Source organism: Eulemur rufifrons, chromosome 6 (assembly GCF_041146395.1).
Source record: "Eulemur rufifrons isolate Redbay chromosome 6, OSU_ERuf_1, whole genome shotgun sequence".
In the NCBI taxonomy this organism is placed as follows: Eukaryota; Metazoa; Chordata; class Mammalia; order Primates; family Lemuridae; genus Eulemur; species Eulemur rufifrons.
Window position 1 is genome coordinate 16227473 of NC_090988.1, and position 224607 is coordinate 16452079.

A 224607-nucleotide genomic window follows, 5' to 3' on the forward strand; every position below is an offset into this window, starting at 1 on the left:
TAACCTGGCCAGGCGTGGTGGCTCACACCTGTAATCCTAGCACTCTGGGAGGCCGAGGTGGGCGGATCGTTTTAGCTCAGGAGTTCGAGACCAGCCTGAGCAAGAGCGAGACCCCATCTCTACTAAAAATAGAAAGAAATTATATGGACAGCTAAAAATATATATGAAAAAATTAGCCGGGCATGGTGGTGCATGCCTGTAGTCCCAGCTACTCGGGAGGCTGAGACAGGAGGATCGCTTGAGCTCAGGAGTTTGAGATTGCTGTGAGCTAGGCTGACGCCACGGCACTCACTCTAGCCTGGGCAACAGAGTGAGACTCTGTCTCAAAAAAAAAAAAAAAAAAGAAAAGAAAACTAACCTGAGATGACAAATAGTTTTGTTTACATGTCTGCCTGAAAAGTTTCCAAAATTGTTTTGAAAACTTGAAAACTTAAAGTTGTAAGTTAAATTAAATGATATATATTCACTAAATATCTAGACCATGTCCAAATAAGGTGAACTACTAAAACACTAATTCCTGAAGGAGTTTTATTTGTTTTGTTTTTTTGGGGGGGGAGGGGGAGGAGGACAGGGTCTCGCCCTGGGTAGAGTGCCATGGCGTTAGCCTAGCTCACAGCAACCTCCAACTTCGGGGCTCAAGTGATCCTCCTGCCTCAGCCTCCCAAGTAGCTGAAACCACAAGTGTGTACCATGATGCCTAGCTAATTTTTCTATTTTTAGTAGAGAAAGGGTCTCACTCTTGCTCAGGCTGGTTTCAAACTCCTGAGCTCAAGCGATCCTCCCGCCTCAGCCTCCCAGAGTGCTAGGATTACAGGCATGAGCCACCGCGCCCACCCCTGAACATGAATTTAAGCTTATGTATTTTTGGTTTCTTATTAAAGAAGATTTAGAGATATCTGGGTCTCCTAGTAAGCATATCCTGTGCTATGAGGAAGCATATGCTATTTAAAAATTGTGAAATCAAAGAGATACCCATACTTACCTGTTTATTGAAGCACTATTCACAACAGCCAAGATATGGAATCAATCTGAGTGTACAGCAACAGATGAATGGGTAAAGAAATAAGCACAATGGAAGACTAGCCATAAAAAGGAATGAAATCCTGTCATTTGCAGCAACATGGATGAGCTTGGAGGATATTATGCTAAGTGAAATAAACCAGGCACAGAACAATAAATACTACATGTTATCTCTCATATGTGGAAGCTAAAGAAGTTAATCTCATTCAAGTAGAGAGTAGAATACTTGTTACTAGAGGCTGGGAAGGGTAACAGTATGGGGGAACAGCCAAAGGCTGGTTAACAGATAGAAAGTACAGCTAGATAGGAGACTATGTTCTAGTCCTCTATGGCACTACAAGGTGACTATAATTAACAATGTATTGTTTGTTTTCAAATAGCTAGAAGAGCAGATTTTTAATGTTCCCAACACAAAGAAATGATAAATGTTTGAGGTGATATATATGCTAATCATCCTGATTTTATCATTACACATTGTATACATGCATTGAAATATCATACTGTACCCCACAAACATGTATAATTATAATGAGCTGATTAAAACTAATAAAGCAAAAAAAATTAAATATAAAGTAAATAAATCAAAATTTAAAAAATAAAAATTATAAAATCATGTACTTCCTACTTTCACTAGATATTAAGTTTACTAAGGGTTAAGAATTTTAATTAATATATGTAATTAAAACTACTAGATATAGTAACCATGGAAGGAAACAACTGTAAATGAAAAATGTACCAAAAAAGTAGGATGTGGTTTTAATAAGGAAAAGTATATAAGGTTGTGTTTTCATCAGGGGAAAAAAAGAGTTATTTTGTCTTAAAGCAAGATTACTGATTGTTCTAGAATAAAAAAGAAGAAAATGAGTAAGACAAAAAACTGAACAGATATAGAAAGTTGTAGAGAGTCTGAGAAAGGAATTTTAGGTATGGTCAAACTACTAACATTAGAAAGATTTTATTCATAAGGTTTTTTTAAAAATAAATAACCTCAATAATGTACTGATGTAAAGTTAGAATTTGATTTTCTCTCTGTTAAAAAGACAGTTTTCTTGGAGTATTGGTCTGTTCTCAATTATGAAAGTTTTCTTTACCTTTTAAGTAACTGGCCTAGAAAACAAAGATTTTGTGTTTTATCAGGATAATTTCTTAAACTTCATGTTGTCTTTTATTAGGTCTTTGATTTTTTTTTTTTTTTTAACAGACAGGGTCTTGTTATGTTGCCCAGGCTGGACTCAAACTCCTGGGCTTAAGCAATCCTCCCACCTTAGCCTCCCAAGTAGCTGGGACTACAGCTACATAGTGCCATACCTGGCTTTAGGTCTTTGATTATTTTAAAAGGTGAGTCTTTTCCATATTAAAAAAGCTGAAGTGTTTCTTTTTTTTTTTTACAACCATGTAACCTTCTTTACTTGCTTTTAAAATCCTTTGTCACTATTGTTTATAGTGACTAATAACCCAATTTAATCAAGTATTTTAAACCGTTTGCCATTTTGACAACTTCTAAAAATCAAATTCTAAATTAAGTCTTTTGGATCCCAAATTAACTCTGGGAGTTTCTAGAAGGGTCCTGAGAATATGTCAAAAGAACTTATTTTCTCTTCTCATAAACAGAGAGATTTTAAACTAATTAGGCTTATTTGTATGTTAAATTGTGTGGGAAGCATTGTAAATGCAGCTGATGTTTAATCTTCTTAGTTCCATTTATATGGATATATATTATAAATGTTGCAAAAAATTATATGAAATGCCTAAAAATCTGATATGTCCTAATATATTGTTATAAGTCACAATTCTAACTATTATCTTAAAATTCTGTATGTCACCAAAACAATCAAATTTCTTTGTCAGTTACATGATATTATCGTAAGAGAGTTATGAAAAAGACTCTGACAAGTACAGGTTTCTGATAACTTTAAGATGATATTATTGGACAGAGTAAGAATTTCCAAAACTCTAATGGGAAACTGATGGATTCATAAAACTGCTAACCAAATATCAAGCAAAACAATAATCAATTATACGGGACTAAGTTAACTGATGAGAGTAATTACAATCTTTATGACTTTTTATTTGAAACATTGCTGCTTCTTTAATGTCTTATCTTTCAGATTTAAGGAACTCTTTTTCTGTGTTCTCTTAAGCTGTTTATAAGTTACAACAACTTGATAACATATACTTTTGTAAACAAAAAATGGAACATTTATCTTTTTCTCCCTACCTAATTGCTCCAGAATTTGGAAACTCTTATTAAATATTCTTATTTTCATGGCAAAATAGGTATTTGCATAGGTTCAATAAGAATCTAGTCTCCTTGTAACAGAACATAATTGGGCAAGTCCTTGGTTTGGCTTTTTAGCCTAGAGAGGTTTTCAAAGGTCTAATCTGAAATTTCTTATTACCAGAGAGTTTTTAAAACTAAGGTTGGGCCAGGCACAGTGGCTCACCCCTGTAATCCCAGCACTTTGGGAGGCCAAGGCGGGAGGATTGCTTGAGGCCAGGAGTTGGAGGTTACAGTGAGCTTTGATGGCACCACCACATTCCAGCCTGAGCAACATAGGGAGACTCCCCATCTCCACAGAAAATTAAAAAAAAAAATTATCTGGGCATGGTGGCATGCACCTGTAATCCTAGCTACTTGGGAGGCTAAGGCAGGAGGATTGCTTGAACCCAGGAATTGGAGGTCGCAATGAGCTATGATGACACTGCTGCATTCCAGCCTAAGCAACAGAGCAAGACCTTATCTCAAAAAAAAAAAAAAGTTGACTGATACAAAGTTATTAAGTTAATAAAGCCCCTGGGATATTACCAAAGCTCAAACTAAAATATCACATTTTAAAATATACATAGAATGAATATCCTTATTGTACTTAAATAATCAGGTCAAGTTTAATGAAACTACACTTATTTTGTAAAAAAAAATTAACTTCTCTTTTACTGAGGACCCACCAATATGGGCGGTATTCACACCAAAACCATGAAGAAGGCAGCCCCAGGTCATCATTGAGAAGTACTGCATGCGTTGGGGCAACGACTTCCACACAAACAAGCACATGTGCAAAGAGATCACCATTATTCCAGCAAGACACTCTGCAACAAGATAGCAGGCTATGTCACTCACCTGATGAAGCGGATTCAAAGAGGCCCGGTGAGAGGTATCTTCATCAAGCTGCAGGAGGAGGAGAGAGAAAGGAGAGATAACTATGTCCCAGGTCTCAGCCCCAGATCACGAGATGACTGAAGTAAATCCTGACATTAAGGAAATGCTGAAACTTTTGGATGTGGCATTCTTTCTGTCTGCAGGTCACTCAGCCTACAGTTGGGATGAATCTCAAAGCACCACGTGGAGCTGTTTGACTCTTTCTTCTATGCTGTAATATTTTAATTAACCTGGGGCAACAACAACAACAAAAATTAACTGTGGTTTTTTTGGGTAAAAATGAGAACGACTATAAGAAAGATTTACTTTAACAGAAAACTATTAGTGCATCCATTATCAAGTCTAGTCCTGTTCATTTTCGTTTGAGGTTTTGTTATCCTTCTGTAAACTGAATCCTGAAATTTTCTAGTTTCACTGAAAACTAAAACTGCCCTTTTCCCCAGCCATGAAATCTGAAACTGGATGACTTTAAAGAGATCATGTATGGACAACCTTCACTCTTGCTGCCATGTGGGTCACTCGGAGAGTTCACCGCAACACCACCTGAGACACAACCAGAGGCACCCAACTGCCATCTTCATTCCACCATCTGAAGATGCTTCAGACTCAAATCTAGAAATCCCAACTAGCTGCCCTCCAGACTCAGACTAAGTTCATAATTTCCTCTGAATATTAACCTTTGTTTTTCTTTTGTTTTCATAGAATGATACCTTGAATTCCCTTTAAGCAATATAATCCAAAATACACAATTTAGCTTCAACAGTACTCCAAAACAGAAGTTCTTGTTATTTTAACAATTTAACAAGGAACAGTTTGTGCTCTTATTGACAAAAAAAAAATGTTGTTTCTGTGTTAATAAATTAGAAATTGTTGCCCAAAATTTAAAGGATCTTAAGACACAAATATAAGTCTCTCAAATAGTTGCTGCATTCTCCATTGATTTATTTAGTTGGTTAACTCTTGGCTCATCAGAATGTCTGCTCCAGGGAATTTTTCAATTCTTGGCCATTATTCTCCTTCTAGTCATTGTCTTCACCTTCCTAGTGCATTGCATCCTCTCCAGGGTTTTAAATGCTTTCCAGCAGCCACTCACACTTCAGATGATTGCCACTAGGGTTAGACTATTTGAAGAACTCAACAACAGGACCACTCAAGCCCACAGTGTTTATGCAACTTCAGATAATGACCTTACATTTCAATGTAACTGAGGATAACATTTATTAATCCATGACTCTTCGTTCCAGTGGCTTCATCAATAGTAGTAACCAAAGTAACGCTATACGGTTTGGTCACCGAGAGAATGACCAACAGGAGTGAATTTGTTAAAGTAAATTAAAATGGAGACCGAGCCTTAAGAATCCCTGAGCAGACAGAGAAAATTAGGCCTCATAAGTGACCTAAATCTTGCTTGATTTGCAAACATAAGTAAAACTTAACTTGAGCTCTTTCTTGTAAATGCCCATATTGAAGGAAAACAGAACTTAAGCTCAACCGATCTGATCCAGCCAACAGACTTATAACTATATACCTAGGGACTTTCCAGCAGGATAGGCCAAATAAGGCTACTGTACAACTGCAACTAATCAAATGATTTCTTTATTTTGCTTCCACATTTACCCCATAAATATTAATACTTGCCCCTAATGATGTGTCATCAGAACAAACGGCTTTGGTTTGGTGTTTCCCGATTTATCAACTGCTTCTTACTCAAATAACCGCTTTAAATTTTTATTGTGCCTCCGATTATTCTTTTCACACAAAGAACAGGAACCTCACACCTATAGCCATGGGGAACTAGATTCCACCAACACCATGAATGAGCTTGGAAGTGAATTCTTGCCTCCAGATATGAGCCCAGCCCAGCCAACACCTTGATTTTGGCCTTGTGAGACCCTGACCAGAGAACCAGCTGAGCCCACCAGGACTTCTGACCTACAGACTGTGAGATAAAAAGCGAGTATTGTTTTTAGCCACTAAATTTCTGGGCATGTGTTATACAGCAGTAGAAAACACAGTGGGGAAATAAATGTACCAGGGAAACATAATAGAATGCCAGGGCGTGCTGAGTATATCCATCTGTGGTCTGTGGTCATGAATAATAAGCGGATCTAATCGGTGATCTTCTCCTGTATCATTCACCTGTGTGGGTGCAGGCACAGGGCGGTGGATAAGACAGCCTCAGCTAGGGTCCAGGTGTTTCCAGGCAAGAGCAGCAGAGGAAAGGATGGACAACAGAACTGGGAAGTTGGCAGAGGTGAGAGTACAATGAGATCACAGAGTCTAAACTGGGTAAGTCTGTGAAGGTGGTGGGTGGGCAGATGACGCATAATGGGAAAGTGGAGTTCAACAAGGGGTCCAAAGCTGACAGGCCAGAGAGTTGGCAGGATCGTCCCTAAGGCTGCTGAAATCACCGAGAACAATGAAGGAGAAGGGCAGAGAGGAAGACAACGGGCCAGGAGCTAGTTGTGAAGGAGACAAAGTGCCCTGGAGCCAGCAGCTACCAGCAACAAAGGGTGGCAATGGCATAGCAGACACCAGGAGTTCCAGAGAGCAGGGGCACGTCCAGGAAGAGAGGCGAACGAGGGCACTTACCCCTGCTACCTGCCAACTTGACCTTACCTGGAAATACTGTCTTTGCAAATGCAATCAAGGTAAGATGAGGTCATTCTGGATTAGGGTGGGCCCTAAGCGAATGACTACTGCCCTTAACAAGGGACACCTGGCCACAGGGAGACAGGAGACACAGAGGGAAGACAGCCACGTGAAGATGGAGGCAGAGATTGGAATCATGCTGCCCTAAGCCAAAGAACACCTGGGACTGCCAGAAGCTGGAAGAGGCAGGGAAGGATCCTCCTCTAGAGGTTCAGAGGGAGTGTGGCCCTTCTGACACCTTGACTTCAGACTTCCAGCCTCCAGAACTGTGAGACAATAAATTTTTGTTGTTTTAAGCTACCTGGTCATAGTAATTTGTTGTGGCAGCCCATGCAAACTAACCCTGAGCTATGTGAGGATAAAAAATAACAGTTTCCACTTAAGTCTTCAGGGGAAATAGTGTCCTAGGGAGACAGTGAGTTTTGCTCTAGGCAAGGAGATCAAGAGAAGCTTTGGAGAAGGGGTTGAGGACAAAGCAGAGCTTGCTCAGCCCAGAGCAGTCCCAGGGCCATGAAGGGTAGGGGAGGACAGGGAGGGTGGGGCGCTGGCTCAGATGAGGAGGTGCAACAGGAGAGATGTGGTGGTGATGGATTAGCTGCACTTTCTGGCCTTGTGGTGACTGAGACGGACAGGGAGGGCCGGCATGACAGGGTCAGGCCAGACAGTCACTGAGGGGACAGGTAACCCGTTTGCAGTTCGGGCCTGATATTCATCCCACTGTCCGGCAACCATGCGCCCTTCCACGGTGTAGTCACCTGCAGGGAGACTGTGCTCTCCTGATGTGCGGCCTGGGGTAGCTCTGCCACCTACCCTCTCTGAGCCTCTGTGATCTCTGATGATGACAGCCATCATCACAGCTCTGGGCCAGACTTGGGAACTTTACAGCTTTATAGTTTCCTGTCATCCTTACTGCTGTCCAATATGGTAGCTACTCGCCATATGTGGCTATTTAGATTTAAATGTAAACTAACTAAATTTACATAAATTAAAAATTCAGTTCCTCAGTCACACCAGCCACATTTCAAGTGCTCAATAGCCACATGTGACTAGTAGCTGACATACTGGAGCAGAAATCATCTCCATGATCTCAGAAAATTCTACTGGACGGAGCCAGCCTAGACCATGGATATTGGTTATTTGAACCACTGCCCTTACAAGGTGGAGCTGTTCAGTAGCAGCTGGGCTCATGAAGGGGAGGCAGAACAAGAAGGCCCTTATAGGAACACCTCTCAGCCCAGCTCCCAGAGGCAAGGGTCAGCTTACCTCCAGCCCAGCTATGCTCTGAGTACACCAGCACCTCAGAGTCCAGAACACAGTGCCACAAGGTCCAGAGAGGGGCAAGTTTCTCCCTATAGATAGTCCAAGGCCCCCCACCCTCCCATTCCTTATTTTCTGCCTCAGCCCACATAGACACACTCCCATCCACAGAGCTGGGCTACGCCTCTAGCCCTAATAATCCAGTCACAGGCTCATAGCAAACATCAAATCAGTACCTCCAAAAATGTCCATCTTAGCCAGCTACGTGGGACACCAATAGACCTGCAGGACATCTACAGTCTGCCCAGTTCCTTCTCACCTCTGTCCCTCTGATGAGGAAAGCTTCACCTCCTGCCCTCCCTCGTCCCCTTTGTCTCGTTCCTCGGCTCCCCAAGGCCTGCTGGGCCAAGACCCAGCCACCATGTTCTACACAGAGGGCTGGAAACCCAGAGCTAAGAAACGCTTTTCTCCCCCACTGCCTGCAAGAAAGCAAGAAGTCTAAAAAACAATTCCCACTCAAACATGTTTAACATTCCTCTCAGGTCAATGATGGACATTTGCTTCAGATTTAGGAAAAGCTCTTTGTAGTGATTTTCCCAAAGCAAAAAGTCAAACAGCCCCGAGATGAATTGAAGTCTCCCTCTCTAGAAATTGGAAACTTCCTGCAACTTTTAAATGATAGTTTTTTCTTCTTCTGAACATTGGCCTAGGCAAAGTATTTATGACTAAGACCCCAAAAGCAAATACAGCAACAAAAAAACAAAGTAAATGGGACTCAATTAAACTAAAAAGTTTCTGCACAGCAAAGGAAATAATTAGCAGAGTAAACAGACAACATACAGAATGGGAGAAAATATTCGCCAACTATATATCTGACAAAGGACTAATATCCGGAATCTACAAAGAATTTAAACAAATCAGCAAGAAAAAAACAAATAACCCCATCAAAAAGTAGGCAAAAGACATGAAGATTTTTTTCAAAAGAAGATGGACAAATGGCCAACAAATACATGAAAATACACTCGACATCACTAATCATCAGGGAAATGCAAATTAAAACCACAATGAGATAATCACCTGACCCCAGTCAGAATAGCCATTATTAAAAAGTCAAAATACAATAGATGTCAGCATGAATGCAGTGAAAAGGGAATGTTTATACACTGTCAGTGGGAATGTACAGTCAGTACAACCTCTGTGGAAAACGGTATGGCAATTCCTCAAAGAACTAAAAGTAGACCTACCATTCGATCCAGCAATCCCACTACTGGATATCTGATACTCAAAGGAAAAGAAGTCATTTTATAAAAATGACACCTACACCCCAAATGTTTATCACAGCATAATTCAAAATTGCAAGGATATGGAATCAACCTAAGCACTCATCAACTGATGCGTGGATAAAAAAAATGTGGTGTATATATACACCACAGAGGACTACTCAGCTATAAAAAGGAACAAAATAATGTCTTTTGCAGCAATTTGGATGGAACTGGAGACCATTATCCTAAGTGAAATATCTCTGGAATGGAAAAACAAATACCACATGTTTTCATTTATAAGTGGAAGCTAAACAAGGGGTGTATACAGTCATAAAGTGGTATAAGAGACAGTGGAAACTAAGGAGGGGGGAGGTTGGCAGAGAATGAGGAATAAAAGTCTACCTATCAGGTACAGTGTACACTGTTCTGGTGATGGGTACACTAAAAGCCCTGACTTCAGCACCATATAATTCATCCATGTAACAAAAACTATTTGTAACCCTTAAATCTATAGAAATTTTTAAAAACCTCAAAAAATAAAAAATTTAAAAAATTTAAATAAATGATAGTTTTTCCTGCTTCTTCTTCCCAAGGTTTCAAAAATCATAGGATCTAATCTCAAGCCAGGTTCCCCAAAACGGGCTTGAAGACCATGACTGGCCCAGTGAGGGCGATACCAACTGGAAATCCTAAAATCAGGAAGGCATTTGATGTCTGGGTAAAGAACCTGACACAAAGAGAACATCTAACTACACATCGTCTGCATCAAAATGAACTGGATTTGCCACTCTCTTGCTGAAGCTGCAGAGAAATCCTAAAAATGTTAAATCACCCAGGGATGATACATGGAAATTAAACAATACACATTACTGCTAATTTGAGATATGTGAAGGACCACCGATATTTCCTTTATTTGGTGTGCTAAATGTTAGCGTTTGATTTTAGTGAAGGTAAAATATTTATCAGCATTTCATGGGTCATTCAGTTTTCCTCATCTTATCTTTTATCAAGCATCTACATCTGTAAAACATCCCCCTGCTTCAGCAACTTAACGCTCGTAGTTAGGAAGGAAACATTGCCAAACCAGAAGAAACACAAGAACAAAACCCCACACTGAGACAGGAGCAGCGGGATGGAAAGGGGGACATTTAGAGGGGGTGCTAATGAGGCAGAATCAAAGGATATGGTCCCCCACTGGAAGTAGGGGCTATGGTGAGATGCCAGTTTTAAATATTCTTTGTGGTTCTTCCCTTTGTCCCCTACAGCCCCACTTTGAGCAGCCAAGCTTTTGTGCTTATGCCTCATTGAAAGGATGTGACAACAAAAAACGAGGGGGGAAATGGGAAGCCACTATGTCTTTTGAATTTCAATTACCTAGACCCTTAAGAAAACAGAGAGGACTCCCGGTCTCAACAGGAGAAAATATCTTGGGTAAAGCAAGGCCTGGCATTGATATTTATCAGTGGAGCTCCACAGCACCAATACCACCAGCACCACCATCAAACAAGAGCCAGTGGGAAGGTGACAGGAGCACAGACAGTTGTGGGTTCTGTCCTCAGGCACCTGAGCACAGAGAGACAGGAAAACCCCCAAGCAGGTTTCCAAAATGCGATGGCAGTGGGGCCCCAGATCTGTATCCTAAGTAGAGCCTCAAGGAGACAAAGCCCCAGAAAGTAGAAATGACAGCAGAGTGCAGCCTATTTTGGAGGCAGCTTGAACCATGGACGGCGTCACACTTTCTTATGCTACTCCAGAGCACAGGAGCAGCAGAATGATCCCTGTTTATCCAAGAGCAACCTAGAGGTAGCAGAGAGATACAAGACCTAAGGAGGCCACGCAAGCAGGAACCAGGCAGTGGACATCTCAGCAGACACCAGGTGGGCACTTATAACAGGAGCCACTTCCTCCACTGCTTCCTCTAGTGCTTTGGCTTTTTGAGACACCTTCCCAGAACGTAGGCAATCCCTGGGGAGAGGAGGAGAGATTCACCAATTCACTAAAATTAATTGTCCACCACTCCAGTAGAATAGGAGCTGGCTCAAAATAGAAATGTAGTTATATTACAGAAAAACAACTTTATGTTTCCTGCATATCTGAGTTTGTAGAATAAGATAATACCTCTGCAAGAATTAAGGGCCTGAGAGAAGCTAGAAACTAACAAATTTCCGGCTGGGGAACTGAAGGATGGTGGCGCCATTCGTGGATGTAAAGAAGGAAGGAAGGAAGGCAAACGAAGGAGAAAATGCTGAGTTTAAGGTTTGGACATATTGAGGTTGAGATGCTGATGGGATACCCAAGGGATGTCAGGAGGCAGTTGGATAATTACGACTGGTGCTCAGGAATGAGGCCTACCTGAAAATAAAGATTTTGGCATCATCAGGCCATACAAGTAGTAGCTGACAGATGAGTAATAGATTGGGGTGGTAATCGTACGTACTCACTCTGTGCCAGGCATTGTTTTTATGCATACTGACTCACTGAATCCTCAAATCAACCCTGTAAGGCAGGTATTACTACTATCCTCGTTTTCCTTTTTTATTTTTTAAAGACAGTCTCACTACGTTGCTCAGGCTAGCCTCAAACTCCCGGACTCAAGCGATCCTCCGACCTCGACCTCCCAAGTAGCTAGGACTACAAGTGCATGCCACCACACCTGGCCCCATTTTTTTTTAACATATGAAGAAACAGATAAAAATGTTTCAGTTCTCACGACTGGGAAGCAGAGAAATCAGAAGTTAACCCTGTGAATCTACAACCTGCACATATAACAACCACTGTGCCGTAAGCTGCCCCAGAAATAAAGAGGATGAAGGAAGGCCAGAGGAAAAGGAGAATGGGGAGGAGCTGTCAGGGGGAAAAAAACCAGCAAAGGTTCAGGTCACAAAACCTGAAGGAGGAGAGAACTGCAAGGAGGAAATGGTTGGAGGTATCAAATTTGCGGTGGCCAAGTAATGACTTTAACTAAAGCGCCCACTGGATTGAGCATCTAGGAGATAAGTGACAACTGTGTAAGAGAAGTTTCCTGAGGTTTGTGGATGTTGCGTAGACTAGGAGGCGGGGAAATGCAGTATGCACAACTCTGCCAAAAGAACTGTGAACAGGAGAGAGCTAGACCCTAAGTTAAGGATTTTTGTTTTTTAAAGGGAAAGGATGTGGAGCCTATTACATGTCAAAGAAAAAGTCAGTAGAAAAATGGAAATTTTAAAGACCTAGGACTCCGACCCATACAAATGATTGCGAATGGGACCAGAAGAAGGCTGACTGGAGACACCTTCAGGTCATGATTCCTAACCTCAAACGGGCCCTTGACGCTGCGTGACAACCACCCTGTGTTTCCGCAGCCCTGGCACTTTCCTGCTCTCTAGCACAGTAGTTCTCAAAGGGTCATCCCATGCCAGCTGCTGCAGCATCACCCAGAACTTGTTAGAAGTTCATATTCTCAGGCCCAACCCAGATCTACTGAATCAGAAAGCCTGGGGGGTTGGAGGACTTTTACAGGCTCCCTAGGTGACTGTGATACACACTCAAGTTTGAGGAGCACTGCTCTCCATGACTATTTTATAACTCCTCTCTCGAAAATCTTCCAACCCTTCCTGTTTCATCCTCACTCTCCGCTGACCTTGCTCCCTAATTCACTGAGAAAAAGGAAAAGGCCGTCAGGAGAGAATATCCACTAGCTTCCTCTGCCTCCCTGCGTCTGTGCCCACATAGCGTGCTCTCTCTCGCCTTTACCTCGGATGAACCGTCAGTGCCTCTCGCCAAAGCCAGCCCTCTGCTGCTGCACTTGACCCCATCCCTTCCCACCGAATCCCTCCTGCATCATCAGTTTGCACTCTCTCCCGGCTCTTTCCCATCAACATATAACATACAGCTCTTTTTTCCACTTAAACAATTTTCTTGACCTCATTTCTTTTAGCGCCCACCCAATTTCTCTTCTTCCTTTACAACAAAACCCCAAAGAGTGGCCTACACTGTCTCCACCTCTCTGCTCTCATTCTTTCTTGAACATCCACAATCGGACTTTCACCCCCACCACTCTACCAAAACTGTTCTTGTCAAGGTCACCAACAACCTTCTAAATCAATACTCAAACTCATCTTACTTGACCTGTGGACACAATAGATCTTTCCCTCCTCCTTGGTAAATTTCCTTCTCTTAACTTCTAGCATACCACCATCTCCCAGTGGTGGGGGTGGGGGTGGTCCTCACTACACTGGCCATTCCTCAGTCTCTCTAATGGTGCCAACCGATCTCTAGAACCATTTAGTGTTAGAGAGCACCAGGATTCAGTTCTTGCACATCTTTGCTATCTACACTTGCTCCCTCAGTAATTCTTCTAACCTCACGGTTTTAAACAGTATGCATATGCTACTGACGCTCAATTTTATATTGCCAGCCCAGACCACACCAAACTTGCACATCCAACTGCTTTCTTGACATCTCCGATAGACATCTCAAAGTTATGATGTATTAAACCAAGGTTCCTGATCTACCTCCCCACTCCCCACCACCCCACCCAAACCTGCTCCTTCCACAGCCTTCCTCTCTTCAATTAAAGTTCAGGAAAAAAATTCCAACCTTGCCCTCACACTACCTAATCTGTCAGAAAACCCTGTTGGCTCTACGTTCTAAATACACCCAGAATCTGACCACTTGGCATCGCTTCTCCTGCTCCCCCACTAACCCCCGAGCCATCATCATCTCTCACCAGATGCTTGCAGTGACCTCCTACATAATCTCCTGCTTCTGCCCTGGCTCTCTCCGGATCTGTTCTCCATACAGTAGCTAAAGGGATTGGGATTCTGTTAAAACAAAAGCCAGACCCATGTACCTCCTCTGTTCAAAACCTTTCAATGGTTCCCCCTCAGAGTAAAAGCCAAAGTTGTCAGAATGGCCTTGGGGTCCTACAAGCTGGGTGCCTCCCTTATCTCTTTGACTTCATCTCCCCCTCCCTCCCTATCTCTCTCTCTCTCTCTTCACTCCAGGCACATGGACCTTGTTCTTCCTCAAAAGTGGCAAGTGGCTTCCACTTCAGGACCTTTGCATTTACTGTTCCCTCTGCCTAGAATATTCTTTCCCCAGGTATGTACATGGCTTGCTCCTGGCTTCCTTCAGGATACTCAGAGGTCACCTTCCCTGACCACACCCAACATAGTCCAGAGCCCTTCCATGAGCGATGTACTCCACAGCTCTCAGTCCCATCTAACATACTATATATTCTGCTTATTTGGTTCTTGTCCTGCTTCTGCTAGAATGTAATCTCCTTGTTCCCTGCTGTATCTCCAGTTCCTAGAACAGTGCCTGGCTTGTTCAATACCTACCTGTAAAATGAAGTGATGGAATGAGGACCCTAAGGAAACATAAAGGGTTGGGATCCAGAAGGGATTGGTCCTAGACAAGAAAGGGACACCTTTTTCACTGCTCCTGGAGCAGAGGCAAGAATGGATTCAGATGTGTTTGTAGGTAGACATTTAAGTGTTCCCCTCCTGACTGCCTCAAATTTCTCTGGGAAATAGAAGAGGAGGGACTTGAGAAGAGAGGTGATGGAGAGAGATTCCTGTGGTGGAGAGTGGGAGGGGCTAAGGACACCTGGTCCAGGTGAAGCTGAAAACCTGGATTTGCCTTGGCACCAATCCACTGGTTGTGTGGGTTTTCTACATCAGCATGGGGCGGGGGGAGGGGGGGTGGACAAAGGGGAAAAGGTTATATACAAGGAAGGGAAGCTTTTTCTTGGAAGACCAAAGAGAATTCCTTCCACTGACTCAATGCCTCCGTTTACCCACTTAGGCAGTCATCACTAACCACTGGTCCCGTGGAAGTAAAACGAGCAGAGAGTGCCTTTAAGAGTAAGAAAAAGGGAAGTCGAACAGGACCCAGCCCGGTGGGAAGGCGCGGGAACTTTTAGCCTTCCCTGAAAACAGAAAGTTGATATGCCCCGCAGCTCAAGTTCCGAGCCTTCTCCCATGACCCCTCCTCTTTCTCAATACCTTCCAGCTGCCCCATCGTGTCACATTCCAGTCCACCTCTTTTGGCGCTCCACCCCCTTCAAGCTCGCGTGCTTTTCCTCCACGTGGTTCTCTGTGTATACACGTTGCCAGGGAGACCCTAGACGGGCGGGGCTCTGATGACGCCACAATAGAAACAAGCCAATAGCCGTGACGCGTCTCAGTGACGCGAGACGCGGGCTGTGGCTCTGCCGGCCCGGGCGCAATGAGGCGGCTGCCCGCTGGGTGGCGCCGATTTCCCGGGGAGGTCCTTTCTGGGCCCCCGGCGGAGGTGGGGGAGAGGCGGGCTGGAGCCCAGGCCAGGGAGCCCTCTGCGTCAGCTGCTGCTCGCTGCGCCGCGCCAGTGCCAGCCGGGACTCACCCGCGGCTCCATGCTTGTGCCCGGTTCGACTCGTCCATCCCCCGAGAAGAGGCAGGTACGTGCCACCTGTCGGAGATCGGGGACGGGGGGATGCGGAGGTCAGCGCCGGTTTGAGGCTCAGAAAGTGAGGTGTCAACGATACCCTGGGCAGAATGCGCACTAGAAATGCATGGCGAGGGCCAGCAGTGCAGGGGAGCTCCAGCTGTGGGTGCCAGTTGTGTGAGGGCTGCCAGCTGACAGCCCAGGGTGCCAGAAAGAACCATCTGTGTGCTGATCAGTGTGTTCTAAGGAAATGCTGCTTCGGCGGGTCCACGTCGCTGTGCCCTGTGTGGTAGGTGGCCTGAGAGTGACGCCTGGACACTGACAACCCCCTCCCCACGTGCGCGTGCAGCTCGCTTACTCCCTGCTCTTAAAGCTCCCGGGGCTGTCTCTGGTCAGTTTGCCACAGGGGGCTGGGGGTTGGGGAGGGCAGCAGTTAAGCAGAAGGGGAGGTTTTCCACCAATCCCAAACTAGAAAGAAGCATCTTTGAAATTCTCACCAATCCCAAACCATAAGTAGGCACGCAGTGCTCCAAGGCAAGCAACTTAATCTTCACAGCCAAGGGAAGCCCTGAGCAACCCATCCTAGCTCTCCCCTGAGGAGTGAACACCCCACCTCCTGACCTGGCTGCTTTAGAATGGGGCTGAGCTGGAGACAGTGGTAGGGGCTGTTCACCTCCCCTGGTATGGGCATGAAAACATCCCCCAAATGGACCTGGTAGAGTGGAGGAAAGGAGAGCTGGTTGGGCTAGGGTTGGGGCACCGCTCCTCTGATGCTGTAGATGCATGCCAGACTGCTGGAGTCGGAATGAGGACTGGAATGAGGGCGTTCTCTGAGGTGCATCATCAGGACCCAGGCTGAGTCAGTAGCCTGTGCTGAGACAGGGTGGAGGCACCAGCCTGGGGTACTCCCAGTCCCCAGGGAGAGCCATCGAGAAACAGGAGAAACATCCTGGGAGAGGACAAGTGCACCAAGGCCAGAGAGGCTAAGAACCCTGTTCCTTCCTGTGACCCTGCCCAGCCCGCCTCTGAGGCCCTGGAATCCTGAGCTCTTACACAGGTAGAGTGGAACCACCCAGAGGGGCCGGGCATTCTCCTGGTGGACTGGGGAAACTGCGCTTGCCATATTTTCCTCGGCAAAGGGGGAAGCAGCCCAAATAGGCTTGACCTTTCTCTGCTTGGTGGACTGGATATCTAGGAAGATGGCAGACCTTATTTGCCCTTCCCAGCTATGGGACATGGCCCAGTTCAAAAGCCATGGGGCTGTTCTAGGGCATTAGAAAGGAGCATTCCCTGAGGGGGAGACTGGGGGCCCTTTTCTCCCTAGAAGGTTCACCTAGGGAGGTGCCACTACTAATACTACCACTAATTATAATAATAAGTGGAAGTATTCAATATCATCATCATCACTTATTGAACTCTTACTATATGCCAGGAAATTTACAAATATTACTTTATTTAATCCTCACAACTGTGAGATATAGCATTATTATTATTCCTGTTTTACATTTTAAATAACTAAGGTTCAGAGAACTTAAATGACTTACCCACTGTTTCAGAGCCAGTAAGGGAAAGAACTAGAATCCAAGGCCTTAGAAGTCCATTATAAGAGTATCGGACTGAAACCTGAGTGCTGGTCCCTGTCTGCCTCTCACTGTCTGTACAGCCTTGAGTAAGCTGCTTTCTTTCTCGAGGTCTACTCCATCTCAAAATTAAAGGAGTTGGACTAGCAGTATGTCTTCTTCCTGTTCTCTAATTCTACAACTGGCAGCTCCAGAAAATCTGCCTTCTTCATATTTTTGCCTCAAGGTCCACCCTCACCCCTCTACCATCTTTCCTGTCCTGTTTCCTCTTAAATCCCCCTACTATTCCACTTCAAAATGCCCCTTTTCCAAGAGTCCTAATAGATCTCCTTGGCTGGCTTGGGCCCAACAGGACAGCCCCTCTAGGGTGGGCATGCCACTGCCCCTTTAATTCTCTCAGGGCTTGGAATGCGAGTGAGTTGCGCTAGCCATCTCTGCAAGTCTGCGAGGTCAGATAAGATACTATATATATCGGAGTCAGTAACCTGAGCTCCGGATTACCCAGCCCCAAAGCAGACTCCAGCTTCTGGGCTCTCCACTGCGTTCCCTGCCCTGCTGGGGAAGGAGAAGCCCCCAGGTCCCATCCAGTGCCCCCTGGACACAGGTCAGTAGCTTCTCCTTTGGCATCTGAGCTTCACTGAGCCCCTGTCTAGAGGACAGACGTCAGTGAGTTTGGGGGAGCATGTGAAGCCACCCCAAGGGGCCTGGTGGGTGCCATGGGCAAGACCAAAGGCTCCTCCAGAGGAGAAGGACAGAGGAAAAATGAAGCCCTGGAGGAGAGGGAGGGCAACTGGGACTCTCTTCTGGGGAGGGGGCACCAAGAAAGTGCCTGGGCAGAGGTGGTTGGAAGAGAGAATTTAAGGACACTATACTCCCTGGAGGCCCATTTCTTTGCCTTTTCTTAGAAGTGTAGAGATGTCCAGCCACCCCCTCCCAACCCCAAATCAAGAAGCACCCTATAGAGACACTGCCCTGGGCCCACCCACTTCTTCTCCACCAGTCAGGGTTCTTGCTTTAATCTCCAATCTCTTTATCTTACCTCCTCCCCACCCCACCGCCAGCCTTTGGGCAACTACTAGGAGTAGGAAAGAGAGAAATGGACCCAAATTCCCCTGGATGACCCCCTGCCAAGGGAGGCAAGAGGATTAGACACTAAGCTGGTGGGTTACTGGGGGCTACCCCCTGATAGATAGAGCTGCTGGTGACAGGCTGGAGGGGAAGGGGCCGCTGAGGCTCCTGGGGACTGAGAGGAGTAGACAGAGTTCCCAGACTGTTCGGGCATAAATATGTCCCATTCCAATCTTCCACCCACATCCTCCACACCTGCCGGGACATCCCTCATCCCATCCTCCATGACTGGGTCCTTTTGCCCAGATAGTGTAGCAGGTGACTCAAACAGCCAGGAGTAAGGGTCACAGGGTGCAGATGGAGGGAGATTAGGATCGCTCTCCCACCCCCACTACCCTTCAGGGTCAGCACATTCTGATGCTGTTAGCAAGTGGCTTTGGGAAGCTCTGAGGTCACCACTGTGGAGGTTCCCAAGCACCTGGCGGAACTGGCTGGGACTTCCCACTCACCTGTCCTGGCACCTGGGCAGGAGGGAAGGGACTGAACCCTGTTTAGGCGTTCCTGTGTAACTCAACTAAGGACTCTATCCAAGGCCACAGAAGCAAGGCATGCTTTCACCCCAGAAAGCCAAGTGGGTCTGGGCAAAAAGGAGCCATGAAGGTTGCTGGGATATAGGACATCACCCATTGCCTGCCCCCAGGGCCAGGAGTGCCTGGGATTCCTGGGGAGCAAGTCCCTCCCCTGGCTGGGCAGGTTAGGGAGCCCTGCACGTGAGCAACAGGAAATGACAGTGGCTGACTGACGATAGAGGGTTCATTTTAACCCTGGGCTCACCTAGCCTGGGCACCTTGGGGAGTGGGCTGAGCTGCAGCCAGGGTAGGAGGCCAGGGGGCATGCTCATAACCAGGCCTGGGGCTCAGGGCCCGGACCTGGGATAGATGCTGGTGACAGGGGACATGAAGGAGCTTGGCACAGCAGGTGAAATGGAGGCCTCCTGGACCATCTCATGCCTGATCAATATTGTTCTGGGGCTCAGGTTGCGCCTGGCTTCACTTTCATTCACCTGCAGTGGAAAATCCAGAGAGCCGCTCCTCCGGGAGTCTGTACCCTCCATGCTGTTGCTGGATTGTGGGCACCTGGATCCTGTCTAGGTCCTTCCCTCCAGACCCAGCTTGAAGGTCCCCAACTCTGTCCCAGCCCTTGGAGAGTCCAGGGAAATGTGAAGCAGGGGGCTTGGCTTCAGGCTGGCTGTAAGGGACAGAGCACAGGTCCCTACCTACCTCTGCCACTGCTCCCAGAGTGACTTTGGGAAATCCCCACCACTCCTAGGATCCCCAGTTCCCTCCCCTGCTAATGGGCATCATAATAGCACCTACTGCTTAGAGTGGCTGGGAGGATTAGGCCAGTTAATACACCGTGTCCCAAGGCTCACTGTGGTTTTAAGCTTTAATAACTTCAGAAATACGAACATTAAAAACTTGCTTTGAAAGTGTCACTATTGAAGCCAGGCCTGGCGATGTACACCTATAATCTCAGCTACTCAGGAGGCTGAGGCATGAGGACTGCTTGAGCCCAGGAATTCAAGACCAGCCTGGGCAACATAGTGAGACCCCATCTCAAAAAAAAAAAAGAGAATGTTTCGCTATTTAAATTTCTTATATGTTTTCTTGAATTGTGAATAAGTTTTTTAAACTTTAGTTTAAATAATTCAATCCTTCCAGTGATGTTTGTAAGCTTGAGGCATTTATATGTCTGAAAGAACTCAAGCCGAAACCTGCGCTGAGACTTTTGGGACACTGTGCATGAAGCTCGCTGAGAATGCCAGACACATGGCAAGGCCGTGTGCTCGCTGGTCTGAGGCTACCGGGACGATGCAGTCAGAAGCTGCATGTGACATTCCCAACTCGCTTGGTGCCTGGTCCGGAGGTGCTCAGCACCAGCTGGCTGGGGTGACGGCTGCTTGGCTCAGATGTCCTGACAGGAAGCTGAGTGCCTGAGTGGAGGATTGCTGCTACACCTCCCAAGACGGGGATACTGAGCAAAGCGATGGGGAATTTCTGACATAGGAGGGAAGATGGCATGGAGGAGGAGCTTGGCAGGGGACTGACCCTGTTGTCCAAGGTGGCAGGCACCTGGGAAGGTGCTGCCTGGAGCCGCGTGCCTGTACTTGCCAGCTCTGAGTAAACAGTGAAAGGAGCCAGGCAGCAGGGGCCCCACACTGGGCAGGGAGGGGTACGGGGGATCCCAGCCAATCGGCTCGCCTCCCACTGCCCCATGAAAGGGCCATTCAGTTCAGGCCGTTCCTGTGGCAACAGGGAGACTCGCAGCCATGTGAGTGCCCGTCCTGTCCCTGTCTTGCGCAGCAAGGCTACAGCCCGGGCCCCAGCCCACTCTCCCAGCCAGGGTGCATTCTGCAGCCTCCAGGGACAGCTGTGCCAGGTAATGCCAAGGGTCACCAGCCCAGGCTGTCTTCTCACCTGAAAGATGCTGGGATCTTCAAGAGTGAAACTGGGGGCCGGGGGAGGAGAGAGACATATGAGAGGCCTCAGCCCCAGTAGGGACCCTCTCCCCAGACATGGGAATTGCAAGCCAGATGTCAGAGCTTCCAGGGGTTGTTGGTGAGGCCATGACTCCCAGGGATGCTGGGGGTGGAGGGAGATCCGGCAGTGCCAGATTGGAGCAGACAGGAGAGTGGGGATCTGGGAGCCCTCTTGGGACTCTGTGGGCCAGAGGTGTGGCTGCACCTCCACCCCCAAGCCTTCCAGGACTGTCTATCCATGTCTGCTGTACCTTGTTTGGCCCCAGCACTTCTGCGTCATCAGCAGGGCCAGGGGAGGTCACAGGCTTGGGGCACTGCCGGCAGCATACCAATTCCCTGGGAGTCTTCGTGTGGGGGAGGGGGAGGGGGAGCCATGAGGAGGAGCCATGAGCTCATACCCTGGGGTGGGGGGGGAGTCGTATCTGATTGGCTGCTGGGTGTCCCAGAGCCCAGCTCCTGAGACCTGGAGTCTCTTTGACTTTACATTATTGATGCGAAATAGAGCAGGAACCAGCTCCCCCACCCCCACCCGTGCCTCTGTCTGTCTCCCTCTCTGTGGTTTCCCTCTAACCCTGTATGAGGTTAGAGGGTTAGTTATTTTTTCTTAGGAAGCAGTGAAAGTCGTGAGGTGGGAGCCCAGTGGACAAAGCAGTATATATGAAAGGTAGGGTGTCCCCTGCACCAACGTGGGGTCCAGTAAGCTGGACCAGGCCTTTCTGATGCCAACCTGGACTGAGAATTGCTGGAGGTCTCTGGTAGGATCGAGGAGAGCTGTTCTGGGGCCTAATGGAAGTTGCCACTTGCTCATCTGCCACCCCTGCACCTATTCCAAGCCTTGCACTGGCTGGGATTCTAGAGCTTTTTCCCAACTCCTCAGTATTTGGGGCTTGGCACTAGCTTCTCTTTGCCCTGATGGGCTGGGCTGTTAGCCTAGGGCAGGCTGTGGGCTGCCCAAGCCAGTGTCTGCCCAACGGCTAGATGTCTGCCCGCTGCCTGCTCATCTCGATGGGGGCTGCAGGGGGAAGCCTGGCAACCCGGCTGAGGTCAGAGGCCCGCCAAGCGGGAGACAGACAGCCCTGACATTATTATAGGCCTACAAAGGGAGGGGCCGGGCTGCTGGGCAGGGGCCTGGGGAGGAGATAATAACCACTGTCATTGTAGAGCCCTTTCACGTGTTATTATCTCATTTACTCCTCACAACAGGCCCACGAGGTAGGAATCATGTGATTATTACACTCATTTACAGGTGAGGAAGTTGGGGCTCAGAAAGGTTAAACAATTAGTGTAAAAGTGCCCAGCTAGTCCATCACAGGTGAATCACACTGCTCTGAGAGTCCTAGATGGCTCTGCCTCCATCCCCATAGGGAGCCCCCCACGATCCCCTGATGCCTTCGAGGATAGGGGCCTGATCCTACTTGCTCCTCTCTCCAGATCCCCTTTGCCACTCCAGCTCCATTGGATAAAGCCAGCACGTTTAGGGTGACAGAGGGACACGTGATGGGGGATAGTGCATCAAGGTTAAGTGGAAAGAGCATCAGGCAGGATTCTGCAAGACCTGGATCCCAACCGCGGCTCTTCTAGTGTGTGGCCATGCGCAAATCAGCGCCACTACAACAGAGAGGTTAAAATGCATGATTCTCTAGGGCCCTCCAAAGTGCCACATCCAGCAAGCTCTGTGTTCCTTCACCAGACCCGAGCCAGCTGCAAGAACGTGGAGGGCCTGGGAATGCCACCTGCAGTGCAGGATTTTGGACTCTAGGGGGCCCCCTTTACACAGTGAAGTATTGCCAAGAACAAATTGGGATCCCTGTTGGGAGGGGGACCCCTGGGAAGCCACAGGGCCCTAACTTCACTTAGAACAGAAGGATTAGCTCGGTGAAGAGGATGGGTTCTACCACACGAGCGTCCCCCCTACCCCCGGACCATGCAGCCAGTGCCTGTGTCCAGGGAAGAGCCCTGGGATCAAGTCTGGAGACCGAGTTCCAGCCCCCTCTCTGCCACACTCACTGCCTCCCCTGCCCATCAACCTTCCCATTACTTCTTCCATGAGCCTCCTCTTCTTCACGAAGGATCCAAATGATCTTCAGGCCACTCCAGGCAGACAGTCTGTGATTCCCGAAAGACTCCTGCTCATCACATCAGCCAGCAGGGAGGGAAGTGGTCTCACGGAAACATCCAGTGGTCTCAGTGCTGGGGCTGGGGGCAGCGGCATCCCCTAACTCAAGGGCTTCTGCATATGCTGAGGAGAAGACCCAGATGGGATTTGGGCTGGAAGACAGTGCATGGCTTGGGGGGCTGTAGAGGTCAGGCAGCCCCCGCCTGGATGTTCGGGTCTTTGAGGGGAGTACTCGGAGCAGCGGGCATGTGCTAAGACTGATTTCTCTGGGTGGCTTACAAAGCCAGATCATCTCTTGTACTGTCACTGAGGTGCGAAGCACAGGCGTGTGCAAGCCCGTGTGCATACCTGCATGCATGTGTGTGTTTCCCAGTGGCCACCAGCATCTTGTGCAAACGGACTGGGTGACCCCTGGTGAGCTCTGTGGTTCTGGCCCAGCTGTGATGGGGAACAGGCATGTGGGAGCCTGACACCCGGCAGAGCCCTTTGACGACTGCTTTCCTTATCTTTCAGCCCATGAGGCTCCCAGTCCCCACTGAGTGCCGCCCTGAAGGATGTCCCAGCTCTCCTCCACCCTGAAGCGCTACACGGAATCAGCCCGCTACACAGATGCCCCTTACGCCAAATCGGGCTATGGCACCTACACCCCCTCTTATGGGGCCAACCTGGCCACCTCCTTCCTGGAGAAGGAGAAGCTTGGTTTCAAGCCAGCCCCCCCCACCAACTTCCTCACCCGTCCCCGCACCTATGGCCCTTCCTCCATCCTGGACTATGAGCGGGGCCGCCCCCTGCTCAGACCCGACATCATGGCGGGTGGTAAGCGGGCAGAGAGCCAGACCCGGAGCACTGAGCGGCCTTCAGGCAGTGGCCTCAGTGGGGGCAGTGGATTCCCTTATGGCATGACCAACAACTGCCTCAGCTACCTGCCCATGAGTGCCCGGGACCAGGGGGTGACCCTGACCCAGAAGAAGTCGGACAGCCAATCAGACCTGGCCCGGGATTTCTCCAGCCTCCGGACCTCAGACAGCTACCGGATAGACCCCGGGAACCTGGGCCGCAGCCCCATGCTGGCACGCACACGCAAAGAGCTCTGCACCCTGCAGGGGCTCTACCAGGCAGCCAACCGCCCTGAGTACCTGGCCGACTACCTGGAGAACTATGGTCGCAAGGGCAGTGCACCTCAGGTGCCCACCCAGCCTCCTCCCTCACGAGTCCCTGAAGTCCTCAGCCCCACCTACCGACCCACTGGCCGCTACACACTGTGGGAGAAGGGCAAGGGCCAGGTCCCTGGGCCCAGCCGCTCCAGCTCCCCAGGGCGAGACACCATGGTGAGTTTACCCTTGGGGACTGGCGATGGGCTGGGGAGGCAGCCACTGATGTAAGAGAGCCAGGCTGGGGGCAGGATTCCCAACCTGACTGATGATGGATGGCAGCAGCGGCTGCTCCTGCAGCCCTGCTGGAAACAGGCGAGAGAAGCTACATCCGGCATGTCTGGTGCCCTTGTGGCTCCATGCCAAGGGGAGGGGCTCTCCCGCTGTCCCTAGGAAGCCCACTCAGGACCTGTGCACTCGGTGGTCCAACAGTGCTCTCAGGAATGCTCGTCTACCCCCACATACGCTGCTGGTCCCACCCTCTCCTTTTCCACCCAACAAGCCAGGGTGTCCTGCAGGCCCTGCCCCATCCTGGGCTGGATGCTGGGGCCCCAGACCACTGGTGCCCCCTGTGACCAGAGGGGCCTCTTTGCTCTCGTTGCATCTCTTCTCCTGCTCAGGCTTTATTCCCCAGCTCCAAGGCCTGGCTTTGCATTTGAGCATAAGATATCAGGGGAAGAAGGACTCTCCTCTGATTGACACTTGTGTGCTGAGGACCAGGGTGTTTGAGCAGCAGTACTTATCATGTGTCTTTGGAGAAAATAGTGGAGAAATGTTTATCTAGGGCTTGAGACAATCCCATACCTCTGTATTCCAGCCCTTCCATGGCTGGAATGAGGAAAGAGGCTCTGCTGGAAACTGACCAAGGACTGGCATGGCCTTAGCTCACATCTAATCCCTGAACAGACCTCTCCTTGGGAACAACTACATTCTGCCTTTCCCATAGTCATGAGTGTGCCTATGAGGTGGAAAGCTCTCAGAGGATGAGGAAGAAATCTTATCTCTAGATCCCGCACCATGTGCCTTGCACAGCATGGAGCTCAGCTGACCTGCAGTTTGCTTGGATGGATAGATGGATGTGTGGATGGATAGATGGGTGGGTGCACAGGTGGGTGGATGGATGGACAGGCAAGCAGGCAGGAGGCCTGGGTGCTACATCTCCGCCATTACCTTATGTACCTCTCCCTACTCCTAGGGACATGTGCCTTTTGGAAACAACAGCTGTGCCACAGCAAAAAACAATGCTGCTCAGAGAGCTTATGCAGACAAACGGAGCAGAGGTTCAGGACTAGGGGCAGAGCATTGAGTCACAGACCTTGAAGCTTGTGATAACTAAAGGTCTTAAGAGGACAACTTTGATAACACAGAATTTCAGCCTTGCTGGGCTATCTGTGAAGTGCCATGGGAGATTAAAAAGCTGGTGCCTCCCAGAACATTCAGATCCTAACAAGGCAGGGTTGGCTGCACTGGACAGCTAGCATAGAAAGGAGTGGGAGAATAGACATGTGTCACAACAGAGCTGGCCTGGGAGAGAAATATGTGTTTTCAAGGGGCCGTGTGCCGTGCTTGGGGTGCAGCAGGATTCACTTGGTGTTGTTCATCCTGGGGGCAATTAGAAAGCCGCTCTTTACAGGGGGCTTGGGTCCTACAAGCCTCTGAGGGGCTCCCTCCCTTTGCCGAGAAGAGAAGGGCTCCTTCTGATAAACTGTGCTCCTCAAGGTGGGGTCTGTAGACTGCCTGTACCAGAACCACCTGCAGGGCTGAACGATTCACCCAGATCTGCGGAATCAAACTCACTCAGGACAGTGCTTGGGAATCTGTCCTTTTCACAAACTCTTCAGGTGATCTTTAAGTATGCCACAGAGTAAACGACAGACCCACCCTCAACCCCATCACAACAGCAGGGTCCCTCTTTACTGGGGTCAGATTCCACTGGGAGCCTGCCTCCTTCCCAGCAGGCATAGCCCAACCCTCCCTGGAGTCTGTTGCTGTCCACCCCTCCAAAGGGGACACCCGGCCCCACCCCCACCTCCAGGGCCAGGGCGAGGGGACATTTGAGAGGGGACCTCAGAGAACTGGCAGATTGCTGCCCTTATCCAGAAGCAACTCACCATACACTTAAGTAGTCAGGAATGCCCTGCTCTTGAGCTAGTGTTTCATTCCGAGCTCACGCACAAGAAGATAGTACCAACCAGAAAAGGCCTCTCAGGGGTCAGTGTCGTTAAGACCTTTATTTAACCTTACCCCTCTCTCCTCACCCCTCTCACCCTTACTTCCCAGAGCTCACTGCATCTTGCTGAGGTGAGAACAACCCTACTCACGGGCCAGACCCGTTCTTTCTAAACCCAGGTTCAGTTTCTTTTCAGATCTCCATTTGAGTGTCTTACCTTTTTTTTTTTTTTTTTTTTTTTGAGACAGAGTCTCACTCTGTTGCCCAGGCTAGAGTGAGTGCCGTGGCGTCAGCCTAGCTCACAGCAACCTCAAACTCCTGAGCTCAAGCGATCCTCCTGTCTCAGCCTCCCGAGTAGCTGGGACTACAGGCATGCACCACCATGCCCGGCTAATTTTTTCTATATATATTTTTAGCTGTCCATATAATTTCTTTCTATTTTTAGTAGAGATGGGGTCTCACTCTTGCTCAGGCTGGTCTCGAACTCCTGAGCTCAAACGATCCGCCCACCTCAGCCTCCCAGAGTGCTAGGATTACAGGCGTGAGCCACCGCGCCCGGCCAAAGTGTCTTACCTTTTAATTCATTCATTTACAGTGCTCAGCTTACTAGCAGCATAACCTCAGATAGGTTCCTTAACTTCTGAACCTGTTTCCCCCTCTGTAAAATGAGTGAGCATAGTTCCCTCTTCCTAGATTCCTGTGAGGAATCGGAAGGGAATGGTGTGGCAGCGCCCGGCAAGTTGCAGGTGCATTCCCAATTCACGTGGGGAAAGTAAGTTCTTAAATAGTTGCAATAGGAAACAGCCCAGCATGCTTTTAAGTGTCATAGGTGGTGCAAAGGGGAGGAGGTCATCTGAGGCTAGGATGGGCTGCTCATGACCGGTGGAGCACAGTTTGCTTCTTTAACCTTGGACACCTACCAGCTGGGCTATAGTTCCTTGTCTATAAAAGGGAACGATCACACCTGCCCTGCCCACCTCATGAGGATGCCATGAGGCTCAAAGCAAATAATGAATGGGGAGGAGCCTGAAACCAGTAAAATGCTACAGATGAGGTCATTCAAACTTAAAGGGGGGCACTTTGGACTTTGGGAGGCCAGGGCGGGAGGATTGCTCTGAGGTCCGGGGTTCAAGACCAGCCTGAGCAAAAGCAAGACCCCCATCTCTACAAAAAATAGAAAAATTAGCCAGGCATTGTGGAGGGTGCCTGCAGTCCCAGCTACTCGGGAGGCTGAGGCAAGAGGATCGCTTGAGCCCAGGAGTTTGAGGTTGCAGTGAGCTATGATGACACCACTGCACTCTAGCCCAGGTGACAGAGTGAGACCCTGTCTCAAAAAAAAAAAAAAAAAATTAAGGGAGGGAAAATTGATAGGAAGGGGCACTTGGCAGCTAGGTAGAAGGGAGAGGGCCCCTGTGGGAGGAGCGGAGGTGAGAAAGTGCATCCCGTGGCCCAGGGGGCTCTCAGGGTAGCTGACTTGAGCCACAGGAGGCATCATTCATAAAGGGAAGTCAAAAGCTGGCCCTGACCAAGGTAAAGAACAGTTCTAACCAGTGTCATTTCCCTCATTAATAGTAACAGCCAACATGAACTGGGAATATCACAGACTCAGCTGAGCATGAGGGAAGAACTGGGAGGGTGGGGAAGGGGGGCCACATGAATTCTGAATAACCCCATCCCATGCTTATGTAAGCACCAACAAAACACCGGCCATGGGAGTGCAGCTCCGATAATGAGGGCTGCCCTAAGGCTCCAGCTTCTGCTTAAAATACAGAGTCTGAGAGAAGGGACAGTGATGGTGGGAGAAAAGGCTTTCACTACCCCCAGTGGGGACTCCAAGCCAGCCCAGGTGGCTCAGCCCTGCAGAAAGCCGGGAGCCTGAGTACCCAACCCTGTTATCTCCCCCTCCGCCCCTCCGCCCCTCCGCCCCTCCGCCCCACTGCCCCACCCCTCCTGTTCCCGGGCCTATGGAAGGACAAGCTGTTCCCACTGAGCCCTGCCAGGGCTGTGCTTTAACCCCTACTACAATCCTTCCTAATCCTCCTCCGCTCCACCCCTCCAGCTGCTCCCTCCCCAGCCCTGGCATTCTGCCCACTGGCCTCAGCCCAGCCCTCACTCCGCCCTGCCCAGGCCACCCTCTCCTCTCCCCAAGAAGAGCCAGGGTTGGCCCAGAGCCCTCCTGATCACAGTCAGCAGGCTGGGCACCTGCACTTCGGAGGGAGAGCCAGGGACCCAGCCCAGAGTCTAGCCCAGCCTATTCTTCTCCTCCTGGCTCTTCCACACCCTTGCCCTCTGCTCTAGGACCTGCTTCTAGGAGCAAAGAGTCTGGGAACCTGAGTATCTGGGTCCTACTTGCCACTGGGGCTGCTGACTCATCTTCTGAAGCCTTGGGTTCCAGCTGTTCAGTGACAGAGATTATATAAGCCGAGGTCATGTGATTTTTCTCTCGGGTGGGACTTTGGACTTGAATGCTGCCCTGCAGTGAGCAGAGATTACTCTAAAGAGAACAAGTTGATGATGCTAGGGGCTGCCCTAGAGCTCCTGGGTGAGAAGTGTGACCTCCCTCTCTTGTCCCTTGCCTTCTCACTCTGTTTGCTCAGCCACAGGACTGCATCCCTGCTGTCTTGTTTGTCCAGCTTGGCAGCCTGAGACCCTGGGGCCTGGCCTCACTCACTCCCACCCCAGGCTCACTCAGCCACCCTGAGGAGCCTGAACTTCCTGAGGGCTTGAATCTGTGTTGACAGCATAAGAAGGTCACTCAGGGACCTTAAGCCAGAGGGTTCCCACAGCCAGGAGCAGTACTAGCTGCTAAGAAGGAAGAGGCAGGTTTGTGATTGGAATCAGCAAGACACTGATGTCTCCCTCCCTTGAACACCGGCTGAGAGCTGTGACCTGGCTGGTAACCTTGGCGCCGCCTTACCCAGCCTCCATTTCTCACTCGGCACCATCCTCCCTGCCTCCACCTCCGCCCCCACTCCAGGATGTCTCCGTGAGTTAATGTGGTGCTGGCGTGGGGCTCAGCAATGCAGAAGTTAATCCAAGCCTGGCAAAATGTTCCTTGCCCCTGGGGGAGCCGCTCCACTGACCACCGGCTTCAGAGATGAACATCATGTTCAGAGCCCAGAACTGCACACGTGGCCCCTTGCACCCTCTTACCTCAATGCATACATAAAACTGGCAACTCAGACAGAGCCATATGCGAGAGAAGGAAGTGTGTGGGCCTCTGGGATCCAGCTGGTTCAGGCCAGACTGCCTGGGGCTCAAAGAAGTACAGAGATTTTGACCTCCTGGGGACCAAGTCATGCAGGGAAGGTTACTACAGTCAGTGGGGAGGGTGGACCGAACCTCTCTCCCCAAGGTGCACTATGGGCCAAAAGCCCGCACCCGTACAAGGACTCAGAGCCCTAGCCCTTTCCTCCATCAGTCAATCAGGCCACTAGTCTGTCCCTGTGCAGTGGTGACAGCAGGCACGTTCTGGGAGCTGGGCCTTGCGACATCTGCCTGGGCAGTGTCCCCAAACTCTGCACCAAGCTGCCCACTCGGATCTGAGGGAAGCAGGATCCTCTCAGTCCCTACCCTCACAGACCTAGCCCTGACTTTCCTCTACTCCATGTCACGGCAGGAGGGATGTAAGGTGAAGAAAACAGCTTATACTACATGGGAGGCAGGCCGAGCCCAGGCTCTGAGAAATGGCAGTCTCGGGCTACAGGAATGAGCCCCACTCAGATTAGCTCAGTGTGTCTGAGGCATAGACAATCACAGAGCCAGAGCCAGATTGAGATCCCAGAAGACTATATCCTTTGTACTCATCCCACTTCAAGAAATGGCACTGAGGAGAAGGGGCCGCAGAGGGACCTGGCTCATTGAGAAATGAGCCACAGTTCTTTGTGGGTTATGTCCTGCAGCAGGCAGACCTGCTTGAAGGGACTGGACCCTGTGTGCTTTCCCCTCACCCCAGACTTCTCAACATGTTGCCATGTAGAGCTTTCCCAGTTGGAGACTCCCTGCTCCCAGCAACACCCCTAAGCTCCTGCATCCCAGGAAAGAGGGAGAGCGAGCTGGCAGAATGCCAAGATGTCTGGGGTGGAAGAGAGGGTAGTGCTCACATCACTGGGGCTGAGTGATGCAAGTTCTGTACTCGCACAGGGAGACAGGCCAAATGCTACAGTGGGTGAGCACTTCTTGGGCTGTGTTCACCCCGCCCCCCGCCAACCCTGCCCTTGAGGAGGTTTCAATGTGCTGACACAACCAAGACAAACGACACCTAATCTAAGACCATTTACAAAAGTCTTAGAGATACTTATAAAACAAAGATAAACATATTAAGATAAATTAATACTGTGCAGGCTGAACGCACAGTAGACTGAAGATATGCAGTAATGGGTTGTTTAGAGTGGGTGGAGTTCATTAGGGAAGGCTTTGTGGAAGATGCAAGTTTTGAGCACAATTTACAAGTAGGTAATTGGCAGAGAGCAGGACAGGCATCCCATAATTTTCTAGTAGTTGTTAAAAGCATGGGTTTTGCTGTAAGATAAAACCCCACATTGTCATTTATTAACTTAGTGGTCCTGGAAAGTCATTTGACCTCTCTGGGCTTAAGGTCCTTCATCTATAAAAAAGAGGTAATAGTTAGTTCATCATGGTGTTATTATAGAAATTAATTGGGATAATATACATTTAAAGCCCTTAGCCCAGTGCCTGGCATCTAGTAAGTACTTAACGAGTGGCAGTTTGGTTTGTTAAGCAGAGGCTAAGAGCAGGGGTCAGAGGAGAGAGTGGTGACAATGGAAGCAGCCTATGGACAGACAGCCTTACAGACAGGCTACCTGAGGCTTCCGGACTGCACACAAGAGGCATGTTCTCTAGTTGTTTCGGGGCAGAAGGATGATGTGATCAGATGCAAACATTGCTGCAAACAGTGTAGGGCTGGCTTCAAAGGGTGTGGCTGGAAAGAAGGACACTTGGAGAAAAAGGCTATTGCAGTTTATCCAGGATCTAGGTTCGGTCAGAGTCTGGGTGAGGACAGTGACTGTAGAGAGGGCCCTCCTAATATGCCCACCCTCACTGATCACCAAATAGAATGGTCCTGCTGTTCCTGCCCCCCCAGCCCCCTCCCATCACCACTGCTGGTACGTGGAGGGGGAGGAGGCGACCTTCCTTGACTCCCCTCTCCTTAGCAGGAAATTTCTGCTTTGTGGGTGGGCTAGGGTACAGTCCATACATGTGTCCCAGACACATTCCCCATTTGGCTGTGGTCGTGTGTGCAGTGCGCGTGTACATGTGGGGATGAGCACACCAGAAGGAACAGAAGGAGCCCACAGATGAGTAACAGCATACACTGCTGCCTCTCGGGGTATTTTTAAATGCTAAAAATACTGGCTAAAAATAGCCAGCAAGCTCCAAACAAGATACTTTCTCTAGGCAGATTCGTGCGCTGCTTCCCTGGCATCAGAAATAAAACCCAAAGACCCCTGACCTTCAAGCATTGCTGCGCTCAGGGTCAGAATAGGACATTCACCCCCACAGCAGTTGAGCGCCTAAAATTTCCCCACCAGTATGTTACTTTCTCCCCACCTCCCAACACAAGTCAAATTTGAGATTCTGTGAAAGATGGAGCTGGGTAATTGGTTAGAAGAAGCCATTAAAGGTTCTTTCCTGGGGCCAAAAGGGACAGTAACCTATTGTACCTTATAAAATACGAGCACTGCCTCTCTTAATAATGGGCGCAAGTAGGAGGGGAGGGAGGAGAGCGCCGTCCCGAGGCCGTGGAAATCTATCTTCTTAACCTGGGCCCAGCCACCCCCACGGACTGTGTGGATGTTAAGCTTCAGGAGGGCGCTGAATGCTGGACAAAAGTTTGTGCATATGCGCATGTTGTCCTCAAGAGAATACAGAGCTCTCGTCAGGTTCTCCAAAAGTTAGGAATTAATTGTATGCTGCCCTGGGGAAAGCTCACCCGGCTGACACTTGGTCTCGGGGAGGTGTCCTCCGCGGGCCCCAAGGATCATTTCTCCTGAGCCCCAACCCTGAGGCCGACCGGGGCCTCGGGGCTCTGGTCCTGCCTCCCCCGAGGGCTGGTCTGGCCGAGGGTCTGCGGGATGGGGGCGCCGCGGCGTGTGGGAGGACCGTCGGGAGGCGCGGGGGAAGCTGTCCTTGCAGCCTCGCTTGGGTCCGCGTGCCGGGGCCCGGGGGCGGGGCGGAGGCGGGGCAGGGCGGGGCTGCGGTCCTGGCTCCGCCCCCGCGCTGACGTCGCGGGGCCCGAGGCGCCGGCGGGGCCGCCAGTCCGCGGGAGCGTGAGAGTCTGGCCCGGGCGGTTGGCTGCGCACGCCGGGGAGGTTGAGGCGGAGGAGCGCGCGGTCGGGCCCCGCCGTAACGGTTACCGCTGGGCGCCGCGGAGGGTGTCCTTTGGCGGCCTCGCTGGCCTCGGCGTCCGGGCTGTGGCACCGCGCGGGGACTCTCCCCGCGCCCCCGTTGCCAACGTTGGGCGTGGAGCTGAGCCCGCCGCCCGACCCCCAGCATGCGCACCTCGTACACGGTGACCCTGCCCGAGGAGCCCCCCGCCGCCCCCTTTCCCGCCCTCGCCAAGGAGCTGCGGCCGCGCTCCCCTCTTTCCCCGTCCCTGCTGCTCTCCACCTTCGTGGGGCTCCTGCTCAACAAAGCCAAGGTACGCGGGCCCTTTTCCGAGACCCCCACGCCAAGGGCCTGGGGTCCCGCCTCCTTCCCGGACCCCGCCCGCCCAGCGCGCGTCCCTCGGCGCGGGGGACGGATTCTTCCCAGCCCCCACCCCTCCTTTCCCAGGGTCTCCCGGCAAGGAATGCCCCCTCCCCAGGTGATCGCACGCTTATTCGCAGTCCCCTCCCCTTGTTGAGGTGGTCCCAGTCCCTGAGTCCCCCTTCCCCCCTCCTCGGTGACCCCAGCGCCAGGTGGCTCTTGGCCTCTTAATTACTGGTACCTATCAGGACAGGTGCAAGAAAGTGTAACCTTGACTAGGTCTCGGTCGTTGTGTGAGGGCAGCGCGCTGGACTCTGCGGGGTGACTCCTCCAAGGCCAACGCCAGCAACAAAGGCTGGTCAGAAAGGGGCTGCCTCCCCCTCACTGTTTCCCAAAGGGCTCTCTCCCAAGGGATGGTGACAGGGGTCTTTTGACCCTGTGAAGGGCAGAGCAGTTGCAGAGAGGTGAAAGAGGGCAACTTCCCTTTTCTTCCCACACCTGTCCAGTTCTGCGAAGTGGGCAGTGGATCCCTCGATGGAAGTAGCCACCCCGGAGTTATGCTGGGTCTAAGGCTGGGTGCTGGCCCCTTGGGGAAGGGAGAAGGGACCCGAGCTTGACAGGTCTTATGTAACAGGCACCAGCTCCCATGTTGGCAGTGCGTGCCCTGCCCCGTGCCAGGGCCACACCAGGTTTCTTGGCTGCAGCCAGGACTCATGGCTGACCCTCACCGCACAGGTGAAGTAAGCAGGAAAGCCCTTGTCTTGAGTGCAAAGACACAAACCTCCATCAGTCTTTCTTATGGCCCAAGTGCTGCCTCTGCATTAGCACGGGGAGGGCTCTCCTGAGCCCCCGCTTCCCCATGGAAGGTGAACGCTGTCTGTTTACTGATTCTGGGGGTGGCATCTGCTCTCTAGAACAGTGCTTGCTACAGAGTCAAAACTGGGTTTGCTGATGGCTGAATGTAAGGAAGCCCTGGGTCCAAACTTTCTCAACTCTGCACATGTGTCCCAGTGTGACAGCTGGAGTCATTTCCTTCTTTTGCTTTAGGGGCGAGAAGCTGGCTGTGCAGGGTCTCCCACCTTCTCCAGTTCTAGCCTCTCTTTCCCTGTCGGCCCTGTAGGATTGTTTGCCCTGTAAGAAAGGTCACTCTGGGGACATTTTGTTCCTCTCTGGAATGGAAAGTGCTGACTTTCCCTGGAGCTCCTGATTTCCTATTCCTGGCAGAAGCCTGGCTGGCTGGGCATAGAGCAGCCTGCTCTCCCCTCCATTGCTGTCCCCCCAACTCCTGTCACCCACCACCCTCTACACAGAGCACTTAGAAGTTGGCCTATGGTTTTGAGCTCAGGAAATTTTAAACAAAAGCACCACCCCGCCACCCTACAAAAAAAAAGAAAAAAAAAAAAAGAGGTCCTAATGATGCCTTAAAGGAGCCTCTCCATCTCCCCAAGCCCCAGGCCAATAGAAGGGTTAGATCCTCAAGAATAGTAACTAGTGACCATGGGTGATGAAATGTTCTTGACCCTAACTCTGCTGGGTCAGAGTTAAGTGTCAACATCTTTAAAACACCACAGGAGTGCTTCTGTAGACAGATGACTCCAGTTTCCCATTTCCCCACCCCCACCCCGTGCTAGGTGACTGTTGTCTCAGCTGAGAGCCTGCCTTGGTGGACATTTACATGGTCATCAATGGTAGAATGCTTTGTGTCTACAGCCCATTTAGACAGATGTCGTCTAAGGCACAGGGGGTAAGAACCAATAAAGCACTGCCAAAAATAGGTGTAAGTGGGCATCCTGTGGTGAACAAGCTTTCAGGTTTAGTTCTGAATGGGCAACATGGGGATTTCTGCAGCTATTTTTTTGTTGGGCCCTGGAGGAGTCCTTTGCCAGTTTTACCAGAAAATGCTGATAAGGTCCTTTTCCCAGGTCTCTGTTGTGACCTCTTGCTGGAACATCGGGGTTTAGACTGTCAGGAAGGTAAGATTCAGATGTTGTTTGGGGCTGCATACTGTTAGCCCTGGCGGAGCTCTTCAAGGATGCTTATGCCCCATCTGCCAATAGGCTTTTCTCCCTGGCTGCAGGTTTAAACCAGGTCTCTTTTCTGGTTATATTTTCTTCCATACCTGTTAGTGCTACACCTGACAACTGGCCAGAGAAGGGATCCTGTTACGTGTGGGATCAGCAAGGCAGTTCTTGAGAAAAGCCCTCCTTCAGCCTGCTCCTCCCCACCCCACCCCCCCCTTGAGCTGACAACCTCATGGGCTTTGAGCTGCTGACAGCCTCATAGGCTGTCAGCACACGGCATGAGTAATTTTAGCTGAGTTATTTCAGGCTCCTGTTCTGATCAGGGTTGAGCTGGCCCCACGCATGCCCCAGCCAGTGTTGTTCCAGAGTTACATGCTCTCAGGTCCCCTCCCTGAGAGAGGGGGTGGCAGACTCATCTGCACACTGTTTCTTTAACCCTTTGAGCCTGAAGGTTTTCTGACTCCTTGGAGGTGTGCCCAGAATTAGCCAAGAGACCTTGACAAACAATGCACAGAGTCCTCGATCTAGCACCTGTTCTCTCTCCAACCCCCTCACCAGCCTCCACAACAGGGACAAAAGCAAGAGTGGCACCTTCAGCCAGCTGCTTACCTCTGCTGGCCCATCTGCTGTCACCAGGGTTCCCAGCCAGTGGCTGGTCAGGATGTTGAAACCTGAGCCAGGCAGGGAGGATTCTCCCAGCCTTTAATCAGCCCTGAGGAGCTGAGCTCAGCTGGAAGGAATTCCACCTGTCTCTGACAATTCAGAATGGCAGGCCAACTTGAGTTTTTCCCAGCTGAAGATCGAAACTCAAGGCGTTTTGTCCTTTAATTTTTCAAAACCTCCCAAAGTGCCTGTTATGATAGCTACTTTATATACTGGCCATCTAGGAGTACAAATATAGGTCATTTGAGATAGCAACTGGATTTGAAACTTGAAATTTCTTGTAACCAGGAGTCAAATACGTATGCAAACATATGAATTCCTACAGTCTCCACTGTAGCAGGAGAATGAATAATAATTTAAAGATGGAGGAAATACGCAGTCCATGAGAGAAATCAAGGCCCTGAAGAATACTTACGTTGTATATTGAAAATAACAGGCATTCCTCAATCCTCTTTCCTACAAGGTACCTAGAGTAAGGTTGAAGAAAGAATAATGTGTGGCCTGCTGCTCGTGGCTCTAGCTGGAGGAGGGTTGCATGAGAGAGCCTAACACGGGCCCAGCCTCTTCACCCCGTGCCTCACACGCCATGTGTTCTTTGCTTACAGAATTCTAAGAGCGCCCAGGGTCTGGCTGGTCTTCGAAACCTTGGTAACACGGTGAGTTCTTCCCAGCCCACTTCTTTCCCACGGCCACCCCCTATTATCCTGACTGGGACAATCTAACCAGAGTCCCCTGGTGACTCCCCACCCTCTAAGCCAGTTAGTACCTGCCCTTCCTGACTGGTGTTTCCCAGAACTGCTGGGCTCTGCCTTACCCACCCACAGCAAGAAGCGCTGCTCAAGGGGAGTTGCCCCTTTAACTGTCAGCTTGCTACTCTCCTGGCTCCTTCTCATCAGGGACACCCATCAGTTCCCACCCACTTCTGGCCAGTGTGTCCACACCCTTTTGCACACCTCTATGGTAAATAACCAGTTACATCACCTGTACCTGTAGTGGGGGTTTGCCTTACCTGAGCCCTTTAATTTATGAAAAGAGGAACTTGAGGCTGTGAGAAGATTCATTTCTGGGCAGATGCACCAGAGCACCTTTAGTACCAAGTAACGGAGATGCCAGGCAGGGCTCTGTTCTCCTCACTGAGTGTCTGAACCCACTCTTGCAGTGCTTCATGAACTCGATTCTGCAGTGCCTGAGCAACACCCGGGAGCTGAGAGATTACTGCCTGCAGAGACTCTATATGCGGGACCTCAGCCACAGCAGCAATGCACACACAGCCCTCATGGAAGGTGAGGGACCCTTGACAGGCCCCTGCTTCTCCTCTGGACTAGGAGTTGGGTTTTAGAAATACCTGACCTGTTTCTCTTTGCTTACTTTTTGTTGGCATTCTAGTTTCAGAGTTTCTTACCGAAAATATCTCACTTGTCCTTCTAACAGAGTTTGCAAAACTAATCCAGACCATATGGACTTCATCCCCCAATGATGTGGTGAGCCCGTCTGAGTTCAAGACCCAGATCCAGAGATATGCACCTCGCTTCGTCGGCTATAAGTAGGGGCCTCGCAGACATGTCCTCCCCAGAGTAGGCAGCAAGAGCAGATTCTTGGGCCAAGAGGTGTTGCTCACTCTCTTTTTTTTGGATTCAGTCAGCAGGATGCTCAGGAGTTCCTTCGCTTTCTTCTGGATGGGCTCCACAACGAGGTGAACCGAGTGACACCGAGGCCTAAGTCCAATCCAGAGAACCTCGATCATCTTCCGTAAGTAAGAGGAGAATACTGTGGGGAAGTAAAACTTTTGTGAACTTAAGTTTTTTACCTACTTTTCTTTGGGGGTGATGATTTGGGAATAATATAATTTACTTATGAAGATTAAGGATCTAGATTGATAGACCCTTAAACACATCATGGTTTGAGCTCTGATCCAATTGTCTCTCTCTCTCTGGTTCCCAGGGATGATGAGAAAGGGCGACAGATGTGGAGAAAATATCTAGAACGGGAAGACAGTCGGATTGGGGGTAAGTGCCTGGATGGGAAGAATGCCTACTATCACTGTTACCTGCATTTGCCTGAGCAGAGCATGAAAAGCCCTAAGAATCATTCTCCCAGGGAAGCCTGTTTCTTCCCAGTGTCCAAAAAACTGGAGGCAGGTGCAGTGAAAAAGAAGATCATGTGCTCACTTCCCTGGATTTCAGCATCTCTTGGCCTTCTCTTCCCCAGATCTCTTTGTTGGGCAGCTGAAGAGCTCACTGACGTGTACTGATTGTGGTTACTGTTCTACAGTCTTTGATCCCTTCTGGGACCTGTCATTGCCCATTGCTAAGGTATGCACCCCAGTTGCCCCCGCTTTGGAACTCCCTGACCTATCCTTTCAGGTCATTGACCTCTCTGACCTTTGCTTTTTTCTCTCCCAGCGAGGTTACCCTGAGGTGACATTAATGGACTGCATGAGGCTCTTCACCAAAGAGGATGTGCTTGATGGTGATGAAAAGCCAGTAAGTCATCCTTGGGTAACAGCAAGAACAAGTTTCCACGAGACCTGTCTGGGAAGATGCTGATACCAGCAGATGCAGCCGAGAAGTTAGTGAACTTGGGCCCACTGACCTCTCCCACGAGTTCTTTCTGACTCTGTCTTGTCTTGCAGACGTGCTGTCGCTGCCGAGCCAGAAAACGATGTATAAAGAAGTTCTCCATCCAGAGGTTCCCAAAGATCTTGGTGCTCCGTATCCTTAACATCCATCAGGGCAGAGACTTGACTTTTGAGGGCATCTAATGACAGGGGGCCAAAGGGTGGGGGGAACAGAGTACAAAAAAGCAGAACTTGTGGGCTTTCCTTTTGTACTTTGGTTTCTGCTTCCTGAGAAAATGTAGTTGCCCAGTTAGAACTGGGTCTCCTTTGGTTTGACTCTACGCCTGCCCCACTGTCCTTGACTCGCATCAATACCAGATCTGAAGCGGTTCTCAGAATCCAGGATACGAACCAGCAAGCTCACAACATTTGTGAATTTCCCACTAAGAGACCTGGACTTGAGAGAATTTGCCTCAGAAAACACCAGTGAGTGTCAGGAGGAAGGGGGAGAGAAGCCACAGGGCGTAAGGTACAGATGGGAGGTAAGGGGTGCAGGGAAGCCGCTGGCGTGAGTTATGAAAAGGTTGGAAATAAGAGGCTGGAGGGAGGGATGGGGAGGGAGGATGCTTCGGCGGCTTGACACCTGCGGTTCCTCCTCAGACCACGCTGTTTACAACCTGTATGCTGTGTCCAATCACTCCGGAACCACCATGGGCGGCCACTATACAGCCTACTGCCGAAGTCCAGTGACAGGCGAATGGCACACTTTCAATGACTCCAGGTGAGAGAGGTCTCGGACACCAGTACCTCCCCCACCGGCATGGCTTCCACCTTGCACGGACAGAGCAGGTCAGAGCCACAAAGCTACAGAACTTCCGAGGCTCTCTGAAAGAGGAGGTTGGCTTCAGGGGTATAGTATATTTGGGAGGTTAGAGACCCGGCCTCACGCCTCCTCAGCCACTCAGCCCTGGGTCCTGCAGGCCTCCTCCCTGACATTGTCCTGCTCTCTCCACAGTGTCACACCCATGTCTTCCAGCCAAGTGCGCACCAGCGACGCCTATCTCCTCTTCTACGAACTGGCCAGTCCACCCTCCCGTATGTAGCAGCGAGGAGCTACGTCCTTTATCCCTTCCCCGTGGTGGCCCCACACCCTAAGTTTTTTAAAAAGACAAAAAAAAAAAAAAACCCAACAACAAACAAACAAACAAACAAAAAACCCAAAGGAAAAAAAAAACGCTGACAAATAAGAGAAAAATAAACTAACATAAAGCTGCCGAGCAGGAGTTGATGCAGCCTGGTCAGGGTCTGGAGCCAGGAGCCGGGTGCTCCCGGGCTGTGGCCCGGCGGGGAAGATCGACTGGACGCGGAGGCCGGAGTCAGCCCAGCGCTCCCTCGGCTTCTCTTGTTTGCATTTTCAAGCTTGTGGTTTTTTCCTGTGTGTAATAAACAACGGCGGCCTGTGGGGAGAAGACCCTCGTCGCCCGCTGCTCTCCGCAGCCCCGCGCCTTCTGGGAGGACAGCGCCCCCTGGAGCCTGCTGGGAGCATCGCTGCCGGGACGCGCCGCGCCGAGGAGGAGCCGGCGCCGGCGCAGACGCGAAAACACCCCTGAGCCAAGAGCCCTCTTAACGCTGCTAACTCCAGGGGGACAGATGAGGGGACATCTTTGGAAAAAGCTGGTTTTGGTTTTTAAAAGCCCAACTTTTTTTTTTAATTCCAATACCTGAAGTTTTCAGCCTGGAGATGTTCTCCTTCAGACCTCGTCACAGCTGGGACGTTGTACTGGTCCTTTTTGGTTTCGTTTAGTTTTGTTTTTTTTTTTTTTTTTTAATTCTTCAAGTACAACTTTTCTAATGCTAGCCCTGTGGTGCTAGGTGGGTGTTGGCCAGGCCCCAAGCACAGCCACAGTAGACCTGGGATATAAAACAAGTTTTTGTTTTTTGGTTTTTTTTTTAATATTTTGGATGGAATGTAGTTGCCTCCAAGAATTGTGCCTTATAGCAATTGGGGACCAGGGGGTAACTGCCCCTTCCTGAAGTATCCCTCAGCCTCTCCTTTCCCCAGTGCCATGCTCGAGCCTGCTGAGGGACGGGTCCTGCCCTTACCCCTGGCTCGTGCATGGCAGTGAGGTGAGGAGGAAAGTAGGCGAAAGGATATTTCCGATGATAGTGTCTCAAGTTCTTCCTGCCCGCTTCCTCTGACCCACCCCTGGTCTGCTTCCCAGCTGTTTGAAGGATAGCACAAGCCCCGTATCCCTAGAGCTTCTCACCTTTTATTTATTCTCTTAATGTCCCTTCCCTCCTGGCCTTCCTGACACCCCTACCCTCTTCTCAGAGCCTCCTAGACATAGGCCCTTTGGACCGAGTTTCTCAGGGATGCCCATGCTGCCCTCAGCTCCTCCTGGCATTGGTTTTCTGTCCTGCCCTGGGAACTGGAGCCCCTGGGTATTTGGGGACATCTTGCCTCAGTTGTATGGTTCTTTCCCATGGGCTTGATTTTGCCCTAAGTAGTTGGACAAAACTGTGCTGTCCCCAGAGTAAAGCTGTTCAGCACAGGTATGGAGCACCGTGCACCTTTGCACACCCACACAGCCGGGCCTGGCTTGTGCCCCTCGGAGCCTGGAGCGGACCAGTGCTCCCAGGAGGAGGCATCAGAGAAAGACACCCTGAGTTTAACTGGCCTGACACCCTTCTCCAGGGAAGACCTGTGAACCTGAGCCCAAGGGCAGGTGTACACTTGTTTACTGTGTAAGCAAGAGTAGAAGAATGTCTAATGTACAGTGGAACCTTGTACAGAATAAATAATAGCTTTGAGAAATAAGTTGGTCAATGATGGAGTCTTGATCTGAGAGCGGTTTGAACCCAGGACAGGCTCCCTTGAGTCTTAGTTGCCATCTATTTCATTGCTTCAACAGTTGGTAAATTCCAAGTTGTGGAAAAAGTGAACAACTCTCACATTCTAGTTTAAACTTTCCAATTCTTTAAAGCTAAAATAGTACACATTCTGGACACTGTATTCATCCGATTCACTGTTAACTTCTTGCTACAATTGTTTATATATGCAGTCATCCGTAGGTATATGCAGGGCATTGCTTCCAGGACACCTTCCTATACCCCCGCATATACCAAAATCTGAAGTCGGCCCTTCTTTATACCAGGTTTTGCATCCTGCAGGTACACTGTGTCTTTGATCCACATTTGTTGAAAAACATCTGCCTTTACGTGAATCTTCACAGTTCTAGCCCATGTTGCTCAAAGATCAACCGTACTTTATTCTTTCGGCCAAAACATTTATAGGTGAGGTGTTATGTCACCTCAGCATACATCTAAGAATCAGGACATTCTACATAACACTTTTTACACCTAAGAAAATTAGTGTACTTAATACACATTTCTTGAACTCCTCCTTTTTAACTGCTGGCATGGATTACCCTCTTGGTACTTTGTTGAGACACTTGGATGCCTGTACAGACCTACGATGAGCCAGAACAGATGTCTCCTTCAAACGTTGAATCCTGCAAAACTTGCTGTTAGAGCAGAGGGGCTTTACCTGGATGTAGAGTGATCAGGGCTTGATCTTTGATAAACCAAAGATCTCAACTCTCCCCCTAATGATTTGAAACAGTTCCCTTTGTGTTAAAGGTTTTGTTCCCTAAAGTGCTTTTCTCTAAGACTTTAGATTTAACCCCTTAAAAAGATTACCTTTTTGGTGTACTCAGGGACCGTGTCTCCTTTGGTTTTATCTCATCTTTAGTACTGTTCACCTCTTGCATTTGTGCCGCTGGTCTTAGAATTAGGGAGGCTGATGGCTCCACCAGCTGGCCTAGAGTGTCCCCTGGGACACTTTCTCACTGCCTTCACTGCTCTGCCACTGAGAATCAAGGCCTAGCTATCCATCCTTGCCGAGACAGAGCACCTGCTGTCATTTGAGTCCTGTGTGCTGCTGTCAAACTCCCTCATGGAGGAGGACAGAAGTGGGGGCATTTTTCTGGGCATTTCCCAAGAGTGGAGAAGAGAGATTGAAAACAACAATGATTCAAATCCTGGAATTTCTCCCTGAGGGCCTCAAACTTCCTGGCTTGCCCTGAGAGTGGCCCAACCCAAGGTAAGATTTTAAATGTTGATGATTGCCCCCAAGCCACAGGTGAGCAGGATCCCCTTCAAAATGGAAATACTAGGCTTGTAGCAAAGCAAATGGGTGAGCCCCAGATCGATGTAAATTGTCACACCTCTGCTTTGACTAGCTTTTCAGTGGAGCTAGAAGCCACCCTGTGCGCTTTTGCTGTCTGCCACCGGGGAACAGGCAGACTGTAGATAACATCCAGGGCAGGGGCTCAGCTCAGGCCCTCCACCCTTGCTCCGGCCTCCTACAGACTTACCCCGTAGTGTTTTCTCATCCCCATGGCAACGGCCCCAGTGCCACACAGACCACAAACACAGGTCTGTCCCCAGGTGTCTTTGCCCCTCAGCTTTGCCTCCTAGCAACTTGGCTTTCTTTCCCCATTCTTTGCTCCCGCTCCAGCAGGCCTCTCTCTAGGGGAGGCGCTCCCCTGCTGCTGCTCTCGTGTGACCTTGAACAAGAACCTCCCTCCTTCTGGGCCACAATGCCTCATCTGTGAATAAAGGAGATTGGACTAGTGGCTCTTGAAGGTCTCCACTCAAGTGTTACCAATCATTCTAAGTCATTTTTCCTCTAAATACACACCCGAGTCCCAAGCTAAGGGACTTACGTATCTCTGGTTCCCTGGTTCCAGTTTATAGAGTTAATTTTTTTTAAGTGACCACTGCTCAGAAAATGCTTATTTCTTTCTATAAAGCTATAGAGTTTGGGTCATAGAGGTCACCTCGTCCACACTTATTTCGGCAGCGAGGATACAGAGCCTTAGAGAAGGCTTGCTCAAGGCCACATAGCCTGTCATGGTGGAGACAGCATGGAACCCAGGTGTCTCCACTGCGCACCCAGTTCTCTTTCCATCTGGGTATTCTGCCTTTTAGTTGAATAATGGACAGCAATTTGCAGGACTTTCTGCAGTAAATTTTGCAACCCTGCATCTATTAGGAACGAAGCTAAACAGCAATGTAACATTCCCACCTGTCCAACAGCAACACCAGCATGACCTACCTCTTACCTGGGCCCTAGTAGGTCTCTCTGAGCTAGGCACCTCTGGGGTCCCCATCCTTCGTAGCTCTAAGGACAGAAATGAGCACCTGTGCAGGATGCAGGACACGGCAGAAAGAGACTAGCATTCAGAGCCCCCCAAAATTACTTTAGCTCTCTGAGCCTGTTTCCTCCGCTCCAATCTGAGCATAGCAATACCTACTCAGAGTTGTGCATGCCAGTTAAGAAAAACAGAGTGTCTGGCACATGGCGGGTACTCAACAAGTGTGCATTTCCCCCAGCCCACCCTCATTTCTGGGACTACACTATCCAGGCTCCGTTGAGATTCTCACGGTGGGTGATCCTCAGCAAATGTTTAATTCCCCTGGCCTCTCTGGATGTTTCTGACTTCTTTTTCCTGAACAACACATTTGATCAAGGCTTAGGAATGCAAAGTAAGTATAGCATTGCCCAAACTAAACAGAATTAGTGAGGTAGATCCACTAAATGGGTATCCCATAGCCAAGGAATGATTCCCTGATACTTAGGGTGACCTGCCTCTTGGAGATAGTGATGGGACTGAGCTGCTGTCTTCCAAGCTCCTAGAGACAAGGGAAGACCGGGGGGTGACAGTGAGCCAGGAGAGGGAGAAGGAGCACATTTGCAAGATTTGGTGGCTGGGTGCACTGGCTCACGCCTGTAATCCCAGCACTCTGGGAGGTCTGGGCAAGAGAATTGCTTGAGGCCAGGAGTTCAAGACCAGCCTGGGCAACACAGCAAGACCCTGCCTCTATGCAAAATTAGCCAGGTGTGGTAGTGCATACCTGTAGTCCCAGCTACTCAGGAGGCTGAGGCAGGAGAATCCCTTGAGACCAGGAATTCAAGGTTACAGTGTGCTATGGTCACACCACTGCACTCCAGCCTAGGCGACAGTGTTTAAAATAAATACGAAAGATTTGGTAGGAAAAAGGCCTAATGCATACCTATAATGTTGGCCCTGGGAGCAAGGAAAAAGAGGGCATTCCAGATCAGAGGAAGATGGAGAGACAGGGTGAGCACAGCGTGTTCCTGGGACAATGAAGGGGCCAGTGAAGAGGCCAGTCTGACTGAAGTGGAAGATTTGACCTGGAGAACCCTCTAGAAAGCTGGAGTCCTAGAACATTATCACTGACCTCAGGCTGGCCTTGCCCTACGTGCTGGCAGGAGGGTGGTAAAGCAAACTCAGAACAGGCCAGCACAGGGGAGCCACAGCGCTCCATGCTTTCAGGAAGAAAAGCAAAAGCCACTGGAGGAGCTTCCAGGGAGTCAGAGGTCGCTTGAGCACAAATCCAGTTAGCACGGAACTTTCCTTTGCTGGCTCATTTTATCCATGGTGATCAGCAGGGAAGTCCATGGAAACACGTCTGCGGCAGCAGGGACAGCGAGTGCAGTAGAGATCATGTCCGCTGCAGAGCCAAGTGGGGGCTGGGGGCCAGCACAGAAGGAAGAGGCAAGAAGGCCAAGGCCCCGGGGCCTGCGGGAGGAAGGAAAGGAAGCCCAGGAGCTCAGCTGCTGGCAGGTCTCAGCCTCCTGGCCTCTCGCACTGGGCTCCACTTCTAACCGGTGCCCTTGCCCACAGGCCCTCGTGCCCCTAATCCATTCTACAGGTGTATAGAAAGAGCATGGAAAATATAAAAGAAAAGGAGAAAAAAAAAAAGGAAGGGGGAAAAAGAACAAAAGAGTGAAAACCAAGACTCCAACAGACCCAGCTCTGATGTCCAGCCTGCTCCTTGCCAGCTGTGCCACTCGGGGAAAGGCACTGAACTCCCAGGAGCCCATCAGGGAATGGGAACAAGAATTCCTCCCTGACCTTGCCTCCCAGGGCTGGGATGAGGGCGAAATGAGATGGTGAGTTGCGGGGTCTTGTGTTCAATGTCACTCTCACTGAGTTTTATTTATGCCACCACCACCCTCAACCCTGACCTGGCCCCTTGAAGGGAGGCTGCCACCTTTCCCCGGTGCCCTTTCGTAAAGCAGCCAGGGGCAAGAGACCCTGTGCCCGCGGAGCCCAGGGCGTAGTCGTGGATGGGTGGCCGTGGGCAACAGCAAAGCAGAGAGACGCTCCCTGGTCGCCCCCCTCCCCTTGGCCTCCCTTTGGCTGTCTCCCAACACCCAGGGACCAGGGACAGTTCTAAGACCCAGTTCTGACCAAGCCACTCCCTATAGGGAGTAGGGCTAAGCCTCTCCTCCTTCCTGGAATGCCCTACTCAACTCCCGAGTTCTGCCTATTAAAATCCTTTTCAACCCCCAAACTTTAGCCTAAAAGCCCACCACCTAAAAGCCTAAAAGTCCTCCTGCACACCCCCATCAGACAACCTCATTGCTTCTCCAGTTTATACAGCACGTGCTCTCTGGCCTTTAACCCAGTAAATTGTCTTCATGTCTGTCTACTAAAACCATAGTTCTCAAAGGACCCTTTTCCATTCTTAAAAATGAGGGGGAACCCCAAAGAACTTTTGCTTATGTGGGTTACATCTATCAATATTTACCAAATTAAAATTAAAACTGAGAGAAATTTCAGTTTTCTTATTAATTTTAAACACTACATTTTTAAAAAATAATAAACCCTTTACATGCTAACATATATGTTTTTATTTTTTTAAAAAAGCCATATTTTTCAAAGCAAAAATAAATTAGTAAGAAAGGCAGAGTTGACTGGGCACAGTGGCTCACACCTGTAATCCTAGCACTCTGGGAGGCTGAGGCAGGAGGATCGCTTGAGCCCAGGAGTTTGAGACCAGCCTGAGGAAGAGGGAGACCCCATCTGTACTAAAAATAGAAAATTAGCCAGCCACCATGGTGCACACCTGTAGTCCAGCTGCTCGGGAGGCTGAGGCAGGAGGATCGCTTGAGCCCAGGAGTTTGAGGTTGCAGTGAGCTATGATGAACGCCACTGCACTTCACCCGGGGCAACAGAGCAAGACTCTGTCTCAAAAAAAGACAGTGTTGTTTTACATTTTTGCAAATCTCTTTAACGTCTGGCTTAATAGAAGACAGCTGGACTCACATCTCCTTCGGCAGTCAACCCAACGCCATGTCATACGTCATGGGGCGTCTGGAAAATATGAATGAGCGTGAAAAAGGCACATAACGTCTTAGCGTTATTATGTAAACAGTTCCAACCTCTCAAACCCTCTGAAAGAAGTCCCCAGGCCCCACTTTAAGAACTGCCGCACTAGACCAGAGACTCCTTGAGTCAAGGGCACCTTGTCTCAGTCGGCTCGGGGAGCCCAGCGCTCGGCCAGACCTGGCACTGCAGCCTCTGAGTGATGACAGGGAACGAGCTGCTCCAGAGCTGAGCAGACCCAAGGGCCGTGGCTCTCCCAACTCGTCACCCTCAAAGCTCAGCACACGGGCCACTCTCTCCATGAAGCTGTCCCCCCTGGCCCAGGCTCCTAGCACACAGTGTGGCAGGGAATCCTGCTCAGTCTTTGTCAGACCAGAATGAGAAGTACTTGTGGTCAGGGACTGTCTTATCCTCTTCAGGAACACTTGTCCCTACAGCTACCAAAAAGTACCTTCCCTAAAGACCAAGTGTGGTCAGACATCCAAGGGTCCAGGACGAGGCTTGCCGCCCTAGACAAAAGCAGCCCAAGGCCCTCCAGGGCTGAATGGAGAAGAACTTGTGGGTGGGGGACTCTCCTTTCCTGAGGATCACAGAATCTGTCCCCTTTGAGTCTTCCGTTCCCATTGGGTTTCTCGCTCTGCTCTGTCCCTCTGACCCCTCTGCCCTCCCAACATGCCCCAGTGTAGGGTGAGAGACGGATGTCATAGAAAACGTGAGCTTAGGATTTATCCAGTCCTAGGTTCAACTCTCATCTCAACGTACTGCCTCTGTGACTTGGGGCAGTTACTGAACCTCTTTTAGCCTTAGCCCCATCATTTGTAAGATGGTTACGCTGCCTCCCAGACTTATGAAGGAGAGAAACTGCAGGCAAGACCTCTTGCCCAGACATTCAGAATAGGCATCCTCCAAATAGTAGCCAGAAATATCAGCCTGCGTCCCCACCTCCTGCCCCGCCCGATGCTCAGCCTGAGCAAGGCTAACACAAGACAGACCACCAAGCCCTTTCTCCCTGAGGACAGCTGAGCCAGGCTGGGATTTGCCAAGAGAACTTCACTCGTGGAGAATGAGGCACGTAAAGAAACAAGTAACCTTGTTTGCAGCGGGCAGGTTTCCCACCCTGCTGCCAACTCCACACCCGACCCTGCCCAAGCCCTGGGGCCCCTTCTGCTCCTTCCGTCCTTTCTCCCGTGGGCTTAGAGCCCCCAGGGACAAGCAGTCAGCCTTCCAGCTCACACCATGTTCTTCCGATAATGGCTTCTCTCCTTGTCCTGGTCATGCAGGTGATCTAAAGACCCAGGCGTGGCTGAAGCTGTGTCGCCCTGATGGGGGAGGAATGGTGGGCAGCTGGCTTTGTTCTCAGGACGCGCAGGCCCTGAAGCTGGGTGCCCTACACCCAGCTTCTCTCTCTTCCCCAGACCACCTGAGGCTTCCTTACGCCTGCAAGTTCTCCCTCCCTCCCAGCACCCCCAGGAGCTCACTCAGTACCCAGGTGAGGTGGAGAAGGGGGTAGTGAGCTCCCCTAGTCACATCCCCCACCAAGCACCTGGTTTCCTCTGCTGGGTGTTCTCAGCCACTGCCTGTGCCTTTAAGAACTGCCACCCTGTGCCAGGGTCTAGACCTCAGCGTCCTCAGCTGAGTTGGATTAAGGGACCCTTTCGTGCCTTTGCGAATTCCTCCTGGTTGTCAGTCCCTTCCCCCGCAGGGCAACAGATTAGCCCGCAGCCCAAACCAGTCTGCCAGGGGCAGCCGAGAGCTGGTGTAGCCTGGCAGCCTTTTCCCTTAGGAGGTAGAGGCTGCCCCTTTAGTAGGGGGTTTGTGGTCAAAGAGTGGGCCCTTGGGATCTTGGGCTGTCACGGGGACCCCAGAAAGCCATGCAGAGCCTTGGGCCATGAAGGACTACTCCGATGTCATCCTCTGCGTGGAGGCGACAGAACTGAGCAAGGTAAGGGCCACACGGAACCACTCTCCCAAGACCCAGCAGCCCCAATGGACACAGCTGCCCTCAGTCCTCAAGTCTCGCCCTTCCAGACTGAGTTCTGCAATCCTGCTTTTGAGCCTGAGTCGGGGCCACCTTGCCCTCCGCCAGCCTTCCAGGAGGATGCCAGCTGCAGCATCCAAGCCCCCTGGCGTGGTAACTGTCCCATGGGGTTTCCTGGGGGGAGGAGAGAGAGGCCCAGGAGCCAAGGGCAGTGTGAGGGAGGCCCAAGCGGGGGACTCTCAAAATCCCACCTGCCGGCCCGCAGGTCGGCGTCCCCGAGCACTGCAGCCAGACTGCCACTTCTCCTGGCTATGTGTCCTCCTGCTCGCCAGCCTGCTGCTCCTGCTGCTCGGGCTGCTGGTGGCTGTCATCCTGGCCCGTGAGTACCTGGGGCCTGCTCAGAGAAGGGCTTTAGGGTGAGACCTGTGAGCCCTTCTACTTGCACCCCTGGGGTCCAGCTCCTCCATCTTCCTGCTTCCAGAGCTGCAGGCTGCACCCCAACCCAGGGCCTCCTACAGCCCCCTGCCTGCCCGAGGCCTCACCACCACCAGCACCACCACCACCACCACTTCTCGGGCAACTGGGACCCCTAAAAGGCAGCAGGAGGCAGGCATGAGCCCCACAGTCCAGTCCAGTGAGTACTCAGGGCAGCTCTGCCTGGAGGAGAACCCAAGATGGCAGGCGGAGGGGACGCCAGGGAGAGGCACCTTGGGGGAAAAAAGGCCTCCTCCTTTTGACCTCTGAACTCTAACCTCCATCTCTGCAGCCTGTGGAGGCCTCCTCTCTGGCCCCAGGGGCTTCTTCAGCAGCCCCAACTACCCAGACCCTTACCCTCGCAACGCCCACTGCGTGTGGCACATCCAGGTGGCCACAGACCACACAATCCAGCTCAAGATTGAAGCCCTCAGCATGGAGAGTGTGGCCTCCTGTCTTTTCGATCGCTTGGAAATCTCCCCTGAGCCTGAAGGCCCCCTTCTCAGGTGGGTCCCTCTGACCCTAGGAGATCCCACATCTGTCCTAAACCACTGTCTGGAGGGCAGAACCAGGGAGCTGCAGCGGGAAAGGCAGGAGTGGGAGGAAATTGAGAGACTTGACTTCTGGGCCCAGCTCTGGCACCACCTAGCTAGCTGTGTGACCTGAGGAAGATCATTTCCCCTCTCTGATCTCAGTTTCCTAATCTGTAAAATGGAGCTCCTGTCCTTCCCATGAGTAAATGCTATGCTGCAAGGATGGATGTGCAGGTGCTGGGAAGGTCAGCGCTCCCTGGGGAATTCAAGGATGCTTTTTGGCCACATCATCACCAGTTCAGGGGTTGAGGAAACAGGACTGCAGGGCCCAGGCAAGCTCCACTCTGGCTGGCCCTGAGCTCAGAGCCTCCATTACCCGCAACCTGCCTTCTTGCAGGGTATGTGGGAGGGTACCTCCCCCCACACTCAACACCAATGCCAGCAGCCTCCGGGTGGCCTTCGTCTCTGACAGCAGCGTGGAAGGATTCGGTTTCCATGCCTGGTACCAGGCTGTGGCCCCTGGGCATGGTGAGTGTCTTCCCACCATGTCCCCAGCTGCCCATTGAGTGTCCACTGCCCCTCCAGCCATTCCCAGCACTGGCAAAAGGGGTGGGGAGTCTGGGGTTCCTGACTCCAGATGCCCATTCCCAGGGAGCTGTGCCCACGATGAGTTCCCTTGTGACCAGCTCGTCTGCCTGCTACCTGACTCAGTGTGCGATGGTTTCGCCAACTGCGCTGATGGCAGTGACGAGACCAATTGCAGTGCCAAGTCCTCAGGTACAAGCCCCACCAGGCACAGGGTGGGTGCTCTCTTCAGGCATCAGGTCCAGGTTCAGGCTGGGCTCTCCATATCTGCCCAGCCTCACACCAGCCCCCCCCCCCCAGCACTCCCTGCCTGGTCACTCTTCTGGCCCAGAACCTGCCTCCCCATAGGCATGGCCAACACCCTTGCTCTGCAATCACTGCTGGCCCTATCGGTTGGAGGCACAAATCCCGGCAAACTCATGAGCCCTTCTGCCTCTCTGCAGGGTGTGGGGGGAATCTGACTGGGCTCCAGGGCACTTTCTCTACTCCCAGCTACCTGCAGCAGTACCCTCACCAACAGGTAAGCACAGGGCTCCCTGGGGAGGGGAGGGGCACACATGGGCACAGCACCCAGGTTAGTGTGATGGGGACAGCATGGTAGACACTGCCCTGTACTTGGGAAGAGATCAAGCAAGCGGGAGGGGAATATTATTTAGTGCTTATTGTGTACCTAGATGTTCCCACGCTGAGTAAACTCATCTCTGAGACCAGATAAGTTAAAAGGCCCTTCTCAGCTTAAGAGCTACCAATGACAAGAGCTGGGTGGGCAGTGCCCCTCCCTGCCTAGCCTGCACTGGGGGAAGAAGCCCCTTCTGGAGCTCAGCCTGGATGCCCACATTGGGACAGGAGGAGGTAGTGTGAACTACTCCATCTGTGCCCTCCCCCAGCTTTGCACCTGGCATATCTCAGTGCCCGCTGGATATGGCATAGAGCTGCAGTTCCACAACTTCAGCCTGGAAGCTCAGGACGAGTGCAAGTTTGACTACGTGGAGGTGTATGAGACCAGCGGCTCAGGGGCCCTCAGCCTCCTGGGCAGGTACAGGAGCCAGGGGGGTGCCGTGGATAGCCTCCTGCAGTCTGGCGCTCCCTCCGCACCAGCTCCACTCCTCCCAGCTTCATTTTCTTCCGCTACTCCAAGCCAGAGGTCTCTTCACTGTCCCCCAACACAGACTGTGCTTCTCACCTCCAAGCCTTCACTCCACAGTCACCCCGTCCCCAGGAGGCCCTTTCCCAAACCTCTCCCTACCCCAGTTCTTCCCACCCTGCGGGAGGCATTTCCACCTCTCCTACAAACCCTCAACTGATTGTTACCATCTCAAAGTGGCTCGAGTGTGAGCAGTTTACCTAATACTCCGTCTACTGAATATGCATGTCTTCCTCACCAGACCCTAACCTCCCTGCATCAGCAACTGTCTCCATCACCTCTGGCATCGCATAGAGCTCCTGGCTCAGAGCCAGGTCTGTGGGAGGCTGCGGTGGAGCCCGGGTCAGCTGGGGCCTGTGCCCAGCACTGCTCTCTGCTTTGGGCAGGTTCTGTGGAGCAGAGCCACCCCCGCCCCTCATCTCCTCGCACCACGAATTGGCTGTGCTCTTAAGGACAGATCATGGCATCAGCAGCGGGGGCTTCTCAGCCACCTACTGGGCCTTCAATGCCACAGAGAGTAGGTGCCCCTGGGCAAGGGGGTGTGGGCAGCAGGGGTGCCTCCAGGGCTCAGAGAAGGGCTCTGCACCCTGGTCAGGCACCGTGAGGGCAGTGGGGCTGTAGGCATGTCCCTGGGTACTGCCATGCCCCTGTGCCTACAGACCCCTGTGGGCCCAGAAAGTTCTCCTGCCAGGATGGAGGGTGTAAGAGTCTGCGGTGGATGTGTGACCTGTGGAGAGACTGCCCAGACAGCAGCAGTGACAACTGCAGCAGCCCCTTGTTCCCACCCCCAGGTGAGAAGCCTGCTCGGGCACCCTGGGCGGGGCCGGCAGGCCGGGGCAGCCTGGGTGCCCACCTAACAGAAACCCTGCTGGCAGACTCCCTGACACGCCACCCTGTCCTCCCTGATAGGGATGAGGGCGGCTGGGCCTCACTGTCTTGACTCTAAGGCCGCTTCACAGAGGCCTGGAATGACTCTCAGCTGGTGGTGGCAGTGGTACTCAGTGTCATCCCAAGGGAAATGGGAATATGGGGATCAATGGGGGTTCGGGAACCGGTCCCACTGTCACACAGAGAGTCTCTCTCCACAGCCCACCCCAAAGGTGAAGGTCAGATCTTACACAGAACAGGGGGGTTTCCACCAGAGGCCCAAGTGGTCCCTGCAAATGTGGGTGCGCCGTGTTCCCTGAGATCACAGAGGTACCTGCCTGAGGCCCAGGGCTGGCTAATGTTGCTTGGAGCAGGCTCTCAGGATGGCAGGGCTTCTCGGGGTATGCGAAGCATCTCTCCCTGTTATCTCCTTGGATTCTCACAGCAACCCCCAGCTGACCCATGTAGAAACCAGAACCCAGAGCAATTAGGTGACTCTCCCCAGGCCACACAGCAAGTGTCCCCACAGTGACTCTCCCCTCCCACCCTGCAGAGCTGACCTGTGAGCCTGTCCAGGTGGAGATGTGCATCGGTCTGAGCTACAACACCACGGCCTTCCCTAACATCTGGGTGGGCATGGCCACCCAGGAGGAGGTGGTGGAGGTCCTCAGTGGTTACAAGGTGCTCTGGGCATAGATAAGGAGGAGGCCCCGGGACAGGGCAGGAGGTTGGGGAGCCCTGGGGAGCAGGGTGCCTGAGGGCTCGTCTCCTCCTTCCACAGAGCCTGACAAGTCTGCCCTGCTACCAGAATTTCCGGAGGCTCCTTTGTGGGCTGCTCGTGCCCCGCTGCACCCCACTAGGCAGTGTCCTTCCCCCTTGCCGCTCTGTCTGCCAGGAGGCAGAGCACCAGTGCCAGTCTGGCCTGGCACTACTGGGCACCCCCTGGCCCTTCAACTGCAATAGGCTGCCTGAGGCAGCTGGCCTGGAAGCTTGTGCCCAGCCCTGACCCTGAAGCCGGCCCCTGCCCTCCACCCTCTGCCTGCCTGCCCTCCTTTGCCAATCAGGGTGGGCAGGTGGGGGAGCCAAGGAAGGGGACCTGCAGGCACTCTGCCCATCCTCTCTGGGGCCTCCCAGGGAGGGGAAGGAGGAGGGCTAATGGGACCCTCCTCCCTGCTCCTTCCTTGTCCCCTATTTGCTCAGGCTGCTGACCCAGCCCCCCACTGTGCCACTGGACAATCTAAACTCCTTCCCATCCAGATCTCTCACCCAGATTTCCCATCTTGTGCCTTCCCCCTGTTCAACTGCTTTTTCACATTGTCTGTCACCTGCCTTCTGACTTTTCATTTATACAATAAAAATGTACTGAGTGCCTGCTAAGGTGGCAGGCCCTGTTCTAGGCCCTGGGGATGCATTTGACTATCTGCCTCTAGAACTCTCCACCGCAGTTCTCTGCTTGTATTTCTTCCTGGACTAGGGTCTGGTCCTTGGTCTCTGTCACTGCCCCGCCTCTCCTCCGGCTCCTGGGAACAGGAGGGGCCCTGATTGTGTGTCTCTCACGGTCTGCCTTTCTGTGCCCGGCTCAAGTCTCTCTCCCCCTCCTTTCTCCCCCCAAACTTTGGCCGCCCGCCGGGCGACACCACGAGTTATTTCCCAGCTATTTCCCGGTCCAGAGCTCTTGGCCCCCGAACAACTGGTTTCCTCTTGGAGTCTGGGAGGAGCAGAGCGGAGCCGGCAGGGAGCGAACCAGGACGGGGGACGGCGAGGGCAGGGGGCGCCTGGCTGGGTAGAAGCGCAGGGGCGGGAGCACAGCCGACTGCAGGGTCCGGAGTAGCGAGCGCCCAGAAGGAGGCCATCGGGGAGCCGGGAGGGGGGTGAGTGTGGCGGAGGAGGGGAAACGGGGATGGGGAGGAGACTGTGGGAAAGCCTGGGCGCGGGCCGGGCGCTGGGGATTGGGAGGGCCGGCCTCTCCTCTTGCTCTCGCCTGTGCCCTCCGGGTGCTCGGATCTGGGGGGGTGGGGGGGGCCTTTCTGCATCCCCTGTCTCAGGGGCGTGGCAGTGGGGTGGGGACCGACCGGGCCGAACCGGGGTGGGGAGCGAGGCAGGTCCCAGAACCCTGGGTCCCGACTCCAGCCCTGCCTAGCCCACAGACCACGAGAGGACCCCAGCGTTCGGGCTCCGGGTGCCAGCGCCATGAGGCTGCTCCTCGCCCTACTGTTCCTGGGCCTGGCGGCCGGCTCTCCCCCGCTGGATGACAACAAGATCCCCAGCCTGTGCCCGGGGCACCCTGGCCTTCCAGGAACTCCGGGCCACCATGGCAGCCAGGGCCTGCCAGGCCGCGACGGCCGTGACGGTCGCGACGGCGCGCCCGGAGCTCCGGGCGAGAAAGGCGAGAGCGGGCAGCCGGGTAAGAAGGCACCTTCGAGGCTGTCCATGGGGACGTCGGAGCAAGCACCGCGCGGCTCCGCTCTCGGGTGCTCCCTGGGGCTCGCGGCTGCCGCCAGGGGGCGCTGCTGCGCGCGGGGGAGGGGCTGAGTCCGCCGGCGGGAGCCAGAGCTCCCGGGACCCTCCTTGACCTGCCCCTCAGATCTGCCTTAAACGCTTCAGGAACGGGTGGGGAGAAACTGGTGCGCAGGGAGGCAGTAGCCGAAGCTTAGCGAGGCCCGGGCGGGGCGGCAGGGTGTCCTTAGAGTCGACCTCGGGCACCCCACTGCGGGCTGACCTGGCCGCTATTCTCACCCTAACCGCTCCCTTATCCGCGCAGGGCTGCCGGGGCCGCGTGGGGACCCCGGGCCGCGAGGAGAGGCGGGACCCACGGGAGCGACCGGGCCTGCGGGGGAGTGCTCCGTGCCCCCACGCTCCGCCTTCAGCGCTAAGCGCTCGGAGAGCCGGGTGCCTCCGCTGTCCGATGCGCCCCTACCCTTCGACCGCGTGCTGGTGAACGAGCAGGGACATTACGACGCCACCACCGGCAAGTTCACCTGCCAGGTGCCGGGGATCTACTATTTCGCGGTCCACGCCACCGTCTACCGGGCCAGCCTGCAATTCGATCTGGTCAAGAATGGCGAATCCATCGCCTCTTTCTTCCAGTTTTTCGGGGGGTGGCCCAAGCCAGCCTCGCTCTCGGGGGGCGCCATGGTGAGGCTGGAGCCCGAGGACCAGGTGTGGGTGCAGGTGGGCGTGGGTGATTACATTGGCATCTATGCCAGCATCAAGACAGACAGCACCTTCTCTGGATTTCTGGTGTACTCTGACTGGCACAGCTCCCCCGTCTTCGCTTAGTGCCCACTGGAAAGTGAGCTCACCCTCTCACTCCTAGAGGAGGGTGTGACACTGACAGCCATATCACCCAGGAGGGCTGGCTCCCCTGGAATATTGTGAATGACTAGGGAGGTGGGATAGGGACCTCTCAGTCCTGCTGCAAGGAATGGGGGCAGAGGCTGTCTGAGATCAGTTGTGACAGCATGGGGCAGTGGCTGGATTTCTGCCCAAGACCAAGGAATGTGCAGTGCTGGCAAGTGTGGGTTCTCCAATTGCTCTGGCCCAGGACCCCTTGGTGGGGTGCTCTCTTCCTGGTCCTCTCCCATCCCTCCTACTCCTGGGGCCGGCCTTTTCTCAGAGATCACTCAATAAATCTAAAAACCCTCCTACTGGCTTCAGCCTTTCTTTAGTGGTGGGGATGCCCTGTATCTGAGGACCATGGTGTGGAGCGGTGCGCTCAGGCAGAAAGGAGGGTTCTTGGGTGGGACGGAGATCTGGGGCAGGGAGATACAGGAAGCAGGCCCAGGTGAGTGACAGGCTGCTCCACAGAGCTGCCACCGAGGTCTGTACGTTGTGAACAGGAGTGTGTGACTGAGAGGGATACCCTCCTGGTACAGGGCTCTGGCCATCCAGAGAAAGAAAGGGGCACCTTTTTCTAATACAAAGATGCCAAATGAACCGGGTGGGGGCTGCCTTCACCACACACCCTTGCCCTAATCCAAAAAAAGAGCCCGAGATTTTCATTGATGGCTGTTCTGGCTGCTTGTCTGGTCCCTAGATGACTGGAAAGCTATTTATTGCTCTCTCACTGGTGCCACTCTCACTGGTGGAGCGTCCCTGGGTGTCCAGAGATAAGTCGTTTCCGAGCTTACCACAAGGGGGCGCCACAGCTCCAGGCTGCAGCAGTGACCCTGGGTAGCTTGAGCTCATGACTGCTGGGGTGGTTAGGGGGAGGACCGGTATTGAGGTAGGCCAAAGGAATTCCAGATGGGGGTGGAAGAAAAGGGGGTCCTTCGCTCCCAGCTCAGGAAGTTTATCTTCTTCTCCTAAAATGTTTATCCCCACATTAAACAGAGACTGGAAGGAGCCAAGCCTCCCCTTGCTCAGCTCCCCCTCCAGGGTTGGGGGAAGGGAGGAGAAAGTGCCAAGCCCTCCCTTGGGCCTCCCAACTCTGAGGTGGAGATGAAGAACTCTCCCCCACTGCGCCGGGCATAGCCTGGGTGGGCCGAGCCACTATGTCTGAGGCTGGCCACAAAGCCCCTTCAAGGCTCCCCGCCCCTGACCCTCAGAACCCAGCCTGGGCCCCACCCCCAATCCGATGACTAACAAACCAGGCCTTGCCGGTCCCACAGCCTGCTCAGCCTCTCAAGCCCAGAGAAAGTGGAGGGGCCTCTCCTCGGAGTCCCTTCAGGACCTACTCGCTCCCCGCCCCCCTCCCCAGAAGGCAGTCCCAGGCATTATGCTCCTAGATGAAACATACAATTATGGGGGGTGCCCCTCCTCTCTTCCTGGTCACATGAAAGCAGATATAACCAATGGGGTCTGGGCCCCAGATGTGAGCTAGAGACAGGACTCAGGCATCCTGGGCTGCAGCTCCCTGGCCTCCACCAGGAAGTCCCACGGCCCTACTCCAGCCCATCACTGTGCCGAGAGGTACAAAGCCCAGCATCAGCTCCTCCAGGGATCAGATGGTAGATTAGACTCCAGGCAGTAGGAACCCCATGTTCCCTCCTGGGAAGACTGGCACCAGAGAAAAAGCTAGGAAGTTTGACTCAAGAGGTGAGACAGTTCACATTCCTCTCTACGAGGGCTTAATTCTGGCAAAAATGGAAAAGATAGGGAAGGCTTTTCAAGAGCCATGTGTGTGAGAGGGCACAGGTGAGAGGGAGTGAGAGCTAATCCAGCCACGCCTGGCATGGGCTCTCCCCATGGCACAGTCTTCCCACCCTATCTTAGCTCTTCCCCCATCCTCCAATTTAAACCCAAATCCCCCCACAGACCACACTTCTGACTCCAGCAGGACAGAAGGACCCTGATGTAGCATCGGTTACCTCAACCAACTGCTCACCCTTGCAGGGATGCACACAGAGGCTGTCAGAGCTGTCAACAGAACTTTATTCATTGGAAACTGAGCCAGATGGACCCCTCGGGGAGCTGCAAGCCCCTGGGCCCCAGGCCCTTCTGTGTTTGGACCCTAGTGAAATGTGCACAGTCTGCCCACCCCAATGCTAAGGGGAGACAGAATGCCATTTTTCTATGTGATGTGGGGAGTGAAAGGGGAATGAGTAGGAATCTGGTTATCCCTCCTGAGGCTCCCAGTGAGCTGGGGTGCCAGAGGGCACATGGTCCCAAAGCCAGGTGTAGCTGCACCCACACAGGGGTAAACTCCTGATCCCAGCTTTTGGATCAGGTTGGAAGGGAGCCTCATAAGATCATGTCAGGCAGAAGTGGCTCTAAGGGCACCTGAGAGGTATCACCCCCAAAGCCTACCAAGGCACAGGGCCTCTGGCTGAACTTGTGTTCAAAATCATTCCAAGGCCCTTGAGTTGCCAAAACACCCAAACAACACTGATGTGTTATAGCTGCAGAAACTGGGGAAGAAGTGGGAAGGAGGCAGGAAAAGAACCTACAAATTCCCAACAGAAAAACCAGAAGCAGAGAGGGACAGCCCCAGAGGCTGGCATCTGGATGGGCCCTGGGCAGGCTGAAGGAGAGCCCACAGTGAACAGTCTCAGGGCCCTTGCATAGTGACATACTCACCACCCTCGGCGTCAAAGGGAACCACTGGGTAAGGAGAAGCTGTGTTACCCTGCCCCCACCCAGATCGTAGTCTTCCAGAGTATCCCATCTCGAAGTCCTGGATGTATGGCTTGGAGACTTGACATGACAGCCACAGGGGCAGGAGGGGATTCAGGCCAGGCCCCAGAGATGAGGTGGTAATGCTGTCCTAGCGTGGGTGCCTGCGTGGAGCGTGGAGGGGTGGGCAGGTAGGGAGGGAGTCTTCAGAGGTAGACATTGAGGGTCTGCAGGATGCCCCGGCGGCAGAGCGGACAGTTGCGATGGTAGATCGGGTGTTGCATCAGGATTTCGGTGCAGGCCTGGCACAGGCACAGGTGCCGGCAGGGTAGAAGCAGCACCGTCTTGCTCTGGTCCTGGCAGATGACACATTTCTTCCGCTCTTCTTGCTCCTTCAGCAACTTCCATGGGTCTTGCCCACCTGTAGGCTCCTCCTCATTGAGCCTTTCCCGGCCCCTGGCAGGTGTTGCTCTGAAGGTCCTGACCTCCTCCTCCTCCTCTGCCTCTGATCTGTGCCCTGCTTCAAGGAGAGTGTCCTGTCTCCGGGTCCTGGCTGAGAACACCCTCCTAGGGTCACCCTGGGGGGCTCCAGGTGCCCCTCCCTGGTTTGGCCAGCTTGCCAGTTGCAGGCTGCGGCTCCAGACTCGGCGCCAGGTCTCAAAGCCCAGTGCTAAGCGAGACAGACGCATGACATCCTCTCGGAGACGGTGGTAGGATGGCCGGGCATGGAACTGACTGAGTGCCCGGGTGGCCTGCCTCACAGTGAAGTCCGGGTGCAGCACAATCACTGTCACTGCCAGCACACAAGCTAGCAACACCAGGCCAGTCAGATTGACCAGCACAAAGCTGGCCAGGAGGCAGGCAGCTGAGGCCAGCAGCTCCAGTGCTAGTTGGCAGGGGGTCCAAAGGAGGATGGCCATGGCCACAGCACTGCTGGAAATATGGGCTAGGAAGGCAGCCACCACATCTGTCATCCTCCACACGGGCCCCATCACCGCATCCCACAGGGCCAGCACCAGGGAGAAGAGGTTCTGAGTGCCAATAAGGCAGATGTTGACCAGGCTGTTGATCACATAAGCCACCAGGCTCATGGCAATGGCACAGACGTCACAAACCTGGCGCAGCAAAGCATGGCCACTTGAGACCACATTGAGGACGCCCCGGTGCAGTATTTCCCGGCTCCGCAGTGCCCCATGAGAGGCCAGGTGCCCCAGGAGCTTTAGGCTCTCCAGGCCAGAGCAGCAGCTATAAAGCAGGGTACACAAGGCCTGCAAACCCCCAAAGGTGAACCGGACCAAGGCTTCCATCAAGGCCAGCAGTGAAAGCAGGACTCCTCGGCCCAAGTGCAGAAGACTAGTCAGTACCGTGTGCGGCAGGTTGTAGATGAAGGCCAGAAGCCAGGCCACGGAAGCCAGGAGGGATGACACCAGCAGGAAGTTGAGGTCCAACACCAAGGTCAGCACATCCAACACCAGGCCCATCCCATTCACTATCAGGTACACTGCCTCCATGATAGGAGTATGAAGGTTAGTCCAAAAGGAAGTTTGACTCCTTGGTTGAGGGGACAGTCCAGGTTGTCAATATTTTGGGGGGTCAGGGATCAATTTGGAAGGGAAGTGAGCAGTCTCCACCCCAGGGGGAAGCAAGAGTCTGAGGAAGAAGTGGGTCAGGTCACAGGGAAGTGAAGTCTTAGCAGAGGGAAAGGGGGTCAGGCGCCAGTCCAAGAGTCCCGGTTTTAAAGGCGAGCTGTTTAGGAGGGAAGAGGCCAGACATATCTAAAGTGAAGGCAAGCCCGGGCTGGAGGAGCGACCTCAGATTTGGAGACCGGTGTGGCGTACCTAGGCCAGGCAATGGGTCAGACCGGGAGGAGACCAGGAACAGATGGGATGGGATCGGGCCGGGGCCGGGGCCGGGTGGGGGAGGCGCAAGCTGGGCGCGGGCTCGCAGTCCAGCTACGCAGGTGCCCCTGTCCCCGCCCGGCCCCCGTCCTCCCGCCCGCGGCGCTTTGCGCCCAAAGGGGCAGTAAGAGAGGGAGTCAGCCTCGGCAAACCACAGACGCGGCCTCTACTCCGCTGGGCGCCGCCATCTTGTGTGCAAAGGGGTTGGGCAAGAGGCGTGACAAGGAGGGAGGGATGACAAACTCCGGCCAATCAATGAGGGCCAACCTCAGGAAAGTCGAGCAGTCATTGGTCCGTTTGAATTGCGCCCAAACATGTATTTTCCAAAAGGAGGGGGAGGAGACGGATGTCAATCCGTCAATCCACGCCCCTTTGAAGCGGTGATTGGCCCGTTGACAGGAGCGTCAAAATACAGCCTCCGAGCCCCGCCCTCTAAAAGAGCCGGACCTGGGACTCGGCTGCGCTTGGGCGCTGTTCTTTCCCCCGGCCTCCGAACGCTTTTGGGCTCGGGTCGGAGGTCACCGCCTTTGGCCTGAGCTCTGGTACAGCACCTCCTTCACAGCCCGCTGAGATCCGTTTCCTCGTCTTCTATTCATTCATTTATTCTATCATTTATTGGGCTCCTACAATGCATTAAGGATTCAAAAAATAAGCTTACGACAGTGCCTGCTCTCAGGCGGCCCACAAGGGGAAACGGATTGTTCCAGGAGATTCCCAAACTGCTATTCCAAACCATGCTCATCAGGTTTTCTCAGCATCCTCAGGAGATTACGTCATTGTCATCGAGAAAAGGGGGCCACAGATTGGAAATAGCTCAGCTTCCTATCCCGGTCCTTATTAATTTGTTTACTTGAACAATTTAGTTAGGTATCTATGCCTGAGTGGCCCCAGGTTCCTCAGAAAGTCACCCTTTTCTTTAATTCTCAAACAATATTCAAAATGTATTTGAAACCCCTCCCAAATATATTGAGAATCCTGGTGTTTTCTAACTCCAAGGATACTTAGGAAATTTATCTTTCCCCTGGTCTCCTTTGTTAATTTCCTACTTGTACTGATTTCCTACTTGTTCAGTGGAGTTCCATCTCCACTGAACTCCTGAAAGTGTCTGTCCCCCCTTCACCCCACCATGGACACTACCTGAGTCCTTCATTCCCCAAAGCATGGCTGATACAAGGCTGAGCTGTGCAGCAAACCTTTACTGAGGCATTGGGATCACAGCCGGTGTTATGCCATAGTGCAGATGGAGAACTGCGGTTTCTAAACCTCCACTGGCTTTTCTCCACCCTCTTTCTCACTACTGTCAGGCCCCAACAATATTTTCTCCGGCCCTTTTTCTCTCTTCCTCTTGAGGTTTCCCCTACCTTTCTCCAGCCATCAGACTCCAACTTCCGAGTTTTTATTATTTGATTGTCCAGAACAGTATATTTCTACCCCCAACCCAAACCAAGCTCTGAGCACAAAATGTTAATCTGTCTAAACTAAGGAGAATAATATAAAAATTAGCTTTATCCCCTGGCCCAGATCATGCCTTGTGGTGGTGGTTATTGTTGTTGGTGGTGTTTTTATGTCCCACTGTGCATCCTTTCCCATTTCAAATTTGAGGGGATGTGCCCACCTCCCTTTCAACATTCTCGAAACCCTTAACCCTAACCTCTCTTCTTCAGGCATCTTACTTGTCCAGTGAACACTCTATTGTTATTAATCAATCTTCCTGCAGCCCTCAACATAACTGACCACTTCTTCCACAGTTGTCCTCAGGGACATTCTTCTTTTTTTTTTTTTTTTTTGAGACAGAGTCTCACTCTGTTGCCCAGGCTAGAGTGCCGTGGCATCAGCCTAGCTCACAGCAACCTCAAACTCCTGGGCTCAAGCAAGCCTTCTGCCTCAGCTTCCCGAGTAGCTGGGACTACAGGAATGCGCCACTATGCCCGTCTAATTTTTTATATATATTTTTTTAGTTGTTCAGCTAATTTCTTTCTTTTTTTTTTTTTTTTTGAGACAGAGTCTCACTCTGTTGCCCAGGCTAGAGTGAGTGCCGTGGCGTCAGCCTAGCTCACAGCAACCTCAAACTCCTGAGCTCAAGCGATCCTCCTGTCTCAGCCTCCCGAGTAGCTGGGACTACAGGCATGCGCCACCATGCCCGGCTAATTTTTTCTATATATATTTTTAGCTGTCCATATAATTTCTTTCTATTTTTAGTAGAGGTGGGGTCTCGCTCTTGCTCAGGCTGGTCTCGAACTCCTGAGCTCAAACAATCCGCCCACCTCGGCCTCCCAGAGTGCTAGGATTACAGGCGTGAGCCACCGCGCCCGGCCTGTTCAGCTAATTTCTTTCCAGTTTTTTAGTAGAGACAGGGTCTTGCTCTTGCTCAGGTTGGTCTAGAACTCCTGAGCTCAAATGATCTGCCCGCCTCAGCCTCCCAGAGTACTAGGATTACAGGCCTGAGCCACCACGCCTGGCCCACTGTGTGCAATTGACGGGCCAGTTTTCCACACCAAGAGGTATGTAAAAGCCTTCTCAGAGTTGGCAGGATGCTCTAAGAGAGTATTTCCATTCCTTTGGGACCAAGACCACCACTTTGAGTGATCTGAGACTTACTAATCCAAAACCACATTTAATCAGCCACAACCATTGACCCCCAGGAAACCCAGCTGGTAATCCTGCTTTGGGCAGTGACAAAGACTCCAGTTGATTTTAGGGAGGAAGTTCAAATTGTTTGATAGTGTGAGTCCCAGACATTGAGAAGAACATAAACCAGATCTTGGGAAAACTGACCGCCTAGGAGCCCTATCCTTGCATAATTTTATAATGGAAGATGTAGTGGAGTGAACCAAAACCCTCTAGGGGCCTGCTCTAGCAGCAATTGGTTTCTGCTGTCATGCTAACTGCAGGGATTTTGTTTTGCTTGGTGAAAGATTCTAGCTGGGACAATAGAAGGGATTTTTAGAGGTTATGAAGGGTTGGGGATTAAGAGGTTGGGAAAAAACAGGAAAGAATGTCTAATTCAGGAGTTATGTGTTATTGTGTGTACTATGACCCTCCCCCTCATCTCCCCATCAAGCATTCAGTAAAATCTGTATTATTGCCATGGTTTTAGAGTTGGATTATTTTAAATTTTATTTCATTTTTTTAATTATGCAAATCATTTACAGGGTCCCAAAATCAAAACTATATAAGAAGGTACATTCATAGTAGGTTTGCTTTCCTCCCTGTACCCTCCACGCTACTCCCTCCCAGTGCCCCCCAAGCTTTAGAGGGCTCCATGTATAACCAACAGACCCAAAAAGTGTCTTCATAAAAGAACACATGGGGTCCTCTGTTAATCAGGATCACTGGTACCGCAGAACCTAGAACCCCAAACATCCGCTCTGGAAATACAACGTTTAGGCCCAGAAAGCACTTCTGCACATCTCATAACCCACGTCCTGGAAACATGAGGTGACTGTGTCCAAATGCCATGAAAGGCTGTGGGTTTGTGCAGGAGAGGATTGGGACAGTAGAGGCACCTGGGTAAGAAAAGAGCTGCATGTGGTGGCTCTCACTTGGCACTTTGGGAGGCTGAGGTGGGAGGATCCCTTGAGGCCAGGAGTTCAAGACCAGCCTAAGCAAAATAGGGAGACCCTGTCTCTACAAAATATAGAAAAATTAGCCAGGCATCATGGTGCACTCCTGTAGTCCCAACTACTCAGGAGGCTGAGGCAGGAGGACTCGATCACTTGAGCCCAGGAGTTTGAGGTTGCGGTGAGCTACGGTGATGCCACTGCACTCTAGCCCAAGTGACAGAACAAGACTCTGTCTCAAAAACAACAACAACAAAATATATATATATATATATATATATATATATATAATTTTTGCTCCTGCAGTCCTAGCTACTTGGGAGACTGAGGTGGGAGAATCACTTGAGTCCAGGAGTTTGAGGTTGTAGTGAGCCATGATGATGCCACCGCATTCTAGCCCGGGTGACAGTGTGAGACCCTGTATCAGAAAACAAATAAATAAGTAGAAAGAAATCCTTCTTGATTTCTTCCTGTTCCAACTTGTGGTTCCAGAAGTGCTCAGAAATTAATGCAATATTTGCAATAATGGTTGAGGGAAAATTTGCTATATTAATTCATAGTTCTCTTAATATTTATATATATGCAGGTCTAGGTGAAACATACATGTGTGTTTAACTGGCTTTACCCCAATTTTGACTTAAGGAAAGAACTGGGGAAAAAAACTATATACAATTTTAGGGATCGATTTAAAAGATTGTCAAGGGCAGGTCTATGATAATGGCACTGATATGGTTAACAAAGACAAAGGTGAACAAGCCAAATTTTGGGCAAAACTCCAGAAGCATTTTTTGTGCCATGTCCCCTGTATGGCACATAGTCCAACTTGTTACCCTAACTGTGCTGATATTAATGGCACTCTTTGGAAAAATAAAAAGATTAAATACAACATTCTGGATCTACCCAAAGATGAAACATCTTGGAAAAAACCCATATCACATATGACCTTGTAACTATTCTTGGATTCCTGATAAGAATGCTGCTAAATGCTGTTACAAGTAGATTTTTTTCTTCTTTAATTTTTTTTTTTTTTTTTTTTTTTTTTTTTTGGAGACAGAGTCTCACTCTGTTGCCTGGGCTAGAGTGCCATGGCATCAGCCTAGCTCACAGCAACCTCAAACTCCTGGGCTCAAGCAATCCTCCTACCTCAGCCTCCCCAGTAGCTCGGACTACAGGCATGCGCCACCTTGCCCGGCTAACTTTTTCTATATATTTTTAGTTGTCCAGTTAATTTCTTTCTATTTTTAGTAGAGATGGGGGGGGTCTCACTCTTGCTCAGGCTGGTCTAGAACTCCTAACCTCGAGCGATCCTCCCTCCTCTGCCTCCCAGGTGCTAGTAATACAGGCGTGAGCCACTGCGCCCAGCCACAAGTAGATTTAATTTAGACAAGAAACTAGAAGAACCAGAAGAATTAAACTAAACAACAGAAGATTCAGAAAGAGCAAATCAGCTGGGCGCAATGGCTCACACCTGTAATCCTAGCACTCTGGGAGGCCGAGGTGGGAGGATCACTTGAGCTCAGGAGTTCGAGACCAGCCTGAACAAGAGTAAGACCTCGTCTCTAAAAAAAAAAAAAAAAAAAAGGAAAAAAGAGAAAAGAAAGAGCAAATCGTAGTCTCAAGTGGTGGAAAATAAAATTACTCTTGAATGTGCACTGTCCATAGATATTTGAGATTGGCTGTTGCTTATTATCACTAACATTGATAAAAATGTAGCAAAAAAAAACTATGTTTAAGTTTGGTTATTTTACCTTTTTTTAACAAGTGATGAGCCAATATTGATACATCATTATTAACTGAAGTCCATAGTTTACATTAGAGTTCACTCATGGTGTTGTACATTCTATGAGTTTTGACAAACACATAATGACATGAATCCAGCATTACAGTATCATACAGAATAGTTTCATTGCCCTAAAAACCACCTGCGCTGTGTGTATTTGCCCGTCCCCCCAAACTCCTGGCAGCCACTGATCTTTTTACCGTCTTCATTGTTTTGCCTTTTCCAGAATGTCATATAGTTGGAATCATACAGTATGTAGCCTTTTCAGATTGTCTTCTTTCACTTAGCAATATGGATTTAAGTTTCCTCCATGAGCTTGATAGCTCATTTTTTTTAGCTCTGAATAATATTCCATTGTTTGGATGTACCAGTTTATTTATCCATTCATCTGTTGAATGACATTTTGGTTGCTTCCAAGTTTGGGCAATCATGAATAAAGGCTACAAACATTCATGTGCATTTACATGGATGTAAGTTTTCCAACTCACTTGGGTAAATACCAAGGAGCATGATTGCTGGATCATAGGTATGAGAAGAGTATGTTTAGTTTTGTAAGAAATCGCCAAACTGTCTTCCAAAGTGGCTCTACCATCATGCATTCCCACCGACCATGAGTGAGAGTTCCTGTTACTGCACATACTCACCAGCATTTGGTGGTGTCAGTGTTGTGGATTTGGGCCATTTTAATTTTAATTTGCATTGCCCTGATGGTATATGATGTGGAACATCTTTTATATACTTATTTGCCATCTGTATATCTTCTTTTGTAAGGTGCCTGTTCAGGTCTTTGGCTCATTTTTAAATTGAAATTTTTTGTTTTCTTATTGTTGAGTTTTAAGAGTTACTTGTATATTTTGGGTAACAGTCCTTTATCAGATGTGTTTTGCAAATATTTCCTCCCAGTCTGTGGCTTGTCCTCTCATTCTCTTGATATCTGCTTAATTTTGAAAACAAAAACATACAAAGTTTAAACCAGAAATATAATAACATTAATTACCAACAAGTGGTGATGGTGGAGGAATGGAATAGAAGGAATAGGAAAGGAGTGGAATTTCTGTGAGTATAGCATTTTGTATAATTTTTTTTTTTTTTTTGGAGACAGAGTCTTGCTCAGGCTGGTTTCCAACTCCTGAGCTCAGGACATCCACCCGCCTCTGCCTCCCAGAGTGCTAGGATTACAGGCGTGAGCCAACACGCCCAGCCAGCTTTTGGGATAATTTTGACTTGTAGAAGAATGCTAATATTCCATATATTCAAAAATTAAATCAATGAAAATAAGAAATAAAAAAACTGAACACAAATAGACACAAACAAATCCAACTGTGTTTCATGTGAATAATATATCTACACAGAAAAGAGAGAGGTATAAACTAACTGTATACCCTCAGCCCGTGGGAAGAAAAGGCCCCTTGAACTTTTATTATAGTGTTATGGGTGTAGCCATTCTTTTTTTTTTTTTTTTTTTTGAGACAGAGTCTCACTCTGTTGCCTGGGCTAGAGTGCCGTGGCATCAGCCTAGCTCATAGCAACCTCAAACTTCTGGGCTTTGGCAATCTTTCTGCCTTAGCCTCCCAAGTAGCTGGGACTACAGGCATGTGCCACCATGCTTCGCTAATTTTTTTTCTTTATATATTTTTAGCTGTCCAGATCATTTCTTTCTATTTTTAGTAGAGATGGGGTCTTGCTTTTGCTCAGGCTGGTCTCGAACTCCTGACCTCGAGCGATCCTCCCGACTCAGCCTCCCAGAGTGCTAAGATTACAGGCTTGAGCCACTGTGCCCGGCCGGTGTAACCATTCTGAAATTGCTATTTTATATGTATTATAGGAATGAATAAAATGTGCAGGTCGGGCGCGGTGGCTCACGCCTGTAATCCTAGCACTCTGGGAGGCCGAGGCAGGTGGATCGTTTGAGCTCAGGAGTTCGAGACCAGCCTGAGCAAGAGCGAGACCCCGTCTCTACTAAAAATAGAAAGAAATTATATGGACAACTAAAAATATATATAGAAAAAATGAGCCGGGCATGGTGGCGCATGCCTGTAGTCCCAGCTACTTGGGAGGCTGAAGCAGTAGGATCGCTTAAGCCCAGGAGTTTGAGGTTGCTATGAGCTAGGCTGACGCCACGGCACTCACTCTAGCCCGGGCAACAGAGCGAGACTCTGTCTCAAAAAAAAAAAAATGTGCAACCATTTTTGGGAGCCAGAGTTCTTTCTTTGGAAAAGGGAGACATAAACATGGAATGCAAGAAGGCAAGGTAAAACTCCGTGGAGCAGGATCGCAATCAGAAATTACCAGCATGAACTCAAATTTTTTATATATATATATATATATATATATATATAAAATTTCTTTCTCCTAGCTTTGTCCACTGAAAGGGCCCAGAAGCAATGGTACCCTAGTAGCAATGAGCATACTTAGTGCCCAGATCTTAATTTCTAACTACCATTCTCCACTGAAAGGAACCAGGATTCCTTGGGAAAATGGTTGATTCCAGGGTTAGGGCAGAGAAGGTACAAGGTAAGTTCGGAACATCGAGTTGTGCCAGAAAGAAAGTGATCTAAAAAAAGACAGGGGAAAGGGGGGTCAAAACACACAGACACTAGCTCAAAAGTGGCCAAATATGCATTAATTTCAGCATCAAAATAAATAAGGACAGTGATGGAATAAAACCCATTAGTAAAATAGGAATCCATGAGTCCAAACTGATAATAAAATGATACAGGTAAACACATGAGAAGGGAGGGCGCTACAGCTCGGTGCCGGCTGGTGTGTGGAGGGGAGTGCTGGAAGTGAAAATTGCCATTCTATGGCCCTCGTAGTAAAGACTGGCACGCGCCAGAACCATCAGGGGATGCTAAGTCTACATGCTACTTATGTGGTGTTCCGACTTGGGAGACACTGTCATAATTGAAGCATGAGGGTAGATCAGATAAATCCAAATTGACAAACATGAAAGACGAAGTCTGAGAAATTGCTTTAGGTTACAGGAGAGTAATGAGACCTGACAACTAAATGCAATAGAGAACTCTGGACTGGATCCTGTACCAGAGGGAAAAACAAATGTCGTAATGGACTTTATCGGTACCCTTGTCAAGCTGGAATAGGGGCCAGGAGCAGTGGCCTGCACCCGTAGTCCCAGCCACTCAGGAGGCTGAGGCAGGAGGATCGCTTGAGCCCAGGAGTTTGAGGTTGCTGTGAGCTATGATGATGCCACTGCACCATAGCCAGGCGACAGAGCAAGACCCAGTCTCAAAAAGAACACACAAAAACAAAAAACAAACAAAAAGACTCCCCACTGGAATAGGGACTATAAATTGAAATAAGTATTGCATCAAGTTAATATTTTTAAATTTGGCAACTGTACTGTGGTTATACTGGGGAATATCCTTGCTGTTAGGAAATACTGAAGTATTAAAGGATGTAGGACATGATGTAAGCAAGCTACTCTCAAGTAATTCATTAAAAAAAAATGATTACACACATGTACACATACATTTGATGTGATGATGAATAAAAAAGCAAAAAATGTGGCAAAGTGTTATTAATTAGTGATTCTAGGTAAACGGTATACTTTGTACTATCCTTGCAACTTTTCTGAAAGTTTGAACTTATTTCTATATATAATAACTAAACTAAAGCAAGGAAACAAAAATGTTTGTATAACTATGAAGGAAAAAATTCATATGCCAATAATCTCCAAACTAATTTTCTGGCCAAGACCAAGTTATAGTCTCAACTGAAGAGAGATTTCAAAAAATGTAGCAATATATTGCTCTTTGGGGTTTTTGTTTGTTTGTTTGTTTGTTTGTTTTTTGAGATGGAGTCTCACTCTGTCACCTGGACTAGAGTGCCGCGGCGTCAGCCTAGCTCACAGCAACCTCAAACTCCTGGGCTCAAGCAATCCTTCTGCCTCAGCCTTCTGAGTAGCTGGGATTACAGGCGTGCACCACCACGCCAGGCTAATTTTTATATTTTTAGTAAAGACGGGGTCTCGCTCTTGCTCAGACTGGTCTCGAACTCCTGACCTCAAGCGATCTTCCCGCCTCAGCCTCCAAGAGTGCTAGGGTTACAGGCGTGAGCCACCACTCCTGGCCTGGGGTTTTCTTTATATTATCTCAGCATTAAAGAATTTGAAAGAAGGCCGGGCGCGGTGGCTCACGCCTGTAATCCTAGCACTCTGGGAGGCCGAGGTGGGCGGATCGTTTGAGCTCAGGAGTTCGAGACCAGCCTGAGCAAGAGCGAGACCCCATCTCTACTAAAAATAGAAAGAAATTATATAGACAGCTAAATATATATATATAGAAAAAATTAGCCGGGCATGGTGGCGCATGCCTGTAGTCCCAGCTACTCGGGAGGCTGAGGCAGGAGGATTGCTTGAGCCCAGGAGTTTGAGGTTGCTGTGAGCTAGGCTGACGCCACGGCACTCACTCTAGCCTGGGCAACAGAGTGAGACTCTGTCTCGGAAAAAAAAAAAAAAAAAGAATTTGAAAGAAGTAAAACCTAAGAAATACCAAATGGATCTAGATATTGCTTTAAGAGATGGTGAAAATTATAATATAAATGACAAAGATTTATATGATAAAATATTTTTATATGTAACCCCTTTATAATACTTGAACATGACATATAAAATGTTTGATTCATTTTTGAACCTAAGTATAGCGTAAACATACTAGTAATAATTTCAGTTGCTAAGGCCTCAGCAAAGGTTCTCCAAAGTGAAATTAATTTTTTAAAGACCTAAAACTATGTCTCAAAATAGGTCAATTAATTTGGCATTACTGGCAATAGAATATACATTATGAGAAATTTTTTGCTATAACAACATAATTAAGGATTTTTCCAAAGTGAAACAAGAAAAATTAATTTTATGAAATCAAAATATAATCATTTATGAATCACATGACTTCATTACCCATCCAAATATTGCTGGCGCATCACAAGAACACCTAGACAATAATATATGCAATCATTATAGTTTATCTTGGATATTTTGCTGGCTTTGAGTCATACAAAAACCATAGTTTTTGTTTGGGTTTTTTTTTTGAGACGGGGTGTTTTATTACGTTACCCACACTGATCTCAAACTCCTGGGCTCAAACGATTGTCCTGCCTCAATCTCCAACCAGCTGGATTACAGGTGTACACCATCACACCCAGCCCACAGCTTTACATATTTTTTTTTTATTTTATCATTAGAAAGAATATTTGTCAAGGTAGGAGGATAGAGCACACTTAACAGTTAGATTACAAATATTTCAAATATTCAGACATATGATTTATGAGCCTTCATTTATACCTGCCCCAGCCCCACAAATATTATGGGTGGGCCTGTTTCTTCCATGCTTCCTTAAGTAGCTACTTTTGTTTTTTATCCTTTCATTGTTTATATTTCAACATATAACTATAGATGTATGACATGAGAATGTCCACCATTTCTTACACAAAAGCTAGCGTTCTTTACTTTTTTTAATTTAAAATTATACAAGGGGACGTCAAAAAGTTTATGGAAAATGGAATTAAAAGATAAAAATAAAAAATACAAACTTTGTTTCTTAACATGAGCCCCATCAAAGACACTTTTGTAAGTGAGGATACCAGCCATTTAGTCCATCCCTTAAGAACTGAGGGTCCTGGGAACTTAACCATGTCAATGCTGTCTCTTTTACATCATTAACTGAAGAAAAATAGATGCCCTTTGCAGATTTTTTAATTTTTTCTATTTTTTTAAGCAACATGTGAGTTGTGACCTTTACAGATTTTTTAAGGTTAGGCAACAAAAAGAAGTCAGAAGGAGCCAAATCAGGGCTGGGAAATGGATGCCTGATGATTTCCCATTGAAACTCTCGAAAAATTGCCCTTGTTTGATGAGAGAAATGAGCAGAGCATTGTCATGGTGGAGGACTCTCCGATGAAGCTTTCCCAGGTGTTTTTGTTCTAAAGCTTTGGCTAAGTTTCTCAAAACACTCTCATAATAAGCAGATGTTATCATTCTTTGGTTGTCCAGAAAGTCAACAAGCCAAATGCCTGGAAGCATCCAAAAAAACTGTGGCCCTGACCTTTGCTCTGGGCCAGTCTGCTTTTGCTTTGACTGGACACGCCCACCGCTGGGTAGCCTCTGCTTTGATTGTGCTTTGGATCGTACAGGTAAAGCCATGTTTCTTCTCCTGTTACAATTCTCCAAAGAAATGCTTTGGGGTCTCAATCCTACCTGTTTAAAATTTCCATCGAAAGCTCTGCTCTTGTCTGCAGCTGATCTGGGTGAACAGTTTTGGCACCCACAGAGTGTAGAAAGTTTGCTCAACTCTAATTTTTCAGCCAGAACTGTGGAAGCTGAACCAAGTGAGCTGTCTATGGTGTTGGCTATTGTTTCTGCTATTAATTGTTGGTTCTCTTCAATTAGGGCACAAAAAAGACGAATCTTTTTCCTTGTGAATTGATGCAGATGGCCTGCTGCAGGCTTCATCTTCAACATTGTCTCGTCCCCTTTTAAAACAAGTTATCCCTTGGTAAACTGCTGATTTCCTTGGGGCATTGTCCCTGTAAACTTTTCATAAAGCATCAACGATTTCACCATTCTTCTGCCCACGCTTCACACAAATTTGACATTTGTTCTTCCTTCAATTTTAGCAGGATTCGTGTTGCTCTGATAGGGGCCCTTTTCAAACTGATGTTTTTCCTTCTTAGTGCTTCAAACTAGATCCTGTACAGACATGTTATAACAACTTGGTACAAGTTTATTTTGGTGCAAAAAAATTTTGAAATCCATGCATTGTTTTTTATATTATGCATTTTCAATGAGACTTTTGAAGACCCAGTCACTCCATATCAGTGCATAGAGATTGTCTTTATTCTTTTAACAGCTGCATAGTACTCCAACGCATGGAGTTTGTGCAAGAATTGTTTTCGGAGGACTCAGTGAAGTGTGTGTCCCACCTCAAGTTGACGTGGGAAGGAGCAGAGGCTGCCAGGAGGATCTCCGTCAACTGTGGATGAAATAAGGGAAGAACGACTCCCCTGCCACACACCCCACCTCCGCCTTATCTCCCATTCTAGTGTGAGGTTATTATGATCAAATGAACTAGGTTGTTGGAGGTTTTGTGTAGGAGGCATCCTCCCCAGAAAGGGGGGGGTGGGGAGGGGCGGGAGAAGGGAAATGAAACCTTAGAAAGTCAGGTCTTTGGTTCTATTCCTCTGAGACCTGAACTCTAATGGATTTAAACTAGCTTGTGGTTGCTCCCCTGCTTAAAATGATTTATACACACTCTGCTGCTCTTAATTTCCCATGGTTTATGCCTTTGTAATCTGACCTCATCCTTCACTAGTGTCATCTGCCCTTGCAGGATACTAACCAACTGCTAGAGTCCCCTGCACAGATCGTGCTGTGTCACATTTTAAACAGCATACCCTGGCCTGGCACAGTGGTTCACGCCTGTAATCCCAGCACCTTGGGAGGCCAAGGCAAGAGGAACACTTGAGCCCAGGAGTTCAAGACAGTCTGGGCAACATCACGAGATCCCTGTCTCTATAAAAAATAGAAAAATTAGCCGGGTGTTGTGGTGCGCGTCTGTAGTCCCAGCTACTCAGGAGGCTGGCTTGAGCCCGGTAGTGTGAGGCTGCAGTAAGTTACGGAGACACCACTGCACTCCAGCCTGGGCAACAGAGCGAGACTCTGTCTCAAAATAAATATATAAATAAACAGCACACCCTATACCCATTTACCTGGTTATCTACTGTTCAGCCCTTAAAATGAAGCCAGGTGTCAACTCTTCCAGGAAGCCTTTTTTGACCACCCCAAGCTAAGTAACTGTTTTCTTGTTTTGTTTGTTTGTTTGTATTAGAGATAGGGTCGTACTCTGTTTGTATCAGACATAGAGCCTGTTGCCCAGGCTGGAGTCCAGTGGCACAATCATAACTCACTGCAGCCTCCAATTCCTTGGCTCAAGCGATCCTCCCACCTCAGCCTCTCGAGTAGCTAGGACTACAAGCATGAGCCATTATGCCCAGCCACTGACTGTTTTATGTGCATATTTGCACCCTAGTTCTTGGCACGTTGTATTATAATTGTTTACTTGTCTGTCCCCCTCACGACAGTGCATGTTTCTCAAGCACATAGACCTTGTCTTAGCCATCATTCTACCTCCAGACCCCATCTCAGTACCTGACTAGTGCACTATATCCCGAAGCACAATAGACATACATATAGAGTTATCGGACAGAGAGAAGGGAACCACTACAATGCCCTTTCTCTCTTCATCTCAAACCCTCTCTGTCCACATGTCACCTCTAGTTTTGCTGAGTGCTGTCATCACTCAGGAAGGAGTGAAATGATACCGAAGAGTGTAGCTTCTGCAACTCATCAATCCTGCTTTGCAGTTCCCCCATCCTCCTACCTACTCTGTGACATGAAGGAAATTCAAACTAGGGGCACCAGGGGGCGCTCTCAGGCCAAGAAGAAATCGAAACCTGAATTCCCAATTTCATGTCATTTTTGCATTGCTCTAGAACCTGCAGTGGCTCCCCATTGCCTATCCTAAGATCCAAGCTCTTCCCCTATAACCTAACCCCAACTTATCTTCCTAAGCTCTCTCGTGCACACAACCTCTACCCTGCTGAATTTCCAGTTAGCCATGTAACTCTTCTTTGAGTACTAACTGTTTGCATAAGGGTGGTGCCAAGGGGGAGAGCGTAGCTAAGTTCTCCTCAAGGTACTCCAAGTAAACATATAATGGAAATGAAAGTAGTGGGCTTGCTATGCAAATACAATTTCAAGATGAGTCACCTAGCCTCCCCACTAACTCCATCTTCTGGCCAGATGGCTACTCAGAAACTCTTCTGATACAGAAATTCTGCAGTTGTCACTATATGTGCCCCTTTCTTCGGTCCCATCCCTCTCTTTTTGCCATTTCTCCTGCCTGGAATGATCATTCCTCACTCCTCCCCTATCTAAACTTGACCTTTCATTGAAGCCTCCACATTTCCCATAAGACTTTCCTGGCTAGTACAGCCCTGAGGTCCACATGGACACTCCCTTTTCTAAATTCCTGATGTGCTTCCTGTTTATACTACACCATTCAGCTCTTAATTCCGCTGTAATTATTATAGGTATACTGCACAGGCTTTGGAGTTAGATAAATCTTGTTTCAAATTTTAGCTCCTTAGGGTGACAAAAAAGTTCTGGAACTAGACGATAGTGATGGTTGCACAAAATTGTAAAGTTACTTAATACCAATGCATGTGCACTTTAAAATGGTTACAATTTTATGTTATGTGCACTTTACCACCTTGATTGATTGATGGATGGAGTCTTGCTATGTTGCCCAGGCTGGAGTGCAATGGCTATTCACAGGCATGATCATAGCACACTGCAGCCTTGAACTTCTGGGCTCAAGCGATCCTCCTGCCTCAGCCTCCTGAGTAGCTGGCCTACAGGCTTGTACCACCGTGTCCAGCTGTTATCACAATTTTTAAAAATGTAGTTCCATCACTCATAGGTTGTATAACTCTTTGTGTTTCAGTTTCATCATTTTTTGTTGTAAAGATCAAGACAAACACTGGTCATGAAAATAACCCTTAAGTGAAAGGTCTACGTTATAAAGCACTGTACAAATATTGGATATGAGTAGCTTCTTCCCTCATTCAGAGCACTGTCCCCTCTCAACAGTCACTGGTCAGGGCACTTGCCCAAGATCAGCTAATTAAGTGGCAGACTGTCTCAAAGCCACCGATTCCTTTATGGAACTTACAGCCAGAATGTTTGAGACCAACGTTGAAGGAGCGGTTTCCAGTGGGACAGGGATGGGAAGGGAAGGTGCCCTGGGATAGTACAGCTACCCTCTGACCTACTGTGGGGCACTCCCGTGACTCAAAATCCTATGTCTTTCCACTCTGCAAGTTCCCCTAAGGCCCCAGCCAGTGGGGTGTGGCTGCCCAGGAGGCGGCAGAGGCCCCCCTCTCACCTTTCCTCTTCTGTCGCCTCCCACCACGGCAACTGCAGTGAGAAGCCCAGGCTGCGCCTGGGGGAAGGGGACAAGGCTCCCCTCCTCCGGGGCTCCTCCCGGGTAGCTTAAAGCTCTGTGTGGAAGGGAAAAGGAAATGCCCCAGTGTCCTTCAGGGAGGAGAGGGTCCAGGAGCTGCGGAACGCGGCACCCCCAGGTTTCCCACAGGCTCCCCTTCTGTAGGCCAGCTGGCCTTTCCTCAGCGACAACTCAAACTCTAACAGCTCTCTGGGGACATTCCTCTCCCCGGGTGGTGGTATTTTGGGGAGCGGATGTGAACTTCCCTGAGGCGGAGAGGTGTAAATTCCCAGCACCCTGCCCCATCCCCCCGTCGTCCTTCATTCTCCAAGTTCAGGCTGGGGGCAGGACGTGGGAAGGGGATTAGGTGCTCAGAGGCCAGGGAACTGACACCCGGGATAGCACCGCGGGCAGGAGTGGCGCTCGCAGAGCAGGAGGGGGACGGAGCCGCCGCCTCCCCTGGAGACGCTGACATCCTGGCTGGAGGGTCGTACTCTTGCCCTTCCCGGGGCTCTCTCGGGAGGCAGCCCCAGAGACTCGCCACGCAGCCTGGGTTTTCTCCCCCGCCCCACCGCTTCGCAGAGGGGGCGACCCGGCAGCCTGATCGCTGCCGCTGGCCGGCGCTGGGAAAGGCCAGGAGACCGGATTCGGGGCTTCCGGAGGGCCCAGGGTCCCCGCCCGCGGCGGCCGGGCCCGCGGCGGCCGCCTGAGCATTTATGGTAATGTTTGGGTTGGTGCTAGCGGCCGCGCCCCGCCTCCCGGGCCCCGGCGGGCAGGACCTCTGCGAGCCCCGGGAGCTCAGCGCCGGCGCCTTCCCGCCTCGGCTGGATCCCCCGGGCCGAGGCCGTGGGTGCTGCGGGCCTGAGGTCGGGCAAGCGGGCTGGCCCACTTGGGGAGGCCCCTAGGGTCGGAGCGGACAAGAGGGGCAGTCCTCGGTCGATCGGAGGGCTCAGCAGGGCTAGGGACTAGGATGGGAGGGCTGTGACCCTCACCCCTCAACATACTCCAGCTACCCATTGCTGTCCCCTCCCTCTGGCTTAAGGGTCTCTCGTCCCAGGAAGAGTCCCGATGCACCCACATCCTCTTTCCCTTTCTCTCCCCCCACTCCCTGGCAGGGAAGGGGCCGAAAGGACAGGCCAGCAGCTCCCAGGGGAGTCGTCGGAATGCTGGGAGCCTGGGAACAGACCCTACAGTCCCTGGGAAAGCCAGGCTGTGGGAATCCCACCGTCAGCCCCCTCCTCAGGATGAGCCACCGGATGCCAGAGACCCCAGCTCCCCAACACGGGGCTTCGTGAGGGTGGAAGTCGTCCCCCAACCCCAGTCCAAGCCCCAGCCTGGCTCCACCCCAGAGTTCAGTAGGCCAGCTGTGACGAAGACAGCCCTCCTCCACCCTCCTCCCCCACCCACGGAAGACAGCCCTCCCCCACCCTCTGCCCCCCCTGCCTGCTGCAACATAATCGCACATTGTGCCACTCACCCCCTCCCCCGCCCCCCGGACCCCTGTACAATGGGGCCTTTGCGGCCTCCAGAGTGGAGATGAACTCACGGTTTTTCCAAGTTTAAAAATAGCCCCTCCCATCCCCCCAAAGCCACCCTCCCCCTCTCCCATGGTGTTGCCAGTGTTGCTGGGGTACTCCTCCTTCCTCCTGCCCCTGGTCAGGTGCGAAGGACATGGGTGAGACTGCGTCCGGCCTGAGCGGGGCTGCTTCCCCCCATTCAATCTCTTCCCCCACATCTTCCACCCAGCCCCCCAGTATCCGGTTTCCTGGCTTGATGATGTCCTCAGCAGCAACTGCCCCCCACCCTCCTCCCACCCTGTTTTCATTCCCTCAGCACGATCTCCTTCCAACTCAAGACCCCCATTCTGGAAAAATTCTCCTACCTCCCCTTCAAGGACCCAGCTGGATCCTATTCTTTGGCCAGGCCAGGGGGTTCCCCAGTCTCCATAGTTACCAAGATTGCTGGGCCACCCCACTCCACCCCCATCTCCTCATCGCAGCTGCAAACATGTCTTTATCAGCTTCCTTCCTCAGCCCAGCCCACTCTTCTCATATCCTCCTGGTTAAGGCCCCTGGACCAGAAGGGTGGGTTGGAAGCCACTGTGTCCGCTATGCTGGAGCTGTGTCCGCTATGCTGGAGCTGAGAGAGGACTCCTAGGTCTACACCTCACCCCATCCAGGCCTCTGACAGATCCATCCTGTCTTTTCCCATCCACCTCTACACTTCTTACAGAGAGCTTAAGGCCGCACCCACCCAGGAGACTGAGGGACCAGACCAGGACCTCACCAAGCCTCAGTTTCTCCGCCTACGGGAGAACCCATACCAGAAGGGCACAGGGAGGGGATTCTGCACAGGAGGGGCCTCTCAGGAGCCTGGGTCTACCACGGGAGCGGAGGGAAGCAGCATTCCGGCCCCCCCTCCTGGAGGAGAGTGAGGCACAGAATTAGACTCGGCCCCCAGTCTGGCCTTGGCCTACATCAGGGCCAGGCTGCTTCCCACCCAGTGCAGGTGCTAGGCCTCTGCTGGGTGGAAGGCCCCTGGCTGCGTCTGCCGCCTCCACTTCTGCCTGGCCTCTTGGAGGAGCTCAGGGCTGGCACTCTTCACCTCCTGCCCCCACTCCCCATCCTTCCTGCTTCCTGTCCCCTCTGAATCCTCTGCAAGGTCCTGACCCTCCTTTGGTTTGGAATCCCAAACTGCATCCCTCTTGTGAAGCCATCCCAAAGCTGTCTGTCCCCTAACCTCTCCCTCCGACTCCTGAGCTGCCTTGACAGCAAAGGCTACTGCCTTCCTTAACGGCCAGTCTATGTGCTGGTTTGGGGGGGTTATGCAGGGGGCAGGGATGTCACCCTGGGCTCTCATTTCTCTTTCACTGCAGAGAGGGCTCCTCCACCCCCACCTGGCTTCATTCTCCTCAGAACGGAAGAAGAATTCAGAACTGACTGTCCTTGGTGGTTAGCTGGCTTTGTTTCCAGGCCAGAGAGAGGAGAATGATTAGTTAATGGTGTTAAGTGAAGGGAAGGGGGTGGGGCGGGGAAGCCAGCTCCATGCCCAGCCCGGCCTGCCAGGGCAGACAGCATCCTTCAGCCATTCCCACTCCGGCCCAGCAGACAAACATGCTCAGCCAGCCGCTCTGGGCCCTGGGCCAGTCCATACGTTCACTCCAGGGGTGGGAGCCAGGCCCTCCTCTTCTTCTCTTCCCTGGGCTCCAGGCTCCAGGCCCCTGGCCTGGCTGGTTGGCTTTGCACAGTCCCTGGCTGGAGACTCGTGCACAGGGGTCAGCAAGGCCCTGAAAGACAAGGCTTATGTGGTTTGCCAGTCATCTCTGCGTCATCAAAACGCCACCCCAGAGCATTCTCTCAAGTCACCTGGCCATCTCTGGCGTTTGCTGCCTCACCCTCCTCCTCCCCCAGCAGCAGAAAGGCTGCCTTGTTGGGCAGAGACCTCCACCCTAGACCCAGACCCCTATGTGACCCTGCCTAGTGCAGGAGTCCCAGCAGAGGAGGACCCCTTTCCTGAGGCCAGGGTGCTGAGGGCTCCATGAGACAAGAACCCACCCCTCTCCCTAGAGGTTCAAGAGGCCAGAAGCCCCAGGAGAAATTGGAGTTTGGGGGGAAGGGTAGCTGTAGGGCTCCCCACACTCCTGTGTGGCTGCCTGCACCCGGCTGATTCCTCCCCGGGCTGCTGATCCACAATCAGTGGAGTTGGCAGAGAAACGGGGGGCGTGCAGAGCAATGCAGCAGGGTACCTTTCAACCATCAGGAACAATAACAGGTTTCCAGGGGTCAATCTGGGGACCCTGACCCATTAACTCTTCTCCCTCTTTCCTTCATTCAGGTGAGAGGAAACTGAGTCCCAGGCAAGGCTCCATGAGTGAAGTGGGAAGAAACAGGATTCTGAAGGCCTGGGCTTGGACGAGTGTGGACGTCCTGGGCTTGTGAATTCTGCCCCCTCCCTCCTTTCTCTAGTCAAAGACACACTTGCAGGAGCTTGGGTTTGAAGGGACAGCCCAGAAGGCACCATCTCCACTCCCCAAACAGGTACCTCGGGGTCTGTGGAACCTGGCACAGAGTTCTTCCCCCAAAACTGCCAGGACTACGAGGCTCAGGGGCAGTGCCAGGCCGGCGGCTGCCGCAGTGGTGCAATCGTTCTGGGAAGTGACCGAGGCTGGCCCGATTTCTCTGTGGCAGGGGAGAGGAGCCTGAATGAGAGGTCCCTTGGGGACACCGAGGACCTGGTGCGCTGCTGCTCCTTTGCCAGAAGGTCCTCCACGGCTACATGGACTGAGCAGGGGTGAGCATTGCTGGTTGCGACCCGAAGCGACTCTGGGCATCCGGGCAAGCCTCTCCTCGCTGCCGCCTGGGCCAGTCAGTTCGGCCCCTAGACACCTGTCACTGGCCCCTCAGCCTTCCCAAACCGAGGGCTGGGAGGCCGGCTCCAGCCTTCCTCCCGCGGCGCTCGTGGGCGCAGCTCCGGGGCTCGCGGCGCCGGGCCCGCCCCCTAGGGCTGCGGCGCGCGGGGCGGGGGCGGGGGGCTGCGCGGGGCGGGGCGGGCCCTGGCGCTCAGGGCCCCCTCCCCCGCCCCCCTGACGTCAGCCCCCGGCAGCCGCGAGCTGCTCACTTGGCTCGCGCCCTCCGGTCGGGAAGGATGGAGCTGGTCCGGCTCGTCTGCGCCTTCTTGCTCGCCGCCTGCTGCTGCTGTCGCCCCGCCGCGGGTAAGTGAGTTCACTGAGGGCCCGCGCCCCGCAGGGCCCGGACAGGGGTGTTCCGCGGAGCGTGCGGGGGAGCAGAGCGGCAGCGCGGCGAGGTCGGGGCTTTGCTCCCCGGAGGGCGCTCCTCCTCCCCGGGTCCCCGATCCCCGGGCGCCTTGCGCGCGTGCACCTCTTCTTTGCAGCCAGTTTGCAGCCTTGATTCTAGAGTATCCCGGGAGCAGGACTGGGAAGGCGGTGAGGAGGCTGCTGCCGGGAGCGGGAAGGGGTGGAGCCGAGCCTCTCGGGGCGCTGGGGGCAGTTGTCCCTCAGGTGTTCACTCTGGGGGCCCACATTTGGAGCCGTGGCCCGAGGCGCAGCTAGAGCGCATCCCCAAATCCTGAATTCCGCGCCCGCCTGTTGCTGGAAAAGGCAGCGTCCTTAGCTGGAGGGGGTGCGCCGACCCTCCCCCTCCCTCTCCCGCCTGGGCATCGCGCCAGGCTGGAGGTGAGCGAGAAGGGGAGGGATGGCGGCTTCCGCCCGAGCTGGGCGTTGGCAGGGGCTGGGGTCGGGGGAGGCGGTGCGGGTCACCTCGAACCTCCCCGGGTGACTGGATCACAGGTGGCAGAGACGAGGGATGGAAGATTACCAGAGTGGAAGCGTCCGCAGGCTTATTTTGGGGACCACATTCAGATGGAAAGAGCGCCCGGGCACCTCGGAGCGTTTCTCTGGGTCCGCCTTGTAGCGGGCGCTCCCGGGTCCACGCTGCCCTTGTATGGCCCGTGGCGGTGTCCCGTGTTTCTCTTGGCTCCCATTCCCTGGTCCCAGCCGCTGTCGGGCAGGGGAAGGGGCGGGCTAGGCAATACCCAGTCGCTGGCCTCCTGCCCAGTGTCTGCCGTATCCCTGGGGTACTCCAGGGTACTGCCTCCCTGGCTGACTTTATTTCTGGGGAAAGGGCTAAATCGGGCTCTACAGCTGCAGCAGGTCCAGCTCTGGGGAGGCCAGTCAGGGATCTGGGGACTCTGCTCTGGGTTGAAGACCACTCTACCTGCCCTCCTTGTCCCAGAGCCAGCCCAAGGCAACAACCCAGGCATCCCAGAGTCCAGCCAGATGGTGTCGAGTGACATCACCTCTCCATAGGGCTGGCAGCACGCTGGCACCACTGACGTCACTCCTGCCCACTGCCTGGCTCTTGCCCTGACCCCTGGGGTAGACTCTGACCCCTCCATTCTCAGCATACTCCCAGGATGGGGTCCCCTGAGTACATGTGTGGAATGTTCATTGAGGTGCCCTTGTGTGGAATGTTCATTGAGGTGCCATTTAGGGAGTATGAGATGGGAGCTTCTGTCCAGAGGGGGACCCTTAGGTCTTGTGGGGGTTTGTGGAAGGGATTTTGGGGGGCAGAAGGTAGAGTGGCAATGTCCTCCTTTGGGGGTGGGGACACAAAGGGGCCTGTGTGCCCCAGCCTGGCACATGCCTTGCATTCCCACACTCTGAGCTCACTCGGAGAGGAGGGGGCCTGGAAGGACAGGGGCCTTCCCCTTGGCCCTGAGCCTGGGTTGCCCCTCTCTGCCAGCCTCATCTTGGAGGTTCCGGATGCTCAGTCTCTGCTCCAAGGTCCGGGGATCCCCTGGGCTGGGAGAGGGCTGGCCCCATGTTGGAGGGGTAAGGAGTGGTTGAGGGTTAGGAGAGGACAGGGCCCTCTTGAGACCCTCCAAGTGGCAGGAAGAACAGCTGCAGCAAGGCCGGGAGGGAAGGAGATGGAGAGCAGCTGGAACTGACACAGCTGCTGGGGGTGCGCCTCCTCCCTGTCCCCAGGTGTGCCTGGCGAGGCAGAGAGGCCCGTGCCTGAGCTGGTGGAGGTGGAAGTGGGCAGCACGGCCCTTCTGAAGTGCGGCCCCTCCCACTCGCAAGGCAACCTCAGCCACGTGGACTGGTTTTCTGTGAGTGCTTGGGCTCCCTACAGAGCAGCTGGTGGGGGGAGGCACCCCCTCGTGTAGCCCCGGAACCCCCACCTTTTCTCTGTCCCCTCCCCTTAGGTCCACAAGGAGAAGCCCACGCTTATCTTCCGTGTGCGTCAGGGCCAGGGCCAGAGCGAACCTGGGGAGTACCAGCACCGGCTCAGCCTCCAGGGCAGAGGGGGTCCTTTGGCCCTGACTCAAGTCACCCCCCACGATGAGCGCATCTTCCTGTGCCAGAGCAAGCGCCCTCGGTCCCAGGAGCACCGCATCCAGCTCCGTGTCTACAGTGAGTCACCCCTATTCCTGCCTCCGGGGTCGTGTGGGTGGCGGGAAGTGGTGGTCCCATGCCCCTCCTCCTTCCTCTTCCCTTGCAGAAGCTCCGGAGGAGCCAAACATCCAGGTCAATGTCTTGGGCATCCCTGTGAACAGTGAGGAGCCCGAGGAGGTGAGAGAGGCTGGGCTGGCCAGGTGGTAAGCAGGAGCCAGGGTGGCGCTCAGCGGGGGCTCAGAGGCAGGGGACTCACACCCTGTCCTCCTCAGGTTGCCACCTGTGTGGGGAGGAACGGGTATCCCGTTCCTCAGGTCATCTGGTACAAGAACGGTCGGCCTCTGAAGGAGGAGAAGAACCGTGAGTAGCCCTTTCTGCTCTTAAAAGCTGTGCTTTTCTTTTAGCTTTTTACTTTTTTCAAAAAATTACACAAGTGATGCTTGAAATTTTTTTCATAAGAATTTAAGCTGTATAGAAAATCTAGAAGGAAGAGTTTCTTCCTGCCCCACACCTGCTCCCAGAGGTAACCTCTGCTATCAGTCAGTGTGTGTTCTTTCAAGCCTGTTTCTATGGATTTTCTCATATATATAAATATTTCTAGAAATATATAGGCTTTTGTTTTTAGTTATCTAAATCAGTAGTTCTTAACCAGGGGTTAAGATTTTGCACCCCTCCCCCAGAGGGGATATTTGGCAATGTCTGAAGATATTTTTTGGTCCCAAGTAGAGGAGGTGCTACTGGCATCTAGTGGGTAGAATCAGGATGCCGCTCACCCCTGCAGCGCGCAGGACAGCTCTCACAGGAAGGAATGAATCCTGCCCAAGACATCAGTAGTGCTGAGGCTGAGAAACCGGGGTCTCAGTGGTATTGGATGGTGTACATTGTTTTAGATTTTCTTTTGTACCGTCTGTCGAGGTCAGTCTGTTAAGATCTACCTGAGTGTTTCACCCACTGCTGAGTTTTCCTCACTATGTATATAACGTAGGTTAGTTACCCATCCCCGTTAGTGAGTGTCTAGAGGGTTTCTCATTTTTCTTGATCACTGCAACATTCTTTGCACACATCCTTGTATATGTGCCAATGTGCAAATGTTTTTCTATGGTAGATACTGAGGGTAGACACTTTTACCAAGTAAGAGTGCTGGGCTGAAGGGTCTCCAGCTTGCATGTGTCCCTGGCCCTCTACAGAGGGCAGGGGTCTCCTTAGATGGTTCCCTGCCAACCCCTGTGGAGACCACAGGGTGTGGTTGGAGGTGGGGCTGAGGCTGAGCCTTTTTCCTCCTCCTCCCTGCCCAGGGGTCCACATTCAGTCGTCCCAGATCGTGGAGTCGAGTGGGTTGTACACCTTGCAGAGTGTTCTGAAGGCGCAGCTGGTTAAGGAGGACAAAGATGCCCAGTTTTACTGTGAGCTCAACTACCGGCTGCCCAGTGGGAACCACATGAAGGAATCCAGGGAAGTCAGTGTTCCTGTTTTCTGTGAGTACTCGCCTGGCCCTCGGCTCACCAGGGCCGGGCCTGCTGGAAACTCGCGGTGGCCGTCCTCATCCAGCCCAGGGGCAACTCCTGGGCTGAGAGCGCCCTCCTTTGCCTGTGCAGACCCGACAGAAAAAGTGTGGCTGGAAGTGGAGCCCGTGGGAGTGCTGAAGGAAGGAGACCACGTGGAAATCAGGTGTTTGGCGGACGGCAATCCTCCGCCCCACTTCAGCATCAGCAAGCAGGTGTGGCGGGCTTTGTGCCGAGTGCAGACGGGGTGCAGGCAGAGACCCGGGTGGAGGGGCTGGGGGTGTGCTCTGTTCACCCTCCAATCTCCCCCAGAACCCCAGCACCAGGGAGATGGAGGAGCAGAGAATCAACGACAGCGGGGTCCTGGTCTTGGAGCCCGCCCAGAAGGAACACAGTGGGCTCTATGAATGCCAGGGCCTGGACTTGCACACCATGGCATCGCTGCTGAGCGAACCGCAGGAGCTGCTGGTGAACTGTGAGGGGCTGGGGGCCCAGGACAGGGGGACCGGGCTGGGGCAATAGGGAACTGGCCCTGCCCTGCCCGGGCTGACACTAATACTGTGCCCCCAGATGTGTCTGATGTCCGAGTGAGTCCCACAGCCCCTGAGAGCCAGGAAGGTGGCAGCCTCACCCTGAGCTGTGAGGCAGACAGTAACCAGCCCCTCGAGTTCCAGTGGCTCAGAGAAAAGGTACCAGGCGGGTCTGGGGTTGCGGCTGAGAGGCGAGGGGCTAACGGGTGGGTGGGGCTGGGGGTGGCAACGGCTCGCTCTTTCCCAGACCCTCTGACCCTTCTCTCACCCCCAGACAGGCCAGGTGCTGGAAACAGGGCCCACGCTGCAGCTGCACAACCTGAAGCGGGAGGCAGGGGGAGGCTACCGCTGCGTGGCCTCCGCGCCCAGCGTACCCGGCCTGAACCGCACACAGCTGGTCAACGTGGCCATTTTTGGTGAGGCCCTCTGGGCAGAGACCGGGTCACTCCAAGCGGGGTGGTTTTAAGCTCTTTGGGGACAAAGAGCCACCTGCGGTCCTGGGGTGCTCTGGTGGGGAGGGGACGGTGGGCTAGCCAAGTCTGCCGCTTCACCCTCTCCTGCCTCCCCAAGGGCCCCCGTGGATGGCGTTCAAGGAGAGGAAGGTGTGGGTGAAAGAGAACGCAGCGTGGAATCTGTCTTGTGAAGCGTCCGGACATCCTCGGCCCATCATCTCCTGGAATGTCAACGGCACGGTGAGCAGGCCCGTCTTGGCTAATCCCTGCCCAGGCTCTGCGGCCAGCACCGGAGATCTCCCCGCCCCCTGAGCTGCCTACTTCCTCGTAGGCAAGTGAACAAGAGCGAGATCCGCAGCGTGTCCTGAGCACCCTGAACGTCCTCGTGACCCCTGAGCTGTTGGCGACAGGCGCTGAATGCATGGCCTCCAACTCCTTGGGCAAAAACACCACCATCATCTTCCTGGAGCTGGGTGAGGGCCGCACCCCTGCAGAGGATGGCAGGGGCACGCCCAGGCACGGGCATTAACTTGTGCTTTCCTAACCCGCCTCCCTCTGCCTCTTAGTCAGTTTAACCACCCTCACACCAGACTCCAACAAAACCACTGGCCTCAGCACTTCCACTGTCAGTCCTCATGCCAGAGCCAACAGCACCTCCACAGGTAAGCCAGGCCTGGCAGGAGAACAGGGCTGCGCCGGGGCATCCCTCCCTCCCCAGAGAGCCCTGTTGAGAAAGGTGAGTAGCGGCCCATCTTCCATCACCCTGGGCTGGGTGGGGCAGCGATGGCAACCTGGCAGCCCGGGGCAGGGAGTGAGCAGGACTGTCTTTGCGGAACAGAGAAAAAGCTGCCAGAGCCGGAGAGCAAGGGCGTGGTCATCGTGGCTGTGACTGTGTGCATCCTGGTCCTGGCCGTGCTGGGCGCCGTCCTCTACTTCTTCTACAAGAAGGGCAAGCTGCCCTGCGGGCGCTCAGGCAAACAGGAGATGTAAGCGCGGCGCCGGCCCCTTTCCCCAGCTCCCTGCCACCCAGCTTGCTGCCTCCTCAGGGACATTCCCCACCTGCCCCAGAGCCCACTCACCCCTTAGGAGCAGGAGTGTGATGCTGGGTCAGGGTGCTCCCCGCCTTGCTGCCCACTGCCCAGCTTCCGTCAACCACATCTCCTTTCCCTTCCCTGCCCTGGGCTGGCCCCAGAGCACCAGAGCGCCCATCATCCACCCATGTCCTTCCCAACGGGCCCTCCCCTTCCCTTGCCCCTGAGGTGCCAACCTCTCGCCTCCCTCCCTCCTCCCAGCACGCTGCCCCCGTCTCGTAAGAGCGAATTTGTAGTTGAAGTTAAGTCAGATAAGCTCCCAGAAGAGATGGGCCTCCTACAGGGCAGCAACGGTGACAAGAGGGCTCCAGGAGACCAGGTAGGAGGCGGCTCCTGTGGCCAGTGCCTGACACGTCTTCAGGGGCCGGGGCAGCAGGGCTAACGGTTCTAACTCTTCCCATCCTTCATCCCTCTTTGTTGAGGTAGGGAGCAGGCCCCATCTCGCCTTCTTAACACGACTCACAGATGGCAGGGCGAGGCGAGTGGCTAAGGGACCCTGAAGAAAGACTGAGAGCAAAGACCCTGTCCCTTCACCATCACCTTTTCCTGAACAATGCCCGGGGCTCTGGGCACTGGGCGTGCGGTGTGGCCTCCATTTCACCAGCACAGCCAGATGTGGGGCCGCCCCTCCCTCCCCGGCCCACCGGCCCATCCCTTGCTGCTTCCCTCAAGGCTGCCGCAAGTCCATCAGCTTCTGCTTCCATCCCTCCTTCCTCCTAGTGCTCACACCTTCGACTCTGAGCACTGTCGCACCGTTCCCCTCTTACTTCTCCTCTCCACCTGCTTTTAGGGAGAGAAATACATCGATCTGAGGCATTAGCCACTGAATCACGTTGAGCTCCCTTCCTTGCCTGGAACGTTCCCAGCTCCCTGCTCACTCTTCTGCCAGCCAAAGCCTCCAAAGGGACTGCAGAGAAGACCCCTGCTCCAGCTCACCTGCAGACCCCCTTTCAGAGGGCCAGTGGGCTAGGGCCAGAGCTGTCCTGAGAAGGACGTCACCCTGGAGGCCCCGTTTCCAGGGACCAACTCACCACGTCTCCGTTTGTTGAGGGAAGCTCACCCCACGGAGGGGGCCTCAGTCTCTCTGGTAGGAGAGTTTCTTGCAGAACGTGTTTTCTCTTTACACTACACACATGGCTGTAAATACCTGTCTTCCACCAGCAACTGAGCTGGATAGCCTCTGTGAGCCGGCTCCCTGCCCCAAAGGCTGGCTGCGGTAATGCAGCGCACCACTCACGGGAGGAGGATGCTCGCGAGCCCAGGCACCTGCGCTCACGCTGGCTCGGAGGGCAGCCCAGCAGGGTCTAGAAGCAGCTGCAGTATTGCTGCTGCCACCTTCCTGTCTGCCTCTCCAGACTCTTTTGTCACATTGTTTCACTGGGCAGAAGTCAGGAACTGGTGACATTCCTTAAAAGATATGTCCCTGGCGTGAGGAAGCCGGGCACTGTTTTCGAGTTAAAGCGAATGAGCCTGAGCCCCTTGCATTCATTCGGCCACCAGTGGCCTCTCAAAAGGTCACGTAAGACTGAGAGGTAGGGGAAGTAGACAGAGATGAAATCCAGACTGTCCTTAATGGGGAATAAGGCTGCAGTTACATAAGCACCAAACTCCTACAAACGGAGCTAACGGGCCCAGACCCTAGCAGGGCCCAAATGGGAGAATGGTACTTGAGGACGAGAAACAGGGGCCTGGCCAGAGCTTTGGGGGTGGTATGTGTGTGGGCGCACGTGTGTGTGTCTGTGTGTGTGTATATATATGCATATATATATGTGGTTTTGTTAGGTTGTGTGTAAATTTGCAAATTGTTTCCTTTTTATATATATATGAAAAATAAAGCTTAATTGTCCCAGAAATCTTACATTGGTTTTTATTCATCATGGGTGCCAAAGGAAACCGGGGCCTCTGGAATCACAGCTGCACCCAAAGTAAAACTAAAGCCTTTGCAGTTGGTAGCAAGGGTCAGGGGTCACCTCTGCTCCTGAGCAAAGGGTTCCAGCTCTCCGGCACAGAGGTGGTCACTCTACCTAGCAGCAAAGCTGCCCTGCTCTAGGCAGCTTGCAGGGCCCGCAGGCCTGTGCTTTCCTGTCACTTAGAACTGCCCTCCCGGCAGCAGTACAGACTCCCTGCGATGAGGAAATGGCCGTGGCATTTGGTCTACAGCTACCCTGCGGATCGCCTGCCACCCACCCCAATGAGCAAGAACGCAAGTCTGCTACAACAAAAGAAACTTTATTTAAAAATATTTTTTACAGACATGGGTGCTTGAAAAAGCTCTTTAGTTAACTGTGTATGGAAATGAAAAAATTAATAAATAACATTAGTATAACAGACCTCTAAACATTAATACATTGGCAAAACAAAATGGACTTAAAATGAAAATGAATCTTAAAGCTCTGCTATTCTCTGTAAGAATATTTACCTTCTGTTTTTCTTATTCTTTACAGGTGAGAATGATTAAATACTGCTAATATAAATTTTTTTATATTAATGACATATTTTTAAAATAGTCCATGAAAATCTCATCTAAGTGTTTGTTTTGTTTTCTTAACACTGATATACAAACTAGGACTCTTCATTCTGGAGAAAGCATCAAGTTCTCTCCAGCCCCACCCAGGCCAAGAATGTCAAAATCTTGAATAAAGAGGACTTTAAAAAGAATTGTTTCTCTCGCCCAAGTCTTTAATTAATTATAGGCAGGGGAAAACTGAGGAAAGGGTAAGAGATAAGTAAAATGTCATTGTATAGAAAACTTTTTTTTTTCTTTTTTGCTAAAACCTACCATGGGTCACAATACTGAGGACAGGCTTCTGGTATGTGCTCCTTGCTGCCCTTCCCTGGGGAAAACCAGACCCTGCAGAGGGCACTAGCTGCTTAATGCTTTAGGTCTGAAGCCTTCAAGTGAAAGGAAAGCCACGTCTGCTGAAAGGAGGCAGGAGGTCTAGACATGCAGGATCCAGCAAAAAGAAGACAGACAAAGGAACAACCTCCCCTTCTCAGGGAGTCCATCCTACACTTCTCCATGCAGCTGGGTAATTAATATGATCAGGAGGCTGGGACACTGGAATGGTCCAGAGTGTACCTGGAAACCGGGGAACATCTGTCCCTTCTTGCAGGAGACAAAGCAGTCAACGTGGTAACTAAGCTTCTGACTGGAACAACCCAATGGACCCAGGGTACAATGCTTCCTTCTTTCAATGAAGCATCATGGCAGGGAAAAGGGACCACTGACACACTGTACCTGCATGCCACCTCTCCAGTCACAGAGAGCACTCCTGCCTGTCCTCTAGACTCTAGGGGACCAATGACACTCAAGGTAGAGGAGCTCAGACTCTGGTATTTCCATATTAAGTCCTAAAATGCAGCCTGGGATACAGTGCTGCCTTAGAAAGGCACAAAACATTTGGCTTTTTTTTTTTTTTTTTCAGTGTGCTAAAAATTGTTTTGTTTTGAATAAAGGAAAAAGATATATAAGGTTAAAAATCCCGAGTCACCACAGCCAGAAAGCAGATGTAGGAGGTACCTCATAGCTGCCACGCCCCTACCACGTGTTTCAGCAGGAAGTCAGGCTTTTCTTCCAAGGCCTAGACTGGGGCTGAGCAGGGTGGGTCAGGAGGCGCCCACCCTCAGGGGCCCTGCAACCCACTCACCCCAACAGCAGGAGAGAGGTCATGGAAGAGAGCACATGGCCTACGGACTCAGAAGTAGTTCTCTGCCTTTTAAGTTTTACGACACCCATGAGCATGGCTACCCTCACCCGTAACAGGGTCAGAGGTAGATGACACATTGGCACCCAGCACACCCCACTTCTGGGCCGGAGCATGGAAATGGTGCAAGGCCTAAGGAGTTGCACACAGCACATATTGAGCAATCCTCCTCTCTGGCCTCTCGTCTGGTTCAGGAGTTGAAGGAGAACTTGTGAGAAGCAATGTGGAGGGCCTCTCTCGCTCATTTTTGGGACTGCGTCGGGATATGGGGCTAGGCAATCAGAACCCTGATCTGTTCTGCTGCCCAAACAGTAGGAGATCTGAGGCTGGCTTAGGCCTTTGTTCTGCACAAACACAGGGAGTGGTCAGTCACATTTTTCTTAAGCACTGTAGTAGGGAAGGGGCAGCAAGATCGCCAAACACCGCTGAGTCTGTTAGTCCACAGCTGGCCCTTCGACACTGTTTCCGTCAGACTCTGAATGAATGCGCAGGGCCTGCGCTCCCATCCCTGTCTTCCCATCTCTCACTCTTGTGCTACTTTCCAGAACCTAGAAACACACTGGTACTTCCCCTTGGAGCCAACCTAGATTTCCTGGGACACTGTGAAGGCACATGGCACTGCTGTCCCTCTGCTCCTTAGTTCAGGAGCCTAGACTAGAATATCCAATGCAGAGTCGGACGACCCACCCTCCCTCGTGTGCCTCAATGTGTATCTTTGGATTATTAGGTTACTTCTGTGTGTATCAAATGACTAGTAGTTTTAAAAAAGTTTTAAGTAAGGCAGTATGAAATGCCTTACAACTCAGGACAGGATCTAGGATGAGAGAAATATAAAAGATTTAGGCAAGCAGAAGTGTTGTTTTTAAAAAACCAAAAAATAAAAGAATGAAAGTTTTAGTAAAGGACTAAAATGAAAGCAATTGGCCAGGAAAGACACAGGTATCTTGTTTAGTTCTGAGTAAAAACTCTAAACGGAAATCTACATTTACTTTCTATCCTGGCAACTGCCCCAACTATCATATATCCTTACTAGCTCTGACAAAGTAGTTTCTGAGGTACCCAGGAAGGCTCGTTTAAGAACATTACTGCAGAGCTCTCCTCACATAGGAAGGGACAAATGAGAGGGCGAGGAGGAGGGCATGGAGGAGACGGGCCACAAGCCCACAGAATAAATATATTTTCAGCATTAAAACCTGAAGAGAGGCCAGAAGCATGTGGGCAGTGGCCACAGTGGAATCCGTTATTAGATTCTGCTCTCTAAAGAACACGAAAGAAGGCTAAAGACCTGAGGTTGAATGGAGGCTAAGGAATGCCACCCAGGAGCAGACTTGCTCCAGAACAGGACAGACTGGTCCTGAAGAGGGAGGTAAGAAATCTTGGATGCCAAGACTGGTAATGGGAAGAAAAATAGGGAATAAGAATTTCCTCAATGTCTCAGACACACTCCCATGCCTGCCTTTCCACTCTCAAAAAAGCAGGACAATAGCAGCTTTACTTCTAGAGTAGAAGTCTTTTGAGGGGATCTACAGAGTCTCTATTTTCTTCTCTGAGAAATTCCCCCTCCCCCAGCTGAAGGAGCTGCTGCTGCCCACACTGTGCCTGTCGTGTCTCTGTGCTCCTTGGTAAGGCCAACTGGTCGGGGGGGACACCTGACCAACGTGCTGGGCTGAGTGTTTTCTTAAGAACATGAATCACGAACACGAACCCGAAATGGCCATCTGTTCATGGTAATCCCCAGAGTTGGAAGGTCGTGTGGACCTGAGGATCAGGGTGCTTATTCTGGGACCACACGTGCTGATAAACAGGCTGTGAAGCAGGAGAACGGAAAAGCACAGAGTTTTGCAGTTTCAGCTCCATGCAAGAACCACTGTACTTCCCATCTTGGGTGCCATGACATACCCTGCATCCTTGACTCCTCCCCATCCCTCACCTTTTTTTAGCTTTAACATTTCTGATTCTTGTGCCCAAAGGATCCGTAACCAGGACAGCCAAAAACACAACCTCAACCTTCTTTCACCCTTTTCTCTGCATTAAGTGGTTATATGCATTCCTAAAGAAAGATTGCTAGAATAGACTGAGATCAAGTAGGAACAGTACTGGCTTATGCTGAGTTAGCAGAATACTTTAGATTGAACTTCTAAAGCTTTAAAGTCTAGTAGAATGATGAGCTGACACTATGCTTTAGGGTCTCTAAGCTCCCCACTCTGGGAGCTAAAGACAGTTAGAGAACTGAGTTCAATCTCTATTACTGTCTGGCCCTTGGAAGACCAAACAACTGATTAAAGATCAGGACCCAAAGGCAGGTGCCCATCCCTCCCCTACACCTCCAGCCCTTCTGAAACACAGAATTAGCTGCGAAGTTTGTTGAAGGATTGGAAAACAAATTCCAAATAGTAAGGGAGATGGTGACAGGTTCCAGAAAGGCAGTAAGGAAACCTGCCCAAAACATGGGGGATCAGGGACACAAGTAGCTCAGTAAAAAGATCAAGGAAGGCACTCGACTGGAAAAGGGACTGTGGGCAGACGCATGGCTACATTTAATGCCCTACTGCACAATTCTTGAGCCAACCAACCCCTCAACCCACTGAAGAGATCCACAACAAGGGCGGGCACCCATGAGCCTTACACCAAGGAGTCTCCCAGACACCATCAAAGCTACAGGAAGATAATAGGGGTTAACAGGAGAGTCTTGGCCTGATTCTAACGAGGATAGCTCTATAAGGAAAGGTAAGTCTACTAAAAAGAGCTGTGAATAGAAATCGCACAATCTTATCAGGAAGAGTTATTTTAGGGTCAAATGCAAATGCTAAGACAGCCCGAGTACAATCCCCCGGCAGCAGTAAACTACAATGTGGTGGCAGGGAAGAACACAGCTAACGTTTCTGGCACATGGTAACCACTCATAAACATTTGCTGAATGAACAAACTGTTACGGCCAGGCCAACAGCAGAATGCTGTTACTCAACAGACAGTGTCATTCCAAGGTCTGAAAGGCCAATGGCAAGAAGGGAGACTTATAGTTTGCGAAGAAGGGCTATAACCTTCTCAATTTTCATGATGTGAGGTAGGAAAATATTCTGCATTAACACCACTGCTGATCACCTACAAAAAGGACTAGATCTTAAAGGGAATATGTAACTGGTCCCTAGTTTTTACAAGCAAGTTTTGTTACAAAAACTCATATGTAAGTTTGCTGTTTGGACCATAAAACACATATTACATTTCTATAGAGGAAACAAATATTTTAAGTATGAAGAACAGCAAACCGCCCCCCCCAAATTTTTTTTTAACCCACAAAACAGCTAAATGATACTAATAAGTACTATCCCACACCTTGGGCCCTAGTGATGAGAGTCTGTAGGGAGAGAAAGAGAACACAGTAGCATGCGCCTATAGTCCCAACTACTTGGGAGGCTGAGGCAGAAGGATCACTTGAACCCAGGAGGTTTGAATCCAGCCTGGGCAACATGGTGAGACCTTGTCTCTAAAAACAAAATTAAAAAATTAAAAAATTGAAATAAAAAAAGAGAAATAGAACAGAAGAGTGGCAGATTACGTAGAGTGAGGGCCAGAGGGAAGAGAGGGCTAGAAGAGAATGATCATCCACAGGTAGAGATCACTATTAATACATAAATATGAACACATACATGCTGAGATGATAAATTGCCTGGCCTGTTATGTAACTACAGGGAGGTATATCATAGAGCCCACAAGTTTCTTCCACTTTAAGAACCCTTTACTTCAGTGGAAGGTGAATGGGAGGGGCAGCTGGCAAAGTCCAGTCCTGGGTGCTGCTTTGCGATGAGGCAGGCAGGCTGTGTAACGCAACCCAGGAAGACAGGGAAAGCAGGAAATGGGGCTGAAAAACATGCCTGATGAATAGGAGAAAAAGGAGAACATCCAAAGTGTGTTTTTTGACTTTATCAATCATTTGTAATTAGGAGGGGGAAAGGGTTTACCCAAAATGGCAAAACTCAAAATAAAGCCTATTCATGAAAGGGCAATTTTGGTTAAATTCAGAGCAGAGCCAAAGAATTGAAAATTGTCATACAAATAGAGAATAAAGAATTGGTTATTGGTGCCTTAGTCAAAGGAAAATGTAAACTTTTGAGAATATCCTCAAAACAACAGCTACGTCAAAACCTTCCTAAGGCTTCCCTGGCAATCTCAGGCATGGACCCAGGGGTGTCCTCAGAGCATCCAGTCAAAGGAAAAACCCTCATGAAATGATCCAAAATCTTGAATGTCCACAGATACACATGTGACAAACCAATGCCTAAGTCCATCACCCATGAACATGCTCAACACCAGGAAATGGAACCTCAGTTTCAGGGCTGACTCCAAGAGCCACCTGGTACTCAGGAAAGGAAAAGATGAAACTGCCTTTAGCCTACACAGTATGGGCAATAATCTCCACGGAAGATTTGGATGCACTGAAAAGGCAAAAGATATGTAGCCAGTGCTTTGTCTTCTTGATAGATCTTCAGCTTATGGGCAACATCTGCAGAGAAAGAAAAATTATAATATGCACAGGTCTGGAAACTGCTGCCATCTTTTCCTAATTCTTTGTCTAGGCCTTCAATATTTAGATAAAGTGCAAAACTGAATGTCACCTCAAATGAAACCCTATACACACAGGCTTTTAGAAGTAGATGATAGTCTACTGCTTCCTACTCACTGTCACTTCCCCCTGCCCCCACTCCACCTCAACCAGGACCTCTGCACCTGATGGTGGGTTCTGCAGTTTTCTTTTCTTTTCTTTTTTTTTTAAAAGAGGGTCTCACTCTGTTGCCTGGGCTGGATAACACATCATAGCTCAATGCAACCTCCAACTCCTGGGCTTCAGCAATCCTCCCGCCTCAGTTCTGCCTGTCTAGTAGCTGTGACTACAGGCTCAGGTAATGTTTTTGTTTTTTGTAGAGACGGGCTCCACTATGCTACCCAGGCTGATCTTGAACTCCTGGCCTCAAGCAATCCTCCTACCTCAGCCTCCCAAAGTGTTGGGATTACAGGCTCACGTGAGCCACCTCACCTGGCCAGTTGTGCTGCTTTCTGCCTGTAGAGGAGACACCAGGTATCCATGCAAATAAATGTGAAGTCCTGTACTGTCTACTCTGGGAATATGAATGGCTCTGAAGCTGGAGGATGAAACCAAAAGATCTAGGAGTAGCTGAATGCCAAGAGAGGAGTTAGAACATGTTGAAACTCCAAAGATGATAAGACTAGAAAGAAAACTGATTGAGGGGGTGGGAGAGTGCTGTCAATTTCTGTCTGGATCTGAAGATGAAAGCATGATTTAGATTCTGAGGAAGGCAGATTTATCAAAGGGCAGGCTTGCTTCTGACGTGGAAGAAGGTTACACATTGCTAGGGAAGTCAGCAAAAGGCTCTGGACAGAGAACTAACCAAACTCAAGGGATCATTTATTAGTATCTAAAGTAACTGACTAATCGGTTCTCCACACTGGACTCTAAATCTTCTTTATGAACTTGCAATTACACAAAATGCCAGCCTTTTCCCATATTGTCTTTGACTACAGTGAAGTAATTTATTCACTGAATGATGTCTAATTACCGTGAAGAACACAGTAATTAAAGAGAGTATACAGGACCTACGGTGAAGACGAAAGGGGAAGTAAAGGAGGAAGGAGGCATTACGTCCTCAAAGCCACAGGCACAAAAGAAAACCAAGTCACTGGGTGGCACCAATGTAGAAAACGTGCTAATTACCAGCAAAATGCTGTGTTACCATGTGTGTTATCCCTATTCCATAAAGGGCAAGGAAAAAAAATCATTTCTGAAAATCTAACCTGGCTCATTTTCAAAGGAAGACACCCTATACACTAAAATTAATTTGCTGGGAAGAAAAAAATGAATAGACAAATCCTTACTATCTGTTTTATGCATTTAAATAGCATGTGAATGAAGCTTCCAAATAACTTCATGGTATTTGGGCCAGAAAGTCATCCTGGAAACAAATGTTCTTCCCTTCCCATTAAGTAGAAAGACTCATGACCTACATCAGAACACATACCTGGCACCAAGGCAACATACTCCCACAGACTATTTTCTGGGGAGGGCATGGAATGTATTTGAAGGCCTCTATCTCAAATCAGGCATTATGTAATTAGGATAATTAAAACATCTTAACAAATTCAACGTTCTATAGAAACAGCGCTTTGGAGTGACCAGTGTTAGCTCCTAGTATCAAACATGACTATAACAATACAGCAACAGTACTTTTCCTCCCACCTATCTACCAAACAAACCAACACATCACACATAATGAAGAACATCCCATAAGCTCCTTAGCCTCAGTAAGGCTGGTCATAGCAAGCCCACTGCCAATGACAGAACACCTAGGAGGAAGAGGAGGAGGAAGAGGAGGAGGAAGGAGCTGATAGGGGAAAGAACAGAGGGAGGGTGTTCTAAAAATGTAAGACTTTAGCTATGCACAGGATAATCTAAGCCGAAGGGGAGTGTTGAAGTGGTAACACACACTAGGGTTGGGCATAATACCACAGTAGATGGAAGTCTTTAAAAGATTCCTTCCTAAACCTCTTGTGCTAATTCCCTGCCTGGGATTAACACACACAGCAGGTTAATCCTATAATCACAAGGACATACACAACCACAGGCAGACAGACAGACACATGGCCACATCTTTAACCCAGGAAGTCTTAAGTCCTCAATTAGGATTTACAGCACAATACTTATTCTACGGCTTTCTGGACTGTTCCCCAGGTAGACTACCATGTAACAAAATCCACACCTTCTCTCAGTGGGGACTGAAGGACACCCTCAAATGCACTCTCAAGACCTATAAAATAATAAAACGTACTAGCTGCTCCATTTTCATTCCATTGCTTTGAAATCTTGGAACCACAGATGCGATATCCCACAGAGAGGGCAAGACTTCACTGTGAAGTCTCCAAAGGAACCCCTGCCCTTCCAGGTGCTACGAAAGAGCTCCCAGCTCACCGGTCCGCTAAAGCTGCAGCAGGAGGTAGTGTGCTAGGTGGCTACGTGGGCAGGAGAAGAAATTGAAACAAATTCCCGGAGGATGTTTTTGGCCATCTCGATGTTGTTGTGGGCAATGACCAAAGCTTTCTGAATGTCCTGGTAGGAGTAGCCCTGGCTCATTAGGTTCTCGATCTCACTGGAGAGCTGCGGCGAGGCGGCGGCGGCAGAGGCAGCAGCACCGCCACCCTGCTGACAGCTCCCAGCTTTCCGTTCAGAGTTGATTCTCCGAGGGAAAGGTTTAGGGGGCCTCTCGGGAACTTGGGAGCCCTCAGTGAAGTCTAGAAGAAATAAGAAAGAAAATATTTGCAAATCTGGGGTGAAATCCTCATTTAATGGCAGTAATAACAACAATGTGCTAATATCAAGATGTTATTGACCTCCCGTCAACTGGGTGCCTGTGCTCTTCAGTCACAAGGCCAGGTTTTACAGCTTCAAGGGTTTAGGATATAGCCTCCCCTGCTTATCACAGTAGAACAACCTTCTAAATATAATATGCATCTGTTCTACTAACAATAACCATTGGTTTCACAAGCACATAACATCTGCATCATGTTTTGCACTTAGCAACAAGTTTCCACACACATAATTGTCTAGATTATTAACAAAAAAATTCTGAAGGGACCAGGGAAGATACTAAACTTTGCTTTCTACAAATAAGGAAAAAGACAGAAATAAGCCTAAGTTGTAGTGAAGAACATTAGCCAAGGCTGGGTGGGGATCACCACCCGTCTGGGCAACGGGATGCTGCATATCTTTTCCACCAGCTGTCCTGAAGGCTGTCTTCAATTTCCAAAGTGACAGCAACTCTGGCTGCTGCCCTACCAGGCAGCCACAGGTGCAAGGAGAACACAGCCCCCAGTAGTCAAGGCCCAATTCTAGCTGGCTCCAGGCCCGTGCAGCATGTGTTCCAGAGCCAGCAAGCCTCCTTTCCAATGGAATGGGGCCCAGGAAAAAGGAATGTGTGTTCTGAACCCTCAAGCTTAATTACCACTGTCATAGGCACACTCAGAAGAGCTATAAATCCTACCCACCCCAAGCACAGGAGGAGCCATATAGTTGAAGTAACAACCTCATTTCTAAGTCTGCAAAACCCTGAAAAGTTTGACTAATTTAACTTCCTAATTGGGGACTTTCCTCCCATTTACACATAATATTTAGTCTACTACTTCCACCTATGGACTTATTGTTGCAGGGAAGGTCATCTCTGTTTCATTGTAAATTAGGAGACACACAGCCACTCAGGACAAACCCCAGACTCACTTGTTGTGGGATCACCATCCAGAGACAACCAGCCAAAGGAGGAGCTGGCATTAGAGATATCTGAGAGAGTGCGGCGAGCCAGCACTGCCGGCACAGGTGGCTTAGGGACATCATACCCATCGTCCTCATTTTCTGATTCCTCAGGGCCAGTGCTGGCATGGGCTGCAGCCAAATTCCCTTCACCTGGAGAAAAGTTTGCAAAGTTATCTTCTTCTTCTGACACACTTCATCTTCTAACACACGTCAATATAGGGGTATCCATTTATTCCTACATGTATATAATCATTTACTTCATTTAACAGTTACTGAATGTCTACTGTGGGCCAAATACCATGTGAGGCTCTGTGGATAGAGATACAAGAAATAGGAATAAAATCTGTACCAATCCTGCAGCTCTTTTTTTTTGAACATGTCAAAGGTTATCGGGCCAAGGTTAATAGCCACTGATGCCAAAGACTCAAATGCCATTTTATAGCATTCATCCAACACTTCTAGATACACTTCACCTTGGCTGATCAGCAAAGGACCCTGTGAGTGCAAGTTTCCTGAACTTCCAACTTGGTAAGCTAGTTAGCATGGGAATTGAGTGTTTACCACCCCCACACAAAAGAATTTCATCAATGCAATGAGAATACGAGGAAGATGCCAGCACTGCAGGTCCAGGCCATACAACAGAAATGTCTCCAGGCCCTGGAAAGACTGAAAAGTACAAAAGGAACTAGCTGTGTGAACAGAAATTAAAAGACAGGAGGGGGCTTTACTGTCCATGGATCACTGATATTTTGCCAAAGAAGATTATTAAAAAGAATTTTCTGCTTAGATCATTAGCCAAATATTACAGGCTCGTTCCTATGCACATCCACAATTTTTAAGGTGGTAGAGTGACTACTTACCAGAGGTGCTGTTCTCGGTGACGGGTGGCACCTGGGACTGAATATTATACATTGCTTCATATGTACAGCTATCAATCTGCTGGTCACAATCACATGCTCTGAACCGGAAGGAAAGTGCCATAATGATCTTCAGGAACAGAACTCTGTTATCTACAAACTCATTAAGACTCATCTTCTCCTTCTGCCAGTATCACTAATAAATGCCCTGACATCGACTCTTGTGATGAGTTATAGATGTGTGTGTATTTGAGGTTACTGTGATGCGGAGAAAACGTAAGTGGAACTGCTTACAGCTATGAGGGGCTTAAACATTAGAAGCCAGATTTACCTTTCTGCTTTAATCTGGCTGAATAACACTATGTGCAGGTAGCAAGCCAAGCAGGTGAGGGATGTTAACTGAACTACCCACATAAAGCTATGTGGCCCAAAACAGTGTTGTGAACATACCGTGAACTCTGGGTTGTGTCGGGAGGCCGGAGAGGCCTAGAGGAGGGAGTCATATACTCTGTGTCCTCCTCATTCTCACACTGCTCCCCAGGCGGCAGTTTTGGCACGGGAAGAGGTCTGGAAGAATGAAGAATAAAAACAAGAAAAAAGAATTAACAAGCTGTAAAACTTTTAAGTATGAAGTAAGTGGCTTCAAAATAGACACAACTTAAATTTGACAGAGCAAAATACATGCCACCTAGGGAACTACTATTTCTACTGACTTAGGTCATTAGTAAAAAGCACACTAACCAAAAATTTCACTTTCAGACGACAAAGGTGTGGCCGTTACGCTTGAGATGTGTTACACTGGGATGGGTGCCGATACCAGATAGTCCCAATCCCCAAATACGTTTCATTACAGAGTTCCAGTCCTAGAGCCAGTACCCCAGTTTTTTCCCCCAATAGGTATGAAATAACAAACAGCAGTTAGCTTTCTGAAAATATGATAGATATGTATATTTAAATTCTAATATCTACCTATGGCTTAAAGGAATACATAGCTTGTCAAGAGTTTTCTCAAACTCCTCGTTTTATATAAGAAAAATCTAAAATAGAGATAGAGTGAAGTTAGCATCAATTCTGAGCCTCAATTCCAGATCTTCTGACTCCCACTTCAGGGATATTGCCATTATACTCATACATAAACTTTCACCCCGAAGCTTTTGAAACATAACTTCTGCTAACCCAGCCCCTGAAATGAGACAAAAAAAAAACCCCACCAACCAATTGTATAAGAAAAACATACATACACAGAATTGTTTCTTGGAGTGTGAATTTATGAGTGTTTTTCCTCTCATCCTCTTTAAACCTTTTTTTGCATACTTAGATATACTACAACAAATGTCTTACATTTATCTGTGTTTACTTAATATTTAGTTTTCCTAATTATAAAAAACAAATACCATAAAACACTTCAGTGCTACAGAAACTTAACATAGAACATGACAGTCCCCTATAATCTCGCTTGTGATTTTTTTCTTATGTCTACATATTAGTTTTATCATTAAAAAAGTACCCATTTGTATGCTTTGTTAAAATTCAGCAAATATTCACTAAGATCTGTGCAATGCATGTTGAATTTCTGAGGCAGAGGCATATTAGTATGTACAGTTTGCTTTGAGATTCATCAGAAAGAAGTAGAGATAAACGTGATAACACAAGTATAAAATGCTAATAGTAGAATCCAGGTGGTTAGTATATGATGTTTGCTGTCAAATTCTTTCACATTTACTCTGTAATTGCAATTTTTCACAATAAAATGTTGGTGAGGGGAATGATCCAGGAAGCATTAAGGATAAGGAAAGGAAAACAAAAAACACATCAAGTATCAGTAAAGGTGTAGGGAAGTAAACAGGTACTCTCTCATATAGCTGTAAAAGTAAGAAACTAATATAACTTTTCTGGTATGTAATTCAACAAAAGTACTTAACCAAACATGCATACCCTTGGTCCCAGAAATTCCATTTCTAAGAATTTTCTCCTAGAAAACAATCAAGAATATTCACTATGGCATTATTATAACACTGAAAAAATAGGCAACAGCCTAAATATCGAATAACAGTGTACCAAATAAATAAACTTTGAACCACACATATAGCAATACATCTGGAGTCAACTATGTCCCTTAGTGCTTTTGAGCTTCCAAACAGGAGCCCCAGAGGCCGCTTCTACCACAATCGGTCTGTTCTCACCTATGTGACAAACTGGGGTTCCATCTAACTAAGTTACACTGCTTTATAATCATTTGAAATAATCTGAAAATCATTGTGGTAGAATATGTAATAACATGCAAAGATTTTCAAGATATTCCTAGTGAAAAACAGCATTAACAATGTGATTTCATACAAGAAAGAATGGCAATGAACATGTATCAAATTGGTAACAACTGTCTGGTTCCAGGTAGTAAGATTATAGATGATGTTTATTTCTTCAGTGTTGCTTATCTGCATTTTCTAAATTTTCTTTAATTACCATGAATTACTTTTGTAAAGAGAAATGGGTCATAAAAAAGAAGAATACATTAATTGAGTCCCACATTAGGGGTTCTGAACTTGGGCTGAGGGAGAGTGCTATGGTTTGAATGTGTCCCCCAAATTTTATGTGTTGGAAACTTAATCCTCAAATTTATATGTTGCTGGTATTTGGAGGTGGGCCCTTTGCGAGGTAATTAGGATTAGACAGAGTCATCAATGTGGGGCCCCCATGATTGGACCAGTGGCTTTATAAGAAGAAGAGAGACCTGAGCAGGCATGCTCTTGCCCTCTTTACCATATGACACCTCCTGCCATGTTATAATGCAACAGGAAGGCCCTCATTGGACGCTGGCACCATACTCCTGGACTGCCCAGCCTTCAGAACTGTGAGCTAAGTAATTTCTGTTCTTCATAAATTACCTAATCTCAAGTACTCAGTTGTAACAACAGAAAATGGACTAGAACTTTAGGGTACCATGACAGCCAAAGTGCAAGGGGCCAAAAATTCTAGAAGGAACAGCAGAGAAGTAGGCCTGAAATTCTGCCTGCAATTTTCCCTAGAACTATTGCTAATCTCTGAACTATCCATGTATGGGGCCAGTTTCTGAGAAACTCAACAGAAAGTAGTAACTGAGAAGCTGAACAGATTATTCTGGTTGTCTTGCCAAGCTAGAGACAGAGTGGGAGTTATCAGACATAGCCTTTAAAATAATTATAATTTGTATGTTTAATAAAAAAGGAGAATGGAGAATTTTAATGAGAGAACTGGAATCAATAAATTTTTAGAATCACACAGAAACTCTAGAACTTAAGAATACAATACAGTCAGTTTCCAGCTTACAATTTTTTGGCTTCGTGGTACAAAAGCAATATGTACTCAGTATAATCCTCCACTTACGATGGCTTTATGTCTGGATAAACCCATTGTAAATTGAAAATATCATGAGTCAAAAACACACCTTTTAACTCATGTATTGGGATGCAGCCCTATGGTAGTTTTTTGTTTTTTTGTTTTTTTTTTTAGACAGAGTCTCGCTCTGTTGCCCGGGCTAGAGTGCTGTGGCATCAGCCTAGCTCACAGCAACCTCAAACTCCTGGGCTCAAGTGATCCTTCTGCCTCAGCCTCCCGAGTAGCTGGGACTACAGGAATGCGCCACCATGCCCGGCTAATTTTTTCTATATATATTTTTAGTTGGCCAGATAATTTCTTTCTATTTTTAGTAGAGACGGGGTCTCGCTCTTGCTCAGGCTGGTCTCGAACTCCTGACCTCGAGCGATCCGCCCACCTCAGCCTCCCAGAGTGCTAGGATTACACGCGTGAGTCACCACGCCCGGCCTCCTATGGTAAGTTGAGGAGTTTCTGTACCTAAAAATAAAAACTCAATAGATGGATATAGGGCAGGTGAGAAACACCAAAAGAAGATTAAGGAACTGGAATATAATAGAAACTATTCAGATTAAAGTACATAGAGAATAAAGAAAGGAAAATACAGACATGGAGAATAAGAGCTATAGGATACATAGCGAAAAGCTCTAATATTCAGAACATTGTAGTCCCAGAAGAAGAGAGGAAAGAGAGACTGCACTGATAATCAGTCTATTTTAAGAAATATTGGATGAGAATTTTCCAAAACTGATTAAAAAAAATCAAGGCACAAATTCAGTAAACTCTACAAACCTTAAGAAGGATAAATAAAAGGAAAACCACAAAAGAACATTATAGCAAAACTGCTGGGAACCACAGAAAAAGAAGTCTTCTAAGTAGCCAAAAAAACAAACATTACTGTTAAAGAAGCAACCTTAAGAGTGAGAGCTAATTTCACAACAGAAACAATGGAAGCAAGAAAACAGTGGAATGATATTTTTAAAGTGCTAAAAGAAAATAACTCCAGTTCAGAATACTGTACCCAGTGAAAATATCTTTTAAAAAAAGAAAGAGAAGTAAAGATATTTTCATTCAAACAAATGTAAGTCCATTGATAGAAGATACACTAAACATACACACGCACACATACACGCTAAAGGATATTCTTTAGGCAGTTGGAAAAAGATTCCAGATGGCAAAGCAGGAAGAAATGGGTAGCACCGGAGGATAAATCTTTGGGAAATTATAATAATATGTCCAGGAAGTGTTAATAAGTGCCAGATTAAAGTATACTCTAACAAGTCAAAGGTGCATGTTGGAATCTCTAGGATCACTATTAAAAGAATAATAGGGGCCGGGCGTGGTGGCTCACGCCTGTAATCCTAGCACTCTGGGAGGCTGAGGTGGGCGGATCGTTTGAGCTCAGGAGTTCGAGACCAGCCTGAGGAAGAGCGAGACCCCATCTCTACTAAAAATAGAAAGAAATTATATGGACAGCTAAAAATATATATAGAAAAAATTAGCCGGGCATGGTGGTGCATGCCTGTAGTCCCAGCTACTCGGGAGGCTGAGACAGGAGGATCCCTTGAGCTCAGGAGTTTGAGGTTGCTGTGAGCTAGGCTGACGCCACGGCACTCACTCTAGCCTGGGCAACAGAGTGAGACTTTGTCTCAGAAAAAAAAAAAAAAAAGAATAATAGGAGGGGGTGAAATGGTATAATAAAAAATACTTTAATCCAAAGGAAAGCAAAAAAAAAAAAAAGGAGAAAAAAAATGAACCAAGAAATGAATGGAAAAATGTGGAAAAGAATTAGACCAAATACTCCAATTATTTTAAGGAAAGACTACCAGAGTGGATTTAAGAAAAAAACCAAAACAAAAACCAAGGGCAGGTGAGTGGCTCACACCTGTTATCCCAGCACTTTGGGAGGCCGAGGTGGGAGGACTGATTGAGGCCAGGAGTTTGACAGCTGCCTGAGCAACGACAACAACAAAAAGCAAAACATCAGCCAGGTGTGGCAGTGCGCACCTGTAGTCCTAGATACTCGGGAGGCTGAGGGAGGAGAATCATTGATACCAGGAGTTCAAGGTTACAAGTGAGCTATGATTGTGCAACTGTACTCCAGCCTGGGTGACAGAGCAAGACTTTGTCTCAAAAAAGACCAAAAAAAAAAGACACCCCCCCACCGCCAAACCCAACAAGTATATACTGAGAGACATACCTTAAATATAAGGGAAAAGAAAAGTTGACAGTATGCAAATACTGACTAAAAGACAGCTGATGCAGCCATTTTAATATAGGACAAAGCAGACGAAAGGCAGGCAAGAAGTGAAACTACAGAGTAAAATGGGATATTTCATGATAATAAAAACTCTTACCATTACTTAATACCAGTAATTCTAAATGTCTGTGTAACCTAATTACACACGCTAAATACACATAAAACACAAATGAACAGAACTCAAAGGAAAAAAGAGAAACCCACAGTTATGGGTGGAGTACTTAACATACTCCTCTATCTGATAGAATAGGTAGATTTTAAAAAATCAGGGAGATGGAAGATACAACACAATTAATAAACTTGACCTCACTGACATATATAGAATGCTATACCAAACAAATGCAAAATACACACTCTTATGAAATGAAGGTGGCACATACTACTAGATTTTACCATAAACTAGTCTATAAAGAATACGGTTTCTGATCACAATTGGAATGAAGCCTAAAAGCAGAAAGATAACTAGAAAATCTTCAAATGTGTGAAAATCAGGCAACACTCAAGTAACTCATGAATCAAAGATGAAATCACAAATGGAAAAAGCATGTTTTGAAACGAATGATTATTGAAAATATGACATACCAAAATTTGAGGAATACAGTTAAACATCTGTTATGCACCAAATGTTTGTGTCCCTTCCCCACCCCCACCCCCAAATCCATATAATTAAAGCTCTAACCTCCAGTGTGGCTATACAGCTGACCCTTGAGCAGCACAGGTTTGAACGCATGGATCCACTTTATGTGAATTTTTTTCAATGAACAAAGTCAGCCCTCTGTATCCATGGGTTCCATATCAGTAACCAAATGCAGATAGAAAATACGGTATTCCCAGGATGCAAACCCGAGCACAGGGTGGGCCAAATTTTCACATATGCTGGTTCCACAGGGCTGACTTCAGGATTATGTGTGGATTTTGGTACACGAGGGAGTTCTGAAACCAATCCCCTGAATATACTGAGAGGTGACTATATTTGGAGATGGAGCCCCTAAGGAGGTAATTAAGGATGGGACCCCGATCTCATAGGATTAGTGTCCTTATAAGCAGAGACCCCAGACAGCTTGTGAGCATGCTCACTCTCTCCCTCTCTCTCTCCCCGTGCACACGCACCAAGGAAGACCATATAAGGAAGGACTTAGTTCGGGGAGAAGGCAGGAAGAGAGACCCCACCAGAAACCAACCAGGAGGGTACCCTAATCTCAGACTTCTCCAGCCTCCAGAACTGTGAGAAAATATATTTCCACAAGTTAAACCAACCAATCTGTGGTATTTCGTTAAGGCAGACTGCATCCATCTTATGAAGCTAGAAAAACAGCAAATTAAATACAGAAAGCTGGAAGAATAAAGAGCAACGAAACAGAAAGTAGAGACCCAATACGAATTAAACAACAACAAAACCAAATTTGCTTCTTGGAAAAGATTAGTAAAATTGACAAGCCCCAGCCAAACCAATCTGTATACATCTACACGAAGAAAGAATGGAAGCAAATATTCCAAAACATAAAATATGATCACTTCTACATGACGCACGCAAATAGAGATCAATTTTTATTTTCTTCTTTATGCTTCTCTGGGTTTTCTAAATTTTCTCTCAGTAAGCTGTTTACAAGTACCAACTCCACTGTATGAAATACAGCTTTAGTAAACTTACCTGGCAGCCAGAGAGTAAATGGCATTGGCAGATGAGGAAGGTTTGATTTTGGGGTGCTCACACTCTGGACCTGCTAATGGACTGCTACTGATATTCTGGAAAGTAAAGAAAGTGTTGAAAAAGAACCTCCTTGTCACAGCTAGGTATCTCCTCTCACTTACTGGACCTTTTCAAAATGAGAACAGTAAGAGAGACAAACCTCACTCTCAATGCCATGCCTAGGGGTTATCATATCTGGTAAAAGCAAAGTTGCTTTCAAGCTCTGAAGAACGTTCAAATTGTAAGAGTTAGGGAGACAGAGATCTAGAAAGAGCCAGGGAAATTGTTTTTTGTGTTTAATTCCAGAAAGATTTGAGTAAACTTGCTGCCTACATAAATACCATTTCTAACTTAAATAATCTATACCCAAACACAAAATGGTCATTCTAAATTGATGACACCAGAAAGTCAAGCCTAATCTACTCTCACTAATAAAATGCCCATCACACAGATGCTACTTAAATATTACCCTCCCCTTTTCCCTGCAGCCAAGAAACATGCCATTCATTCAAGCACTGTAATACTTCAGCATCACCCTTCCCATTCCATCTCCTTAGATTTCCAAACTACCTACTTGCCAATTCTTCCATCAGTTGTTCATGTCAAATTCAACACGTACCTAGTTAGCCAGGTTTGAAACCTCAGGAGTTCTGCACATGTGTGGGGGCGCACATGTGCATCTGTGAGATTTCTCATCTTTTTTCCTGCCCACTGACTACTTTCAAGCCTTAAGTCTTTGTTTCACATTCTCTGAAGACTTCTACCTAATCTGGCTGCCCATTCTGCTCAGAGACAATGTTTCTCCCTCTTGCTCCTGTCTCTCTCAAGCTCACAAGCTCACTTACTTTCCCTTTGACTTTCCCAAGTAGTAAAGCTGAGAGATCGTTTTTCAATCTATTTTCTTTCCAATGTATCCTGCAACTACTAAAAGAGTCATCTCTTTAATCCATTGTTTTGGTCATATCACTCCACTAATTTAAAATCTTCAAATGCTCCTCATTTCCTACCATATAAATTTGAATTCTTTTTTTTTTTTTTTTTTGAGACAAAGTCTCACTCTGTTGCCTGGGCTAGAGTGCCATGGTGTTAGCCTAGCTCACAGCAACCTCCAACTCCTGGACTTACGCGATCCTCCTGCCTCAGCCTCCCGAGTAGCTGGGACTACGGGCATGCGCCATCATGGCCAGCTAATTTTTTCTATATACTTTTAGCTGTCCAGATCATTTCTTTCTATTTTTTAGTAGAGACGAGGTCTCACTCTTGCTCGGGCTGGTCTTGAACTCCTGAGCTCAAAGGATCCGCCCACCTCGGCCTCCCAGAGTGCTAGGATTACAGGCGTGAGCCACCACGCCCGGCCTAAATTTGAATTCTTTAGGGAAGTGGTATTCAGTCCTCTAATCTGTTGTTTATGTTCCTCTCTAGCCCTTTCTCCTACTCTGAGAAAGAAAATTTCTGCTCTACTCAGATTAACCTACTTGTCATTCCACAAATACACTTTAAGCATTGCTATCATTGTGGCTCTTATCTTAAAACTACATCCACTTTCCAAAGAGTACTGCAGATCCAGATGCCATTCTTTCTATAAAGTCTTTTTGATTGCTGCATCTGGGAATAATCTCTCCTTTCTCTAAAACTTAAGCATTTTCTAGCTATATTACACATGGCATTTATAAAAGGACATTTACTGCAATATTTACAAACTGCCTCCTCTGCTTTGTTAACATATATACTTCTTGAGGGTAGGGATTATGTTATATTATCTCTGAATTCTGTACAAAACCTATCACAAAGCTTTGGCCCATAAAATGCCACCCATAAATATTTGTTAATAAGCTAAATAATTTCAAAAAATTAGGACTCACCATGGAGGTATCCAGACTGAACGTGCTCCCAAGCCTAGGCACATCTGCTCTGGACTCCATTTGCGAAGGCAATGAAAATGGAAGTGAGTGTCGGTTGGTTAATTCTCTTCCCGTCCAGGGGTCACTGGGACTTGGGGCAGCTACTGGTACTTTGGGGATTGGCCGGGACAGCCAGGAGTCCCCAACACGACTAGAGGGGACAGGGGGCAGTTTGTCTCTGGATGGACAATCGCCTGGTGTACAAGGCAGGGGCCGTCTCTGAGGCCGGTTTTCTGCTCCAACAGAGTAAGGCCGGTCTGGAGGGGGTGGTGGCGGAAGATCTCGAAGCGTAGGCGGTACTGGCAATGGTTTGTCTTTATGAAGGGAGCCAGAAGCAGCCTGTGGAAGCACGATGGAAACAAATCAATCAAAACCCACTAATGCACAACAAAGACTCAGAATGCTGCAGAAATGGATAATGCTTTACCTTAGAAGCAGTTCCAAGACCAGGAGCACTTGAAGGAACAGATACTCGCTGCTGCAGAAGGTCAAGTCGTGGTGGCACTGGAGGAAGGGAAGCTTGTGGGGCCATGGAGAATGGAGAAGGAGGCCTTTCCACCTAGAACAAATAAAATTTCTTAACAGCTTACTCTTGCTTGGGGAAATGGCGTCTATCAATTTCTAAAGCTCTAGATGGCAAATATCATGTGAATATTGAATGGGCCAGATGTAGGCTTGGGGTCACAAAATACCTCTTTAAAAATTTAGTAACTCCAGAGATTGTAGCACTTCCTGAATTATTTTTCTGTCACCAAAAGAGGGCACTCTCAGTCACAGAAATATCACGCAGATGGCAAGATACAGGCAAATCTAGAAATGGCAGTGCTACAAAAAGCTACCTAGCTTACAATTAAAAAAATTACTAAAATTTTCTACCTCCTCTTCTCTGGAAAAAGAAAAAAATATTTTCAAGATTAAAGATTGAAGCTCATATAAAAAAAGAGGGCAGACATTAACCTCTCAACAAAGTACCTGGGAAAATAACACCTAAGGAGCAGAATAAGGAAAGAGATCAAAGATGAGAAATTCTCTCTGGGTTATTATAAGAAAAAAATGAGATTCGTAAGAGGAAAATGGTCAAATACACCACAGTAAGGCGTCTTGAGTTCTTCCAAAGAAATAAGTTATTTCAATTCAGTAATTAAAAGGGTTTAATATTGTCTATCAAGTTGAGTTCTAAAAATTGAGGTGCCAAATGAGAAGAAACAATACATGTGTAACCTTTTCCATTTTCCCTGCCCACAGCAGGGTGAAAAGTTTGCCAAAGTAAGCTGTCAGGAGAGAGAGAATAATCCACATAAAATGCCACTCTGTATCTGCATTCCCCAACTGAAGCAACGCTGATGGGATAAAGGCAAATACATATTATAAGCACTTATGCAAGATGACAGAAACTACCCACCCCCATACTTAGTCCTGTTATTAGTGCTGGGTGGTGAATAGGGAAAAGAAAGCCCTCATCTGTAGCTACTTGCTTTTCACTCATGCTTAAGGAAATGGGCTCCACATCAGGGATAATGCAGCACGCGCAGCTAAACATCTCAATGCAGCTAAACATCTCAATTACGAACGTCAGAAGTTAGTAGTCACGTTCCCACTTCATCATCAATGTCTATCTAGTCGCTGTATCCTGATGATTTTCCCTAAAAGAATCTCATTTCCATACCTTCCTTTTCATTCTACTCACCAACCTCAAACCTAATTTATTAAAACAAATTTCTAGTGATCCTCCCAACTTGCAGTTTATCTCACCAAATCCTTCTGCTTAAAACTATCAGCTTAGCCATCCTTAAACACTCACCAACTCAAAAACCATAAGTATTAAATAACTCCCAACTTCCCCTATCGAAAAATCTTTCTCCTTCCTGGCTTCCACAGGTCCTTCTAATTTATCTCTGTGACCAACAGCATTTGCCACAACTCCCTAAAGGGCAATGCTGCTGCGTCTCCCAGCGTTTCCTGCATCTGCTGGGATCATCCTGACCGCCAAGCCTTTATTCAAGTCATTTCCCTGATCTGGAAGGCCCTCTCTGCCCACCATCCCTCTCTTTCATTCCTTAAGTGCAGAGGGTTGAGCTAATCAGATTCTTTTTTTTTAAATTTTATTATGATAGGTACATAATAGTTTTATATCTTTATAAGGTAGCTAATCATATTCTTTAATTCATGGCTCAACAGCGTAACTGAACCCTGCAATGTTCTTTTATCACAACATACGAAAAAGAAATTATTAAAGAAAAAGAACATTTGCAAGACCTAAGGGACATACCCCTGTGGTCCCCACCCCCCGGGCTGCAGACTGGTACCGGTCCTTCCGAACCAGGCCGCACAGCAGGAGGTGAGCAGCAAGGCAGCGAGTGAAGCTCCATCTGTATTTTACAGCCGCTCCCCATTGCTCACATGAGCTCCGCTTCCTGTCTGATCAGCAGGGGCATTAGCTTTTCATAGGAGCACGAACCCTACTGTAAACTGTGCATGCGAGGGATCTAGGTTTCACGCTCCTTCTAAGAATCCAATGCCTGATGATCTGAGGTGGAGCTGAGGCGGTGATGCTAGTGCTGGGGAGCAGCTGCAAATGCAGATTATCATTAGCAGAGAGGTCTGACTACACAATAAATGTAATGCACTCGAATCATCCTGAAACCATATTGCCCCCCATCCCCCACCAGGTCCATGGAAAAATTGTCTTCCATGAAACCAGTCCCTGGGGCCAAAAAGGTTGGGGACCACTGGTGTACCTGGTTCAAGGAAGGAAAAGAAGCCCATAACAAACCAACCAAAAATACTCTTAAATTTTCCAGCAAATCAACAACAGAGAAAATACCCTGAAAGCTTCTGGGAATAGAGGGAAAGGGGGCACCAAAGAGTAAAAAATACACTAGAAGCTAGACATCAGTGAAGCCTTAATTTAGGGCTATTTTTCAACCCTGAATTCTGTAACTAGTCAACTCACATTTGAGGACTGAATAAAGGCATTTTAAGAGATCAGAAGTCTAAAAAAGTTTACCTCTCACTTTTTCACAGAAAGCTATTTTTGAAGACATATTCTTCCCAAACAAGGAAGTAAAGCAAGAAAGAGGAAAACACGGGAGCCAAGAAACAGGCACTCCAACAGGGACAGGCAATGAAGTCCCATGAGGATGGCAAGGGAGACCTCAGGGTGACAGGGACCACAGCACAGAGAATAACCAGTCCAGATAGGAGTTGAACACAGACTACTCCTAAATAACACTAGCTACTATATTAATGTGGTGTATTAACAGATTTTATTTCATAGAAGATTATACTGAGAGGATGTTTGAAAGCACAGTATGACTTGGTTGTGACAAGTACAAACTATAAACTAAGAAAATAAAAATAATTACTTCAGGAAAAGCAGAAGGTCGTATAGGAAAGCAAAAGTAATTACAGTAATTACTTGGTACATTAGGGAGCAAAATCATTTAAATGCTCAACACTGATTTAGTCAAAAAATATTCACCTAACGATAGTGAAAGGATATGGAGTAGGAAGGAAGGAGATATCATAAGAGATCTAAATCCTCTTCTACAACATCTGCGATAAACACATCAAGAATCAAGAAGAAGCAGTACCAGCATATGGTTTAGAAACACCGAGGTAGGAAAATCTGAACAAGAGTATAGAGAAGAGCTGGAAGGGGCAGAGGCAGGGAACCAATGTTTTTGTAAGCCTTTTAAGAATTCTTTTATGTCTTCCAACTGGCAGGAAAAAAAAAAAAAAGAAGAAGAAGAAAAGAAATTAAAAAAAAATTCTTTTAAACTCAAAAAAAAAAAATCCATGTCCATTTATCACTTGGATTTTTTTAAAAGTATGTTCACTCTATTAAAAACAAATCAAGGCTGGGCATGGTGGCTCACACCTGTAATCCTAGCACTCCGGGAGGCCAAGGCAAGAGGATAGCTTGAGCTCAGGAGTTCGAGACCAGTCTGAGCAAGAGCGAGATCCCATTTCTACTTTTTCTATTTAAAAATAGAAAAAAATTATCAGGGCATGGTGGCATGTGCTTGTAGTCCCAGCTACTCGGGAGGCTGAGGCAGGAGGATTGCTTGAGCCCAGGAGTTTGAGGTTGCTGTGAGCTAGGCTGATGCCACAGCACTTGCCTAGAACAGAGTGAGACTCTGTCTCAAAATAAATAAATAAATAAATAAATAAAAATAAAGCAACAAACAACAGCTACCACAATGTAAAGAAATAGGCACTCTAATATTTTCATAACTTCAGGAGTGATTTTAGGACAAAAAACTTGGGGCATATTTTAATGTTTATCAAAAAGGTAAATATGGCTGGGTGTGGTGGCTCATGACTGTAATCCTGGCATTCTGGGAGACTGAGGAGGGAGAATTGCTTGAGCCCAGGAGTTTGAGGTTGCTTCGAGCTAAGCTGACACCACAGCACTCTAGCTTGGGTGACAGAGCGAGACTCTGTTTCAAAAGAAAAGTTAAATGTTTTCAGATAAATATTTTATTCATACAAAGCAAATAATGAACTATAAGGTATAAAAAGTAATAAAACACCACATACTTAACTACCCCGCAAAGAAATAAAATACCACTGTCTTTGTGAAATTCCCATGTGTCCCTCCACTAATTATATCCCTTCTCCTCTATCATAGAGTTTAAATACACATTCCTCCATCCACTAGCAATTCTACTGCTAGACATTTGCCTTACAAATGTCTAGCAAAAGTATGCCAATAAGTGTATAAGCCTGGAAACACTAAGGATGTCCATTAAGAGACTAATAAATTATAGAATAGCCAAATGACAATATAATACAAGCTTTTTTTCTTTATTTGGATTTCTACACAGCTAGGGAAAAAAGTGTTCATTTTCTTCTTTCCTCTAAACTCCGATACCACTTGACTGTGTACTCAGCAATTTAAACAGTGCTCACCGCTTTATGCTGAACTGTGTTTCACCTGCATATATATCCTCTTCCTGATAAAACCACTGGCTCCTTGAGAGCCTTGTCTTAGACTTCTTCTCCCATGTAGCACTCAACATTGAGCAACTTATCTAGCACAATAAACACCTTGCAAAAGTAATATGCGTTAATTGTAAAAAATGCAAATATTCCACAAAATTAAAGTCCTCTGAACTTTTATCCCCAGAAATAATACTGAGGAATTTGGTGTGCAGTCATCTAAATTTTCTCCCTATGTATGTTAAAAAATTTTTTATAAGTAAATGTTTTTATAGAAATGAAGTTATACTACACATATTGTACCTAGTTGCTTTTTAAAATTTAATATACATTAAACAGCTTTCCACTTAAGTATATGTAAATTAAACTCATTCTGCAGAGCATTCATTCCATCATATGGACTGTGGTAGGCAGAATAATGGTCTCCCAAAGGTGTTCGTGACCTAATTCTCAGAACCTGTGAATATGTAACCTTACTTGGCAAAAGGAACTTTGCTGATGTTATTAAAGATATGGATCTTGAGATGGGGGAACTATTCTGGATTATCTGGGTGGGCCCAATCTAATCACTTGAGTCTTTAAAAGATGAGAACCTCGAAGAGGAAAGACTGAAAAAGGAGGAAAGGAGTCCAGGAGCCAAAGAATGCAGCTGGCCCCCAGAAGCTGGGAATGTCATCCGCTGGAAACCTACAAGCGACAGGGGATCCTAATCCTACAACTGCAAAGAACTAAATCCTGCCAAGCCCAAAAGAGCAAGGAAACATTTTCCCCTAGAGCCTTCAGCAAGGAATACAAACCTGCCAACACCTTGATTTTACCCTGGTGAGACATGCGTTGGACTTCTGGCCTAAAAGAACTGCAAGATAATAAATTTGTATTGTTTTAAGCTGCTAATTTTGTGGTAATTTGTTATGGCAGCAATGACACATGGGCATATTGTGGTAACACATTATATGGATTGTGGTAGGCAGAATCCATGAACCCACATCCATGAACATGTGGGCTGTTTCTCATTTTTCATTACTACAAATAATGTTACAAGAATACCTACATCTATGTCTTTGTGCAAGTTTTTTTAGGATAAACTTCTAGAAATGGATTTCCTAGTTCAAACTAAACATTACACATTTTTACAGATATCAAATTGTCCTCCAGAACAATGGAGGACAACTAGCTTGTAGCCACATCAACAGTGAACATGAGGGCCTGTTTCTCCACAATGAGCAATACCTGTCTATACAATTCCATGAAGAAAAATATTTCAAATTAACATATACAAATATGATCACTTGTCTTATTATTCAGCTTCTCTAACATTCCAAGAGTTGCCAGTAAACTCTTAATGAATATGAATAGACAGCAATCTACATAAGAATATAAAAATGCTTTAGGGGTTATGTGAAATCTCTTAGGATGCTGCCAAAGAACCTGTTATTGAGGGGCCAAGACTAAGTATTGTCAACTCCAAAACATCAAGAATATACCACTCAAATAGTCCAGATTTCAACCACTGATTATTAATCTAGCATTGATAAATTTATCAAATTCTGCTTTAAAATAGTTTCAATTCCAGTCAAATACTGAAAGTCATTACTACATGCTCAACTTTGTTTGAGTAGCTACTAACAAATAAGATATGGCTCATCCTTTAGGAACTCATGACAAGAAATACTTTTAGTAAAACATTTACAAGGTGGTAAGTTCTATGGCAGATATCTTCACAGGGTCCCACAAGCATCTGGCCAGGCCTAGATCATATGAGTGTAAACATGTGTGAAGTGGAGGTGGAGGAAGCAGGATGCAGTTTGGAAAAGTTTCCTAGGGATGAAGACTGAGCAAAATTAGACAGAAACTATCATGACAAAGCAGGGAGAAATTCTAAGTGGTTTAGCCTTGCCGAACCACAGGAAAGGAGTAACAGGCAAAGTGCCTGGAAAGAGGAATGAATTTAACTCAATAAGTAATGAGAAGTCATCAAAGTGTGGGGGAAGGCAAAGGAACGAGGTGGTCACATTTGTGCTGCAGATCAATGACCCTGATAGAGGGGAGAACAGCGTGAAGTAAGGTAAGATAACGGGACACAACCATTTAGGAGATAAGACCTTTTATTGAGCACCTACCATGTGCCAGGTCAGTCAAGTGCTGATATAAAAGAAAGGTCCTTTCGTATACAGAAAATGCATCCTACGAATGAATTTATAACATTCTAAACTAGGAATCTATAGCATGCTAGAATGATTCGTTTGCCCTATATTTACTAAAATCTTCAAAGATTGCCTTACTTCTAAGATTTAGTGAATAAATCCCTGTCTTACCCTATTCTCTGATGTAACAATTTGATCACATCCTTTCACTATCTTTATTCTTCCTATCTTCCCTAGGGCCTTTCTAGTTTGTTTAGTTTCTACAAGGTACTTTCTACCACCCACAAATCACTTTAGTTGCCACTTATTTTATTAATAAGTGCCTCCTTTTTGTCACCAGCCTATCTTTCTAATGCCAAGACTTCACTAGAAAAGAAGATAAGAACAACATATTCTAGTCACATTAACAAAATAGGTCCAATTCTTTTATTTTCCTCTCATATTCTCCACCAACCTATATGAGTAAAGCCCCAGTCCCAGGATACAGACAGAAGAACTTGGGCCTTAAAGCTGGAATGCCTGGCCACAGAGCCTGGTTCAACCTACTAGCTATGTGATCTTTAGTGAATTCCTTAACCTCTCTGTATCTTGGTTTCTTCATTTGTTAAACGAGGATAATAATATTACCTATTCATAGGGTTGCTATAAAGATTAAATGAGTTAAAGTAAGTGCTTAACATGGTATCTGCCATATAGTAAATGCTCAATATACACCAGCTATTATTGCCCCTTGTAGTTTGGATGTCATTAAGCATTCTATGGCTTTAGGACACATGTCATAATGGATCTTGCCATGCTCCTAAATTGCAGCCTTACCTTGGCACCAGCCAGTTCCTTCATCATGAAGAGAGAATCATCGGCTCGTTCATCATCATCATCATCATAATTTGGGGAAGGAGCTCCCTCTGTTCCTTGCCTCAACAGGCTGCCACTTCCTCTAGGATCAAATGGATCTACCACAATGGGCTCAGTACCTTTAATTTCACATCGGCAGAAAGGACAGCCTTGACCTTCTGATTCCTGCAGAGGAAGCAAAAGATGGTAACAGATGCACCCAAAAGTACTTAAAATATTTGTCTACTAGGAAATAAATTTCCTACAGATAAAAAGAAATTAAAAGTTTAAACTTCCCCCACAAACCAGGTCACCCTTTATATCTTTAAAGGATACATAATAGCCAACTCTCCAGAGTGATTACCTAGCTGAGAAAATGCATGGTTTGGATCCATACCTGCCAGGATGTGAGGCAGGATGTGCACATGAGGTGTCCACAGGGCTCAATCTTTACATCCTTATCATTTTCAGCACATATTTTACACAGTTGGAACGTGGAGCCCATCTCACAGTATAATTCGTATTGTTCCTTTGATTAAAAAATTAAGAGATTATTTGTTGAATGAATGAATGACTGTGATCATAAATGCTAACAACAGAAAAATTGAAGACAGTTACTTTCTAGACAAATTCTGCTTGTATAAAAATGTCCCAACAGTGGTCAATGTTCTCCCATTAAACCAGAAAGCATCTAGTCCTGGCCCTACTTTCAACTCCATGATTGAAAGAGAAATTATACAAATTCACTAATCTAGCCAATGGTTTAAAATTAAAGTGTTCTAATTGCTTGACTCAATTACGCTGTCAGTTCTATAAAGTATATACAAAAGCTTGGCTCCAGTGGTATGGTTATAATATAAAACAAAATTCACCTGGGTCACTTTGATGTGGTCTTGGGGAGTCGGTTCACATAAGCCTGTCAGGTCAGGATTCTGATTTCGTCCATCAGGAAACAAATAGCTGTAAAAAGAGTAACCAATCTTGGGGTTTTATTGAAGCCAATTTATTCATGCTTGCTAACACGGGCAAACGATACCTAGGAGGTTCCTCCATTCTAAAAGAGCAATTTGTGTAAGTATAAAGATAAATCTTAAATATTTCAAAAATATAAACAATTAAAGAACAGTTCGAAGAAGATATTCTCCAAACACTGATATTCTCTCTCTAGGGAACAATGCCACAGGCTCTATCTTTTAATCAAGGGGTCAGCAAACTTTTTCTATAAAGAAACAGACAGTAAATAGTTTAGACTCTGCAGGCCACATAAGTCCGTGTTACATAGTCTTCTCTGGTTGTTGTTTTTTTAAAAAACACTCAGGAAAAACTATCTTGGCTTGTAGACTGTAGCAAAACACAGCTGGCCCATGGGCCATAGTTTGCTGATCCCTATTTTAATCAATGGATGGCCACTAGATATAAAGTCTTAATTTAAACTGCATTTGCTTTTTACCAAAGACCTGAAATACCTTTGTTTATAGGTTTAATAAAATGAGAGACACCAATTTAAAAGTAATGCAACAAGATCTAAGTTAAGCCAATGAGATCACCTACCAGGGAGATCTGCAGTTTCTAGCATCAGACTGCTCTGACATTAGGGGCAGGACCTCTTGCAGATCCAATGCTACTACTATAAACGATGATGCATAATGAAAAATGGATTCTAATAATCACTTTAAAACAAAAGCTAGTTTTCTGCTACTTGGTCAACTGTTAGTAGTTTTAGTGCTTACCAACTGACAATCAATTTGAATCCCCAAAAGAATAGCAATTCTGGAATAAATTAAGGAATTAATTATAAATATTAGCACAGGTTACAAAAGTCCAAAGCCTGAAGGAATGGCTACTGAACAAAAATGAAGTGAGGATGAAAGGATGAAGGCCACGGAGGCCTGCTATCACTAGGAACATGTTATCACTCTAGTGTTGGCTAGTTAAATAACTGGTCAAATTTCCTGCCAATTGGTATGTTTTAAAATCTAATATACACTTAAAAGTGAGTTAATATTTGGAAAAGGAGAAAGATAAAGTTTACTCATTTTCTCTACTGAAGTAGTAGAGAAAAAGGATTTCATTCACAGAATCCCTATCATCTAACAACAAAAGTCCTACAGGACCTGAAGGTCAAATCAATACAACCTGTTAATATGCTTCCTGAATCTTAATCTGTACAAGAAACCTGGAATAAAATCATTAATGATGAAGTTTTACAGCCCCTGAGTTCCAAGACTCTAGCAAATGGTAAGCAGTAGATACTCACAAGCCTTCCCTGAAGCCATCAATCAGTGCTTGGAAGAGAGGTTTATTGTGAGGGATTGTCTGAAGAATGTTCCCATCAGCAGTAACGTACCCAATAGCCCACTGACCCAGACGAGTACAGCTCAGCCGGAAGATGTAACTATGAACAGAGATAAAACAGAAGGTTTAATAGATACGTTGGTATTAGGGTGGAAGGCAAGACAGGGACAAAAATCAAAAGGACCATCAAGAATAACTTCTTCAATGACTCCAGACCAGGAACAAAGGACACATAAACCCAATCTTAAGTGGCTTAAAAGCATTTATCAAATCATAAGGTCTGAATAAGTCAATTCTTCTGATAAACAGACACCAATCCTACTGCAGAATCTTGGCCACTGGGGAACTAATAACAGGTCACGTCTCTTCTATAGCAGCAGAAGTCACAGGAGAATAAAATTCAGGAGAAGAAACCTCTTTGCTTCATGGCACTGACCTGCCAGGTTTGTGAATGAATTTCTGGAGTCGAGCTTTCACTTCATCATACGTCAGAAAAGCCATGTAACCAGGATGAGTTACAGCAAGGCTGTTCCAATTCCTGAGCAAAGAGGACCAGGGCTAAAGAAACAAGAGATCAATCACAGACCATTCAGCTCAAGACATACAACCAGTCTCAGAGCAATGAAGAACAAAAGAAAAACACAACTCCAATTCTCAATTCATTGTCACAAATTCTTAATTATACTGTCACTCTGAGGGAAGACAAACATATTTGAGAAATAAAAAAATTAAAAAGCTAAGTAGAAAAGAATATATACTTACAGGGAGAAACTTAACTATATAAAATGAAATTCTAGAAACTGTAAAGCAGCTCTAACAGTAGCGAGGCAGAACAACAAACAGAAAAATAGGACGGGGCCTACATGTGCAGCTAGTAAGTTCCAAAGAAATGTTTATTCAAGTTGGCATACACACACTGGAGAACGCATTATTTTTAGAGAAAGAAAAATTATTTCTTTTTGAAGCAACAATACATCGCAATATTAATAGTGAAGAATTTCCATACAATAGGAGAAAAAAAGTGGGAAACATACACAAATGTCCAATACCAGAAAACTGATACAATATATTATATCAATTTTTTGGCCAGTCTGCAAACATTAAAACGATGCAAAATAAGAATATTCAATGACAAAGAAAGAAGTGGGGAGAAGAAAGCAGGTTGTAGAGTTATTTTTAATACATATATAATATAGGGTAGTTTTAATCTTTTTCTGCTTATAGTTTCTAAAATGAATTAAAATATTTTTATAATATACAAAACCCCAAGTATTTTTTTTAAAATGAAAGCTTTCTCTTTAGAAAAGTAGCAGTATAACCAGTTTAATCAACTTTTTTAGTATCCTACCTGAAAAAGTCGTGTAAAGATGTCAAATTCGAAAACTGAAATATAATCATTGCAGGTCAAATCAATAGTGGATTTCAGGGCCATGGCCTCCAGCCCAGAACTGATAGGATGTACTTCATGTAGGGCCTGTCGAAAGCTCTTCCAAGGGACAATTGTCCTGAGGTGCGGTGGAGAGAAGGCACAAAGTGAGATAAGAGAGAGAATTCCAGGCATTACTATAACCAAGGAACAGGAAGAGTCACATTAAGCTCTCAATATCAATTTCAATTCTCTTAAAGAAGCTGAGCTGTATTTTGGTTGGGAATATAAATAAAAGAGCAAGGGATATATTTCTTAACTTTCTAATGAGTAAATTACTAACAGAAGTCTTTTCCCACTATTCTTTGGCAGAATGTCACAAATTATCCTCTTTCTAATCTTCAGACATTTGTTCTTTTAGAGAAACATGGAAAAGAGAGATGAGATTATCCTTTTTATATAATAAATGTAACCTGTGGCCAAGACTTTTACTACGTAAAAGCTTGTATTTAAACTAGCTTTTTATTAGATGGGATCTCGCTGTGTTGTCCAGGGTGCAGCGCAGTTCACAGGTATGATCACAGCTCACTGCAACCCCTACCTCAGCATCCTAAGTAGCTGGGACTCCAGGTGTGAGCAACCAAGCCTGGCTAAGCTAACTTTTTTAAAGCTTGAAAAACATTCTGTGTTCTTTGAGGAACCTATGCTACCAAAGCAGACAAGAGCAAATAGGATTAAGGTACAGAAAGAACAGAGTTCTGACAGAGATGAAGAAGAAATTATTCAAAGTATGAGTCTTTAAACCCCAGATAAGGCCAGTAAGAAGTATTATGGAATTTCTGTTTCTCAACATCTTTAAAATAAATATAATCTCTTTGCCTTTGGAAAGATTATGTATTCGCCTGCCTGAAAAATAAGAGATTAAGTGATGTCTTGAAGTTTTTCTAATGTAGTTAAGTTAAAGGTATAAAGTTAAACTTATTCCCATCCTCTTCAATTGGGTTTTTAAAATTGCTATTTAGTCTTTATTTGATGTACAAAACATGATTTAAAAAATAAATAAAGGCCTTTACAGTCAGACTTACATTTGAATTTGTATATTCAACTGAAAAGTTTTATATTTGACTGGAAAGAACCTTTTCAGTTCTTTGACCCAAAATTCCAGAGGATATGAAAGAACATTTATGTTTACACTTAAAAACATAAGCCTGCCTCATAAATCAGCCTATATTATATATAAAAGACAACATAACAAAATGGAAAGACAAGCCACAGACTGGGAGAAAATATTTTTAATGTAAGTAACAAAGAATTAGTACCCTACAATAAGAAAAGGACAAACAACTCACTTGGGGAATGGATAGTCAGGCATACGAACAGGTAAGTCGGAATAAGAATCTTTATTGGTCATAAATGTGAAAAGATGCTCAACCTCCCTTGTCATCAGAGAATATAAAGCAAAATATGATGCCAATTCGTATTAGCAGTACTGGCAAAATCATGGAGCTACTGAAACTCTTGTATACTACTTATAGGAATATAAACTGGGACAACCACTTTGGAAAACAATTAAGCAATAGTTATAGCAGAGTAGAATATGCGAAATCCTTCAGCAATGCCACTCCTAGGTATGTAACTAAGGAGAAATTCTCGCATATGACGATAACTAAGATACTGTTCACAGCAGCACTGTGGCAGCAAATAGTTTGAAAGGTAAATGTTCATTAACAGGAGAATTGATGGGGAAAGAAAGGAAAGAGTATTCAATCAAAGAGAATGGGTTTCAACGGAATCTGCAAAGCTTTATTTCTTTAAAAAAAAAAAAAAAGAGTAGGGCAAAAAATGTTAATTTTGCCAAAGCTAGGAAATACGTACAATATACATTCATTATTTTTCTCAAAGTTTTCCCATGTTATATTTCGTTAATAACGAAACAAAAAGCTCACAACATAAGCTTTAGTTTTTCATAGTTCAAATTAATTACTTTGAGACTTACTTTTCCCCAAAAGCTTTTCTCCAAAATTCTGCAGCATCTGCTTTGGTAATCCGAAACGTGTCTCCTTGAAAGAGTCCACTTGGAAAGATTCCTTTTAGTTCTGCCAGCATGTGGCTGAAGATCAGGGACAGTTTGGTTAGGTTTCGCCTACAAATGATCAGAGGTGGCAATAATTAAACAAACATACAAATGCATTTTAATTTTAAATGCACCAAATTCACCACACAGGATGTCTAATAAGAACATTAAAATACATTTGGAAAGAACCTCTTCAAATATACTTTCTGGTCAATATTATTCAAAGATGTATATATTTTTGTAGAACTGGGGATGAAGAGAGAAAGGAATGTGCTGTTAACAATATTATATACTCTGTGATGTTGTTATTCTTTGTTCAAAGAAAATCTTCAGAAACTGTTTTGCTCTAACAGCATATGAAAGATGCAAATATAATGGAAGAAATACTGTTACATTCACCAAGTCAACTCCTCTCTCTTCCGTTTGAATAGATGTTATAGAGTAAATAAGAAAAAATTGTTTACAGTTATATATTTAAAGCTTTTAATCTCAAATTAATAAGGCCTAATAACTCTAAGCATAACTAACCTGACCAAATCTACCTTTCTAGGATGACAGATTAGAGAATTCAACAGATAAGCATTAGAACTTGTATACTAGTATAACCACTCAACCACAAAAGAAAATGTTAGTAAAGAGAATTCAACAAATAAGCATTAGAACTTGTATACTAGTATAACCACTCAACCACAAAAGAAAATGTTAGTAAAATATTAATATATTACTTCCAGCTTTGCATAAGCTATTTTGGATTTTTAAAAAGATATATTTATCATACAGTTTATCCAAATTAAAGATAAATTAAAATTCCCAATAAAAAGAGCTATATAACTATCCAGACCTAACAAATGTTTTCACTAAATCAGACCTCAAAGAGGTAAATTTGGCCAGGTGCGGTGGCTCACGCCTATAATCCTAGCACTCTGGGAGGCCGAGGCGGGAGGATAGCTCAAGGTCAGAAGTTCGAGACCAGCCTGAACAAGAGCGAAACCCCGTCTCTACTAAAAATAGAAAGAAATTATCTGGCCAACTAAAAATATATATAGAAAAAATTAGCCGGGCATGGTGTCACATGCCTGTAGTCCCAGCTACTCGGGAGGCTGAGGCAGAAGGATCACTTGAGCCCAGGAGTTTGAGGTTTCTGTGAGCTAGGATGACGCCACAGCACTCTAGCCTGGGCAACGGAGCGAGACTCTGTCTCAAAACAACAACAAAGAAAAAGAGGTAAATTTTACCCAAGCAATTCCTCTTCCTTTACCAGAAATGAAATGCTAACATCCAAACCACATAAAACTTTCTCTAAATGCATATGTTACTATGTTACTACAGGTTTTCAACAATTAGTTAACTTAGTTCTAACAATCTGTTTAATGGATGTTGATTATAAAGATGCCACACAGTACCAATTTCACACACCAGATGATGTCTCTACTCTTCAGTATGTACTTTGATCAGATTATCTTTATCTTTAATGCTATTGTCACACAAAATAGGATATACACACTTCAGATACTGTTTGACACTAAACCAGCTACAGATTACACTTGCCTATGTTCCATTGCCCCAATAATTTGTATTTATGTATCCAGCAGTCTATTCTCGTCATACAAACGGACAATAAAATTGCAAGTCAAACCATTATCAATTATTATCTAAAAATCCTCTTCAATAAAGACAGATTTTTCTTTTTTTATGCTATACTGGAGGGTCACCATTAATGTCTTGGATTTAATGTAGCACCAAATTAACCAAGTTTCTCTAGCCCTGGCTCTTGCAAAATGCTGCTAAAATCTTTCTAATTAGCTTTTCAACACATCAGCTCCAGATATTTGGTATTTGTCTTCTTTTACTTACAGCAAGCTATTACTTTTCTAGTTTCCTGTTTGATTTCTAAAAGCACCTGCAAAAGTGATAAATATTAATATTCTCTGAAGACATTTTAAAATAATTCATATGCCAAATAGCTCAAATGTAAGATAAAAATACATGCATTTATGCAATCCCTAAACCCTATTAACTATTTTTCTTTGAGATCCTTCAATTACTGCTGGTTAGGACTTCTAATATTTACCAGAGAGGAAAAAACAACAGACAAGATCACAAACGAAATATAAAACAGATAACTCGACAGAAAATCTGGAATGTACAAATTAATCCCACTGAATTTACTTTCAAGTCTTCAGGAGAACACTAGACTGCACAATCAGGGGCTTGAACCTCAGACATCTATGTAACATTCTGCCAAATGTTAATCCTTAAAGATAGGCAACGGAGAGCCCATGATTGCCTTAATGTACGCTAAATTATTTAGAACCTACTATGTGTAACTATGCTAAACAGTATAGCAGAATAATGCATGAGATAATAGAAAAAAATACATATCACACTGCTGAGGTTACAACAGAGCTCTTTTTGAAGAAAAGAGGTTTGAATTTTACTTCTTCCTGAAAGTATCTTTCCTTGCTTTTACCAGTGTTGTCCTCTCTTGGTTCTTCTACTTGCTTTTGTTCCTTCTTTGGCTTTTTTCTCCACCCTCTTAGATATTTCCTAAGAGTCTGCTCTCTTGTCATTTTCTGTTCTTTCTCCATGTACTCTCTTCCTTTGCAATCTTAGGGCTTCAAAAACTACTTTGTAAATAATTCCCAAATCTTAGGCCTCAGTAGCTTTCCAAATGCCTACCACATTTCTCCACTTGAAGGCTAGCACTTCAAAGCAACATGTTCAGAATTAAACTAATTTTTACTCAAATCTGCTCTTTCTTCCTGTTCCTTATTTCTGTATTTAATGACCACACCGTCTTACTTCCCACAAACTCAAAACCTAATGAGTCATTGTGGCTTCTTTCATTTCCCCTGTTCTCTGTATCTGGTTGATTTGTTAATCTGCTAACAATTTGTTGTCACTCATACCTTTGATTTATGTTATTTTTCTAATTTAAACTCCTTGCTAAAATTTAAATTCCAGTCTTCAGTCTCTCTTCCTATGTAGGTCCAATCTTGCCACATTTAGCTGCCTTGTAAGAAGGGGAAAAAATAATCAATTTTCACAGAGCAATGGGATAAAATCCAAACTCAGTTTGGATTGTAACACTTTCCACTGACCTGAATCTAACCTACCTATCTAACTAGTTTCTTAGTTCTTCACCACCATGTTCTAGCCAAACTGAGTACTTCACCTTTTCTTGTACCTACCACTCTTCTTCACTTTCCCACCTCTCAGCCTCTGCCTATCTGTTTCCCAAGTCTGAAATAACAGTCAGCTTAAATGTCATTTCTTAAGAAGCTGGCTAGATGTAATAAAACTCTCCACTACCCCAGTATTTTCTTTGCAGTTCTCTTACATTATCAGAACCAATCTTGTGTTATAATTATTTGCGTACACAAAATCCATCTTTGATTTGTATTTGTATCTCTCCAGGCATTTGGCACAAGCGTCTAACCTTCAATATAGTTTTAGAAAAATCTGGGTGCCAACTATGTGCTAGGCTCTGGGAGTGAATACAACAATGAACAAACAGAGTAAAATTTCTGCTTTTATGGCATTTGCATTCCCATGAGGGAGTGTCAGACGGTGAGAGAAAAGTGCTTTGAAAAATAAAGCAGGGTATGAGAAGAGAGCCATGTAAGGTTGCTATTTAGGGAGGGTGGTCTTAGAGGCCTCTCTGAATGTTAATTTTTAAGCTGAGTCTGAAGTGAAGACAAGGAGTAAGTCTTGGACTGACTGGGTCATGTCAGTATCTTTAGCTGTTCAAATAATCTTCCACTGAAAATCCACCGGGTATCTGGTATTCCGCTGGATCAGAGATAAAATATACATACCAAAATAATAATGGACAGAAAGCTTTTTTATTTTGTTAAGTAAGCCACAAAAAAGGGGAGTGTTATCGACCACAAGGATGTAATGGCACTAGGTACCTAAGAGTGATTCAAAGTGCCGACTGAAATAGTTATGGAAAATCAATTTAAGACATTTTCCTACTCAAGGATGCATCCTCCCAAAAAGCCAGCTTACATTTCTTAAAACCACCAGAGATGTGCATCCTAAGCACCAGACTTCTTAAAAGGAAATCATGAATCTATAAAAGCCCATGGGTCAGAGCATTTTGTAACTGATCTGAGCTGAAATTCTGTTCAATAACATTTTAAGGCCTTAGGCTTACGGCTCAGTGTCTACAGTGTATAGGGCAGAATTTAATCAGCAGAATCTGTCTTAACATGTAAACAGAACAATGAGGCATGATGGATATTTGAGCTTATTACAAGGTAAGCAATACTTTTCAAAATTCTGTCAGCAGTCACTTCAATTCATACAATGTGTTCTAACAATTCTCCAAAGACCTACAAAGAAACACAATTGTTCAATTTTTTTTTAAATGCCCTGAAGACAGAGCTTTTCTTTCTTAAGTTCCAATAGTAGCAAGATGTAGTTTTTTCTTTAACACAGTGTTTGAGGAAGGAGGTCATCTGTCTTGTACTACCTTTAACTCTAACCATCTATATCTAAGGAACTGCAAAGTCTACCCTAGAGCTTCCATCTTTCTCCTCTTTTTCCTCCCAAAACTTCTCCATAATCAAATGCTGATTCTGTATGCAGCGCCAATTTTTTTTACTTTTGAAATTCAAGATTGCTGTCAGTTCTTTTCCCCCTACCTTAGATCCTATTCTAAAAAGCCAATGTACCTTCGTACCTCAGGCCTAAAGTAATGCCATGCATGTTTCTGTGCATAATTTCACCTGATAAGGAACTAAGATTTATACGGCACCAATATACAAGTAAATTAAATAAACAATTATAGCTACTGTTTTAGCTTCAAAAGTAGAAATATAAATACAACTTCATAGGAATCACAATCACCATTTCAAATAAGACAGAAGTTGAAAAGTGGCCTTTATATGAATAATCATATAAACAGAAAAATCCCTCAAATAATTCTGACCAATGCACTTACTACTACATAGAATACTGAAAAAGTTGTCTTATAACTAAAAGTGATTCACAGAGAAAGAAATAGAAAAAAAGAACATAGTATGAGGAGATAAATTAACCCTTTCTATTAAAAATACATTTATTAGGACAGGCATGATGGCTCACGCCTGTAATCCCACAACTTTGGAGGGCCACTATGTGAGGATTGCTTGAGGCCAAGAGTTTGAGGAGTTTGAGACCAGCCTGTGCAAATAGCAAGACCCCCACCTCTACAAACAATTTTAAAAATTAGCTGGGCATGGTGGCATGAACCTGCAATCCCAACAACTTGGGAGGCTGAGGCAGGAGGATCACTTGAGGCCACAAGTTTGAGGCTACAGTGAACTATGACCACACCACTGCACTCCAGTCTCGGTGACAAAGTGAGACCCTGTCTCTAAAAAATAAAGAAATAAATGCATTTATTAACGTTTAAGACAAACACTGAGAGTTAATATCACTCTTTTTCATTTTAATGAGAATGCCCCATCACTCAGAGGTGCTGTAACAGTTTCAAGAAGAAAAAGAATGTTGAGAAATGAATATTAAGAGATTGAGGTCCTCCAGGAAAAAATAATATGATGACTTACAAAACATGAGTCCAACGTAGTCATAAAGACATTCTTGCTTAGAGTTACATTTTGTCAACACTCCATTTTTTATAGAGATAAATTTCCAATTAACAAGCACGATCTATTTATTCTTTCTACAAAGAAGTGCCTGAAAATATTTGTGATAATATTCAAGAAGACTAGAGATCTAAAATGTATTTTCTGATCTACCATTAACTTATTGGGTCCGTAAGCATTTATTTAACCTCTGTGGGCCCCCACTATGTCAGATGTGGTATGAGGAAGCTGGAACCAATTACTCTCAAAGATCTCTTTCCACCTATAAAAATATATACATTTATACTGCACCACTGATTCAAACTAGGGAAAAAACTTTAACTTCAGCTGCTTAGTTTCATAAGATAATTGAAGAGGAAAGGCATGAGACAAAAGCAGCTAGTGATTGTCATTATGTGACCGAGGACTAGAAATCATGTCCAGAAATAGTTTTTAAAAATATGCTTTTTGTCTGCACAAAATTTAAATGAACTTATGTCTTATGGAATTTAAACGAACAGTTAGTTGTACAAACCCTAAAGAGGGCCTCAAAAGCTAATCTAATCTGCTAAACTAAAAATAATATTATCTAGTCTACAATAGGGATTTGCTAAATCCCAGGAGGTATGAATTATTTCACTCAAAGAATTTTACAATTTCTGAAAAAATAACACAGAAACAACAAAAATCATCTCAAAATAGTCCATGAAAATGGTTCAAGGACTCAAAGAAGTTTCTTTGATTTTTAAGGCAGGAAGAAAATAGAACTTTTCCTTTAAAATCAGTAATTTAGTTAATTGCAGATGAGCATATGGTGGTTGTGAAATTCTTTCAACTTTTCTGTATGACTGAAAAATTTCATGATAAAACACTGGGGAAAATCCCCAATAATTTAGACTTAAATCTATTTTAACAGCACCTGTGGATCAAATGATCCTATCTTTCCCAATGGGAAAATTTCAAAATGATTTAACACTTTTAATATAATGATTAACATATAAGCTACAAAACATTACAAAATAACCATTTTGGAGTTGTAAAATATTCCCAAAATAAGGTTACAACTCTGCCATTTAGTGATAGTGTGGGCTTAAGACCCATACAGATAAATAATGATAAATTAATTATACTGCTAAAGGGTAAAGTGCTCACTCCTAAGTGTTTCATTTATTTGTACCATTTCAATGATAATCGCTGCTTTTCCTATTCCGTAAACTCCAAAACCCTTATATACAAACACTAGTGTCATCCAAAGAATGCCGAGTGACAACATACTGAGATGGCATTTATAACTCAATAGCAGCATCCTCTGTTCATAGTCATCAGCTTTAAAAATAAATACAACGGAACTTCTTCCCACAAAGCTTCACAGGAAGTCAATGAAGTACTCTGTTCAACTCTTATCTACTTTAGCTGTTAAAGAAACGACAAAAGCAAAATGAAAACCATCACCTACAAAAAGAGTTTTCAGCTAATGTATCTAAGAAATATCAATGACCCTTTTTACTAAACATATATTAAGCATACTTGTTGCTATACTCATGGTCCTGCTCTTGAGATTCCCAAATTACATAGTAACAGATTACCATTAATCATCCAGAGCATTCTAGGCTAACCAGGCTGTCTGAATTCTAAAGCTAAAGGGGATACTAACTCATCAAGTAAATGGGAATGCAGTAACCCATGAGAGTCCCCAACACTCCACTCATACTTCTATCAAACTAATCTTAACCTTAAAACACAGACTCAATCTCCTTACTCCTACACAAAAATCTTCAATGACTTCCCAAATAACCACCAAAAAAATTCAAATTGTTCAGCTTATACATCAAAGCACTCACAATATGGTCCTAATTCACCTTTGTAAACAAGACTGTTGTTTAGTGTTCCCCCAAACATTCCGTACTTTCCAGGCCCATGCCTTTGGTGATGGTAACACATCAACAATATACACTTCTCTCCTTCTCTAACAGTTGACATTAAGAGCTTACTATGCACCACATACTTTACTAGGCTAAATTTACCTCATTTATTTCTCATAATAATGCTTTTAAATAGGAATTACTAACCCTATCTTACAAATGAGAAACAAAGACTTAGTGACGCTAAATAATTTGGCCAAGGCCACAGAGCTAGTAAGTGGCAGAGCAGGTCTAATTCAAGAGCCAGGGCTCCTTGGTATGACACATATTTCCCTTCAAATGATTATGATTACTAAAGTCCTGCCCATTATATTCAAAGTTCTCAAATGCTATCTCCTTGGGGAGGAATGGGGACAACTCACGAGTCTATATTTAATGTCTACTCTCAGCTTCAGATGAAACTCATAGCATCTTGTTCATATTTTTCCAGGTTCTATCAAGTTCTGGTTCATATTAGTCGTCTTACTTCCCCATTTGGATGGCAACTGCTCAAGTGCAGAAGCAGGGAAGGTATCTTACACACTTTATGCCCTGCATACATGAGCATACTGCCTTGCACATGAGGTGCATTTAATACATTTACAGAACTGAATTGGAAAATATTACTTATTTTTTAAATAAACTTTTAATTTTAGATTTACAGAAAAGTTTATAAAGACCGTACAAAGAGTTCCCATATAGCCCTCATACAATTTTAGTTTCCCCTAATATTATCATCTTACATTACTGTGGTACATTCATCAAAACAAAGAAAGCAACATCAGAACAGTTCTGTTAACCGAACCCCAGACTTTATCCAGGTTTCACCAGTTTTTTTCATTAATGTCTTTATCTGTTCCAGGATCCAATCCAGGATACCACATTACATTTACTTGTCACATTTCCTTAGTCTCTTCTGGTCTGTGGTAATTTATTGTATCTTTCCTTGTTTTTCATGATATTAATAGTTCTGAGTGTTGCCTAGGTATTTTGTAGGATGTTCCCTCAATGTGTTTGATGTTTTTCTCACATTTTGACTGGCATTACAAGTTTATAGAAAGAGTATCACAGGGGTGATATGCCCTTCTCATCATATCAAGTCATGGTATCTACATGGCATCACTGAAAATATTAACTTGGATCACTGGGCTAGTGTTTGCCATGTTTCTCCATTGTGAAGTTATTACTGCAAAAGATACACTTTTTCACCTCTTTCCTAACTCATTTAAAGCACCATTTATACTAGAATCAATATTTTTAAATGATTAATGTGACATTCTCATTAAGCACATACTTTTGAGACATAATATTTTAAGTTAGCACCTTTGGTTTCTAGTATGGTTAGAAAAAACAAAAATAGCTCAAAAATCACTGTGAACATTTAACAACTGTTCACTAGCTACATTACTCATGGTACTATCATTGTTTCCTAAGAATTAGAGAATATAATCAGACTTCTCTGTATTTCAAAATAACTTTTAAATTTACTTAACCCAAGTTCTGAAACACAACATAACAAGTAAAATTACATACACTGGAGCACCTGCCCACAGTTAGAAGCATTATTAACCCTCAGTACTGGTTACTACTTCCCCATACCAGTTCCTTAAAGAAATGTACAAGCTTATCAATTAACATAATGCAGAAATCTTCAAAACCTCTCATGCCCTCCCCTCAACAAATAACACAAAGCACTAAGCACCTTTCAGAAGGCTCATGCCATGAACTTATAAAATAAAAAAATATAGATACATAGACAAAACAAATTATTCTGAGCCAAAGACAGTACTAATAGAATCTAATCAAATATGTAGAAAGCCTATCTACTTACCATTAATTATTTAACTCCTGAGTATATAACTTAGACATCAATTTCCATTTAAACATACAATTTCCCTGAACAAATATAGAGTAGCTATTACTAACAAGCTTTGCTATTCTCAAAACTTGGGAAAGAACGTGGAATTCTATCTGTCTGAATCTAAGACTGTTTGGAGGGACTAAACCAGAGAAATCTTCATCACTGTCATTTCTTCTATTTTCCATGAAAAATAATCCTCAAGTTCATTAGTATTTTAGTTCTGTTTTATTAATATTAAATAGTACTTTATCAAATTTAATATACTTTTATTAAGAAGCCACAAACAAAGACAATGTCAGATATTACAGGAAAGAAACAATCTTCTTGGATCTTATGGTCTAGTTATCAAAGCAGACTACAACACTTAGGCAGACTTTGGCAAGTGCTAGAATAAAGTACAAACCAAGTGCCATGAAAGCTCGGGTGGGAGAACAACTGTAAAACTAGTATTAATTTAGGAGGCTTCTTGGACTTGAAAAAATGAATGGAATTTCAGTAGAAAGTACGGGGGCGAAAGGGTTCCAAGCCAAGGTAATGACCAAAGCAAAGGCTCAGTAGTAGAGTTCAGGGACTGGCACACAGACTGGTATGGCTAGAATGAGAAATCATGGAAGCACAGAATAAAATTGATAATAGAGGCAGGTCTCAAAACGTAAAGATTTAACTACCAGGGTGAGAGATATTACAAACACTGTGAGGAGTCATTAAGGGTTTGAGACTGGGGAGTGATGTCTGATCTGTTTTAAGGGTGTAAATAACAGCAGTGTACAAGACGAATCCGAGGGGAAATCAGAAAAGTAGAGAGATCAATTAGGATAGTACTGCAACAAGAGAGAAGTAATGGGAGCCTGGACTAGAAAATAACAGAGGCAGTAAAATAAGATTTGAGAAATACTGCAGAGTATCACTAGGTAGGAGAGGGGAAATGAACCTGAAATTCTGATCCTGAGCAAATGGAAGCAGGGTATTACCAACAATATATTAATAAAAGCTAATGCTTTTTAAGGGCTTACTAGGTACCAGGCACTTTACATATTTTATTAATTAATTGTCATTTACAATCTTATTTAGACAGATTCCACTATTATCCCCATTTTGTGGATAACAAAATTTAGTCCTAAAGAAGTTAAGGAAATCCCTGGTTCGCTACTCCCAGGTTTTAGCACCAAAAAAAAAAAAAGTTGTTAAGCCAAGAATCAGTCCCAATAGTTTATGCTTGTCATCACATTACACAGCACTAACTCAATTAGGGAACACAGATGATGAGGTTGGTTTGCTAACTAAGAGGATAGCATTCTGTGTTCAGAAATGTTGAGTGTGAGATGTCGGAAAGATATTAACATGGCAATGACTAGCAGGCAGCTTGGGAAACAGGTCTAAGACAGGAAAACAGATTTGTGAATAATATGTGAAAAATTGTTGGCCCTGTTGGGAATGGAACTGTCCATCTGCTAGTTCCCTCCCACAGGACAATCAAGCTAAAATAGTGTTTCCCCCTTTGGGAGGAGTGTGGAGGGAGGTGGAAAGGAATCAGAAGGATAGAAAAAAACAATACTGGTAGGCTCCTCCTTTAAAAGACAGAATAGTCCATGTGAGAGGTATTTGGAAATGCTGACAAGATCCCAAAGAAGCTATATTTATAAGAAAATTGTGGGCCGGGCGTGGTGGTTCATGACTGTAATCCTGGCACTTCGGGAGGCTGAGGCAGGAGGACTGCTTGAGGCCACTTCAAGAACAGCCTGAACAAGAGCGAGACCCTGTCTCTACAAAAAATAGAAAAATTTGCCAGGCGTGGTGGTGCCTGCCTGCAGTCCCAGCTACTTGGAGGCGGGAGGATCGTTGGAACCCAGGAGTTGGAAGTTGCAGTAAGGTATGATGCCACTGCATTCTAGCCCAGGTGAAAGAGCAAGACATTGTCTCATTAAAAAAAAAAAAAAAAAAAACCCAAAACCCACCCTGAGTGAACAAATAACCATAACCATTAAATAGAATAGGTATCAAAATCCACTCTCCATCCTCATATATAGATATGCTTATACCTGTATGTGTGCACAAGCACAAATAGACTGTGTCAGTATTACAAAAGAATTTTTGCTAAATATTCCCTGCAAAAGCTAATTCTTATCTTCTACAAACTCTTCCCAAATACAGAAATAAGTAACTTATTTTGATTATTTCCATAATCAGATAAAGACCATGAAAATTTACATGCTAGCTTCACTTACCAATATAAATGAAAAAATCCCAAATAATTATTAATAGAATCCAGTGAAGTAGTAAATATATATATTTATATATATATATGTGTATATATATACATATATATATAAATATATATACATATATATACATACATATATGTATATATATGTATTATATACATATATATACATATATGTATATAATTACAAACTGGGGTTTATCCAAGGATGTTTTAACTTTACAAATCAATTAACATAATTTACTGCAATAAAAAACAAAGAAGAAACCATGTATCTCATAGTGCCAATAACTTATCTCCATCTTAGTCCAGTTATCACCTTAGTCCAAGCCACCATTATCTCACCTGGACTACCAAATTTGACTAACTGGTCTTGTTCTTTCTGGGTTGCTTAGCAACAAGCTAACTAGGACCGGGGGATCCTCCCTCCTTCTGGCAGGAGGAGTTTCCCCTAAACATCTTCTCAGGAACCTGCACCCCTCCCTCCCCCCCCAGTCTCTAAGTACCAGGCAGCTGGTTCTCAGCAACTCCTGTAAACAAATGGCACCCAAATGCAACACTTTTTACCTCACCACAGGCAACTCCATAAAAAGAGAGGTGGGGGAGGGGTGGCAGAATCCCTTTCCTGGAACCCAGTCTAACAGTACATCTAGCTGTGCCCCAATCCAAGCACTCCTCACCCACAGGCCACCAAGAAAGTAGGGAATCTATATACCTGCTCATCATTCTACCCATGAATTCCAGTCTAAATGATGCCACTGATGTTCACCAGGAGTCTGCTGAGAACAAGTCCTCAAAAATACTTGCTCAGCTGGGTGCGGTGGCTCACGCCTATAATCCTAGCACTCTGGGAGGCTGAGGCGGGTGGATTCTTTGAGCTCAGGAGTTCGAGACCAGCAAGAGCAAAAGCAAGACCCCATCTCTACTAAAAAAAAAATAGAAAGAAATTATATGGATAACTAAAAATATATATAGAAAAAATTAGCCAGGCATGGTGGCACATGCCTGTAAGTCCCAGCTACTTGGGAGGCTGAGGCAGGAGGATGGCTTGAGCCCAGGAGTTAGAGATTGCTGTGAGCTAGGCTGACACCAGGACACTCTAGCCTGGGCAACAGAGTGAGACTCTGTCTGGGGAAAAAAAAAAAAAAACTTGCTGAATGAGTCAGTCACGTGCCATACAATAACCTTTCAGTCAACAATGGGATGCATATAAAACAGTGGTCCCGGTAAGATTACAATATTGTATATTTACTGTACCTTTTCTATGTTCAGATGTTTCAAGACACAAATACTTCATATTGTGTCATAGTTGCCTACAGTATCAGAACAGTAACATGCTGTCCAGGTTTGTAGCCTAGGAGCAATAGGCTGTACCATATAGCCTGGATGTGTAGTAGGCTATCCCATCTGTGCACTCTAATGTTCCCACAATGATAAAATCAACTAACAACACATTTCTCAGAATGTAACCCCATCATTAAGAGACACATGACTGTACTTAACATTAAAGAAAATTTCAACAGCCTTTAAATTGTAATTTCTTTCTTTTAAAAAAGTTCTGGTAAAATGTACATGTCAAAATTTACTATTTTAACCATTTTAAGTGTACAATTCAGGAAACATGACTTATTTCTTTTAACTTTCTCCTTTCCATAATTTTTCATCAATGAGTACCTCTAATTTTCTTTTAATCAAATACTATGTCCTGCTTTCTGTGAACAAAGCATTATTCTAAATGCTTTCTAAGTATTTATTTATTGTAATACAACAATCCTATGAGAATACTTTTTTAAAATTTTGAATTGACAAATAATAATAGTATGTATGGGGTACAATGTGGTGTTTTGATATATGTTTATATTATGGAATGATTAAACTATGAGAACACTTTATTCTACACTGCCTTCACTTCACTGCTCAATACTACATATTTACTGACATGAAAGTGTGTCACTGAGCAAAAATAACTGATAAACTGTGATGCAAAGCAGTCTGTTAGTCATTAAGAATCTGCAAGGAAGACCTAACCTATAAAACCTTGATCTAGTGAATTAAAAAATAAAATAGGTAATATGCAGCCATATATAGGCTCAAAGAGCCCTGCACAAAGGTTCATGTCAAGAGAACTTAGCTCACTATTAACAGAAACAACGCAAGATTTTCTTTCCTAAGTGGCTTTTTAATCATGCTCACTGAAGTTAAAACAGGAGAACATGAGGAAAGGGATCACTATTATCTGGTTCTACTTCATGGAGAAAATAAAAGATTCAATTAATTATTTTAAATATAAATAGTCTGAGAAAAATACCATAAAAATAAGAATAAAACAAGAGACATTAAGTCTGAACTTAGATTTCAACCATCTAGATATATTTCATTAGACACGAAGCTGGATGAGTGTTTTGCATCTAAAAGGAGTAGGAGGAGGGTTTAAAAGAAAGAGAGGAAAGAAAAATGCTAACGAAGAAAAGTTTTTATTCCATTTCTTTAACAAATTTAATCCTTAAATACACAGGATGTAAGCTTTCTGAACAATATTTCAAGTTCAACACACATAAAAGGAGAAAAATAAGCTGCCAGAACTGAAATCCACAATGCTGCTAACATTTTCATACCACTAGGTATCTCTAGCAGGCATTTGCTGGCTTTGTATACTAAAAAACTGGCAGGAAAGACATTCTTGCAGCCAGTTTTTGAGCTTGTTCTTTAAGATATTCCTAATTTAAATGCAGTTGTAGACTTCACAGTACTACGGTTTTAGAGCAAGTCTTGGTTGGCACTATTAGAGCAAAGTGATTAGAAAAAGCTTTTTTGCACATTCTACTTGACATTCTGCCTACCTCTCTATAATGCTCTAGTTTTATAAAAGTTACCACTGATCCTTTAGGGGTAGACACAGCAGAGTGCCTTCATATTCCTTCTATCTGCATAATCAAGCCTATGTCCTACTAGAAATATTTGTAATGAAATTCTCTTGGTATGTGAGTACATAATCCTATTGCAAGTCACACAACTGAGTATTTTTGTGTTCAAAAGACATGCCTATTAAAACATATTTTAATTTCTCTAAGCTTATGTAGTTTACTGTTTTACATAATGCTTGAGCTGCGGCCTCCAAAGGATCATTTCTGTGAAATGAAATGAAATATATAGTCACCATTCCTTTACATTCAAACAAAGAAAATAGAATTGGCAATAAACAATTTGGAAACCTCGGATAAAAGCAGTCTTTTGGTTGACCCATTGTGCATTTCAAAGAAACAGAGTATCAAGGCTAATAAACAGATTTTAATAAGTCTGCATGGTCCTACAGATAGGTGGTAGCTGCCTGGATTACTGTGTCACGGGGTTCAGAGGCAATAGGTTCCAGGGTGGATTAGAAACGTATTCTGTGGACTTGAGAGGGACGTATGAGAAGATTCTTAATTGGCTACCTCTCAGTCTAAAATCTATAGTTTTTCATCAAATTTAGAAATTTTTTTCTCATTTCTTCAAATTTTTTAAGGCTCTGCCACTTACTAGCTACATGGACTTGGGTAATTTATTCTCACTCTCTGAGCCTCAGTTTCCACATCTATAAAGTGTCAGTCTGCTCAACAATGAGTATACAGTGCCCAACACACAGAGAATGCCCAACTAATGTGCAGTGAGGTAGGGAGTGCATGAAAAAGACTACACTGAGTTTCAAATAAATCAGACACACAGCAAGCACATGAAAAATATTAACTGCATCTGAATTTGGAAATACTCCCAAGTAAGTTTTAGACTGAGACTTCTGCTTTCATCCAAGAAGGAATTGCAAAGACTGGATTTACTCTCCCACCCGAAAGAACTAAAAAAATAGACAAAATATATGAAACAATGATTTTCATACACTAGACATCAGGCAGCAGAGGACAGCATCCCTAAAGGGTGGAAACAAATAAGGGGAGCCCTATCATTGACCTAACTACTGCCTGGAGAGTTTCCAGGTCTCAGGACTGGAAGGGGAACCTAGGCAGACCCGATGGTCTCTCTGGATTGAGGAGATAGAACTGCGAGTCTGGGGAAGCCAAGGCAATTGGAGTTCCCAGTGCAGAACACCAGAGAGGAGAGAGCTGCATACGAAGAGAGGGACCTCCTAAGACAAGTCTTCAGCTGAGCACCAATCAGCACACAGAAATACTAGAGGCTGAGGAAAGAACCACCTAAAAGGAGTAAAAGGAATAATCCCTAGTTCTCACACAGGGACATGGAAGGAAAAAACTCTCGTAATTCAGTGGGCATTGGGGAAAATTCACCTTAGATTAAATGTTGTTCTGGTCCTGCCTAACAAAGTTTAAAAGGATCAAACTATTCCAAGTAATGTAGCTGTGTTCCAGAACACAGCTCAAAAATATTTATAAGAACACAAAAGAATCTAGCACCCAAAAAGGTAAAATTAACGATGTCTGGCATCCAGTCAAAATTACCAAACATGCAATGAAGCAGAAGAATATGACTCTTACTGAGAATAAAAATAAACCAATAGAATTAAATCCATGAGTGACACATACGGAAGAACTGGCAGACAAGGGTATCAAAATAGTTATTCTAATTATATTCCATATGTAAAAAAAGGGTAGAGAAACACTTCCACATGTTAAGTACATGGAAGATATAAAAAAGACCCAAATCCAACTTGCAGAGATGAAAACTTCAATGGAAGGGATTAACCGCAGATTAATTACTGCAGAAGAGGCCAGGTGTGGTGGCTCACCACCGTAATCCCAGTGCTTTGGAAGGCAGGAGCATCACTTGAGGCCAGGATTTCAAGACCAGCCCAGGCAACACAAGTGAGACCCTGTCTCTAAAAAAATAAAAAATAAATTAGCCAGGCTTGGTGGCACATACCTGTAGTCCCAGCTACTCAGGAGGCTGAAGCGAGAGGATCGCTGAGGTGGAGTGAGACCCTATCTCTGAAGGAATAAATCTATACATACACTGCAGAAGAAAAGACACAATAACTTGAAGACAGAGTAACAGAAACTACCCAAAATAAAACACTGGAACAAATGAACAGAGCATCACTGGCCAGTGGGACAACATCAAATGGCCAAATATACATGTAAATGGAGTCCCCTGGGAAACAAAAAAATTTGAAGAAATATGATAAAAATTTTCTAAATTTGATGAAAACTATAAATTTTGGATTTTTTTTTTTCTAAGATTGGGTCTTTTTCTGTTGCCTGGGCCAGAGTGCACTGGCATCACCATAGCTCAACTGCAACTTCAAACTCCTAAGCTTCAGTGACCCTCCTGCCTCAGCCTCTCAAATAGCTGGAACTACAAGTGTGCCACCATGCCTGGCTAACTTTTCTATTTTTTTTTTTTTTTTTTTTTTTTTGTAGAAATAAGGTCTCACTATGTTGCTCAGGCTGGTCTTGAACTCCTGGCCTCAAGGGATCCTCCTGCCTTGTCCTACACCAAAGTACTAGGATTATAGGCGTAAGCTACCCTGCCAGGCCCACAGAATACATTTCTTTTTTTTTTTTTTTTTTTTTTTTTTTTTGTTGAGACAGAGTCTCACTTTGTTGCCCAGGCTAGAGTGAGTGCCGTGGCGTCAGCTTAGCTCACAGCAACCTCAGACTCCTCGGCTTAAGCAATCCTACTGCCTCAGCCTCCCGAGTAGCTGGGACTACAGGCATGCGCCACTATGCCCGGCTAATTTTTTCTATATAGATTTTTAGTTGTCCATATAATGTCTTTCTATTTTTAGTAGAGACAGGGTCTCGCTCAGGCTGGTCTTGAACTCCTGACCTTGAGCAATCCACCCGCCTCGGCCTCCCAGAGTGCTAGGATTACAGGCGTGAGCCACCGCGCCTGGCCCAGAATACATTTCTAATCCATTCTGGAACTTGTGGCCAGTGAACCCCTCAACATGGCAATCTAAGCAGCTACTATCTATCCATAGGACCAGACAGACTTATCAAAATCTATTTACTAGCCTTGATATTCTCTTCCTTTGAAATGCACAATGATGCAACCACGAACAAGACAAGAATAGTCTGCCTCTCTCTAGAATTATAAAGTAGTGTAGGAACAGCATAACATCATGAAAATGCTACTCTTTAAGAAATTAGAAGGAACTGCACCTAAATAACAGCAGTTAGTCACTTTCTTTTCCCTTTTATTGCTTTTTTAATTCCTTATAATGTGGCTATAGCATTTTAAAAATGTATACATCAATACAGCAGTTCTCAAAATATGGTATGCAGTCCCTGAGACCTTTTCAGGGAGTCTACAATGTTAAAATTATTTCCATGATTTGCCTTTTCCACTGTGTTGGTATTTGCATTGATGGCACACAAGCAATGGTGGATAAGACTGCCGGTATCTTAGCATGAATCAAGACAGTAGCACCAAATTATACAGGTAGTCACTGTATTCTTCACTGTGACTTGCAGTAAAAGCAAAATGCTTACTGCACTTACTAATGTCCTTACTTCTCTACACAAGTCCACAGAAAAAAGAAAAAAATGAAGGAACAAAAAAAAAAGAAATGTCCTTAATGAAGCAAAAAAATTATTAACATTGTTAAATTTCAATTGTTGAAGACATGTTTTCTTAACATTCTATATGACAAAATGAGAAGTACACAACAAGCGATACTGTCCTCAGATGTCCTCAGGAAAAGCACTTGTGCAATGTTTAAATTGGTTTTTGTTTGTTTTGTTTTAAAAGAGACTGGGTCTCACTCTGGGGCTCAGGCTGGAGTGCAGTGGCATAATTATAGTCACTGCGACCTTCAACTACTGGGCTGAAGAGATCCTCCTGCTTCAGCCTCCCAAGTAGCCAGAATTACAGGTGCTTGCCACCATGCCCAGCTAATTTTTTCTACTTTTTTTTGTAGAGACAGGGTCTTGCTATGTTGCCCAGGCTGGTCTCAAACACCTGGCCTCAGGTGATCCTCCCACCTCAGCCCCCCCAAAGTCCCGGGATTACAGGTGTGAGCCACTGTGCCTGGCTAAATTGTTATTTAAAGCTTTTTTTTCCCATAGGACCTCTTGAAAAAAAAAATTTAACTTTTTCTAGGTGTACAATTCAGTAGCATAAAGTATATTCACAATATTGTATAACCATCACCACTATCCATTTCCAGAATTTTTCATAAGCCCAAACAGAATATAGTTTCTAGTGTACCCATTAAGCAATAACTACCTATTCTCTCTCTCCCAACCCCTAGTAACCTTCATTATACCTTCTGTCTCTATGAATTTGCCTATTGTACATACCTCATATAAGTGGAATCATACAATATATACACTTTTGTGCCTGGCTTATTTCATTTAGCATGGTGTCCTCAAGGTTTATCCATGTTGTAGCATGTAAGAATTTCATTTTTATGGGTTAATAATATTCCACTGTATGGATATACTACATTTTGGTCATCCATTCATCTGCTGATGAACTGTTGGGTTGTTTCTACCTTCTGACTGTCATGAATACTGCTTCTATGAACCCGGGTGTATTAATACAATTATCTGTTCAAATCTCTGCTTTCACTTCTTCGTGGCACATACCTAGGAAGAACTGCTGGATCATCATATGGTAATCCATGTTCAACTTTTTGAGGAACTGGCAAACTGTTTTCTACAGTGGTTGTACCATTTTCATTTCCACCAGCTAAGCATGAGGGTTCCAATGTATCTATATCCTCACCAACACTTACTATATTCCTTTTTTGGATCATATCCATCCTAATGGGCGTGAAGTACTATCTCACTGTGGCTTTGAATTGCATTTCCCCTACAATTTAATGATGTCAAGCATCTTTTCATGAGCTTATTGGCCAAATGTACATCTGTGAAGAAATGTCTATTTAAATTCTTTGACCATTTTTGTTTTGCTCTTGTGTTGTTAAGATTTCCTTATATATTCTTAATATTAACCACTTATCAAATATATGATTTGCAAATCTTTTCTCCCATTTCGTGGGTTGTCTTTTCACTTCCCTAATAGTGTCCTCTGATGCACAAAGTTTTTTATTTTGATGAAGTCCAATTTATCTATTTTTTCTTTTATGGCCTATGCTTTTGGGGTCATACCTAAGAAATCACTGCCTAATCCAAGGTCATGAAGATTTTCACTTATGTTTAGTATTTCTGCTCTTAAATTTAGCTCTTTGATCCATTTCAAATTCATTTTTATATATGATATAAGGTAAGGGTTCAACTTCATTCTTTTGCTTATCTAGTTTTTGTAATCCAGTTTTCCCAGCAACCAATTATTGAAAACAGTATCCTTTCTCCAATGAATGGACTTGGCTCCCTCATCAAAAATACAAATTCTTTTTTTTTTTTTTTGAGACAGAATCTCACTCTGTTGCCTAGGCTAAAGTGCCGTGGCATCAGCCCAGCTCACAGCAATCTCCAACTCCTGGGCTCAGCCTCCTGAGTAGCTGGGACTACAGGTATGCGCCACCATGCCCAGCTAATTTTTTTTTTTTCTATATAATTTTAGTTGTCCAGCTAATTTCTTTCTATTTTTTTTAACAGAGACAGGGTCTTGCTCTTGCTCAGGCTGGTCTCGAACTCATGAGCTCAAAGGATCCACCCGCCTCGGCCTCCCAGAGTGCTAGGATTACAGGTGTGAGCCACCTTGCATCCTCTTTTGAAATGCTAATAAAAAGATTTGCCATTTTATCCACTTTTGCAAGCCTAAAGAAAATTATTTTATGCTTTGCAAACTAGATTGTTCTTTTAATATTCTATTGGCCTTCTGTGTTTTTCTTTTGTGGCTTATTCCATTCCTTTGCCAAATTTATTTAGAGAAGGTTTCCTGTTTTTTTCTTTTTTAAAATGTTCTTTGTTGGCCTTTGCAATGTACTCTCTCCTGGTTTTTTCCCTCCTTCAGTGGTGCCTCCTGTTGAGTCTTCATCGCTGACTCTTCTTCCCTCCCTCTACATGATCCTGTGCACCCACTCTCATGGCTTTAAACACTCCTCTGAACCAAATTTCTAGCTCTATCACGGGTCTCTCCCTCTAAACTTCAAATTCTAAAATAGCCAATCGCTTACTAGACATCTCCTTACATGGTTTATAAAAGTATCTCGAACTTAAACACGTCCAGCATGGAACTCTTGATTTCTCTCACTCTCAATTTGGTTCTTCTCACATCTACACTCTGAATTCCCCATTTTAGTAAATGTTACCACTATGGGCAGAATTAATGAAACCAGAAACCTGAAAGTCATCCTTGATTCTTCCCTGTCATCTTTTCCCATCCTCGTTTTGTCCAATCCACCAACAATTCTTACTGATTCTAGATCTAATCTATTTCTTATCTGTCCATTCCTCTTCCTTTGAAATTCCCCCTCCCTAGTCTAAACTATCTCATCTCTCATCTGGCCTAGAGCAATAACCTTGTAACCTATCCCTCTACTTCCCTCATTGCTACAGCCCTATAGATAGGGAAAATAGCCCTATCTATTTTCCAGATAGCAGCCAATACTATTTTGTCCTTCCCCTGTTTAAAATCTCAGTGGCCTCCCATTGCACCATCTATCCAGTAGGTCAAACTGGAAACCTATCCAATCCATTAGCAAGTCCTGGTATGTTTTAAAACACAGCAAGTTCTACCCACTTCTTTTCATCTCTACTAGCATTACCTTGGTCCAAGCTATCACCATCTCTCTCCCGGACTGAAAAGATACAGGAGCATGTTCCTGTCCTTTTCCAAAAGGCAAGAAAGGCATTCTTAATCTAAATGGAAATCTTTTCCCACCAAGCTCAAACTCCTCAACACAAAGATCTAAACTGCCATTGTCTACCAACAGGATTTGGCATTACTTATCAAAACCTACATTCAGGCTGCTAGGAAAAGATGATAGCAGCACAAACACTTTTGTCTAGTCTGTGAAATACTACTGTTCCACTGGAGGATAATTTGAAAACTGGAATAAAGGTTATGCTTGGAAACTAATGGAAAAAGAAAAAATTATAAGTTTCATGAGAGAAGGGACTATGTACTATTCATTGCTCTATTGCTGCTCCTGAAGCCATTGCCTACACCCCAGAGAAAGTACTCAATACTAACTTTTTCTTTAATGAATGGCTAGCACATGAGCTTTTAGTTACTCCTGAATTATTCCAAGCTGAATACAACAAACCAAATCTTGATAATTTCAGTTTAATTACCTCTAAAAGGGCAGAATAATTACAATTGAAAAGCTTAATCTTTCTTCCACAGTGAATACAATCCAGTTTTTAAATTAACTGCAATGTATAATCTCATCCAGCTTCTACTGTAACTTCCTGTGCACAAATGAAAACAGGTGCAAAACCGAGAAAGATCAAAGCAAGAAAATGGCTTATGGTTTTGTTTAACTCATTTTTTACAAGGACTAAGAAAAATGAGGGCAAAGTTATCTTCAGAGAATTTGGTTCAGCTAATACTCTCTTCTAAAATAAAGTCACAAAGCAACTATATTATATACTGATAAATACACTTACATATATTCTTCTAAAGAATATGTAAGGGATTAGCTCCTCAACACCCAACCTAGGATCAAATTTCCTCATGCACATGGCTTTAAGAGAGCAGGTATGTTCCCCAAGCCACTGCCCTGTGCTGGACTAATCACAATATTTAGCTTCTCCTTCCAGAGTTGAAGGGTCCAGGGACAATCAATTCCTCTATATTAAGCCAAAGTCCAAACTGAAGTAAGAGTCAGACCTTCTGCTGTAATAGAAACTCCTAAGATATAAAACTTGGGTATTGCAGAGGCCATCTTTTCCTGAAATTTAGACATTAATCTACACGGAGAGTATGAAGTAATACCAGAAGAATCAAAGATAAGAAGATATGGAGTCCCGGCAGCATTTCAATCCTGGTTTCAGTTGTTCCTGAGGCTTCACCTCCAATTCTTGCCGTTACTGCAACTTCAGATACTCATTTTTTTCCAAAATTCTATGAGTCAACAAATTTCTACTTGAGCTTAAGCTATTCAAGTTAGTTTTCTGTTTATAATCAAGATTCTTTTCACATACTTTTTTTCTTTTTTTGAGACAGAGTCTCACTCTGTTGCCTGGGCTAGAGTACCGTGGCATCACCCTAGCTCACAGCAACTTCAAACTCCTGGGCTCAAGTGATTCTCCTGCCTCAGCCTTCTGAGTAGCTGGGATTACAGGTGCGTACCACCACGCCTGGCTAATTTTTCTATTTTTAGTGGAGACGGGGTCTTGCTCTTGCTCAGGCTGGTCTGGAACTTGCTCGGGTTGGTCTCAAACTCCTGAGCTCAAAGGATCCTGCCCCGCCTCGGCCTCCCACAGTGCTAGGAGATTACAGGCGTGAGCCACGGCACCCAGCCTCTTTACATATACTTTAACTAGCACTCCCCTATTCCACAACCTTATCTACCCCAAAAAGAAAAACCAGGAACAAAGTATGAAAGGTCTCTAACACCTACCTGTTCATGATTTTCTTTCTTTTTTTTTTTTGAGACACGGTCTCACTCTGTCACCCAGGTTGGAGTGCAGTGGTGCAATCATAGCTCACTACAACCTCCAACTCTTGGGCCCAAGTGATCCTCCTGCCTCAGCCTCCTGAGTAGCTGACTACAGGCATATGCCACCATGCCCAGCTAAAATTTTTAAAAAATGTTTTTTGAAAGACGGGGTCTTGCAATGTTGTCCAGGCTGGTCTCAAACTCCTGGCCTCAAGTTATCCTTCCACCTTGGCCTTGCAAAGTGCTGGGATTACAGGCATGAACCACTGCAACTCCGTACCCCCAGCCACCCCACTTCATGATTAAAAAACAGGAACAAACAAGAATCAGAAGGAATATTCCTCAACCTGATAAAGAGCATCTACAAAAATCCCACAGCTAATATCCTACTCAACAGGTGAAAAACTGAAAGTTTTCCCCCTTAATAACAGAAAACAAATATGTCCCGTCCTGCCAGTTCTGTTCAACATAGGTTCTGTTTAACACAGGAGGTCTAGCTAGGGCAATTAGGCTAGAAAAAGAAATCAAAAGCACCCAGGAGGGAAAGGAAGAAGTAAAACTATCTCTATTTGCACATGACATGATCTCGTATATAGGAAAGCCTAATCCACCAAGAAATTACTAGAGCCAATAAATGAGTTCTGCAAAGTTGCAGGATACCAGATTAATATACAAAAGTCAACTGTATTTCTATATATGAGCAATGAACAATCCAAAATGAGATTACGAAAACACACTTCAACTTAGAGAAATTTAGGGAAAGAAAAAAAATTTAAGAAAATGATTCCATTTATAATAGCATCAAAAAGAATAAAATACTTAGGAATGAATTGAACCAAAGAGGTAAAAGATTTGAACACTGAAAACCATAAAGCATTACTTAAAGAAAACATAAATAAATGGAAAGATATCCAATGTTTATGACTGGAAGACTTATCATTGTTAAAAATGGCGATAGTCCCCAAAATGATCTACAGAGTCAATATCAAATTCCAGCTGTTCCTTTTGCAGAAATTGCCAAACTGATCTTAATTTTACATTCATATAGAAATGCAAGGGATCCAGAATAGCTGCCAAAACAATGCTGAAAAAGGAAAACAAAGTTGGGGAGCTCATACTCCCTGATTTCAAAGCTTTACTACAAAGCTACGGTGATTAAGATAGTGTGACACTAGCAACATGATAGACATGTAGATCAGTAAAATCAAATTTAGAATCCAGACATAAACCCTTACATTTAGAGTCAATTTACTTTCTGTAAGAGCAACAAGTCCATTCAGTGGAGAAAGGACGGTCTTTTCAACAAATGGTGCTGGGACAAAGGGATATCCAGATGCAAAAGAATGAAGCCGAACCTCTACCTCACATCATATGCAAAAATTAACTCAAAATGGATAAAAGACCTAAGTGCAAGAGCTAACACTATGAAACTCAGGGAAAACTCTTATGCATCATCTTCATGACCCGGAATTAGTCAACAGTTTCTTAAAAGTACAAACAATCAAAGAATGTGAAAAGATGATCTGCAAAATGAGAGTAAAGTTTTGCAAATTATATATCTGGTAAGAGCCAAGTAACCAGAATATGTAAAGGGATTTTATAACTCAACAATAAAAAGACAAATAACCCAATTTAAAAATGAGCAAAGAATTTCACAGACATATCTCTAAAGGTATAGTAGTCCCCCTATCCAAAAGGCATATGTTCCAAGGCCCCCAGTGGATGCCTGAAACCTCAGATAGTACTGAACCCCATATATACTATGTATTCTTGACCCGATATCCAAGATGGCTACAGGGGCTATATACCATACAGCATGGATCTCCTGGACAAAGGGATGATTCATGTCCCAGGCTGGACAGAGTGAAATGACACAAGAATTCAACATGCTAATCAGAACGGCATGCAATTTCAAACTTATGAATTGTTTTCTTCTGGAATTTTCCATTTAATATTTTCACGCCACAGTTGACCACAAGTAACTGAAACTAAGAAAGGTGAAACTGCGGATAAGGAGGGAACTATTCTATACAAACACCCAATAAGCAGATGAAAAGATGTTCACATCATTTCTCATTACGGAAATGCACCTCGAAATCTCTTCACACCCAGTATGATGGCTATAATAAAAAATCCCATAACAAGTGCTGGCAAGAAATCAAAACCCTCATATGTTGCTGGGGGAATGTAAAATGGTACAGCTGCTGTGGAAACAGTTGGAGGTTCCTAAAAAAGTTAAACATAGAATTACCATATGACTCAGCAATTCCACTCCTGGACATACATACCCAAGAGAAGTGAAAACATATAGCCACACAAAAACTTGTACACCACTGTTCACAGTAACATTATTTGTAATAGCCAAAAAGTAGAAACAACCCAAATAGCCATAACAAAATGTGACATATCCATATATTCAAATATTATTTATACTTAGATATAAAAAGGAATGCAGTACTGATACGTGCTATAATATGAATGAATTTGTGAAAACATGCTAAGTGAAAGAAGCTAGGTAGGCACAAAAGGCCACATATTATATAATTCCACTTATATGAAATGTCCAGAACAGCAAAGTACACAGAGACAGAAAGCAGATGTTAGTGACTGCCAAGGGCTGGGGGTTGGAGGTATCTAGAGAGGAGAATAAAGAACAACTGCTAATGGGTATGGGGTTTCTTTAGCAGGATGAAAATGTTCTGGAATTAGATTGTGCTAATGATTGCATGATTTTGTGAATACACTAAAAACCACTCAATTGTATACTTTAAAAGGGCAAATTTTATGGTACGTGAATTATATATCAATAAAAAAATGAATAGGAAAAAAAAAGCCCCTAAGCAATCAAAACACAGGTCACAAAGATTATACACTAAAATCCATACATATTCCCTTATTTTAAAAAAGCCCTGATTCTCAATTGAAATGTATTTACTCTCACTTTACATATAATTTGCACAAAGCTGGATTAAAAGCTCATATTCAAAGCCCAAAGGATTAAAAGCCTCATATTAGGGCAAATAAAATTGATAAAAACAAGCATACTGACAGTGAGGTTTAAAAAGAGGCAAAAGGGCCTGCCACGGTGGCTCATGCCTGCAAACCCAGAACTATGGAAGGCCAAGGTGGGAGGATTGCTTGAGCCCAGGAGTTTGAGGCTGCAGTGAGCCATGATTGTGTCACTGTACTCCAACATGGGCAAGAGAGTGAGATCCCATCTCTAAAAAAATAAATAAAAATTTTAAAAAAGTTGCACCAACTGTGCCTGTCTCTCCTCCCTTCCCTTCCACCTCCTCCACTTGTGCCACCATGAAAAGCAAGACCAGTTCCTCCTCCTACTCAATATAAAGACATTTTCTCTCCTCTAGCTTACTTTATTGTGAACACACAGTGTATAACACATACACATACAAAATGTATGCTAATCAACTGTTATCGGTAAGCCTTCTGGTCAACAGTAGGCTATTAATAGTTAAGTTTCTGGGGATTCTAAAGTTATAGTCAGATTTTTGACTGCACAGGGGGTTAGCTTCCCTAACCACTGTACTGTTCAAGGGTCAACTGTACTTACATATAGTGTTTTATATATTATATACTTACATTTATATATTATATATAGTGTTTTATATATTATATACTTACATTTAATAAGGGCAAATATATATAAAAAATTTACATTTAGTAAAGGTAAACTACATACTTCATTAGGTCTTTGCGGTATCACTGATATATAACCTGACACAATAATCTATGTTTATAGTAACAAAAATAATGATGATGATTCAGAGTAATAAGTGCTAAGCCACTTATTATCAATGTGCCAATCACTGTTCTAAGTACTGAACCTTTAGTTACTCATTTTGACTCCCAACAATCCATAAGGAAAGTACTATTATTACTTCATTTTACAGAAGAAGAAACTGAGAAATCACATAGCTAAAGTAAGTGGCAAAGTTAAGATTCAAACTTGGGGAGGAAGGGGGGAAAAAAAAATTCAACCTTGGCAGTTGACTTCAGAGTCTATCTGCTTAACCAGTATACTATATTGCCTCTCAGTGATAAACCATCAGTCACTAAAAAATTAAACAATGTTCAGTAAGCTCTCTAAGATAGGAAAATCTATTAATTTTTATTTCATTATAAAAATGGTATTTAAAAAAAAACTGTTCTATGAGAAAGTCTACAGGTCAAAGAACAGCCCTTTACAATCTGACTCCAACCTGTACTTTCAGCTTATCTCCAGCAATTCTAGTCAGACCAGACTTCTCACCTTCCTTAAACATACAGAGCATGCATTTTCATGCCGCTGTAGTTACAGGCTTTTTCTTGACTTCTCTGCCTAGAAAATTCCTACTTATCCTTCAGAATCTAGTTCAAATAACACTTCCTCTATGCCACCTTCTCTGATGCCACCAGGCAAAACTGTATTCACACAGCATTTGTACACATCTCCATTAAAGCATTTATAACATTACGTGATATTTGAATGCTTAATTCTCCTTTTCACCTCCTACAATTAGACAGAACCCAGTTCACAGTAGATGGCAAATAAATTTTTTAAGTTTCAGATTTTTTAGAAACTCAGCAATACAAAATGACTACTTAGCTAAGAGGTCCATATAGTCAAGGTTTTATTTTAACAAAAGGCATAAAATAGATTTATTTACTTTTTTTTTTTTTTTTTTTTTTACAGCCAGGGTCTTACTCTGTAGCCCCAGGCTGGAGTGCAGTGGCTTGATCATAGCTCTCTGACTGCAACCTCAAACCCTGGGCTTAAGGGATCCCTCCAACTCAGCCTTCCAAGTAGCTGGGACTACAAACCTACACCACCACGCCTGACTAATTTTTATTTTTTTCTACAGACAGGGGTCTCGAACATCTCCTGATCTCAAGTGATCCTCCAACCTTAGCCTCCCAAAGTGCAGGGATTATAGGCATAAACCACCACATCTGGCCTGAAATTCAAATATTTAAAAGGAATAAAGTTCATTTTCATATAAGCTAGAAGTTATAAAGGTTCCTAAAGACTGAATTCATTCACCAGAAGTCCTTTTAAGAAGAAAAGACTGATATTCTGGACTAAATCTGAGTAATTTGTTGCAGTCAAGGTAATAATAATATGGATAATGATGTGGCTAAAATTTTAAATAAGAGACTAGGGTTGCCAGAATCTAACCCAACAGATCTAAAGGAAAGGCAGTGAGAGGATTAGTGAGTAGGTTACTACTGCTGGAGTCATGCATATTAACCTAATACCCTTAGAAATTACTGTTCTTCCCAATTTCAAGTCACTCCTCAAGAGTAACTTACTCACTAAAAAATTCTTCTTTTATTACTTGTTCTAGATGAGTTGATATTTCCTATTGGACAAAATCAAACACAATTACATCCACACATACAGTTAACTTATTTCTCTCTTTAGAAGATCCCTGAATTTCTCTAAGGAAAAAAAAAAAAAAACCTTATTTCTCTCTCTGTATATAATTTACAACAGCCAAGCTAACAACACGTAGGATAACCTATAGGTTTCAGTATTTAATTAGTACAAAAGAATACATAGGGGTCCCTCAAATATTTATTGAATTAACCCCATTTGTCTCTGCCTTTTCTATTTGAAAAGTTACTTTTACCTATAAAGGAAATGTCATTTCTCTGATTTATTTTTTTTAAAAAGATATCTATACTATTGGCTTGTTTTTTCTATTATCCCATGCTTAAAATTTATTTAATATGCTACAGCTTCTGGCAAGATCTGCCTCTTATTTCATGATCTTCAGGGTCTCCAAAAGACCTACTGCTTCCAACTCATTTTCCTGACTGTAATTCTCTGATTTTTCAGAAATAAACATATCTATCAGAGCTAGGGATGGTACAATGTCCCCCAAGGCAACCTTTTATATGAAACACCCCTTTAAATCAAATGTCAGCTTTCCATTCCTGTTAACATAAAATTTAAACCAACTCAACTACTTCTATTGTGTTAGGCACTCAGGCAGTCACAGACCTGAATTAATATTTGTGTAGTATTTCTCCATTACCTAGGCTGAGAATTCTCCTCATACATTCTTTCTTTCCCCTCCTTGAAGAGGCTTATGGTCTGTTTAGTTTTCTTCATCAGATTCTCCATGAACACCCTAAAATACTCATTTTCTCCAAGTGTCTCCATCTTCCCCTCATATCTTGACAAGATAGTACGGAGATGCTGGTAGGTATCTGGCAGCAGGTCTAAGATATAAGGTGGGCTATTCTTTAGCGCCAGCTTTGGGTTCTGACACAACCGCACCACCTGCAACAAATGGAAAAGAAGTGCTATTACTTGGAGAATCTTAAGGACAAATTCTTTTTTAAAGTTTAAAAAGTTATGAAATAATGTGTTTTGCAGAAATATGAAAAATGCATGAGAATATAAGAAATGACCCATAACACCCACTGTCCACAGGCAATCACTTTAGATTTTTTAGGGGTCTCCCAGAAGGGTGCTTTTTTTTTCTTTTCTTTTTTTTTTTTTTTTTAAAGAGACAGGATCTGGGTCTGTTACCTAGGCTAGGGTACAATGGCACGGTCATAGTTCAATGCAGCCTCAAACTACTGGGTTCAAATGATCCTCCTGAATCAGCCTCCAGAGTAGCTGGGACTACAGACAGTACCACCAAGCCTGGCCCAAAGGGGAGGTTCTTAGGCTCTTAAAGCCCTATGAAAGACTAAAGGTGCAGACAACACACAGCAGATTAAAAACTACGGGGAAAACATCCACACAAATGCCTAAAAGCTGCTAGATGATGGGAATGCACCATGTTGTATAAAACAATAAATAAATAAATAAATAAAGCTGCTAGATGAAATACTGAAAATTACTTTTAATTACATGGCTGACCCCACAATGGACTAAAGAAAATTCCCAGGGGCAGAAATAAAGGACATGGCTGCCGTGGGGGAGGTAAATCTCTGTAATCTAGGGGCTCAAATTTTAATTTCTGTCCCCACTGGGGGACAGAAGCAGAGAGGACTCAGACCCAGCAAAGCCTGGGGCTGAACTGAGATATCTATCTATTCCTTCCCATATAAATGCAGAACTCTCAGAATTTGCCTGCTGATTCTTTTTCCCATCTTTAACTTTCGACTTCTCTGAGATCTTATGTTTTAAATGGGTTTCTTTTAAAGAACATATACCTAGATTTAAAAAATCCAATGTAACAATCTTTGTTTTCTAAAAGGTGAGTTTAGTCTCTTTTATATTTTTTATAACAACTGATAATTTGTATTTATTCCTACCATCTTTTTGTGCTTTCTATTTACATGGATTTTTCTGTGTCTAGAAAAGACTAAACCAGCAGAACAGAAGAGTCCAAAAATAGACCCACACATATACAGACACTTGGTTTATTACAAAGGAGAGGTTACTTCCCAAAAATGGTCACGGAACAATTGGGTATCCACAGGGGAAAAAAAGAAAATAAAACTAAACCCTCATCTTACACTATACCAAAATAAATAAATTAATTAATTAATTCCAGGTAGGTTATAGACCTAAATGTCAAAGGCAAATCTAAAAAGCTTTAGAATACAAAAAAGTTATCTACATGACTTCATGGTAAAGAAAAGTTTTTCTTAAACAGGACCATAAAGAGCACTAATTATAAAGTAAAATATTAATTAAATTCTACTATTATACTTTAAAAGAACTGCTTATCAAAAGACACCACAAAAAGAGTAAAAACACAAGTCACAAAATCAGAAGCTATTTATAATACATATATATCCAGAATATATAACCAGAGGTGGGGAGAGGAGGAAAAAAAAAACAAAACCTGAATATATATCCAGACATACACGTGCAGAATATGTAAAGAACATTTACAAACCAGTAAGACAGACTATAGACAATCTAATACAAAAATGGACAAAAGCCTTGAATGAGACTATCACAAAAGCAAAAGATTATATCCAAATAACCAAAATATGATATGGCACTCAACCTCATTAAACATTCAGGAAAATGAAAATAAGATCACAATTAGACACACACCAAATCAGCAATGCCAACTGCTTGGCAATGACATGGAACAAAAGGAACCCTCAAAGACTGCTGGTGGAAATCTATACTGATACAATCAACTTGGAAAACAGTTCAGCACTATACTGACAGGTTAAAGATTTGTACACTCTATCAACCTGCAGATCCACAGATCCACAGATCTGGAAAGGTGTACTAGGATATACATACACAAATGTGCAGAAAAGCATTACTAGTAACAATGAAAACTGGAAATAACCCAAATGTCCATCAACAACAGACATAAATTGCGATATACTGATTACAATAAAATAATACGTAGCAACAATATTATACTACACTAACTACAACATGGATGCTCTTCTCAAAGTTGATCTAAAGAAACCAGAAAAAGGCCGGGTGCCATGGCTCACACCTGAAATCCTAACACTCTGGGAGGCTGAGGCAGGAAGATGCTTGAGCTCAGGAGTTTGAGGCCAGCTGAACAAGAGCAAGACTTCGTCTCTGCAAAAAATAGAAAAACTAGCTAGGCATGATGGCACACACCTGTAGTCCCAGCTACTAGGGAGGCTGAAGCAGGAGGATCACTGGAGCCCAAGAGTTTGAGGTTGTCGTGAGCTATAATGACACCACTACACTCCAGACTGAGTGACAAAGCAAGACCCGATCTCAAAGGAAAAAAAAAAAAAACCAACACAAATCATATATGCAAATACTGATGAGTTTGATAAAACTAGTATTTTAAAGTTATGCTAATTCATGAGATTATTGAACTACCTTTTTTCCACTCATTTTTTAAAATATTGATACAATTATAATGCTGTATACACTTGAACATCCTTTTTTCCCCCTTCTTGATAAACTGAACTCTTCATCATTTAAATAGCTTTCTTTATCTCCCTAGGAATACTTCTTGTCTTAAAAGTCAACTTTAGCTTATATATAATAGCTAAACCACCTTTCCTAGATTGGTGTTTACATAGCATATCTTTTTCCATCCTTCTACTTTCAACCTTCTTGTATTCTTACATTTAATGCATGACTCTGTACATATAATATAGCTGGTTTCTTTTTAACTCATTCTGACCATCTTTGATTTTAACTAATTTGATATGTTTACATTTAACATATTATGAAATTGCTATTTTTTTTTTTTTTTTGAGACAGTCTCACTGACCTCAGGCAATCCTGCTGCCTCTGCCTCCCAGCTAAAATTGCTATTCTAACAGCTCTAAGATTGGCATTTTCATATGGTTTACCTAGAACCGACTCTCACAATAAATAATAAAATAATTCACTATTTGTTTTCTGTGTCTCACCTGTTCCATGATCCATTATCTTCCTTTTCTTGCCCTCTTTTGCTTTAAGCATTTTTTATTCCCATTTTTCTCCTCCATGAGCTTATCAAATATACATTCTTTATTCTTTTAGTGGTTACCTTAGTGACTATAAAATGTACCTATGATTTATGAAATTTTACATAAATTAGTACCTTTATCACTTCTCAGACAATGCAAGGACCTTGGAATACTAGTTCCATTTATTCTCCTTTCAACTTATGTGCTATTACCACCACATACTTTAATTCCATACATCTTTTAAAGGCCATAAGTCATTATTATCACTATTTTTTATACAGCCCATACTCATTCATATTTACCCACATAACTGCCCTTGACAGTGTTCTTCCCATCCATCTAGAATCATTTTCCTTCAGCCTAAAGAACATTCTCTAGTATTTCATCTAGGGTAGGTCTGTGCTGGTTACAAATCCTGTGGGGGCTTTTTGTTTTGTTTTATTTTTGTATGAAAGCATCTTTATTTTGTACTCACTTTTAAAGGATATTTTTACTGGATAAAGATTGGTGGTTATTTTCTGTCACCACTTTAACGCTATTATTTCATGTTTTCTGGGTGTCACTGTTACTGTTGAAAAGTCAGGATGTCAGTTTTAATAGTTGCTCCTTTGAAGGTAAAAATGTCTTTCATTTTCTGGTTGCTTTTAAGATTTGTCTTTGACCCCAGTTTTTAGCAGTGTTACTAAAATGTGCCTGGGTGTGGTTTTCTTTGTAGCTTTCCTGCTTGGTGTTTACAGAGCTTCCTTAATTTGTGGTTTTGATGATTTTCAACAGTTTTGGAAAATTCTCAGTCAATATATTCTCATCTAATATGCTTCTGCCCCATTCTCTTTCTCCTCTCCTCTGGAACTTCAGTTACATATACGTAAGACCTTTTCATCATACTCCATATGCATCTTACACTCTTTACTGTATTCTCCACCATTCTGTCTTAATGCTTCAGTCTGGATTTTTTTTCCTGATATATGCTATTTCACTAATTCTCTCTTCAGCTATATTCACATTGCTAAACCAATCCACTGATCAATATCAGTTCTTGTGTTTTTCTAGAGTTTCTATTTCATTTTTATCATTTCAAGTCTCTCAAAATTATCAATTGCCTTTAATTCTTCTAACTTATCATAGATTGTTTTTTTAGTTTTGTTTTTTAGTCCATGACTGATAACAAATATCTGTATGCCCTGCGTGTATGTATTATAGTACCTACTGTCAATTTTTCCTCTTGGTTTTCAGTTGCATCTTTTCTTTTCATACGCCTGCTTTTTACTGAATGTTAGACACCGTATTTTAAAAACTCGCCAGGTGTGGTGGTGTGTGCCTATAGTCCCAGCTACTTGGGAGGCTGAGGCAGGAGGATGGCTTGAGTCCAGGAGTTCTGGGCTGTAGTGCGCTATGCGGATCTGGAGTCTGCACTAAGTTTGGCATCAATATGGTGACCTCTCGGGAGCAGGGAACCACCAGATCGCTTAAGGAGGGGTGAACCACACCAGGTCAAAAACAAAACAGGTCAAAACTCCCATGCTGACCAGTAGTGGGATGGTGCCTATGAACAGCCACTGCACTCCAGCCTGGGCAATGTAGCAAGACGCCATCTCTTAGAAAGAAAAAAAATACTATAGACAATCTGAGACTATGGATGCTATTATCCAGAAAGGATTTACTTTTGCTTCTGGCAGGAAGCTAGGCTAAGGACATTAGGAATCCCAGATCCTCTTAATCCAATTCAGATTTGAGATGATTAAAAGCTAGGCTTCCTTTCCTATACGGATATTTTTTCCTTATTCCTATGATTTAGGTTCTCAGGGACCCAACTCAAAATCCTAGGGTATTGGCCGGGCACCGTGGCTCACACCTGTAATCCTAGCACTCTGGGAGGCCGAGGCGGGAGGATCACTCGAGGTCAGGAGTTCGAGACCAGACTGAGCAAAAGCGAGACCTCGTCTCTACTAAGAATAGAAAGAAATGATTTGGACAGCTAAAAATATATATTATATATATAAAAATTAGCCAAGCATGGTGGCTCATGCCTGCAGTCCCAGCTACTCGGGAGGCTGAGGTAGAAGGATCGCTTGAGCCCAGGAGTTTGAGGTTGCTGTGAGCTAGGCTGACACCACAGCACTTTAGCCCAGGCAACAGCGTGAGACTCTGTCTCAAAAAAAAAAAAAAAGAAAAAGAAAAAGAAAAAAAAAAAATACTAGGGTATTTTCCAGGGCCCTCCATCATGGCAGGCCCTAATTCTAATGTTTTGTCCCGCTGAATGTAAGTATTTTGAAAAGTCTATTCAGCCTCACTATTCAGCTATCACTTCCAGAATCAACAATGACCTCAAGAGGCAAGACAGCCTCAAACATCAAACTCAGCCCTCACAGCTTTCCTCATCTTCTAGAACTTGGCCTCATATTTTCTCACTGCCTTGATAATTCGTCTATGTCATCTAGCTTTTCTAGTTGTCAGCAGTATAACTGGTTCAAAACAACCTAGTTTAACACCGAAGGAAGCAAAAGTCCTGCATTCTTCTCTTTATTTCACGTTTAAAAATACCTATTTTGGGCTGAGCACAGTGGCTCATACCTATAATCCCAGTACTCTGGGAGGCCGATGCGGGAGGATCACTTGAGCTCAGGAGTTCGAGACCAGCCTGAGCAAGAGCGAGACCCCCAACTCTGCTAAAATCAGAAAAATTAGCTGTGCATGGTGGCACACGTCTATAGCCCCAGCTACTCAGGAGGCTGAGGCAGGAGGATCACTTGAGCACAGGAGTTTGGCATTGCTGTGAGCTTGGCTGACACCACCGTACTCTAGCCCAGGCAACAGAACGAGACCCTGTCTCAAAATAAATAAATAAATAAAAATAAAAATAAAAATACCCTAGCACTCTGGGAGGCCGAGGCGGGTGGATTGCTCAAGGTCAGGAGTTCGAGACCAGCCTGAGCGAGACCCCGTCTCTACTAAAAATAGAAAGACATTATATGGACACCTAAAAATCTATATAGAAAAAATTAGCCGGGCATAGTGGCGCATGCCTGTAGTCCCAGCTACTCGGGAGGCTGAGGCAGTAGGATCGCTTAAGCCCAGGAGTTTGAGGTTGCTGTGAGCTAAGCTGACGCCACGGCACTCACTCTAGCCTGGGCAACAAAGTGAGACTCTGTCTCAACAAAAAAAAAAAAAATAAAAAAAAATAAAAATACCTATTTTCTTGGGTCACCAAGAGCTCATTATGTCTAAATGATTCCATTCTATGAGTATACCATATCTTAACCATCCCCTCCACCTCTACTATGACAAGTATCACTATGATGAACATACTTGGGCATTTCATTCTTCTACACACACCAAATTATTTTCTTAGGGTAAATTCTCCCAGAAGTGGAATCATTAGGTCCATTCAGAAATACAGGCCGGGCGCGGTGGCTCACGCCTGTAATCCTAGCACTCTGGGAGGCCGAGGTGGGCGGATCGTTTGAGCTCAGGAGTTCGAGACCAGCCTGAGCAAGAGCGAGACCCCATCTCTACTAAAAATAGAAAGAAATTATATGGACAGCTAAAAAATATATATAGAAAAAATTAGCCGGGCATGGTGGTGCATGCCTGTAGTCCCAGCTACTCGGGAGGCTGAGACAGGAGGATCACTTGAGCTCAGGAGTTTGAGGTTGCTGTGAGCTAGGCTGACGCCACGGCACTCACTCTAGCCTGGGCAACAGAGTGAGACTCTGTCTCAAAAAAAAAAAAAAAAAAAAGAAATACAAAATTCCCATTCAACAATTAATCACAGACTCTTCAAATAAGGCAACATGAAAATTTAAAAACTAGATATTTCATTCTCTGTATATTTTTTTTTTTTTTAATTGACGGTCTTGCTCTGTTGCCTAGGCTGGAGTGTGGAATGTATTGTTGTTATCACAGCTCACTATTACCTCCAACTCCAGGGCTCAAGCAATTCTCCCCACCTCAGCCTCCCGAGTAACTGGGACCATAGGCATGTGCCACCACACCTGTCTAATTTTTCTATGTTTTCTACCAACGGGGGTCTCCCTCTTGTTCACGCTGGTCTTGAACTCCTGTCTCAAGTGATCCTCCCACCTCTGCCTCCCAGAGTGCCAGGATTTCAGGCATAAGCCACTGTGCCCAGCCTGTACCATTTCTGAAACTCTTGAGAAATAGCCCTATATAAGCCTAACAATAAAAAACAAGCTGAACCAACAGAAATATGTGACGCATGAATATTTTAACAGTATTTTAGGAAGCCGTTCATCCTATCAAGTGTTCAAGCCAAAAGAGAATGTGGTCCAAAAAAATGACTCCACCTCAGAAGACAATTATATTCTAAGTACAACAGAGTTAACAACTCATATTACTAAAACAAATACAGACAGTTCCCAGTTTTTAAGTGATATATTCTAAAACCTCATTTGTAAGTCAGGTGTTTATAATTCAGAATACATTTTACAATAAAAATATTAAAAATGGTAAGTTCCTAGGTTAGTCCATGGAGGGACACAGGGGAGACTAAGATCCAGCAAAGACTACAAAAGATACATTACTGAAGATTTTTATGTTCAGAGTAAACTGAACATGTTCTATATTGAGAAAGAACCAAAAGAAAAAAAGAGATAAACGACAAACTGAGAGGTTTCTGGCAAGATAGTGGGAAATGGGATCTAGGTGGGACCACACCTAATACCATTAAAAGAGAAGGGGCATCTCCTTCCTGAAACAGAGACACCATCAAAAGAGAGGGACAAGCCAGGCATGGTACACCACCTGTAGTACCAGCTACTTGGGAGGCTGAGGCAGAAGGATCACTTAAGCCCTCAAGTCTGAAGCTGCAATGTACTACGACTGTGCCTGTAAATAGCCACTGCACTCCAGCCAGGACAACACATGTAAAAATATTTACATTTATATCCAGGGCTATACACACCAACCCACCACCACCAACTTAAAGGCAAATGCATCAAGATCACAGAACTGAGGTTAAAATGCAGTACTTGCCTAATATCTCTGGAAAAAATACAGCTGACCGTTGAGCAACATGGGTTTCAACTATGCAGGTCTACGTATACACAGATTTTTAACATAAAAGTTACACGGAGTGTGCCTGCCTCTCCTGCCTTCCCTTCCACCTCCTCCACCTCTGCCACCCCTGAGACAGCAAGACCAGCCTCCCCTTCCTCCTACTCCCCAAACTACTCGTGACAACGATGAGGCTAAAGGTCTTTATGATGATCCACTTCCACTTAATGAATAGTAAATATATTTTTTCCTCCTTATAATTTTCTTAACAACATTTTCTTTTCTCTAACTTACTTTATTGTAAGAATACAATACATAAAACATACAAAGTATGTGTTAACCAGCTGTTTATGTTATCAGTAAGACTTCTGCTCAACAGATTATTAGTAGTTAAGCTTTTGGGGAGTCAAAAGTTATACTCGATTTTCAACTGGAGGGTAGATGCCCCTACCCCTACATTGTTCTAGGGTCAACTGCACTTCCCTTCAAGAACAACAACAAACTAAAATTGCTCTGGTCTTACATACAATGCTCAACCCCTAACATGCAATCAATGAATGTTGTTCATGACAATCAACTGAAAAATATATCAGGTCTCACAACATACCACAAAATGCTGAAAACACTTAATCAGCATTTCGAACTAGTACCACATGCCTTCCACAAATGTTATTTGTCCTTCCTTAGAATGTGACCTTAGAAAGGTCATCTGTAGATTAAATGCTTGCTTCTCTCAAGATCTTTTTGAAATTAATCACTCTGACCAGGGAACTCAATGCTGTACTAACAACTCTTAAGTCTTTACCTGTAGAACACTAACACAGACCATAAAGAAAATATAAAAGGTAGGCGTACTCTTTATATTAATGTCCTTCAGAAAGAAAAAAATTACCCTAAATGTTTACAGCCTCTTAAAAAAAAATTCCAAAAGGCTGCTGTATGTAAATAATTCAAGTCAATAGTTAATAAACATCAAAATCCAAAACCTGCCTTTATTACTTAGTAAATTTTAAATTGGCAGTCACGGTTAACCTCCAAAGCACAAATAGGCACCCCAAGCTTAAAAAATATTCACTGAAAAATTTCTGAAAGATAAAATATTTTCCTGTTTAGTCTGTCCTCCATTTGGCCAATTTTATTTTGCTTTCCAAGTCCTGCAGTAGCAAAAATGGCTGCCTTTTGTTTACTGCTGCCTGTACATTTACAGCATCACTCAGAACAATATTAAAAAGAAACATGCTTAGCTCTGGGAAACCAACTGTATCCTTGTACAGCTGCCACGTACTCCATTCATAATAGCTTTCTCACTGGGCTAGCTCCTCCCTTTATTTCTGCCAAGGGTCAATGGTCAATAGAAAAAATTTGGAAAGCATTATGATTACAATAAAGAAGAATAAAACCATGCTTGAAAATTGCTAGATTTTTAAAAAACAAAAAGTTATAGGCCGGGCGCAGTGGCTCACGCCTGTAATCCTAGCACTCTGGGAGGCCGAGGCAGGTGGATTGCTCAAGGTCAGGAGTTCAAGACCGGCCTGAGCAAGACCCCGTCTCTACTAAAAATAGAAAGACATTATATGGACAACTAAAAATCTATATAGAAAAAATTAGCCGGGCATAGTGGCGCATGCCTGTAGTCCCAGCTACTCGGGAGGCTGAGGCAGTAGGATCGCTTAAGCCGAGGAGTCTGAGGTTGCTGTGAGCTAAGCTGACGCCACGGCACTCACTCTAGCCTGGGCAACAAAGTGAGACTCTGTCTCAACAAAAAAAAAAAAAAAAAAGTTATAGAGAACAATGCCTAAGCCTAATGATATTCTGAATATGGTCTTTTCTAATGCAAAAGAATTTTAAATAGGCAAAAAGCTATAAGCATGCAGGACTATGAATGACTTAAGTATTTTTTATCTCTAAAGACTCCAACTTACCATGGAAACATTTTTTTCATTTCAAAGTTTTCCATATGTTTAAAAACGAATCAAGTGTTATGCTCCAAAAACAATATTCAATGTGTGGAGCTATACATAAAACATCATGTAAAATGTTATTACAGTTCATAAAGAATCAATATTGCTCAAGCGAACAGGAGGTACAGTGGAAAGGACACAAGAGTAGAAGTCCAGAGACCTGGGGTCTAGTCTGTTGACTGACAATTACTGGCTTTATGACCTCGGACATATTCACCTCTCTGGGAATCAATCTCTGCCTCTATAAATAAAACAGTTAGATCAATTTATTTCTAAAGTCTCTGAAAGCTTCAAATTTTAGAAACTCCATATCAGAAACTTGAAATATTTAACAGTATAACAACTATAAACATAGTGACACTTGTTTAAACTAGAACAACTCATGATTGTTTTTCAAAGACAAATCAAAAACCTATATTTCTTTTTAAAAAATCATAGTCAACTGATTATAGAAAAAAATGTATCATCATTAGATAACAGCTTCAAGAAAAAAGGCTTTACTTCTAAGTACTATTCTCCATTATTGATTTATCAAAATTCCATTTAGGTTCCTGAATTATAATTACTACATAATACTTCTGAAATGCCACACAATAGCATTTATTAAAAACACCATGCTACTTTATAACTCATTACCAATCTCATTACTTTCATTTGTCACACCAATTGCAGAAAAAAATACGTTCAATACAATGCAAAAGATTAAATAAATGACATGTTTTGACAGCTGAACCACGCGGTTTTTATACATGGATTCTGTTTTTTTTTAAAGACAAAAATAAATCCTTATCTAGAGTTATCAGTGCAACTTCAAACCAAATATTTAGCATGAATTAGAGATTATAGTGGTTCCCGCTTTATCAGAGGGTGATATATTTATTCCAAGACCCCCCAGTGGATGCCTGAAACCGAGGATGGCAGCGAACCCAACTGCATCAATGGCAAATCTTCCGTTCATGTCTTCCATGGACTTATCATGCACTGTAGCCATGAGGTGACAGCAAAAAAAAAAAAAAAAAACTAGCACAAATTTCTTTTTCCTTCTTCACAATTTCACAGATAGATGATTCGTTCTGACTTTAGATCTTAGCAGCCTCAGCATATAATTTTTTTCTTTCCTTATTGAGAATTTTCACCTTTTCACTTAAAGCAAGCAGTTTTTGGCTTCTCTTTGGCATATCTGAATTCCTACCATCACTACTCTTGCGCTTTGGGACCATTATGAAGTAACGTAAGGGTTATTTGAACACAAGCACTGCAATACCCATGACACTCAATCTGATAACTGCTACAGCTACTAAGCAACTAACAGGTGGGAAGACAGCGTAGATACACTACTGTACCCACAGTGCAGACCCAGACTGCACAAGTATATACACACCCTCAGTGATGGATGATTCTCAAGCAGGAGATGATTCTCAAGCAGGATGAGGCGGGGCAAAGTGGAACAGCAGGAGACTTCACCATGCTACTCAAAACTTAAACTTCTGAATTACGGCTGGGCACAATGGCTCATGACTGTAATCTCAGCACTTGGGAAGCCTGAGGCAGGAGGATCTCGAGCCTAGAAGAAGTTTGAGACCAGCCTAGGCAACACAGCAAGACCCTGTCTCTACAAAAATAAAAATTTATTTTAAAACTACTTAAAAAAAACTTCTGAATTTTCCATTTAATATTATTGGACCACAGGTAAATGAAACTGTAGAAAGCAAAACCTCAGATAAGGAAGGACTACTGTACACAACTTTAGTATCACTTTTGGATGCCATATGCTAATTAAGACACAATTAAGATATTGCAGTGAAGCCTGCTTAAAATCCCTCCCCATTCCCAATCTCTTTGTCTCCTCAGGGGTAAAGTAATAGTTTGTCTCATGATCCTCACAGAGGGTTTCCACAGCCTTTTGTACATCTTCAGTTATATCACACAGATTGTAAATGTGAGTGCTGGGTCATCTTTAACTCCCCAGCAACCAGTACGCAGTTTGTGCGCAATGAAAGTATGATTGTGGAAAAGCGCTAACATAATTTTCACCTAATGTAACTAGTCAGCTACTATATTTAAATCAACAAACTAAGTGGCTTGCACCTGTAATCCTGCACTTTAGGAAGCTGAGGCAGGAGGATCACTTGGAGCCCAGGAATTTGACGTTACAGTGAGCTATGATTGTGCCACTGGGCAACAGAGCGAGATGCTGTCTCTAAAAATAAACAAACCAGACAAGGATTGTTGGTAGAAGCATATTTTTTGGAAGGCAATGTGGCCACATATACTTTTTAAAACTTTAATGTATGATTCCTTTAACACAGCAATTTCATTTCTAGGAGTTTATTCTAAAGAAATATTTGGAAACTACATGATGGATAGTATTACAGCATCGTTTCTTACATTAAAACTCAGGAAATAACCTAGATTATTAATACGAATTTATTAAATATATACTGTATGTATCCATATCATAAAATTTTACATGGTCCTTTCAAAAAATTTTCAGGGAGACCCACATACAGTATTAACATGGAAAATCTTCATAATTTGGCAAATTTTTACAAAAGAAAATATTCCAAAAATGTTTCAAAAGAAAAAATTTTTTGTTAAAATATCCCACGGCTGCTTAAAAATGTATACTTTTAAGTATGTATTACTTTCATAACTTAAGAACATAATAATTAAAATTTTAAACATAAATAAGATACTCTACTGCCATTTCTTTAAAAAAATCTGCCACGCCTATCTAACATAAAAGCAACGTTGGTACAGAGCCTTGCTACAGCAAGTCTGGTCCCTGGGCCTGCTGGATTCAAGCCTCCTGGGAGCTCGTTAGAACACAAAATCTCAGACCCTCCCCAAACCTACTCAAAGTCTACATTTTAACATGAGGCCCAGATAATCTGAATTCATGTTCATGTCTGAGAAGCACTGGTTTAAAAGAAATCACTTGACACAGTCTGAACACCACATCAAGATCCACATGAGAAACAAAAGTATGTCTTTACTCTGGGGACATTCAGGAAAAAAAAAATAAGTATGAGCTGGGTGACTTAATCTCTCTGAATCTCAGTTTCATTCTCTTAAGACACATTATTTTGAGATTTTTGATGTATTTGCAAATGTAAAATTGTAAACTGTTCTATAATATAAGCAATTATTAGTTCTTAGTTACCAGTCTTAGTGTATAATGCTGAAAAGTCAACTACTTGCTGAAATCAACAATTTATTCCAGGGGCAATGCTATCCATCTACCTTTCCAGACCCACTTAGGAAAAGGCTTAAGCCCTGGGGGAATGGACCCCAAACTACACATAATGGCTACTTCTGGGGAGGGTAGTCACTTTGGGACAAAATCGGACTTTTACATTTTGTTCTAAATATTCTATGATTTGAAAATTATGTTTCTGTTTTTCTCAAAGAGTGCTACAGCTATGTACTGCTATTTAAAACAGGTCCAAGAAAGGAGGCGGCAGGAATTAGGATCCTATCCCACCCAATGAAGCACCAATGACTTGGCCCCATGACAGATTCAAACCAGGGAGAAGGCAGCAAGCAGTCAGTGGTGGTTGTGAGAAGGTGCCCAGGCAGTGGAGTCTGCTAAGCATGACTCACCATCCATTCCAAAACCTGCAGAGAGGACCCAGAGTCATTGCTGATTTCTTCTCAGAGAAACATGGCGTATCTAAGGTAGTGGCATCGTATCTCCCCATTGTTTCCATCCTCAGTGGATGTGCATGGCCAACGCCATCATTAGCACCCTTTCCCCTTCTTTGTGGAAGCTGCTGCAGGAAGGAACATTGTGGGGACAGAGCTGAGGCCGGCTTCCAATGCTCCTGGTTGACTACTCCCACCTATTTCCTTCCAGCACAAAATGTGCTAATCACGAAAACATTTCACAATGACTTGCTTGTTATAATCCCCCCTTCTAACAAACCTAATGTAGATCGGAATTAAGAATTTCACTGGAAAATGTGATTAAAATTTAGGCTCACTTTTCAAACTACTACTTAATCTATTTTTCTTTTAATGGTCTGGGTTAATCATCAGGGAAATGATTTTCCAGAGTATAAACGTTATCGTATGTTTGAATACAAGGTGAACTCCGATGAAGGGGAAGACTTGGGGACCAACTGAACCAGGTTTATCAGGTTTGTTATATGTATATTGCTGGCTAACAACATATTAAAAACAGGTTTTCTTATAGCAAGAGTCACCAAAAACTTCAACCAAAGTCACAAAATGAACAGAGCAGATTATCTTCTTCCCCAAACCAATTCTACTTTTATTCTACATACCTTTCAAAATTTCTATCACTAATCACACGAAATATTCAATTAAACCATGTTTTACAATACGGAATTATGAGGAATTTTATATCCTTTGGGTGAGTTCTTTATAGGCATAAAAACAACACAATCATGTTTTACAATATGTACCTTTGTAAGATAAATGCACTTGTAGTAAATGTTACTTTATCACTCAATAAAAAGAAAAAAGATTCCTTACCAGATTCCCCCAATTAATCAGACAGAAAATAAGGGACTATGTTAACACAAAGCCTTGGTCCTGAGAAGCTCTAGCGGGGGAAGAGACAGATGTGTCAATAAACTAAAATTAAAAAGTGGTAAATGCCACCACAAATGACATGAATGAAGTATAATTGGAAAACAATGTATATAAGCCTCTATGATCACCATGCAAAGTACACATAATCTGAAGAAACACTGACCCTTAACTTAAAAGTGGGTAACAGATATTTCAATGAATGGTACTAGTTAACTATCAGTATCATTCAAGAGAACATCTACTTCGCTTGAATGAATGGGCAAGCGTTTGCTGCTGTGTACCTGCATAGGTCACCTTCTAAATAAATAAACGGCTTTTCTTTTGTGATTGAGACTTTGTTGTATACCTGAGAAGGTAGTGTATATGAAAGAACAGCCTTCAGAGGTGGGTAATCTTGGATTCCAAGTCAGGCTCTACTATTAACTAAGTTACTTAACCTATGAGCCTAAGTGTCCTCAACTATAAAACAGGAATGACACCAATAAAAGGCTACTCCAAGAAATAAATGTTTAATGTGATTAAAATAGATTCCTATCACAATACCTTTTCCATTCAGTTATTAATATTTCTCTGAGGCACAAAAGCAATTTAAATTAACAATACTTAAAAAGTACCTACTATGGTGAAAGGCCCCATGACAGGAAACTATGGGACACAAGTAGGTCATAGTTACTACCCTCAAGGAGTTCATAATCTTGAGATGATAAACATATAAAAAACATGTATACATATTTCACACACAGAAGAGGTTTAAACTTCTTCTTCTTTTTTTTTTTTTTTTGAGATAGAGTGTCGCTTTGTTGCCCTGGCTAGAGTGAGTGCCGTGACGTCAGCCTAGCTCACAGCAACCTCAAACTCCTGGGCTCAAGCAATCCTCCTGCCTCAGCCTCCCGAGTAGCTGGGACTACAGGCATGCGCCACCATGTCCGGCTAATTTTTTCTATATATATATTTTAGTTGGCCAGATAATTTATTTCTATTTTTAGTAGAGACGGGGTCTTGCTCTTGCTCAGGCTGGTCTCGAACTCCTGACCTTGAGCGATCCACCCACCTTGGCCTCCCAGAGTGCTAGGATTACAGGCGTGAGCCACCGCGCCCGGCCCTTCTTTTTTTATTTTTTTGAGACTGAGTTTCATTCTGTCACCTCGGGTAGAGTGCAGTGGTGTCATCATAGCTCACTACAACCTCAAACTCCTAGGCTCACGTGATCCTCCTGCCTCGGCCTCCCAAGTAGCTGGGACTACAGGTCCATGCCACGCACTGGCTATGTTTCTATTTTTAATAGCAATGGTCTCAATCTTGCTTAGGCTGTTCTCAAACTCCTGACCTCAAACAATTCTCCTGCCTCGGCTGCCCAGAGTGCTAGGATTACAGGCATGAGCCACCCTGCTCAGCCGAGGTTTAAACTTAGATCCCACATCACTCTGGACATAATTCTGTAGTTACTTATCATTTATATCACTTAGAACATAACCTCCTATAGATAAGAACTTACACCTGGCACTACGCTTGGTACTTGGTGAGCATGCAAACATAGGAAGGAAGAAAGGTAAGGAGGGAGAGAGGAAGAAGCCCGATGAAATGCTGTATGCTGATTTAGAAATTCTAAGCGCACCTTACTTCCAAAACATAGGAAGTTACCCAAAATGTTCTGCCCACCCCCACAGTAAGCAGGGCAAGTAGGACAAGCAGAAGATAGGTAGAAGGAAGGAAATAACCTTTTAAAACTATTTTTTTGTCTGGACACAGTGGCTCATGCCTATAATCCCAGCAATTTGGGAAGCCAAGGTGGGAGGACCACTTGAGCCCAGGAGTTAGAGGCTGCAGTGAGCTATGATGACACCACTGCACTATAGCCCAGGCAACAGACCCAGACCCTGTCCCGTACCCCCCAAAATATATATATATATATATATAAAGTTCAAAAAATGAAAATACATTAAGCACTCAAAATGAAAATACTTTTTAAAACTTATGCCTTAAATGGAAGCATTTTTTCTAACAAATTATATCTCATTAAAAAATCATCCCAGCCTGGGCAACAGAATAGCAAGACCCCATCTCTAAAAAATTTTTCAAATTAGTCGGGCCGGGCACAGTGGCTCATGACTGTAATCCTAGCACTCTGGGAGGCAGAGGTGGGAGGCTCACTTGAGCCCAGGAGTTTGAGGTTGCTGTGAGCTAGGCTGAAGCCACAGCTCTCTGGCCTTTAACCCCAACGATAGAGCAAGACTGTCTGGGGGGGGGGGGAAGTTGTTTTTTTGTTTGTTTGTTTGTTTGAGAGAAGAGTCTTGCTCTGTTGCCCTGGCTAGAATGCCATGGCGTCAGCCTAGCTCAGAGTAACCTCAGACTCCTGGGCTCAAGCAATCCTCCAGCCTTGGCCACTACAGTAGCTGGGACTACTGGCCCGAGCCGCCACGCCCGGCTAATTTTTTCTATTTTTAGCAAGATGCTCTGGCTGTTCTCAAACTCCTGAGCTCAAGCAATCCTCCCAACTTGGTCTCCCTGAGTGCTAGGATTACAGGTGTGAACCACCACCACAGCCAAAAAAAAGTTTTAAAAAATTATCCAGGCGTGGTGGTACACACCTGAGGTGGAAGGATTGCTTAAACCCAGGAGTTCTTTTTGTTTTTATAGAGATGGGGTCTCACTCTTGCTCAGGCTGGTCTCAAACTCCTGAGCTCAAGCTAGCCTCCTGCCTTGGCCTCCCAGAGTGCTAGGATTAGAGGTGTGAGCCACAGAGCCTGGACCAAGCCCAGGAGTTTTGAGGTTGCAGTGAGCTATGACCAAGCCACTGCACTCTAGCCCCAGGCAACAAAGCAAGACCCTATCTTGCAAGGACAAGAGAGGGGAGGAGAGGGGAGGGGAGGGGAGAAGAGGGGAGGGGAGGGGAGAAGAGGGGAGGGGAGAAGAGGGGAGGGGAGGGGAGGGGAGGAGAGGAGAGAATCAACACCTTAATCTTTCAGTGATGTAAGCTAATTAAAAAACATAGCTCAAACCTAACATAGATGCTCTACTTCAGGAGTGGGCATACTATGGCCTGCATCCTTTTTTGTTTTTTAATACATCTGCAAGCTAAGAATAGCTTTCACATTTTTAAAGAGTTGCAACAAAAACAAAGAATATGGGACTGAGTGTGTGGCCAGCAAACTGTAAAATACAGTAGTCTTCCCTTACCTGCAGTTTCAATTACCTGCAGTACAAGAAGATATCGTGAGAGAGAAAATGAGACCACAGTCACATAACTTTTATTATAGTACATTGTTATAATTGTTCTTTTCTTATTATTAATTTCTTATTGTACCTAATATATATTTTGACATATATATAAATGTCTTATCCTTGTCGTTGAAACTAGATGTATGTTATTCCAGCCTACTCTTAACAATTGAGTTAGCACCTGAAACTGTTAGTCTCCGCCCTGCCCCCAACACTGGATGTGTGCCCATGGAGAAGCTGGCGTAAGTCATAGGTTCTGGTTAACACAGGCCCAGTTTACTGATTTACTAATCCAATAAGGAACTTAAACTCATTGTTGGAAAAATGCTTGTTACCAAACCAAAGTTTGACTTGGTCAGCCTATGGGTTTTTTGCCACCCCAGGTTATTACAATAAACTTATATGAGATGGCGACTTAGAACTAAATTCGGTACATGTGCTGGACATCTGTTCATTTGTTCTTTACCACTTATACCACATGAGGTCAAGAAGGTGTAGTGACACATTGAAAACTTTTCACAATAAAAATAAAGTGAAAAAAGAGAACACCCTATGCACAAAACATCAAGGGTAAAAGAGATGGTGCAATCTAACAACACTACAGAAGTATGCTGAAAATCTGGAAAGCAATATGAACCTATTGGACTAACATATCAGAAAGTATGAAGTTTTCAGTACAACAAGAAATTTGTGATATAGGGCACAGATGGTACTAAAATCGTCTTCTGAGGCAAGCAATACAAAAATAAAATATCCCTCTCCCTACACTAGAATGGAAAAGCCAGAAGCCTACTTTCTTTGAAACTATCAAAACCTGAAAAGCATTTTCACTGAAAACTTTGAGACCTCTTTATTCCTCCCAAATAATTAAACATTCTGCAGAAGAAGTCAAAATTCAATACACATACTTTAAAGAGATGAAGGAGTAAGACTTAAGGAGGATTTTATTCATAATACCTTGTGGAACAGGACTATCTATAATTGATCCTTTACAGAAACACAAAAGTTTGATAAAAAACTTATTATTTTTAAGCAAAGGTCACTAATCAATACAATTTTGATACACAGCACCCACATATGTTACATGAGAAAGTAATTAGAAATGTAAATATTTTTTCTATGTCAGAGGAACCATTTTAGTCCTTACTGCAAACATACAAACTTCAGATTTTTAACGCATTCGATATTTTTTAAAGGCGTCAACACATTTAAAGTTTCCTTTACAAGTCTCACTTTCTGTAATAATTATAATTTCTAATAATAAAATTAGTACCACACCACCAATATAATCAAACACAAACACTTGTGTCATTAATTACAATACCAGTTACTTAACATGAGAAAAACCAGGCCTGAAACAGTGGCTCTGAAACCACTGGCATGCACTACAGGACTTTTAATTCACACACAGGACTTACTAAACATTTAAACAGCTCATTTACATTTGCCAAGAGCTTCATAATCATTTTATTAGCGGTTTCTATTCCAAAACAGCCCATGAAGAACTTTACAGAAGAGGAACCTACACGACCCAGAGAGGAACCAAAGAAAACCAGTTTTACCCTGAAGGAAATAACGCCATTCTCTTATAACACGCCAGATCCTTCTAGTCACTTTTCATCTGCAGTATGAATTTTGCCGGTATAAGTTATTAATTAACGGATATGAAAAATATCAAGGAAACATTCTATTGAGTTCTACCAAATCGTTAGACTGCTTAAACACTTTTAAGTACTTGGGACTAACAACTATATTTCACATACAGACACAACTGTAAAGTAGTAAAATTCTCCCAAATGACAAACTCAGTGGATAAATATATGGAGTTATTTTCTTCCAACTTGCTTATTAAAAAAAAAGAGGTAATCAAAGAAGCTCATCGAACAAGCTTAAAGTCAGGTCCTTTAATAAGGAGTCAGGCCCGTTAAAAGTAAGAACCCAACTAAAAGCGGTGCGTGTAGGGAGGAAGTTATAAAGAAGTCAGCATCTGCTGCTTAGCAGGCTCAGTCAATCCATCTTTCAGAAGATAATGGTTCTAACCAGAACTTGTGGTTTAATCAGTGCATATCTCAGCACCAGCAATGGATCACATCCAACGTTTCGGAGGATAACAAAAAACTTGAGCCAGCGCTTGATGTGGAGGGAAGTTCCTTCCTTGCCCCATTTAAACATCGCTGTTTCTTTTATCTTGGTGTTACATCTAAATGAGAAAAAACTACATGCTCCCCCAGAGCACAGTTTGCCTGCGGAGTTGTCCTGACCCCAGGTTCTCCAATCAGAGCCCATAAACGTAATTTCCTAGTCAGATCTCGACTCCTCATCCAGCTAAGAGCCCTAGCCGGTAAATTAAACACTCTTCCTCATCTCCTCCCCCGTTTCCCCCGGCCGATTCCGTGACCCACATCCCTACACCCTGCACAGACCCCAAACCCCACACCCCCCATTATACTTCCGCCCCGGTGGCTTCCCAGTTAACCTTCACCCCAGCCCCCACCCCATCTTTGTCTCGCTACCCCAAACACGACACCTTAACGTTCCCCCACTCCCAACCGCAGCCCTTCCCCCACCGCCGACCCCCACCTTCCCGGTCTCTTCCCCACCCCCATGTCCCCCAGCCTCCGCCCCCTCGGCCGGTCACCCCAGCTCCTCGCCTCCGCAGCCTCGCAGGACCCGTCCCCTCCCCCCGCTTCCTCTGCCCGCTCCTTCCCCTCCCTGCGGCCCTCCGCCCACGCCCACCCTGCTCCCGCGGGTCCTCCGCAGGCCTTTCACCTTGTCCATGAGCTTCCAGCACTTCTCCACCATCTTCTTGTCCACCGTCCCCGGCGGGTGGGGGCTGAGGTGGTGGTGGTGGTGGTGCGGCTGGAAGGCGTCCTTCATGAGCCCGATCAGGCCTCCAGAGCCCGAGCCCCCGGAGCCGCCACCGCCCCCGGCCCCAGAGCTCTTTTTCACGTTGCCGGCCATGGCCGGGGAGGTTGGGGGCCCAGCCGGGTCCGCCGGCTCCGCTCGGCTGCTAGCGAGCGAAAGAAGGAAGGCGTGAAGGAGGGGCCTCTCCCGGCCGCCGCCGCCGCCGCCGGCTATCCGGGCGGAGGGAGGAGCGGCCGCTGGGAGGAGAGTGGGCGGCGCCGGGGGAGCGCGGGGCGCGCCCCTCCCGAGAGCGAGCCCGGGCGGGCGGAGTGCGCTGGGCGCGCGCCGGAAACTCACAAGCTGACTGGCGAGCTCCGGGAAGCAGCCGACAGCGGCCGGACTGGGCAGCGACGCCCCCTGCACCACCCGCGCCCGCGCCGCCCGCGTGCCCACAGCTCCAAAAAAGCGGCCGCCAAGTTTCCGCGCCGGTCTCCCCCGCCCCTACCCCGGGGGCGGACCGGGGCGGGGCCAGTGCGGGGCGGGGCCGGCGGAGCCTTCGTACCTGCGCCCTCTGCTGGAGAAGGGGGAGCGGGTCCAACGTGGAGTCTGCGCACTAGGCCTAAACCGAGCCCTCCATGTTCCTTGTGTGCTGGAGGGTGGCGCTCCAGGACGGGGTCAGTGGCGTGTTTAAATTAAGACAGGTAGCGATGGGAAGTGTCTTAACGTCAAGTCTTTCCCCCACGCCTGACAAATGAGGAAATTGGGCTTCGAGTTATTTGTTTCTTCACATTGCGGAAGGATGGTGGGGAAAAAAGGGAAAGTTATTTCTCCACTCCCTAGTATTTTTAACTGCTCACCAAGACGCCACCAAAGACAGGAATGTGAATGTTGCAGATTAGGCACCAGAAAGGCTTGGGACACTCTGGCCACCGAGCTCTTCTTCCAGGCCCTTGACTTCTTGAAGACAAAGCACTTCCTTTTTTTTGCTTGCTTGTGAAGACTAGATAACTAGTTCCTTTTCTGAGAATATGTCCTTAAGATTCTCCTGCCCAGCGTATTGCACTGTTGCACTGCAGGTCAGCTCCGCCAGGAAAAGGCCCCCCCACAGAAATTGTGACACCGCTGCTGTCGCTGGCCAAAAGGGTCCTCGCTCCGCTCCCAGTCGCTTCCACTTCTCTAATCTAAAAGTTCGGTTGGAAGAACTTTGAAAATAGGAACTTCTCTTCTAAAGAAGTGCCCTGCCCTAATTTGCTAATTCTGAGCCTCAGCTTTGGGAGTTTGCAGAACCAGATGTGTCAGTAAGTTCCGCCAGGCTCTCTTCCACAAAGCCCTGACTGATTAGGGAATTTTATCAGTGGGGAAAATATCTTTGAAATCAAGGACTGTTCAGCCAAACATCCTGGGTTTGCAATTCAATCGCTTTTACCTAAAATTGCTTTTAAAGTCAACATTATCATTTCCTATTAGTAGAATTTCCTTTTGTCAGTTCCCCTCTGGAAAGAGAAGAATCTACCACTGGAAAATCTAGGCAAAGCTCTTAGATCATTGGCAAGGTTTTCCATCCCTAGTGCCACCAACCTATTTGCAGGTCCTCCTTTTCTTTACCCTGAATTATTGAAACCTTTTCCTCACTGGTTTCCCTGCTATCCTTCCTGCCACCCTATAGTTCCACGTCATTACAAAAAAAAAAACGTTAAACACTCCCTATTGCCTCTGGAATAAAACTAACAATAAAATTGATCCAACTCCATACTAAACTACCTTACAATTTTACACTACTCCCTGATACATATATCCCATGCTGGGTGACTCACCAAGTCATAAAATATCACAATTCTTTCTTTTTTCGTCACCATTACTCAGAACATTCCCCTTGCCTGAAGTGTGTTCCTAATGTCCAATCCATTCTTCAAAACTCAGCTCAAATATTGTCCTTCTTACCAGACATTCTAGGTAGAAGGAATCTTTTCCTCCTCTAAATTTTTATAATCACTCATTGGTTACAACTACCACACATTAATTTATGCTGTACTGTCTTGTTGACTTTGGATCTTCCACAGTACCTAGCACAGTAGAGGCACACAAGGGTATTTTTCATAGTCAAATCCTAGATTTAATGGCATATAGGTAAGAAATTAACCTACAGAACTGTGTACGTGCTTGCCTAGTTATGCACTACACATCTCTGGCTTGGTTTAAGGCTTCCAATTTTTATTATCTTCAATAAGGTCTGCACAACATGGAATTATATAATGTTTCTGTGGCAGAAAGCCATGTTTCTTTGAACATACAAATGACACATCTCTCACATTTGAATAAAAGAAAAAGAGTGACCCTTCTCTCCTCTATATCTCTTCAAAACTCCCAGATGGGCATGATCTTATTCAAAGGAAGACAGAGTTCTGCCGGGATGATCTTTCCTATTGTCACTTCTAAACTGAGGTTAATGAAAAAAGACAGATTGACCTTTTTTCCAATAATTTTTATTTAGCTTGTTTTTGAAAATGTACTAAAGATGGGACTGAATTGTTGATCACAACGTCATTCCCATTCTGGTTTGTGCTATAGAGCCGGTTCCTCTTGTATCACATCATGTGACATGTGGCGCTTTTCTTATTCCACTTCACCTTCGCCCCAAACCACATCCTCATTTTGCACCTGAAAGTCGGTTGACTGAACATGTTTGTAAATTAAATGCTCCTCTGAGGCATGATACCTTGCTTGCATTCTGTAATCTATATTCTAATATGTCATTCCATGCATCGGCATGAGAAAAGAAAAATAGCTCAGGGCGGTCTGAGCTATGTGAGGTATGCAAAATTTATCAGAGAGACAAGAGTATGGGACTTCAGTCACACCCCACCCCCTGTACCTATGCCTGGGAGCAATTGTTTAAAGACCTTCTGTTCCTGACAAGCTGCCACACCCATTATTTTCTTGTTCCTGGAATCTGTGATATAAAGAACAATGTATAGCTAATCAACAGCTTATGTTATTTTAATGTAAATTTTTTGTTTTAATTAGAGACAGGGTCTTGCTCTGTCTCCCAGGCTGAAGTGCAGTGGTGTGATCATAGCTTACATCAGCCTCAAATTCCTGGGCTCAAGCAATTTTACTTCTTCAACCTCCCAAGTAGCTGGGACTGCAGGTGCATGCCACCACACGCAGGTAATTTTTCTTGGTTTTTGTAGAGATGGAGTCTCACTGTGTTGTCCAGCCTGGCCTCAAGCAATCCTCATGTCTCGGCCTCCCAAAGTGCCAAGATTACAGCCATGAGCCGCTGCACCTGGTGATTTTAATTTAAATTCTTGGTAAACAACTTAGAAACTGCCTCTTCTTTTCCCACTTATAACTGATGTTTATCAGAGTGTATATTCAGGGCAACTTGAATCTATGCTCCCAGGTTGCAGTCCTTTAACTTGGCCCAAATAAACTGTCTACTTATACTAAGTTTGCCTCAGGTTTTTTCTTTAGGCCAACAGGCATAATGGAGACACTAATCATCCCATGGAAAAAGTCCACAAACAGGCTTCTAGATGAAGAGGACAGGAACAGGAACCCCCACTGCATTTCAGGAGAGGGGGGAAGGGTTCTGGAGGGTGAATAAATGAAAAATATATTTAAAGATTAGAATAAAAGTATTCTCCAGATTTGGGAGATGTGCACAAGGTTAACTGGCCCTGAGTTATATGAGCTGTGAGCACTTGGAAAGACAAACCTGGTTCTTCTCTTTGCTCTCTAAAATATCCACAGGGTTGGAGAAGTATTCTGTAGCCACCAAGATGACTGACAAACATGAATCAGCCTCTGCCTGAATCTACCTACTCCCCAGAGAAAGGAATTTTCATTCTCAGATCTCATGGCTATTTCTACAGGCCTGCTCCTGACAATGGGCAATGGACCAAAAATGTTGTGGGGGAAAGGGATGAAGAGAAGTACCCAAAGAAAGAGTCTGCAGGTCCCTTAATTCACAAGGAGAAAAGCGCTGAAGTTTCTGCTGTTTTCATTCTCACCGGTATGGTGCCTAGAGATCCAGGCAGCAGACAGCTAGCCAGGCTCCAGGACAGCACAGGCTGGAGGGAGGGTGGGGCCTGCCTAACAAGGGCAAGTCGCCTGTCATACTCTCCCCCCCCCACATTTATTTTTCCAGCCACTCATTACTGCAGCAAGATGCTAAGAAGTATCCTCAAAAGGAAGTCACCCCAACACTGACCAATAAATAATTGAAAGCAAAAATTTAGGAGACTGGGGAGGAGGCCAAGCGAGGCCACTAGAGGGAGCCCCAACCAACTGTATCCTCCACAAAGCGGTTTCTCAACACCTGTCTGAAAATCAGCCACACAAGGGAATCGGGGGAGTGTGGCCATACTTTAAATCACTAGGAGAGAAGGTAGCCATGTAAATACCCAGTTAAAACCCAGGTTTTTTAGGATCTACAAATTCAAAGATTTAAAGATCAGGAAACTGACGCTGAGCCAAGTTAAATGGCTTGCCCGCGTTTACGTATCGAGAGGGGCACTACAACGCAGGTCTCGTGTCTCTGGTCTCTAACCAGGGCCCTTTCGACATTCGCATCCCTCCAGGTCAGTACCCTGGAGTCCCTGGGTCCACCTCTCCTCTGTGCCTCATTTCTCCGAAGTGGGAAACTCTCTCGACTACCTGCTGCTGCGTTTATTTCCCTCATACACCGTAGAGTGCCTTACAGAAGGAGATCTCCTGTTTTAAGCTTAATAATGTCACTTTGCAACGGGACCTCAGGATGTAAATTACCCAAGATGGCTACCGCCAGTCCTGTTCCTCTGTATGAGCACAACAGTATTATTTCAGATGCACAAATCTGTAATTTGCAAGTCTCCAAATTGCAGGCCACTGCATGGAAGTGAATCATAGCTAATCGGCTCCAAAGCCCATTATCTTCAAACTACACTTAAGATTTTGGGATAAGGGGAGAATTGACCCATTGAGACCTTGGTATTTTAAGCTGTGTGAGCTGATTTAGCCCATTCCACCTTCCTCTGAACTCCATGTTTCCCAGTTGTCTGGACAACATGCAGCTTCCAGAAACCCAACCTTCCAGTTCTCAGTCCTGCCCCTGAGAGAAATCTGCCACCCTGGATTGGCTCCCGGAACCCAGGCTCCTCCTCAGGCTTCTTAGCTGGTTGGTCCTTCTCTCTGCCGCTTCCCAAGATGGGGTCACTACACAGGGAAACCCAACACAGGCAAGAGGAGACCCTACAGGTAGGAAGAGGCAGGGTAAGGATGAAGGGAAGAGGAAGGGAGGGGACCAGGTAGAGGTTTATTTTCTCTAAAAGAGTTTTGAGAGGAATGACTTCTGTACATAGAGCCTCCTGCCTGGTAGAGAGAAACAACTCCGTTCTCCCCACTGACCCCAGGCCTGCCTAATATCCCAAAGAGACCCAGAACTGAATTTTCTAGAGAGTATAAAAGATAGACTTGCAGGCCAGGCACGGTAGCTCATGACTGTAATCCTAGCACTCTGGGAGGCTGAGGAGGGAGGATCACTTGAGGTCAGGAGTTTGAGACCAGCCTGAGCAAGAGCGGGACACCATCTCAACTAAAAATAGAAAAAATTATCCAGGTGTGGTGGGCCATGCCTATAATCCCAGCTACTTCAGAGGCTGAGGCAGGAGGATTGCTTGACCCCAGGAGTGTGAGGTTGCTGTGAGCTAGGCTGACGCCACGGCACTCTAGCCTGGGCAACAGAGCGAGACTCTGTCTCAAAAAAAAAAAAAAAAGATAGAGTTGGAGACTAGAATTCTGACTCCCCTAAGACTCCTGGTTCAGCCTAATGGTCAGGAAAGCATCCCCGTGTCCAGCCCCAAACACAAGGTCCCCTCCCTCTCCCAGGACAGCACGGAGATGCCACCTAAGACCAAAGAAAAAGGGAGGAAAGCTGGGGCACAGAAGAAGAAAAAGAACTCGGGTGCTGGTGAGTCGTGGTGGGTGGCCCTGCTTCTCCATGTTCTGGCACGAAGACCAAGCAGAGGTCCTCTGGAGAGAGTTCAGCCCTCTGCATGACAGATGAGCTCTCCTGACCCTCCTCTTCATATCCTCGAATCCACATCTGTGGAGCCAAGGAACTGGGGAAATGGTCACCCACATTCTCCCTCGAGGCCCATCTAGCTCTTGCCCTCCTAATATAGTCCTCAGCCATATTTTGAGTACCTACTATATGCTGGGCAGTGAGGACACTGTGGTGGCCCCAGTAGACTCTGCCATTGGATCCTTCCTTTAGCAGTCCTTGGACCTCTTTTGGGAAGGAAGTGAAAGGTGTTGGGTAAGCATAGGAGGGGAGAGGGAGAGGGAAGATCAGGACGAGCTAAGGCTCTGCCAACTTGCCAGGGCAGATGTGGAGGCCGAGTCCAGGCTCAGGCTGGTGATGCTGGAGAAGGAGCTGCTCCGAGATCACTTGGGTAAGGAGGATGGCAGCTGGGGACAGGACAATGGGGACAGTGCAATAGGACATTTCTATACCCTTGGGGATTGAAGGGTTAGAGCTTTGGTGGGGGGCTAAGCTGACTCTAACCATCTTCTAGGGGGAAAAGACTGCAAAGGAAGGGTGGGCAGTGAGGGTTGATGAAGGAAGCTATTTTTTACAGCCAGAACATGAAGTTTTTACTTCTTAATAATGAAGAGTCAGTGAGATTCTAGGGGGAAAAGAAAACCCAGATGTCCTACAGCCAGATTTCCAGAGTCTATCAAGCCCACAGGGGCTGATGCAGCGGAACCCCCAGCCAGTCCTGAGGACAGCTCTGGGACTGTTCACAGCTCTACGCAGGGATGAGGCACGTCGAGCTAAGGCTTCTGAGGACCAGCTGAGGCAGCAGTTGCTTGGGTTGGAGGCTGACCTGGAAGGGGCCCGGAGTGAAGGGAAGGCCATATATGCAGGTATGTGGTCGGCTGAGCAGGTGGGCAGGAGATAGGGGCCTGGAGGAGGACAACTAAGAGGGCTAAAGGATGAAAGGAAGGGAACAAGGAGGGCATCTGCCAGGTCTAGTCTAGGCCTCCCCTGCTCAGTACAAATCGTACAAATCAAGCAGGATACTGAAGGAACCAAAGGAAGGTCCCTGAGATCCCAGGCAGGGACCTGCCTTCCAGGGTGCCTGATGCCATATGCTTGGTGTTTTGTGGGGTACAAAATGCAGCCACAGCCATTATCTCATTCATGCCATAGGTGGGGAGAAGGACTAGAATGCCCATCCTAACTGGAGACAGGGAAGGGGGTCTGGTTTCCTATCCCTTTGCCAGGTTTTCAGGGTCTCCCAGCTTTTCAGAATCACAAGAACCTAGAAAGCCTTTGTACTGCTGCCCCACTGACCTTCCCCACCTACAGCTTTATTTCCTTTCTCCATCCCTCTCCCCCACCCCAGAGATGAGTCGCCAGTGCCGGGCCCTGCAGGAGGAGATGGAGACCCGCAGCAAGCAGCTGGAGGAAGAAGTGAGGGGCCTTCGGGGGCAGCTGGGTAGGCTTCCTCTCCCTCCCAGCCCTTTCTCTCCAAGGGTCATGACAAGAGCCAGCATGTGAAGGGGTGAAGGGGTGGACTTGGAAGGCCCTTCCCTAGAAGGCTGCAGTCTGGGCTCTGGGATCACCATCAGCTCTCCACCACTGAGAACCAGAGCAGAGGGTTCAGGGTGGCAAGATCTCTAAGTTATAAGGAAAGAAGAGATAGGTCTCTCACCCCATTTCCCCCTTTGCTTGGTCTCTCCAAATCAAGCCCTAACTCCACGCTACTGCTATGTCTCTTGTGAGCAAAACATACTCTCTCTTAGTTTAGCTGATTTTTACAATGAAATGAAAATGTTAGACTTATTCACTTCTATATTTTCAGGTCCTAGCACCTGGTTTGTTCACCAAATAAATGAATAAGTGAAAATATTAAAAACAGGAAGGCTTTGCTTCTCTTCCCTCTTGCTTACAGAAAAATGTTGCAATATCTGAGCATGACACTTGAGGTCTTTCACAACTTTGGCCTCAAAGTTTTCTTTTCCTAAAATATCTTCAGTTTAGCTGTGGATGTTCATGGAGCTTATCTGTCATGCAGACCCTGGGTTCCTTTCCTAACCTTTGCCTTATCTCGAATTCAAAGTCAATCAATGTTTATTGGGCACCTCCTGTATACTAGGTGCTTTGCCATCCATTATCATGTTTAAAGGTCACAGTGAGCCTGTGAGGTATGTATCATTCTGTTTTTAAAGATGAAGACACTGAGGCTCAGAGAGAGACTTGACCAAGATTACCTAAATAGTGAGTAACAACCAGACTTTGGACCCATCTCCTGTCCCAAGCCCCCACTCTCTATTACACCTCATTGGATCTTCAGCTTTTACAGGGACTACAGGAAAGTTGATGACCCCGGGGGAGTCCGGAATGATCCCACTCAAGGTGCCCTTTTCAGATACTTTTGGAGACTCTGTTCACGGGTAGAACATCACCATCCTGTTCTCTTTCATCCTCTGCCCCGCCCCCAGAGACATGCCGGAGGGAGGCTGAGGCTGCGCGGGAAGAGGCTGAGCAAGCCCTCAGAGAGCGCGACCAGACCCTGGCTCAGCTTCGGGCCCATGTGGCAGACATGGAGGCCAAGTATGAGGACATCTTACATGTAAGCATCACCCTGTGGAGCCCAGCCGCCCCGATGCCCAGCACTCCTCCATGCCACAACCCAGGGGTAAGGAGGAGAAGCGTCTCCAAGGGATGCTTCTTCAGCATGGTGTGTGCTGAGAATCAGAGGCTAGAGGGTGGGGACAAGAATGTGCACCATGCTGTCTACTCCATCCTGGGGCAGACAGAGCATACAAGCATGCCCACCAGCTCAGAATAAGAATTTCAAGAAAACACTGGCAAGGAAACCTTACAAACAAACCTGGGGCAACCCTCACCCCTGCCGTCTCTCTTCCTGGGGGCTGAAATCTTGGTGTCTGCAGGGCAGCCTGGACCAGCTCTTGGCTAAGCTGAGAACCATCAAGCCTCAGTGGGATGCGGCTGTGCTGAGGCTCCACGCCAGGCACAAGGAGCAGCTGCGCCAGTTTGGACTCAACCCCCTGGATCTTTGAGGCTGCCAGACTCTGGTCTTTGGGGTCCTCTGAGGCCCCAGCAATAAAGCTTCTTGACAAAGAACTCAACAGAGCTGTGGGCTGTGGCCTTTTGGCAGAGAGGAGTGGCTCTCATGGAGACATCTCAGTTCAGGGTTGACCCATTATCCTGGAGATTGAGGAGAGAAGAGAAATTTAACCAGGTCTCAATGCCTCTCCTACAGAAACTGGGTCCCACCCCTTGAGCCTGGGGCCCTTTTACTGTGATTCTTCTGCAGTGTGAAGTAGGAGATCTTGTGTCTCCAGTGCTTCAGATCAGGAGGCGCATCAAAGACAATCTGGGGCATCCTTGAGTCCACTGCCCCTCACCCCCAGCAACACAAACGCAGGCAGCCAGATTTATGGGGAATGGCCATTTCTATAACAAACGCAACAGTGACCAGGCACCACCCCGACAATCCCAAGGTGCCTACAGAGGGAAGGTATAGCTGGTCTCCAAATTCTTGCACTGCATTCAAAGATCCCGGAGTCATACATAAGGCAAGGTCCAGATGGCTTCAGTCCTCTGTCAGGGTGGGGACGCTGCGGCCTAAAGGCCAAAACAAAAAAATCCTAGCCGGCCCCACAGCCTACAACTTCACCTTGGGGCACAGCTCTCCAAAGCTCCCATAGGACATCCTCTGGGGCCCCAGGCTCCCTGATGGGCCTATCTGAGACCTGTGACCACACCCTCTTCTGGGAGGCAGGTCCACAGGAAGGGAAGGACCCCCTGGGCAACCCTGTGATTGGTGGTGTCTGAGTCCTAGGGCTCCTGCCCTCTAGCTCGGAGAGGGCATCTCAGGCTGGAGAGTGAAGACAGGAAAGCCACTGGGTCGATCTGTGCCAAGCAGGGTGCCTTACAGCAGATCTGAGGCCAGAGCCCAGTCCTATGCAGAGACAGAAGGGAGAAGGTCATTCTAAGACCAGAAGAGTTCCTTTTCCCTGCCCCTCCCTGCCCTGGAATGTCCAGGAATGGGGCTTGTGTCTCCACCAGTCCTTTTGTCCCCACCTACCATGACCCAACCTGCATACCCCACACTGCACCCTGCAGCCCTCCCGCCCACTCTGCCTTCTTTCTGGCTCCTCTCTGCCTTCTCTGGCTACTCACAGTGGCACCTATTTATTCTCCCTCACCTCTCCACAGCCTGGGGGAATCCAGGCTTCCCAGCCCTGCCGGGATCTGGCTGCTAGCTTCAGGCAGAGGGGTGGCTCGGCCTCAGCCAGCTGCTGAAGCCTTTCTAGGACATTCTCTTCACCCACAGGATCCCCGTTCACCTCCAGAATCACGTCTCCCACTTGCAGCCCTGCCCGGGAGGCTGAGCCACCTGGAGTCACCTGGTGATGGGGTAATGCAGAACATGGAACACCATGGAAAAGTTTGCTGGGCACTCTAAGGCTTTGGGGGGCAGGCAGAGGAAGACTGATCAGGAGGCAAGTGATGCAAAGGATCTGAGGTCCATGGGGCATCAGTCACCTGGGAGACGAAGAGCTGAGGCCCCCTGGCCACACAGCTGAGTCGGAAGCCATAGCTGCCACCAGGCCCAGGGTACAGGATGCACTGGTTGGAGCCCAGAGGGCCAGGAGGTTCAGCTGTGTCTGCAAGTGGTGGGTCCCCAGTCTCAATCAGAGAGGCTGAGCAGGTGTCCTGGGGACAGGCAGGAGCCCCTGTGCTCTCCAAGAAGAGGAGTGGGGACAGGCGAACCTAGGAGGAGGCAGGAAGAGCAAACCTGTTGCAGCTGAGCCCACTCCACTCCTGCCCCACCGTGCCCCTGCCCTGCAGCGCGCACCATGCTGAAGAAGCGGTCTGCCTCAGGGTCAACGACAATCAGGGAGACATGGGAGCCCTGCGCCCGGATCCTGGACACTGTCTCCTCGTGGCCCAGCCCCTCCACGCTCTCACCAGCCACAGCCACCAGCCGGTCCCCAGCCTGCATCCCGGCCTTCTCGGCTGGCTGTCCAGGGTCCACCTCCCGCAGGAACTGCCCTGGGACATAGATATCCTTACTGCTCCTCCCTCACTTACCCCTGTGCTGTCCCAGCCCCCTGTGTGCACACCGGCGCCCAACCCTGGGGGTGCCTCTTGTGTGCACCCGCCCCGACGCCCACCTTCCCTACCCACCCACAGGGCTGTCACTTACCAGGGCGACCGTCAAGGCCCTTCTCCTCCCGCAGCAGGAACCCGAAGCCCTGGGGCCCTTTCTCTAGGTGCAGATAGCGGGGCTTGGTGGGCAGTGCCCAGCCCTCTGCCAGGGGTGCAGCCAGGGGCATTCCCAGCTGGCGACACTGTTCCTCCACCTCTGGCCCTGCCACCAGCAAGGTCACTTGCTCTCCACTCTGCCAAAGCTGTGGGGACCCAGCAGGGCACCAGCATCAACTACCGGGGTAGGGAAGAAGAGGCAGGTACCTCCTCCCCCCAGGCAGGAGAATGAGGCACTAAGCAGGGGGGTGGCGCACAGTGTAGAGGGAACAGTGGTGACAGGATGGAAGCAGGAGATCAGATCAGGAGAGTAGGTGCTGGGGAAGAGTCTGCTTCCTGAGGTGGGGCCCAGGCCCAGACTGGGGCTGGGAGTGCACGTGGGGAAACAGTCGGCCGTACCTTCCTGGTGAGTTGTTTGTAAGTGAACTTCTCCACACTGACCCCATTCACTTCCAGCAGTCGGGCCCCAGGGGGCACCCCTGCCCGCTCAGCTGCTCCTCCAGTACTTAGCACCAACCAGAAAGGAGCCTGATTACCTGGAAGCAAGAAAAAAAAAAAAGCAAGTTCCCATCTGCCGCCTGCCTGGACCAGGGACTGAGACCCCCTCTTCTCCACCCATCCAAACCTCTAAGCTCACCGTGGGTGACACTGAAGCCAAAGCCACTCTCATCTTTCACTATGTGGCACAGCCGGGGCCGCACCCCCGGGCCTAGGGTAGGGCATAGGTGGGCACTGTCCCCGTGCTGAGCTCGGGCCACATCATGCACATGCCCCGCCAAGACCGTCAGCAACACCCGAGGACCGCTGGCCCGGATGCGGCGTATCACCTATACATGTGGGGGTGAGGATTGGGCTGGCCCCTCTGGCCAACCTCCAGGACCTTCCGGGAACCCAGGTTTTTGCCGTGAGAACCAGCTCTCTAGATGCTCCCCCAAACCCTTCTGACCCGGGCACTCCTAAATGTGGGGGGAGCAAGGCTTGCACCCTGCTGCCATAGTGCCCAGGTAGGTGCCCAGCCCATTTCTGTCCCTGAGGTGCTGTGGGATGCTCTCCTGTCCCACAAGGAGTCCCGGCCCAGCCTTACCACCACGTGGTCTTCATGTTCCACGACATCGTTGTTCACCCCCAGGATCCGGTCTCCTTCCTGGAGACCCTGGTGCTGGGCAGAGGTGCCTGGCTCCACCCTGCACACCACATGCCCTGCCCTGCCCCGCTCCTGCTGCAGGTGGAAGCCAAAACTCTTGCCCTCCTCTTTGCTCAGCAGACAGAAGCGAGGCCGCTCCAGGCTCCAGGGGTCTGGAGGGGGAGGTGAGCAGCAGAAAAAAAGGGGGAGGAGAGAGGGCACAGCCCAAGCACAGGTCCACCGTGTGACTGGCAGACCCTGTGTCCTGACAGGGCACTGGGTGCTTCCACCCAGTTAGGTATTGGGCGGCAGAGTGAACAGTCACAAGGAAACACCCAGCCCCTCCTATCTCCACATAGTCACTCCCAACCAAGGCTGTCATCAGAGGGAGGCCGAGTGAGTGGTTACCAAGGAGATGGGAGGCTGTGTGGAGCTGTGGTGTCTCCAGGGAAAGGGAATGGTTGCCAGGGGGAGGGGGTTACCAGAGGGGTCTTGGTCTTCCGCCAAGGAGAGGACAGGATTATCAATGCCCAGCTTTGGGTTAAACTTAAACTTCCTGCAAGGAGGCAGAGGAAGGTGGATACTGACAGCTGGACTTGGGTCCCAGGCTCTACCTTAGGTGCCAATGGCAGTGCAGAGCTTCCCCGCCTCCGATTCCTTCCTCCCCTGCCCCAACCCTAAGGCACTTACAGAGTTAACGAGCCTGCATCTGGAAGATCTACTGGGCAAAGAAGTGGATGAGAGGAGGAGAGGTACATTCTTCCCGCCCCCTCCCCCAGATGCCTCTTCCATGGTCCTAAACTGAAAGGACTTGGGGGAACCCCCAAACTCAGACCCCCTCCGTTCTGCTTTAAAGGGGTCTTCCTTCTCACTGACATACACACAGGATATTATGCGCTCCCCTTCCCGCCCCTCCCCCTAAGTCTTAGGCACATAAATCTGAGCATATCTTTACAGGGTGTGGTGTAGACCAGGAAGACAGACATATCAACTCACTTCTTTTCTCCCAACTTCTATTTGTCTCAGGGCTTCAAGCCCCAACATCAAATATGTCCTGGTCCCAAAGCCTCACTCTACAAATTTGTCCCCTGACTGCCCCAAAGTCCCCTCCAGAGGATTTTTCCCGGACTCCTACCTGCAGCTGCCTTCATAGCTGGATCAGCCACCCAGTGCTCAGAGGAGGGACAAGGTCCATCCCAACCAGCTCACCTACCCCCTCCCAAGTCCCGCCTCCTTGAAGACGCTGTTGTGGAAGCAATGGGGTAATGGTTAACGGGAGAATGAGAGTCTTGTCCTCTGGGCAAGTGTGCAGGTTCCTGGGCCCCTACTTTTTCCGGAGACCCTGCAGCTGACCCAGTTGCCCCTCTGCACAGAGAAAGGCAGATTACCAGTCACTGTAATTCTAAGCCTGGGGGCTCAGTATGAAAAGGGTGGTGGGAGCTCCATGGCCCAGCATGGCCAACCTCCATCCCAATGTCTTGTTCATGGGCCCCGCCAGCCCCCACTTCCTCTGAACCTAGTGCTTAAGAGCCACTTGCAACAGAATGTGGTCCGTAGTTTAACCAGAATGACCAGGAACAGTGCCCTTTCTTGGAAGCACCAGGCAAGGAAGAGAAGGCCACAGTAGCTGGAAGACACACAGGTTTTAATAGCAGCAAGTCAGGTGCATCTGCCCAGAGGCGCCACTGAGCTACTGGTACCATTATGGTAAAGGGGGCAGGAGGGCAAGGAGAAAGCACCAATGTGAGGGCATCCTCAGTGTCCACAGGTGAGCACAGGGCAGGAGGGGAGGGCCCTCCAACACATCTTCTGGATGGTGACATCCCTGGCATGGGAAGTGTGCCCCTTGGTGGCACAATCAGAGGCTCCTTGAGAGGAGGAAGGGGCAAGATTGGTGGTGTTGCCACAGGGCAATCTGGCCACCCAAATGCCACATCCTTTGGTCCTTCTAGCTGAAGGGAGGGGAAGCATGTTCCACCTCCGAGCCTGAAGCATCAATTCACCATCTTTGACCCCAGAAACTCCAGACTTGGGGGTCCTGGTTGGACTTGCCCCAGGAGGGCAACTGGCACAGCTGTGCCCATTCCTTTGCCTCTAGGCCTAAAGGGATACCTAGAAGGGGTAGTGCAAGCCAGGAGGCCACAGGGAAGGGGTTTGTAGCCAGTGGTCACACAGGTAGGTGCCTGCTGCCATCGTCTCAGCTTCTAGGGCCTCCCAGCTGCTCCAGGAGGGCCCTGACCTCACCCTCCACTCGCAGCAGCTGGGCCTTGCGCCAAGGCTTAAGGGTGGCACCCCGGCTATCTTCCAGATCCCGCAGCAGTAGTTCCAGGTGGCGCCGGACCCGGGCCCGATCCCAGCTGTTGAGGTTCCGCTGGACTTCCCCGAGGATCACGGACCAGTACTCAGACACTGCTGCCCCCTCTGTCAGCGACGCCACGACCCGAGCACCGCCTCCAGTGGCGCTCCCCAAGTCCCGCAGGACCTGGCGGCCCTCCGAGCTCAGCTCATTGAAGTAGAGACTGGCAGGAAAGAGAAAGTAGATGCCATTCAGCAGGCCTCTGAGAAGGAGGACCCCAGGGTAGATGGCCAGAAGGTCAGGAGGCCTCACAACTCGCCTCCTGCCTGCGGGACACAATGGGGTGTCTGCAGTAGGCCAGAGATGCAGGGTGGCAACCACTGGGAGGTTGGCACTGACATTAGAATTTAGTGGGACCAGGGACAGTAGGTTCCGGGAAAAATGGTTGTAGAGAAGGAATCAGGGCGGAGAAAGGGCCAGTCACAGAAGGGGCGGGTTGGCTCAGAAGTAGGTCGATAAGGATCCGTCAGAAGGCAGGAATAGAGGACAGGCACCAGGCCCAGGCCCAGACACACTCCCTAAGGTAGCAGGAGCACAGTGGAGAGGGAAGGAGACTGAAGGGCTGGGACAAGGGGACCAGGGACAGGACTCACTGCAGCAGTTCCAGGGAAGGGTGTTCCCGGGCAGCCCTGGCCAGGGCCAGGGCCGCTGTGTCACCAGCACCATTGTAGGCCACGTTCAGCTCCTGCAGCTGCTGGTTGCGGTCCAGCTGGGCAGCCAGCAGCTCCAGGCCCTCGTCCCCAAGGCCCGTGTGCAGCAGGGACAGGTGTGTCAGCGAGGTGTTTCCCGCCAGCCCCTCCACCAGCAAGGCGACACCGGCCGCCGTCAGTGGGTTGTTGGACAGCCTAGGACCACAGGCAACCCAACGTTAGGGGGGCCCGTTGCAGAGGCCCTATGCTGGGTGTTAGGACTTGGGCCAAAGGGGGCACAGCTCGGGGCGGAGCGCAGCCTGGACATAGAATGCAGGCCCAGGAGGAGGGGATGGAGAAATGGGGTGTGGCACCCCAGGAGCAGGAAGAGCGAGGGAAAGCTGGCTGCTCCTCTCTCCTCTTCCATTCTCCGTTCCTCCCTGACTCCCTTCCTCCCTGTCCCCTTCCTCTCTTCACTGTTACTATTTCCCTTCTTCTGCCCCTCCCCAGCCTCTGCTTCTCCCTCCCTTTCCCTGACCCCCATCCTTCCCCCCCTTCTTCCTTTCGCCTTCCCTTATTCCAACTAGGACCCGGGAAGCCAGCCACCTGGGCTCCTGGCATATCAGTCAATGTTCAGGGAGCACCCACTGAGTGCCCAGCACCAGGGTCATCCTCGTGAGCTGCAGGAGAATCCTGGGAGGGGATCAGTGGCACTGTTACCAGGCACTGTTCACCTGCTCCTCCCGCCTACACCTGACTGATTTTAGCCACATGAGAGGCTTTCTTAGCACCTATCACAGGTGGCATCTTTCCCCCTGCCCTGCTGCTTATAATGAATCCGAGGGGGGTGCACGACAGGGCCTAGATCCCCCCCTTGACTACACCATGCGTGGACCTGTGCCAGGTATGCTGTGAGGCAGGGAGCTCACCCTTGACCTTAGCTGGCCACCAGGATGGCCAAATCCTCCCTCCCACACACCCCCCCAGGGCACTCACCGCAGGGTGGTAATTTGGCACTGGTCATGCAACAGCAGATCTCGGAGGTCCCTGCAGGCCTCGGGGCCCAGGCTGTTGAGTTGCAACCTGAAGGTGGCCGGAGGGGAGGTGAGAAGGCAAGGAAGGACCCAGCATGGAGGGGGCCCATGTACTGTGCCCTTTCTCATCAGCCTGCCTCTTGCAATCCACACCTGCCCTCCCTTTTCTGTTGTTCCTGTCACCTCCACCCATACCAGACCTCTTCATCCCATGCCCTGGTCCTTAGTACCACTGGTTTCCCTTCTCTTTCCACCTCTTCACCTCCAAGCCTCTCCCTCTTCATGAGGATGGGTCCTCACCCCAGCTTCCGGGCTCGCAGGAGGACGGGCGTGAGTGTGCGCAGTCCAAGAGGGTCCAGCTGGCAGGAGGCCAAGTTCACCTCATCCAGAGTGTGCCTTCCACTTCCCAGCACAGCCGCCACCACGGTGCATTTGAGGGGTGTCATGCGCACACCAGCCAGGTTGAGCTGGCGTAGGGAGCTGAGCACCTCAGCCGAGAAGCGCTGGTTCTGGAACTCGTAGTGGAAGAACAGGTAGTCAAGGAGCTCCGAGGGGGGCAGCACCTGCCGGCCCAGCTTGCCCAGCTTCTTCTTGATGGCCTGGGCATTCTCCATGACATCCAGGTTCTTGATGGGGCAGCCGAGCTGAGCCAGCACAGCCCGGTTGTGGGCAGAGAGAAGCCCCCCCATGAATATGGGAAAGAGCTCAAAGACTTCATCCTCGGGGGGCTCATCTGGGTGGCGCCGGGGGCCCTCCACGCCCAGGATACTGGCACCCATCTGGTCCAGAACGTCATCATTGTAGTAGTCTTCCTCTCGGAACATCTCCAGCACCATGGCCTGGGCTACCGCCTCCCGGCTCTTACTCACAACTCGCCCAAACACTCGGGGAACCACCTGGGAAAGAAGCAGGGGAGGGCGACTGCAGCCTCGTGTACTTGTTCAGCCTTCAAGGCTCAGCTTAACGTACGCCCCTGTGACTGCTCCAGCCTCATGATCTCCCCTTGAACTCACAACACAATTTGTCTGATCACAATACTCCCTGCTGCAACACCTTCCATGGCTCCCTATTGCCCATGTGGCAAACTCCAAACGTTTAGCCTGGAATGTGAAACTTTTTATAACCTGACCGCAATCTGACTTCTCCAGGGTCATCTCTCAATCCTCATCTCACGCCCTACAGACATTAGGAACTTCTCTCTTTTTCCCAAACACTCTATACATTTTCAAGTCTAGGAGGTGGTGGGAAGAAATGAGCATGTATCATGCATTTAGTTTGGGACCAGACTAGGTGTCACAAATATATCACCATCTTCAACATCCTCGTCATCATCATGGCAGCTACGACTGATGTAGCTCCTACTGCTTCAAGACCCTGCATGACCTGGCCCCTGCCAACCACGGTGCCTTCATCACAAGCCTCTTGTCCCCCTCGCTATGCTCCTGCCCTTCCAGCTTTTCTCATCTTCTTGACAGTGCCAAGGTTTCCACTCCTTGAAAGCCTCCACAATGCTGCTTCTTCCCAGGGTGTTTCCCCCAGTTCTTCTCCTGGCTAATCCTACAGGGATCAGACTACATGCCCTTCTGCAGAGAGGCTTTTCTGACACCTCAAAACCAGATTCCCAGCCCGGGCATGGTGGTTCATGCCTATAATCCTAGCACTCTGGGAGGCCAAAGTGGGAGGATCACTTGAGGTCAGGAATTCGAGACCAGCCTCAGCAAGAGCAAGACCCCTGCCTCTAATAAAAATAGAAAGAAATTAGCTGGGCAGCTAAAAATAGAAAAAAAAAAAATCAGCCAGGTGTGGTGGCATGTGTCTACAGTTCCAGCTTCTCGGGAGGCTGAGGCAGGAGGATCGCTTGAGCTCAGGAATTTGAGGTTGCTGTGAGCTAGGCTGACGACACAGCACTCTAGCCCAGGCAATAGAGCAAGAGTCTGTCTCAAAAAAAAAAAAAAAACCCCCACAGATTCCCCCAGTACACACCTTCACAGCACCTGGAACTTTTCTTTCTAGGCATCTGCCATAATTTTTCATTACACAGTTACACTGACATTTTTGTGTTCAGACAGTAAGATCAGAAAGGGCAGAACCCTGCAGTTTTGTTAACTGACTTTCTCAGAATCCAGCACACTGCCTGGCACACCATAGGCACTCAAGTATTTGACAAAGAAATGAACGTTTCTGACATCTTCTCCCATTCCCTCAATGGTTCTGAAAGGAACGGAGGAAGGGTCCATTCCTCCAGCAATGAACCATGACACTGTTTTGTGGCACCTCTTCTAACGTCTGTGTTTTTTTCCCTTTTTATTAATATAGGGGAGGTTCCTGCCATGGAGGTGATAGTGCCCCTTTTCTAATGAGATCAGAAGATGTCACCCTGTGAAGCTGAGTCAATAGGATCATAAAGAAACGGATGGGATCACTCCTCTGCTAGCGTACCCCCCTGGTGCTGACAATTCAGGTGGGCTTTCAAAATAACTGAGGGGCTCCCTGAATCCCACCAGGAGCCCAGAGCAGTCCAGATACAGCAAACACATCCTCAAGGGCAGCGGCTATGACCTCCCTGTGTGAGCGGATGGTGTGAGAAGGGATGGGCTGCCTGAGCCTTTTTCTGTGTTTGACAAACAATTAAATAGCACTCACTGTCTGCTAGGGCTTGAGGATTAATTCATTTAATCCTCATATTAGGCCAATGATATAAGTTCTAGTATTATCCCCAATTTAACAGATAAGGCATATGGGGCACAGAGCGGTTTAGTAACTTGTCCAAGGTCACACAGCTAGTGAGTAGAGGAACCTGGATTTGAACCCAGATGGCTGGGTTACTGAATCTCTGTTCTTAACCCTTAGGCTTTGGTGCCTATAAAAAGAAAACTTGGTTGAAATTCTACCAGCACTGACCAGGGCTCTGCCTCCCCAAGACCAATTGCTGAAAGATTCCCAGAGAAGACAAGGGTTACCTTAGCAAGACACCACAGCTGAACAGAAACATCCCTAACACACCAGCATATTTTGGCAGAAAAAGTACAGGATTCAGAATCACAAAAACAAAAGTTTCTTTGTCTCTCTGAGCCTCAGTTTCCTCATCTCTACAAGGGATCATAATAGTATTCCATTTCCAGGGTTGGTGTGAAAAACAAAAGGAAGAACCTTGATAAAGCACCGCGCAGACATCAACAGCGTGGCTCCTCCCGTCCCTCAGGACTTAGCACATCCGCCCTGCTCAAAGCACAGTCCTCAGGTCTGCAATCTGGTTTCTGGAGTGGACCTCCACCCAGGATGCGCTGTCCTAAGCCAATTACCAATGCCATTCACCCTCCCGATATAAATGAATAAAATGGCATCTGCTTTATAAATCTGTCTCTGGTGATTTAGTTAGGATGAGTCATCACTCCCAGAACCGAATCACCTCTGGGGGAACAGACACAATTGAGTTTCTGGACCTGCGAAGCAGAGGACAGTCCCTGGACGATAGTGACCCCTGCCTCCCAGCAACAAAGACTAGGAGGAAAGATGCAAAAAATAACCATTCTTAGGAATCCATGTAAGATTGTTTTTAAATCCCTGAGCCCTGTAATTTCCCTCCCAGTCTCCAAGCCTTCCTGAGCCTTGTGGCTTCTCTGTCCCCATTCCTTATGCCCCATTCCCACTAAAAGCCAGATTGCCCAGCGCTGGAACCAGAGCCAAGGAAAACATTCACACCTGTGCAGGAAGCAGTCAGTTTCCTCTGGGAGAGGAGCAAGGGGTGAAGAAGGAGGGGGGGACAGCCTGGGGTCCTGGGGAGGGAAGGCGCCAGGGTGGGGCCTGAGCTGTTACCTTGAGCAGGTTGAAGAGCAGAGGCAGAGCCCGCAGGGGCAGCAGCTTGGCCATGATGCCCAGCATCAGGCTGACGTCCTCGCCCACACGGCCCACGAGCTCAGCCACTTCCTTGCCCACGCGCTGCAGCGTGGTCTTGCGCAAACCCAGCACGATGTAGAGGGCGGCCAGGTATTCCTGCATGGCGGGTATGGTGAACACAAAGGTGCCCACGTGCCCTGGCTCCACACAGGGGGCCAGGAAAAACCTTAGGGCATCCCGGCGGAAAACATGCAATAGCTGAAACTCCTCTTCCGTCTTGATGCCAGCCTCTAGGCAGCCATGGACATCCTCTTCAGAGAAGTAGGTCTTGCGGGAGGACACCCCCTCGTAGGCCAACTTGCCCATGGTTCGGGCTGCATAGGCCATCAAGGACAGATTGGAGGGGTCAGTGCTGTCCAGTGTCTCCCCACTGAAGTTGAGGCGCAGGAAGCTGGTATAGATGCTCGTCAGGGTCTGCCCAGCAGGTGTGGGAGCGTGCAGGAAGTGCAAGGTGGCACACACGAGCCAGCAATAGGAGGGCAGGAAGCAGGCGGCAGCAATCTGGTGGTGCCCCTCCAGGTTCCGGGAGAGCATCTGCACCAGGTTGTCAGGCTGAGCTGGTGTGGCTGAGACACCTGCACCCCAGACTGCGTGCCCACAGTCCGGCTGGTTGAGGCGGAGCTGGAAGTAGAGCTTCTGCAGGTTGGTATCCGAGAAGCCGCAGATCTCACCATAGCGACCCACGTACTTACTGGGGATGCGGCCGATGGCAGAGGGCCGGGTGGTCACCAGAATGCTGGCCTGGGAAGAGCATGGTTGAGGGTTAAGGAAGACTCAAGTGTTCTGATTGCCTCAATCCCCAGGGGGCTCCTGAAGACTGAGAGTCCAAAGATGAAGCTAATGATGAGGATAATAATTATAATTAGCAATTACTGAGCACCATTGTGATCCAGGGCACTGTGCTAAGAACTTTATACACAGTATCTCATTCGACTGGTACAACTCAAGGAGAGAAAGAAACAGAAGCTTGGGGAAGTTAGTGACTTGCCCAGAGTCACACAGCTAGCAAGTGGAGGGGCCAGGATTGGAACTAACCCAGGGCCTGTCCTCCTACCCAATAAACATGTGAGCTGAGGACACAAAAATCCTTAGGGGGCAAGTCAAGGGGCAGCAGTGACAGGGTGGGGCAAGGGGCCACCCACCTTGGGCAGCATGTATTTGCGCAGCAGGTTGACAATGATGGCGGCCGGTGCCTGCGGTTCCTCAGGGTCACTACAAAGCCCTGTGCCTGCCAGCTGGAAGTTGAGGTTGAGGCGCTCCAAGCCGTGGAGCACAAAGAGCATGCCGGACCCAGCGGAGGCAGCCATCAGGGGCAGAACCTCCTTCAGGGGCGTGTAGCGCTGGGCCACAAGTTGGCACAAGGAGGCTGGGGCAGGGCCCAGGGATGACAGGTCCTCACAGGAGAAGGGGATGAGCAGCTCGAAGGCTGTCAACCGCTCATAACACCAGTCCAGGACCATCTTGCGCACCAACGTGCTCTTGCCTGTGCCCACTTTCCCGTACAGCACCACTGTCTGCACCGGGCGCCCACAGGCATCAGGGTCAAAGAGCTGAGACAGGGCCAGTGGGGGGAGCCCAGCAGAGGACGGCTGATGCTCCAGGGACAGCTCCGCAGAGGGGCGAAGCAGCTCATCGGGGGTACTCTCACGGATCACAGGGTCAACATGGACCGTGTCTAGTGCAAAGGTCGGGCCAAACTGGCGCTCCTCCCTGGGCAGCCGGCTGAACCACTCTGCCAGGTTCCTGCGGTGCTGCTGAATAGCTTCTGAAGGCAAGAGAAATGGGTCAGAGATGCAGGAGCTCAGGGTCACACAAGGTGGTGGTGGAGTCAGGCTGGGGAATCAAGATAGAGCACCCAGAGATGCTGGGGCCCAGAATGGTGCTGGGCACACAGGACACCCTCATAAAACAGACTGTCTAGAAAGTTTGGAACCCCCCGTGGCAGAAAGGGGGAAGCTACCAGACAAGTAATGCCAAGCCTCGGCTGACTGGTTTCACAGTTATCTGTGTGCAGTGTTAACCTGACTGCTAGGCCCAAAGTTTGTTAAGGATAGGGATGGTATGTCTCTCCTAGCATTTTGCACATAGTCGGTGTGCATTGTGTGGGTGCTGCAGGAAGGGGTACATAGACCAATGGGAGGGAGGGAAAGAGGGAGGGACCAGTGACGGATGATGGCAGTGGATCCTCTAGGCCTCCCTCATCCTGCTCCTCCTTCCCACCCCTTCCTGCACCAGATCCCTGCCAGTCCCTTTACCAGCTGCAGAGATGCTCCCGAACAGCTTTTCCTTCCTCCCCGATGGGGGAGCACTGCCCGCTGAGCTTCTGTGGTGGGGTATAAAAGCCCTGGGAGCAAGAAGAGAGGATGAGTCCAGGCCCGTGTGTACTGCTGAACTTCTGGCTTCCTGAGATACAGGCCCAACACCGGACACCCAAGTTAAGAGCCTTGTCTGACTCTCACACTCTTCCCAGGGCCTGAGGGCTGCTCCCTGGCCCTCCAGCCCCCACTGCTGACTGCCTGCCTGGGACTCAGGCTGGCCACTGCCTGACCCCGCCCACTTCCCACACCCTCCACTAACCACTCTGACTTCCTCTCAGGCCTGGGAGCTGCCTCTGTATCCTCCCACTCTCTGAAGACCAAGTCCCTCCCCAGGGGGTCCAGCCAGTCCTGACCCTTCCCAGTATACTCTGCTGTGCCAGATGCCATCCAAGGTATGATACACAGGCCTCACCTAGGGGGTCCATGGGGATGCTCCCCTTTAAAGGGCCAACTCCAGTGGATCAGGAAGGGGACACGTTCATCTACGGAGAGAAGAATGAAATAACATCTTCAGATCCCATCCACATTTCCCACCAATATCCAGACCCCATGTCAACATCAAATCCTCCATTATTTGCTCCCATAGCAGCATATGCTGCCCCTTTGTAGCAGTTCTTATGCAATTTTATATTTCATTGTGTGATTATTTAAGTCCTCCCTCCATGAGAGCAGGGATCACATCTGGTTTTGTTTACAATTATATACCTAGAACTTAACATGGGGTCCGCCACACAGCAGGCACTCGGTAAACATCTGTGGAATGCTAAATGAAATCAGACAAGTGTTCCTGGACTTCTGTAGCTACAAGGGATGCTCAGAGATCATCTAGTCCAACTCCCTTGTTTTAGGATGGGAAAGAGGAAGTTCAAGGGGTGAGGTGACATGCCCAAGGTCAACAGCTAGAGAACCACAGAGCTGGGACTTAATGTATTTAGTGTCTGGATCCCTGCTCTCATGGAGGTACCGTGTAGACACTGAAGAGGAAGGGAGAGAAACAGAAACCCCCGCTTCCTACTCACCTGGTGGCAGGGGTGCTCTTCCCAGACCGGAAACCCAAGAGGCCCTGGGCAAATGGCGAACCCACCTCATCCTGGGAGAGAAAGTAGGGAGAGCCTGGGGGACTTAGCACCACCTTAGATCCTGCTCCCTGCAACAAGAATGATGTGAATGGATCCCCACTACCACCATCCTTCGCCCCTCCCCCCTCTCTCCCCCACCCCTGCCCCATGCCAGCCAAGGAGGGGCTTGTCTCCCAGGAGAGGATCAGCACCTCCTCAAATGTTGGCCCTGCTGAAGCCCCCGCCTGGCTTTCAGCTCTTCTCCCTTTCCAAAACCCCAGCTTGAGTGATCAATCCCATTTTATCTCCTGCCACCTCTTGCCTCCCTCCGAGGCTTCGCAAACACCTTTCCCTGAGTTCCAACCTCCTAAACTGCTTTACTTTAGGTGTCCTTTTTCTGCTTGGCCGTCAGCAACTCACATAGGAGTCCTGTGTTTATTTTCAGCAGCTTTTCTGAGCCTAGATTTTCCAGTAATAATTGCCCACCCCCTCTGCCTTTGTTCCCTAGCTATCAGGTCCTTTTAGTTGATTATCATTTTATCTCCTCTGTGACTTGCATGTAAGCAGCCTTTGAGGCTGGCATAAATAATAAATGAATGAATGAGTGAACTTCCTACTTGACATCTCCATATGGATATCCTGCTACTGCTTCTAACTTCACCCACGTAAAACTGAACTCATCATTTTCCTCCCCTTTTAAGTTACTTTGCTGCAAATCTCCCCACCCATATGCCTTAGGCTAGAAACCTGACCTCTCTGTCCTCAAATCCTTCTTCCCCTGCTCCTTCAGGCAGCAGACACAGTCCTACCACCTCCTCCCCACTGCTTTGCCCTCCAGTCCCTACTGCACCACCCCTTCCGCACCATACAGGACCCCCATCTCCTCCCCGGCCTCTGCCTTCAGTCTCCTCCCATTCCAGTCCCTCCTCCCGGGCACCAATCACCTCCCTAAACTTTGAGGCTACTTACTGAGTCCAAACACCGGGCCCACGCAAGCTGTTCTGAGTTTGCCCCCAGCCTGCACCTCATTCCCAGGCTTCTTGGATTCTCCCTCTCGCTGTCCTAAACTAGTCCATACCCTCTGCTCAGTTTAGAATGACCTTTCTCCTCTGTTAGAATCCCACCCAATCTTTTAAGGTCAAAGGTCTTTTCCCCGAGAAGTCTTTCCTGAGCCCCGCGAGCTCCCTTCAATAAAGCGTACTTTTCTATTTGGGCCTGGTCTCCAGTGAGACCCGCGCTTAAGGGTTGGGCACACTTCGAGAATCGGCTGCACGGGGCCACCTGCCTTAGCAGGCGGTGCTGACTGGGCGCAGAGCAGGCGTCCGGAGGCTGGGGAAGGGGCCCGGGAAACTTGAGGAAGCTCCGAGAAACTGGCTCGGGGTTAACATCAGGGCCACTGAGTCAAGATCACCCAGGTCTCCAGGGCAGTGAGAAAAGGAGGGGGCACTGCAGGAAAAGTACAGCGCGGTGTTCCCAAAAGTCCGGAGCTCCCCACCAAACACGGTCCCAAACGGCTCCCCCGGGCCGCGGACTCGCAGCGCCGCTTGCCCAGCACCACGCCGGTGGCGGAGGGGTGACCGAGCCAGCTAGGCCTTTACCCGGGCGGGGCGGCGGGGCAGCCGCCGGCGTCTCCCGCTGGCTCCCAGAGTCCCCGGCTCGCCGGGCGCGGCGCTTCCTGCCCGCCTCCGCCCGCCTGCGCGGAGCCCGGCCGGCCCTGGCAGCGCGCGGGAGAGGACGGGCCCAGGCGCTCGGCCGGCGGGGTCCTGCGGGGAGGGGGCGGGCGAGAGAGGGCCGGGGCCCCAGAGCCGGCGCAGGGCGGGGACTCCTGCGCCACCCATCCCGCCAGGCCCCCGCCCCCTGCGCGGGCACAGCGCTCGGTCCGGGCCAGCACTGCCCTCTGCAGGTTCCCGAGCGCCGGTCACATCCGGTGACCTCACTAACCCCGTGCCAGGCTGGGCTTGTTATGCCCATTTTACAGATGAAGAAACAGCTCAGAAGGGTGAAATGACTTGTGCTGGTGACCCAATTAGGCAGTGGACATTCCAGAACAGGAATCCCCGGCCTGGGTCTTCTTACCTCACCCCCGGGCCTTCCTGAGGCACCGGTCCCCACGACATCCTTCCCTCTATCCCTCTCACCTCTGCAGCCTACTTCCAGGCAGAGACCTGAGCCTAAGACCCCCTTGGGTCCTCCCTTCTGTACCTGGTCCTCTTCAGGCCCCAGACCTCTGTGTGTGGCCTCTGGTCACCGTGGTCAAGGAAGAAGGAAGAACGGGGGCTGAGGGACAGCTCCCACCCCAACCTGCTCCTCCTGTCCAACACCCAGTCATGGCCTAACCCTGGGGCTTCCGGGTCCTTAAAGACCCCACCCTCATCCCTGTGTTTCCACACAGTGCACACCCAGAGCTTATGTGGCCCAGGCGGAGGAGCCACCCACCACCCACAGCCAGGGCACGCCTCCATATGCAAGCACAGGTGTGCTGTGTGCACGTTACAGAGGTGTAAGCACAGGTGTGCTGTGTGCGCGTTACAGAGGTGTAAGCACAGGTGTGCTGTGTGCACGTTACAGAGGTGTGCAACAGAGAACTCACAGGGAGGCAGGCTCTCCAGGGCAGGGCTGAGAAGAGGGTGTTATGATCTCTGCCCTCCATTCAGACAAAGACAATGTTGATATTTCATTTTGACAAATTCTTCTTTCATTGAACATGTGGAAATGGGCTAGTACTGTGCACCTCACCCCCCTGGGCCAGGCCCAGCACTGACCCTGGGCTGCCAACCAGAACAAGGCATGCAGGGACCAGACCACAGCAGCTGCCCTCTGGTGGGACCAACTTCAGAGACAAAGCGTTAGGAAAGCCTGGAAGAGGAAGTTACTGCCTCTGGCTGAGGAGGCGATATTTGAACTGGATATTAAAAAATAAGTCAGAGAAAGGAAAGGACAGACATTCTGGGCAGCAGGGAAAATGACACATTTGTATTTTAAGAGAAGTTCTTCAAGGGGAGTAGAATGGGATGGGGGAGGGGAAGTAGAGTTCCTGAGGCACCAGTCCCCAGGGCACCAGTCTCAGGGGTGACATTCTGGGTCCTGGGGGACTACTCTAGCTTCACTTCACTCACCTAGCCATCCGAAGCAGATGGTCACCTGGCGGCAGTTCTGGACACAGCTCAGAGCAAGCTGTTTCCTTCCCTCCTCCCCTCCCCCACCATGGTATGACAGCCATGTAGGTTTTACTAATAACATTTTTTTTCTGAGACAGAGTCTCGCTCTGTTGCCTGGGCTAGACTGCTGTGGTGTCAGCCCAGCTCACATCAACCTCAAACTCCTGGGCTAAAGCTATTCTCTTGCCTCAGCCTCCCTAGTAGCTGGGACTACAGGTGCATGCCACCATGCCCAGCTAATTTTTCTATTTTTAGTAGAGACAGGGGTCTTGATCTTGTTCAGGCTGGTCTCGAACTCCTGAGCTCAAACGATCCTCCCACCTCGGCCTCCCAGAGTGCTAGGATTACAGGCGTGAGCCACAGAGCCCGGCCCACTTTTATTAATAACATATAATTTGACTGGCCTCTTGCAGACAGAAGTACTGTGAGTCATGCTGTGGGGATGTCCTCTGTGGTCTGACCTCAGGATGGCACACCAGGTGCTTTAAGAATTACAGCATGGAAAACTATCTTGGTCAACTCTGCCCTCCAGCATTTTGCACAGACCCTGACACAGAGAAAGGTGATTTTATTAAAGGAGATCTCTGAGTCCGGGCATGTTGGTACTTAGGAAGAAAGGGCCCATTTCAAACATAGACGAACAGAGTGCATTTATGCCCCAACTCAGCAGGTTACTGGGACTGGTGGGAGGAATAGCAGGTTGATCGCAGTGGCAAGAGCACAGTATCTTGCTCAAGTCATTTCTCTAAGCCTTGGTTTCCTTTTCTGTTAAAGGAGGAAATGATAGTACCCATCCTAGCAACCTCATGGGAGTGCTGCCGGAATTAAAAGAGGTCTCTTTGCAAATATGTGAGCCACTCTACAAATGGTCTCTGTGCTTCAGTGGCCCTTGCTGGCTCTGGAATGGCTGTTGTCCTTTGTTAACTCTCAAGGGAAATTATAAATGTGTTAATTTAGGCGGGTGCAGTGGCACACACCTGTAGTCCTAGCTACTTGGGATGGTGAGGCAGGAGGATCGCTTAAGCCCAGGAGTTCAAGGGTGCAGGAAACTATGATTGTGCCACTGCACTCCAACCTGGGTGACAGAGTGAGACCCCATCTCTAAAATAAATAAGTAAATAAACAAATATTCAAAATTAAAACCAAATATGTGGGCTGGGCATGGTGGCTCACGCCTGTAATCCTAGCACTCTGGGAGGCCGAGGCGGGAGGATCACTTGAGGACAAGAGTTGGAGACCAGCCTGAGCAAGAGCGAGACCCAGTCTCTACTAAAAATAGAAAGAAATTAGCTGGACAGCTAAAAATATATATAGAAAATATTAGCCAGGCATGGTGGCACATGCCTGTAGTCCCAGCTACTCGGGAGGCTGAGGCAGGAGAATCACTTGAGCCTGGGAGTTTGAGGTTGCTGTGAGCTAGGCTGATGCCACAGCACTCACTCTAGCCCGGGGAACAGAGCGAGACTATGCCTCAAAAAAAAAAAAAAAATGTGAATTTATAAATGTTTAACCCTTTTGGGAATATTTGCATTTTAAAAGAATAAGTATGAAAAATTATAAGAAAGCCTAATGGTGGGATTTCATACCCTTTGACTTGTAAAAAGCCATCCAGTGGCATCACTCCAGGGAGAAGGTGGCACCCAGAGTGCCCCCTAAAATTAACTAGAATTTCAGGAAGTAGGACTCAGACTTCTTCCCACTTCCTACTCCCACCTAGAACTCCCATAAGAAAAAAAGTTAGTTCATCTCCAGACAACCGCTCACTGGACCCTAGTCTAGTCTAGGGCTCTTAGCTCTATATGTGGCACAACTAGGTATTCCAGGCCACTGGCAGGTTGATGCCAGTAGCTTCCTTCAATCTCCAAGCTTTGGGCCTAGGAGAGAAGAGGGTGAAGCAATGTATTGTTTCTTGGGTCATCCTGCCAGCAGCCCTCATGACCCTGTGGACACCTGCCTACCTCAAACCTCTGGCCGCTAAACCATCTGCAGTCCTGTTGGGTGATGGCTTAGCCCTAGTAAGTGTGGCCCAGTGGGAAAGAAGAGGAGAAGAAAAGGGGAAAGGTGGAGTAGGCCAATGAAGTCCCTGCCATGCCTATCCTAGTGATGGGGCTCCAGGGTCCTTCCTGCTTCCCACTGCCCTTCGTGACCAGTAACACACCCCTCCCCTGTAGATACAACCAAGACTCAGTGATCCCTGAAGAGAGAGGCATGTATCACTTGGGCAAGAACACCCACATGCAGCATGCACAGCCACCGTGAACAAGTGTCATTGACCAATGCCAAGACGGGGAGTCTGGAGGCAGAGGACCCGGTCTCCAGGCCTGGCTCCTCCTCCACTAGCCAGGGCCATTGGGCAGGTTACTTAACCCAAGTCTCCGTGCTCTCATCTGCAAAATGAGTTGTCATGAGGGTATACAGGGTTGGCGTGGGACTCCCTGTAGATAATGAACATGAAGCATTTGTAAGATGTAAAGCATGACACAAATATTTCTTAAGCTACACATTCACTAGTTCGACATATACTCAGGACTTACCATCCCCTGCCACAGACTCCCCAAAGCTGACAGACATCTTGCTAAGTGCATTGAAGACCCCCTCACAGCCCATGGTACCAAGTGGCAGATCCTACACATTTACACACTGCATACTGTATAAATATAGGTTTTATTAATAACAGGTGAAATCCCACAAATACAACTGGCATCTCTGTGTGATGGGAAGACGCTGTGGCAGGGTGAAGGCAGGTACAGAGGGATGTGTATAGGAACGAGGGGGGGAAAGAACCCTGGGGGAGGGGAAATCAGAAGCAGAATGAGCCTGGACCCACCAGGAAAGCCACACATGCTCCGGGTGTGTCTGCCACCTGATGCCCAGGGGCCACCTGCTGATGGGAAGGGGAGGAGGGACATGGACGGGAGTTTGAATGAGCAGCAAGCTGCTGGGGAAGTGGTAGGGCAGTGAGAATGCCAGTGTGGAGCACAAAAGGAGGGCCGTGGGGTGGCAGTGGCCAAGGCCAACTTATGCCCGTGCTTGTGCTTGTGTTGGGTCCTGAACTCCAGGGAGCTAGTGCCCTGTGCCACCCCTGGCTTGGGAGGGAGGGAAGACTGACGGGTAGACACCTGCAGATCCTGGAGACATCCTGGGCAGCACCAGCCTCATCCTTAGAGTCTCCAAAGTAAGATTCCCCAGGAGGAGGTCGGCACTGCCCTCCCCACAGCACCCCCGACCCTACCACCACGACACCGTCACTCTTCCTCTGCACTGTAGGAGATGGTGAGCGTGTAGGGCTGAGATTGCCTGTTCGCATGTATGTGCCTGTCACTCCAGAGAAGGAGGGAGCATCACGGGACCGAGCATCAGGAACAGCGAGAAAGGAGGGTTGGGTCTTCCCTCACTCACCCCCCAGAATAAAGTGCATTCTCCAGGTCCAGTGGCAGGTGGGAGAGGAACACAGACATTATTGCAGAGGTGCCACCAGGCCCTACCCCCCACCAAGGTGATGGGGAGGTGGGAGGGAGCATCCCAAAGGCCCAGGCCTCTCTAATCCCCAGGATTGAGAGTGGTGACCCAGACAGAAAACCCAGCTTTCTGTCCCAGCAGATTGTCCAAATCAGCCAGGGTCAGGGGGTGGGGAGAAGGAGAGGAGGAGGAAGAGACTTCCAGAGTCCTTCCCTGCTCTACTCCCATGTCCATAATGGGACTTACAGGGGACCCCACCAGGGCCCAGCCCTGGAACTCCAACCTTATAGCAGCCCAGTTTACAAACACTTGTGTGGTGGGGACCCCCAGAGGGGGCCACTTTGGTCAGTTGTAAGTGGGATCCTGGAGAGCCTGGGGCCCCCAGGCAGACAACAAAGGAGGATGCCTTGGGCAAGGAGGGCGGCAGCCTCCCAGTGGTCTTTGCATGCAGGTGTTGGAGAGAGTAGGGAGGAAGCTACAAATAGCATCAATTTGGGAAGACTCCTAGACATGGTGGGGAGGGCTGGCGCCCCCCCTCCCAGGGCCCAGGCTGGAAGCACAGTCCATCAGCCAGCCTGTGGAGGACCGAGGGAGGGGAGGGCAGCTACACCAGCAACCAGTGCCCAAGTCTACAAGGTTAAAACAGTCCCAAAGGGCTGGGGGCGGGGCTTCCTGCTGCGGGGGCTGGGCGCAGGCCAGGGGCAAGGTCTATCTCTCTGACTTGACCCGGTAACGGAGCACAAGGTATGCCAGCAGCCGCAGGGCCAGGAAGAAGATGCCCAAGACCAGGAAGTCCATGTACAGCTTGGAATCCTCCACATCCAGCGCTCGGAGGATGCTCTGTGGCTCCCGGAACGGGCAGCGTTCCTCTAAGCATGTCAGGTCTCCCCGCTCCATGCCATAGATCGTCAGGATCACACCCTCAAAGCCATACCTAGGCAGGCACAGACATCAGAACAGGATCCAGAGCACAGGGTCTCTGCTCCCTGGGTAAATCGCTGGAGCCTAGCTGCAATGCTGTCACTCCTGGGGGCCTGCCAGGGTGCCCCTACCCAAAGAATAATAGGACAGGCACCAGACTTGGCATAACCCAGGAAGACCTGGACACCGCCTCCTGCAGGGAGGAGCAGGGGCAAATGGGAGGGAAGGGCACTGACCTGACATAGGAGAGGTAGGAGCTCCATTGCAGGTAAGTGGGGATGGTTTTGAAGCTGACAAAGAAGCCGGAGAACAAGAGGACAGGGATGGCGGTAACGGGGCCCACAAAGGTGGCCACCTAGAGGGTAAGAGAAGGGGCTGGGCCATCATAGGGGTGACTAGGACAGACCCAGGACTGGGGTGGCCCCAGGGCTTCCCAGTAGGTCCATCCCACCCCTTATGCTAGCCCCTGTTTCCTCCCACAAGACCTCACCCCCACTTGGGAATCCCCATGAGCCAGCCCTCCTACCTGCAGGGAGTTGGAGGCGGCTCCAATCAGCAGCCCCAGAGATTGGGCCACCAAGGCCGTGGCGGTGGCCAGGGCTGAGAAGAGCAGGAAGCGGCTGGTCTCAGCTGGCTGGCCTGTCATCCAGTACACGATGCTGCAGTATACCACTGGGCACACCACCTGGGGAGCGACCACAGCTGGGCAGTGGACTTCACACCAGGGGCACAGTGGCCGAGACTCTCTGCTACACCCGGGCATGAGCCTCTAAAACACCTATTCCCAGAGTGCCCATGCCTATCCTGACTGCAAACTCTTGCTCATGCTGTGTGACACATGTCCCCTGACTTTATGAACCTCACTCATCTTCCTGTCCCACCTCTTCCATTGGGCCCACTCTGACCAGTTCAGGCACGGTGACTTCTCCTTCCTTTGAGCTCCTAAAGTCCTTCCCATCTGGACAAGCTTATTCCTTATATCGTTAATTAATTAACTTCCATAGGACAGTATTTCTTTCCTCGTATGAGAGCATCAACTCCTGGAGGGAAGCGACTGAGCCCACTACATACAGTTGTTCCCTGCACAAGGGTGTCCATTCAAGAGACAGCCAGAGGCCAAGATCCAGCCTGCGCTCTTTTCACTAAGCCAAGCACCATCACAGTGCAGTGTCCACCCTGACGAAGGGCACCATTTTTCTAATTTGCACAAAGGTGCCCTGTGGATTACTGGTGGCCCTGGTGCTTGGAACAGGATGATGGCGGCAGTAACAACAAAACCAGCTAACATTTATTTGGCATTAGTATGTGCCAAGCACTACTCTAAGTACTTTACGTGCACTAACTCATTTAATTCTCACAAACAATTCTGAGGTACATACTAATGTCATCCCATTTTATAGACGGCGACACTGAAGCAAAGAGATTAGGTGACTTGCCCAACATCTTGGAGCTAGCAAGTAGCAGGAAGGCTCCAGAGCCTACACTATTCTCTACTGCCTCTAAGATTTACAGAGTCATTTGTAGGGTTATTACTTTCATCATTTTCTGTTTGTTCCCATGAAAACGAAAGTCCCACAAGGTCAGTCTAGTTCGCTGCTACATCCCTAGGGCCTGGTTCAGAGCCTGGTGGGTGGTAAGTACTCACCACCTAGTTCCTAAGTGGGTAGAAGGAAAAGAAGGGGAGGAAAGTGACAAGGTTGAGGGAGGCAGGCAAGCAAGGAGGGAGGGAGCAAGGCAAGGTGGAGGCAGTGGGCAGGCAGGAGGAAGAGGCTCACCTGAAAGGGCACATCAGCCATGGTCTTGGCCAGGTAATACGCTTTGAGGCTGTACCAGTAGTTGAGGTGCTCCCTCATGAAGACTGCCATCTCTAAGGGGACTGAGGACACAGGCTGATTAGGTGCAGCTGAGAGCCACCCTGGCTCCTGCCCCGTACTCCAGCACCCACGCCCACGCCCACGCCCACGCCCACGCCCACGCCCACGCCCCATGCCCAGGGCAGCTCAGCTCACAGGTGAGCACAGTTGGCATAAGGGCAGCGAACATGAGGAACAGCATGGAGAAGAAGAGGCAGCCGGTGTTGTTGAAGACCTTGCTGGCATCATCGCCGATATGCAGGTAGAGGAGACCGATGAGCACACCGATCAACACGTGGGACATGAACCGCAGGTGAGTTAGGACCTGTGGGAGGGGGCATCACCAGGAGAGGGGATGTGTCACAGGCCAGGGATGGGTAGGCCACAGTGGGGTAGGAGCTCAGAGCTGCCCTCACTGGCACATAGATGCACTGTGGTGGGGAGCTGCGGAGGAAGGAGCCCCATTCCCACCCTATTCCCACCTCAGGAGCATTGCTGGGGGGAGCTGCAGAGGAAGGGGCCCCATTCCCACCCCAGCTGCTGGGATCCTACAGCCCACAAGACCAGGCCTATGCCAGCCTCCTCTGCCCCAACTTGACACCTCACCGTGTCCCTGAGGATGGACAAGAAGGTCCTCTTGAAGAGGATGCAGAACTGTGTGAGGGTGCTGGTGGCAAAGGTGTGGCTTTCAATGGGATCCACTTCCTGGGAAGAAGAAATGATCAGGTGAGCCCATCCCACCACCCACAGCCCAACCAGCTCAGTGAATGAGAAAAGCCCTGAGCCCTTCCCCAGGGCAGGGGTCCTCCAGCTCTACAATCCTCCCTCATGGAGTTGTGTACCTGGAAGCTGACCCTAGGAGTGTGAATCAGAGCAAGATTCAGAGAGAGACGCAAGGAGCGGGCCAAACACTTGAGAGGGAGGAGATGGAAAGGAAGTCATGGACACTTATGGTGGCCAAGAGTAGATCAGTCACTTCTTTAATCCTTTGGAAGACATTAACCCTAACAGTGTAATTCGTTTATACCACCCATTTCACAATAATACTATTTAATAATGATGACAACAGTAACAATAATAACTAACCTTTCTGATCTTCAACGTTCATAGTATCTCATTTAAGGAAGAGAAGTGGCACTGGGCAAACACCTGCTGTACCTGCTACAGTGCTAAGAGCTTTACGTGATTATCTAATTAGTGCCCCAGTAACCCTGTGAACTAGTATCATCATCTCCAAGTTAGAGATGACAGTAAGCCACGCTGGCCACTAGGCCAGGGACAGCGTTGGTCTTGCTTACCAGATGGGCACTGTGCCAGCACTGAGGACAACACACTATAGATGGTCAACATGAATTTGTTGAATGAATGAGTGAGGAAACTGAAGTGCAAAGAGGTTAAGTAACGTGCCTAAAGTCACACAGCTGCTAATAATAGGCCGATCCCAAGTCCTAGGTTCTTCCTAGTACCCAACAACTGCGATGCCATCCGGGTAACAGCCTCTTTGGCAAGGCAGCCGTTGTCCCCTCCCCCACTCTGCCCTCTCTGCCCTCTTCACCCCTACTCACCGGAGGGCAAGGGGGGCAGGGGGCAGGGACCTCATTCTTCTCAGGGCTGCTCTTCTTCTCAGCCATGGCGCACAGCCCATTCTGCACAGCCCTAAACAGCATGGGGTTCAGGTCTCCATACTCGCCAGAGGCCACCTCGATGACTGGGGGACACAGAGCACAGCGCTCAGCTAAGATTCACCCTTACTTCCCAAGGACACGTCAGCCCCTCCTTGGGTATGCGGCAAAGGCAGGTGACAGTGAGATCTCTGCCTGCAGGAGGCCTGAGTGCAGGACCTGAGCCCCGGGTTTGGCCACCGCTGCATCCCAGCCCCTGCCACCGGCCCCCACTCACTGAAGTCAGCTGGGTTGTGGTAGGTGGGGCAGTGCAAGCCAAGCCCCTTCAGATAGGGGATCAGGTTGGTGACCACGCCTTTGAAGATGCACTGACCCTGGCTCAGGATGTAGAGCTGAAACAGAAAGAGAAGGGTGAGGAAGACACACTGGACAGGCCAGGCAGGGACCTGCCAGCGCCTCCACCAACCCCCTTCCATCCCTGCATCTCAGGCCAATCTTCTTTGAGGCCTGGAGGCACTCACCTTGTCAAACATTTCGAAGAGCTTGGCACTGGGCTGGTGGATGGTGCAGATGATGGTACGGCCCCCCTGAGCCAGGGACTTCATGAGGGACACCACTTGGAAACAAGAGGCGCTGTCCAGACCGCTGTCCAGAGAGAGGCCACCAGGGGGCCCAGTGAGATGGGTGGGGCCGAGAGAAGGGAGTGTTTGGGGAGGGGCAGTTGCTGTGAAGGGGATGGACCCGGCATGAAGAGGTCACTCTGGCCACCCCCCCGCCCCAACCCCCAGTATCCTGTATGGTTCAGGCACTTAGGGGTACCCAGAAGCCCAGAGCACTGTTCAGTTTTAAAAGCATATTCATATACTTATTTGTTATTTTGAGATAGGGTCTCACTCTGTCACCCAGGCTAGAGTGCAGTGGCACAATCATAGCTCACTGGAACCTCAAATTCCTGGGCTCAAGCGATTCTCTGGCCTTAGCCTCCTGAGTAGCTGTGACTATAGGCGTGTGCCACCACACCCAGCTAATTTTTCTTAATTTTTGTAGAGATGGGGGTCTCCCTAAGTTGCCCAGGCTGGTCTCAAACTCCTGGCCTCAAGTGATCCTCCCACCTCAGCCTCCCAAAATGCTGGGATTGCAGGCATGAGCCATTGCACCCGGCCTAACAAGCATATATTAAGCACCTGTTGTATGCCAGGCACTGGGATTAAAATGATGCATAAATAAGACATAGATTCTTGTCTGGAGGGATAGACAAGTGCAGAGATGATTTTAGGTAATGTGGAAAGTGCTGTAGCTACATGAGTGAGAGAGGGAGGATTCAGCTCCGCTGTGGCAGGGTGTTGGAGGGTAGTTAGAGAAGGTTTCTGAGTGAGCCTACAAGGAGTAGGAGCCAAGCTAGGTGACTGTGGAAGAGGAGGCATGGAGGTGAAGGGCATTCCAGCAGAAAACACAGCATGGGCAAAGCTTAGAGGCATGGAACATGTGGCTTGACTAGGGAATTACAAGCAACTCAGTATTATTAGAGCATAAAATACAAGACATGAGGCTAGTGAAGCAGATTCAGACCAGGACCTTGTAAGTCACCTGACTTTATTTTGAGGACAAATGAGAATTGTTGCATGTTTTTAAGAAAGGGAATGAGTACAGCCAGACTTGTCTTCTCGAAAATTCACCCTGGCCGCTGTTGGGAAGAAGGATTGGCTGGGAGACACTGGAGACGAGGAGATTAAGTCTGTTAATGATGTCCTAAACTTAAGCACTGGCACCAGAGATGGGACAGGGAGAATCTGAGAGACATCAAAAATGGACAGAGGCCGGGTGCGGTGGCTCACACCTGTAATCCTAGCACTCTGGGAGGCCAAGGCGGGAGGATCGCTCGAGGTCAGGAGTTCAGGACCAGCCTGAGCAAGAGCGAGACCCCGTCTCTACTAAAAATAGAAAGAAATTATCTGGACAACTAAAAATATATATAGAAAAAATTAGCCGGGCATGGTGGCGCATGCCTGTAGTCTCAGCTACTCGGGAGGCTGAGGCAGGAGGATTGCTTGAGCCCAGGAGTTTGAGGTTGCTGTGAGCTAGGCTGATGCCACGGCACTCTAGCCCGGGCAACAGAGGGAGACACTGTCTCAAAAAAAAAAAAAGGCGGGGCGGGGGTTGGGGGGGATAGAATCAACAGGGCTTGGTGGCTGGTGGCTGTGGGGGACAGGAGAAGGAGCATCAATCAAGGAGGACATGCAGGTCTCTGCCTGGGGGAAGGATGGGGCTTGGCAAGGATGCAGATGAGGAGTAAGCTGTTATCGCGGCCCCAGGAGGCTGCACACAGAGGCTCCGGTTCCCAGTCATGGAGAAGATGCAGCCTCCAGCCCTGGCTCAGGGCTGAGGGGAGAGAGGGGGGTCTCCCAATGGGCGAGGAGGGGGAGAGCTACCTGGTGGGCTCATCAAAGAACATGACAGGTGGGTTGTTGACCAGCTCCAGGGCGATGGCCAGGCGCTTCCTCTGCCCGCCGGAGAGCAGGGCTGTCCTCGTGTGGGAGCAGGACATCAGGCCCAGTGCCGTCAGGATCTCTGTCACCTGGCCCCACCCCCACCCACCTCAGGTCAGCTTCAGAGTCTCTGCTTCCCCCAGGCACCACCCCAACTTCAAAGAGCATCTCCCTCAAGTCCCTTGTCTCTGGCTTGGCTGCCACTCTCCCACCCCCAGCTCAGGGCCCCAGAACTCAATAGCATCATGAGGGCAGCCGTCCACGTGTCTACCCTTCCACACGCACCAGCTCCTTCTTCACCTCTTGCTTCTCACTCAGCTTCAGGTTAGCAGAGACCTGGGGCCCAGAGAGAAGGCAAGAAGGGTACGTGTGAGAGGGGGCACTACCTTGACCCCCAGTCAGTGGGGAGGGTGGGGACAGCAGACAGCAGGGGACTGCTGGGAGGAGGGGATGGCCATCCAGCCCTCACCATCATGGCTTCCAACACTGTGAGGTGTGGCAGCAGCATGTCATCCTGCATGATGTAGCAGGACATCTTGCGGAAGGTCCTCAGGTCCCGCGGCCGCCCGTTGACCAGGATCTGCCCCTTCATTCCAGACTCTCTACAGGGACATTGGTTGGGGATGGGGTTCAAAGTGACTTCCATAGCTCCCATGCTGCCCCCGGGATCCTTCTTCCTGGGTCCTGCCCCCTTTCCACCCCAGCCTCATTCTCACCTGTATCCTGCTAAGATGTTCATGAACGTGGACTTGCCAGCCCCCGAGGGACCCATAATGCCAATCAGCTCCCGGCGGCGGAATTTACCTGAGAGGCACTTGAGAAGGGTCTTATAACCTGTAGCAGGGGAGGGAGGGATTTTTGGTCAGGGCTACAGCGAACAGAGGCACCCCCAAAGCTCTTAGGGACAGCCGTGAAATAGGCAGTCCTTACTCTGTGTGACTGGTTAGGATGGAGGAGCAACCCGCAGAGCCCCAGAAATAACCCATCCCTCTCATCCTGTCCCTTTAGAAACAACCACCACTAATACCAAAGTACCAGAGGTGACAATCCTTTTCTGAAGGCCGTGGGAAAACCCACACATTTCTTGGATGGGTGTGGAGAGGGGATCGAGGTTATAGAAGACCCTGGTCCTCTTCTGTAATCACAGTGATCACTGTCACCCCCTCCAGGAAAACCTTCCCACTAATCAGGCCCGAACTCAGTGACTCTCCTCTGTGTCCCCATAGCACTTCACTTCTCATATTCCAGCATGTTGGTTACTCGATGTGCCTGTCACTTGCCCTGGTCCCCCAGCCTCTTTGACAGTGAGCTCCTTGGGGGCAGGGTCTGTGTCTTACTCATCTTTGTAACCTCAGCAGACTATCTGGCATGTAATAGATGCTCAGTAAGTGTTTTATGAGTGTGTGTTCTCAGAGCTTTTGTCTCATTCTGAAAAAGCCTCCTTCTTTGTGCTCTCTCTGCCCACCAGGCTTGTCTCTACAGCCCCTAACATGGCCCAGTAAAATCTCACCTTTCATTCATTCATTGGGAGGCAGCATATGCATTTAGAGCACCGGTTTGGAGTCAGGTGGATCTGGGTTCAAATTCTGGCTCCACACTTACCAGCTGTGTGACCTCGGGCAAGTTGCTTAACCTCTCTGAGCTCCAGGTCCCTCATCTGTAAAATGAGGATGATAGTACCTATCTCATAGGGTTGTTGTAAGATTCCATGAGATAATATATGTAAAGCATATGACACAGTGCTTGGCATACAGAGTGCATTTAAAAAGTGACATTTTTAAATCCATTTGATAAATGCTTATTGATATCTACTATACACCAAGCTCTGTACCAAACACTGGACAAAAAAATGAGGAAGACACAGTTTCTGCCCTCAAGAAGGTTACAGTCTAGGTAAGATTGACAAGAAAACATCTATGACCTGAAGAAAAATAAAATAAGGGTTATAACAGAAGTACAGATAATGTGCCATGAGAATACAGAAAATGGAATTGATGAGGGTGGAAAGGTAAGGGGAAATCAGGAGTGGCTTCATGGGAGAGGTAGCATTTGAGCTAAGCCTTGAAAGATGATCAGGATCTCAAAAGGCAGAGAGAAGGCAGGGGCCCTCCAGGCTTTGTAAGGAAAAGCTCTGTGGTACGAAAGCATCTATCTATCTAATACAATCCAGGAACAGCGGGCAGAGCGTACACGGGAGTTACCTGGCGAGACGTGGGAGTAGAGAGGAAGGCTGAGGCCAGTGAGGAGGGCATTGCCTGCTGCTTTTGCAGACCTGCCTTTGTAAGGGGGAGACACCAATCCCTCACCTAGCACTTTTCTTTCTGCCACCCTCCGCCGACCCCCAGAGAGCCCGATTCCCTCCCCACTCTACCTCCTTAGCAGAGACAGTGAAGGATGCCATATTTAACCCTCCCTCCACTGCACCTAGGACTGTGCTCCAGACCCAGCTGTCCCTCTGGACACTTCCTGTCAGAAGGGGGTGCAGCTCCTGCCCACAACCAGGTCCTGATCATACCAACTGCCTGCACGGTGCTTTATGGTTTACGAAGCGTGACACCTCAGCTGCTCCTCTAACAACATGGATGAGGCAACTGGGGCCCAGGCACATCCAATGACTCACCCAGGGTCACACATAAAGTTCTTTCCTGGGGGAGGGGAAGCCATGAGCTCCAACCCTCTCCTCAGTGCTCCTCCCCACCAATCAGAAAGAGGTCCGGTGCTGCACTCCAGCTTATGTCTTTCAGAGCCACTCACAGGAAGTGATCTCTTTTGCAGGAGAAGAAACTGTCAATGACGAACCTTCCCCTCAATTAGTCTCAGCCAAATATTTGTGCCTAATACAAATATCATCTTACGCTTGCTTTTCAGAGATATTGTCCAATTGAGCTTCCCAACAAGCCTATGTGGTGGGTATTCTCATCATCCCTGTTTACAGATGAGGAAAGCAAGGCCGGAGAGGGTAAGCAGCCTGCCCAAGGTCACACAGCTTACATGGGAACCCATGACTTCCGATGTACAACTGCTTAGCACGGAAGGGGCCTGCCAGGACTTTTGGCTGGAGAGACACCAATATTCTAGTCCTGCAACAGTCAGTAACTCTTTTGCAATTTTGTTAAGTCACTTAATCTTTAGGGCTTCCAATTCCTCATCTAGAAAAGAAAGATAGTAATATCTCCTTCTAAGGACTTAATAGGGTTATTGTGAATATTAAGTGAGATCATTAATAATAATTAATAGGAAGGTGTTTTGAAAAATAAGAAGCGCCATATATAATTAGGGAAGACTGATGAAAAATTCTTACCTGGGAAAAGATAGAACTCTCCCTCTCTCCATCCCCCTTGCTCTTTTTCCTTTCTGCCTACCCCTAATTGCTCCCCCTCTAGAGAAGGGGAGAGGGATTCAACAGAAAAGAGAAGGCAGAGAGGCGAAGGCAGAGGGCAGAGAAAGAGGCAAGGGATGAAAGAGATGGCAAAATGGCCAGTAGAGCAGAATGGGGCTGGCAAGGTCGCAAGGAAGGAAGGACCCAGTCAGGGGTGCCACGGGGTGTGGCTGGTAAGCTGAAGCAACCATTTAGCTGGCCCATCTACCCGCCTTTCTTTTTTATCTTTGTTTCTCCTTAAAGTTATGAGGAAAGGAGAGGGCTAAGGAAATAACATTTTGCCCAGAGCTGGTCTCAGGACCTAGAGAGGCTGCTTAGGGATAGGACACTGGGCAGGGAGCCCAGATGCCTCGGTTTCCATTGGCCCTGTGACCTTTTGGTCACTCATGGGAGTGAGGGTGGAGAGTGCAGAGACGACTCATGCTCAGCCCTGCTCTGAGGCACCCCAAATCTATTTCTCAAACCTCAGAGAACAATGTCCCAGCCCCACCCCTAGCCCACGCCCTGGCTCTGGGAAACAGCCCCAGCTTCTCTGTTGCCAGCTCAAGCTGTCCAGGACGGGCATGCAGAGGATGGTCAGGGTCCAGGGGAACCGTCCTGACAGGAGGGAAAGGGCAGGAGATGGGACTGTTGTACCAGGGAAGTTAAAAGAGAGGAAAGGGTAATGTATGGGAAGCTGAGAAACCAGCTGGTCCCAGCTCTACTACCTATTAGCTGTGTGACATTGGTCAAGTCGCTGAACTTCCCTAGGCCTCAGTTTCCTTATTAGTAACATGGAGATGACATGTATCCTGCCCAACCTCCACCCTCCCTGCTTTGCAGGACTGTGGCAAGAATGGAGTAAGATGACAGGAATGAGAACATCCTTAAAACTAGGTCCAAGGGCATTGTTAGGCCCTGCAGACACAGCCCCCCACTTTCTCATCCCAGCCCTCACAGGCAGGAACCCTCCACAAAAATAAAGCAGGAAAACTCATCAAGGACCACTCAAGGACCAAAGGCCATAGGTCTCTTCAGAAGAGAAAGCTCCAGTAACCAACTGCACCTAGTGTCCCACAGTGCTCACAGGTGTGGGGAGCACAGGTCCTGGTACTTCCGCTCTGTGCACAGTGAGAGAGGGGCTGGGGTCAGATGTTAGTGTCCCACAGAGCCCTCTGGTGCAGGACTCGTCGAACAGGGGACACCCAGGCCTCCTGCTCCTGGAGGGGCAACTCAGAGAGGGCCCGTAGCTCCCTACCCCTTTTACGCCAGCAGGGCCCCTCCCGCACAGAATAGGACAGCTCCACGAACTCGATGTCCACGGCTGAGCGCTTAGGTAGGTGGGAGAAGCGCTGGGCTTCAGTGATGTGGTTTTCCACCTTCTTCAGGTGCGTGGTCAGCACAGGGGGCTCCGCCCCGTCCTCCAGCACCACAGCCATGGCCACAGCCCCCGGCCCTAGTCCGCAGCCCACGGCCTCCAGCGCCTTCTCCGCCATCACGCCGCCCGCCTGCGGGGAGAAGGCCTGCTCGGTTCGGGGCAGACCCCCGAGTCTCGGCGCAAAGCTCCGTTGTGTTCTAATGCTGCCCCCGCCCCACTCCCCGCCTCCTTCTCTGGGCGGATCGGAGACTGTTAGCACCCCACTCGCGGCCGCTCGGGCATCTGCTCCCACCCCCAAACACAGCAATGCTCAGTCCCGACCTCTGCTCGGTCCCGGGCAGCCCCAGCCCCAGCCCGGCCCCAGCCGGGCCCCTGGAAGCCCTTACCCACTTCTTCCTCCCTGAGGCGCCTCTAATCTCCTTACCCCGCAGGCCAGCAGCCCCTGGGGACTGGAGGGGTGGGGGGCGGGGGAGAAGAAGCCGCCAGCTAGGAGGTCAGGTTGGCAGGGTGAGCGCAGGGTGGGCCGGGGAAGGCGGAGAAGAGAAGGCTCTGGGCCTCCAGCTGCGACCCCCTCCCCACCTCTGGGCTTCTCGCCCAGGCCGGCCACTCCCGCCCGCGCCCCTGGGCCCGCGCGCCCCAGGCGCTCCCCGAAGACGGGCGCACCTTCCAGACTCAAAGCCCCCAGGTCAACTAAGACCCCAAGACGGGCTCAACCCTCCGCCCCATCTCCCGCATGCCTAGTCACCTTGACGCGCCCCTGGGCCGGTGCGGGGCCCGGATGCTTAGCGCGGCCACGGGCCGGGGATGGAGAGTCAGGGCTCTCCTTACCTGCCTCGGGCTGCGGCACCCGCGTCCCGGCTCCCGGTCCCGGTGGCCCGGGCCGGGGCGGGGCCAGGACAGGACGAGAGACGAGGAGAGGCGAGCCTCCTGTCACAGGAGATGACAAGGTTGGGGAGGGGCGGTTGAGGTCGCGCCTCGACTCCTCTTGGCTGGGCACACCCGGTTCCCTGAGCCGGTCCCCGGCGAGGTGTCCTCCGAGCCCGCCGGGCGACTGCGCTCTTCTCCAAGCTACTGCTAGCGGGTCCCGCTGCTCTTAAAGGGCCCGCGCCGCCCCGTAGCCCGCGAGGGGCAAGGATGGCGAAGACAGGAGCTGCGCCCGTGGGGCGGGGGCCTGAGGGCGTGCAGTTGTGGACCCAGGACTGGGGGTTGGCGGGGAACCGCTGACTTGGTTGTACCGAAGAAAGGAGAGCTGGAGTCACTCAGTGGGGAGAGGCCCCTGGAAGACAGACAAGACAATGGTGTGTGTTGTGGGGGGGGGGGGAGTGGGGCTCAGATTCCATCACTCTCAAGGGATTGCGAAGCTGTCATTGTGTCTGAACACACACCCAACAATTTCCCTCAGTTCTACCCCTTGAGCTCAGGCCTCCTAACAAATTTCCAAACTAGGTACAAAGGCTTTCAAAAAAGCTAGAGTCTTGGGACATAAGAGCATCCTCCCCGCTCCACATTCACACTTTCCTTCTCTAAGAGTGAGGGCATTATTTAAGAAGGAACAAGGGGCCTGAGTTAAGAAGGGACAGAGGGCAGCAGCTTTGGGAGAGCTTGCAGGCAGCTCCAAGGTTAAAGTGGCTGCTCCGACTGTGGAAATCTTTATTCAGCTAGCCAGATTCCGGCCTTCAAGACAGGCACACACATGATCCTGGAGGCACCTGTGTGCCAGGGCAAGCACAGACACTGCCTTTGACATCTTCTCATACACCTGTGCATTCTCTCCCTTGCCCCACCAACCTTCAAACGTGGATTCCCAAGAGCATGTTTGGGGCTTTCCCCTGCTCTACCCCTTTGTCGGGCAGTTCCTCTTGGCCCCTGCCCACCCCAGCCGCTGTGTCTTCAAGGGGTAAGTAGGTTAGCTAGCCAAGACACGTGACCTGAGCTTTTAAGTTCCCACCTGTCACATTGCAGAGATGGATGGGAGGGGAGGCTGCTGAGGCTGCTGGTGCAGCTGCCACCCCAAGGCTTCTCCTTACTGCGGCAGCTGAAAGGTTACTAGCAGTCAAACCTCTCCCCGGCTTCCTCCCCCCTCGCCTGTCTCTCCACAGCTCTGTAAACTGGTGGCCCCTGGAGGACATCTCCAGGCCCCACCCTGTACCTGTGAGTTTTATGTGGGTTTTAGATCCAGCCTTTCCCTCCACCCCATGCCCCACATCACCACAATTCCTCAGGACCAACCATCCCATTCTCCAGAAGCATCCTCCATTCTCCAAGTTAATCTCCAAGGCTCTACTGGGGACTTTCCCATCCCCCAACAGTTGCATTTATTGAGCAACTACTATGTACCCGGCACTATCTCATTTAATCCTCATAATGTCCCTATGAAGCAGGTTTTACAACACCCTTAGAGATCAAGAAACTGAGGCACAGGGAGGTTAAGTAATATGCCCAAGCGGCATGTCTGGTTAGTAGCAGAGCAGGTATTGAACCCCAAAGGCTCTGCTTTTACCCATCCTGCTAATTGAACCTCTCAGAACCTTACTGTCCAATGGACTATCTCCCTCCATTTTCTAGACAGGTTCTTCATCTCCCTGAGTTAACCTCCATCTCTTAATGCCACCCCACTCCATTCCTTGACACACAATTTTCCAATTCCCAGGTAAGTTTCCTCCTCTTTCTTGAACACACCATCGCTCATTCCCCATCTTCTGAGACCAACATTTCCAAGTCATCTATCAGCTTTCCATCCTGTGGGATTCATACCCCATGCCCCCAGAGCAGTGGTCCTCACCCTTAGCTGAGAGTTAGGCTCTCAAGTTAGCTTCTGTCCAGGGGCTATCAAAAGATGTTCGGGTACCACTCCAGACCAATTCATTCTGGATATCTAGGGGTAGGACCCAGGCATTAGTATTTTTAGATGCTCCACAAATATCCCACTGGGCAGGCAAATTTGAGAGCCACTGTCCTAAATGAACCTTTCATTCCTTGGGTTAGAACCTCTGCCATGCACCCAATCCCCATCAAAGACCCTTCCCTTCCTTGGAACAGGTTCCTCCATTCTCTAGAACACCCTCTCTCCATTTTGTGAGCAAATCTTCCATGTCCTGATTGGAATCAGATCTGCATTCTAACCTTGGCACTATCTTATTGGTTCTGTACTCTTTAGCAAATTTCTCCACTTCTCTGAGCCTCATCTGTGTAACAAGGATGATAAAAAATGTCATATATCTGCCTCCAAAGGTTCTTATGACTTTCAAGTATCCATGTGCTTAGTAATAGATGATTATTTGTTATTCTCAAGGACAGACCATACATCCTTACACTTCAGGTCACATCATGGTTCAGGCTCATTTCCTTCTCCCAGAAAATCTCCCATTTCCTTGGCAAAGGAGGGGAAACTCTATAGAATGCCTATCATGTGCTAGGCACCCAATCTAGAGATATGATTGATCCCTGAGTAAAGGGCTAGGTCTATTTCACCCCTACATTCCTAGAATTTGTACACAGAAAATGCAGTCAATAAATATCCACTGACTGAACAGTTTAACCAGTTCTTGCAACAACTTCATGAGATCAGCGTTATCTTCCCATGTTTCAGATAAGGAAATTGAGGCTCAGAAAAGTTAAATACAAACACGAAGTCACACAGCTAGTGTGATGGATCTAGGGATTCAAATCCAGGTCTTGGTGATTCTAAACTATGGCTTTATCTACTACGACAACCTTCTTCATTCTTTAATATTGTCACCTTCCCATTTTATAAAGCAGATCCATCTCCATCCCCTGAATGGATCTTTCTCATTCTAAGATAAAGAATCTTTCCAACCTTCCAGAGGTCCACTAGGACAGGACGCTCCATTCTGGAGAGAATCCCCACTCCCATAATATATCCTCCAAGACGGACCTTTGATTCCTGAGCATATACACTTCTAACTCCTAGAATAGACCTCATAACTCAATAGCAGTGGTTCTCAAACTTTAGCTCACATTTTAATCATCTGGAGAGCTTATTAAAACACAGATTGCTGGGCTCTGCTCCCAGAGTTTCTGATTCAGTATGTGGGGTGGAGCCAGAGAATTTACATTTCTGGAATACTAATAAGTTCCCAAGTGATTCTGATGCTGCTAGTCCAGGGGCCACTTTGAGACACATTGCTCGAAAGAACCTTCTTTCCTTAATCTAGACCTCACCTTCCGCAGAACAAACTCCCTATTTCCCACTACACACTTTCCCTCAATGCCCAGATGGACCCTCCTCCATTTCCCCAAATAAACCTCCTCCCATTCCTTGAGGTTGATCATCCCCTTTGTCTAGGATCCTCCCAACTCTCACCCCAGACTCCCTCACCCCTACTACCGAGACACAGCCTCCATCCAGGGCAGGTTCCTTGGACCCAGACATGTAAGTGTTGATGATAATTGGTTTAAGAGGAGCAAGGCAGAAGCAGAAAATTCCTGTCTCAGCTTAGTACCAGGAGCTAATCTAACCGACACAGGCTGCTCTGGGCAGGGATTTATGGGAGAAGCAGTTGGTAAGCAGCTTTGTGGGCCTATGAAAAAAGGAGGGTTAGCAGGGTCCATGGGAGCTGAAAAGGAATTGGATTGGATTTTGGAACTGACCCAGTTCTGCTTCCACCATTCCAGGTCCCTGTCCACCATACCTCCCTTGCCCACCATGACAGTCTCTCATTTCTGGATAGAATGATTTTAAAGTGTGTTTGCCAATGAAAGGACCCTCTGCTGGCCACTTGGGGAGATGCAGCCCAGGACCAGGAAGGAGGGGTGGATAAAGAGCAGACTGATGGAGCCCTCTCCACCCAGCCTCCTTCATGGTTCCTGCTGGCACAGGGCAGCAAAACCCACCATCCCTCCTGTGGCTCCCGAAGGTAGGCAGTGAAGATGGGCATATGCACCAGAGCGGGGCTGTGGAGGGTACCTACCAATTCCTTTCCTGATCTCTCAGAGACTAGGCAGGGTCCCTGCTGTTGCTTTAAAAAAAAAAAAATCTTTATCCTTTTAAAGTTATAAAAATATAACAAAATAAAACAAAATAATAAAAATGATATAAAACAAAAGCAATTTTGAAATGTATTTTAAAAGCGCAACATTTATCTATCCCTCTCTCTGCTGCTGTGTAGTGCCATTTCCTTTGATAAGAAGAAAGTGAGGGGTTCTCCAAAGCTGCAGAATTGCCAGGGTTCTCTGCCCAAGGCTCTGTCTCTCTCTTTTTTTTTTTCCTTACCTTAGAATTTGAACTCCAACCATAACCTTTGGCTGTATCTTTTGGGTGGAACCAGCCTCAGATGTGTGTCTACGCAGCTTTTTTCTGGGGCCATTTCCCCTCCTCCTAATACAGGGCTGAGAATATATAGAAATAAACTCAGTTTTTCCTGCTATACTTTCCAGCACACTTCTGATACCAGATGTGTGGGGGTTTTTCCCACACATCAAGCAAACAATCAATTCTGTGGTGGACACCAACTGGGTGTCCTCTAATTCAATTCAATTCCCATACTACCAACCTGGAGATAGCGTCTAATCCCACAGGTTGAGGGCTCAGTCCCACAAGACTGCCCCTACTTCCAATGCCAATCTCAAACTCCAGCACGTTTTACCTGTGCTTCTGACCGACCAGTTACAAATCGGGGCTCCCATGACCCCTTCATTGGGTTTGATTCATTTGCTAGAGCGGCTCACAGAACTCAGGGAAACACTTTACTTACATTTACCAGTTTATTATAAAGGATATTATAACGAATACAGATAAAGAGATGCATAGGGCAAGGAATGTGGGAAGGGGCACAGAGCTTCCATGCCCTCTCCAGGCACCCTAAAGGAACCTCCATGTGTTCAGTTATTCAGAAGCTCTCTGAACTCTGTCCTTTTGGGTTTTTATGAAGGCATCATTGATCACTGGCCATTGGTGATAAACTTAACCTTTAACCCCTCTCCCCTCCCTGGAAGTTGGGGGGGGGTGGGGGTTGCTGAAAGGCCCAACCCTCTAAGCCTATCTTGGTCTTTCCAGTGACAAGCCTATCTTGGTCTTTCCAGTGACAAGCCCCAAGCTACCTAGGGGCTGCCAGCCCTCAGTCAACTCATCAGCACACAAAAAGACACCATCACTTTGAAGATTCCAAGGATTTTAGGAGTTATATGCCAGTAAATAAGGATGAAGACGAAATATTGTGCATATATACAACCATCCCTTGGTATCTGTGGGGGACTTGTTCCAGGACCCTCCTCAGACACCAAAATGCACAGATGCTCAAGTCCCTTGTGTAAAATGGCATAGTATGTGCATATAACTTACGCGTAGCCTCTGGTATACTTTAAATCATCTCTAGATTCCTTGTACTACCTAATATGTTGCTATGTAACAGTCGCTATATATTTACATAGCTAAATGCTATGTAAATAGTTGTTACAATGTATTGTTTAGGTAATAATGACAAGAAAAAAAGTCTGGGCCTGGCGTGGTGGCTCACACCTGTAATCCTAGCACTCTGGGAGGCCGAGGCGGGAGGATTGTTTGAGCTCAGGGGTTCGAGACCAGCCTGAGCAAGAGCGAGACTCTGTCTCTACTGAAAATAGAAAGAAAGTATATGGATAACTAAAAGCATATATAGGAAAAATTAGCTGGGCATGGTGGCACATGCCTGTAGTCCCAGCTACTCGGGAGGCTGAAGCAGGAGGATTGCTTGAGCCCAGGAGTTAGAGATTGCTGTGAGCTAGGCTGACGCCACGGCACTCTAGCCTGGGCAACAGAGTGAGGCTCTTTCTCAAAAAAAAAAAAAAAGTATGTACATTTCAGTAGAGATGCAACCACCCATTTTTTTTCTGAATATTCTCAGTCCAAGGTTGGTTGAATCCATGGATGTGGAACCCACAGATAGGGAGGGCCGACTGTATTTCACGATATCACAAGGGCCCACCCCACTAGTGGTTGGGGTGGAAAGGCACTGCTAGTGGGTGTTCAGAATGCCTTATTTCCCTTGGTCTCTTCTAAAGACCAGTCTCCACTCAGCATCCTGCTTCCCTGTGAACATACTCTGGACCCTGAATAGCTCCATTTAAAAATGTCCCTTTTCTGGGAACACTAGTACACTGTTGGTGGGGATGTAAATTAGCACAGCCACTATGGAAAACAGTATGGAGGTACCTCAAAAAACTAAAAATAGATCTGCCATATCATCCAGCAATCCCACTGCTGGGTGTATATCCAAAAGAAAGGGAATCAGTATATCAAAGAAATATCTGCATTCCCATGTTTACCGTAGCACTATTCACAATAGCCAAGATATGGAATCAGCCTGTGTCCATCAGTGAATGAATGGATAAAGAAAATGTAGTACATATAGAATATTATTTAGCTATAAAAAATAATGAAATTCTGTCATTTGCAGCAACATAAATGGAACTGGAGGACATTATGTTAGGTGAAATAAGCCAGGCCACAGAGACAAATATCACATCTCCTCACTCATACGTGGGAGGTCAAAAAGTTGATTTCATAAAGGTAGAGAGTGGAGTCATGCTTACCAGAGGCTAGGAAGGGTAGTGGGGTGGGTGGGGGATGAAGGTGTGGGCTAATGGGTATAAAAATAGATAGAAGGAATAAGTTCCAGTATTCAACAGCACAGTGGAAGCTACCTAGGGGCTGCCATCCCTCAGTAAACTCATCAGCATGCAAAAAGAAACTATCCCTTTGAAGACAGACTATATTCTATTAGTCACCCTAATACAGTAGGGTGACTATAGTAAACAATAATTTATTGCATATTTCAAAATAGCTAGAAGAGGATTTGGAATGTTCCCAAACAAGGAAATGATAAATGTTTGAGTTGATGGATATCCTAATTGTCCTGATTTGCTCATTACACACTATATGCATGTGGCAAAATATCACATGTACCCCATATGTATCAATTTTAAAAATTCCTTTTCTAACCACAACCTTCTCTTTCTGCCCGCTAATCTTCAGAGAGCCTCGCTGGAACCTCCACAGTGCTCTCACTACTGTACTACCTTCCTGGTGCCCAGGCCCTCTTTGTCCGGTCTGGACCTCATGCTCCCTCTCCAGATGCTCTAATTGCCTTGCTCCTTGGCTCTGTGCAATCCACATCCTGGCTGTTGGGCCATCACTGTGGTTCCACACAGTGGTTCTGTTTTCTGCTTTTGTTCCAGGGTTGCTCATATCTGCTACGTAAAAATTGTATGGTTGTATTGAAGTTGCCACTGCCTGATCTTGATCTTCAACCTCGGCTGGGTCATCAGCTGATCTATTTCACTCCTGCATCTGTCAATAGCATTTCTAAAATTTGACAATTCTTATAAATCTCCTTAATCCAACAGATTATCCTTCAATAACTTTAATCCATACTTTATCAAGAAAATAGAAACCACCAGGCATGAAATCCCCCTCACACCTCCTACAAACTAAATCCATATCAACTCTCCTCTACTCAAAGGAAGGGGTATCTCCATTCCTTTCCATGTTTTATTTATCTACTTGTCCTCTATATTCTTTCCCACCCAAAATCTAGGCGTCTTACTCTATCAGATGTCCCCTTTCCTTTATTTTTGAAATCTCTATCTTCGGCTTCTTCCCCTTGGCCTACAAATATACTCTGGTCTTGTCCCCTTAGGAAATTAACCTTAAGCTCCATGCATGAGGGCAAGGACATCCCCATTCCTTTCCAAGTTTCATCTACTTACTTGTCCTCCAGATTCCTTCCCCAGCCAAGAAATCCAAGCTATTTAGTACAATATGAAAAAGTTTTCACCATCTCCTCCCAGCCTTAACTCTCTCTGCTACTGTACATGTGCACATGAAATGGGTATATTCCTCACTTGATTCCTGATCTTGAGCAAAATTCATTTAACATTCATCGAGTGCCCATATTCACTAGGTCATAATTTTACATAAATGAAAGATTTTATTCCTCATGATCATTCATTTTTCCCTCATATTGGAAAATCAAAAATCACATTTTGTTTTATGTTTTCCTTTTTAGTTGACACATTCCTTTTTTTTTTTTTTTTTTTTAGAAACAAGGCTGCTTTGTCACCCAGGCTGGAATGCAGTGGCATGATCAAAGCTCACTGCAGCCACAAACTCCTGGGCTCAAGCAATCCTCCTGCCTCAGCTTCTTGAGTAGCTAGGACTACAGGCATGTGCCAACACATCTGGTTAATTTTTTTTTAATTTATTTTTTTAGAGATGAGGTCTCGCTGTGTCGCTCAGGCTGGTCTCAAACTCCTGGCCTCAATCCTCCTGCCTTGGCCTCCCAAAGTGCTGGGATTACAGACGAGAGCCACCACACCTGGACTGATTTATTTTATATCCACTCAGTTCTTCTATGTCCTTCTCTGAGGTTGTGGGCTTGCCCCAAGTAAGAGAAAAGAAGTATCAGCTTCCAACTCCTGGGCTACCTGCCTTCTCCCCTATCCTCATCACCTTCAAGGAAGAGTAAGACAGGGTGTCTCCTTAATCTTCAGACACCATGATGCTGGGACCAGGGCTGACTCTTGATGAAACTCTAAGGTAGCCAAATTAGTATCGGCACCCTCCTCTCTCCAAGAGTCTACTCTCACCCACCAGCAGCTTTTAGTATCCTTTCACAGGCCTCTGACTGCCCAGACTCAATAACACTTTACTCCTAGTCCAGTGCTTTCTAACTCATACATACTGAGCCCAAGATCCCAAGTCAGCCTTCCTCCTGGAATCACATGGTAGTAGACCAGAAACTCTTCTGCTGTCTCCACGATCCAGATAGCAATGGGATTTGGTGTGGGCATGACCGATGACTGGTGGAGAAGGCCCTTTCCATAGGAAGGCACTGTTTATGGAGGAATGAATGAAGTCAGTATTGCTGGATTACTCAAGGGGCAGCAGCCCAAGCCCAGTGCCTAGAACACCAGCAATATAGGTATTCTAAAAAATGTGTTCTCAGGCTAGGGGTGGTGGCTCACCCTGTAATCCTAGCACTCTGGGAGGCCGAGGCAGGAGGATTGCTTGAGCTCAAGAGTTTGAGACCAGTCTAAGAAAAAGCGAGACCCCATCTCTTCTAAAAATAGAAAAAATTAGCTGGGTATGGTGGTGCCCACCCGTAGTCCCAGCTACTCAGGAGGCCGAGGCAGGAGGATCTCTTGATCCCAGGAGTTTGAGGTTGCTGTGAGCTGGGCTGACACCACTGCACTCTAGCCAGGGCAACAGAATGAGACTCTGTACAAAAAAAAAAAAAAAAAAGTTCTCAAAAAATGAAAGAAAAAAATTAGAAACAGACTTTGATAGTTAATATGTAGAATATCAAAGCAATCATGTAGAACTTCCTCAAATATGCTTCATGGTTTAATACTTTCATTCTAAATTATTTATGAAAATGGGGCACCATGATCTTTTCAGAGTTAAACCTTTACAGTCTTCATCTGGTCTTGGTTAGGAAGGTCTTTTCCTAGATGAAGCCTTTCCTGATCCCTTGCCAGGTAACACTGTCTACTCCCATTTAGAGCCTTCCAAATGTACCCCATAAGCTTCTATCACGCAGCTTACCCAGTCTCTCCTTGCCTCTGCACTGCAAGTCCCTCCACAGCAGGTCCTGGGTTTTACTCATCTTTGTACCTTAGCATCTATGCCTGGTAACTATAGCAGGAACTCCGTGAATGGCACATGGAATTCCTTTTTATTTTCTTTTTCTTTTTGATATCCCTTTTCAGCAGGAAGGCTGATGGAATTAATGAAGAGATTTTTCTTTCCTTATTCTTTCCACAATAGGCAATGTATTGTTTTTGTATTAAGAATTACATCAGGTCCTTTAAAAAAAAAAGGCCCAGAAATCTTTTGGGGCGGCTTCCTGTCCATCCAAAACTTCTGAGTATTTCTTTGACCTCTCCAGAATGGCAGAAACTGTAAGAATGGACATAGGGTGCTAAGAAGAGGCTAAAATGGCCTAAAGAATGGTTCTTATTTTGGGGGGGTTTCAACCTTTTTGAGAATCTAATAAAAAATAGATCCTTTCCCCAGGAAAATACACATTCAGACACAATTTTCTA

At 47.1% G+C, this 224607-nt stretch overlaps 10 protein-coding genes and 1 pseudogene across 20 annotated transcripts; 6 read left to right on the forward strand and 5 right to left on the reverse strand.

Annotated features, from left to right (window-relative positions):
• Positions 1-3970: 3970 nt before the first annotated feature.
• Positions 3971-4374, forward strand: LOC138383762 (small ribosomal subunit protein eS17 pseudogene; annotated as a pseudogene).
• A 19239-nt stretch (positions 4375-23613) lies between these two features.
• Positions 23614-41135, forward strand: USP2 (ubiquitin specific peptidase 2). Of its 2 annotated transcripts, none has more exons than XM_069468815.1 (12): positions 23614-24387; positions 36378-36428; positions 36932-37055; positions 37204-37315; positions 37411-37521; positions 37714-37778; positions 37981-38084; positions 38175-38255; positions 38405-38483; positions 38708-38815; positions 38990-39110; positions 39345-41135. In XM_069468815.1, exons 1-12 carry the CDS (start codon positions 23614-23616, stop codon positions 39430-39432), a joined length of 1818 nt encoding a protein of 605 aa, XP_069324916.1. In that variant the 3' UTR covers positions 39433-41135. The 2 variants fall into 2 exon arrangements, with proteins under 2 accessions (XP_069324916.1, XP_069324917.1); XM_069468816.1 differs by lacking the exon at positions 23614-24387 and adding an exon at positions 32691-33041.
• A 7283-nt stretch (positions 41136-48418) lies between these two features.
• Positions 48419-53117, forward strand: MFRP (membrane frizzled-related protein). The gene is made up of 13 exons (XM_069468817.1): positions 48419-48472; positions 48559-48661; positions 48774-48887; positions 48990-49142; positions 49275-49488; positions 49913-50043; positions 50167-50292; positions 50544-50620; positions 50988-51136; positions 51631-51761; positions 51904-52035; positions 52665-52792; positions 52893-53117. Exons 1-13 carry the CDS (start codon positions 48419-48421, stop codon positions 53115-53117), a joined length of 1737 nt encoding a protein of 578 aa, XP_069324918.1.
• Positions 53118-53845: 728 nt separating this feature from the next.
• On the forward strand, positions 53846-55738 carry C1QTNF5 (C1q and TNF related 5). Of its 2 annotated transcripts, none has more exons than XM_069468820.1 (3): positions 53846-53982; positions 54242-54515; positions 54873-55738. In XM_069468820.1, exons 2-3 carry the CDS (start codon positions 54302-54304, stop codon positions 55388-55390), a joined length of 732 nt encoding a protein of 243 aa, XP_069324921.1. In that variant the 5' UTR covers positions 53846-53982; positions 54242-54301; the 3' UTR covers positions 55391-55738. The 2 variants fall into 2 exon arrangements, with proteins under 2 accessions (XP_069324921.1, XP_069324919.1); XM_069468818.1 differs by having other exon boundaries at positions 54252-54515.
• A 1728-nt stretch (positions 55739-57466) lies between these two features.
• RNF26 (ring finger protein 26) lies at positions 57467-60258 on the reverse strand. Its single transcript, XM_069468821.1, has one exon. It carries the CDS (start codon positions 59674-59676, stop codon positions 58372-58374), a length of 1305 nt encoding a protein of 434 aa, XP_069324922.1. The 5' UTR covers positions 59677-60258; the 3' UTR covers positions 57467-58371.
• A 19769-nt stretch (positions 60259-80027) lies between these two features.
• Positions 80028-87168, forward strand: MCAM (melanoma cell adhesion molecule). 2 transcript variants are annotated; one of them, XM_069468823.1, is made up of 16 exons: positions 80028-80127; positions 81919-82043; positions 82140-82347; positions 82436-82506; positions 82602-82689; positions 83625-83804; positions 83925-84046; positions 84144-84306; positions 84402-84520; positions 84636-84777; positions 84932-85053; positions 85145-85286; positions 85380-85475; positions 85652-85799; positions 86106-86223; positions 86695-87168. In XM_069468823.1, exons 1-16 carry the CDS (start codon positions 80061-80063, stop codon positions 86722-86724), a joined length of 1941 nt encoding a protein of 646 aa, XP_069324924.1. In that variant the 5' UTR covers positions 80028-80060; the 3' UTR covers positions 86725-87168. The 2 variants fall into 2 exon arrangements, with proteins under 2 accessions (XP_069324924.1, XP_069324923.1); XM_069468822.1 differs by lacking the exon at positions 86106-86223 and having other exon boundaries at positions 80061-80127.
• Positions 87169-96340: 9172 nt separating this feature from the next.
• Positions 96341-171744, reverse strand: CBL (Cbl proto-oncogene). Its single transcript, XM_069468824.1, has 16 exons — positions 171553-171744; positions 150700-150947; positions 121561-121707; positions 119547-119703; positions 118635-118756; positions 118161-118298; positions 116776-116863; positions 116301-116432; positions 115886-116089; positions 108409-108540; positions 107943-108320; positions 106042-106136; positions 99230-99346; positions 98783-98880; positions 97890-98072; positions 96341-96907 (listed from the first exon to the last, which is right to left on the reverse strand). The coding sequence occupies exons 1-16, from the start codon at positions 171742-171744 to the stop codon at positions 96621-96623; spliced, it is 2718 nt and encodes a 905-aa protein (XP_069324925.1). The 3' UTR covers positions 96341-96620.
• A 5078-nt stretch (positions 171745-176822) lies between these two features.
• On the forward strand, positions 176823-180768 carry DRC12 (dynein regulatory complex subunit 12 homolog). Its single transcript, XM_069468825.1, has 7 exons — positions 176823-176865; positions 177496-177577; positions 177996-178061; positions 178417-178536; positions 179019-179111; positions 180118-180248; positions 180571-180768. Exons 2-7 carry the CDS (start codon positions 177508-177510, stop codon positions 180697-180699), a joined length of 609 nt encoding a protein of 202 aa, XP_069324926.1. The 5' UTR covers positions 176823-176865; positions 177496-177507; the 3' UTR covers positions 180700-180768.
• Positions 180769-181095: 327 nt separating this feature from the next.
• NHERF4 (NHERF family PDZ scaffold protein 4) lies at positions 181096-185188 on the reverse strand. Its single transcript, XM_069470460.1, has 10 exons — positions 185173-185188; positions 184520-184651; positions 183999-184210; positions 183552-183741; positions 183314-183450; positions 182856-183060; positions 182505-182701; positions 182192-182419; positions 181852-182052; positions 181096-181604 (listed from the first exon to the last, which is right to left on the reverse strand). The coding sequence occupies exons 1-10, from the start codon at positions 185186-185188 to the stop codon at positions 181575-181577; spliced, it is 1548 nt and encodes a 515-aa protein (XP_069326561.1). The 3' UTR covers positions 181096-181574.
• On the reverse strand, positions 184596-197594 carry NLRX1 (NLR family member X1). Of its 5 annotated transcripts, none has more exons than XM_069470793.1 (10): positions 197481-197594; positions 195291-195411; positions 194684-194753; positions 194209-194297; positions 193096-193718; positions 191873-192694; positions 188357-188952; positions 188019-188105; positions 186987-187238; positions 184596-186556 (listed from the first exon to the last, which is right to left on the reverse strand). In XM_069470793.1, the coding sequence occupies exons 2-10, from the start codon at positions 195358-195360 to the stop codon at positions 186235-186237; spliced, it is 2931 nt and encodes a 976-aa protein (XP_069326894.1). In that variant the 5' UTR covers positions 195361-195411; positions 197481-197594; the 3' UTR covers positions 184596-186234. The 5 variants fall into 5 exon arrangements, with proteins under 5 accessions (XP_069326894.1, XP_069326893.1, XP_069326892.1 ...); XM_069470792.1 differs by lacking the exon at positions 197481-197594 and adding an exon at positions 197013-197186; XM_069470791.1 differs by lacking the exon at positions 197481-197594 and adding an exon at positions 196928-197079 and having other exon boundaries at positions 195291-195418.
• A 3525-nt stretch (positions 197595-201119) lies between these two features.
• On the reverse strand, positions 201120-214619 carry ABCG4 (ATP binding cassette subfamily G member 4). Of its 4 annotated transcripts, XM_069468830.1 has the most exons (16): positions 214393-214619; positions 213445-213694; positions 210431-210485; positions 209545-209662; positions 209298-209430; positions 209114-209164; positions 208772-208917; positions 206864-206987; positions 206620-206734; positions 206286-206428; positions 205327-205425; positions 204877-205045; positions 204643-204743; positions 203394-203552; positions 203104-203222; positions 201120-202880 (listed from the first exon to the last, which is right to left on the reverse strand). In XM_069468830.1, the coding sequence occupies exons 3-16, from the start codon at positions 210483-210485 to the stop codon at positions 202655-202657; spliced, it is 1758 nt and encodes a 585-aa protein (XP_069324931.1). In that variant the 5' UTR covers positions 213445-213694; positions 214393-214619; the 3' UTR covers positions 201120-202654. The 4 variants fall into 4 exon arrangements, with proteins under 4 accessions (XP_069324931.1, XP_069324930.1, XP_069324927.1 ...); XM_069468829.1 differs by lacking the exon at positions 210431-210485; XM_069468826.1 differs by lacking the exon at positions 210431-210485 and having other exon boundaries at positions 214310-214619.
• Between the last annotated feature and the right edge of the window lie 9988 nt (positions 214620-224607).

Excerpts from the sequence above, each read along its gene's own strand:
- ABCG4 (XM_069468829.1), bottom strand. The coding sequence starts at position 213,682 with ATGGCGGAGAAGGCGCTGGAGGCCGTGGGCTGCGGACTAGGGCCGGGG. Across the intron at positions 206,988-208,771 it reads TTCTTTGATGAGCCCACCAG|CGGTCTGGACAGCGCCTCTT; the intron begins GTAGCTCTCCCC and ends CTCTCTGGACAG. Across the intron at positions 206,735-206,863 it reads TCTTCGAAATGTTTGACAAG|CTCTACATCCTGAGCCAGGG; the intron begins GTGAGTGCCTCC and ends TTTCTGTTTCAG.
- NHERF4 (XM_069470460.1), bottom strand. Across the intron at positions 182,053-182,191 it reads CTCAGCTCTTCGTCTCCCAG|GTGACTCCAGGTGGCTCAGC; the intron begins GTGACTGATGCC and ends CCCCATCACCAG. Across the intron at positions 181,605-181,851 it reads TTCCCCCAGGCTGTGGAGAG|GACTGGGCTCTGGCCTCAGA; the intron begins GTGAGGGAGAAT and ends GTCTCTGCATAG.
- C1QTNF5 (XM_069468820.1), top strand. The coding sequence starts at position 54,302 with ATGAGGCTGCTCCTCGCCCTACTGTTCCTGGGCCTGGCGGCCGGCTCT. Across the intron at positions 54,516-54,872 it reads AGGCGAGAGCGGGCAGCCGG|GGCTGCCGGGGCCGCGTGGG; the intron begins GTAAGAAGGCAC and ends TTATCCGCGCAG.
- DRC12 (XM_069468825.1), top strand. The coding sequence starts at position 177,508 with ATGCCACCTAAGACCAAAGAAAAAGGGAGGAAAGCTGGGGCACAGAAG. Across the intron at positions 177,578-177,995 it reads GAAAAAGAACTCGGGTGCTG|ATGTGGAGGCCGAGTCCAGG; the intron begins GTGAGTCGTGGT and ends TTGCCAGGGCAG. Across the intron at positions 179,112-180,117 it reads GGGCCTTCGGGGGCAGCTGG|AGACATGCCGGAGGGAGGCT; the intron begins GTAGGCTTCCTC and ends CCCCGCCCCCAG.
- MFRP (XM_069468817.1), top strand. The coding sequence starts at position 48,419 with ATGAAGGACTACTCCGATGTCATCCTCTGCGTGGAGGCGACAGAACTG. Across the intron at positions 48,473-48,558 it reads AGGCGACAGAACTGAGCAAG|ACTGAGTTCTGCAATCCTGC; the intron begins GTAAGGGCCACA and ends TCGCCCTTCCAG. Across the intron at positions 50,621-50,987 it reads AGCAGTACCCTCACCAACAG|CTTTGCACCTGGCATATCTC; the intron begins GTAAGCACAGGG and ends GCCCTCCCCCAG.
- MCAM (XM_069468823.1), top strand. The coding sequence starts at position 80,061 with ATGGAGCTGGTCCGGCTCGTCTGCGCCTTCTTGCTCGCCGCCTGCTGC. Across the intron at positions 80,128-81,918 it reads CTGCTGTCGCCCCGCCGCGG|GTGTGCCTGGCGAGGCAGAG; the intron begins GTAAGTGAGTTC and ends CCCTGTCCCCAG. Across the intron at positions 86,224-86,694 it reads AGAGGGCTCCAGGAGACCAG|GGAGAGAAATACATCGATCT; the intron begins GTAGGAGGCGGC and ends ACCTGCTTTTAG.
- USP2 (XM_069468815.1), top strand. The coding sequence starts at position 23,614 with ATGTCCCAGCTCTCCTCCACCCTGAAGCGCTACACGGAATCAGCCCGC. Across the intron at positions 24,388-36,377 it reads CCCCAGGGCGAGACACCATG|AATTCTAAGAGCGCCCAGGG; the intron begins GTGAGTTTACCC and ends CTTTGCTTACAG. Across the intron at positions 37,316-37,410 it reads CCTCGCTTCGTCGGCTATAA|TCAGCAGGATGCTCAGGAGT; the intron begins GTAGGGGCCTCG and ends TTTTGGATTCAG.
- NLRX1 (XM_069470793.1), bottom strand. The coding sequence starts at position 195,360 with ATGAGGTGGGTTCGCCATTTGCCCAGGGCCTCTTGGGTTTCCGGTCTG. Across the intron at positions 194,298-194,683 it reads CATCCCCATGGACCCCCTAG|GGCTTTTATACCCCACCACA; the intron begins GTGAGGCCTGTG and ends TCTTGCTCCCAG. Across the intron at positions 187,239-188,018 it reads TGCCAAATTACCACCCTGCG|GCTGTCCAACAACCCACTGA; the intron begins GTGAGTGCCCTG and ends CTGTGGTCCTAG.
- RNF26 (XM_069468821.1), bottom strand. The coding sequence starts at position 59,676 with ATGGAGGCAGTGTACCTGATAGTGAATGGGATGGGCCTGGTGTTGGAT.
- CBL (XM_069468824.1), bottom strand. The coding sequence starts at position 171,744 with ATGGCCGGCAACGTGAAAAAGAGCTCTGGGGCCGGGGGCGGTGGCGGC. Across the intron at positions 121,708-150,699 it reads GAGGAGAATTCTCAGCCTAG|GCGAAACCTAACCAAACTGT; the intron begins GTAATGGAGAAA and ends GATCATTTGTAG. Across the intron at positions 116,864-118,160 it reads GATGGCTTCAGGGAAGGCTT|CTATTTGTTTCCTGATGGAC; the intron begins GTGAGTATCTAC and ends CTCTTTTTACAG.